Source organism: Blennius ocellaris, assembly GCF_963422515.1.
Source record: "Blennius ocellaris genome assembly, chromosome: 20".
In the NCBI taxonomy this organism is placed as follows: Eukaryota; Metazoa; Chordata; class Actinopteri; order Blenniiformes; family Blenniidae; genus Blennius; species Blennius ocellaris.
The window spans coordinates 10,750,899-11,019,441 of NC_137669.1; the positions used below are offsets into that span (position 1 = coordinate 10,750,899).

The window sequence follows — 268,543 nt, forward strand, 5'->3', positions numbered from 1 at the left end:
AAATGGGGAATTCCCTGGCTCAAAGTAGGAAGATGGACAGTGTGTGTTTGTGTATTAAAGGCTTTCATGACTGTTGTTTGTGATGCGCATTCAAATTCATATCTTTATTTCCATATACAAGTGTACGAGATCAATCCTTATGCCTACACATCTAACACGCTTATACAAAGAAACAGCCGTAGGTTAAGTTTGCGAAACAGAAGTTGAGGGACATCGTTTTTATTTTGTCTCGCATGCGTCTCTTTGTTCAAGTCCCTCTGCATGATGAATGACCGCTGTTATGTTGCTGTGTGCGTGCATCTGTGCTCGGATGCTAAATGTATGGATGTTTGCATGCATCCACGCTCCCTTTCTGTCATCCTCTCCCCCGCTGTTGTAACAGTTGCCCTGCTTTCACCATTGTTGATTGGAAAAAAAAAAAAAAAAAAACATCACACATGCTCTCCTTCCCGAACGCTGGAGGCTTCAGGGCTTCACTTGTCTGACTCAGCCACCGCCATCCATTGTGTGAGCCCACATTATTAAGTGGCTCATCTTCATTCATATTTTTTTGCATACTCCAATTCTAATATTATGCTGATTTTGGAGTACCAACCTGCTGCAATTTGGTGTTTGTGGGGGTCTTGGAGGTCCAGGAGGTCCCGTCTCCCACTCACTCTCACCAAGAGCAGATGGCCCTGGCTGGGCTGGACTGCGTGAATGAGCCCCTATTGTCTCTGGATGTAGCGTAGCCGCCTAGCCCAGATGGCTTTTGTACCTTTTGTGCCTATGCTGACTTTCCGCAGAGTGAGACAGTGCACGCTGTCTGCTCCAGTGGGTGGTAGCCCTCCGCTCGCTTTCACTGGATTCACTCTTTCTCTGTCTCTTTGTCCGTCACTCTCTTGTTTTTCACCGTGTCAATTCAGTTCCCCGGCATCACACTGAAGTAACACTACTTTGCCAGCGCAAAATAAACATACGTCACAAGGAGAGCAATATTTTACACAGATGACAAACAAGTAAATAAATCGGGATGTTACATGTATGCTCAGAGATTAGTCTTCTCATGTATGATTTGTTAACGGAATGTAAAAATAACTTTACTTTCTTGGAAAGGTTAGGTATTGTTGAGAATTTCAGTGAGAATCATGTCAAAGTTAAGCCTTACCTGCCTCATGTTGAGGCATGCTGTCCTCTGTAAACTGCTGAAAAACATTTCTCTACAAGACCTCTGCATGCAGTTAAGCGGCCATAAATTACGACAATTGCAATCCGAACGCAGAAATTACACAAAAGTATAGGGTCTCATGTTCCCACGTACCTTTTCATGATTGCATACCACGTCATACTAACTTAAATAAAAATCTGTCAGTCTGTTTTCAGATTCTAACTTGGTTCAGCTTCAACTTCTGCTCAATAAACCGTCACTACCTGTAGGCCTTCATGTGGTGGTTTGTGCCGTTGTCACTCTTTTAGATGTAGTACACCCAGCTTTTATTCATGATATGATAAATAAAAACTATACTAACCAGTTGGATACCAATCCAACTAGTTAGATTAGTTCAAGGGCCACGGACAGCCCAATTTCCTCTTGAGTGTGTGGCGCCAATAAAATGAGATAATAATAGCTTTTACTAATTATACCTTCAAATGTTTTCCTGAGAAAGTCTAAGACGAAGCCTTTTCATAAAACTGGCTCGACTTGATATTTAGGTGAAAAATAAGTGCCATTTCAGCATTCTGTTTTTCTGAATGAAATTAATTTCGGAGTAGGCAAAAGCCTGTTGTCCCCATTAGAATGGGCACGTTTTCACTAAATCACTCTCACAGTTTGACTTTAGTATTAAAGTTACTTGGGTGCTGCATTTCTGCTCTAAGTGGAGGTCACATGGATGCAAATAATGAGAATGAAAATGCTTTATGTAAACACTGATCTCATAGTTGAAGGAAAAATTCCACTTCAAACCTGAAGGATGGTTTATTTCAAGCCTCATTCTAAACGATGTCCAGTTACTGAATCGTTCTCATCATGTCACCCCAATTAGGATTAAATGACTCGTACTGTACATGTGTGTTCCGTCACGTCACCACGTGACGTTTCACACATGATGGTTTGAGAAAAACGTCAGTTGGCAAAGCACAACTGGTCCATTCAGAAGACAACGCTGCTTTCAAACACACAATTGGCTGTTCCCGATCAGACTGTGAACACGGAGAAGGTTTCTTTAGTGACAAACACAAAACAAAGCTCAATTAGATGAGCTAACGATTCCATTTTCATGTCAAACTGGATGTGAATGTCACAAATGGTCAACGTCACCGACGACCAAGTAAATGTAACTATTGCAGTGTTCAGCGCTTCTTAAAGCTGAAGTGTCATGCTTTTTAATATCGACACACAAAATGCGACAATCCCACACAAACAGCCGCTAATTCAATGTGTTGCACATCATTTATTTCACGTCTTCTGTGATTGTTCAGGACTCATCATAGTGAGCTTAGAAGAAACAGGAAGCATTGAGGGAGTTGCCCAATTTGGTCGATCGAGGTTCAAAGGAGTTTAGTGGGCTTGTGTGGGAATGATTTCCTAAATTGTTGTGTACATCTGCAGTCCTTTGGTCCTCAAGCTTAAAAACCAAATGCATACAGATGTGTACACAAAGACATGCCCAATGATCTCAGAGGTGGAGATGGTTTTGGGCGACAGAAGTGACGATGAGACTGACAAGTCCAGGTACGTCATATGAGATGCCGTTCATATTGTTTGGCATGCGCGTGTGCGTGTTGGCTCTCGCTTCATCTGCACCAAACTGCAAAAAGTCACATGAGTGCACCAGTGCTCATTTCCACGTAGCAGCTAATTTACTGCTCAAATCAAGTCAGATGTCTAACGAAGCTACACACCTACGCTAACACGGACCTTGCCTGACCCCCCCCCCCTTCTAACATGCAGAGTACTGTTAGTGTGGTCTGATCTCATCGCAGGCAGGTATCATGTGTTCATTTATGCCCCCAGGGCGCTCCACGGCACGATGCAGGGCTTCAGAGCATTGGCTAAATCCCTGTCAGAGACAGTCAGCCTGTCTGCCTGGCACTGCTGGTACTCCAGCAGACTGTATTTACAGCAGCCTTTAGAAGAAAAGGATCTGATTACATCGAGGAATATATACAACTCATCCATCAGCAGGGAGCCGGGGCGGGGGGGGGGAGGGTGGGGGGGTGTATGGCTCAATGTTGTGGTTTCAATGCTGCTCTTATGCCATCACACAGACATGCATAAAAGCCCACACATAGATACTCACTGGGGTTGTTTTTTGTTTTTTTTCTTCTGGCTGGAGATGTGGATCCGGAGAGCTTTTCAGTTTCAATATTCCACTCTGCACAGATCAAATGCACACGGCGTCAACGAGAGATGATGTCAGTATCCCACAGCTGTCCCCACCACTCAGTGTGTGTGTGTGTGTGTGTGTGTGTGTGTGTGTGTGTGTGTGTGTGTGTGTGTGTGTGTGTGTGTGTGTGTGTGTGTGTGTGTGTGTGTGTGTGTGTGTGGTTACTTCCTTTTAATTCTGTCTTCTTTGGAAACATGGGAGGCGGGGGGGTGGGGGGTGGAGGGGGTATCCTGCCCACCGTGCTGAAAGTCGTGGTCTGGATCAAGTTCCCTCTATGTGTGAGATACACACACTCTCGCTCTATACGGTCCAGTTCTGGCTGCCAGGGAGTGCATGGCGGAGGGGAGGGGGGGGGGGGGGGGGGGGGGGGGGTAAATGAGGGGAAAGCTGGGATGCTTTCACAGGACAACCATCACAAACAATTAGCGAAAAAACCCAATATTTTATTCACACAAAGTGTGCAGTGTCTCTGCAGAGTGGAAACGTGATATTCACAGTACCAAGGGCGAGTGGCCTCTCGAAGTATCTGTGGCTAATTTGCTCTGTTTTGTCAAACAAATTGATTATCTTAGTACAAGCGTTACTTACAAATGGCTAATAGCTCATGGTGAATCATTCATAACAAGATGGATCTTCATGAACATATCTCATCTTAATAAAGTTTAAGTGCAGCATCACTTATTTAAGCTTCATGTTATGAGTGTGTGTGTGTGTTGAAAGCAATGGTGTCGACATGATGCAGACTTCATCCAGTAGAAAAGCTGCAATTTGCCCGCAAAAATGCAAAAATGATTAGTTTACTGAATGAATCACTGTTTCCAACATCTTTGAATAGACTGATGTGATTACAGGGACTGCTTTTAAGGCGTCTTTTATTTCTATGGGCCATGGATTTTTGGAGGAAAAAAAAAAAAACAACCCTTTAATCATCCCGATGAGATTTTTCTGTTGAGAAACTTCCCCTTTTTATATTGAAGCCAGATACTGTACATTTCCTGTTAAGCCAGTGAGCTGGTTTTGATTTTCAAACACGCATTGAGCCGATTATTACATATCTTATTTATATTGTGTGTATTTCTAATCAGACCATTTTGTATCCTGAAGTTTGATATTTTCACCATATAAACAGATCTTTAAAATGATCAAATAAAATAATAATATTAAACTCTTCAATGCTACTTGAGGAGCTTTTTCTTTTCTTTTCATAAAATATATAGTTTATACAAATAAGAAATTGCTTGGACGCTTTGTCGTACATGAAATGTATTAGTTTTTATTAGTTTTTGCCAAACGTTCTCGCTATATGTATCGTACTGACCCATGTCTGTTCCTTGAAACGACATTTTCAAAGAGCATTTCAAACAAGCACACAGCAATAGAAAGAGACTGTTTCCAGCTGCACTCTAGCAGTAGAGCAGATCACTTCATATTGCATTAACTACTCTTATTTATGGAGGTTAACGTATCAGAGGGGGGGAGAGCTTCCTGGAAGTGAAACTTGAGTGCTCGTACTGTAACTGTACGTAGCAGACTGCATCCACTTCAGTTAAGCCATTTAAAAAAAAAAAAAAGGACTTCTACAAGCTGTTTTTTTTTTTTTCATGTAGTTAAAGATTTGATATGTTCCTCTGATTACTACTACACAAAATCCACACAGCCAACTCTAGTTTTTCAATAATTTATTGCTAAATTGGGCAAAATTCAATCAGCGGAACGAAGTTCAAGCTGGACATCTGTTTTTTACTGCTGGAGGCTCATTATGGACGAGGTAACAAACGTATAGGGGATTTCTTATGTTTGGATATTAGATTACGGCAGAAAGAGTGTTTATCAGTTTCTTTGAGCTGGTAGGTCTGCTCAGATAAATTCAATATAAAAGGTCAACATAAAGAAAAATAACCCACACTGAAAAAAAATCTTCTTTAAACAGTTTTTTAAAACCTCTTGTTACTAATTAATCAGGTTCTCGATTTGAAATAAGTCAAACTAGTACATTTCTGTCTCAACCACATTTCCATTTTTATGTAGATCAGGAACAAAATATATATTTTTTTTTACTTATTGCTGTGAATTTAGTTTTTTGTTTTGAACACACAAAATTACGATTAGGTGTAATAAATCTAGTTCTAGGAGACTAGATTTATTACAGCCTCTAAGGAGAAGGTCAAAGTGGGTTGGATGGTTCAAACACATGACTTTTAAAGAGGACACGATCCTCCATGTTTTTTATCTGAACTCAAATGAACACCCTGAACTTGTGTGTGTATCCAAATTGATCACGAAACCCAACCAGGCCGTTATTCTCAACAGATTAACCACATGAAACGATCACGTTTATTCGAAAACGAGGACACGTGAACGGGATCTACGCACGGCCACGTCGGCTCTCGTTTTATACGAGGAAGTGTTGAAAAATGTGTTGTTCCCGAGGCTGATTTTGCTTTAGGCGCTGTGCAGGGTTCAGCTGCATCCCAGCGAGGGGTTGGAGGTCACAGCGGAGCTCTCCGTGTGGGTGTCTTTTGACCTTTCCACCTAGCCTGACCCCCTGAACAGCGACCAAACTGGCCGACCAACTGGGAGCGGAGAAAAAGGCCCAGAGGTCAGAGAACCGCTGGAGGGGGGGGAAAAAAGCTTCTTTTCCCTCTCTGCCATGCTTTTATTTGATTTTTTCCCTTCACATTGATTCATTTTAAGCTTAACGGGAAAAAAAAAAGTTTAAAAAAAGTTGTCTTCCTGCTACTGTACCTGAGCAAACACTTTAAAAACACAGGCCCGTAATTTTGCAACAAGAGTAACACTTTTGAAGAAAAAAAACCCAAAACAAAACAAAAACAAAAAGGTATTTTCTTGAAGACAAGGCTGCTTTTGTAATTTATGCACCGAGTTTTTGAGAGGTTTCCAAGGCCCAGAGATCGTGAAAGTCACTCAACAGATAAATGACCGTGTAAACATTCAAATCAAGTAACTGCAAGGAAAGCCACAAAAAATGACAGGCGTTTGTTTTTATTTTATCACTCCAAACAGCAGGCATTTCTAAACCTAAAAACATGAATCACGTATGGTTGTTCGTTTTAGATATTTCTGTTGACGCTCAACTGTATACTTTCTCCACCATCAATTTGTTCATTTATCGCTCCATATCCGAATGGAACATGAGCATTTATGTTGAAGGGGGAAAAAATATCTTACACTGAAACTATAAGACTAATGAAAACTGTAGATTTTTGAACTAAGCCTTCAATTCTAACCCCCCTTATCCCAGGGGCCCTTCTCCAAGTCCTCATCCTTCCCATCCTCCACCTCCTCTCTCTCATCAAGGGTCATTTGCTCAGTTTCCTGCCTGTCTGTTCTTCCTCTCCTCCTCTCATTGGATCATTTCTCACAGTCTCTGATTGGTCGCTGGATTGTGCGCCTCCCCTCTTTGGAGAGGCCTTTGAACTCCTCCCATCCTTTTTTGACACCTCCCACACTCTGTCACTCGTTCTCCTCCTCCTCTTGGTCACCCTCCACCTCCTTTTCGATGCTCCTCCTCCTCCTCTGCAAAAATGAGAAGAGGAGTGTTGGAGCGCCACCTCGTGCTGCAAAGCCTCTCATGTTGGGAGCTGGTTGACTCTCAAAACGGAACCAATCCTCTATGTTCTGTCTGAAAACTAAAACTAAATTAATCCCATTGTGAAGAAAAACAAATAACACCATTTAGCAAATAAAAAAAAAATAGAAAATAGATAAAGAACGTGATATATTCATTAAAAATAATAGATCTCTAATCTGTATTAGATCATCTATCCTTTACCGCCATCTAATGGTTTTATGCGTAAATTATTCTTAAAAAAAAAAAAAAAAAGCAGAGACGCCAACAATCATCATAAAATATTTTAAAATGATGAAATACATTGAGGGCTGAAGAAAATATGTTCAAAGAATATGCATGTTTCAGTCTGTATCATTACTCATTGGCGTTATTTTAACTGTTTTAGTTCAAACTCACATTGGAAGATCACAACACTCACATAGGAGCATTTAAATCGAATGTGTTCTGCGTTATAACAGAGTGTTATTACCTTGAATGTGCAGAGACTAGATTCCCGGCTTGATAACTCGCCACATGACTCCTTATAGTGGCGCTGGTAAAAGAGGAGCAGTTTCATTCAAAAAGTCTTGCAGGCAATGAAGAACCATGAGTTTATTCTAATGTTTACCATCGACAATGAAAGTTTGTCTGTGTGTTTTAAGTTTTTTATCTGTTTGTCTGTTTTTTTGTTGGTTGGTTGGTTGTTTGGTTTGTAATTATGCATTTGACCTACTCACCTGAACTGCATGACATTTTCAGGGATGATTTGTCATCATTCAAGGGCCAATTGTTTACATTTTGGGATGTTAACGGCTCACTGTTTTCAAATAAATCACAAAAAAAACCTAAAAACTAAAAAACAATTTCAAGGAGATCAGCATCTGTTGCCATGGGGATGCTCCCTGATCAGTGTTTACCACAGTGATGTTGCTACCTGATCTCCCTAGTTCGCATCGGTATGCACTAACAGCTAACAGCTTGTTTTATTTTATTAAACTTTTTTGATCTATTTCATGACAGTCAACAAAACAATAAAAATACTACACAAAATCTATTGATCCAAAGTTCAGGAGTGGAGAAAAAAAAATGCTTGTTGATGTTTGCTAAAAACTATAATGATCAACTGTTTGGTGCCAAAAAGAAATAGTTGTTTTGATTCTGTCCTGGAACCTGCTGATCCCTGCAAAAACATAGACAATCGCCTGGTAAAGTAATGTCCCGTCCTATCCTGTTTTTGTGCAGTTTTACTACCCGTCATAAGACGGAAAAATAACTGTGATAATTTACTGTCTTTTCCTGAGATGATTTCAGCGGCGAGGCGTGCGCTCAGATTCTGCTTATGGTCTCAAAAAAAACGCCTCTCTGCATGACCTCTGCATTTGTAAGAGGTTAAATGCTTTAACATAAAACCCTCTCTGTTTTTGGGAGGAAAGAAATAAAATCTCCGACTTCCCTGCGCCAGCATCCGTCATCTGGACACGCCACGTGTGGCTGTGTGATAGACACGGATCCGTCATCATTAACCACCATCAGAGTCACAGAATCGCGCCGGCCACACGCGAAACTGTGCTATCGGGCCGTTGTGTTTGTCGGCCTGGCGTCAGTCGGTCTTCTCGTACGTTATGACGCCGTGATCCCACAGAAATGGATTTGATCATTGATAGAACCATAACCTGCCACATGGACTTGATGCATGTGTCTCCTCGCTGAGTGTACAGGCATGGGAAGTGTTATGATGATGACCCGGCTGATGTCGAAGTGAGGGGGGAGATAAAACTGGACGTAAATCAGTTCAACGTAGGGGTGTGTGGGGGGGGGGGGGGGTAACACCGCAGCCCTACAAATCACCACGGGAATCTGAGGGTGTCCCGCTTCTACAGGGGAAGTTTGGGAACGTTGCCAAATCCAGGACAGAGGGTTCGAAAGACCAGCAAGGATCAATGGTTTTATTATTGACACTTTCCCACCGCTTCCTGTTTGAGTCTGTCTGCAATTTCTACCAAATATTTCTACACTTGTTTGCAGTAATTAGGTTTCCTCAGACATCTGGATAGAATACAATCTCTTGAGATTTTACATATTCTCATATACAGAGTAAACAAATGGTGTGACACATGAATCTGAGATGTTTTTTTTTTTAAAAGAGAGAGAGAGAGAGAGAAAAAAGATGTTATTTATCACGGGTGGAGACGATCTAAATCAAACCTGGGCTATATTTCTATCAAGGAGGCAGAGTCTGTTTCCAAGTATATTGAGGCAGAGAGGAGGGGAAGGAGGCCCCGAAGCATGTAAATGGAAAGATGAAAAGGCCGCGGGGGTGGCGAGGGATGGACATTAAAAACATTAAGAAGAGAGAATTACAGTGGCGGAGAACAAGGTCTTGCAGGGAGCGCCTGGAGAGAACAAAGGGAGAGGCTGAGCTATGGCGAAGCCCTCAGCGGAGAGGACTCTGGACAAGAGTCGGACACGCGACTGTAAATCCTGGAGCCCCCGGTCGGCCAGCTGGGGCCGGGGTCACCGAGGAAAAGCATGGAGAAACGGGTGGAGGAGCGGTGGGAGGTAAATGATGATGTCGAAAAAGTAGACTGAAACGATATCCATAAAAACACATCGTCGGGTTGCTTCTGAATGGATCCCTGCTCACACAAGGAGCAGGGTCATTTGTCTTTGGTAGAGCATGGCTTTGTTGGAGCAGTAATTCTTTGCAATTAAGCATTTGTGGAATGAGCTGCAAAGTGAAGTAGAAAAATGCTCTATTCTAATATTCTAATGCTGATTCTAAATTCATCCACATTGGACACTTTGAGGATAAGTTGTGACACGCTGTTTGTGACAGAATGACTAACACAACCACATTAGGCTATGATTATTAATTCAATGCTTTGACAAGTTTTAATAAATCAAATGTTTAATTGCCAATGTATCTTGGGTTGGGGTTGTTTTTTTTTAATCATAAAAATCCACCAAATGAGAATTTTCCACACGTTAACTGCTCATCCCACAAATGCACGTTATTGTTCCTAATAAATGTGCTAAAGGAACAACAAAGAAATGATCTACCAAACACAAATGTCCTCACTTTTGTTCATATTTTCGTGTTTGTTTGACACGATGGGCTAACCTTTATCTGCAGTGAGAATCAGGACCGAACATGGCAACCCTGTAAATGACAACAATGTTGGTGTCGGGACGCCAGCGTCAAATTAAAGTTCTCTGTAGGTTGTCATTATCACCTCGGGGCCTTCCAGCAGACATTCTTTACATTCAGTCTGCCCGCCATGCTCACGCAGGTCCAGTGAGTCAGTGGTTCATTTAAAACAAACGCCTCCGACACGTACAGGGGAAGGAATGAGTGACGTCTTTCCTGCTCCCGTACTGCGAATACCTGTCGAAGCCGAGGCGTTAGGCGGTTGCCATATGCAGACAGGATTTGTTTTGTTCCTCAGTCAGTATTTGTGTGGTGTGGGGCAAAATAATTCAAACTAGTTATGTGGATTTAGAGTCCTGACTATATTGATCTCAGAGCGAGGCCAACGAGTTCTTTTCTCCCATAACGTTTAGTGTGAAAAGTCACCATCAGAAAGTTATAGGAGAAATCTGGCTATTAATAATAATAATAATAATAATAATAATAATAATAATAATAATAATAATAATAATAATAATGATGATGATGATGATGACAATAATATTAATAATGATGACAATGATGATGATGATGATTATAACAATAATAATAATAATAATAATAATAATAATAATAATAATAATAATAATAATAATAAGAAGAAGAAGAAGAAGAAGAAGAAGAAGAAGAAGAAGAAGAAGAAGAAAATGTATTTGTAACACTTTGCATTTAGATAAACAGTTAAAGTTTAAAAGGAACACAAAGAACACAATTATGAGAAGGCTTTTTTTTTTTTTAAAGGTACGCTTCTGTTGAAAAGCATCAGTCGTTTGCCGAGACCTCGGCTGGTCAGGACATCCCATGTTTACGACACAATCTTAATTTCTAAAGCGGAATATTTTCTGAATCTACGGAATATTAACAAGTATTTATTTAACATTTCATAAGTCAGCGTGTGCTGCCACCTCATTCATTCATCAAATGCCATTTAATGATATTACAAGTTAAAATTAATGCTCTGAGGTAGCCTGGTGATTATTCATCCATCCATCCAGCTTGTTCCAGTATTTATTTTAAATTACCATTATTGGACATTGATTTAAAACAATGATATTATCACTGACATTATCTTTAATATTATGAGGATTTACTCATGTTCATTTTTTAACATCCAGGAATTTTATAAAGGAAGGTAATGTGTAAATTATAATGTTGAATGCTGGAACCTTGTGTAGTTTGTCCGATTGCATAGCAGGTAACTAAATTAATTAAGTTTTTTAAAATGCATATTAATGCAACTGTGGATTAAACTTTCTCAAATGAAGAGAGCACATTGTACTCACTTACTGAATCAATTATTTCAACTTGAATAGCAACAGATTTGAGAAGATGTGTGTGTGTCAGATACGTTATAACTCATATAACTTGGCTTTATTGGCTCCTATTTCTTTGCATTTAACTCACAACATTCACAGTTGAGCTTCATTTCAGATACGAGCTGCAGCGCAGTTCCTGGTGGAAAGCTAAAGGTTAAAGGCCAACAGCTCTGAGAGCCACAGTGGCAGTGACGTGGCAATTTAGTTTCCGAGCAGCAAACTTCAAGTCATGAGCTCATTTCTTGGCCGCCACGGCCATTCCTTGATTTCAGACCCACACATACTCTGCTTCCATCCACTCTCCAGTCATCTGCCTCAAGCGCTGACAACCAAAGTGCACATTTGACGTATGTTGCCTTAATTATACCATAAGTCACCATAAGTTCCCTTAATGAGCATTTCGCTCAGAGGCATCTCCCTCCTGCAGATGGTCAAAAGGACAGTAAATGATAGAGTTGCTTTTACCAATTGGACACAAATATGGCTCAAAGTAATATCAGTGCATTTTATCTTGTGAATACGATTTGTCAGAACAATCGTGCAGCCAAACACAATTTGTATTAATAATAGATTCATAAATTAATCATAAGTGCTATCTATGGGAAGCTCCATTCATTTTCAGGAAGAGAGTAACAGTCTTCAGTGTGTCGCCAGATTATCACAGGAACAGCAAAGCGTGCCAGATATTGTTTAGTTTTTGGCATTTATATTGTTCATATCATGAAAACCTCCCTCATGGATTTCTTCCTAATTGTTATTGCAGACCTAAATATAATTAGTAATGCTTTACCAAAATGATACCGCCTCTGGACAATAGAGGATATGCATAATTTGTGAATTAGTCGTTCAGTTGAATACCTGTTTTCAATTTAAGTTCATGTTTTCAGTCGTCTGCACACCAATTAGGACATACATGCCTTTTCAAGCTGGATGATTAGTGAATGATTTAAGAATGTGCTCAGTTTAAATGAGGGAGAAGATATATGTGTATGTGTCAGTTTGGAGCGCGTGTGTAGATGTTCCACGCTACGTGGTGACGTATGTTACAAAGAGTCTTAAATAACAGGAGGCAGTGCAGCAGACAGACGCAAATAAGGGATGTGTTCAATCGCTGCCCAGGGAGAAGTTACACTTCATAGTTGTTAACATGTCTATGACAGTGGTGATGTCAGCGGTCCTGGTGCTGGGGGGTCTCGGAGGGGCCGCCACGTCTGACTTTCAGGTGTTTGAGAAATTGATCCGCAGGGATAAAAATTTACTGGGCGACACAGGAAACAGGCACAGTGTGAGGAAGCAGCCGCACCAACAGGTGAGAGACTTTTACTAAAATCTACGCTTCTGTCAGTGATACACACCATCGGTTTAGCTGACTGATCATCAACTGAAAATATGGATTATTCAGCTTTCTAAAATGATAAAATGTCAAAAATGATTAATGGATGAAATGATTGCAAACTGAGGAATTCACTTTAATCAATTATTTCTGCTGTGATATCACTAGAAACATAAAAACTATGGCATCACATGAAATAATAACATGAGACAAATGAATCAGTAATCAAAAGACTTTTCGTGGTTAAAAAAAACACATTTAAAATCATCTGATCTGCACATCAATGTCTTGTTGATAAAGAATAATGTGTCATGGGGAACGTTTTGTTTTCTGTTTGTTTGTTTAGATTTTTTTTTTACGTCCTCTTACTCTGTTTGTGACAAACCCACAACCAGACAAACAAAGAAACCTGTATATAATCCACAGCCACCGGGTGAAGACAATCACACGAATCAGGTTTAAGTGAAACACATCAGGGACGGGATCCGCAATCAGACACGCGGCGGGGAAGCGCTTCTAAATAAACACAGGAAAAATGCAAACATCTGCTTTTGTATGACTGTGTGACCTCCTGACTCTGACCTCTTTCTCTCTCCAGATAAAAACTGAAAGTCGTAAGAGTTTAGGCGTCGACCTCAACCTACACGTGGCCCCCACCACCAGCAAGCTCAGTCTCCCGACCATCGTCAAGCTCCACCCGCCGACCCCCCAGCCCGTCCACCTGCACCCCAACATGCCCCTGCGCTTCGGGAGGGACGGCGACTCCAGCGAGGAGAACGGATCCAGCGTGACCCCGAACCTGCCGCAGAGGTTCGGCAGGTCCTGGGAGCTCCTCCGGGTGTGTGCAAAGAGCCGCCATGTCCGAGAAGCAGCCAATCCCGTGCTGCCGCAGAGGTTTGGGAGAAACATCCCGAGCTGGAGTCTTCTCAGGGCCCTGGCCGGTGGACACTTAGCCGCCACTGGCTTGCGCTGGTAGGAGACTCGTGTCCCTCATTGTATTATGGCTTGTTTTTTGCTTCCGTCTGCTGAATCGCTTTTGTTTCTACTTACTTTCCAGCTGTGGGTTTTCGTTCTGCGGGGCGGAAGATTTTGAATTCACATCCAGCTCAGAAGAAAATATGGAGGTGCAAGAAAAGAACTTTTAAAGGATGAGAGAATCCCGACATGAGGGTGCTCTAATGCAGGACGGAAATATCAGTGTCGGAGTTTTAAATGCAAAGACGAGTGTTTAACGTTGCATATTCACCACGCTATGGAGTCATTTTGGATAAAGCGAGCCAGCAGCAACCCAAAATTGATCTAAAGAAACAATAATAAACGTTTGAAGCAAGTTTGGGGGTTATTTTGCTTAATTGCTTAAATGTGCTTTGACCTCAGCCTCACACAGATCCACAGTATAAACATGAAGTTAAACTAAACGTCAGGAGCTGAACCATCATGACTGAATCACACAAAACTGCAGTGATGAAACCATCTATTTATTCTGACATGTAGTATATTAGAAGCATGTCAAGGCAGATAAACGTCCTCCACTAATGTAATGCTTTAATAGTGAATTGCTCAGATTATACAAGTGCTTGAACATATTTTCCTTTCTTTTCTCCTCTAAAGCCATTTTTAACTTATTACCCTTATTGTGGTAGTTTCATCACATCTTTTCATTCCCTATAAAGGCATCATGGGTCAACAGGTGGAGAAAAACTCACAAGAGGCTAAAGGCAGCGTTCAGTCTCGATGGAAAGGACATCAGTCCATCATGTGTAAAATACACAGGCAATATCTTAAACTCACATTCACAGAACTTTAAGACTGTCTTTGTACGATGACAGGAAGCCAGAATACCCCAAAGAAACTCACACACTGGCATGGACAATGTGGAAACTCAACACAGAAAAAATCAGAATAATAGATGACAATTATTTACCAAACATCTAAATTAACTGTTTTGATAATAAGAAAACATAAAAAAAAGATCTTTTTAAAGTGGATTTTTAATAATGTGAGGATTTCAAGATGAAGCCCACCATTAATGCATTACCACAACTCGCCGCTTGGAGGAGACAAAAACTCCAGTAAACATTGCCTGAATTCTATTTTTTCCCGAAAAACAAAAAAATAACCAACAACACAGGGCAGTGGGAAAGTTTCATTTAAAATCTTCAACTTACAGTTTATCCAGATTTTCCTCATCTCATTTCTCCAATGGCACCTATTTTTCAACAATTGGTGGAAAGCTTAGTTGTTTTTTTTTACAGTATTTCTTGGATTAAAAAAATATATGTATATTGAAAAGTGTACAATTCTCTGAATCCTGCACGGAAACCACTTGAGTCAAATACAGATGTGACAGATACACATATTGTCTTACAGGATCTCCACTGTCATGTTGGCTGATGTTATTCTACCAGTGTTGAGCCTCAATGAATAATGAACACACACTGAAAAACCTCACTGCACCTTGATTTTAGGTGTCAGTAAAATCAGCTTATATGAGAGACCCGTTATGATGTTTTTAAATCTGTAAGTAAAACCTGCTGAGGTGAAGACGATGTCTTCTCCAATAAACTTGACCGATAGAATCATCGTGATGAAGACTAAATGTTTGTTACATGATCCAAAATCACAGTCTAGTCAATAGTAATTTGATTATTTGTCATTTTAACTTCAATAAATATATTATTAGAAATGCATGACACTTGATACACCTTTGTGGGATGATGATGATGATGATTAATAATAATAATAATAATAATAATAATAATAATAATAATAATAATAATAATAATAATAATAATAATAATAATAATAATAATAATAATAATAATGATATAATAATAATAATAATAATAATAATAATAATAATAATAATAATAATAATAATAATAATAATAGTAATAGTAATAATAGGTATTGGTAAGAGGAATTATATTTTCACATACTATGGCCCCAAACTTTGTGATATGATGCTTGAGACTTGAGACACATGAAGCACATCAGGACACCCAAAAAAGTATCAGAATACCAGGGGAAATAATCTGGAAAATAATGAACCATCCGAGGACGATGTCATTCAGTTTGCTGACACATTACAAAGAGTCCAGCAGGGTAATGTTTCAGTTCATAGAAAACCTTCCTGATCAGCAGGTTTTAAAACACTCCTATGGGACTTTAACCACGCAGCAAATTCAATAATCTTATTTTCATGGGGGGGGGGACACTATAGGAGGAGAAGTGAGCCAAAAAAAAAAAGACACACAGAAGACTGGAAAGTTTTGTGCAATTTCTTCCAGCTTTCATAGAATTCTGTATAAATGTCTGTCAAGAGACTGAACAGGTCGGGGGCTACCGCTGACACAGAAGCGGCAAGGTTAGTGTTGTTTTAACCCAAGAACACAAACGATGGGTGATTTTCATCCAGGTAATTATAGGCATGTGTTTGTGCCAATGCAGATTCTGAAATTTATTTGCTTTTTTTTTTTTTTTTTTTATGCTTTAAGGCCTAAGTACGGTGGCCCTCCTGTGGTCTAACAAATGTATTTCTATGTTGTAAATTTTTTTAATATATTTTAGACTTTTTTGAAATATTTCAAATTTTCTTTATTCCGCCTATACATCTTTAAAGTATTTAAATTTAAACAATTCAACTTTTACAACATTCAGCTTCTTTAAACTTAAACAGGTTTGCCAAACTTTAGTGTTACAACATCTGTCCACTATTCAGGTGACACTCTGTTGGAGTCCAGCAAGTACTGAGGACATGTTCAATGCTGCTTTAATTCCAACTTGAATTCAGGTGAAATTATATCGGGTTTTGTCTTTTTTTTTTTTTTACGTTGTTTTATTTTGAAATGACACATCAGAACATCAAAATTCCCTAATATTGACTGAGTGGTATCTTGGGGTGATCTACTATCACTGTGATACGAAATGACCTCATAACAACTAGGAATGATCAGAATTCCTTATTGTTATAAAGTTATTCCAATTTGGAATCCAGTGAAATCGTGTAGTGTTTGTGTTTAGTCATTCTTAAAATTTTAAAGTTGTTTTATTTTGAAATGACACATCAGATTTTGCTAATGTTAACTCAATCCTGGGATAGTCGACAGGATCAATGAGGCAACTCATTAAATTGATTTTATTGTGAATTACAACATCATATTGTAGCAATACAAGTTAGAAAAAGAATATAACAAAACTTTGTCTAAAAAAAACCAAAAAAACAACTGCCTTCATGCAGTAAATACACGTCACTTCCTAGATTGTGGCGATAGAAAACCAGTTGCAGTCCCAGTGAGGACAGACCCAGCAGGTTAGAACCACACCTGACTCACGCGCAGACCTTACCTGACTGCAGGTGGGCGTGACCGACACCTCTTCCAACTAAACCGCACCCTTTCCGACATCTGAGATCGTGGACGATTCAAACCCGGTGCGACAAGAAAAACACTTCAAGTTAGCGAGCAACATCAAAAAAAAAAAAAAAATCTGAACCCGGGAGTTTTCCTGTTAAAGAGAGACTTTTTCCTGCCTCGAGGTCCTTGAACGCAACACTCGCTTCTGACGGTAGGATATCAGATTCCAACATGTTTTTTTTTAAAGCCTTGTTTTCCACCCAGGGTTGTAAACAGGCAGCTAACCGGTGCGTCCGCTTTTCAAAAACAGGCGTTTTCTCTCTTTATATAGATCCAGTGGTCTTGAATCTATTTGTTCCCACTATTTACCTAAAATCGACACTTCTGTGGTTTATTCTTAACCCTCAAGTTGCTTCACATGGATCCAACTGTTTGTGTGCCTGGTGTTTTCCTTTCTCTTCCTTCCTGGCTGAACTGTGATGTGTCTGCCGTTCCTCCCCATCAGCAGCTCGCCATGGGGGACATCCAGAAGGGGAAGAAGGTGTTTGTCCAGAAGTGCTCCCAGTGTCACACGGTGGAAGAAGGGGGGCGTCACAAGACTGGACCCAACCTGTATGGACTCTTCGGAAGGAAGACGGGCCAGGCAGATGGCTTCTCGTACACACAGGCCAACGTCAATAAAGGTGGGGATCACTGACCCCTGGCTTCAAACAGGCCCGAGGGAACATCATGTACATTAGTTTACACCACATACATAAGATTCTAAAGCCATCATAGGAAGGCCGATGTTGCATAATCATAAATGTCAGAAGTGACTCATCTGTAACTGCCTTGATGGGAAGCTCTCCTGGTGTGAGGTTATTCATGAACAATATTATGGAATTCTTTGCTCCCACTCGATAATGTTTGAGCAGCGTCGGTCTGTCTTCTCCACCCGAACAGCCCGAGCTGCAGGTCTGAACAGGCTTCCACCACTCTGCTCCGACACGACGCAATAAAAGCCTTGACACAGATACCCGAGAATGCAAGTGACACACCGCTCTCATGGGGTGTTTCTAATGTGTCGTCGTTTTTCCTTCCTCCAAGGTATCACATGGGATGAAGAAACTTTGAATGTCTACCTTCAAAATCCCAAAAAGTACATTCCCGGTACCAAGATGATCTTCTCTGGGATCAAGAAGAAAAGAGAACGAGAGGATCTTATAGCCTATCTAAAGGATTCCACCTCCAAAACTGAAAAAGAGTAGTATTTAAAAGTTCACTCCGTACATGTTTCTTTGTTACAACACAGCCGGCCACATTGCTTTGTGTGCAGGAGGCTGTTTTTAATCATCCTATGAGTCAGCCTTCCTGCAGCTCCTTTTCCTCCAGCAACCCTTCTTAAAGAGACGACTTTCTCTGGGACCTTATTGTTTTATTTTACTGCCGCTTGCACATGAATGCCAAACTCTGCATCTTTGCCACTTAAACTCTCACCGCACAGTGGAGTCCAGATTCTGTTTACATTTGCTTTTTTTTTTCTTCTATTTTTTGTGTGTTAAGTCTTGTTTGTTCACTTTATAATGGGTGGTAATGGATTTCACTGTTACAATAAGGTTGCACTTTAAAATGTGAGTTTCCTTTCTACTCGTGTATTTTATACATTTATATCAGTTTGATAAATGAACTGAGAAATCTTCGAGATTCATATTTTTCTTTTAGTTAATTGAGCCCCTTCATAGTTAAATTATTTTTTTTTTTTATCAGCTTCGTCCAATAATGAATTGTTACCAAACCATGTCATACTTTCTGTTGAATCACTGTGTTATTCGTTCTTTCGTCATATGTTTAGATGACTTTGATATTGTCCTTGACAAAATAAACTTAGAAATAAAATACCCTTGTTGTCAAATTTTGCTTTTGCGATGATATTCCAGTCACTGGTGTATTCATTATTTTACCAGTCAGTGGCACTCTCTACATCTTCACCCATTAATCTTCTCTGAGAGAGAGAGAGAGAGAGAGAGAGACCTTAACTGGTGCTCACACACCACGTTCTATTCACAAGCTATCCTGGGAAAACTCATACACACACAGTAAGAATATAAAAACTCTGTTGTGGCTGGGAGTCAAACCTTGATCTCCGCTCTGTGAGGCACCAGGGCTTCCCACCAAACCACGATACACAGAAACTATATTGCCGCCCTTTGCACCGTGTGACATTTGGACCACATGTGGTCTTCTGGTTGTTACTAATTCTTCCACATGGATAAAAAAGAAAGAAGAAAGCACATCTGTATACATAATGTATGCATTACAGCTAATGTGGCAGCTTTATTCTTCCTGTTTATCCAGTTTTATTGTCTTGCCTTTGCTGTGTTAGAAATTCACATTTTGTTATATCGCCATAAAAGACAAAATACAGAAAGAAATGCAGGAACTTGACTGACGCAGAGTCGTAGCAGTAGTTTAATGAATCCATCCTAATAACACAAGACATATTCAGTCTATTCATCTGTGAATTGCCTTGTGTCTTAATGGTGCCATATGAATAACCCCCCCCCCAATTTCCTTATAGTACCGCACAGGAAACATTAGGAAGTTAAAGTTATGCCATAACGTGAAGGGCTGTTTATTATTTATTTCTGTCGTGAACTAAAACATCCAGCAGAGGGCGCAATTGCTTTTCAAGAAGAAGAAGATGGGGGGGGGGGGGGGAGAAGAAGCTCATCAGCATAAATGTGGTGAGAAAACGTGACGGCAGTGAAGGCAGGCGGCTCCAAGTGTCGGACCTTTCCAGTGATCAGTAGAAGTCGATGCATCTGGTCCGGATCCTGCAGGACTGAGGGTGGGCTGCTCCCTGTGGCCTCTGCTGCGAGGAGAGAGAGAGACAGAAAAATAATAATAATAGGGGGTGTTCCTCCTTCAACAATTGTGTTGTTATTGAGCCGCGGTGGGGATCGATAAGTGGATCAGATTTATTAGCTGTCAAGATCAGCAACAGTGCGCTGAATGTCAGAGGAGCTTTTCATTTAGGCGAGAGGAGCTCCAGACAGCGTGTCTGCACCAGTGGGAGGTAAGACAGACCCTCTTCAATGAAAGGACGTGGATGTAGAGGACGTTGGTTGAATGTAAAGCTGTAGAATCATTTTTTTTATTGCATTTAATAATAAGATACTTGCTGTATTTTCTGCATGGGGGGGATCACATTGCTTGCAGGTGCATTCAAAACGTTTGTGTTGAATGGACGTGTGACTGTCTTACTATTGTTGACATGACTTGTGCCTGTGCGTGGCCTCCCGTCGGTCTAATTCTGGCTCAGATGGGGGGGCTGGTGACGGCTGGGATTACAGTGGTGGGTCTGCATCTGCTGCAGTGTGGAGCTGCAACAAGTTTGTTGTGCTATAAGGGGAGAGGGGTGTGTGTGTGTGTGTGTGTGTGTGGGGATGAAATAGTGACACCCTTCACATGGAAAAAAAAAGAAGAAAGAAAAGTGACAGCTGCCAGTGACTGCATTAGGCTGCAGGAAACGGGAATAGAGTGACAAGTTGTGTGTGTCTGGTGTGTGTGTGTGTATTTCAGGGGAATTGCACCAGCAGCATGGACCTGGTGAAGCTTGCAGTGTCTTTTCACATCCTTCTGTGTCCTGCATGGACTCTGTCCCATCACTCGTATGCCGACCGTCTCCTCTCGGCCCAGTCAGGTAAAGAAACACACCAGAGTGTGAGCCAGTGCTGCACACACACACTCCCTGGAGGGTGTGTACTGAGTGTACTGAGAGTTCATCCTGCAGCCGTGACGTGCTGTGTGTGTGTGTGTGTGTGTGTGTGTGTGTGTGTGTGTGTGTGTGTGTGTGTGTGTGTGTGTGTGTGTGTGTGTGTGTGTGTGTGTGTGTGTGTGTGTGTGTGTGTGTGTGTGTGTCGTCCTCTCAGCCTTCAGCTTGCTGGATGAGCCCATGAAGTTCGACCCCTGCTGTCTCATGTCACCTCCTCCGCCGCCGCTCTTCCCTCCTCCGCCTCAGCTTTGGAAGCGAGGCAGCCCTGTAGGTCCTCTCACACACACACACACACACACACACACACACACACACACACACACACACACACACACACACACACACACACACACCTGCTTGCATGACACGCCCCACATTTCACACGCCTGCTGTAACCCACTCGTTGAAAAACCCACTTTCTGTTTGATTGCCTGCTTGAAGGACGCCATCAGCATATTGGAGCCGAGTGTTTTTGGAGGAGAGGGGCAGGGAAAACAGAAGCCTGTGATCCATGGGTGTCCACCTGGACCTCCAGGCCCACCTGGACCGCGCGGCCCGGAGGTGAGGAACTGCTTCATAAGAAAATGCAACTCTGCAAGATCGATATTTATTTTTTCCTCCTCAGATGAAATCTCAAGTGCAGTGATATTATTTTTTTTAGGTTTGCTGTTGTCATTTTAAGGACAGAAAATGGTAATATTGTTAACAAAGCACTGAAATAAAACAAAATGACCTTTTCATTATTGATTTTTTTTCCCACACATCATGTGCTCAAAATAAGGAGACGTGAGCTGCATAGTAATCCGGTGTCATTTCTCAGGGTCGTGGTGGATTGCCAGGCATAAGAGGACCAAAGGGGGAGAAGGTGTGTGCTTTTGTGAATTATGTCCCTAATGTAGTTTTTCCTACAGAAGCATCTGTGTGTGTCCTTGTGTTCCTCTCTGCTCTAACGAGTGCCGCGTCTCCTCTGCCCTCATTTGTCCTCCTCCAGGGAGAGATTGGACGTCCCGGGTCAAAGGTGAGCTGCTCCTCCTCTCTCGCGCGTGTCCCCCCCCCCCCCCCCCGTCCGCCTTGTTCTTCCTCCGGTCCGTCTCGCATTGTCCTTGGAATAATGGGATCTGAATTGTATCCCTCTCGCCGTCGCCCTCGTCCCCCCGGATGCATCCCCAATCCCACTGATGTGATTTGTCTATTGATGTGCTCCGAAATATCCTCCTGCAGCTGCTAAACGGGTCACGCTACATTAGTCACGGTAGCCGCTGCAAATACGCAGCGGCGCTCGATCGCCATCCCTGGATGTCTCCCGTCATTCTCTATCATCCCACCCCCCCACCCTTTTCTCTAATTTCTCCCCCTGTTTCTTCCTTCTCCTCCGTTCCTTGGCCCGGCTCCATCAGTCCTCGCACTGGACTTGAGTCCTGCTGATCCAGCCTCTTCAGCACTCCACTTCTGCACTTTAATCTCCCTAAGTGCTCTTTCTCTCCGTGATAAATCACTCCACACACGCAGCCGCAGCTCCGTGGTGTCTCTACAGGCTGTGTTTTTTGTGTGGTTTTTTTTGATGACGTCCAGCTAAATGAGAGCAGGGCGCTCCACGGTACCGGTCCAGGTGTCACTTGAGATGTGAGGGTTGTTGCGTAACATATTTGGCTCTTCTGCTCAGAAGGAACTGGCAGCCGAGTCGGATCGATTAAAGTTTTTTCGTGCTGTCCAATATTTAGCAGCACTTGAGTGTCAGTGTTGATGCTTTGCACCTGCGGTTTCTCCTCCATAGCTAAACACGGGAGATCAGATACACTTGTGCATGTATTTCCTGAGTGAACCATGCAAATAAGATCTTAATTAACCCATTTTACAAGATTGACACATTTATTTTGATTTCATTGTTGTAGAATTAACCAAAGATGAGTAGTTTGCTTCTGCCAGCTTTTCCAAGATAACTTAAACCCTCAATGTACTTCTTTGATTTTGATGTGTTTTGACTCACGTTACAAATGTGTTACATGCTGATGAATCTCATCCAAATATCGCAAATAGTCTCATAGTTCTCGTTCTGGTGACAGGATAGGGATAAAAAGCTTCTGATGTGATGAAGGCATTAAAACTACTGATGACGCAATTTCAGCATCAGGCATTTAAAAATCTGACACGTTCTTTAATTTCATGCCACTTCAATAGAAGTGAGCGAGGAGTACAAGATGCATCAATGGCTTCAGTGAGTGTTGTTTCCGCAGGGTCGCACTGGAGCTCCAGGCCTTCCAGGGAAACAAGGACCTCCAGGATGGCCTGGTCCAGAGGGACCGAAGGTAACCATCATGGCCTTGCCTCAAGGCATGGACTCATATTTTAATGTAGTAGCATTTAAGAATGCTTCCTCTTCATTTATAGAGCAATACACAATGTAACATGAAGAACTCACATGTTTCTAGGGTGAGAAAGGGGATCCAGGACTCATGGGTTTACCAGGACTGAGAGGACCATCGGGAACAAAGGTTAGTTACATGTTTGCAGCATCACGTGTACATTTCTGCAAATTTCTGCATTAGGTGTTATTGTATTATCCTATGTTTGATTATTTTTTTTAATGTATTTGTTGTCTTTTCAGGGTTTACCTGGTTACAAAGGAGATAAGGTGAATCCTCTATGACATGTTCAAGGTGCCTCGTGTTTCTGCAGGTTTCTTTTTTTTTTAAACAGTTTTCTCACCTTTTTTTTCCTCTTTACTTCCGAAAAGGGAGCTCGTGGTGATCTTGGCTCAGCCGGACCAAAAGGCGTCAAGGTTTGATAGAAATGCTCTTGCTTTGACAGCAGAATTCGAAATTCACCTTTGAAAAATGTTATTACGCTGCTTCTTCTTCTTCAGAGCCTGTAAAGTCATCCATGTGACGATAGCTTTGATTTGTCTCTGTTCAGGGGTCCATCGGTTTGCCAGGGATGCTCGGCCAGAAGGTGAGGAAGATCAATAAATGGATTTGATTTGTTTTTTACGATTTGCTGCTTTAACTTTGCTCCTTTTCAAGGGTGAACTGGGACCAAAGGGGGGCCAAGGGGTCCCGGGGAGAAGAGGACCAACTGGGCGCCCGGGGAAGAGAGGCAAGCAGGTGGAGGAAAAATACAATAAAAAATGAAAGACACCCGTTTTGGCTTTCAAGTTTGACCGTCGAAAGTGCATCTCTCTTTATCTATATTCCTTAATTTTCAGGGCACAAAGGGCCACTCTGGATCCCCAGGAATCATGGGCCCTCCAGGACCTGCAGGGCCGAACGGTCATCCCGGACCACCAGGACCTCCTGCCTCGGGTACAGAAACACTAACAATTGACTTCCATTTACTTGAATGTATCACACTGACCTTTGTGTGTGTGTTTGTGTGTGTTTTCCATCTTTCACCTCATGCACCTCATGTGTTTCTGGCAGGTCTCTACCTCGTAGGAGAAAAGGGAGAAAAGGGTCTTCCAGGTCCAGCAGGTCGCTGCGACTGTGACACAACTCCTGGAGCAAATAATGCGCCGTATGGCAGCTACACAGACCGGCGCGGCGCCAGTAAAGTCACTGCAGTAAGAGCCTCTTTCCTCGCAGTGCAGCTCTTTAATATCCAAACAAAGCCTGTGTCATTACTTGATTAACATCAACTCGGCTGCTTACTGTGTGTGTGTGTGTGTGTGTGTGTGTGTGTGTGTGTGTGTGTGTGTGTGTGTGTGTGTGTGTGTGTGTGTGTGTGTGTGTGTGTGTGTGTGTGTGTGTGTGTGTGTGTGTGTGTGTGTGTGTGTGTGTGTGTGTGTGTGTGTGTGTGTGTGTAGATATATGTGGTCAACAGCGAGGAGGAGATGGGCCGTTTGAAGCTCGACAGTTCAATAGCATTCAGGAAGGATCAGAGGATGCTGTATTTCAGAGATAAAGATGGATGGAAGCCCATACAGGTACAAAACAAAAAAAAACACTCAAAGTATGTATTAGTGTTTTAGCAAATCAGAAATTGCAGAATATTTCCACAGTGTTTTTTTGGTCATTCTGAACTTTTTTAGTTTAAAAGTATTATTCTGATAACTACGATATGAACCAGGTTATTTACATCCTTTACATTTTCATCCACTGCACTCAAATCCATTGACATCGCTTATTATAGTCTCTGCAGTCTAGTTTCTAATTGTTCCTCTCCATGCAGCCCTTCCAGCCGTTCCAGTCCACAGAGAAGGTTCCGGACAGGGTCGGAGCGTGTGGCGATGGGAAAGTGCAGCCGCAGCACGGAGAGGAGTGTGACGACGGAAACCAGATTGTCACCGATGCTTGTCTCAGTGAGTTACATGTCGCCTTACACACGTGTAGAAGGGTTCCGTGTCAACGGGAACAAAGCAAAGAAGGAAGATCAATAGGATTTTTAAGAATGACTTCCTGTTGCTGTCAGGAACAAAAATTAAAAAATATACTGCTCTTGTGAGGCCAAATTAACACACACGGTCTCTAACTACAAAGTGGAGTGGCTCTGGGCAGAAGACCCCATGTTGTTCCGCCCAGACGTTTATGAGACCCCCCGTGGAGCTTTACTACAATGCGCCACCGAGTCTGAGCCCACGTGGCACCGGATAAAAGCAGCAGGCTCTCTGAAAACCTTTCCTTGATCTTTCATTAATCTCACCCACTCTCTTCTCCTGCCATCCCCTCTTTACTTTCTGCCTCTGTTCAATTCAATTAGCAAGAAAATGCTGGATTGGCATCGCTGAAACAGTTCGCAGTGCCAAAGGGATTAGTAACGTCCTCTCTCTCTCTCTCTCTCTCCCTCCCTCCCTACACCCCCCCCCCCCCCCCCCCCCCCCCCACTTCCTCTGTCACTACACTGTCCTTATCCTCTTGCTTTCGTCACTCCAGACTGTAAGTGGGCTTACTGTGGGGATGGATATCGCCACGAAGGCATGGAGGAGTGTGACGGAAAGGACTTCGGTTATCAGACCTGCAAATCCTATCTTCCTGGGTATGCTCGCTGGCAGAGCTCACAGCAAATACACACATGAAGAATGCATTTTTTTTTCTTTTCTTTTTCTTTTAGAGCACACTTTACTATTCAGGATGTATTCGCTTTACTTTTAGCTGCACCCATATTTCAAAAGCTATTTGAACAAGTTGTTGTATCTATACTGGATCCATCCTGGGTAGGATGGTGTATTATTGTCTCGGCAATACCTGCCAGGGTTTTAGACACATGAATTCTACCACTCTGTGAGTTTTGCAATGTATGAAAATAGCATGTATTTATAACTAGGTTGAAATTATTGAGAGTAATATTGACAGAGAAACCACACATTCAGTACCCCCTCATCTCACATCAAATTTGTCCTATGTAATAATTAATTTAGATTGTGGAAAACACAACACTTCTCATGTAGGCTCCATGCTTTAATTTGAGATATCTAGTTAGACTTTATATCTGGTATGCAACTATTACAATTGTTATAGAGTCACACTAAACCTTGGTTGATAATGAAATGTGAGCCAGTCTACATTCGGGTGATGTGTTCAACCTAATATCAGGCAAAAAAAAGTATTTAAATGTTTCATGTCATTTCTTTGAAAGTGTTTGAGGTGCACGTGCGAGATGTGATGATGAGCAAGTTTTCATATTTCCCACAGATCCTTTGGGCATCTCAGATGCACAGATTCTTGCCTGATTGACTCAACTGGCTGCAAGTACTTCACCTGAATTCAAGCATTTTAAAAATGGACACAGTCGATCTTTGCAATTCCTCTTCCTGATCAAAGGGGATGCTACTTCGGATTGCAACTGAAGTCAAACCCTGCATTGATATCTGATGGACTAAGAGCGAGAGAAGTACTAAAGAGAAAGCTCTTCTGTCCGCTCTGAGCCGGGGAACGTTACGGGAGTCAGCTTGAAATCGGCTCCCCTTCCTTGAGGGCTTCATTTTGTACTGGCCTCAGAGAACAGCTCCTTGCTATTGTCATACCATCGGCTGCAGCACTGTTACAGACACTGGCGACAGTGGGAATCATTTCAACAAGTTAATATGAATTATGTACAATTCAACTCAACTCCACAATGTGTATGACTTGCTGACTGTTAATGCAGAAATAAGCTGTGTTTTTATTAAGAAAGGATAACCTTTCTCTAAATGGCAGTGACATTAAAGATACTATATGTACTGTAGTATGCAAATCAGGGTTGTGTAAATGTGTGTATTCATGTGCAATGTATTTATAAATTCATGACGTGCAATGCATGGTGTGTTTCAATGCACTGCTTTAACCGGTGCTGTAAATGTGCAATCCAGAAGAAATGAATGTACTACTAATCCGACAGAAGGAAACTGAATGTCATGTTGTCAAGAGCAATAGCAAACCAAGAAAACCTGTGAATACCGCCGCAGCATGACGTCTCGAGACGAAATGAACACAGGAACTTGTGAATAGTTGATAATCTGCCTGCATGACTGTACATTTCATAAAACACTGTCTTATTAATAAAGATCGGGTACAAACCTCAGAGTCAGGGGAGTGTCTGAAGATGAGGGGGGCGGGGGGGGGGGGCGCGTGAGCCCCAAAGCAGCCAATCAGAGAAAAGCTTCCTGCAACAACTTGCCTGATGAGACTTCACTGCCACGTAGAGCTCCGACAGCTGCAGCTCCTGCACGTTTCCTAAAGTTTTAGGGGCCGTTTCTGCTCCGTCCCTCAGAAACCCGCGGGTGTCAGCATGCTGCTGGGTCTCCTGGGCTGGTTCTGCTCCTCCGTGCTAGCGGCGGTCAGCGCGGGGAAGCTGCCCGAGGCCGAGGTGACCGTCGAAGTCCTGCACAGACCGTTCATCTGCCACAGAAAGTCCAAGTATGGAGACATCATGCTGGTGCATCACAAGGGATCCTTCGAGAACGGCACCGTGTTTCACTCCACGTAAGGTCAATTTCATCTTTCAGGCTGACTGGGGGGGGGCACAGATAATGTGGGGGACCATGTGCTCAAGCCCGCAGAAGAAATACAAATGTGCTCTGAACGTTTTCTCTATTTCGTATGTTTATATTTATTGTAATTCCTTTTTTTCCCCTCTCCCAAACCTATACTTTCATGTGCTATATCTGCACCCTCTGTTGCTGCAACATCTGGAACTTCCTAGTCTGGGATTAATAACATCCAAAAGTGACTCCCTCGTCTCAAAGAATTTATTGAAACAAAACTCAATACACCACAATAAAAACATGTCAATGTCTCAACAACTTTAGCATCCATTACAGCTTGACAACACATCCATGCAGCTCATGAGGTTGAAATTAGGCCTGTGTCATATGAACCCAAAAGTAGTCTTTTTTTTTTTTTTTTTTAGAAAACTTGTTCATACAGAAAAAAACTGATATTTATGTTTGACTGCAGTACAAAAAAAAGACATGTCTCCAATTAATTAAAAACGTACACTCACTCAGTCATACACACGTAAAGTTGGCAAATATTGCACGAACAGACTTAATTCTTCAAGATGAGCTTTAAACAAGGGGCTGGAAATGTTGCTCACAGAAATGTTCTTCTGTAGTGACGTGGTGGCATAAATCAGTTGCTGCATGTCCATTGATTTGACTGTCCTGTTGTGCCACATGGACATGGACTCACCCAGTCTCACCAGCACACAGTAATGAGACGCTTCCTCAGCTCTGCTTGAGATTCTGTCTTGTGATTTTTATTTGAGGCTTGAAAAGTGACCCAAGTCTTACTTGCACAAGGACACAGTTCAAAGAATTACATTGAAAATACTGATTCCAGTCAAGAGGTTTTTACTTTGATTCTGTGTGGGACCTTCATTCTTTACTCTGGCCTTCAGGCAATGTTTCTAATGTCTGTGTTTATGTGCTAGTCGAGAGCACGGAGACCGTCAGCCGATGTGGTTCACACTGGGCATCAGAGAAGCGATCAAAGGCTGGGATAAAGGCCTGCAGGACATGTGCGCTGGAGAAAAGCGGAAACTCATCATACCTCCAGAACTGGCCTATGGGAAAGAAGGAAAAGGTACCAGCGTTTAATCCAAACCTTCACTGCACGGTGCTGGAAATGTTCTCTCCTTTAGTCGAGTCTCATGTATTATGTATTATGTGCATGTGTGTCTATTATACCTGTCTTGTTTTGAATGGCTTTCTAGGACTCCCACACTGAATGAAGGTTTCATTCAGTGACATTAGTCCACTTTTTCTCACCGCCGAGCATGTGAACAATACTGTGCTTTAACCTGGTAAGCACAAATCAGCCTTGATAACACATGTCCGTCTGCGCCTCACTAACATTTCCCATGCAAACAAATTCTGACAAATACCTCATGGCATTATTCATTATTGTGTAAAACCAGCTATTTTCTTCTCGATAAAGCACACTTTGTTTCCATTTCGTCGTGACTTCCTCTTTCTGTTTTTTTCTGCAGGAAAAATCCCACCAGAAAGCACCCTGACCTTCATTATCGAGGTGATGGAGATCCGAAATGGGCCGAGGTCACACGAGTCCTTTCAAGAGATGGACCTCAATGATGACTGGAGGCTTTCCAAGCAAGAGGTGAGGCCAACAACAATATCGGGAAATGTTTTTAGGTTTGTCGACTTATTTGACTATATCAGATATGATCAAACATGGTGAAGGTAAACAACAGGAAAATGCAGATTTAATTCCTCACTGATATAGTTTAGTTAAAACACCATGAAAAGGGGCAATGATGCCCTCAAACTATCAATGGTTGTTCACAGTGTAAAAGGAAAAGCTCCCACAGCTCCACCCTCCCATCCCATCAGAATTTTCACTAATAAAATAAGTATTGCTTAATCGAGCACAGTTATGTCTGTGGCGTTACTCGCCCACTTATATAGTCCTGCAACACATACTTTATCTATCATGTTGTAATCATTCTTTGCGATTTTATTACGTTACTCCTCTGTGCAATTGGATCTTTTCCATGTTTAGATGCACACCAATCTTTTTTCCATTTTTTTTGTAAATTACTTGCACACTAACAACATCTAGATGAAAAAATGTCCATCATTTAATATAATTTAATCTGAATGACACTATTTTGAGATATTTTGAGATGCCGTCATGCATGTTAACAACCTCTAAAATTAACATTTTCATTGGGGGAAAAAAAAGACTGGAAATGTTTCCTTGATTTACTCAATTTAATTATGGGCAAAATTAACTTTTGCATAGTAATTTTAAAATTTGTAAAAAAAATTTGAAGCACTTGTATGTATAGTTTAAATGTATTTATCTCATTGAAAATCATCCTAACTGTATTCTTATTGCTTCACGTTGCGCTCCCGAAAACATAATGGAGTTACTGCAACACGTGTATTTCGCTGGAGCCCAATCATTGAAGTTCATCTTATTTTTACACACAAGTTAAAATGTATCTCATTTCATTTCGCAGGTGAAAGTGTACCTGAAGAAGGAGTTTGAGCGCCATGGCTACCCTCCTAATGACACGCTGCACGAGAACATGGTGGAGGATATTTTCGCCAAAGAGGATGAGAACAAGGACGGCTTTATATCCTCCAGAGAGTTCACTTATAAACACGATGAACTCTGACGTCCCGCGAGGCTCTATACCAAGATTCGAAGAGTCGAAATATGCACAAAGAAACTCTCATGACATCTGAACTATTTCAGCTTTGTTTGAGTTTTTTGTTTGTGGTTCGTGGCCATTTTGTTTTGTGTTTTGTTTTAGAAGTGTTCATACTGTGGTAGATGTTAAGCTGTTGGGTTGATGTAGCCGGTGATCTTTTTCAGGGTTAATTTCATTAAATGTTTTTTTTTAGGAGGGGACCATTCTTAACTTAACTGTGGTTTCTGTGAGAATATTTCTTTGTAATTCAATTTTCCTATTGTTAAACAGACATTTTGATCACATAACTGGGTACAAGCTGGTGTAATAATCTCCTAACACTGTTTGTCCTTATTATAGTTGGAAAAATATAATTATGCCTGGACACCTCGGTGAGATTTGTCAATTATTAAAGTAATTTGAAACGCTTGTGTTTGACAAGTCGGAATAAGTGACAGTGTGTGAACAGAATCCATTGTCCAGAAAAGGTCTTGAGCGTTAAATGATTCATGTGCCGCTAATACCCTCAAATATATTTTGCGAATGTTTGTCGTGACGGTAAGTTGTCGGTGAGATAAGATGTTATTTTAGTGTTGTCATCTCAGCACATCAAGAGTAAACTGGAGGGCCAGAAGACTGTACGTATGTGAATTTGTATTTAAAGCAATAAAGAGAACAGGTGAACTTTTTAAACAAAAGGACTTTGGTTTATTTGGTGTATCACACATTGATCCAGTAGGTGACACTGTTTTCTCGGTGTTAACATTAGTCTGCGAGAGGAAGGAGCTCATGCACCACGTTTATTATAGAAGTTGGTGCTAAAACTGATACAGAGTCAGAAAAAATGCATAAATATATAAAGGCACCATTATTCTCTATATACATTGATATGCAGGCACCCGAGGTTCAGTTCACCCGGCAGTCCAAGAGAATAGTTCCCAAAACTTCACACATAATAACATTCTCACATTGTGTCTCTAAGAGACATCGGGTGTGCGCTATACAATTCAGTCAAGAGAGCTTCTGGTTGCTTCTGTTAATGTGGAATATTTTACTGAACTTTTAAACATTTTGTCAGAACATCTTTATCATTAGTGTTGTGTAAAAGGGTACTTGAGTTTACGCAACACTTTTTTGTGTATTAAAAACAGCTGTATAGCTTTTTAAGTAACAGTTATTAGGTCTTTTTTGTATTTTTTTTTCATTCTTAATTAAAGAGATCTCTATTTTATTTTTTTTTCATTGTAATTATTTAGGACGATGATTCAAAATTGCACTGGACATGAACTTACTTGATGCTCTACAGGCTGACCTTCTGATGGTACTTTATAATGGTGTTTTCCGGCATAGGGTCCAGAGTGAAGAGCAGATGAGAATATGTAATTTCTAAAGTAAATAATATTTACAACCCCTGCTTTATGATTTACAGTGCAGGTAAGTTGTCAAAAGTTCAAAAAAAAAAATTGTGTTATGAATGCAATACAATTCCATATGGTCTCACTATACATGTAAGATGATTTTTGGGGGTTTAAAAAAAGACCATAAAAGTGCTAGAATATGAAGGAAAACTTCAAGGCAATGTAACAAAAGTCTCTAATGAGTTTTCAATACTGAACTGATCGAGTTAACTGTATGACATTGGACAAAGTAGGACGACCCGGTTGTGAAAGGGTCTGTGTCTCTGTGTGTTTGTCGCATGTCGAGTCTGAGTAGAGCGAGAGTTGGGCGAACCCGCCTCCTCCTCATGCACATTCAAAACATTCCACACTGGAAAAGGTCAGAGCACCATCAGACCCGGTTTGACACTTGTCTTCACACGACTGCATGGCATATTTCACGAAGTCCGTGGCTCCTACAACCATCCGTTCAGGGACGAAGCTCAGGGTGGGACTTTAACTCATCTGAGGTGCGTCCTTATTGCGGGTGGTTTGGGGTTTACTGTAAAAAAAAACCAGCAAAGAGGAGGGAAAGAGACAACTCAGCCACTGACGACAGGGCGAGGATGGAAATTCTGAATGAGTTGAGGTGCTAACCTCTGTTTTCTTTGCTGGGGTAGGTCCTTGGAAACGGCTTGAATTCATCGGGTGGGGGTAAGTCTTCCACAGGGTGGAACTGGAACTTCGATTCAAAGTCGTCAGCTGAAATAAAATAATGCATTGGAAAGATGTCAAATGCAATTTCATCTCCAATAATGAATTTATCATAGTCGACGTGTTGTCGACGGTCTTGAGTCTCACCCAGGAGGTACAGGTGTCCGTTCCTGAGGCTGGATGGGAGCAGGGGAGGAGGTGGTGGAGGCGGAGGAGTGCGGGTGGAGAGCTCTGTGCTGGGGGAGCGTGCCGGAGGAGCTGGAGGAGGGGCGAGTCGACCCACACCTGTTTAGAAGACAAGTCGGACATCGGCGAATAAAAATCAGCGACATGAACATTTCTGTTAAAGAAGAACTAGGAAGAGGCAGTAATTGATGGACACAGTGTCACAGTTTCATTTGATGTGATTTGAGTTAAAAGTGTCCGTGTAACATCGATAATTTAGTTTATTTGATGACTACAGATTTAATGTTTAGACTTTGAGCCAAACTACAGCTGGAAACTAAACATAACTAAATAACAAAAGTGAAGTAAAAATCTATTTTAAAATCAAACAAACAAACTCTACTGCACTAAAACTGTAAACGACATGAAAGTACAAAAGTAAACTAAAACGATAAACATCACAAATATAAACTCCACCAAACGGTTCAGTTCTTACCTGCACTTCTGGGCACCGCCGGGGGCCGCCGGGTGGGGGCGTTGCAGGGGTACGAGGGAGGTAGCGGGCGCATGGCGGGCGAAGGCACCGGGGGCACCTTGGGTGGTGGAGGAGGGAGGTTGGATGGACAGCTTGGTGTAAAGGAAGATGGGAGAGGGGGAGGAGGAGGTGGAGGAGGAGGTCCCAGGGGGCTGTCGCGCAGAATTGGAAATCTGGACGGTTCAGAGTAGGCAGGGGAGGGGGACGGCAGGTAGAAGCACCCAGAGGAGCGGTCCCCCGGGGAGGCTGACGGAGGCTGGAAAGTCAGCGGAGGGGGTGGCGGAGGAGGTGTGGAGGGATGGGGGACAGCTGCGTGGTGAGAGTGCTGAACGGGGAGCCACATGGGCTTGGTAACTTGGGACGGCGGTGGAGGGGGAGGGCAGGAGGGGAGTGGCGGCGGCCGGCTGGCCGGTCGCTCAGGTAGGGCTAGCGGCGGGGGAGGCGGGGGCGGACCCGACGGGGGAGCGGGGTGGCGGCGTGGGCGGAGCCGAAGCGGGATAAGGAGGGAGCTGCCTGCTGCTGTGAGAGGGGGAGGGGGGTGCAGAGGACGAGGGAGCGAGTGTGCGGTGGGGGGGGCTTTGGAGCTCTGCTATCCGGTGGTGGTCGTAGGCGAAGGTGGAGTCGGCTGCAGCGGGGGGGTTCCACAGAGGCTTCAGGGAGGCTGAGGAGCTCGATCGGAACACTTCAACACACAACAGACTGTCACTTCACCGCTCGTCGTGGCTGCACATGATCGACTGGGCAGCCATCTGCGATTCTGCACCAACCTGAGGTCTTGCCCGCTGCGTCCCGCTGTCCGATTGGCCTGAGAGTGGGGAACCCTCCAGCGAACAGCCCACTCAGGGGGGGGCCCATGGGTGCCACCCCAGCAGACGAGCCCTGAGAAGGACCAGATAGATCTCCACTGTTTCCCTTCGGTTCTGGGATGGGGGGGGGGGCATGGACACATTCATCACAATCATCCTGTCAAGATCATTTTGTCATCACATGTTAAACAAAATAGAATAGAATGTCTTTATTGTCATTGAAACACCGTGCAACGAAATTGTAAGGTGCAGTCCTCTTTAAAGTCTAAAATATAAAAGAATGTGCTGATAAAAGCAAAACAACAATATAAATAAATAAATAGATTAAAAAAAAGTTCATAAAATGGGAAAAACAATACCAGTCAAACATTATTGAGTACCAATAAAAAGCTTCCGGACCTGATAAATGAGGCCAATTGCACGTTTTATTTTTGCACTTTCTAAATTGCAACAACTGCAATAACACATTCAAAAATTAAGCTTTGCAGGTGCTCAATTTAACAAATTCTGCAACGGTTTCAGCATATTTTGAAACTTTGTCATCATTTTTCCATTTGCAATTTGTTGCAGTCCAGAGAGATAGAGGGGATTTTTTTTCCTCGACAGTTTCAACTTACGGTAACCCTTTGTGAAGAGAAATGGGCTTCGTCTTGAAGTGAAACAGATCTAAATTTACAACATTTCCCATCAAACATTCTAAAATCCACTAAATATAAAAGAACAGTTCCCCCTGTAGGATATTGCTTTCTGGTGTGTCCTGACTATTTTACACATTCCATCCATCACACTCCCACATTTCAAAATGCAAAGCCCCTTTCCACTGTAAGAGTGGCTGAGTGGAAGAAACAAACGTCGTAAGGCGACTTTCAACTTACTATCGACAACGGGGGCGCTGCGGTCGTTGACCTGAGTTACTTTCCTGAGCCTGGCTCCTTTGTGGATGTCGGCCAGCAGGGCATTCCTTCCACCTCCTCCTGCACCACAATGGAGCTTCGGAGGCTCAAACGGACACTGTCACACAAAACGTAACAAAAAAGAGAAATTTTAACATCTCGATATGTCAATTTACCAATTTTCTGACAGTGTTTGATGAAGCAGACTGCATTGTGGTGAGCGCTCCCATTTTGAATCCAGGTTTGAGGGCATTCAAAGTATGGCGCTTGCATGTTCTCCCTGTGCATTTATTAGTTGTCACTGTGTACTCTGGTTTTCTACTCCAGTCCGAAAATGTGCAGTTGAACTTCACTTGCGACTTTAAATAGGTGTTTGTATTTGCTCTGTGACCTGGTCACTGAGTACCGTGTCTTCACAGTTCCATGGGATCAGCTGCAGCTCCACTGCTGTGGACAAATCATTTCAGAAGACATATCAACTCATCAAGGATGAATGAAACTGTTAGTATACTCCTGACTGACCACTCTGAGTCTGTAGGTTTGCATGCTACAATCTCCTTTTGCTATAAGAGAGTTTAAAAGTGTACAACACATCTCAGTTCTAACAAAAACAAATACAAATATGTATATTTTTTTAAATTAGACATTGGTGGATGGACATAAAGGGAGTGAGAAAAAAAGTAGTCAAACAAAAAGGAAAGGTGGTTAAATTTGTTAATGTACATACTGTAGATTTATACGCAGTTTTTTTTTTCTTCTTATATCTTCATGAAGTCAGAGTGTTGATACTGAGACATCCCTCTGCGCCAGGGCTCTGCGTGACGGCTGCAGCAACTCATTTAACATGAGAACACTGAGGAAATATAACACTCCTCTGCTACTGAGTCTGCTAACCGACGTTTTCTGTGCGAGTGTGTGTGTGTTTGTGCACGCGCACACATGCGCTCAATCAATAATGCAAAAAAACCCTCCAGGTGTTTGGTTGATGGTCAACAAAAAGGATCCATGAGTCAGTTTAACTGTGCTGGAGAGAGCTGGGGGGGAGGAAGGATAGAAAGACTCACCTGTGGCAGGGCAGCACTGGGTGGAGGAGGTGGAGGGGGTCCTGGGGGAGGTGGAGGAGGAGGAGGAGGAGGGGGGGCCGGCATGCTTGTGACTCACACACCTGCAGAAGACAATAAATGGCCTGTTACTAGAAAACAAATGCAAAGCCACAGAACATCTTACTGGGGGGGGGGTTGTCTTTCTTTACTTCCAGGCCCGAGGCTGCTGCTGTGTAAAGGGGAGCGCTCGGTGACCTCCTACCCGCTTCCCTGAACAGGAAGCGCTTTCACCACCCTACAGCACAAAACAGGAAACAGCAAGCGCTCCATCCTCTCCAGAGAAATCGAGCACATCCCCTCCCGAACGCCCCTGCTGCTCGTCTTCCCACAGCACCCCTTGGCAGAAGTTGAGACCAGAACAATGGCGAGTGTTGTGTGAAAAGTAATGGACCCCTAACCCTCGCTCAGTGACCAAAAGGCCCTCGCTGCAGTGGCTGAATGGAAAACACACACTCAGGAATGTCCACAGGAAAATGCAACAGCGTGCAAACACATTGTCCTTTTTTTCCCCTCCAGACTACATTGAACATCAGACGGGATGTCTGAGAGCAACGACTTTGGTAAACAAAGCAAAATAAGAGATATTTGCTTTCCAGGAACACCTCCTCTCCAGTATGATGTTACAAGCTGATGGTAACTCAGCTGTCAACAGTTTACCAGCCTACATTCTTGACAAGTTGTCTGCCAGGACTAAAGGACTGAAAACAGCCAGAGGTTTGTGCACATCCAGGCCTTTGTGGCGTCTGCACACGTGCCTCCTCAGCAATTGAATAAAACACCGAACAGTCCCTGTTTTTGTGTCTGTTTTCTCGCCTGTCCCACTGTGACCACGTGCATGTTCACGCTTCCCTTCTTTGCAACTGGCCGACTGTCCTCTGTTGCTATTTCCATCTTCATATCTGTGTCAAGCAGCCACGCTGCCAGGTCTGATCTTTAAAAGGGGCAAAGCTGGACCCTGGGTGGCTGAGCCCTTTCAGAGGAGCTGCTGTTTCCCCCTGACCTGCAGTATCTTCTCCCCTGTGAGGTAAAGCAACGAGGAGCTGCAGCTTTAACATGAGTCACATATTCTCAATTGAGGAAAGGATCTTAAAACGTATTATGTCCCCATTAGTAAACACACAAACCGAATATGTGACCGTGGGAAGATGTCTGAATAAAATGTATTTATTTAAGACAAAGAGAAATATGAGAAAAAAAAGTAACTCAAACCAATTAAATAACAGATTAAAACCACATCAACAGAAGCCATTCAACTGACTAGAACTCATGCATTTCATACAAAACAAACTCACTTCTGCGAAACGAAATCCTTCATTCAAACAATTCTTACCTTCACAAAAGGCCAGTTTATACTGGAAAAGCTTCAGTGGAAATAAAAGTCGTTACAGAAGTCTTCTCATAGCGGGACAGTGAGTAAGAAAGTCTCCCAAGTTATTTTTAGTGAGCAAGGACGCCGCTTATCGCTTGTGTTGACTTCTGCTGAAGACTGTGACGCTCCAGAGAACACCTGAAAAAAAAAAAAAAAGTTCCAAAACTTTCCATCCCTGTTTTTGTTTCTTTTGGATTTCTTTTTTGTTTTCCTCACCTGAGAAGAAGCACACACACCCGCCGGATCGGACGAAACAACGGCGGCCTCTATCTGTGCGCACCGGTTTATTCCCTGTGAAACGCAGCGGGAGGCGTGCAGTGCGGGAGCGCACCTCACCGCCCAGAGTCCTCGCTGGACCAATGGAGAGACGCAAGGAGGGGGGGGGGGGCTCAATGTCATCGTCTCATTCCGGGCAAATAGAGCCATAAAACCTTCCCTCACTTCCAGACACGCCTCGGGAGTCAAAATAAATAAATAAATGAATAAATAAGCAAAACGCGTCATGCATGAATAACGACGAAGAAACTGAGTGATAAATGCATGTTGCAGTGTATAGCTCAAGACATGTCAGCACACTTTTGCCCTCTTGTGTTTTTACTGATGTATTACAACCCGATTCATGTGTTGTAAAGATATTTAAAAAAAAAAAAAAAAAAAAAAAAAAAGCAGATTCTAAATGGCAACTTAGATAAATACATGGCAATTTTGTTGGCAATATATTTTTCATTTTTTCATTTCATTAATCATGACAAAAATGTCATGACTATTGTTGATGATGTCAATATACTACTACAAGGGATGATATGTTTTTTGTGTTTTTACCCACATCCCCAGCTCTTTTCACTTGGCCACAAAGGGACAATATAAAACACAAAGTATGCCTCAACCGTGCATCAACATTCTGTCCAAGAAAATCACAAACACTGAAAATCGCAAACACGTCTCAGAGGTCAAAGGTCTCTTTGCCCGGTCCAAAGCTTTTATTCATTCATTTATTAACGCTGAAGTTAATTTTTCAATAACTCTTGGAATGTAAATACAATGATTTAACTACACGTCACCGACTTCAAAGAGCCCAGAGTCATGACAGCCTCTTGTTTGTATCAGTCACAAGCATTTCCATGGACATGCAGGTGTCGGTATACAAGCACACACACCTCAAACTTTAAAAGCAAGAAAGGAATGCAGTGACACAGGCGTGCTCCTCCCTTAAACTGCTAACGTACCTCCGGCCTGGGCTTGACATCGGCCATTGACTCTATATATAAACTCTAAGTGGCCCTTTTTTTTCTGGGCTGAATGTCTTTCTCAAAGAATGTAATATATGTAATCTCACACAAGTGTAAACACACTGCCTGCCAGTGGGATTCTCATGTCCTCGTGGATTTGTTACTCACATTGCTTAAGATGTTTCTGACGTCCTTAAAGACAACCCGGAAGCAAATTTCAGCCATGTTTGGACAGGGGGAAAAAAATGCTAATCGATCTCCGCACAGGAAGCTGAAGCACACAGAAACATTTGCAGATGCAGCAGATATTGGGTTTATTTTACCTTCATGTACGTATTCACAGGTAATCCAAAACACAACGTGGTCCTTAAAAGGAAAACCTGCCTTATTTCATTCATTTTTATGTAACTTTTTTTTTTCATTAAATTTCAGGAGCAAATAGTTTTGTTAAGGGTCCCGTGTGTAAATAAATATGCTATGCTTTATTAATCAACAAAATATTAACTGTATTTAGCCAACAACAATTGCTGTGCTGCTGGCAAACGTTTTTCACTCACACATATACTAAAACCATGTACACCTTCATAGAAATCCTTCTTACCCTTTAGAATCAACTTTCTTAGCATAAGCATAAAGAAAAAACAAAAAAACATTATAGTTGTCCTTCATTATTAAATAGATAGACTTCCTGTTGCAGCAGTATTATAGATATCATATAAGAACTATAGTCCTGAAGCACATCACACATCTCAAGCACTGCGATAAAAACCGTTGAGCTCTTTTAACAAGTACAGCAAGAGATTTACAAAGAAAATTTGTGCCTCTTTTTTTGTGCATTGATTGTACAACATCACTGGCAGAATGGTTCAGTAACCATCATGAACAGACACGGATATAGTTAACGTCACTTTACAGTGTAACTGTAAACATCTGCGGCACAAATCGGGAGAGAAAATCAACATCGATTCAATCAGTTCTTGTGCCACATTACAGATTTGCTAAAGAGTTCCGATGCCTGCCGTCTTCATCATCACCATTACAACCAACAAAAACAAACGTCTTGGCACGCCTCAAGGGAAGGAAGCGTCTTCACACGCTTCAGTCTCTTGGAAGCATCTTTACGCAGCAGTTCCTTTTGCGACCATCTTCTCTTCACTGCCACCGTGTGTCTTCGTTCTCCGGCGCCACGTTCTCAGTCTCTTTCACCGGCGCGGGAAGCGTCGAGCGCATCTTTTGCCTGTCCTTGAATCGGCCCGATCGCGAAATTTTGAATTTCCTGATGGAAGTTTGCTCGTTAAAGATGGACTCCAGATGGGAGTCGTCAAACGTGTCGTCCAGGAAGACGTCACAGCTGTTGTAGGAGCCTTGCTGGCTCTGGGCCGGGTCAGCGGGGGTCTTGTCTGCAGCGGCAGGGGGGTCTTTCGGCTTTTCAATGTCCGAGCCAGAGGTGGCGACTGAACCCGAGTCCTTGGAGGCAGTGGTCTTCCACTTTGGCAGGAATGCCTTCCACCATTTGGGCCTTTCTGTCATGTCTGACAGCAGGACAGCACCTGGAGAAAGAGACATTACAATCTGCAGTTGTGTTCTCAAGCTTTACCAAACACTTCACTTTTTCTTTCTTTTTTTTTTTGGCAAATTCATGAACTCTGAGTCAGTAATTCCACCTAAAATCAATGTCCAGGACATACTTTGTTAGAATATGACATTAATTGTCTGAATTTAATTGCAGATAATTTAAGTCTCACCATAATGTAGTTTTTCCTCATATTTCTTCCGTGTGAGACAAAGTCTTGCCAACTAATCCTATGAATAACCAGTGTAACCATGTTTAGCTGCTTTGACAAACTGGTTTAATGAGTCGTGAGAACAGAAGCTCAGACGAAGGCAGTGATTCACAGAGGAACAATACAAACAAAGCACAAAAGTCCGAGGCACTTACCTGAGCTGTAACTTGAGCTGATGCCTTTAACTACCCAAAAAAATCAAAGTGTAAAAACGTGTAAACTTATGGCTGTGCTGAGATGTTTATCAGCGGCACTCAGCCTAGTTCTCCAGCAGCCAGTCACCTGAATCACCTCAGACAACAATCCCTCAAAGCCTCGCACAAATATCCAGTCCACGCACGAGCCAGGTGTGCTGCCCCATCACCTTCGCCTCCATCAGACCTATTCCTGCCCTCTTCCCGGCAAATTATCTCTTATCTCCCGCTGCAGCGGTTGAAGGAACACCTGAAGGAGCTTGACATATTTATAAGGACTGACTTTCCTCTTCTCATCCAGGCAGGTTTCCGCCTCCGAAACTCTCCTCTCGGCATACCTGTCCTCACCCCTGATTGGACGAGGCGCTCCGGGCGCGGTCACGTGACCGCTTGCTCAGGTGAATCCACGGCCGCGGCGGGCGGGGCTGCTGGTTGCCTGGCAACATCGCCTAACCCATGGGAGAGCGAGAGTCTTCGGTATCAAAAAAAAAAAAAAGGAGTTCTTTGTATCGGCTAAACCCAACCCAGCACATGGAGCCAAATGATGCAGCTTTTCTTTTTTTTTTCTTTTCTTCTGAACGCCCAGTAGTTTAGGCTTTGACTCGTCACGCGAAGGAGTGGAACCGCAAAGCCAGACGTTTATTAGCGCTGATTAAAATGTTGTTGTTTTTTTTAAAGCCCTGATAATCAGCCGCGTGCTTCTCAGCCACCCTGCACCTGAGAATTATGAGACGCGTGTGCATTTATGCAGAAGGAAGTCAACTCGACTTATGAGGAGACATTACCACACCAAAACGTGCAATTGGAGTCGTTGTAAGCGCACATTAAAGTGAGAGGAAGCGCTTTGGACTGGCGCCAGTTTCATCCGCTGCCGTCTCGTGTCTCCCCTCCGGATGTCCCTGCTCTTTCCACCTCAGGACTCAGATCCCCCCCCCCCCCCCCCCCCACAGTCCAAAAAACATGCATTTGAAGTTGACACGTGACTATAAACTGTAGGAGCGTGTGTCTTCATCTTGATGGGACACCACTGTACAACAGGCTGGTTGAAGGAAAAGGGAAAATGAAATATCTTACAGTCTTCAGAAAGTTGTGAAAGTGATCATAATTAGATGATTCGTGATGGTTAATCTTATTGATGTGTTGAGTTTGCATGTTCTCCGTGAGCTTGCATGTTCTTGACACATAAAGTAGCTTAGTATACAATAATCCAAGTTAGGAAGCAAAATAGGGGTGAGTGTGTTGTCTGTGTCGGTGGTTATCAGCCCCTTTGTGTTGTTCCTCCTGTGATTATGCAGTGACCTGGTCAACAATTAACCTGCCTCTCACCATGTGATGACTCTAACACTCTTATCTAACACTATTACCACTACTAAACTATAACCACTATTGTCACTAAATATAATGGCTAAAGAATTCCTGTACATGTTCATCCGTTACATTATGCATGGAAAAAGCTTGAACTTTTTTTCATACTTTCATTATGCATTATTAAAAAACAACACACATGGCTGTCATACCTAGCTTCGCTTAGATCAGGTAAAATAATGACTTCTATTCACAAATAAATGACTAAATGAATGACATTCTTTGACACACATTTCTATAATCATCGAAATACCACTGGATGCATCATATAGATTGCATGTGTGCAAGAGATGTTGGTGATAGGAGGGCAAATGTTTCAACAAGCTCCATTTTGCCTCCGAACACATCAAATTATCCTGAAAATTAGTTTGTATATTTTAAATTAATACTAAAATGAAAATAAATGTAATGATCTTTTATTCTTGTACAATAATGAGAGAGACTATCACAGTTTGTACTGTCCTTAGATCATATTTCTTCAGCTGTAGGCAGAGAGGTTACATCATCTCGATGTTATGTTGTCCTACTAAAAGCAGTTTCTCTTGTTTAAATGGTTTCTGTGTCAGTTGGTGCCAACAGGAAAGACCCACCGAAACACAGGATCAGAATGTGGATCAAGAAAACGTTGTGTCTCCCTCTGAGAAGGAATGAAAGGTATGGCTGGCCCTCTCTCTCTCTCTCTCTCTCTCTCTCTCTCTCTCTCTCTCTCTCTCTGCAGTGGGACTCTGCATACTTTGGGGACTTCCTCTCCTTCGACCTCCCTTCCTCGTTGAAACTCTGTACAGTTATTTCTTCTGCCTGCTGGTAATGGAAACCTACTGAACATTGTATCGTATCCCTCCCGGCCACACTCCTTTAAATCTTCATACATTTTTGGATTCATGAACACAAACACATAATAAAACGACAAACCTCAGAGTTGAGTAATTGCACTTGGTGAACGGCAGTTGTTTCACTGATTAAAGGGTTAAACTGTAAAAAGGCACAAGACGTCCAACCTGGTTGAAAATCCAAATTGAATTGCAAGACTCCGCATTTATAAAAAGCAATCACATTTTTATGAAATTGAATACTCACCTCTCAAAAGGACGGCGCTCACGTCGCTCTAAACAGCATAATAATCACAGGATGTCATCTTGTTGCATAAGATCTGGGTTTTGCTCTGCTTTTCTCACTCTTTCTCCCCTTATCTTCGTGATCTGCTTTCCTCTCCATCTCACTGCAGGTAGTCTCACTGACGGTCGATCATTAACTATGAAAACTACAGCAGAGAGAGAAAACACCCAGGCGTGCATTTTTAGATAAAGATCTCCACTATAAACATTACTCTGTCCAACCACAGAGCACAGTAAGAGTGCGAGGGAGAGGGAGCGGATCATTGAAACTTAAAAACACATGGAGAATGTGTGTTTGAAAACTAAATGCTTCTCTCAAGAGATTTTGAAACAATGACCGTTATATAAGGTATTCCCTACATCAACTGTTTCTACCCAGTGGGGGGGGGGGGACGGACAACTTCTTTCCATTGCAAATCAATTTCATTAACGCTTTTGTTCGGCAGTCCACCTGGAGGAGTAGTCATGCATAAAGGAACATTATTTACCACCTGCTTTAAGTGATAGTTTACCTGATCCTGCAGCATTCACATCTGCCCTGGCTCATGTGGACAAAAAAACTAAATCTAAAAATAAGTTGCTACATTTGTTTGATTGTTGACATAAACTAGTTGTAATTCAGTTTAGGTCAATAAAACACGCTATCATTCAGATTCTCTATTAAACAGTACAGTCATCTTATATTCACCCATCAATCTTATAATTCATCCAAATTAAGCCAAGAGCTGGTGGAACCGATCCCTGCTGACTGCGACAGGATACACCCTGGAAAGGTCACCAGTCGATCGCAGGTCAAACGCAATCTCATTTTCATACCTACGGGAAAAATTTGAGTCACTGATCAACCTCAACATTTTCTGGACGTGGAAAACAAACTTACAAGGAGAACAATCAAATTTTGACAGGGAAAAGCCCCCAAGACCCGATGGAACTGGAGATTTTGTGTGAGGCGAGAGCTAACCACTCCACCACTTTGCGGCCTTAATTTGTTAAACCATAATTATATGGCTTTAAATATGAGTTTAATTTACACTCTGTGATGGATGAGAAACCTCTGAATGGGCGTACATCACTGTTCTGTCGTTGGCGTTGGCAGGGAGAGGCTCCGGCCTCTAATTGAGCTAAAGGGAGTAGAAAAGGTAATGAAATGCATGGATAATAAGATGCTCGTGTGCTCGTCACAGAAGCAAAACAATCTGTTCTTAAGTTTCAAAGATTTCAGTGGGGTGGCTGTGACTCAGAAGATGAAGAAGAAGCTATAACGTTAATGCACAAGGTTTCTTCAGCAGAAATCCCCTGCAGCGGCTCGAGTATGATGGAATGAATATAAATCTGTTTGACAACAACTAAAATAATATTTAGTCAAGTTAGAATGCTCATCATGCAAAATACAGACTGGAAAAGCTCAGTTCATGCAGCAGTATGAGAATTGCATGATGGACAGGATTTAAAAGAGGTGTGTGTGTGTGTGTTTTGTGTTGTATGTGTGTGTCTCTTTGCTTACATGTTGTGTTGCCTTTTGTGTTTTGGAAATGGTGAGCATGCTGTCAGCACAGTATACTGTATATATTCATTTGATCGAGTGGGGTGGACCGCTGAAATGACAGCATAAGAAAACTACCTGGTGCAGAATACGGTCAAAATCACACTACAAGCATATTCTGGATGGTATTACTTAAATGTTTATTTAAAAGAGCTGTTATTCGCATATTACCCCAGCAGAACACTTTGTTCACAGAGTGCTGCTTACTGAAGGTTCTTAGATTCTGTAAAAGAAGAATGGGAGGCAGAACATCCAGCTCTCAGGCTCCTCTTGTGTAGAACCGGCTCCCAGTTTCAGTTAATGAGGCTGACACAGTCTCGACTTTTAAGGTTGGACTTAAACTTTTCTATTGAATAAAACCTACAGTTGGGGCCGGTTGAGGCCAGCCTGACCCATTTTCTAGTAAACCTGCTGCCTTGTTCAGCTGTTAAAATAAAAGGTTTTTTTTCATGCTATATAATTGACATTTTTACATTAAAAAAACCAACATATTCGTGATTAAGATTATATTATTATAACTTTGTAATTCTTCCTCTTCTTATATGTAGCTTTTGTCTAACTCAGGGTTGTGGGGTGCACATTTACACGACACTTATGGGTATTTTTAGTAAATGGAAGGAAACGATAGTTCGCAGAGACCATACATGCAAACTCCACACAGACCTGAACTTGGGTCCTTCACACCGTGAGTGACTAAACCACTGGGCAACCCCCTGTTAACTGTAATAGAAGTCCTCTCTTCCTTTTTGTGCGGACATAGGCTAAAAAAAGACATATTATGCAAATCAAACGCACCCATTTAGCCGTGCATGGATATTTATATCAGATCCGAAGCACATGGTTCAAACTGCGTGTGCTTGCCAGAGCTCACGGCTTTGATGACGGAAACACGCTGGCATTACGCATTTGTCTTATGCGTATGTGTCGAGTAAGTCTTTGTGAAGAGATAAACCTGAAAAATCTCTTTTCGTCATTGTGCAACAACAGGTTGAACCAAGGTGTGCTCAGCCTGGGAAAGAGAGCAGGACGGCAGCCAGTTGGACTGGTAGAGTCAGCTGGCGATAGAACAGGCCCAGCGAAGGAAGTGAGTGGCTACTGTATCTAATGACACAAACACAAGCCTTGTTTACTCGCCTGCTCGGACAATACAATACTTTGATGGGTCCTCTTAAAGGCTGTTTCACCCACAGACACCGTCCTGGGTCACAACCGCAGGTTATATATGTCACATTTTGAAGGGAAATAGAATTAAGAATAAACAAACCATTCTCTATCTGTTAAATGAGTGGAGTATAAAAATATGTATTTAAAGAAAGTGCAACAAGTAATGTTTATTTTAGGGATTGATTGCTTTCTTTTATTTTTTTGGGAGCTCTGAAACTATGAGTTAAGGTGCTGCAGATGCCTTCAGGAATGCAGAAAGGAATTTAACAGTTAGTCGTCGTTTTCTTTGTACCTGTTTCTTTAAAATTGCATTATTATAAATAGACACAGAAACAAAAGGGAGGTATGCAGAATTGCAGTAGTGTACTTTCAAAGCCTTTGAAAACATAAATTGTGATCCGAATGTGCATGACTACATGAGCAATGTCATACAAATCACTGCATGAGAACAGTGGCTTTGTCTAATTTGACTTTGTTTTTGAGCTTTCACATCATGGTGATATTTTGAAAGTGATGGAATACATAAAAAAATGTAAACAAGCACAACTACTGACACACTCACTTCTTCTAAATAAGACATTAAAAAACTATTATTTGTCCAGGTGTTCCAACAAACAATAAATTATATGTATTTTATTACCTTTAGTATAATAAAGCTTTTATTTTATTTATTTTCCTTTTCATGCCTTTCCTAATCACTTAGTTTTAATGTTTTCATGCATTGTGAATTGCCTTGTGTCTGAATGGACGTGTAAACAAATGGACCTTGCTTTGCCTAGTAATAGTGCATGGATAGATTTCCTTCGAAATATCCCATGCATTCACAGAGGTTTTACATGTTAACGTAAGCTTAATAACTTTAGAAATAAATAGGTGCTGTGGCACTTTACACCATCTGATCACAAGATAGAACCAGAAAGAATTAATAGCACACTTGCTTTCTAAGATTTTAGAGAATGTGAATAAAATGCCCCAACATGGCAAAATCTTGAAATACATTTGTTTCCGTTCTTTATAGACAAGTACTCAATTACTGATGAAAATCACTTAATAGTTATCATAAAAGAAACAAAACAAATCAATGTACTCTTTCTTGGGAGCTTTTATTAAATCAAACAGTGCAGTACACTTGTGAGAATGTGCACACAAACCAATTTCTTTTGTAGATTTTAAGACACCGTTTGGGTATTTTGTGATATTTTTGTTTAATTCTGTTGTGATTCTTCTGTCAAGAGTTCCCAGCTGTTATTCGCCGGTTGTACTGAGGAGGGCGCTGCTGCACTAACATCAAGTTAGCACGCGGAGTAGAGTAGAAGAAGATGTTGCCAGCTGCAGTGAACGTCACCGAAGAAGAAGACGAAGAAGACACGAGCACTCTCATGTAATCATAACATGACCAAGGTTATCTTCGAGACAGCGGAGAGAAATGTGAACAACATTTGACCATTTGTCGAGAACGGAGTGTCGTTTCATTTGGGTGAGGAACAAAGTTAGTGTCGTGTCTTTGTGAGTCAACCAACCGGCGACCGGCATTTACGAGCTAACACGTTTAGCCTCTTAGCTAACCTGAGTGTTCGCGAAAGTGGCAACAAACTCAGTTTTGTTTTGTTTTTCTACTAATGTCGAGAGAAGAAACGAATCGCAATGTCGCATCTGGCTGCCTCCTGCTCAAGTAGTAGTGATTTATCTTCGTTCTGCCTCTTACTTGGAGTCCTATTGAGGGCCAATGTCACGTTTTTACCTGACATGAATGGTCCATGTTACCAGATGATTCTACGCCGAGGTTCGTGAGTGATGATCTCCAAACAGGTGTATTGAAACCTTCGATCTGCTGCTGTATCTGTTAAGTACAATTAAACTAGTAAATATATACACCGGGATTGTTCACCTCTGATCCTGCTTGTTCTAGATCTATGCCTGCAATGATGAAGGGCATGATTCGTGTATATTGAAGCCGGTAGACCTCTAAAACACAGGGCGGTAGCTTTCCAGGACCAGGATTGAACGCCCTGATGTGAATATAAGTTGTCGACATGTGGAACTAAAGGTGAGGTGCAACCTGATTGTTTACACGTGTCTCCAGGTCGCCATGAGCATCCCCAGTTTCTTGTCCACCACTGCCCGAAGCCTCAGCCATAGCCTGCTCTCTCCTGCCCCCGGCCTGCTCTGCTGCCGCCTGCTGCCACCAAAGTCTGCCTCCAGGTAAGAGTCGTCCTGGTTGTGCTCTCGTGGCTTATTTACTCTGTAGATCCAAAGAGGATAACATGTCATTAGGGACAGAGGTCATAAAACTTTATGATACTGGGGGGGGGGGGGGGGGGGGGGGGGGGATGCTTCAAGGGTACCAGATTCTCATTATAAACCTCTTAGCAATTCATGTTGAATGATGAGGGTCAATTTATGTGTAGGCGCTCAAACAGTTTTTAACTTTTACATATTTAGACACGCGACATCATTTATTTCTGTCCTACTTGACTTTTAACAGGCCGTGAAAACTTCTCATTATTTTCCAAATACCTTTTTTTTCTCCAATGGACGAGTATATTTTTAGAGATTGGTGAAAAAACTAAACATGATAGACTTTTTTTGTTTGAATCTATCTATCTCATTTGTATATCTTGTTGTTTGTATTGGCTCTTAAAAGTCCCGTTTGCCACCAGGAGACAGAAGGCAATATGTTTGTTACCCTTCATCTCACAGACTTGTTTTTACTGTTAGTCCATCTAAATGTACTTCCAAGGTTTGATTTCTTCTCTTATGTGTCACTTCACACTCAAAGTGACCAAAAAAAAAAATATATATATATATATTTTTGAGGATTGTGTTGGTACTCTGTACATGTACAATCTGTCCTTTCTTCAAACAATACTGACTAAACTTTGATATGTAATACGATCAACACACGTGTCAATGTTTAAGCTTATTAGCCGTAGAAATATTTCTTCGCTGTTCCATGAATTCATTCAGAGCAATGATTAACAACATTTAGTCAATAAATGTCCTTACTTCTAAGATGCTTGACACAGTTGACTTAGCCTCGTACCTATGTAATGTAAAACTTTGAGCTTTTTAACAGATATCTTGACAAATAAATTTGAGTGTTGTTATTGATATTTTCTGACTAAAATCCCTGAAATGTTATTTTCACCCACTCTTACCTTCATTTTTTTTTTTTTCAAACTCGCAGTAGTAGGAAGTCAGCAGTTTCACGTTAACTCAAAACTACCCACAAAACAAATGGAGCGAGGGAGAAAACCAAAAAAGTTTTCCTCCCTAAGGGAAGGTCAAACTCCACTTGCCAGTTTAATGCTCTTACATAAGCGAGCAACTCCGCTCTTCACTTACTGATTAATAATGGCTCATGTACAGGACAACTGACCAGAATGTGTTTTCATGTTTGAAGAAATATGTCTTCTCGAAGACAAATGGACCACCTGGAGAGGACGGCAAGCAACTCCCGGCAAAATGTGAGTTTCTACTCTTCAGAAACGGCCCCGCCGACCTGCACTGCCTGTCCTGAGATTATTAACCGGCTCCTGAACTTTCCGTCGCTTCAATGCGTGTCTGTGTCTGACGCCAGGCTCTGTATCCGGCTCGAGTCTGTGGGATTACAAACGAGTCCGAGACGGTAAAACGATTTGAGGATAGCAGTCCATCCTGATTTTACCTTCAAAGCGGGACAATGGTGAGTAGAAGAATTGAGAATTAAGACAAATTGCACTCTTCTTCACTGCTTTGGAACTGTGTTGGTCTTTTACCTTGTAAATTGAGCTCCTATAATGTAGAAATACACAAAGTTGTTTTCTGGGTGGACACTTTATAAAAGGAGGAATACGTTTCTGCTTACAAACTGGCCTTCTTCTGACGGCATTGACTGGATTTATTTGGACGTTGTGACAACAGCGAGAGACTGCAGTTAAACACTGTGTGACATGCTGGTGAAGCTTGTTTGTATTTGGCCGGTTGTACTGTATTTTATAGTTTTGGAACTGTCTCTCGGGCAGAAAGGGCCATTATATTTGTACTTCAGAGCTATAAGTCACTGCGTTTCTCTTTGACACAGGAAAGGAGTTTAATCTGACACTTTTAGCGGCTCCTTCATATTTGCCTGCAGTGATCCAACGTGGCCACCTGGTGGCAGGAGAGTGTCAGATTTGTCTGTGTGGGCATTCGATTTCTTTCAAAACTTTTTGCAGATGGCCACACTTGCAGATCTATTTTGTGGCATTTTCAAGCAAAAAAAAAAAAAAACCTGAAGGAAAGCTGAAATCCAGAAGCAGCGAAGTAAATTTCTCGCTGCTCGATGTTCTTGGATTGACTCATGTGCTGGCATCTTTGACTTGAAACTCGGATTGCTTCTTCTTCTTCTTCTTCTTCTTCTTTTGACTGATGCCTGACATCAAGGAGTGTTTTTTTTTTTATCTTCTTGTGAGTCTTTTTCGGATCCTAATATCCAAGTCGAGCAATTCTTGGATGAACGCAGACTTCTTTTTGTTCTCTCTGGAGCGCCGCCAGCGTTCACTGGCGTGGCACGTGCACGGGCCCATACTGTTGGTGGGCGGCGGTGAGAAATAGACCTGGCAGCCAGTTACCCTGCAGTGCCCGATAATGAATGTAAATAGATGGAAATCCTTGAGTTTTTCATGGTGGGGTGGGGGGGGGGGGGGGGGGGTTGGAGGGGACGGGGGGGAGCAGTGTTGGTTGTAAGTCTCCAGGTGGGAGTGGAGGAAGAGGAGAAGGAGGTGGTTGGAACATATGTGTGCATTTTCACAGCGAATTCATATTTATGGTGCCTCTGAGGGTTGTGGAGTCAGAGTCTCTGTCTGGTGGAACACTGGGTCTTTGTTTCGGTGGAACATTAAGACCTACTGTCTCGCATTGTTGTGTTTCCTCCGCGGCGACTCCGCCGCGCTCTCCGATTGGCAGATGGCACCGCGTCGAGTCGCCGGGACCGCGGCGCTCCACTGTGAATAAACCGAGCTTAAAGCAGAGCGGCGCTCCATCTGGTTTTATTCTCGCTCTGCTTTCTGGAACATGCTTCCCTCCTTGACGAGGTCAAAGGTCAAACGCCTGCACTGACACACTGACCCCCAGTCCTCGGTGGGTCTCTGTTGAAGTGGCTATTGTTAGAAAGTGTGAACTGTCAGTCACTATGGTCAAAAGTGCTTTTGGGGGGGGGGGGGGTGGGGGGGCTGCATTATTCTGATATATTTGATTATATATATTTTTTTTTTACTTGATAAAACACACACTCATCCCCTGTTCACATCTTCTTATATTAGTAAAAAAAGAAAAGAAAGAATCAGTAGTAATCGTTCTGAAAGGACCAGATAAAACAAAAATCTATCCCATCGAGCGCTTCCCCTTCTTTCAGTACGTTTCATATCACAGTCACCCTTTAAGACATAAAGCCGGTTCTTGGCTTTAAAACCTTTTTTGGTAAATTTCATTGCAGAATGCAACTTGCTTTGATTTAAGTAAATCATGAAATTTTAGTATTTGTGATTTAGAGGCTCAGTGTATTAATATAATCTCTATAAACTGCTTGGTTTTGCTTCTTTTCTGCAGCAAGTGTATTTTTTGGAGATTTGATTTTGTATATATTTTCAACTACTTATACACAATAAGAGATACAGGAATTATTGTTTTTATGCTTCTGTTTGTTTTTATAAACAAAAAAAATAAATATATGTACCAGTGTCGCTTCAGCAGAGTTTATCATCAATAAAATCAACACATTTATGGCTAAAGTTAATACCTCTAATAAAAAGAAAAAAAGCACAGGAGACCTCCGTTAGTTAATCTTTCCTCTGCAGCTCTTCCTCCATGTCACAGTCATGTTGTTCTTGTTCTTTTTCGTGCAGGGTGGACTTCTTCATCCCCGGTGTGGAGAAGGTGGGAGGTTTCTCCATGTGCTCCAGTCCACGTTTGCTTCAGCAAGAGGGGGTGATTGAACTGGCTATTAAATACGCCAAACACCCCCCGGCCCACTGGGTCCACACCACGGTGAGTGACAATGTCCCACTCTTTGTCACGTACAGATATAAAAGGTTATCTTATTGGCCGATTTAGAATGACATGTGGTTTATTGACCAGAGGAAACGTTTCGGCTGGTTAACGAACTGATTATAATATAGTTTTGATTGTCTAAGTAGTCGATAAAGAGCAGGAGGTTTAATTTTGTCACGTGTACCATTACTACACAACACAAAGTGTTTTTTTATCAGTGCATCTGCCAGAGAAACGTGAATTCTACTTTCACAAACACTTGAGACCAGATTTGTTATTTTTTCTTCGTAGCCATATTTAACACGTTTCACCTCCTTTATTACAAAAGGTCAACAAACTTAAATATGTTTAATTTGTATAGAAATCTATAGATTAAAAAAACGGCTGAATGGAATAAATTTCCTGTATAATATCTACTGATTGCGCGTGTCGTTAGTTATGTACAATATCACAATCAAGCATTTTTTATTATTATTTTCAAGCTGAAAGCATCATTATGCTGCAGAAGCCATTAGTGCAGTAAATACTTTGTCAAAGCGATGGATTAAATCGTCGTACAAAGTTCTAAAACTTGCAAGTATTCATTTCGAAGCAACAAGTAAAAAGGTAGAATCGACTAAATTGACCATCTGTTATGGACTTTATTGTCATATTAACACATTGAAGGCTGAAGCGGAATAAAATACAGCAACGAGAGAGTAGAAGACGTATTAAAAGTTTGTTAAGAGCTCAGTTGAGTCCAGTCGACTCTGTTGGCCTGTATTACAATCTGTGGTGTCTAAAGAAGACCACCTGCCTTCAGCGGTCGAACCGCCACAGAATAAAAGCTGCTCCTGGGTCTGGTGGTTCTGCTCCCGATGCTCCAATCATCAGTTAGCAGTTTGGTTTAAAAAAAAAAAAAAGAAGAAGGATATGTGTGTCAGTAACAGTAAAGTTACTTGATGCCTATAAATAACCATCTGTCATCCACACAGCTGTAAAACAGTTTGGCTGAGGTGTGTGTGTGTGTGTGTGTGTGTGTGTGTGTGTGTGTGTGTGTGTGTGTGTGTGTGTGTGTGTGTGTGTGTGTGTGTGTGTGTGTGTGTGTGTGTGTGTGTGTGTGTGTGTGTGTGTGTGTGTGTGTGTGTGTGTGTGCAATGATAAGAGTGATGCAAGAAGACAACAAGTGGAGCAAAACGATGAGGGTGTAAAGTCATGGCTGAGGTGGTGAAGAGATTGGAAATGAACATTGCAACATAATCACATTAAGTGTCGGGTGACGTCCACATAGTGTGTGTGTGTGTGTGTGTGTGTGTGTGTGTGTGTGTGTGTGTGTGTGTGCAAAGCTGCAAACGCACACATGTAAAAAGTTGGGATACATTCCAGTGAAACCCCAATTTCACCACTTAAACCTTCACTTTTTATACCATCGCGACACTGATAACCAAAAGGCTTGCGGCTGTTTATAAGCTCATCAAGATGTTCAACACAAGACCCACGTTTCCAGACGTTTGGCTCACACGTTCACTCTCAAGGGCAAACGGCTTCTATTTTGGGGGAGTGAAGGTCAAGGTCAGAATGGCGTGAAGAGGTTCCTCCCGGTTGGTGAGCAAACGCTTTGCTTTGCAGCCGCCTCCTCGTGCTCGAATGTGTCTGCAGCGTGTGAAGCGGTGGAGACGAGTCCATGAGGATCACACGCCGAGGTGTTTTGGCAGCATGAGTCTTGTGTGGTTAATCAATCTTCTTAAGTTAAGATAAGTTGGAATTTGAAACCACAAGACTAATGAAGCCAGTGGAGAATCTGCAGGTAATCCTGTGATCGAACATTCTGTCCACAGCACCTGCTCGTCAAGTACTACGCTCTCCCCTTCGCTGCTACTTGTATTTCTGCGAACAATGTGTCCCTTCTCTTTCTGCAGCCCAACCAATTTGTTTGCGGAACGTGTGTGTTTGATGATGAGCCTTAATAAACAGCTTTTGAGCTCCTGCTCCCTGTGTAAATAAGTAAAAGAAAGTGGCGTGTGCAGCTTGCCGGCGTTCTGAGACTCGCGGCTCTGGGATCATTTGATGATCCCTTTGTTTGCTATTGAGCCGCAGGAATAGTGTTGGGACCGTCGCGGCAGATTAGCAGTGCATGCATTATTATGTAGAAGTGCGCTCGTGTTGTGCAGAAGCAGATGAAGGCGTATTTACCGCTCCTTCCCATTTCAAAAGACCTTTGCAACCAGTGCAACCGCTTCCACCGGAGCCATTGGTTGGCTGGCGTAAAAACAGCATTTCTCACTTCCTGAGGGAAGTTTCACATTCACTGGCGCTAATGTATTTTTCAGAGATTTAATATTTCATGTCGCAGAAAAGGTATATTTCAGCTGCTTATCAGAAGGAAGTATTTGAAGTTTCTCTGCTTCACAGTCGACTGATCTTTTATTTAATTTTTTTTCATTCTTCACCCCCTCAGTGCACAGTCGGCTCCAGTGTGGCCATGCGCGTCGGTGGAGACTTCTTCTTCGATCCCTCGCCGTCTGACCCCTCCGTGGATCTGCTGCTGGTTGCTGGTGGGGTCGGCATCAACCCGCTGTACTCCATCCTGCTGCACGCCGCCGACCTGCTGCATCTCAACCGAGCCGCCAACGTAGGCTCCGCCCACCTCTGCTACAGCGCCAAGAACAGTCAGGAGCTGCTCTTTCAGGTGCGTGTCCGCGGGACGCTTTCTGCCAGGGCGTCCACTTTAAGGGAGGGGCCGCATCGCAGATGTAGTACCTCCCACCTTCCGTGTTCCCAGAGCTCCATCATCGAGGCGTGTCGGGAGTTCCCTGACAAGGTCTCCTGCGACTTCCACGTCACGCAACAGAGCGCAGATGTTGACTCACACCTCCAGCCATTCATCAACCGTAAATAATGCCTCCACTCCTTCCTCTGCTGAGCCCAGTGTGATTGAGGGGCTGTCACGTCCGCCACGCCGCTCCCTCTCTGTTGATTTATCTGCGTCATCGTGTAGAGCAGCTTTGTCAACGGCACGAGATTCTTCGTCTTATTTCACTTTCTCGCCCTTCAGGTGGGAGGATTACCGAGGAGGAGCTGCAGACTCGCGTTGACCCGCAAAGGACTTTGTGTTACCTGTGTGGACCCCCGCCCATGATCGAAGCCTTTTCAAAAGCCCTCATGGACTTCGGCCTCCCGAAGGACAAAATCCTATTTGAGAAGTGGTGGTAGGACACCGTCGCCCCACCCGCCCCCACCTCCACCCCCCCTGCGCGTCCCAACAAAATCTAAATGAGTTGCCCTCCTGCCCTGTATTCCTTTCGCGAGTCATCAGGGGTGAGGGGACGATCGCGAAGCAGAGGGAATGGAAAGCAACAGAAATTTCCCAGTGATCCAGATATTAATGAGCAGATGAGGAAGCGTTAGTGGCGGTCCCTGCTGCCGCAGCACCGATCCGCCGGGACCGCCCACTCCTCGGCTCACGGCTGACTCACAAAGACAATAGAGATGAATTTAAACTTCCTGTGATTTAAACTCTGCAGCCTGAAGCGGGGAATGGATATATTGTTATGTAAATGTTACATAGCTTCAGCTCCAGTTTCATTTGTGACAAGTACTTGACTTGCCCGAAGGTAAACCAGTACTTTTGTTGTTTTTTTTGCTTTTTTGGGGAGTTTTCACCTTAATATTTGCACTCATCTATGCAAAAGCAATAGTGTGGCTTCTTTGAGAAGATTGATTTGCTCTTATTTAACTTCAAAAAAAGCAATGAGGCTCCCGAAATGTGAAGCTGTTGCTTTAAAGCCTCAGGAGGATCAAGGTTGTATTATTTAACATTGTACATGAGTGCTTAGTGACCATTCTTTTATCACAATACCTCAGCTGATTTTTAAAGCTGTTTTTTTTCTGAAGTGTTCTATTGTGTGTGTATATGTACACACACTTACCGATACTTTTGAAACTGTTTGGCGAATGAGCTCGACTGAGTTGCATCGGCTGCTTTTCACATTTCACACCCCTGAGTGTATTTTTAACGGAACTTGACAATCTCCCACATTCTGGCAAACATTTCACCTCTTTTCACTCATCCATCTCGTATAGTCTCTCCTTCCGTTACACACACACACACCCACAAAGCGGTTTCTCATCCCGGGGTGGAGTAAGTATCCCATGGTGCCCTGTAATGGAGCCTCCAGGTGGTCTCTGATTGGCTCGGATCGCTGAACATCCCTCGGAGATGGTTGCAAGCGTCTTGTTGCCGTCTCCCTGCGGGGGGGTTTGTGCTGTTGAGACTCATTTTTGAGTTGTTTCTGCATTTTCTTCCTCATGCGAGGAAAAGTGTTTATGATGATGATGTGAGAGTCAAAGGAAATAAAGGAAATCGAGTCAATCTGGTTTCAAAACACTTTTTTTATTGACCTTGCTTCTATATTAAGGCCCACATGTTACACGAATACACAACACAGGTGGCGCAAGTAAGAAGTAATACATAACTGATTTGAACACATTCCGTGGGGTCAGAGAAAATATCGAGTCGGCCAGGTCTTTGCCTCGAAATGTACTACAACTGCCTTGAAGCAGTGCAGCTAAAGATACTAATGCGTCAGTGCAGTTTACAGATAAAGAATTCAAACAGCATATGTCTGTTAAATCCAGACAAATTAATCATTTAAAATTTGATTTAACTACCAACAATGCATGTACTGTGCAAAACACGTAAAAAAAGAAAAGAAAAAAATATACTTCCTCTGGTGGACAAACTGAAATCAAGACACTTTTTGAAAACTTTTGACATCACTAACACTCTCTCTCTCCCTCCTTTGAGCCAGTACTTAAGAATCTGGCAGGTAGTCTATTACATATTCAGTTTGAGGTTTTTTGTGCCTCGACTTTATCTTAAATTAAATTCTTTGCTTATAAAAATACAGTGAGCCACAAGAAATCAAAACTTGGTCCCATGACAAGGAAGCAATACTTGAGGCTTGGAGACGAGCTGTAAAACGGCCGCATGTTACTGTTCAGTCTCATATTTGATTGACTGCAGCCAGAGCACAACACTTTCACCCCAATTACAGGAGTTACGACCTCAAAGACTTGTGAATGAACGCGCTGAACAGAGCCCAGCCGCAGAACGCAGTGTAACTACAGTGTACGTATGAAATGCAAACTTTTCCATTTGACAGACTCGTGGGATTTCGCTCTTTTCGCCGGCTCCGTGCCAGAAATGTCAACAGACTCCGGAAAACAGTTGCTGTTTGATCCGCTCCTCCATCCTCACCTCTTCCTTGACCCCTCCGTCATCGCCCTGACAAAACTCTGTCCATCTCACCGACTTCTCCAACCTCGACAGCGGCACCATGTCAATGTCCGTTTCCTCCTCCCGATCCTCGACGGAAGCCCTGTTCTCCAACGGGAGCAGGAAGCCCCTCTGATGTCGGCCGTACTCGTCCCTCTCGCCTCCACCTTCCCGAAGGCTCGCGCTTCCTCTGTCCATCTCCTCTTCCTCCTCGTCCTCTGTTGTGTTTCCTCTCAGCCTGTCCATCTCCGTCTCTATCAAAGGGGACATGTTCTCTCTCTCCTCCAGTGATTCTCCGCTAGAGTTCTTCTTTGTCTTGCTGCGACCCCTGAGGTTCAGCATCTGAAATCCAACAGATGTGCTCAAGAGACAGTTTTGTGCTGCGTGTCATGTCTTTTTCCTTCTATCTCTCCAGACACCTGACAAACTACAACAAAGCCCCTTTCATTTATACCTTTATCCCGTACAGTTTGAGGCCAACTGCTTGCCTATTATTAGACTTTTCGCCGAAGCGGGTTTATATTCACTGTACGTCCCATATTTAGTAACACAGCGTTTTAATGGCACCTTCTGTGACATAAAGTCACGTCCCCTAAAGGCACAACAGATGCAAGTGACAGATTCGCTGCAGAGACGGAAGGAAAAAAGGAGACAAACCTTAAAGTCTTTTCTCTTGCGCTGCAAAATGGGTCTCTGAAGGAAAAGGATTTGCTTGGTCGACAAACTTCCATCGCTGTACAAAGAGAGAGAAAAACAGGGAGCCGTTTTAATACAGTTACCTGCTCATTAGAACATGAGCAGCTTGCTGCACGCGCTGCGCTCTCGTCTCTGACAGGTTACGAGATAACACAAGTTAAGCTATGGTGTTTCTGGGCACGTCTCCCGACAGATTTATCAAAAACGGTTTCATGTTGAAAGGAGCATGTGAGCGTGTTGTTTTTTTTTTGTCTGTGCTCAAACCATCTGTCCTTCTCTGGGCGACACTGTCGGTCCTAATCAGAAAAAACAACGAAACAGGAAACATCTTAGACACACGGCTCGTGACTCTAAATTGAACAAAGCAGCAATTAGCCCCAAGCTGAGACGCATGATTTTTATTTTATCCAAAGTGATCAGATGTAAAGGAAAGGCTTGTTGGATATTCTAGTTTCTTTTTAATCAAGACCCCACTGAAATGGAAAATTGGGATGATTGAGTATCATTAGATGAGCATTCCTCACTTTCTTTTTCTGTAAAATCTCTTGACGGCTTTTTCTTATTTTATCGATCATATATTGAATCTGTGATGACCTTTTCTATTCCCTGCTGGTTTGGTAACCTTAGCGTCAGGTCAAAAAAATGCTCTAAGCCGTGTCAAAAGGACTCGCAGTAGTATTTTGTAGGAGTTCAACAGTGTACCCTAACAGACCTGTACTTTAAGTATGAAGTGTTTTTTTTTTTTTTTATTGAAATGCAGTACTATGTAAAACTTATACAGCCAACGTGTATGAGTTGGCTTTGTCTCAGGATCGATCGCCTGTCCTGCCATGTCCACATGCCGGAAGTGTCATTGGACTCCAAATAACAGGGTCTCGGCTGCCATCACCATTGCTGTGTTGATTTATGCTTGAATCTGACAAACTGTGTGAAGAGCTTTGTTCTTTTATCAATACCTTAAAGAACTGCAGAAAAGTACAGTTTGTTTTTCCCCCCCCAGTACAATCAAATATCACAATGGTGTCACAGGTGTTTAAGAAGCGGTGCTGGTACCTGTTTGTCTTGACGATCGGAGTGGGTAACACACACATCAGTCTCCATCCATACGGTGCTAAAGACTGCAGCAGAGGGATGTAGTCTGCTTTCACTACCACACCCTGAACAGAGGGAAGAGACGGCACATCATAAAAAAAAAAAAAAAACCCAACAAAAAAAACTAAAACCTGTCGACTCTTGCATATGTGTATTGTAGAAATTGAGGTTCAGCCCCAAGAGAACACTCACAACTACTTTTCATTCATCTCCACTCTCATTTATTATCTGTCAGGAAGCAGCACACGCTTTCAGTCAGAAGGATTTCTCGAAGCGCACGTCTCGGAGTATTAATAACTCAAAAGACTCACATCAACAACAGTCCACTGCTCAACCACAATGGCATCATAGGAGGTGTTTGTGGTCTCCTCTGCAGAGCTCTGGAGGATGAACACGCTATCCACAGCTGAGACCCCATTGTCTGGAGGAAAAACGGGGACAAATTAGAGGCAAAGTCAGGAGACAAACACCGCATTCAAAACGGAACTTCCAAACTAATCTCCATCCTCCAATCTCTCACTCTTGCTCCCTCGCTTACTTTTGGCTTAAGCCTACTTATTCCATGGGCGGCTGAACAGTGACTTCTGGTGTAAGCTATGGACTTTTCTGCACATAACACCATGCATGTCATCCATTAGCCAGCAGTGGAGCAGGGCCCGACAGCCTGAGCAGCTTTCTCAGCCCGTCAAAAAACCTGGCAGAACTTAAAGTACCGGTAGTGAAAATCGTCTGCTTAAAGCCAGGGGTTAGAAATATTTTAAGCCCCAGTTTGTCTCACTTTAAAGTGGTAGATTTCACAACAGATGAAATAACTGTATAACATGACAAAGAGGAACTCCACTCTGCTGGTGTTGGATCTACATCATAGATCATCCAACACCAGCAGAGGTGGAATGAGCACAACTCCTGTTACATTGTTTCTCAATTACAAGTGAAAGTCGTGCTCGGAAAATAGTCAAGTAATAGTATTAGTTACTAATTATCTTTCAAAAGAAGCATCCATTTCATTTTACTTTAAAATAACAACATTTAAAGCACATTTCTCTGTGTATGAAATAACAGGATGGTAAATAAATGATAATTATGAATAGGGATTCAAAAGAATTGATCAAAAGGTTTAAAAAATTCAAACTGATTTGTGATATGAACGTGATTCTGAAGCATGTATGTATTTGTCGACAAAAGATCATTTAAATGTGTCTTTCTCATTTCATTTAATTATATCGCATTAAATGAATGAAAGCCGAGATAAAAAAAAGGTTGCAAATGATACTAGTTGCATCAAAATACTCCATATTGAGCCATTTATCTCTCTGGGAATGAAATTAATCAGGAGGACGAGTTTGTTTTTTCATTTACATTAAAATGCATTATTTTAAGAGATGTCGGGATGCATAGACATGAAAAAAAAAAACTTCTTCTGCTTGTTAGAGGTTTTTTTTTTAAGTAGATAAGTCTTTATATAAAGTATGAAAATGTTGTACCGACGACATTAGTTTTTGTGGTTTTGCCCTGAAGCTTACTCTATAGTTTCTATTGCCTCTATCAGACTTAAAGTGAAATCACTTGCAACAAAATGTGTTTTGACAGAAGAATGGTTTAACACACATTTTTATATTTCCCCCCCAAGGGAGCCCGCTGCACACTGAACTCTATTAAAGATACATGTGTTTTGATGTATTTCAACCCCCCCCCCCCTCCTTTTTTTTTTTTCTTTTTTGACAGCAGTGGGACAGCGAACAGCCACAGGGGGCGCCATTACCGTCTCCGAGGTGGAAGAAGCCATCGATCAGCTGCGCGCCGTTGGTAAAATGCTGAGTCATGTGATCCAGCCAGTTGGCATCGAGTTCGGTGATGAGCTCGGCCTCCTTCTGCACTCGCAGCGGCACCCTGAGCGAGTAGAACCTCAGCGAGTCGTTCAGCTCCTCCGTGTGGTTGTACAGCGCAAACAGCTGCATCCCTGCGGACACAGAAATGGGGCAATTAGAAAGTGCGGGGAGCGCCTCGCCGATGAAGTGTCAAGCGATAAATAAACAAAGAGACGAGCTTACTTACTAGCCTGTTGTGGCGACGTTGCACCCTTATCCCTGTCCGAAGACTTCAGTCTGATGTGGTTGTTGTTGTGCGTCGTGACCGAGTCTCGCCCGTCGCCACGGGCGCAGTCGGATCTTCTGTAAAGGTCACGATCCAGTTCTGGCGAGCTGAGCCAGCCGTCCGAGCCTGAGCCCCGTCTTTCCCTCTGATCGGGGCGAGTGAAGTGCTTCTCGGCGGAGCCCGTGACGTTTCGTTCGGCTCGTGTCGCGGCGCAGTCCTGGTGCCTCGTTGTGCCTGCAGAGTCAGGTGTGCTCTGACCAACCTGAGCTTCTGCCGGCTGCTTCACTCTGTCACCGCCTGGTTTGCCCCGACCATGAAATGTGTTCGTTGATTCGTTACCAGCAGTCTGCGAGGTTAAGGTCTGTTCATTAGATTCTTCTGGAGTGTGTACTGAAGTGGGTTTCAGGGGGCCGAGGTCGGGTTCTCTTGACACTAAAGTGTCACACGTGTTCCACGTAACGTCACCGCGATCCGACTCTGGAGGCGCGGAGCAGTAATGATCCGGTTCCACCTCGTTCTGCTGTGGTTCCTGAGGATCTGTTGGGCTTGTGTTTGCACTCAGAGGGTGCCGATGTATAGGAGAGGGGCTGGAATGTAAGGACGAGAGCTCCTCGGGGTCCCAGTGCCCCAAGTAGCAGGGCCCTCCACCTGGCTGCTGGAGAAAACCCACGAACATCACCCCTTGCTCCGCCACATCCTGGACCTGCAGGGGGCGGGAAAAAAAACCCAAAAACGCGCATGCGCACATACACGCAGACACACAATGTTATCAGCCATCCACACCCATGAACTCTATTAGAATAAATCTGAGTGACACATAAACATAAAGCGGCACCACAAATAAAATTTGCACAGTCTCTTCGACTATAGTCAGACAAACAAAGCCTCATTTACACACAAACAAAGGCTGACATACGCAGGGTGGATATTCTGCACAATAACAACCTACCTAATCATCTGCAAAGATCAAATATTCAAATGACAAAAGGACCTCATTATCTCAACGCATCCGTGTGTGTATACGTGTGTGACAGTGTGTGCGTGCGCCGCTCCCTCCCATGGAGCTCTGGTGGTTAATTGTCAGTTGATATTTGGGCTGACAGTTTCAGACAGGCTCGACGGGAGAGAAATCAGATTGCAAACTACCACCCAACAATAATGAGACACATCTTCCCCTATTACCGACTACTTCTGACACTTCACTCATCTGATACACACACACAATGTGTGCGTGTGTATATTGTACTTAAAAAAAAAAGAAAAAAAGAAACCTCACTATATTACCAACGCACTCGGCCCAGTTTGCACACACTCACACTGTTTTATCTGATGAGTATGTCTGAAGACAGATTAAATGTTCGCAGACGGGCGAGTACTGGAAAATAGTAAGTATAGAATTTCAAAACTGAAAAAACACGCACACGCCACCCTGTCACGCCGCCGGCTCGATGCAGCTCCTGGTTCTTATCTCAAACTCTCCCTGGCAGCTTGTGATGTGATTGGTTATTCATGTCACGCTGCCGGAGCCTATCACATTATATTCAGTGATGTGCATTTCCATCCAATCAGGTTTTCCTTTGTGCTTTCTGGGTGTTCAGATGCAAATCTATTCAATAGAGCACATTTTCATTTCCCAGTGTAGGACTGTTGGCGGGTCCATGAGCAGACGAACCAGAAGTGAGTTTTACAGCTGACAAATGGCAGGCATGATGCTGCGGTTAGCACAAGATCTTGTGGTTGACGTCCGCCATGGCGTCATAATACCTCTGCTTTAGTCTCCACATGACAAGATAGTAAAGCAATGTGAGTGGAAAACTGGTCGGAATAGATCTTTTCCACCGCATTTTGGTTCTAATTGGCTACAACTCAGCTTATTTTGCCCTTGGCTCCTGTCGCCATGAATTTATGAAATCAATCGGCTAAAAAAAAAAGAAGTAAAATGGGGAAAAACTCAGTGTGTTACCATACGGCACAGGCAGACCGTTATAAACGGCACTGTGATGTTGAACCAGGAAAACATGAATCCCACTCAGAGATATACAACGCAACAGGTGTAAAGCCAATAACTGAGAAATTCTGCATATTGTTAACCAGTTTAATAAGACTGGAATGAGAGCAGAAACATGTCTTTTGTAATGGTGAAGGGGTGAATAATGTTTGGAAATAAGAAACATGGTGTCCTTCAGATTGGTTTATCGTGTTTTCACAAGAAGGCCATTCCTGTAAATAAGTATCACACAGCCCTCAATTCAAATAACAACTAATAATAATTACCTCTAAAAATTAGTCCAGCGAAAAGTGATTACTGCCCATAAACTGTGGTTTATTGAATACTGGCAGGTTGTTTGAAAAGCGCAACAAAGATGAGTATTTTTATCCTGACCCCCAAGTAAGAACTATTTTAAGATGAGTACATGAAAAATGAATTTGATGATAAGAAGTAGTCCAAATCAACTTTTTGATGTTATTACAGACCCCCGTCAACTCACCCTCTTGACATAACTCTGGATCACCTCTGGATCGGCGGCCTGTTGGCCCGACACGCAGACGTCCGTCTCCAGACGACTCCTCGCCCATTTCAACTGGCTTTTCTCTGAACTGCAAGAGAAGAAGTTGAAGATCTCGCTCAAATATAATCAACTGCCCCCAACACTTGCGTCATCTCAATATAACCAGAGTGCAGGAAGAGTTTCGGGAAAATTCGACATCCAAAACAAATGTAATACCAGTTGTGAGGAAGATAATGTGGCCTGAGTGTGAGTTTAGTTAATTGCGAGGAGACGGCGCTGCTTTAATCAGAAAATACATTTGTTTGATTGAGTTTTGTTTAATGTTGGTGAAGTTGCTTTAATCGCTATAAAGGAAGGAATTATTTCATCCCCACCAGCAAATAATACAGAGGGGATGTGTAGAAAAGAAGTGGGGTCGACCCCCCGCCTGACAAATCGCACCCTGATTACAACCAAAGCAGTTACATTACAGAGGGACTTGACAGCCTAAAGCAGCCTTGTCTGGATAGATTCTGGCAGCCATGCTCATGTTCAGAGGCATTCATTGACCCAGAATGATGACAGCAGAAATGTAATGTCAATTCTGACACAGAGTGAATTTTCCATTTAGGGAGCGCACAGATTCACCACAGCCACAAAAGACTTATTAGACAGAAAAAGAGAGTGAATTTCCTCCTGCTCCCTGTGCGAGACACCATTATGAAAGGAGTATTCAGATACGCCTCTTCAGATTTGGATTGAGGTCAGTGGGAAGGCCGTGGTAATATCTTGTGCTCTGAGGCGTGAGTGACATTCACGGCTAGAATTGAAACAGTCGATCTGTGATTTTTTTTTTTCTTTTTCTTTTCATTTTTATGGTTTTTGATGAAAGAGGATGGCGCTGATGTAGAGATAAAAGGCAGAGCAAAAGGGGTGGGGGGGGTTACGGGGACAAAAGGAAAGAAGGGGGGGGGGAGACGGTCATCACTGAAGAAAGGAGATGAAAGGATGGAGAGATGCTTTCTCTCTCTCGGTGTGCCGTTCCCCTCTGGCGAGCACTGATGATGCAATCAGCCGTCTCCACGGTGACAGGTGCCAGGAAGCAGCAGGACCACTTGGCAGGAGGGGCATCAAAGGAGCGCGCTGGCACCTGCCTGTGCACTAAAGTGTGTGTGTGTGTGTGTGTGTGTGTGTGTGTGTGTGTGTGTGTGTGTGTGTGTGTGTGTGTGTGTGTGTGTGTGTGTGTGTGTGTGCGCGCGTGCGCGTACACATGACACAATACACTTTTCATTGAGTTCACGTTAGGAGTGCAGAGGAAAACTGTGGGCTAAGCATATCAATTCGTTTAATTGCCAAGTGAGGAAGTGACAGAAAATGAAAGGTTACATATAAAACCATGGCCGCCTGAATGAAAAGGCACACGATCAATCCACAGGGGGGCTCTTGTTGATATGAGACATTTCCTTTATTCAAATTATGATAGGTTCTTGTAAGACGTCAGGTATGCTGCATAGACTGCGGCTCATTTGATGTACGAGGCTCGCGTGTGTTTTTTAAGTGTCAGAAATCTATTATGTTGTTTTTTTCAGGAAATGGCATGTAAAGCTTATACACACTTTATCTCTGAATAAAATTATTACTGGGAAGCAATGCATATCTAGAGATTCTTTGAGAGAAAAAGGCATCCCATCTGCTCATTGCACTGCAAGACAAGTCAGTCATTGAACTTTATCTTTCATATCGCCAAATCTTTGCATGAAATTTCACAGCAGTTCCTTCAAAGTGGTCGCCTGATGAACAGGCACGCGCTGTCACGCTTGACACAATGACACTAAATTGAGTAAAATTAGTATAAAAGTTAGGCCAATCTAGGGATTTGAAAGGGGAACTCAAGGGGTAACAAAAGTTGGATCAAAGAAAGTAATGAAAATGAGGGTGGCCACCAATGTTTTTCTATTATGCATACTATTAATGGTGAGATACTTTTTAGTAGCTCGATAATTCAGTCTCGTTTCTTAGCCAGGTTAATCCTTTTCTTTTTAAACGGGGTGTTTGTGTGTCTCCTTCCCTACGTTGTTCTCCTCAACATCTTGTTCCTCAGGACACTGAGGAAGCGCTTCTTCAGAATCCAACATCACTTTGAACAGAGTCAATTTTTCACTCCCAAAAGAGTTCGTTTTAGTCTGGATAGCAGTGTCGTGGTGAGCACTCTCACATCGCGGTGAATATGTTTGCGGTTCAAGTGCATGTTGGGCATTTCTATGTGGCGTTTGCATGTTCTTCCTGTTTACATGTTCTTCCTGTTTACATGCGTTTAGTCTGGGTAAGTTGTAGTTAAAAGAGATCATTTGTAGTGAAAGGAAATAATTTAATCCTCAGCAAATTGTCAACAGCTATTGCCATTCAGCAACTCTGAATTTGTCCTGTAGGACACCTGCCTTCACCCACAGTCTGTTGGCATTGGCTCCACTGGATAATGTGCTCTAAGATGGATTGATGGAAAATAGTAATATTTTGATAGTGGAAAAACAGAGAAATATCTTTCGAGTGAAATCAAGAAAATATAGTCATCTGTAATCCTTCACTTTCTGTCCCAAATACTTTTTTGTTCCATGACTTTGCATAATGATTGACATCCATTCAGACTACAGGGAGAAACTCTGCCCCTCCCAGAGAGGAAGCTGAGGCTGAAAGCATCCCAGCTGTGAAAGTGGAAATATGTGAAAATAATGCTCTGTTAAAATGTCAGAGACATTTTATTATTATTAATGTTACCAGAGGAGGAACTAACTAGGTTACAGACGAGATGGCTGCGCGGAGTAGTCACAGAATAATATATTATCTGCAATAGTCAAGAGTGAAAGAATTGGGATAGGGAGCTATAGTTAGCTGACTCGTCTGCAATTAATTTCAGAGCGGGAGGTGAAGCGGCTGGTGATAATGAGTCCAAATTGGCAAAACAATGAAGTCACAAAAGCTGGCACCTTGTAGCTGTTGGTTAAATCTGGCTGTCTAATTAATCATCTGCAATAAAGACCCTTACAGATTTGTGTTTTCTCTTCACAGGGGAGGATGGGTCTGAATTCAAGTATGCACGTTTGAGCGTGTGTGTGTGTGTGTGTGTGTGTGTGTGTGTGTGTGTGTGTGTGTGTGTGTGTGTGTGTGTGTGTGTGTGTACCTTGGCGTTTCTCGGACCAACACGGCCCTGTGGAGCTGCCGCTGGATGTGTGCATGGCGAGGGCCACAGGGATGAACAAAGGGGTGGACGGCAACCAGGACAAAGCCCTGAGTGTAGAGCTCCCTGACCTGAACCGGCAGCTCTCTGACCGAGGACAGACAGAGCACCGATGACACCGGCACCTCTGGAGGGAGGAAGGGAGAGAGAAAAACATGGTTAAGCAAAAAACAAAACAAAAAATGAAATGGGGGGGGGTAACAGGAAATAGGGTCAGGCCAAAGACAGGCATCAACAGAGGTATCGTGCAGTAATGGATAAAAAGCTAAAACAACGAAGAGGTAGGGGAAATGGGGGGGAAAGAGAAATCAGGACAAAGGCTGAAAGGGAACAAAGACAGAACATGTTTCATTATGATAATTCCCAGTGAACAACAACACATGGCATCTTCACGCCAAATCTAAAACTAATTACACCAGAACTATTAGCCTCCGTACTCCGTGTCTGCAGCACAGTCTGGCTTTAAAAAGAACACGCACAAATATTAAAGAGGGACACGCTGGTATGTGTGCACAGACGAAACATAAATGTTTATTCAAAAACACATTTCTTGATTATTATTTTTTTTCCACATTACCACACAAATATTCCTGGTTGAGGGAAATGCACTTGCTGCTACACAACATCAAGAAGACAATGCTGTCACGGCGCTTGTTTTGGGTGTGTGGTATTAGCAGCAATCGCCAACACAGACCTGGCTCCCTTATTAAAAAACACAATGGGAAGAACACCCGTTCACTTCAGAGGAAACGGTTAGTGGAGCTTATCGTATGGCAGCAAAGTGTCACCGCGAATCCGCCAGGGAGAGCGCGATGTTTGTGAGAACGACCCTCTGGAGGTCGGTGCATTGTACTGGATCACTCTGTCTGCTCACAGGCTTTTAGGGGAGCACGCACGTATGGCTGTGTGTTTCTGAGTGAAGCCAGGTGTGTGTGGAAGAGGAGGACGGCAAAAGAGAGGGGAGAAGTGAAGAAAAAAGAGGGGGAACACAGACAGACAGACAGACAGACAGACAGACAGACAGAGAGAGAGAGAGAGAGAGAGAGAGAGAGAGAGAGAGAGAGAGAGAGAGAGAGAGAGAGAGAGAGAGAGATGAGGCTGTCTGTTTGTGCCTGAATGCTTGTCATCCTTTTCCATTCAATCTCATTTGCATGGGTCTGGAGAAGAGAAAATAACCTGAATAAATTAACTCGACACACACACACACACACACACACACACACACACACACACACACACACACACACACACACACACACACACACACACACACACACACACACACACACACACACACACACACGTGGAGATGGAAAAAAAAGAAAAGAAATGTGCAAGCCATCTCATTTTCAATTTGTTCTCCATCATCTGGCGTGTTCACACATACACATACACAAGCATGCATGAGAAGCTGGCAACTACGTAGGGATACAAGCACATGAGCACACACTCTCCTGACTCCCATCCCCGTGAAACAATGAGGGGAAACGAGTCCCAGGGAAACTCAGACCATCACATCATCTTGGCACAAGCACTTGGAACCACGAGAGGCTTTCATCAAGCAAACACTTAAACGGGTGTCTGTGGGGACTTATCAAAAGCAGCGCTGTGATGATAATAATAACAGCTGGAAACTGGGGTGGGGGATAACAACGATCCTGTCACCGTAAACAGTCATTAGCTGTCATTAGCTCTGCACGGCTGGCATTCACCCACCGACAAGACGGAGGCAAGGCATCGCCGCTAATTCAGTCAAGGCATATAGAAAGTTATTAGCATGTTGTGCAGCGCTTTAGGCTGGGAAACGACTTCATTTATACTGTCTGCCACCGTGGGATTTATAAGGGAGGCTGCCGCAGAACGGGAGCATGTGAACAGCTCAGGGCAGAGAAGCCGGTTGGAGTTTTACGGCGGCGGCTGAGGGAGAAACGGGGAGGTAGTGGCTGCTGTGTGAAAGTAAGCAAATAGACCAAAAGTTTGAATATGTGTGATGAAACACTGCGTGTGTTCGATTGTCTTTTCTGTGACTTTGAAGGGCTTTGACAAAAGGGGTTTAAAGGGTAACTGAAATGTTTTTCAGATTTCATCTTTAGAAAGAAGAATAAATATGCTTTCGAAAGGTATATAACATTCCCAGATAAAAGTCAGAATTCCGACCCTTTTAATTGACTTTACATGATGCAGCAGACGACGGTATATTTGCGGGCCATAAATGTGAGCCGCCTGAGCTAGACCGGATATGACGTACGAGGGGTTATATGTCCCAGCCAAAACAACATCAGCTGATTGAAGAATGGAGGGGTTTGGCGATACAGAAGCACCTAGGAGCGATGTTAGCGAAGATTTAAGTGACGTATCGTTGGTTTTGGACGAAGATGAAGGAGAGGAATCATCGGAGGAAGAATTAGAAGAAAATCAAGGCGTTCAACCATACATGTTTGAGCCGTGAGTACATATTGTGTGTGACCGGGTATTTACCCGTGAGTACATATTGTGCGTGACCGGGTATTTACCCGTGTGCACATATTGTGCGTGACCGGGTATTTACCCGTGTGCACATATTGTGCGTGACCGGGTATTTACCCGTGTGCACATATTGTGCGTGACCGGGTATTTACCCGTGTGCACATATTGTGCGTGACCGGGTATTTACCCGTGTGCACATATTGTGTGTGACCGGGTATTTACCCTTGTGTCAGAGTGGGTGTTTTGCAAAGTTTATTGGTCTATTTGTCTTAAGTTTTAGCAGGTTTTAAAAAGACTTACTGAAGGTTGGGTTTAAAAATCCGTTAAAAAGCCGTTTAAAAATGGTGGGGACAGAACCAGGTTTCAGGATACGTTTCCTCTTCACATCAAAACCAAGTGACTCTCGGATTGCGGGTGCTGTTTCGTAACAGTCATCCGTGAAATGTTGACTGCAGAGATAGGAGGCCTCTGTTGGTGTCCAGTTGGAGCGAGTGCGCTGCACTTGTTTTGTCCATAATCTCCTCAAAGTTTCATCTTTTGGGAATTTATGGACACTTACAGACGGACTGGGCATTTGGGAACACCCAGCCGCAACACAACGCTTAGGCATGACTCTAAAAAACTGCTAAATAACGCGATAATGCAGAGCACATGTAAACAAGACACTACGATCAGCTGTTGTGGGCGGAAGTAAATAACTCCTCATACGTCACAGCGCAAAACTACGGCAAGTTGGGAAAACTAGGTCAGATTCACAGGGCGGGAGATTTAAAGGCATTTTTAGACGTTCGGCGCTCAAGAGCAAGATAGTGGTGTGATTGTCATTGGTGTGTCATATATCATTCGAAAGGGGGAAAAATAATGCTAAATACTGGTGTATTTTAATAGAATTATTTCAGGGACCCTTTAAGTGTGTGTACATTTCTAAGACTGTACTTAAAAGTGGGAACACTTGCATCCACACAAGTGATCAAAAGGCAGACACGTCTTGCTCCGAGGGACACAAGAGGCGACCGAGCGGCTGTTCAGCTGTTGATCCCCGCTCTATTTCTGTCTCGACCCTCCGCTTTGACCACATCGCAGCGGCTGCATGTTCAGAGTGACGCCTCACTTTTTGACCCTGGATTTCTCAAGCCGCTTGTGGAGACTGAGAGTCATCCCCGCTTTTTTGAAATGGCTTATCAAATCCACCCAAATTTCTCTGTGAGACTGTAAAGCATACATTGTGCCACTGTATCTCACCCAGTGCGTGCAAGCCATTTTTTTTTTTTTTGTATTTTATTTTCGCCCGCTGTGTTGTCTGGGCGTGCATGTGTGATGAGAAAGGCAGAGTTTGCACTAAGCCTGCGAGGTGATGCATGGGGGATTACTACTTACAGCTACCCTCAAGGCTTATCCCTCTGCTTGCTGGAGGTTCACGTTCATTTAAATAGCCTTCTAATGACTTGCAGAGGTTTCCGGGCGAGGATATGTGCCAAAACAGTGACTATAAAATAATCAGCTTCCTGGTGCCAGGAGCTCCCTGCTGCTGGAGGAATGCAGCCGCGGGTTAAGAGAGAGTGGACGGTCAGTCAAGGGAGGTCTGATCACGTCAGAGAGTTTGCTTTATGAGGCCGAGTGCGGGGTTCACAAAAAAAAAAAAAAAAAATGGCTGACAAGTACAAGCAGAAGGAAAAAAATAAAAGGTTTGCTGCGGTGAGAACACAGTGTGACGCTCAAGGCGCATACAGTACCCATGTACTTGTGATGCTGTGAATTCCAATCTGGCTCACTTTTGACACATAGCAAACTCCCTGCCATCTTTGCTGGCATTTTCTCCAGGCTTTTTGCCAAAAGGACTGAAGCTGCGTACACGATTATTCAGAAATATAATCTGAAGTACGGGACACCAACAATCTTCCATAAGAAGAATGTTCTTACTTTGAAAAGTGTGTCAGGGCAAACACTGATGGATTCCAGCGTCACAGTGAAGAATATTATCATGATTCGCGATAGAAGAAATATCTCGCTTTCTTTCTCTGTCTCTCTCTCACACACACATTAATCAGAAATGATCTACCAACTTCTTGACAAGTTGTAATAGTTACCTTAACTTTATTGTGACCTGAAAAGTTTTAAAAATTCTCAGAAGTGCTTAATTTTTCATGTTGGGCTTGTGCTTGAAGTTTTCAGAAAGAGAGCGAGAGAGAGAGAGAGAGAGAGAGAGAGAGAGAGAGCGAGCAAGAAACTTTGATTGCTGTGTGATGAAGTGACGGCATGTCCAAGGTGCAAACTTCTTTTTTTCCATAGTGATCTGGGATCAATTAAATAAATAAAGTGGCACCAAAGATGGATACACTTGATATAAAAGTCAATGTAATGAGAGTTTAAAACAGATTCAGGTGCTCCACAACAGTAAATAAAGTGCACAAACACGCACAACATTGCATTTACTTGTATTAATGTCCTACTGACTTGAACTAAAGTGTAACTACTACTCGACTTAATTTTAAAATGTAAGGACTTTCCTCTCAGGGACCTTCATCAATAAAAAAAACACTAATTTCTCCCATAAGGAATATCAGAAACCCATCTTACTAGACAACCTAGAACACATTATTCACCTTACATAAAGTCAGGAATAAAACCGTTTAGTCAAATCTTTCATGCATTTCATAAATGTTTGACAGCGAGGTCACGTTAATCCTTAAAAGCTTAACCTACTTCTAACCTTCTAAACTTAGCCCGAAGACCACATTTCAATCCTTAAAAACACGTGAAACATCGTGAGGCTCACCATTTTTGCCCCTCGAGGTAGGACAGGTCCCACTAATGTAATGTACACACACACACACACAGACACACACACACAGATACACACACACAGACACAGACACACGTAGCTGAGCATTAGCCACATGTTGTAAGTTTTAATGAGCCGAGCGGGTCTCCGTCTCTGCAGGGTGGCAGAAAGTCATCAGTGGAGTTCAGCTTTTCACTGGCTGCTCCCGAGACCAGCGTTAGTCACACAGCATCACACCCAGCCGACTTCCTCACACATGCGCCTAGTCCCGGCTCCCACTCCTCACACCTCTGACTCTCTTCCTCTCCACTTCTCCTCCTCTCCACGCTCCAGAGACACTCGTTCCCCCTCCCCGCCGCAGACCTGACTATACCATTCAGCAAGACCCTGGTTATTATGTGCTCTTCATTCTCTCACCTTCTGTTCTCTTATACACCTATGACTTTTATTCCACTCCCCTTTTATTTCACTTTTTTTTCTCCTTTGCTCTTCCCTCTTTTTTCTGCTCACATTTCCCACTCTCTCGTTTCCCCCTGCTCATTATCCCGAGCACAGCCTCGACACAAAGGAGGCTGGGTTAAAATGTCACACCTGGCTGTTGGATTTCATACTCTACATTCACGCTGACATGTCAAGGTAACCAATCAGTACTACAACGGGGATAATGAAGATCACGGCACAGCTTTTAAAGGTGCTGGGCGAACTGTCAAGGTACAACGGATTTGGTGATGAGAGAGTAATAAGACAGTAAAGCACAATGAGACATTAGTCTCGGGTCATACGATGAGACGAGTCCAGTCTAATCAAATAAATGGCGCGAGTGTGAACTGGAGGGCAAATGCTTGAAACGTCGGACATATTTCTCCCCATCCTCCCCGGATACGCCGCCGGGTTGCTGTGACCCACCGTGAGCGAGTTGGGCTTAGTCACACTGATGTTTTTTTTTCTGCTCAGGCGGGGCGAGTAAGAGCTCATAAAACAAAAGCTGACACTATATCGTCCGCCACATTGTTTCTGGGGAGTTTCATCACTCGCTGGTCAGGGGTCAAGTTGAAAATCACACGGCGCTCCTCTCCATTCCGAACGTTAAGCTTCTCTTCCTGAGAACACAACTTGGTTTATTAAACAGCCATCTCGTCTCACATGTTTCACAGGGGCACTGGCAGAGATATTTGTTTTTCATCACTGTGTAGGAGTCATCAAGTCACGCTGGCAGGGAAATAATATTATTAATGGAAGCCAAATTGAATTAAAGCATGGGTTTGACCGTGGGTTTCTCTCAATGTCATGAGCTGACATCCAGATTCCTCTATCTGCCTCCTACATACACATACTCACACAGGCACGCACACGCACACACATATACACACACAAATACAAATAAATCCCTATGCTGGGAATGAGGTCTCTCAATCTCCACAAACAATCAGATAATCCTCCAGGAATCCTTCACTTCTCTTGGTCTCTCTATCACAAATGGAGAGAGAGACAGAAAGAGGCCGACATAGACCCACTCACAATCACACATACACACAATCAATTCTTAGTGGCTGCGTTTATCCTAAAATAGAGTCTACCCATCTTAAGCAGCTCAGGTGGCGTCAGCGAGTTTACCATATAAATGACCTGCCTGTATGTTGAGAGATAACACCAACTCTGTTGACTAAGTACTATAAAGTGTTTTGTGCGATTGTCAATGAGCTGCCACGGCTCCGTGTGTGGGGTCTCCCCGCGTCTCTTTCTGTGTGTACATCGCTGCCGCACACGTGACAACACAACTTTGTTTCCTCCTGCCTTTAAAAAAAAAAAAAAAAACGAGAAATTACAAGCAGTCCTCGTGTCTGTTGTCGGTCTTGGTCACCGCCACCACCATTTCGGGCTGCCAGATCTCTCACTGCCAGCTCCACCGTCTAACCCATTTGCCAAACATAACAGGGCTGGCTGAAAATGAAGCAGACTGGCAACCGGACCATTGCCACTTGGCTGTGACGTTGCGCCTGCTGTCTGTTAGTGTTGCATTCGAAACTCCTCTGTAAAAGGATTCCGTGAGCGACCTGCACCTGCCTCTGCTTGTCGAGCGCAAAGAGCAGGCTCCCAGGAACATTGTGCCGCGAGGAAGACGAGGGGTTGTTCCGCTGCCATGCCTTTCTCTACCATATATCCTCCGTCTGTCATTTACTTTTTACTTTTTCACAGGCCACATCAGTACAATGGCAGAATTAGTATTTTTAGAAACGTGATGCCTCCAGAGGATTCTCATCAAACATTGTAAAGACGCCGTGAGCACGCGTTCGAACATACGCCCACGTGTCATTAGCCAGACAAAATGTCGACATATTTGTGAAGAAATGCACGCACCCTGTGAACACACATTGGCTTTAGTGTATTGTTAATGTGCACGGGAACAGCGGAGGGAAGTTGCAGGGCATCGCTGCATGGGGCAAATCCACAATAAAGCTGAATCTGAAAATTAGAGAAGTCTTTGAACTTTCTGCAACAGGAGCTGCACAAAGACAGAACTTCAGCTTGTGAGCCACTTTCTGCCCTCGAGACACTTGGAGAATGAAAAAAAAAAAAAAAAAAAAAAAAAAAACCCAGTTCCGCTGAGTTGCTGACCTAAACATTTCATTTGAGTGGTTAAAGCTGCTGTGGCTATTTTAGAACACACTCACACAAACACTACAACCAGATCTCAGGATGACAAGGCACAGTACTGTCCAACAGAATACAGCAGAACATCAAACAGTCAAGACTTAAAAACACAAATAAACACCCTCTGAAATACTTTGGAGAGACTTAAATGTGAAGGCAGATCGGATTGAAACAGGGACCGATGTGAATCAAGTCTTGAATGGGACTTGCCGCCTGCTGCTATTCGTGACAAAGATTTGTTCTTTTCATTTGAGCCACTTCTGAAATTGCCTCCTTTATCATGCATTCACGAGCTCACTAATTCATTATCATCACTTTTTTTTTTAAATTCTGTAGCAAAAAACAAGTCATTGTGGCATTGTTAAATGCTGATAAGGATCTCATTTGTTCCATTTTTCCAAATTTGAAGAAGCACATTTGACTTCCATGCAAAAATCAATCAACTATGAAGGAGAAAACAAGTATCCTTTATTAGCTAAAAGCAAAACTATAACAAAATAAAGCAAAAACCCGGTCTCATGTATACAAGAATGCAACAATGACACTTATATGAGGTTCTGTTTTTTGCTATTTGACAGGCGTTAAATCAAACATCCAGTGTCATTGTACCTGTTTTGATGCTTTCTGAATCTGCAAATAAAAAGTTAAAAAACAATTTTCCAGAAGCTGAATGTGCAACAACCTTGTTGCAATCATTGCCATCCGTTTGGTGCCAGGTGGGCAGGATGCAGCCGATGTGTCTGAGCAATTGTTTTCGCTGCAGATGAGACTGATGACAGGCTGAATCACATCAGTAAAGATGTGGCCAGTACGAGTAAAATGATGAGCCCAAAGGTGCCAAAGTGCTCCGTTGAACTGTCAACCGAAATGACAATCATCTGTGCCATCAAGTCATTTAAACCTGCTGTCATTAAATAAAGCATGACATCACAATTCATTGTGTAGGTTTAATGCTGAAATCTGGAGAGACCGCTTGCGAGGCTGAGGCGTCATCTTTGCGTCTCTTTAAAAGAGAGGTGACAAATGAAAAACCAAGTTTCACACGTAGCTATATTGAGTATGAATGTGTGAGAGTAGTCAAGTCACATGACACACGTCTCAGAGCTGTTCACACAAGCCACGGTGCGTCACATTACCAAGTGCTCACAGCAGAAGAGTAAATTCTAATCATACATAGATAAATGACAGTGTTCATACCTTCTTTCCCCAATAGGAAGTCCAGGAAGTGGTAGGTGTAGGCCACTCCAACTTTGGTCTCCACCTGAGGCCGCCGGAGGGTGGAGTAGATATTGCCTGGACTGCGCCTCTCTTCTGCTTTTCGCAACTTCGGGAGCCGACACCCCATATCTCTGCAGGAGAATAAAGAACAGGGCGGTAAAACGCATTTCGTAACAAAGTGAGGTGAAAATATAAAAGATGGCCAAAAAAAAGCCTTGAGTGGGAGACGTAGAATCGATAAGAGTTTCTAAGTATACTGTGTGCATTAGCACTTCCAATAGAGTGTGTGACAGTCACACACACAAGCCTCAGCGTTATTATACACCCGCAAGCTCGGCCTTTGTGAAATAATGTGCGTGTCCAACTCGCATTCAAAGCACACGCGCGCACGCCACGGCAGTAGCTGTGAAATACGAGAGGATCAGCCATTACCTGCTTGGTGGGCTGTGATATGGGGCATCTCCTAATCAAATAGAGCTAATTGAGAGCGACATGTTTGATCAGAATGAATTAAAGCAGAAATGAGACTGATTTCCTGCCCTGTCAAGCAAAGTGACACGAGACTAGATACACGGAGAGGAGGGGAAAAGAGGAGGAGACGTATTAAACATGTGCTGTTAACCAATTGGTCTTTTTTCAGCCAAGGTTTGCCCCAAACCGAAAACGAAACGTGTGCTACTTTGAAGCTTTTCAGATTGTCTCAGGCAAGGCGATGCCCTTGAGAATTGGTGATTGGCAAATTTCAACAGGCAGTTTAAATCCCCCCCCCCCAAAAAAGGACAAATTTGATGGATAGGAATTACAAAATAGGGGACCGACGGGGTTAAATGAAAAGAAAAAAGGGGGCGTGACCAAACGTCGTCAAATTAATCTGATGTGACAGCGTTTGTACCCTCGAACCATCAGCACAGACACGCTTAATATCACCGTCTGCCGCGGCTTGTAAGAGCCACACAGCCAGGCACGGATCTGCATGTGTGTGTGTGTGTGTCTTCCCTGGAGGCAGGTCCATATCAGTATCTCTGTATCTGTTTGGGGAGCATGGAGAATGACACAGTCGCTCCCAATGGACTGAGTGCATGGACATTAACTCGGCTAACGATCCTCACAGACTACATTAAACCCGGCGTTGGAATATGTGCTCCCGTGCGTGTTTGTGTGTGTGCTTTTGGTGAGTTACAGCTTCGGTTGCACGGTATATGCTTTTCAAAAGGTTACAAAGTTGAAAAAAAAAAAAAATGCTTCATCTTTGCTCTGTTTTCTTAGCTCATCTGTCTGGAGACTGTACACTCAGTCATCTTTATTTCTGCAACGAACACGCAATTAAGACTCATTATTCTTTCAAAACGACACGCTCTTTTATAATGAGGACAAATGAGGGGAGATGGAGGGATGATTAAAAAAGTCAGTCCGTGTTACATTTCCTCCCCTGTTCTTCTCACCATCTTTCTCTTTCCTCTTGACCTGCCACTTCCCCTCTTAAACTCTTGTACCACTCGCTCTTAAGCTGGTCTTTTTTTTTTTAATGATTTACAAACCTCTCTACTCGTTTGACTCACACCTTATAATCACCCTTTCCCCTTTCAGTCGCTCGAGTCCCTCTGTCCAACATCTTTGATGAGAAACCCCTCCCTGCACTCCGTTGGTCCAATGGTCTTGATTAGTCTGACAGTCAACTCTTCATCCTCGCTTTTTGTGTCCATCTGATTGCAAGATTTGTTCATTTTCACCCCATCCTTCCATTTCCATGTCGACCTCAAGTCTTTCTGGTTCAAACATTTACCCAAGCTAAACTCGGAGTGTTGTTTTTTTTGCATTGTTTCAAGCACACCACGTTCTCCCGCCCTTGCATTTCTTTCTGCTTTGTGTTATAATGTCCCCCCTTGTACAGTTTTTGCTGGAAATCCCTCCAACCCTATGCTTACCTCTATCTATCCATTACTTCTGTCTGGTTCCTCTTTGAGGAAAATTGCTCCCCTGCAGAGCCTGTTAAGCCTCGTAAAACTATTACAATGTCTCCAGACAGTTAGACAGACAGACAGACAGCCAAGAGGGCCCCAGGATATGACTAAGTTGGAGGATGTAGCTCTACTTCCAAACACTTTTTCTCCAGGGCTGCGCTTTAATACGCTCCGTCTGCTACAGGGACAAAGGTAGGTCACTGTGTGGCCGCTGAGCAGGATTCATCTCGGGCTGGTTAGGGAAAAGGGATTTAGGTTCGGGAGTAAATGGGAGGGTCAAATATAAGAAGGAGAAAAAAAAAGAAAAGCTTTTTAGTCGTATACACAAAGAACAGTCTTCTATCAATGTGCCTAGCCTCAGGTACTCTTTTCAAAACTGTCATTTTATCTTAATTCTACCCTATTCCAATGCAAAGGATGCAAATTTTTTAAATAAATTCTATCAATTCACAGTCTCACTTCTTTTTTTCCATTCTTGATGAATTATGCAGTGATAAAAAAAATAAAAAAATCTTAACAATTCTGAATAATTCGCTTATACTGTTTTGCTCACGGCGATTGATTTTGTTGCTCCCACATCAGGCACGGTTTGTTCTAGTCTTGATCCCAACTCGCCAACTGCTCTCCTGTTTGATCCAACATCTCAAATACCTTCTTGTTGTATGAAGACACTTCTGGTTCGAATCAAAAAGGCCTTGCTTTACCAGAGAAACTCTGTCTGCCAGGTTTAGAAACAGCTAACCATAATTGGACACAACACACACACACACACACACACTAACACACACACACACACACACACACACACACACACACACACACACACACACACACACACACACACACACACACACACACACACACACACACACACACACACACACAAAACCCCAAGGTTGTAGAGTGGGAGAAACTCTGAGTTGAGGACTTGAGGCCGCTTTGCTACATACGAGGCCCTTTTCTCAACATGTTGACTTCAAACAGAATCTCTCACTTGCTGTCGCACAAACACACAGGCAGAAAAAGGCCTTGACAGCAAAAAACAGCCATTAAACGGGGAGACAGGAGGGAGAGAGAGAGAGAGAGAGCGAGATAAAAGGATCATAAAATAAAAAGGGAATGGAGTGAAATGGAAGACAGACATGGAGTAGCAGAGGGCTTCTCATTAGAGAATCTCTTGTAACAGAGAGTTTTGAAATGACAGCAGATTTACGCGAGAGCATAATCCGTCGACGTTATGCTGCTGCTCTGCAACCTCCTGCACCACCCCGGAGCGGGGGACTGCCTGTTTTCCAAGAAGCAATATTCATCGGAGAGCCACAGACTTGGGAAATCTCACAGCAAGTATGGATAAATCCATTTGGGTGATGCCACAAGGGCAAAAAATTCCCTTTTTTTTTTTAACAATTTTTTCTACTGTTGGTCATTTTTCCTTGTCCAATTGTTTAAAAAAAATGCTACACTGTATATATAGAGTATAGTGCTGCGTAATCCATGAAAATGTATTTTGGATAACGAGATGTAATGCAAAGTTAAAAAGAAATAATGAAGATAGAGACAAGATATGTGGAAAAACATCAGCTTGTTTGCAGGTTTTCATCCGTCTCTTCAGCGTTAACGCATTCAAACACTGGCTATATAAAATACAAATACCTTGGATCGTGCAGGCACACGAGCACACACAAAGAAAAGCGACACAGGGAGAACATGAAACCCCAACTCTGACAGTCTATCCATCCCAGAATCAGACTGTTAGCCAATACCGTGCAGCCCTGCAAAGACAATATCAGGGTTTTATATTGAGATATAACAAGATGGACTTGACATGAACAAACATTTCACGATAAACATTGATTCACACACACGTACTGGCGTGTAATGTTAATCAGTCTAAGAAAAAACAAAAAAAGACAGACTGTGTTTCCAAATACATCCAAACGTATATTTGGTGTTTGTATCCCAACATCAACATCTGAGCCAATTATCAGCCGACTGCTTGATCGCTGGCTTATTTCCAGTCTCAATATAGACGCTCTAATAGCGAGCCAGGCAGTACTTTCAGGGATCACAGTTTAAATGGAGTTTGAAACATCCCCAGAGTGACGTACTCTGCACAGAAAACATCACACTGTTCTTGTCAGTGTTTCAGGTACTTAGCAACTTCAGCCTCGCTATCCATCTTGCAAATACTGATGGGGGTGGTGGTGTGCGAGCCCCGTGAATAAAGTGAACAGACGTCTCTTCAGCAACTAGAAGAACAAGGAGTCCTGCAACAGATGGTTTGACTCCCACAGAGGCCTGATCTCAACACCATCGAGCCAAGCTGGGATTACATGAAGAGACAACAGCCGAAACCCACAGAAAACCCGTGGCACGTTCTCCAAGATTCACAAATATACCTGTAAGATATTAGGGTGGTTTGGGTTTTTTTTATAGGGAGGGGGTGGTCATGGTGGAGACCTGTTTAAGACTGCTTTTTGTAAATTTTTAATAACATAACACACAGATAAGCATATATCTATCTTGAATGAAATTCAGGCAGGAGCCAATGGCTGACAAAGCTTCAATGATCCCCAGTAAACAGACACACACTAAATAACATTCACTCCGACGGGCAACTTTAACAGAGAGAATATATCAAATATAAACAGAAAAGACCCCAAAGCCCAACCCAGACTCATAAATAAACAATAATCCATACTTTCTAAAAGATTCCTCACTTCACTTGTCATGTTTTACGCAGGTTTAAGTTCCCACAGTACTGCGACTAATGATAGGTTTTCCAAACATACGAGCACATTACGTGATTAGGAATGCAGGATTACTTCATATTGGTATAACATCTGAAAACCCATGTCATGATCTAATATTGGTCCATTAATCACCCATCATTTATCTAAGGCGGTCATACTTTTTCACCATCATGAAACAACTGGTAAACAACTCTTTTTTTAAAATACATAATAAATACAAGTCTGGGTCAAAACCATTTTCCATTAACCAACAATACAACAGTTCTTACCTGAGGTTGGAATAAATTGTTATCCTGGCATTTGCTGCTTATTATGTTAATTTGTGTACCAAATGTACTAAACTGATTTATTGCTCAACTTGGCAAATACAACCATGATTTCTGGCTTCTATTTGCCTTTATGGGCCTATTTGAAAGCTGTGATCGGTATTATATGTGAGAGTGGATGAGACCATAAATTCTGGATTCTTTATGCTTTATGTGCTTTTGGCCTGTAAACATGTAGTGACTCAAGATTTAGTCACTTTAATCACTAAATTTAAGGCGTCTAATGGAGGGGGGGGGGGGGGGGGGGGGATAGATGCTTTTGTTACAGCGCATGTAAAATATTTCACAGAATTTTGAAATTTGAGGTGGCAGACTGTCCTGGGGAGTGGGCTTCCCTCCCACCGGGTTCAGCTCAGTTTCTATCTGGTGATTGGGGGGTGGGGTGGGGGTGGGGGGGTGCTCATCATGACCAAAGAAGGGAATGAAAACACCAAGAGAATCAGGGGTATAAAAAAGAAAAAAAAAGAAAGACAAAAGCAGAAGGAAATGGAGATAGACAGACAGAGGGAGAAGACGGAGAGCAGAGTGGGAGCATGCCAAGTTGCCTGAAGGGAGGTGTGATTTCCCCGAGCAACCAAGTAGTCACCTCAAACAGTGTTTTAATGAGGCTGCATGGGGAGGATAAAAAAACAAAACAAAAAAACAACAAATGATCACACTGATGCACTGGGTCTGTCTCTCGGCTTCTCACACACCCCATTTGTCTTCTAAAACGAACAGTTTATAATCAGAGGATGTTTGGACTGGGGCACCAGTTCACAAAGCCCTGAGGTTTGCTCTCGTGGTTACTAAATCCATCATTTCACGTATTCTAGGTGTTTTATCTGGCGACACCAAAGTCTGTATTATCCGAGTGATAAACTCACTCACTTGTAATGTGCGCTTCCAATAGAGTCTCCGGCTATACAGTGAGCAACCATACATAGCCATGTAACTAATTGATGCCCTTGTGCATTTTGAGGGCGCAGCCTTGCTTGAAATTGCATCTCTGCTTTTTTTTATTTTTTTATTTTAAACACCATCCTTGGTGCGTTCAAGCTCAGCTCCAACAAACACTTCATCGCGCTCACAACACGTGGCTGGCTGGTGCTGCCGCCCGTAGTTTAGTTGGACGGGAAATGATACATGACAGGTCTCTTTACGCACCCTTTTTTTTTTCTTTTCTCCTTCCCATTTCCCCCCAGTCCTGACTGACTGAGACACACGCGCGAACGAACGAGCGCAAGCACTCGCACGCGCACCATCGCTCCATCTCTCCCATCTGCGCTCGGCACATTCACTCCGTCACGCATACATCTCGAGTTCACTTCGACCTGTGACAGCGAGCAGAGGGGCTCGTTCATCTCGCTCCGCCGTGAATACAAATGGCACGCAGAGTCACACAAATCAAATGAGCGGATGAATGTTGTAAAGCAAACGGATTCCTCACTGTCACCGATGTTTTATGAAGATGGGGTGACGGTGGTGATGGTGCTGTTGGTGGTGGGGCTCCCTAAGACTTCCTGGTGATGTGGATTTTTTGTTTTTTTTTAATAAAGTGTTTTTAAAGTTGTTTTTCTATGCACATCCACATCTAGGAAAGTCACACGTGCGTCAAGCGGCGTGCGTTAAAAGCGCCTATTGGAACAGAGATAAGAAATTAAAAAGCTACTGAGCAAATGTTGGAAACTATCTTTCCAAATATTGACAATTGATTTGTGAAACTCACCAAATGTGTGGACCCCGGTCTGCGAGAAGAGGTAGGAGGGGAGGAAACGCTCACACCTGAGGCGGTGGACGAGTGTCGCTCCGCGGCTGAGCTGCAGCGGAATGAGACGCGCAGCGGCTCCGGCAGCTACTGCGACCCAACGGCAGGAACACATGAATCCTTCATTTGGGAACTACAACTGACTCATGATAAACACTGCGTCTGCCCCTCTCCTCTTTCAGCAGCGTGTGTGAGGGGCTGAGAGAGAGAGAGCGGGGGAGAGAGAGAGGGGGGGGGGTGTTATCTCACACTCATTGAAAACCAAGTTTCCTGTTTTTGACTTAGAATTACAGTATTGTTCAAAAAAGTAGCCGTGCATATATGAATGAGGTTTAGTGTTCGACATGCTCGCCTCTTCCACATGTTTTTCCATGAAGTTGTTCACTTTTAAATCGTTCCCAAGGTTATTAAGGTTGGAGGTGTTTTGTCTCCTTTGGAAAATCCATATTTCATAGGAAGCCATCCAGACTTATTCATAATTCAGAGACGTCTGACTAGGATGGGTGGGGCTGGTAGGTGGTCAAAAGCTGGACAGGGCCCCCCTGGGGAGCCCAGTCACACCACCAGACTGTGACAAAAAAACAAAACGCTCAGCGACAGAGATGATGGGCTTGTTGCCAGGGAAGACAGGCAATCCAACCCCGACTGGAACGCTGCAGCCGCTGACTGGCTTGTGGAGTCCGGGTGAAGCCGTGATGCTGTGCAACAAAACCATTAACCTCCCCCCAAAAATAATAATAAAAAAAAATCTTCTTGAACACATTAGAAACATGACACATTTTGACAGACTTTAATTATAACGTTTCAACATTTTTATTTATTTATATATTATCAAAAACAATCAAAACCCGGCAAAACACCAACACTCGACATAATCTGAACAAGGTAACCTGAGGGCTCTGAACTAAACTACTGAGCCAACATGGGGCCGTCGCAGCAGGCCACAAGGGCAAGGCCATAAAACTATGTGCACTGGTTCAAAGAAAAAAAACCAATAAGTGATAGAAATCAAAACACCAAAGTGAATATTTTCAAACCTTAAACCTCAAATTATGTGCACTTAATGAAAACATAACAAAGAAAAAAGCCCATTTTGCACATGAAAGCTCTGTAAAATGCTTTGTGGTGAAACCAGCAATAGACTTAAAACCTGTCCGATAAACTATTATACAGTGAAGTATCTGTGAACACCCCCCCCACACACACACAAAAAACCCCAGATATAACACAGCACCAATCAATTTAAATCCAATCCTTCATTTTACAAATTTTTCTCGCTCCAAATTTTAGTTAATCGATGATGGGGAAACAAAGCTGAAGCCGTGATGGTCCTCGACCCCTGGATCAAACTTCAGACCAATGGCCAAAGAATAAGTACTGATAAATATTGTACGACAAAAGTGCCGTTTTACTGCCCCGACTGATGCCCAAAAAGAAACCAGAAGCAATGCGTGCTTGCAAATTGATAGAAAGAACCAATTTTCCTTATTGAAGAAATGTTGAAGTAGATTCCTAATCGGAGCGTTGAACCCCGACCAAAGTCAATCAAGAACACCCTCATGGCTGATGCAACCCGAGTAACGATGTGGATCTGGAGAGCCTTTGCGGAGGATAAAAGTCCCAGCCAAACGTACAATATAAATATGGAGGAAAGGTCGTCTTAAAAGTCTCCCCATCATGTGGTAGGTGGCGCTGAGCAACAGAGAAAGTAGGGCGAGTGTGATCCTGCCGTTTCGGTGCGACTGTCACTGTGATCCATGTGGGTTAAAAGTAGCTGTCCAACAATCTGGTTTAAGAGTGGCCGGGATTCAATTTGGTGCGGTTAACATGGGAAGCTCATGCAGGTTTGGTGTTAAAATGGCTCTCTGGAAAACTGAGGCGACAGGAGACGGCGCCAGGGTATTTCGGGGTGAACAGTCTGAGGCGGCGGTGAGATTCCCAGACGTCCGGAACATCACAGTCATATCTTGTCGGCCTATCCATGAAGAAAATATCACAAGTAAATACTTTTTTTTTTTCTAAGTTCAGTTACACGCCAAGGGAGAATACAAAACAGATGGTGGTGGTGACCAGAGCAGAGAAAGGCAGGTTTTCCTAATTACCTGGAACGGGTCTCATTAGCGGTCCGTTACAGGATCGTCACCATGGTCTGGACGCCACAATTCACATAGTTCTGGAAACACAATTCCATATATTTGTGATACAAGAGTGTGTGAAACAGAGGGAGCGGCCACCATATTTGAAATCCCCATAATAGTAAAGGAGTAGCTCTTGGCTTTACTCCTGATGTCAGGAAATGCATTGCCGTCACATTTCATGCAGATAGCGACCGAGTTGTTGTCCATTTGGATACGCACAGCTCTGTCTGTTAAAGTAGTAGCCATAACCCTTGTGTTTGGCCACAATTCAGTCCTCTGCTAAAGAGGATGAGTTTTTAACAAGTCGACATGATCAAGGGTACTCCTCCCTCTTCACGTCTCTACAGACCCGACAGCACCATCTAGTGGTGAATGCGATCATTGCAGCATGAGAACAATGCAGGATGTAATACAGGCTGGGGAAAAAAAAAAAATCTAGCAGTAAAAGATTCATGTATTCTGTTCTTCTTGCTTAAAAAACATATTCACTGTAATCTCTTCTAGTCACCTGGTTGACAGGCGGTGTCCTCTGTTCCGCTGTCCATGGACGTGGAGAATACTGTGTATGGAGGGAGAAGCGGGGGAGCCGTCAAACAGGGCTGCACTAAACAGCAGAGTGGGGGTTGTGGAATAAGCAGGTGGAGCTGAACCAGGCCGGCCCCGGCATCTCGTATCCACGCGGGAGCATATGTGCAGCGCCTGGGAGACGGTGTGTGGGCCGCGGCCAATACTGGAGCGTAATACGTACCTGGTAGGCGTAGGGATTCTGTGTGTAGTTCATCGGCACTTGTGGCATCATGACCCCTCCGAAGTTGTTGCAGTAGGAGTACGGCTGCAAACGGAGGAGACACATTTGCACACGTAGAAGTGAGCACAGTCAAGCACAGTGTGCTGGAAACAGTTAAAACAATATCATAGATATGGGTCAATGTGTTTTGCAGAAGGTGCAGTGCAACAGTTAATGTTTTTGAAGGTTGCCGATGCCCATGCACCCCCTTTTTAGATCTGCCACCAGAGATAGAATTCCTAATCGCATGTCTGTTTGTGTGTAATGTAAGATACCTGACTGTACGGGCTGCCTCCATTCATGAAGGGCGAAGGCGGTGCGTGTGCTGCGACCCCTCCACCCATGGGGGAACAACAAGTACAGTAGACGTACTGGGGGGGGATTACCCATGGACCTGGACCAACCAGACGGGAAGGCAAGGGTCCCCCTTATGGGAAAAAAGAAAAAGAAAGAAAAGAAACAATCCGAGAAAATGAAGTTGATTCAGTAACAGCACATTGTTATTAAAAAGGAAAGACAGCTAAGATAACGTACGAGTGCTCCGTTCTTTCATGATCGCGGGACCCAGCTTGAGTTTCCGGCCCTTAAAACAAATCTGTTGCTGTAGTAAAAGAAAATGAAATTAAAAAAAGGAAGACAAATCCTGTTTGTTGTGAACACACAGATTGGAACAACCGGAGGAATATCCACTCACCTCAATTATTGACTGAATGTTGACTTCTTCATTGAAGTACACAAATCCATAACTATAAACAAAACAAAAAAAAACACACAAAAACTATGAAAATTAACATAAATTTGAATAGTTTCTCTCGAAAAAAAATTGCCACTAAAAAACTGAGTTAATCCACATGAACATAATTTCAACGGCTCAACTCACCCTTTGCAGATTCCGCCTCGGTATGTGATAATCTTCACTTCCTTAACAGAACCATATTTTCCAAAAAAGTCCCGTATTTCATTTTCATCCACCTGAAGAATGATTAAAAAGGAAAAAAGGAACAACAAAAAAAAAAAAAAACACTTTAGTGACACTTGTCTATAGTTTGCACATGAGTATTGTGCAGGAAATGCATTACATCTGGTAACGTGTAGTTCAGGTACACTACCTATTGTCTGCCACATAGTGTGTATTTTATCGAATCTGTTCACTTGCCATTTAAGTAACACTGGATTAAAAATTGGCTATAACTAAACTTAAAAAAAAAAAAAAAACTACTACATAATGATGCACAATACCAGATAGGGCTGGGCAGAAAATGGAAAATCGAATTATTCCTAAAAAAAAAACAACACTTTTTTTTGTTAGGCTAAATCACACAGCCCTCATACCGGATTTCTAATTCAAGAATTGCTGCTGAATTGACAACATGCACTGGGACTGGTATGGTTTCTGGCAGACAAGTGGGGGAAGTGTGACCTTCAAGTCGATCCCCCCCACAAAGAGGGTGTTGGGTGTGAGTTTGCCCTCTGGTAGGATGTATCCATTTGACAACTTCAGGGTGGTGCTCCTGGGCTTATTGATATCCTGGAAAAGAAACAAAAAACAAAGTGACCTATAAATGATTTCTTTGCATAATACTAAAAAAAAAACAACACACCCAACTTTCAAGTTCGATCAACCTATGAACTTCATTTACCCAGATGTTAATGGCGAGTCCGCCATGTGACGTATTTTCATTAAAAATTGTGATTATTTTAGTAAATAAAGAGGAAAATGCGTTTTATATGAGATGACTCAGTTTCTACACTAAAATATGTATTCATAAGGCTTTTAATCAATCAGCCGAATTAAATAGATGTTGCTGTCAGAATGGAGTTTCTTTTTAACGCTTGCTCATGTGGATTCGTTGTTTTTTTTAACTTAAAGTGTCCTGAAACTTTGTAGTATTCGGAACTATGTGATTGAATTTAATGACCTCACGCGATTCCCGCCACAGGCTAATCGGCTACCCCTCTCCCAAAATAAGGAAACAAAGGAATCAAGTAAACCCCTCGCACACTAGCAATAATAATGTGGATTACAAACACCCTTCATCAACTAATCTTCTTAAACCGCGAAATTAATCAAGTTAATTTTCCCAACAGGCCATTAGTGCGCCATTTTCTCTGATCCGCCGCAGCGAGGCTCGAGCGCGAGCATGTCGTCGAGCTAACCGGTGCAAGAAATAAGTTTAAAATATAAATGTCTGCTCACTAACAAGTAAGGTCGCGAGCTGTGGTTTGTGCACTAAACGGCTGCGTACTGATGAAATCACGACAAAAACTTACCATATCTTAAAATATTTAAAACGAGCTCAAACGGTTCGACGTCCCGATTGTGCCTGCCAACCACCTCGGCCGAGACCACGCCCACCTGACCCGCCTGACCCCGACACGTGTGACACGCATCGATTGTAAAGTTCAATAAAGTTTTAAATAAAGTTTTCATAAAGCGTCTCCCCATCGGTATAATTTTCTTTTCGAAAAATATTTTTTATTCAAACTTTCATACAGCGACAGATAAGAAATCACAGTATGTCGTTGCTGCTTTATGCTCGAAGTAACAAACAATAAATACACAACAAACCCGCTCCTTGAACTGCAATCCAGATTAAATCAAACAGTGATGGATTATAAGATTACATTCAGAAGATATCAAAGCTCAGAACAGCAGATTCAATTCACACACTTCCAAGACCAAAAAAAAAAAATCTACCAAGAAGTAAATAACTGAGATGCAATATAACATAAACCAAATGAATAATTTCCTTCATCAGATGGATCCGACTCACTGACAGAGTTAATAAAAAACATTCATATTCTGTCAACGCTCTGTTTAGCATTTAATATGTATTTTATCTTTTTATCTTTTTCCCAGGTTGACAACAATTGCCATCCATTGCTTGGTAGTTGCCGCTACAGTCCATAACTTAAAGCCTCCATCTGCACGCGCGGTTCACTGAGAAACCGGCGTGTTACCATGGAGATCTTCCACATCAACAAGTGTTCATTTTTCAGCAACGTGTTGTTGGCTTTTCCTGAGTCTGGAACGTTGACAGGGACACGGTAAACATCTTAAACATTTTTCTTTGTGTGTGCTCCAGCTTCTTAGTGGATTAATTATTAACTGAGTACACAGTGCTGCTGCTGCTGCTGCGGGCACTTTTACCTGATACACCGTGTCTCCTGAAACCCGCCGACATAACCTGACAGCCGGCGAGAGACGGTAAAGCCTGGCACACACTACAGGATTTTGATTAGTTGATTACTTCATTAGTCTTTCCAGGGTCTGTTGCTAAGGTCCATTTCTTCCACTTATCTTCTTGTTGTGCTTCTTATTTGATATGTAAAGTTATTCCATTGTGTAGATTTCCTGTATCGTCTGTCCATCGTTCCTTGTCGGTGGCTCCACTTTACCCCAGTTCCCTGTTTTAGCAGTTTTTGCAGTTTTTGCAACTATTAGCAGTATTTTAACCAGATATCTTTCCCTTGCATGTATCTCATTTTCCTTTAGGTTGCACAAATAAAATATCATACAGCTCTTAGGAATGTCCTGTCTTCGTATATGTTGCATTGTTATATGTATAGTTGTCCAAAACATCTGTCTCTTCTGGCAATTCCAAAATATGTGTGAATGTTCTGTATTGACTATTCCACATTCTCTCCAGCATGGCAGATTTATGTTTGTTTATTTGCTTTTCGTCTTGGGTGTAATGAAAAACAAAGGTTTTTCCAGGTGAATTCCCTCCATGCCCTCCATTTGGTGGATGTTTGATGTACTGTCCACATATTTTGCCAGTCTTCGTCTGAGATCTTAGTATTGAGTTCCAATTCCCATTTTTCTTTTATATGACCAATTGAGTTTTTGTTTATTGTCAACTTTTGATACAGTGTAGATATTATTCAGATTTTATTTTCTTATATTTTATTTATTGTGGTTTGAATCACACATTCACCTCCATGGAGGGATCTGTTCTAATTTCCTTTCTGTAGTATTCTCTCATTTGTAAATACTTATAAAATTCATGTCATCCCAGATTGTATTTTTCGCTCATATTTTGGAAATTCTCCAGCTCCCCGTCTTTATCGAGAGAACACCATGCTGTAATTCTGCTGGTCTCCCACAGTTTGAATCACTTGTTGTATGCGGAGTAAAGTTACTATCAAATGTAATCCACTTTAGCAGATTACAATCCTTCTTTTTCACATCGTTTTTAATGATTCTAAACCACAATTCCAAAGTAGACAGTGTAACTTGTTGTAGTTGTCTTTGTATAATGCTGATAATTCATTAGTGGTGGAGTGTAATTAAGTGAAATTATCTGTGCTTTTTAATTATTAATTTTGTATCCCGAGAAGTGTCTGTAGGTTTCCAAAAGTTCCATCAATGCCAGGAATGATTTTGTTGGTTGCTCTAGGAAAGCGATGACGTCAGCAAAAAGTCCTATTTTATGTTCCGTTCCATTGACTGTAATACCTTCCACCTCTCTAGTCCAATGGTTTTACTGGTTTTATAACTACATCAAATAATTAGGTTTTCAACCATATACTGTATACTACTTTGAAAAGGCACTGATAATGTCTGCAAGAAGCTATTTATGCATGTTTGTTTTTCTATGTGTTGTACCTCACCTTTCTTTTTTATGAACTGCAGATGGAAGACAACACCGTCTATAATATGAGACGGAGGAGAGATTATCTTTTCCCACCACCTTTGCCCTCGGATTGTAATACTGAACCTTCTGAACTGTATCAAGTAAGAATGTCAATCTGTCCAACACACCAAAAAAAAAGAAAGTACTCAAAGAAAACCAATCTTCTGTCTAATATTTGCTTCGAGTTCAACACAACAGCCCCTCTGCCACATTCCCATCTGTTTTTGTTACTTCAGGTTGTCTTGAGGAACAGTCAATACCCGCCCATTCTCCAGTGCAACTCGTGGCCTCCGGCAGTTCCTATTAAAGAGCAACACCTCCACCGAACTCCGAGTGAGATAGTTGGAAATAACTACAGCCCCCAAGCACAGTACCTGAAAATGAAACATCTCCGAAAACACAGTCCAAGGCGGGGCTTGACAAAACGTATTAAGCTCTGTATCCTTTCAAAAGTATTTTTCTTGATCACTTCTTGAGTGAAGAAAATGTCAGACATTTAAGAATGTCGTGTTTTAACCTTAATAACGTTTTTAGCATCCTCTCCTCCTAGAAAGAGAGGACCAGCTACACCGATGAGACGGTACCTCCAAAAAAAAACACTTTTCAGCTGCAGTTGCTGAACATGTGGTGCTGCTCCTTTTTTTTGTGTGTGAATCACTTGATCTCATTTTGTTGTTGGTTTGACAGGAAGACATCATGTCACCCTTCAGTGTCATGTCAGGCAGGGTCCACGCAGCGGCACATCGGTGTTCCCAGGAGTCGGCCGATGGGTCCTGAGGAGCAGCTTGACGTGATGCACAAGCAGGAGGTGGAGAAGGCGGCCGCTCGGATTGAACCAAGTGACAGAGACCTGCAAGTGAGTGTCGGGGAAATCAGATAGAAATAAATTGGTTGATTTTTCCAAATCTCTCAGATGTCTGATTTTTGGTTTTTTTTCTTGACGCACTGATTATCTTTACTTATCCAGAGGTACGAGTACTACATCAACACTGGTATCCCCAACTCTCTGGTGGTGCCCCAGCCGCCTGAGCACATGAGCAACATCGCACACCTGCTCCCACCTGAGTCGGAAGGTCTGAGCGAACGCCTGCAAATTTTGAAGGCTGACTTGGAAGAAGAGGTCAAAAGAGATTATTGCCTCTCTCTCAAGAGGAGCATAGGTATAACACATTTTTTTCCTTTTGCACATTTGTTGCTCAGACTGATACCTTTTGTATATTTAATGTCGCAATTAAACAAATGATAGGAAAATCACCTCTATATCTATGTCGCCAGTTGACTACATTTTGATGGACCCGTCTGAGCGCCAACGGTTGTCCATACGCAGCGTCCCCGGTCCTTTTCCCAGGAGGGTGATACGTGCCCCAGTGCCCTGGGCTGACGGCTACAGGGAAGCCCACTTGTGGCAAAGTCAACATCTGAACACGGTCAATCCCATTGTGCCCCTCCTGCAAGATGTCTGGGCGAAGAGGTAGTATCTCGTGTTCATTTAGTCACATCACAATTTCACTTATTAAAAGTGAAACTTAATCAAGTTGATTGGGGTATACTGTATGAAAAAAAAGAAACAACAACTTCTAAATTGCTATAATGAGTATGCAGAAAAGACATCTCCCGCCAGCGAAATCTGCTCTGATTCCAACATGTGAAAATGTTATTCAGCCTCTAAACTGAAAAGCGCAGCATGGGCACAGTCACGTTAAAGAGAATTTGTGTTCCAGTTTGCAGCGTCTGAGTAACAAAACTAATTAAAAGTCTCAACTTTTAAAATGTGTCGAATTTCACTCATCACCTTTTATCCGGTTTCAGCTTCTCAGCCGTCAGATTTGTCAAATTGGAGGATTTTTTCTCCACCAACCTCCCCCTCCAACCATCTGAATTCGAGGAGTTTGTTCAGAGGCAGTGCCAGGCGACAAGAGACGAGCTCATTCAAAAGTGAGTTGTGCCAGTTCATGAAACTGTCTCAAAAGGACAGCCCGTTCTTCAAACTATAAGTTGATCTTCAGATTAATTATCCTCGCGTTTCTTCACACTGGCATGCATCATGCGCCTCACAGTGCCCACGTAATCAAGCAGACAAATCCCATTTGTAGGAGGCCGGCTTAGGTTTCCATCTTGTCCACTTTGTTAGACACATGTCAGGGTGACTTCCACGTGATTGCCCCACACAGAGTCTTTTGAGGATTGTGTTACATCCTTTGTTGTGTTTCCTGTTGGACCAAGTAGCAGCCCTCTCGGATGCCTCTCTACACAACAGAAACACAAGCCTCTTGTAATTTGTTGAAAGTAGTTGCTGCATGTTTTGTTTTTTTCTTTCTTTTTGTTCCTACTTTGTACTTGCTTGTATACCTTTATCCTGCTGTTCCCCCTGTCTAATTCAAATCACAGTCGGGATGAAGCCGAATACTTTGGCTTCTTAGGGTCAGTAAAATTTAACAAGTTATTATTGATGATCAACAAATATTGGAATAATGAACAAATTGGCAGTAGTCTAAGTAATATTTTGGTGAAAATACAAAATGAAAGACCTTCGACACACCACACGTAGATTTAGTTTACTTACTAAATGGCTAAGAACAATGTTTCTGAAACATCTACTCCTTTCAGGTGGCTGCCTCATTGTGCATCGCTGTTTGCCAACTTTGACGAGTGCGAGCTGGCAGATCCGGTCCGAGACCAGTTCTTCAACTCCGTGGCTTCGCTCATGTCACTGCAACTTCGAACTCTGGTCACCCAGTCGTTGGAAGACTTGCTGCAATTCTTCATGCTGCATGAGGTTTGAATAACTATTTTAGTTACTTTATTCAAAAATAATTGCTCCAACCCGGTGAGGACAGCATGAAATATATATTTTTGCCTTTCAGAATTCAAACTGTATGTGATTCGTCATTATTATCTGTCCTCTGTTTCGTTTTCTTCAGGAGGGCAATGACTTTGGAGACTTGTATGATGAGAGAAAATACATACAGGCTCCAGTATTGGTGGTTAAACTACAAGTGGAAAAATATCACTTGGGCTTTATTCCCAGCCTCCATGAATGTTGGGAGATCTTTCACAGGGCTTTCATGGAAATCATAAAGAGTGCTGAGGAGCTTCCGAGGGTAAAAACTATGATCTTTTTCAAAGATGTTGATTTGTGCAGTGTAGTCTATTGTGTTAAATTGATGTATAACATGCATGATGTGTGACCTGTATTGCCAGGTGGAATGTAGCTTTTCTCCTGAGATCAAGAAATTGTATCTTCGCACTGTCAGGCCAGAAGAATCCCTGGTTACAGACCTAATCCACAAAGCCAATGGCGTTTTCCAGAAGAACACAGTGGGACCCCAAAAGTAATATATGAGACATGTTATCACCCCCACAATATATTCACTGTACTGTAATCTATAATGTTTTTTTTCCAGGTATTTCACAACATATCAAAAATACATTAACCTAATTGACAATACCGCAAAGCAGGACATGTCCGCTTTCCTCAAGGAGAAACACTCACTAGCAGAGTTCACGAAGGTAAACAAAACAACAACAACAACAACAAAATCACAAACTTACACTGCATATTTTCTTTTCAATCTGTTGGTTCTCCAAACTGTGTCCTCCTTTTTCATTTGGCAGGAAATTGAGCGCATCAGTGGCTTGGGGAAGGAGATCGCCTCACTGCGTGTCACGGTGCCCCTGTCATTGCTCTGCCTGGATGCTGGAGAGCTGAATAAAGACCTGTACGATCGCATTGAGCGACTGAGAGACAAAGTCCTCACGTTTGAGGTGGAAAAGAACCGTGAACTGAACAAGGGGTAAAGGGAAATGATAGTAAGATGGATTATTTATGACCTTCCAAGTTCAAGATGGAAAGTCAATCACTTGAATCTCTGTATTTCCAGGATCTGCCGAAAGTATGAAGACATTTCAGAAACTCTCAGGAACATCCCGGAAACAACAGAGGAGTTGGTGTGTCTCGACCAGTTCATCAACAATACCAGCGACGTGACCGTTCACAAGCTGACAGATGAGATTGAAGAAGCGACCCGTCGCCTCAGCTTCCTCCTGGACTACGTCTCTATGCCTGGTGCGCCAGCTGAAATTTCTCAGTGGTATTCGCATTGACTGTCCAAAGAAATGGCATGCACCACAGATGAATTCCATTGTAACTTAGAGTCCAAACATTTGTAGAAATGTTTGGCTCTCACTAGAAAACACCCATTCTCATTTATGATAGTGGACATTTCAGTTTAGTGATACTATTTTACATGCTACAACTCCAACACTGCACAAACTAATTACTTGTCAACCGACTTTCCACATTTACAAGATTATAATGGTATAATATTTTTGAGCAGAACCCTTAAAGAAGAATTTGATTTCAAAGGCTTGCACTAGCAGAAAAGTTGGTAATGTGTAATATATTGGTTTCTATGCTTGTTCTCTCGTTTCTTTTCTCCAGCTGACGACTTGAGGCTGAACTCCGATGTTTTCCACTGGCCCGGTCAGATTTTGATTGAGCTTGAAGACGGCAAAACTTGTTTGGCCATGTTGAGAATAGAGGCCAAGGACCACCTGCAGATGAGGTCACACACACATCCCAGTCACCCACAAGTGGCAACCATCACATCTGACACTTTCACTCACATTAGAATTTAGGTTTTCACCTCCAAACTTTCTAGTTCACTAATCCTTTCTATGTGGGCGGGGTCTTGTAACCAGTGTTCATCTTCGATAAATATTATTCCTTACCTCTGTTGGGAGACTACACATCTTGAAACTGACTTTGTTTCTGGCAGGCTCATAGAATTTGAACAGAAAATGCAGGACATGGACACGGAAATACAAGGTTTTAAGAGAAAGGAATCCAGGAACATGGACGAAATGAAATTCAACGTAGAGAGTCTTACAAGGATCACTATTGAACTGGAGGCTGCTGTCACTGAACTCGAAGTAAGAGATACTGTTCCAGTATGATACAATATTAATGGTCAAAGTTTCATTGTACAGTACAGTAACAGATAAGTGTTAATATGCAACATGACATCTATTTCAACAAAGCTATTTTTGAGAGCTATGCTGCACATGGCAGCTGCTGATTCTGTCATTTGTTTTTAAAGGATATCAATAAAGAGGAAACCTTGCTGGGGAGGGAGCCGAGCCGATTTCCAGAGCTCCAAGATCTGATATCAGACAAACAGCCGTATGATCAGCTCTGGAACACAGTGCTGAATATTGAGAGCATGTCAGAGGTGTGGATGAAAGGTCGGTTACTGACACTGGAAAACGCTGTTCCCTTTTCTTTTTATTCGCATCTATAGTGGGACTGAATTACACAAGTTGTAAATAGCAAAGATTATGACCAATGGTGCCTGTTCAGCTACCTTTATGTCGCCGTTCTTTACAACTCATTTGAATACTAGGTCCGTTCCTGCACTTGGACGCTGAAAAGATTTCAGATGAACTAGACACCATGTGGAGAACCGCTCATAAGCTGACAAAGACATTCTCAAGTCTCAATGGACCGTGTCGCATGGCCAGAAACGTCAAAAACAAGATTGATGAGTTCAAGCAGCACTTGCCTGTTCTGACAACCATCTGCAACCCTGGCATGAAAGATCGCCACTGGAAGAAGGTTGACAGTATTATGTTTGTTTGTTCCGTTATCGGCCGACATTCTGAGAAATTCACCGACCCCCTAACTCATGTGAATTATTCATGGCATGTTTTGTGTGCTTGCAGATTGGCGACATTGCTGGAATTGATGTCAAACCAGATGCGAGGAGCTCACTGCAGAACATGTTGGACCTCGGACTTTCCACATTCTCTGATAAGTACGAAATTTATCACCAACAACATACTTGAGGCATACGCAATAATTGAAAGGCTTGTTGAGAAAAAAGTCACATTTTTGTTTTGTCCTTGAATCAGGTTGGAAGAAATTGGAGCTTCTGCCAGTAAGGAGCATTCTCTGGAAAAGTCTATGGAGAAGATGAAAAATGAATGGGCTGAACTACGGTTCTCTTTCACTGCATACAGAGATACAGTATGGCCGGAACATAAACGATCATATTCTTTGAATGGAGAGATCATTTTAAGATGAAATTCTGAAACCACATCAGTATCTTGTCCTTCGTGGATTTACATTTTGATTGTCATATCTTTGCAAGAAACGTATGGATAGCTGCATGTTAGCCTCACTGGCTTTACATGCTTTTCATGAATTTATATGAACACTAAAACTGCATTATTTTTTCCGTTCCTGCAGGATATCAAAATTGTGTCAGCCGTGGACGACATCCAAGCACTTCTGGATGACCACATCATTAAGGCACAGACCATGCGAGGTTCACCTTTTGTTAAGCCGATGGAGACCGAATGCAAGGTGAGACAAAACATGTTTACTTGGCCCACATGAGCAAACAATACAATTTTTGTAGTATCTGTCAAGTTTATGTATTTTTTTTTAATTAATTTCTTTTTTTGTTGACTATAATGTTTGATTTTGGTGGATTTTTTTTTAATGTGCTCTGTATAAATGTCCAACAATAATTTGTTTTCGCGCAGTCGGTTGTTTATTGTAATATGGCTGCCATCACATTTTTTTTTTTTTTTTTTTTTTTTTTTGCAGCAATGGGAGGAAAAGCTCCTGGGTATGCAAGACATCCTGGATTCCATGCTGAAGTGTCAGGCTTCATGGCTCTACCTCGAGCCCATCTTTAGCTCGGAGGACATTATTGCACAGATGCCTGAGGAGGGCCGCAAGTTTGCCATCGTGGACAGCTACTGGAAGGACATCATCACTGAAGTGGTAAAAATCCTCAAGGCCCAGAGCTTTCTCTTTCCATTTTTTACTATTGGATCTGTTTCTACTGACTTCTGTATGATTACAATGGTCCAGGTTCGGGACGCCCGTGTGCTGGTGGCTACCGGGCAGGACAACATGCTGACTCGGCTGCAGGAGTCCAATGTGCTCCTGGATGAAATCCAAAAAGGTCTCAATACCTACCTGGAAAAGAAGAGGCTCTACTTCCCAAGGTTTCGACAACTGATACTGATCTGAATAGCATGTCACAATTGATTTAAACTGAGATCTAAATATTTATGTGTGGAAAAAATACTGAAGCACAGTAGACATCTACATTAATATCATATTTCAACAAATATTCTGTATAAATCCTAATTGATATATAGTGTGTTTGAAGGAACTGCTTCATTTTTCTCTTGAATGCAGTGCATTTCAACTGCACTGGAAATGGTTTTACTATTATCAGGATATTGTGCTGTGGTTGTTTCTCTGTAGTTATGTTGCTATTCTCTTGATATTTCTAGATTTTTCTTCCTGTCCAACGATGAGCTGCTGGAGATCTTGTCCCAGACCAAAGACCCTCTATGCGTGCAACCTCACCTGAAGAAATGTTTTGAAGGCATTGCAAAGCTGGAATTTACCCAGGAAATGGAGATTACTGGCATGATCAGCTCTGAAAAGGAGACCATACCCTTCACAGGAAAGATTATTCCAGCACATGCTAAGGTATAAAACAGAGATTGCTTTCATTAATCAGTAGTTGTTTTGCATATTTTCTGTTATGAATTGGAAATTGAATCGCATGTATCTCTGTTGTATGTGTACATTTTGCTGCACATGTTATACAAGTTGTGAACTGGAACATTTCAGGGTATGGTAGAGAAGTGGCTCCTGCAGGTGGAAAAAATGATGCTCAGGAGTGTTCAACATGTCATTCATCAAGGAGTGAATCAGTATGCAGAGGTAATTGGGAATGCTACTGGGATTTTTAGTATAAGCACACAATTCTTGGCTTTTTCTATAATGCATGAGCTCGTTTTATTTTTGCAGATGTATTGTGTCTTGTTCTCAGAGTAACATTTCTTTTCCCCACAGGTGCCTCGCAAGAAGTGGGTGTTGAACTGGCCTGGCCAAGTTGTTATTTGTACCTCGTCTATCTTTTGGACCAGTGAAGTGTCTGAAGCCATACAGAACAATTCTCTGCCTGTGAGTATTTATATACACTTGCTAACCTCTATTTGACAAAACAAAAAAAATATTTTTTTTGTTTAACTTCAATATTATTGATTCTGTTCCAAAGGCCTATTTGGACAAGAGTAATGCCCAGATTGCTGACATTGTGGAGCTGGTGCGTGGCAACCTGCCAGGCGGGGCAAGGATGACCCTTGGTGCTCTGACCGTCATCGACGTTCACGGTAATATCTAAATACAAAAGCTCTTAATTTTGTTAATAAAATAAATATGTAGTACAGCATACAACAAATGTTTTTTTTCTCCTTCTCAGCTCGAGACGTTGTGGCAAAGCTGGCAGAGGATCGTATTTCCTCACTGAATGACTTTGCATGGATTTCTCAGCTGCGTTACTTCTGGGAGGATGGAGATGTGATGCTACGCATGATTACGACCTGCTTGACTTATGGATATGAATATCTGGGGAATTCCCCGCGCCTGGTCATCACACCCCTTACTGATCGTTGTTACAGGTAATTCTTTACGACTGGCTTTTTGATGTTTTTGAAGTTTTAAAAATTAGATCTGTTTAATGTACCACAACTTACATTGTGACCCCACACAAATGGTCAAAGTGTGAGGTTTGGTTGCAACATCATTTTGTCAAATTGCTTTGTTTTATTTTAGGACGCTTATGGGAGCTTTGAAGTTGAACTTAGGTGGAGCTCCTGAGGGTCCAGCAGGAACGGGCAAGACTGAGACCACGAAAGATTTGGCGAAAGCTTTGGCGAAGCAGGTTGTAAACCCAAACAGTTATCAAGTCTTTGTTTGTGTTGTTCATTATTTCTGCTGTTAATGCTGTGGTTTTCTTCTAGTGTGTGGTGTTCAACTGCTCTGATGGGCTGGACTATAAGGCAATGAGTAAGTTCTTTAAAGGACTGGCTCAGTCGGGGGCTTGGGCCTGCTTTGATGAGTTCAATCGTATAGAGGTGAGCTTGACTGTGAACCAATTTTCAGAACAAAGTATTGATTTCTTGAGGGTTTCCTCAAATTTGACTCGATAACAAAGGCACTGATTGAGGTAATGATGAGTATAATTTGTGTTGCACAGGTGGAGGTACTCTCGGTGGTGGCTCAGCAGGTCCTCTGCATACAGCAGGCCGTTGCCAAGAACCTGAAGACATTCATGTTTGAGGGCACAGAGCTTTCCCTGAACCCAACCTGTTCAGTCTTCATCACTATGAACCCTGGATATGCTGGCAGGGCTGAGCTTCCTGACAATCTGAAGGTACAGTACATCACAAAGGGACCGTAGAATATTTGCAAATGTAGCCCTTAACCTGTAACCGTTTAACTCGCGATATGTGTCAATATCTATGTCAATCTGGTTTTACAGGCTCTTTTCCGTACAGTGGCTATGATGGTGCCGGACTACGGTCTCATTGGTGAAATCTCACTTTACTCCATGGGCTTCATTGAATCTCGCAGGTTTGGAATAATCCATCATGCATGAAATATTTGTGTATTGTTCTTTTTTAAGAATGTGTTGTTTCAAACCTCTGACTCTAATATATACCAACAGTCTTGCTGCAAAGATTGTAGCCACGTACCGACTGTGCTCTGAGCAGCTGTCCTCCCAGCACCACTACGACTACGGGATGCGAGCTGTGAAGTCTGTACTGACTGCGGCAGGGAATCTGAAGTTGAAGTATCCGAAGGAGAACGAGAGTGTGCTATTGCTCAGGGCACTGATGGACGTCAACATGGCCAAATTTCTGGCGCAGGATGTGCCACTTTTTCAGGTATCAGGTTTTGTACCACACCAACGCAGCTTGTTAACACGTGTCAGGTGCAGGTGTCACCATGATTGTTCTGTGGCTCTCCTACAGGGTATCATCTCCGATTTATTTCCTGGTGTTGTTCTTCCAAAGCCAGACTATGAGGTCCTCCTGCAGGCAATAAAAGAAAACATTGCAAAGCTTAATCTCCAGCCTGTTCCATGGTTTATTAACAAAATCATCCAGGTACTGACGTCTGAAATGTTTAGGACTGATGACAGTTGTAGCACCTAAATATTCTTGATCTGTGTCTTTTATTTTTAGGTGTATGAGATGATGTTGGTACGTCATGGCTTCATGATAGTAGGAGAACCCCTTGGAGGAAAGACTTCAGCCTATAAGGTCCTATCTGCTGCCCTTGCAGATATTTACAAAGGTAGACCTTGTATATATGTTTATGTATCAGTGTGTATACCACAGCATCTATCGTTAAACATTAGCTGTATGACTGCTGCATTGCTGACGCACTGCAGCTTGCCTGACATGCATGCCATGCAGACATCATAGCTGCTCCAACCTGGTCTGACAAAGGCCTTGAAATGAACCCTGGGATATTAAGAATCACTCGTCCATAAGTTCCACACTGGGTGTGAACAAGAAGCAAGAAAAGTGTGAGCAGACATGGAGTTCAGCACTGGTGTTTGACAGACATGCGTTAAATGTTTTATTGGATTTATGCGTCATTGTTTTGATTTACGTTTCAATAATATCACGTTTTCCTCACACAGCAAAGCTGATGGATGAGTTTGCAGTGAATTATTGCGTCATCAACCCCAAGGCTATCACCATGGGCCAGTTATATGGCTGTTTCGATCCAGTCAGCCATGAGTGGTCTGACGGTGTCCTGGCCACATCCTACAGAGATCAGGCCACTTCCACTTCAGAGGATCGACAGTGGATTATTTTTGATGGGCCAGTCGATGCTGTCTGGATTGAGAATATGAACACTGTGCTGGATGACAACAAGAAGGTACTGCCGTTTCCTCTTGTCGCTTTCAGTGGCTGGCTATACGTTATGTTTAGCTTAATGATCACAGTGTTTTGAAAATATCTTCACATGATGAAATCACCTTTTTGGATATGTTCTTTGCCAGCTTTGTCTTATGAGTGGTGAGATAATCCAGATGAGTTCCAAGATGAGTCTGATCTTTGAAACAGCTGATCTGGAGCAAGCCTCTCCAGCTACAGTCAGTAGGTAAAAGGCTCAGAGATCATCAGTAAGACTTTTGTTTGTAAGAAAAATATTGAAAGTTACTGTGGTTTTAAGAAATATTTTCCTTCAAAGATGTGGTATGATCTACATGGAACCTCAGCAGCTCGGCTGGTCTCCTCTTAGAGATTCATACATGAACACGCTGCCTGGACATCTGAGTGCTGAACACAGAGACATGGTGAGAGTATAACATGCCCGTTTCTTCATGTTAATGTGTACCAATATTTGAAACCTATTTAACTTTTTCTCTGTAGGTCAGAGACCTATTTGATTGGTTGGTTCAGCCCTGTCTGGATTTTATAGACGGGGAATGTCGATTTTTAGTGTCGACTTCTCCCATCCACCTGGCCAATAGTCTGATGAAGCTGTACTCCTGCCTGATGGGTCAGTGAGAATGATATTCAATTTACAATTTCTCAATCAGTATGCATAGTATGTGTTTGACTATTTCTGTCTATAACAGATGAGATTTCAGCATCAGAGGCCAATGGTGCACAGACTGTGTCAAGCCAGCACATTACCTCGTGGCTGCAGAGTCTTTTCCTGTTTGCTGTTGTGTGGTCTCTGGGTGGAACTATAACTGGAGAAAGTCGGAAAAAGTTCGATGTCTTCTTCCGCAAGCTGATCGCTGGCATGGATAATGAGCACCCTCGACCCAAGAGTGTTCAGCTCAAAAACAACAACATCTTTCCTGAAAGAGGTCCTATCAGGCCATAAAATAATAAGAATTTGACGTGTATTCTGATTACTATAGTGACCGATCCAGTGCATTTTTAACAATATGAGTATATGTTTGCAGGCACTGTCTATGACTACTACTTTGATAAATGTAGACAAGGACAATGGAAAGTCTGGACTGATTTAATCACGAAGGAAGAAAGCACCATACCAGCTGAAGCCAATGTTAGTTGGGTTTTTTTTAGTTAAAAATAAAGTTTAAAAATAATAATCACTGAGGGTTACCATGCACACTGAAGCTTTGCTGTTTTCTATCAGGTGGCTGATCTAATCATTCCCACCATGGAGACTGCACGTCAGCTTTTTTTCCTGCATACGTACCTGGAGCATGAAATACCCATGCTGTTTGTCGGCCCCACTGGTACTGGGAAATCTGTCATCAACACAAACTTCCTGGTAAAGCTGCCTAAAGAGCAGTACATGCCAAACTGCATCAACTTCTCTGCCCGCACCTCTGCAAATCAGACTCAAGACATAATCATGTCAAAGCTGGACCGAAGACGGAAGGGTGTGTTTGGGCCTCCAGTGGGAAAGAAGTGTGTCGTCTACGTTGGTAAAGATGACTCGCAAATGGTACCAACTGATACTGCAAAACAGAAATGTTAAATCATGAGTCATTGAGAGCTTCTATTTACTTTTCTGTGCAGACGACTTGAACATGCCATCTAAGGAAATATATGGTGCCCAACCCCCAATCGAGCTGTTAAGACAGTGGATTGACCACGGTCACTGGTATGACAAGAAAGACACCTCCAGACTGAACATGGTTGACGTGCTGTTCATGTCTGCAATGGGGCCTCCTGGTGGTGGGAAGAATGATATTACAGGTCTGTTGAAAGTTTTTTTTTTTTTAGGGTGGGGGGCTGTATTGAAGAAAATGGCACTTGCATATTTGACTGTAATTAAGAAAAGGTTTGTAATTGTAGGTCGTTTCACACGTCACTTGAATGTCATTTCAATTGATTCCTTCGACGACGATACGCTGACCTCGATATTCAGCTCCATTGTTGACTGGCACTTTGGCAAAGGATTTGATGCTTCTTTCCTCAGGTAAGAAGCATATTATGAAAAATAATCACGTTCAAAATGTAATGTCTTGTTTTAAATTTCAAACGGAACGGATGTACGTCAATGAATCATATCCCCCCATTCGTCATCATGGTTGCTAAATTAAATTCCCGCTTCAGTTGATTAAATGATTTTACAACTGGGCTTATAAAAATCTATCTTATAAATATTAACTTAGAATTTATCCAGCTTTCAAAGTCTCGCATGGAACAAAGTCTGGGTTTTTAGCTCTTTTTGTGGCTTTGATCGCAGAGAAAGATTCTTCTATTCTCTTTTGTATTATTTACGACACAAAAATGTAATCTAATGTAATGTTTTATCCAAGGCTGGGCAGGATTATGGTTCAAGCCACGATGGCGGTATACAAGGATACTATGGACAGCTTCCTCCCAACTCCCTCAAAGTCACACTACATATTCAACCTGCGAGACTTTTCTCGAGTGATACGAGGCATACTCCTGGCTCCACACACACACATGCAGGTAAGAGTGGAAAAAAAATAAAGAACTGTTAAAATAAGTTGTCTGACTTGCTCTTGCAGCTGCCCTTTATCTATGTTTTTGTATGTCTTATGTTAGGATGGAGATAAATTGATCCGTCTCTGGATCCATGAGGTCTACCGTGTCTTCTCTGACCGGCTTATTGACACCAGAGACAATGAAACATTCTTTAACATTGTCAGAGAGAGAACTTCAGACTTCTTTAAGATGAGTTTGGAAAAGGTACACAAGTCACACATAACATTTTAGTGAAGTTTGTCATCTCACACGTTGTCACAAAACAGTAACTCAAGTAACACTTGGAACTGTAGCTTCTGTTCATTGTTGCTAAATCTTTCCTTTTTTTTTTGCCTAGCTCCTGAGGCACCTCTGTTTAAATGACAAGGTAGTTGATGAGAGCACCCGCAACTTGTTCTTCGGAGACTATGCTCTTCCCGATTCTGACACGAAGGCATATGATGAAATCTCAGACATGCAGTCATTACAAGAAGTGATGGAGTTCTACCTGAATGAACATAATAACTGCAGCAAGGCACCAATGTCCCTTGTAATGTTCAAGTTTGCTATTGAGCACATTTCTCGCATCTGCCGTGTCCTGAAGCAAGACAATGGCCACCTTCTACTTGTTGGCATCGGAGGATCTGGGCGGCAAAGCGCCACGAAACTGGCCACTTTTATTAGTGATTACGTCCGCTTCCAGATTGAGCTAACCAAGAGCTACAGCTTGGCAGAATGGCGAGAGGACCTGAAGCGGATGATGCTTAAAGCTGGCATTGAGGGAAAGAGTCTTGTGTTTTTGTTCAACGACAGCCAAATTAAGGATGAGGCCATGCTGGAGGACATCAGCATGCTTCTTAACATGGGTGACGTACCTAATATCTTTGCTGCTGATGAACGTGCTGACATTATTGAGAAAGTACAGAACATTGCCAGGATGGAAGGCAAAAAGATTGATGCAACGCCACTGTCAATGTATAATTTCTTCATTGAGCGCGTGAAATCCAAGCTTCACATTGTGCTAGGTAGGCTCCTTCCCATGACTTTTTCAAATTTGTATTTGCCTAACTCGTTTTACAAAAAAAAAAAAAAAAATCACTTTTCAACAGCCATGAGTCCCATTGGTGACGCATTTCGAAACCGCCTCAGGATGTTCCCTTCTCTCATCAACTGCTGCACAATTGACTGGTTTCATGAATGGCCAAATGATGCTCTGGAGATGGTAGCCCATAAGTTTCTAGAGGATATAGAAATGGAGAGTGATGCCAAAGAAGCGTAAGAGAAAAACATAAAATGCCTTCTACTAACTGCATGAGCTTAGTTTGTATTGCATTGTTTCATTTTTCTGACATTGTGTTTTTCTTTTCAATTAAAGTGTGGTGGAAATGTGTAAGACCTTCCAAACAAGTGTCAGAGAGATGTCTCAAAAGTATTTCGCCAGATTAAGGAGACACAACTATGCCACACCCACTTCCTACCTTGAACTCATTCTCACATTCAAGACTTTACTTGAAACTAAGAGGAATGAAGTGAACACTGCAAAGAACCGCTACATCACCGGTCTTGAGAAACTGGAGTTTGCCTCTTCCCAGGTGACACACTCCGTCAAGCATTTGAATTGTGAACAAATGAAATCTGTACTTTCTGTTTCTTATTTCATATTCTATATTACAGGTATCAGTAATGCAAGAAGAGCTGACAGCTTGGCAGCCAGAGCTCATCCAGACCTCAGCTGAGACGGCTAAAATGATGATTAAGATAGAGAAGGAAACAGTGGAAGTCGATGCTAAGAAAGAACTTGTTTCCGCTGATGAAAAAGTGGCAAATGAAGCAGCAGCTGCAGCACAAGCAATCAAGGTCGGCACGTCTTTTAAGGGCTATAACGTATACTTTGCAAATGCTAAATTTGAAATACTTCATGTAAGGTTGTTTGTTTTTTTTCATCACATCTAGTAATTGTTTTATAAGATTATAGATGAAGTACATATTTGCAGTACGGTTTGTTTCGCTGTTCTCTATATTCAGTTTATACACACCGATTGTTGATACTTGTCCTACAGGATGAGTGTGAGGGGGATCTAGCAAAAGCAATGCCTGAGTTAGAGGCTGCTCTTTCAGCCCTGAACACGTTGAAACCTGCAGACATAACTGTGGTGAAGTCAATGCAGAATCCACCTGGTCCAGTGAAACTGGTAATGGAGTCCATCTGTATCATGAAAAGCATTAAGCCTGAAAGAAAACCGGACCCCAGTGGAACAGGTGAGATCAGCACTTTGGAAACACTCTCTTTATTGCTGAACCCCTGACAAAAAAAATCTCAATGTCTGCTTTTGAGATTATAGTTAAAAACTCATATGTTGCAGGTAAAATGGTTGAGGACTTTTGGGGCCCCTCGAAGAAGCTTCTCGGAGACCTAAAGTTGTTGGAAAGTCTCAAAACCTACGACAAAGACAACATTCCTGCCGCATCCATCAAGAAAATCCGAGATAAATTTATTGACCACCCCGATTTTCAGCCCTCTGTTATTAAAAATGTGTCCTCTGCATGTGAGGGCCTGTGCAAATGGGTGCGAGCAATGGAGTCCTATGAACGTGTAGCCAAAGTGGTTGCTCCCAAAAAGGAGAAACTGAAAGTGGCTGAGGATGAGCTTGCGGTGCAGATGGGCACATTGGCGGTGAAAAGAGCTGAGCTGAAAGAAGTCGAGGACAGATTGCAGAGTCTCAATAGTGAACTGGCAGCCATGATTGATAAGAAGAAATACTATGAGGAAAAGATTAAACTGTGTTCCCAGAAGCTCATCAGAGCAGAAAAGTTAATAGGAGGTCTGGGTGGAGAGAAGACGAGATGGACAGACGCTGCAGGACAACTAGATATTAGGTACATTAAAACAATGTTTTTGTCTTGCATTATCGTGTGTTAATTGTATAATTAATTAGATTGTATTGTTTCCCTTTTACAGATACACAAATCTGACAGGTGACATACTCCTCTCCGCTGGAATTGTGTCGTACCTTGGTGCTTTTACAGTGGAATACCGTGTAGAGTGCCAGGAGCAGTGGCACATCCTGTGCCAGGAAAAGAACATCCCATCTTCTGAGGACTTCTCTCTCAGTAACACTCTAGGAAACCAGGTGGCCATAAGGGCATGGCAGATTGCAGGACTGCCAGTGGACTCCTTCTCCACAGACAATGGAATCATTGTGTTTAACTCCCGGCGGTGGCCCCTCATGATTGATCCCCAAGGTCAAGCCAACAAATGGATCAAAAACATGGAAAAGGCCAATAAGCTTGCCATCATCAAACAATCAGATGGGAACTACGTGCAAATCTTGGAGAACTGCATCCAGATGGGAACCCCAGTTCTTTTAGAAAATGTTGGTGAAGAACTTGACCCAGTACTTGAGCCTGTGTTGCTGAAGCAAACTTTCAAGCAGCAGGGTGTAGAGTACATGAAAATAGGGGAGAATATTGTGGAATATTCTCAAGACTTTTTGTTCTACATGACTACTGGACTGAGGAACCCGCATTATCTTCCTGAAGTGGCTGTGAAAGTCTGCCTGCTGAATTTTATGATCACTCCACAAGGCTTGCAGGACCAGCTATTGGGACTTGTGGCTGCCAAAGAAAAACCTGAGCTGGAGGAAAAAAAGAACCAACTCATTCTGGAGAGTGCTGCGAACAACAAGCAGCTCAAGGAAATCGAAGATAAAATCTTAAAAGTGCTCTCGTCTTCTGAAGGGAACATCCTTGAGGATGAATCGGCAATTAAGATCCTGTCTTCTTCCAAAATCCTATCTGAGGAGATCTCTGAAAAGCAAAAAATTGCCAGTGTGACTGAGAAAGAGATTGATGATACCCGTATGGGCTACCGTCCTGTTGCTGAGCATTCCTCAATCTTGTTTTTCTGCATCTCGGAACTGGCCAACATTGAGCCAATGTACCAGTATTCACTGACCTGGTTTATCAACCTCTACCTCAATTCCATTGCTAAGAGTGTAAAGAGTGATGATGTGACCCAAAGGATAGACAACATTGTAGAGCATTTTACTCTCAGCATCTACAATAATGTTTGTCGCTCACTTTTTGAGAAAGATAAGCTGCTCTTCTCTCTCCTGCTGACTGTTGGCATCATGCAAGGGAAGGGCCTGATTGATGATCAGGTCTGGCGTTTTTTATTGACTGGTGGCATTGCTTTGGATAATCCTCATCCTAACCCTGCTCCAGAGTGGCTGTCTGAAAAGTCTTGGTCTGAAATTGTCAGGGCCTCGAGCCTTCCACATCTGACGGGTTTCTTCAAACATGTTCAAGACAATGTCTCCAAATGGAAAAACCTTTATGATTCTGGAAAACCTCACAAGGAACAGCTGCCTGACATTTGGAGTGAGCTTTTGGGACTGGATCGATTGGTCGTGATCAGGTGCTTCAGACCAGATAAATTGGTTCCGGCAGTGCAAGACTTCATAGTCGACAGCATGGGACAGGCGTACGTTGAACCACCTACCTTTGACCTGGCAGGGAGCTACAAAGACTCAAACTGCTGCTCTCCTCTTATCTTTGTGCTATCACCAGGATCAGATCCAACTGCAGGTACTATACCAAGAAAGTGTTACGTGTCCAAACTGATAAATAACAGCCATATTGAGATAGAGAAGCAGTAACTTGCAATTTTTCTTTATGATATTAGGTCTGCTGAAATTCGCTGACGACCTTAAAATGAGTGGCAGTAAGACTCAAACAATCTCCCTTGGTCAAGGACAAGGACCCATAGCTGCTCAGATGATTAACAAAGCAATCAAGGAGGGCACCTGGGTGGTACTACAGAACTGCCACTTGGCTACCAGCTGGATGCCAGCTTTGGAGCGGATATGTGAGGAAACCATCACCCCAGAGACCACAGACCCTAACTTCAGGTAGCCTTTTCTACATTTGAATAAAAATCAGACTCTCTTAAAAATGACACAATGAAAAAATAATACTGTGTGCTTCTCTCTTTAGATTGTGGTTAACCAGTTACCCGTCCAGCAAGTTCCCAGTTAGTATCCTGCAGAATGGACTCAAGATGACCAACGAGCCTCCTAAAGGAATTAGAGCCAACCTTCTGCGGTCCTACCTGAGTCACCCTGTCAGTGATCCCAACTTCTTTGGCAGCTCCAGAAAACCAGTCATCTGGCAGAAGCTGTTGTTCGGTCTCACTTTCTTCCATGCTCTCGTGCAGGAAAGGAGGAACTTCGGGCCTTTGGGTAAGAGACAGAATAGACTGTGCCTCCTATGTTATTTGAGCCTTGTGTTTTTTCATTCATTCTTAAGTTGTTCAAATGGTTATTTAGATCATTCTTATGATCATACTTTTTTCTAAAATTGCTGTTGGTCTTGATTTCATCCATTTTTTTTCTTTCAGGGTGGAATATTCCCTATGAGTTTAATGAGTCTGACCTGAGAATCAGTGTCAGGCAAATCCAGATGTTCCTGGAAGAATATGATGAAGTTCCTCTCGAGGCCCTCAGCTATCTCACAGGTAATTATTTTTATTATTGTAAAAACTGCAGGCAGTCAACCTCCTGCAGAGCAGCTTCCTGAGTAACTTACCGCTGTACACAAAACCTTTGATCTGTTATTTGTGTTGTTGTAATATTGTCAGGTATGACAATGTTACAACAACACAAATAACAGATCTGATAACAGACAGATTTGTCATGTTTTTGTAAATATAAATGGTGTAATACATTTTAAACTTGATTTAACTTCTGAACTCATATGTTCGTTTTGGTTTTAATTACCCTTTTTCCTCTTAGGGGAGTGCAACTACGGTGGCAGAGTTACAGATGACAAAGACAGACGTCTGCTATTATCGTTGCTGTCCGTCTTCTATAACAGGGAGCTTATAGAGCAGGAGCGCTACCACCTGTGTGAGGGAAATCTGTATTATGTTCCTGCTCATAGCCCCTATCAGGTACTGTCAATGACTAATTCATGCTACACTTATCCGTTACAAAACAAAATGAGGTTGTGTCTTTCTTGGCCACATTGGGTTTTGATGGCTGTGTTGAATAGCAACATTATAGATAATTTACTAATCATCTTTGCATTCAGAAAAAAATAATTGCATTTCAGAATAAATATTGATATTCCTTCTTTTCAGGAATATGTCGATTACATTCGAGGCCTGCCAATATCTGCAGATCCTTGTGTGTTTGGACTTCATAGTAACGCTGACATCACAAAGGACAATCAAGAAACCAATCAGCTCCTGGACGGAGTTCTGCTGACTCTGCCCAGGCAGTCAGCTGGAGGGGTCAAGTCTCCCCAGGTTAGATGGTTTAAATCACTCATCATGTCAGTAAACATGTTAATCTTATTACATCTCTGAGAAAGGTATCCATGAAACGTATCTTTCTATCCTTATATTTTACTCATGGTGTGACGTTGTTTTGTAGGAAGTCGTCAATGAGCTTGCAGATGACATCTTGTCAAAGTTACCAGCAGACTTTAACATAGAAATGGTGATGGATAAATACCCAGTTACGTATGAAGAGTCGATGAATACTGTTTTGAGACAGGAAGTCATCCGTTTTAACAGGTAACGACAACTTTTGAAACTACGCAGTAACACTAAGTATTAAAGTCATTCTCCCAGAAAAAAATATTTAAAATATACTTCCTATAAAAGTATGCCTTCTAGAGATGTACATTAACAACGAAAACCGGGTCCTAAAGATGTTCATATTTCTTGTGGATTCTGGTAGAGTAACTTAAAGTGAAAAGTTGCAGTTGAGTCATGTTCATTCATCTGTTTGTGGAGCACCCTTGAAATATTATAGAATTAGCCCCTAATCACCATTGTCTCTTATATATCAGACTTACAGCTGTGGTGCGCATCAGCTTGGTAAACATCTGTAAAGCTCTGAGGGGCCAGATCATTATGTCTTCGGAACTTGAGGACGTTTTCAACAGCATGCTGGTGGGCAAGGTGCCTGCTATGTGGGCAGCCAAGTCATACCCCTCCCTTAAGCCCTTGGGGAGCTACGTGACTGATCTCTTAGCCAGGCTGCACTTCTTTCAAGTAAGAATTGGTGTTGTTTGGGCCACAATGACCTTGAACTCACTTAAAACTGGACTGCCAAAATGTTTTGGGTTTTTTTTTAATACTAAATTCTTTAATTGGTCATAAGATAATATTTAAAGAAATTACAATTTATTTCAGCATGTATTAGCAAAGAATGAAGAGCATAGCATTACTATAAAGGTATCTATTATCAAGCATTTATCACATGTGTCTTGCTCACACTAATAGCAATGTATATGCTTGAATTCCTATGGCAGAGTTGGATCGATAGCGGGCCCCCAACAGTCTTCTGGCTCTCTGGTTTTTATTTCACTCAGTCATTTTTAACTGGAGTGTCTCAGAATTTCGCCCGGAAGTATACTATCCCCATCGACTACATTGGCTTTGAATACGAGGCATGTTGTTATATTTCTATCCTTTTACGTACTTCTGGTTATTTGAAATATTATAATTATTCAAGGACAATGTACTGAAACTTAACTGTGTTTCAGGTAACCAAAGAGGAAAGCGACATGGAGGACAAGCCAGAGGATGGAGCTTACGTTAGGGGGCTGTTCTTAGAGGGGGCACACTGGGACAGGCAGAATATGGTGATCGGGGAATCCCTCCCCAAGATTCTCTTTGACTCATTGCCCATAATCAAGCTGAAACCAGGAGAAATGGCAAAGTTCCTGCATGAAAACATCTACACCTGTCCTGTGTACAAAACCAGTGCTCGCCGCGGGACCTTGTCCACCACTGGACACTCTACTAACTACGTCCTATCCATTGAGCTTCCCTCTGACAAGCCACAGAAACACTGGATTAACCGTGGAGTAGCATGCCTCTGCCAGCTGGATGACTGAGAGTTTATATGAGCCGATATTTACAGTCTTTCAAGATGGCACTTGTGGGATTTCATGTTACGCAGTTCTGGAGTGTACCATTGTGCTGAATGCATGAAGGAGACAGTTTTATCTTTGTTCTTCATGCATAGTATGTAGAATTCTGTCTCCAAAGGTGAGTTTCAAAAAAACTCTTTATTTTGATATTTTGACATTTCATAATATGGTGATACTGGTACATATTTACACTATGATGAAATTTGCAGGTATATATGTCATATAGGGCTCGACTTATTTAAGAGTGGTTGCTAGTTTCATATGTTACAACTTGCTTCAAAAATAAAATGCTAAAATTATTCTGAATTACAGCACTCCTACTAATTTTCTAAATGTATACATGTTTGGTCAGACCACGAGTTAAACATTATGTCCATGTTTGTTGTGAATAATTCTATATCATATAGTTTGGTCTGATGCACGTTTCAAAGGTTTACAATTCAAACCTCCTGCTTGGGAACTGAGTGGTTAGAACTTTGGCTTGGTTGCCTTTTTTTCATCTGAAGTTTGCATGTTCTCTCATGTGCGAGACTTCTTTGACACCCTGGTGTCTTCCCACGGTCCGAACTCATGTGCATTAGGAGAGTTGTTGTCTCTTCCATCCAGGATGCAAACTGCCTTGAGCCCAATATAAGTAGGGATTGGACTCAAACACAAGATGGCAGCAGATGCAAACCAGCATTCATTAGTGACCAAACTGGGCCCCACGCTGCCTGAAGCTGGTGCATATTACATCTTGACTGAGATATATGGACCCTTACTCTGCAGTTTCTGTAGAAGTACGATCAACAAAGATATTCATCAAGTAAAACATTATGCAAGTTTACAAAGGAAACACTGATATAATTCTGCTTGGTCTAAAAATGTAAACCAGAGACTGTGTGTGACTCTGATAACTGATCATCCATCTACTTGTGTAAGAAGCTAAATGTCGGCCTCACCACACTTGATTACGTTCTGGCCCAGAGCGTGACATCGATTTCCTGTCCTGACAAGAGGATTCATAGCTTAATTGTAAACTAGTGACATTCAGTATAGGATTATTGTTGTTCTGACCATGAGGCCATGTATCATAACACAAGATGCCACACATCAACCAAATGTTTTCTAAGGAAAAAAAAAGTAATCTTTTTTTTGTAATGGGATTGTGTTTGCATTCAAGTCCTGAGGGGAGGGTCTGACTTACCCAACACAATAAGTTTAGATCTTCTGTGTGGTGAGTGGCACTGCCTGACTGTATTTATGGCAGCATTGCTCCATTTCTTTTCCTGGAGTCAGCACTTGTGGGTTTGAATATAATTCATTCAACATCAGAATTCAGCTGCTGCACCATTACCCACTTTATATCACGGGGCATAAAATATTGTAGCCCTAAATCTATACATCATAAAACGCAGCTGATGGAGGTTCCCGTTATGAATGCTCCCAACTTAAGTGGTGATGTGTGTTCGGTGATCGTTGGAGTCATTCTCCAGCACTTCACCTCACACAGTTTCAAGGTGTGAGACGTGACGAACTCAAGAAAGATAAAAAGCTGCACGGTTTCTGCTTTACGTGAAACTATCTTCTCACCTCAGACCAACTATCAATGGAAAAAAAAAAAAAGAAAATCCATATTTGCAAGGAAATAAAAACTTTCAGTTCATGGAGATGACCAAATATATCAGACTATCTCTACTCACACTGAATGAAAGTGTGATTTCATTATTGAATGACAGAAGTCTTGGCTGAGTTTTATCAGTGTTCAGACTTCATTGAAGTCACTAGACCATGTGTATTCAGGGTTGATAATGAAATGGTACACATTTCAATCTCTTCAGATAAGATTCCCCTTAATGATTAACTCAATGATAATGAGTTTTATTACAGGAAACAGGACAAGCTTCCAGCACATAAATCACACAGCACTGCGGTTCTGTGTGAGCAAATGATGCAGTGCCCTTGATTTGGTACAAATAATGAAGTCGACAGTCCCAAGTCATTTAAGCTATTTGGAGCATGTTGTTTGTCCTGCTGAGTCACAGAAACATTGCAGCCCAGGGGATGTGGCCACTCGTCTATTGGCATGACCTCGACACACCTGTGGTTGCGCTCACCCTGGGAAATTGATAAAAATCCTTTAATTGCATTTCAGGGGTATGAGTAAAGTGAAGTCACTCATCTTGTTAAGCACTTCCCCTTGAGGAAGTCGTCTTAGTACTTAACCTTGAGCATTGCAGCACAATAGCTCACAACTAAATTTTCTGGCAAAATCCATAATCCTGATTTCAGTGAGATTATAGATTCTATTAATACTGTCTCAAATATCCAAATGTTAGTAATGTTAATAACATCTTTGCCCATTTACCATACTGAATATAAAATCAGTAGTATGGCACAAGCTTGATATCTACATTTCTAAAGGGGCTCAATGTCAAATGAAAGCATGACTTAGTGGTAGTATTGAGTCACTTTAGTTTGTCTTTGCATATTCAGGGAGGACGTTTAGGCTTTTGATGACATTGGAATTTAAACTTGCGTCTCCAAATTTGCACGCTTTGTTTGTTTTTTGTTGTTGTTTTTTTAATCAATCTTCATTCTTTTCTGTTTACTTTCCCCACTACAGTGATTCAACATGTATATAGTCGCTGGAAAATGAGCGACTTCACCAAATGAAACAATAATCTTGGGCCATTTTGGGCCATTAGTTGCATAAATAGTTGTTCGTTACCTCAATAATACATGTGTAAAAGCCAAGAATGTAAAAGAGACCTGCCCATTTGATCATATATCTCGCCCTATATTGTGGTAAATTCAGTTAATGAATATGTCCTCATTGATAAAAGTTAATAACAGTGCCGGGTATAAAGTCATTGCTGTGGAGGGTTAGCTCACCATCAATGTGTGTCTACTGAATTACTCTACTTCCTTATCTTATCATTTCACAAAAATGTAAATAAAGAGGGTGACTGACTTTATACCTTGCCATTTAGGTCATCATGAGCCTTGAGCACATTGTTTCAAGTGCATTAACCAACATGAAAACAATAAACAAATTGAATTTGGAAGTGAATCCACTAATTTCCAGAACCTGTCTAATAGTAGTTATACAACTCTTTGCACAGATCTGACAACAATCACTGATTGACTGGAAGTCGGGCATTTTTCCAGATCGTGAAATTAGATGAACTTGAACTTGAATATACAGAGTCTGCATATTTAAACTATGCAAGACCACAAGAAACTACATGAACTCTTCTCAGCTAACATGTCCTGTCTTGTGATGTGGAGAAAAATGTGAAATGAAGAGGCCCTTATCTTTCAGGGGAAGGGTTTTTCTTTATATATGTACATATATTACATATATGTATGGAAAACCTTGCCTGAGGAGTTTCGTTGTTGTAAATGTGAATCAATAATGGTGCGTGTTTCACAAAAATAGGGCCATATCACAACCTGGGAACCTGGTGTTTCTTCTTCATTAGAGGCAATAACTGATCCATTGGGCTTTATTGATCACTGATCAAGAGACTAGCTAGAACTCCTTCACAGGGAAACGTGATACAGAAAAAAGCAAACCCCTTTTTCCTCCATCTCACATGAGCGGAGACAGAGGATGGATCTATTGTTTGCCGTTGCATTGTGGAGCCGGTCCACAATATATTTGTTTGTTTGTTGTTGTTTTGTTTACGTAATGTTGTGAAGCGGTGTGATGAGGATTTAGTCCACGGCGGCCGCTGAGGAGGAGGAGGAGGAGAAGGAGGAGGAGGAAGAGAAGGAGGAGTAGCAGACACGCTCGGTGCCAGCAGAATTTCCTGAACGCAAGCGCACAACCAGCTGACGCCGCGGAGATGTGAGAGGTGTCGTCGGGGAAGGAGTGGAAGGTGTGTCGGTCACTGCCGTCGCTCACAGCAGTCTCTCCCCCCCGCCGCCTTCTCCTCCTCCTCCTCCTCCTCACTGTGTGTGAGAAACACACAGAGACAGAGAGAGCGAGAGAAAGAGAAAGAGAAGTTTCCTCTCCTCTTTGCGCGCGTCGTTATTCGCTCACTTCACGCAATGGCACGTCCGCGTCCGTGCGCGGCGCGTACGCTTCTTGAGCTCCGCTGCTTTTACGAGAAGTGATTCTAAAGCGACAAGGGGAGGGCAAGAAAAAAAAAAGAAAAAAAAGAAAGTGCCACCATGGCTGAATTTGGACAAAACAAGAGCGCCGTCAGTCCACCGGTTGCTGGCTGGAAACCTGCGTCGGGAGGAGCCGGAATGTGCCTGGAGGCGCACCGGGAAGAGCCCGTGTCAAACGGCAACTGTGGCGCGTCAGACACGGTGAGGAGAGTCCAGACCGAGTCCAGCTGTGAGTCCCCGACGTGGGAGAACACCGGTCCAGCAATTCCCCGACGCAGCAGTCTGATTAAGGTAGGCCGGTATTTACATCGTTGCAACACAGCTGGTCTGAAGGAAGGAAGGGAAGAAAAAAAATTAAAAGCATGCAAACTGTTGCAAGTCCAGACCAGACTGCAAAGCCATGCAGTTATGCCACATGGTATGAATATGATCCTGTGCACGGCGACGTGCGGTCGTAAATCACCTCAATGTTACAGGTGAAAACACGACAGCCCCCTGGAAATGTTTCTCCTGTTGAGAAATGATTCTTAAGAAATATATATAAAAGTCTACCACTGTTGTCATCCATGTATGTCACGTACTTACACCCCCCCAACCCCCACCCCCCCTCAAACGCAGCTGGATTAAACCAACCTGCAACCCTGGAAATGAAACCGTCTGTACACTGTGGCGCTGCCTTCTGTCAGCTTCCTCTCCCCATCTGTGTCAAACCTGCAGAACAATCCGTCACCTCATCTTACCTCGTGTGGCCGCACTTGTCGTTTAGGACATTTGGAGTAGAAGTGCTTTGTGCCTTTCACCAGGCCAGACAGTGTCACAGTGGAGACGACAGCCAGTTTGTCATACAGAAGGCAAGATTTGTCTTCCAGGAATCATGAGAAGAACTTAAAGGCTGACCAAGATGTCAGGCATTTTTTTTACTTATGTGCAAATTAGATTTCCTTTCTCCCAGACTCCAGCAGTCAGTGTCACTTAGTAGCAGTCTGGAGGGGAGAGGAAGATGATGGGGAGGATGGGGAGGAACTAATAAGTGAAGCCACCTACCATGGTCTTTGATTAGAAGGACAAATTAGATTTAGTCCACCCTGGATGGTTCATAGTTGAATACCCCCGTCCAATTAACCCCACTGCCTACGCTCATCTGTGCTTACATGAGCTCTCAGTTCATTTGAATAAAGCTCCTCACAAGGATGTCTCACTTCGCCACAACTTGTGTTGCATTCATTTGACTGAAACAGCGTTTGAAGTATTACCATGTCAATAATGGCAAATCAATAACTCATCCCCCCGCCGACTTACTCCTTTTATGGTTTCAGCCTCTCCGCATGTAGGAGGTCTTCTATTGATCTTCAGTTCCTGCTTGTCTCCAGAGCTCCAGCGTGCAACGGCACGAATATTCAAGCATGTCATCATCTGTGTGAGATTGCTTTCCAACTCGGCGAGAGAGAGGAAGACGGCCTCTTGGCCAATTTCCTCACACGGTTCATGTTGCAATATTGCTCTTAAGTCATAAGCAGTTGGCGAATTACAAGTCGCTTTCTCCTTCACTGAAACACACGGACAAATGATTCTCACCTCCGTGCCCACACACACAGGGCCGCTCTCTCGTCTTTCGACTGTTGTTCTCAACAGCGCAGCCACAGCTTGAGACGGAGGATTTGAAAACCTTTTGTTTTGCTTGGGAGGTTGGCTGCTCGACCTGGGCGCAAGATGGTGTTAAGCAACTCCTGTCGAGGGTGGCGCCTTACACGCCACGCCGTGCTTGACGTGCGACATCTAACGGTCCCAGAACATCGCTCCCACCCCTGCTGCTGCTCTCCCTTTAAAGAGTGGTGATGTGGGACAGCGTGGGAAAACGCACTGTACGCTTCACATGCCGCCCTTGTATTGAAGCAGAAATTAGCATGCCTCGGTGATGTTGTGTGTGATTTATTGTTCAGTGGGCACATTTATCCAGGAATGCTCAGTGTCCAATGAGCGGCCATTTGCACGTTCACCACAAACTCACTTGTGCTTCGAATCATAAGCAGGACTTTAAATGGATGGCACTCAGTCTGACAAAACAAAGAGTTGTAAATCCATCTGTCAACACGGCAGCAAGTTTTTCTATTTGCCAGGCTGCCCCTCTGACTGAAGTCGGGATTCCACACAATAGGAGCCGGCTGGTATGTAGGTAGATAAACAGGAAACATGACATTCCACACTGATTTCAGCAGGAGTCGGGATTTATGTCCCAGTATTTGTGTGTGTGTGTGTGTCCCTGTTGGTTTCAGCTAAGGTAATTACACTGGTCATGATTGTATTTCATCAGTAGGGACTTCATGCTGCCCTCTCATTCATTCTACCCTGCGCTTGTCTGCATGAAACAGAAGCTAAATTAAGTGGCCGCTCACTTCAGGCCTCCTTAAACTTCAATGTGGATTGTCTTCACTTTCTTGCACACAAACATGCGCACACATTCGCACAGACCTGCCCTCTAGTAAAATTCAGCTCTGCACAACAAATCTTGTTACCGATGCCAAGAAAATGTCTGTATGACTGCACGTGAGTGGAAGCTACACAATTCACAAAATTGCAGGGTTTTTTTGTTCATAACAACTGGTTCTTGCATTAGACGCCAGGTTTATTAACTGTTTGTGAATGACAATGATACTTACCCAAAAACCCAGGACACACAGTAAACCTATTCTGTGAAAACATGAATTTGATTTGTTTGCATATGTGTTTAATGTATTCAATAGTACACTAGAGCCCTGATAGAATTCATTCAATGAGCTTCAGATGAGCAGAAACGCTGGAGCAGAGGGAAGCTTCTCTCCTTGCATGAGAGTGGTTTTATTCTTCTCATCGAACCCTTCACAAAACAACCGATCGTCATTATGAAAGTCTCAACCCATTCTCATGTACAATAGGTGTGTGTGTGTCTCTGTGTGTGTGTGCGTCTGTGTGTGTGTGAGGCTGACGGAGCAGCGTCAGCCAGAGGCGTTGGCACACAGCTGGGGAGGTTCGTTGTTGAGGCAGAGCAGCTCTCAGCTCCTGCAGTTCAAATCAGCATCCTTCGTCTGCTTTAAAGCACTTTTGCCCACATGAGCATTGCCCCGCACGGCCCAGGGAGGGGATCAACCTTCTCACTGATTGTGATAGAGCAACTACTCAGAGCTGCGAGCTCAGCTGGTGATTGAATGTCTCTGCATCTGTCCTCTGTATTTGCTCCGCGCATATACCCTTGTATCGGCAGTAAAATGTGTGTGCGCGTGTGTGTGTGGGGAGATGTCTGAATTGTCGCCTAGTCAGTGAGCCACAGCAAAGTTTCCACTGAAGCATGCAAGAGCTCCACTTTGAGCTCTGCATTCGTCCTCTCAGCTGATGACCAGTTCAAGTCTCTCGATTGTCGGTTTCTCGGTCTGAGTGACGCCAACATCTTCGGCAAAATGCTTCATCGGCTGAAACTGTGGTTTGCTCTGTGACAAGACGACCTTTTTAAGACCAACCTTTTACGTGCTTAAATGTGTGGCGTGTGTGTGTGTGTGTGTGTGTGTGTGTGTGTGTGCTTACATGCACATAGGACTTCAAAGGGTTGAAGCGTAAAAGAGCATCTGCTGCTCTTCTTGCCACAAGGGCAGGGGTTCATCGTGGAAGAGCGTAGTTGAGTTACTGTGAATGCTCACCACATTTTCTGCTGAACTCGCTTCCTGTTCAGTCGGTTACATCGTCTGTGAGTGTCCGCGCTTCTGTAGCGCAACCCAGACGCAGGCGTGAACCCCACCCAAAGCAATATGTGTACGGCTTTGTGTGATTGTGGGATATTTAATATTGAGCAATAGCAATGGATTGCTTCTAAATACATGGATAAGGACAGTAAAGATTGTGTGGAGCAATAATAATTGTGCTCCGAGATAGTCACTGTACTGGAATATGTTGAAAAGTGTAAGATGAGGTTGTAAAATCATTGAATAATCCGGGAAAAAAAATGAAAGGGAAGCTTCTTATATATCAATGTTAGCTGGCCGGTTTAAAATGTGGTTCTTATTGGCAGTTTTGGTTTTTCCTCACTTATATATCACCTTTCCAATGCACAAGCAGCCCTCAAAGTGCTTTGCTTTGCCTTTCTGCGGAGTTGACATGCGCTCGCTGTGTAAGTTTCCTCCCTCTGCATTGCATTTTCACCAAAGTGGTGGCTCTGAACTGCCCGTTGGTGTGGATGGGAGTGTGTTCTAACTGTTACTCTCTGGGTATTCGTTGGGACGCCCTGTATTCACCCGTAGTCCGCTGAGATTGGCTCCATCCACCCACAGCTATACGGCAACCGTAGAGAAGGTGACTGGAGCAAGGCATCAGATAAAATTACCCAAGATTACTGTAATCGGCCATTTCTTTCAAGGTAATCACATCAAATGCAGGCATGGTGATTAAAATTACAGACATACAATTAGTCCCATTTCAACAAATTAGCTGCCATAATTGCAATAAATCCACAATATGGCTCTCTGGCATAGAGGATGAGACTATTTGCGGCCCTCACAATGATCACAGTTGCCCTTTTCCTGCTTTATGTCAGAGGGATGGAAGGATGAACAAAAGGCATAGAGATCATTCAGTCCTATTCAGCAACAGCAGCCGGGTTATTCACGAGTCACCGAGCTCTTTGATTGAACTTCACAGTTCCACTGTGGTATTGGTGTGACCAGTGTGTAATCAGAAGCTGGTAATTCCGGGCGTTCATTAAAATAATGCCCGTCATCTCGTCATTGTGAGACAGTTCAAAAAAGGAGGCCGTCCTTGATACAGATTCTAGTGTTTTGAAGTTCTGTTTTATGCGAGGAGAACGGCGAGCGAGAAAATCCTTCTTGTGTAGGTGGGGTAACTCCGACAATGTTAACCCTGGGGCTTTAATTCCAGGCAGCTTCAGGTTATTGGGCATGCATCATCACTTCTTTATTACAGGCCCGCCTACGACCTCATAAAACGTTAAAACGGTTAACTATTAAGATTCAGATCTTTACATTGCATTTTACATGTACATAAAAAGGAACATCTGAATTTTGTTCATGTTTAGTGTCTTCAAACGTTATTTATCTAATCACATATGCACATAAATATAAAATGTCAAGGTCAATTTCTGTCCATTTTTTTTTACTCAATTTAAAGAGTTAGCTTGCAGGTTAAATACGTATCTTAAAGCCAAATCAATTTCTTTTCATGAAATATTTCGGTGCTTGCGCAGGACTAAAATAAATGATGATGTGAAGGTGGAGGAAAGCATCAAGTGTGCCAGTGTTGTGCTGTCAGAAAGAATGATTGTCTAAAGCATCATTATTGTTGCCATGGTTACCCCTCAGTATAATAGCCTACGCCTTGCGCGGAGGCTCAGATTGATGAATACATCAATTCATCTGAAACTACGCCGCTGTCATGTGCGTGAGATTCTGATTGAAGGACCCCCGGATTTTTGACAGATTATTTTTCCTCACAGAGTTTCAGCGCTGGTAGATGGTTCTTTGCACATTACACACACACACACACACACACACACACGTCATCTCACATTTGACTGCGAGCCACCCTCCAACCCCGCCGGTGGCGTTGTGCTCTGGGGTGAAAGGCTCTTAGAATAAAGTTGTGCCATTGAGCATCCATCATGTGCAGTCATACATTCAAGGCCACCGGCAGGGTCTGTTCACAATACTTTCACCCTCCCTCAGCTAAAAACCGCCTTTCAATCTCTTTCAATCTTAATTAACAGATCAGCGACAGAAACCTGTTAATGACCTGCCTGCTTATTCTGCTGATTCTGGCAAACTAATTAGTGACACAAGCTGGTTGCACCAATTGAAACATTTGCCGTCATATGTCATAGCGTGGAAGCGCGAGCCCATGCCGGTGCCCTACAGAGAAATATATGCAAAGACGAGCACAAGCTCACACTGTCCTCACTAAAGCTGGATCGCCCAAAGGCATCTGTATTTATATTTCTTTGCATTTCGTCTGCTTAAACTTATCTATTTTTACAGTTTTTGTCCTCTCTCCAAGTCTCCCAATTACTCTCTGTCAATGTGTGTGTCCTCTGATAAGTGCATCAAATGTGTTCAGCCACCAAGTCTCTCTCACTCCTCTCACACTCTGTCCATTGGTCCATCTGTTCAATCAGTGTTGATGTTCTAACAGGGACACCAGTAATCTCACACCACCCAGATTTGTTCACAGTAATCTTTGGTTCAATTCCAGCAAACAAATAAAAAAAAACAAAAAAAAACTTGCTGATTAAAAATGTCAAAACAAAAAGACAACCTTTTACATTATTGTTTAGTTGTGATGCACAATGTACATGTGATGCTTGATATTTGAAGACAGTTTATTTAAAAAAAAAAAAGATGAAACGTTTGCACAGTTGTTGGAGGTGAAATACGGAAACATTTCAAAGTTGTGACATCTCAAAAGTTCAAGCTTTTATTCTGTTAAAGTAGATCCGATTGTTGTGAGGCGTCTCCATCACAGGAGGCGGGTAGAGACAAGTCTCGTTAAAGTATATAGTAGTAATGGCTGATGAAATCTTTGGTTCTCTACCAGGTTCTGTTGTGTCAAAACTTGAACACTTTTCCCTTCTCTCACAGTCCTTTCAGAATATATTGCACCCTCCTCCCCAAAAAACATTCCCTGCATACAAATAGATAGAGTGACTTCAGCTCTTTGATTAGAATATCATATTGGATTAATGTTGAATTTACATGAAGTATTAGTCATCCCTGATGTTGAAACCAATTTAATCTCTTCAGCAGCTAAGAACAAATAAAACACAGCAGCACCACTTGTTCTCTGACCCAATCTGAATACCACGGTCACAAAGCGTATGGTCATTTTAATGGTGCCTAAAGAGCTACTCTGCATTTTACAGTTAGAAAATACGAGAGTTCATACAATACATCACCTCCAGATGGAAAGAGCACTAAAGCTCAAGGACACAAAGTGAAGAATCTCATCAATGCAGCTTTTCAGCTGCAACCTTCAGTCCTGGTCTCCATTCTGGTGGTAGTGATGATGATGATGATGATGATGATGATCCTACAACCTATCATTTGAAAGTGTTTTGTCCTCAAACGTTTTCTTTTTAGAAGTGGTACAGCCATTAACTTTGTGGTTCTGGTTGTCTCTGTTCTCATTTGTCTTTGGTACTGAACATAAAGCACCAAGTCATCAACCTGCTGCTGAACATAATGAAACCTAGAAGCCAAAAAGTTCCGACTAAAAACACAATATAGTGTTTTATATAGATGTTTATTGGCCTGCCAAAAAAACAGGTTTTGCACATATGCACTGGTCTCGTGATGTAAGTCTTAAAATAGCCCAATCCGGAGGTTTGTGAAAACGGTTTTACACATTTTACTTTGCCTGTCTGCTCTGTTGTCATTTAACCGGCCTCTCTGCGGAGTTACAGGAAACTCTGTGTGACGGGGTGACAGGCTGCTTCCTGTTTTGAAGCGTGGTGGTGGTGGTGGCAGTTTTGGAGGCTCATCTTGTATGTGAGAAAAACCAAAGTGATGTCTTTGTGACAGGAGCGTTACAGTATAGCGATTAGGTGAAAATGGAATTGGAGTCTTATCAGGGGATGGTGGCCCAACTTGTTTTTGAATTCCTACGTGTGTGCAATTCTAATCTGTTTCTCCAGACTTTTTTTCTTTCTTTGCATAGAAAAATCGGCACAACCCCCCCCCCCCCCCCCCCCCACATTTCCTGCAGGTTAAAGTGTGCCCTCTTGTTTTATCGTGCCAGGATAATTTATTCAGAGCCCACAGTGACGTAAGCGTTGTTTGGTTGTGTGTTTGAACTGTGCCTGTGTTTCCAGCTGTAATTTATGTCGCCGGCCATCAGAGGTGAGCGCACAGGGCAGCCTCCACACAGGAGATAATTGAATGTCAACTACTGAGCATGCCTCAAGAAGGATCCTCTTGTTTCTCTGCTCAAAGAGCTTCTGACAGTAGGCTTTATCAGGTTTTTTTTTTTTTTTTTGAGAGGTACAGTGTTCGCCGCTTCAAAAATGATTTTACCCTATGGCTTATCTATTAATCGGGAGAGTGTTTCTTTCTTGTCAAATAGTTCACCAATGTCACGGGAGATTACGTTATTTATGTGGGCTTTCCAAACTGGATCGTATGAGCACGGCCATTGGTGCTGATACAGCCGCAGAGGGACTATTACTCGTAATGTCACACACACACGCACACACACAGGAAGAGGTATAGATTGAGGCCAGCATTAATCTCCCACGGCTGCCACTGCACTGCATGAAAGAAAAAGGAAAGTGTGAATGATAGAGTGGAAGCAACTTGCAGCACCGTGTAAAGGTGTCTGTGTTTGTCTTTGCTGGGGGATTTTCCCAGGAGCTCCTGAGAATTAAGAAAAAAAAAAAGAAGAAGATTGCTTATTTAAAAGGACTAAGTTATTTCAATGATAAGCTTGATTTGCTTTTTACTGCTGGTGTGTTGGCGCCGCATCCGGCTCTTTCTATTTCAGGTGGAGTTAATTTTAGAGGTGTTGCTGCAGCACTCCGGAGGGGGCAGCTTTGTAATAAGAAAAAAATCAATTAGCTCAATCACAACTCACAGCTTTGCTGTTGCAATGAATTGTTGCCTGCTGTGCAAAAATCCTTCTTTTTTTTTTTTTTTTAATGATGCGTAAACAGCCCACAATTTTAGTTTTTTTCCTGCAAAGCGAGGTCGGAAAGGGGTCCTGCCCTTGCATCCTCTCGCTCCCTCCATCATACCCCCGAGGCAGCCGCGGTATTTTTAGAGCACTTCCCTCATCACAGGGATAAAAAAAAAAAAAAAAAACTTGTTGCGATTGAAAACACTTCTGTATCCCAATGAGGTGATTGATTCTGTGAGGATTTGTGACGGGTAGCCAGACTCCTTCCATCTGAATGGAAGCGTTTTCATCCGCCGTGAATTATGCGACTTCTCTTTCATGTGTTCATTTATATTCTTTAGATGAAACACAGCTTTTTTTTTTCCTCCCTCTTTCTCTTCATCTCTCTTATCTCTTCTTGCCTTTCATATCCATCACATTTCTTTCAGACGGAGGCCTCCCTCCTCTCTTCTCTCATACAAGGCGAGTGCTCTTGAGGTTCATTTTAAGTCTTATTTGAATTAAATCAGTTATGCTGATGCGAGTGCAGCTTTTCAACCACACATCAGTATTCATGAACATCTACGATAAATATGAAATTATTTATAATCTTGTTGGTGGTTAATATGACTCCTTTGAATCTTCTGAATCATTTATAGAAAACATGACTTTTGCCTTTTTTGTGAGCGACAAACCAACAGGATAAAGCAACAGGTCGCTGAATTGGCTTTTCCACTGAAAACACATATATGAAGCATTTCGTGATGTTGTGCAAGTCCTAATGATGCAATCAATTCATCTTTTATCCAACCTTTGTGACCCAGGAGTTTTTTCCTTTTACATTTCCATTCAATTTTTTTCTCGTTCAGGTGGATCGTATGAGCGGTCGTTTGCATTTTCAGTCACTCCGCTCGGGATCCACTCTGCTGTAATTACGTTATCCTGCTTATCCTACATCCGATTTGCTTTGATGAAGCCTTTGATTTGATTTTGACGAGGACTAATACATCCTTAATTGAATAACTTTGCCCACATATATGCTCTTATCTGTTAGTTTCGGCTTCTTTGTGGGGGTGACATCTGATTGGTCAATTAATCAGATGGATCGGTTGTGATGGTGTGCTGAGATAAACTGATTGGAGCCGCCAGCATCGTTGCGAAGCGGCAGAATTAGGATGCTGCAGCCTGCCGCCTCTGTCTAGTCAGGTATGATTAATGGTGTAATGGTGAAGGGCAAGGGCAAGCAAAGGCTTTTAGCATGGTATCAGGAAAAAACAATAACAGATTGGGAGGAGGAGGCTCTTCATGGTAGACCAAATAATCTGTGTTTGTGTATGCTTATATAAGCTGATATGGCTTTTAATCCTTTGAGATCCATTCTGGTCTGGACACATTTTTGTCATGCCAGAGCAAAGAATAGTCTTCAGAGGGATCATTGTCTGTCTGTCTCTGTTTCTCTCCTTCCACTCATTTCTCCTTGTTGTATTACACCCCCCCTCCTCCTCCTCCCCCTCCTCCCCCTCCTTCTGCCTTTATCTGTCCCATCCTTTTATCCTTCCCTCCCTCCTTCTTAGGACGGATCACGTGCTGGTCGAGACAGGAAGAAGACAGTGTCCTTCAGCAGCAGTCTGTCAGAGAAGAAAATCAGCAGTGCTGCTGACTGCATCCACTCAATGGTGGGTCAGTTACTGTGTGACCTTTGGCATGGGACATAAGCTTCATGTGCTCAGACATTAAATATGTAATGTACCATACGTGCATCAAAGGTTTCTGTGGGATCAAAGGTTTCTGAGGCTGTTGAACATTCAGCAGAGCTTGTTCACGGCCAGAAGCGGACTGTGCTCTGCATTGTTAAAACGCTCTCCACGTCTTCATCTTCAGGTTGAAGGAAGCGACCTGAAGAAAATCCGACCCAACTCGCGTGTTTACCAGCGTTACTACCTTCTGGATGCAGGCCTTCAGGCTCTGTGCTGGGAGCCATCCAAGAAGGAGTCGGATAAAGCTCGAATTTCTCTCGAGTCGATACGTGAGGTCAGTGACGAGTATGCAATTCATCCTGACTTCGTCTTTCAGATTTAAACTTATATCTACAACTTTGAACCGTAGCATAACCACACTTTATGTTTGATTGTATTGTATTTGATTTTCTTTTTGCATCTCTCCTGTGTTAGGTCCGGACAGGTCGTAACACAGAAACCTTCCGCACCAGCGGAGTTTATGACCAGATCTCGGAGGATTGTGCATTTTCCATCATCTATGGAGAGACTTATGAAAGCTTAGACCTGGTGGCTAACTCCGCTGAAGTGGCTAACATTTGGGTAACTGGCCTGAGGTATGATATGACAGTGAAATTATGCCCCTGAATAATGTTTGTGGGTCATCATTAACTTCTCAGTGACACACCGTCTGCAGCGCACTATATCTGAAACATATGAGAGAAATGTGGACCCAAATCAAAAAGGCTTTGCAAGGCAGATTGAAGGTAGAATAGGTAGAACACATCACATGCTGTTATTATCGTCAAGTGGAACGGAAAGGTGGTGAAAAATGCACTCAAGATAAAAACTTGTGAAATATACGAGGAAATTTAACAAATTACGATAATTCCGAGCCGTATTCCAAGATATTTGTGGCAAGTCATTGAAAAAGGTGTCTCTTGTAAATGAATGCAAGATAGCATTTGACTTCATTTTGACATTCTGTGCTCTACTATGACTGAAGTTACGACCAACTTTTACATCTGTCTGCTGATGTCAAATCAATAAAATAAATGAAGGGACTGATTCCTCTCAGGTTTCCATCGACCTGAAGCCAAGGGAGCACCTGCCCTCTGAAGCTCGGCCTTTAGTAAGAGTTGAATTTGACAGGTGGTCAAGCACTTTGCTGTCTCCCTGTGCTGGTTTTCTCACACATATAGTAGAATTGGTAGTCACGGGTGTTTTTTGTGGTTAAACTGTGGTTTGATGTGTCAGTGAAGGTTAAATAGATTGAACTCATCTCGGTCTGTCTTTCCTGTCTATCTGACAATGTTTTTTTAAGGTTTCATCTGCTTTTTCCTTAGCATTCTGTGAGAACAGTGAGACTTTGGTGGGCTGATTCCTTTGTGTAGTCCTTCGAGTTTCCTTTGTTATGAAGGGCTGTTCCAGTAAACATGATTGCACTTAACTGATTGTGCTGCTGAAGCTATTCTATTATATATTTCAGACACTGTAAAGTGACAATGGGAATTTTTGTGATTCATAATTACGACAGTAATATTCTATTACACTAAACAGGGCTCTGTTTATCTGCCTTCAGGTACCTGATGCAATATGGGAAACATGCCCTGGACATGCTGGCTAGCAGTCAGGACAGCCTTCGTCTTGGCTGGCTGGAGCATTTGTTTTCCTCTGCTGTTGATTTGGACGAACAGGAAGACGTCGAGGAAGGGATTTGCCTGCCGTCAGCTGTAAAGTTGATCCAAAGTGTGAACCCTGGAGTGAGCAGTGGCAAACTGGAGCACAGGTTTAAAGAGCTTCAAAGAGTTAGGGAGAGGATGTGTGGCCTCAGTCTAGATAACGGATCGGCATTCAACGACCCCGGCGAAAACAAAAAAATAACAGGAAGAAGTGAGCTTGTCACCAAGCAGGAGTTCATTGAAGTCTTCCATGACTTTTGCACACGTCCAGAGATCTACTTTCTGTTGGTGCAGTTCTCCAGCAACAAGGAGTTCTTGAACACCAAAGATCTGATGAGGTTCATCGAGGCTGAGCAGGGCATGGCCCAAGTGGGTAAAACTCATCAACGTACATACATTTACAGTACAGCTCCATGAGTCACAGATGAATAAAATCAAACTTTAACTGTGGTTGCTTATTTAAATATCATGATCATTTTCTTTCATTTCTGTTTTCTTCAGGTGAGTGAGGAGACCAGCATGAAACTTATTCTGTCCCATGAGCCATCGGAGGAGGGACGCCACCAGGGCTACCTGTCATTGGACGGCTTCACCAGCTACCTCACCTCTGCAGAGTGCCACCTCTTTGACCGAGAGCACGACATCGTGTGCCAGGACATGTGCCAGCCTTTGTCCCACTACTACATCAACTCCTCCCACAACACCTACCTCATTGAAGACCAGTTCCGAGGTCCCTCGGATATCTCCGGGTACATCCGCGCCCTGAAGATGGGTTGTCGATTTGTGGAGGTGGATGTTTGGGACGGCCCCGAGGAAGAGCCGGTGGTGTGCACCGGACACTCCCTCTCCCCACCACTGGTCCTGCGATGTGTTTTAGAAGTAATCGGAAGGTTTGCGTTTGTGGCATCAGAGTATCCGTTAATTCTGAGTATTGAAAACCATTGTTCACTGACACAGCAGAAAGTCTTGCTACAACATCTGGTGAGGGTGTTCGGTGATAAGCTGTACAGAGACTTCCCAGAAGAGGGGGCCTTGTACCTACCGTCGCCAAATGCCCTGAGGCATCGAGTCCTACTAAAAGGTAAAAAACTGGAGCCTGCTTTGTGTGGTGAGGATGGAGAGGTAAGTGAGGAGGATGAAGGGGCAGAGATGTGTCAGAAAATGAAAGCTGCCAACAGTGGAGGGGTGACCCCGGGAGGGAGCGACAAGGACACGGGGCCTAAACCAGGGCCTTTAACAGCTCAGCCTAATCCAATTCCTCTTCCTCCCAAACGTCTCCCACTGTTAAAGGAACTCTCCGGCTTAGTAAGCCTTTGCCGCTCTGTCCGCTTCATTGACTTTCCAACGTCCTCTAAAAGCCAACAACCTTGGGAAGTGTGTTCCTTCCACGAGTCGTTGGCTGTGCGTCTCACCGGTGAGAGCCCCGGTGACTTTGTCAACCACAACAAGCACTTCTTAACACGAGTGTATCCCAGCCCCATGCGTATTGACTCGAGCAACATGAACCCCCAGGACTTGTGGAAATGCGGTTGCCAGATTGTGTCAATGAATTTCCAGACTGCGGGACTGATGATGGACCTGAACACGGCCTGGTTTCGACAGAATGGGAACTGCGGTTACGTTCTGCGGCCGGCTATCATGCGGCAGAAGGTGTCGTATTTCAGTGCGGACACCAGGGACACGGTACCTGGTGTGTCTCCACAGCTGCTCCATGTGAAGGTGTGGTAGAATTATGCATGGGTCACTAGAAATGTGTACCCTTGAAATGAACAGTTTGCTCTGACCTCACCATTGCTACTTCTCTCCTCCCAGGTGATTAGCGGTCAGAATTTGCCGAAGCCACGAGGCTCCGGGGCCAAAGGGGATGTGGTGGACCCGTACGTGTATGTGGAAATCCACGGCATCCCAGCCGACTGTGCGGAGCACCGCACCAGGACTATAACGCAGAACGGGGACAACCCCGTCTTCGACGAGAGCTTTGAGTTCCAGATCAACTTGCCTGAGCTCGCCATGGTCCGCTTCGTGGTGCTGGATGACGACTTCATTGGGGATGAATTCATTGGTCAGTAAAGGATTGAGAGTAAATAGAATAACTGAACATTCTGTTTTTGTGCAAGAGTGGCCGGTCGAGGTTATTTCACTACTCATCAGCTTTTTATTAAGCTCCAAACTGAAATGTGACGGTCTCACAATACAGGTCAATACACGATACCACTGGAGTGTGTCCAGCCTGGCTACAGACACGTACCCCTGCAGTCTCTCACGGGAGAGGACCTTCCACACGCCAAGCTCTTCGTCCACGTGGCCCTCACCAACCGTAGAGGAGGGGGGAAGCCCCACAAAAGAGGTCTCTCAGTGCGGAAGGCTCGGAAGGGACGGGACTACACAGCTCTGAGGGATTTGGGAGTGCGGGTTGTGGATGAGGTTTTCAAGTCAGCTGCTCCTCTGCTGAGAGAAGCCACGGACCTGAGGGGAAACATGCAGGTGAGGAAAAGATGACGCTCATCCCCATTTGCTCTGGGGATTTTATTTTCAACTGGCATCACATGTGTGATCAGTTGACAATGTATAACATTGTCCTACACATAGTCCTACTTTTGTTTTGTTTTGGGTTTTTTTTAACGAATATTCAGCAATAATTACAGTACATTAGTACAGTACAAGACATAATGTGAACTGTCGCCATCGTCAATGGACTTCAGAATACAGATGAACTTTATCCTAATTAGATTTTGATGAGTAATTTGATGACAATTATTATATTATGTATTCATCTGGGAAAGACAAAACTGTAAAGAGTTTTTCACAATGTTGTTTTGTTAAGAGCTGAACTCACCTTATACGAAGGTAGCAATTTGGTTTGTGGGCGCATGTGTCAGCCTGCTGCAATAAAACAGTAATTATATGCTTTTGTCTGTGTGGTTATACTGTTGTTTTCCACCTCTCTGGATTTCTTCCATTTGACTCGAAGGTCCTTCATAAGCACAGTTGCAGAGTTGGCAGTCAAAAGAAAAGACAAATAAGAGGTTGTCTGGATCACCTGAGTACATTTCAGAGTGTGTGTGATTTGTTGAACCTGGCGGAAGACCGAACGGAATACATTTTCTAAAAAAAATATAAATTACAATGTTTGAGTGTTTTAGGGGATTTTTTTTTATCCAGCAAAGACATTTAGATCAAGAAGATCAACGGTGTAGTCATGTATGAGAATGCATATTAAAAGTGTCTTATCTCTTCAAACAGAACTCAGTAGCAGTATTCAGGGAGCTGTGTGGGGTGTCGGCTGTGGCTAACCTCATGCAGTGCGTCCTGGCTCTCAGCTCCAGAGTGTCGGGGCCAGAGGGGACGCCGTTGCTTCTGTTTGACCTTAAGGACCACTACCCCATCCTGGAGCCCCAGGGGCCCCTGCCCGACGTCCTTCGCCGAGTCGTCTCTACCTATGACATGGTGAGGAAGAGAGAGAAAAAAAAGAAAAAGAAAATGGGACGGGTCATACTCATCGTGTGCTTGGGAGGTATATAAAGCCGTAGCTCATGAACTTGAAATCCATCAGAAGGAAGGAAAAACCCAAACAAAAGTAATAAATGAGCTCGTCGCTTCCCCTCCCCTGGTGGCTCAGCCTCACAATGAATATCCCTCGCCCAAACAAAAGCTTCCTTTTTGGCCAATATGTTCTGAAAAACACAGTGAGGTCTCATTGTTATGTATCGGACAACATCCCCGTTTGTTCTGGCCTTTGCAAATCTCGTAAACACATCCGCGACATCCTCGCCTTGACCTAAATCCATGGCGATTTCCCACCCAAGTCAACTGCAGACTTTCATCGAGTTATTTAACAGACTTAATTTATGTAATGATTTCTAAAAATACAGCTCGCCATCGAGAAAAACTGCCCCGCGGAAACAAACACAAAGAGGAAGAGAGGGCGGGAGTAAAGAGGGGCGAGTAAGGTCAATTGGTCTGTTAGTTAACTCTCTACCGGCCAATAAAGCAAAGCAAAGTGAATCATAGTGTTTTGGTTGGGGGTTGTTTTGGGCGGGGGGGGTGTTACTCGACATGTGTCACAGCCGCAAGGATGCAATATCAGTCTTTTCTTTCTGCACTCACTTCTCATATCTGACTTCCAATATATTTCCCCTTGGTCTCTGTCTCTGTGTCCATTCCTTCCTTCCCTCATTAATCTCTTTCAGTCACTGCCTCCTCTTTTCCCCCTGGGTCTCCTTGGAATGTGGCTATCCAGCAATGCTGGGCCTACAAGCCAGCATTCACTGAACTGGTATCCTACATTCAAATATTGCAAATTTGCTGTGGCAAAGAATATTATGCCGTCTTTTTGGGCTCCCGTATGGCTGCGGCCATGTTCCTTGAATTAGTATTTGCTTAAAGTGCTCTTGCTCATGTTTTATATTAGAGATTCATCAGGAATCTCTTGGGCAGGATGATGGACAGTCAGGATGAATTGCCAATTTAGACCCTCTACCCATAGCGCATATGCAATGTGAGCGTACGTGCATTGTGAATGAGGGAAAAGGAGACGCTCATGTTTTCCAGCTATAAACCGGCTTCAGCTGAGATAAATGCGTCTATTTCCAGTCTTATTAAGTTATGATTAAGGTTTCGGTGTATAATCCGTGACACTTTAATTTAACTACAGTTGTTTGTCACCGCTCTGCATCGAGCATTTGCACAGACCTGTGACCGTTTGTGCCTTGGTGTGCACGTGAGAAGGAGCCCGTGAGTTTGTTGTGTTTCCAGCCATGCGGATCAGAGTTAAAAAGCTCATGTTGGTGCCGAATACCATTAGCATATATTTGAATGTTGCTCAGCTAAATGGCTTCCACACCTCAATTCTGACGCCCAGAGGGAGAGGCAAAGGACTAGTGTGTGTGTGTGTGTGTGTGTGTGTGTGTGTGTGTGTGTGTGTGTGTGTGTGTGTGTGTGTGTGTGTGTGTGTGTGTGTGTGTGTGTGTGTGTGTGTGTGTGTGTGTGTTGAGCTGGATATGGTCATAGAAGGCTTCTGTAGTTAATCCCTTATTTGTTAAACAGCCTTTCTTTCCCATCGAGGGGTCAAGTCCCAGCAGGGTTTGTGTGAGGAGGTGCAGAATTAATCAGGCAGAAGCTGCTCATGTCATCCCTGTGTGTGTATGTGAATATACAAGTGCATGGTCATTACTTTAGAAAATCTGTCACATTAGTCATTTTTCAAGTGTGTGTGTGTGTGTGCATGTATTTACTTGCAATTCCCACAGTTTTACAACTAACATATGCTGCTTATTGGGAACATCCAGCTCGTACTGATTTACACCAGCCTGTTTTCACTCTTTACTTTGTAATGTAATTCCTCTCCAGCAGACGATAAAGCAGATTGCGTGTGTCCTTAACGGTGTGATTTACACACTAAAAACAAGAGTGCAACGTGAGTCCAGGTTTCCACGTTGTTTGGTGCTAATAGAGATTTCCCTGACTGCAGATGGTCCATGCGAGCAGAGCCGTGATGGAGCTCTCCACTGGACTCTACGACAGGATCCTGCATATACAGACAACGGGTGCGTAGGCATGTGTGTGTGGGTGTGTGTGTGTCTGCACTGATGTGGCTGTATGAGATACTGCAATGTGGAGAGCGTGTTATAATATATGTGTGTGTAGAATGAATGGACCCCAGGCTCGACCCATGTTCCTCGTTCACTCGTGACAACTCCCACACTTCAGCTTCAGCTTTGTGCCACTCAGAAAGCATGCTTTTGTCATTAGCTCCTTTCCTTTCCTTTCGTTGCCTTGCCTCTCCTTGCCTCATCTCGTGCAGGCATCTGCCTAATTGCCATTAGATAAGGTGAGGCCCGTTTCATCCGTATGTCTTGGATGGACGGGGTTCAAACTGGCAAAACTCCCATCTTCAATCATCCTTCTGTGTCTTCAGGGAAAGGCACAAAAAAAAATCTGACCATGCTGATATTCGTTTCCGTGATCTTTGGCAGAGGTTTGTTTACTCCAGCGGGGCCCCCTGGGTCATGTGACATTAGTCAGACGCACTGTTGGCATAGTGGCAATAAACAACGCCATAAACACACCACTGCGCTCACATTAACCATGTCACGTTCCTCGCTCTGATTCAGGCTCTGGCTGACACCCAGGAGACAGCCTGATTGATGTTTGCAGTGTTAACCAATGGCTTGGTGCAACCAATTTAAACCCTCCGTGGTATATTTTGTGTGTCTTAAGTGCTTAACTTTGAAATCTGCAGGCACATATTTGATACGTTTTAGTTTTGAAAAGAACGTTTGAGCATCAGTGCGTTTTAATAAGAGCTCACATGCAAGAGCTATGTTTCTTTTCCGACTGCCCGATGAAGGGGAGGTATGACGAGAAGAGACGGATAAAAAGTTAAAACTGAAGTAAAATTACATTTTCAGAACAGGACCGTGGTTCAGCTGAGGCCACTGTGGAGCACAAGAGGATATTTGATGGAGATAAACGCTGTTTATAAATTTGCTCCAGATTGTCTCCAGACTCTGTGTATCCTGTACTGGCCTGCATTCTGGGCTCTATTAGGGTCCAACAGAAAGTCACATATCGATTGTTCTTTGCATGGCAGAACTGCAGTTTGTTTGTTTTTATATTTATTGTGTGAGCGCATATTAAGAAAAAGTGGGATTTTGAGTGTGGGATTGTCTGCCCTGTGTTGATGGCCTGGTGCCAGCACCTTCACCTAAAGAGAGTGGCTGCAGAGCCCGAGGTCTGATCTGGTGAACAAAACTCTTCCTGTGTGTGTGTGTGTGTGTGTGTGTGTGTGTGTGTGTGTGTGTGTGTGTGTGTGTGTGGGGAGTAAAGATGGTGATCAGGTGATCCCGAGACGGAGGCCCACCTCGTCGGCTAGGAAGAGTGGGTGGGCAGTGGGAGAGACGTAAGCGGGTCAGTCGGCGGGAGCTCTGGGACTGTTGGTGGCAGAGACGGATGTCTGGAATTTACATCAGAGCCGACACATGAAACGCAGAGAGGGAGACAAAAGCCGTGGGAAGATGAGTGGCAGAGATAGATAGCTGGAGGCGAGGCTGCGAGGAAGGCAAGGACACCAAGGGACGAGACGGAATGAGTTCACATCAATATCGGTATTTATCCGGTGGTTCAACAACTGAATTGGGAAAACACTGACATTTTCTAAGGTAGCTGTTGCTTTATGGCACATGTGTGATCATCTGTGGAGCTTCAACTCATCAACACTTGGGATGAAAGCCCTTCACACTAAAGCCATATAAATAAACTGTTGTTTTGCTTTAGTCTATAGTTGAAAGAGTCCAGTCATGTTTCTTGGTGAGAATTCTCTGCTCTTAGAGCAAGGAAGGAAGCTAAATCATTGAGGATCAGCACAAAGAGGATATTTACAAAAATCTTTACAGATTTTTTCTAAGAAATTTCTTTCCAAGTAACAGTTTTCATTGACCCTCAGACGATTTATATCAACATTGTCCGTGGCACCTTCTATGAGGTGAAGGATAAAACCCATTTTTGTGAGCCCTCAGCAATATCACACAGTTAATGACATCTTGTTGACATATCAAGTAACCTGCAGCTCTGCAGAAAATATGTGATAACAAGCATTTGCAGTAATGGCGCTGTTCAGCCGTCTATAAAATTTAAAAGAGAAGTGCACATCAAAGCATCAGAGATGATGTTCCTGTGCTTCCATAAAGACAGATAACTGAGTGAAGAGGCGCTGTGCCATGACTCCCGTCCCCCCGCGCCATCAACCCTGCTGTTTGTCCTCAAACCATGTCAAAGTCTGCACACTTGGAAAATCGAGGCCTGTGGCTTCGCTGAGACGCTCGCTTGTATTTGAGGTGAACTAGCCCTTTATTAACCTCAGCTGATCAGCTGCTTCGCCACCAGTCTCCTGATCTCTATCACGCTGAGGCATGCATCTGGAAGTACAGATTTTTACACTCGCAGCTTATGGCGCGGTGGTGTCCTAATGACTTGAACAGAGTTGAAGTCCGATCGTCTCCGTCCTGACGGCTCACAGTTCAGTCAGAGGACAGGAAGTGAAAGGGACATGTGCCAGCTACGTCCTGATTCACTGGCCCCTGAGGCTGTTTTGGCCCCTTGGTGAGGACCCTGTTCCTCTGTGTCAATGCACCGTCCCAGTATTGGCTGGGAAATATTGTTCCCTCCCTTGGCTTCACTTGGTTTCACAGGGAAATACACACACACACACACACACACACACACACACACACACACACACACACACACACACACACTCTATACTGGCACGTAGGCTTTGAGTTGCCTAGCAACCCTGCGGTAAAGGTTATTATTCAGGCAACTTATGTAGGTGTGTGCGAATGTGGAGCAGCGACATCGTATGTGTGTGCAGGTGTGTGTCCAGCGCTTCCAGACCTTTAGTGGCCGCGAGGAATTATGTGTTTGGAATTGGTGAATTACACTCGTGCTCAATCTGTTTACTCTTCACTGTGTGTGTGCGTGTGTGCGTGTGTGCGCGTGCGTGTGTGCGCATGTGCGCGTGTGTGTGTGTGTGGTCCGCGACTTGGCATGTTCTACGTCTGGGCTCTCATTGATGGCTCACAGTGATGTGTGCCCTATGTTAACCCACTTCCGGGTTACCATGGTAACAGTGGGACAGTGGCCCGGGGCAACCAAACCAAGCCACACACACACACACACACACACACACACACACACACACACACACACACACACACACACACACACACACACACACACACACACAGAGCCCAACTCATTGCGCACACTCCAAACTAGCCGCCGGCCTGACGTCTCAGAGGTTGTTCTACTCGCTCTGGATCTTTGCGGTTTTCCATTCACACCTCGTGTCATTCCTTTACACTGTCAGTCGTTTCTTTGCATTTCACTGGTTGGCAAAAATAAGCACAAAGTTAAACAATTCTGAGAGTTTTGACTCCCCCCCATCCCAGTACCGTTGAGCCGCGACTTCAGTCTCAATACGATGAACTGGAAGTCCAAAGCAATACTTGATAAACTCAAGACGGATTCTTAGACCCCGTCAATATGAAACATCTGCCTCGAGTGTAGATCAAAAAATATTCTCCTGCAAATATGAGCCCAGAACTTTTGAACGTATGGAATTAGGGAGTATGGAAAAGCAAAAGATAAGAGTAGGAAAAGATGGCCAACGGGGAAATTCATGCTTAAGATAATGGAAAAGGAAAAGTGCAGTCAAATAAGCAGAGTAATACTTGGCGAGACATATTGTACTGACATGTTTTAATATTGAGAAACTGTGAGGTTGATGAATACTGCAGGAACAGTGATTTGTCTTTTTGTAACAGTGTTTACTGATCAGACACTCACAAGCCAGTAATAGCAGGAGTCCTGCATGAGACTGGCAAACAACACGGTGGCTCACCTTCAAATCCCTCTGCAGAGTGCACACGCCATCCATCCTCAGCCTGCTTTTTGCAGCCGTGGCATCCCGTCGTTCTTTGTTCGGTCATGTTGGAACACTTTTGTTTGAGGTTAGTTGAAAGTATTCTGTTGCGTTTGTGCCATTTAGAGAAGTCGAATTGTGCAGTATGCGGGCTTTAATACCCGGAACAGACAATGCCAAAGCGTTTTTTTTTAGTTTTTTTTAGCTCGATCATTCCAGCCTGCCTGGTCTCTCTCTCACTGCTTTAAATCACTGCTGCTGTGATGTGGCTGCAATATATTTTCAATAGAGAGAAGAGAGCCTTTCACAGCTTTGGAACTAAATTACATGTTGCCACGTCTCAGTGAAAGACCACATTGACACAACATGATGTGTGGCATTTGTAGAGATTTAAGACTGAAAAACTACTGCAGTGTTGGAAATCTTATGTTGAATAGCCTGCTTGATCAATGAGCAGCATACAACGTGAACGTATATTACAATCCTGATCAATATTGCGGCAGAATTGTTGTACAGCCGGCGTGAATTGTTTGCAGAGTGTGATGACTTAATACCATTGTTTTATGTTTGCACGGCGATATTTGAAACAAGGCCACCAAAACAATTTTGTCCCCAAAAACCAATACGATCAGTAATGATCACATTTGAAATCCCAATTTGTTTCTCCTTCGCAGCCATGGAGTTCCATGAAAAACTGCAAAGCTTGGCGACAAAGGAGGGGCTGAAGGGTTGCAAGATCAGTCGAGCGCTGGAGAGCTTCAGCTGGAACATCACCATCCTGAAGGTCAGCGACACTCTCGCACAACGAAATGAGCCAAAGGCTTAACCCGCAGAGCAAAACCAGCCTCGGGCGTCCATCGGCTCCACAACATCTGGCTCAACCAAATAGTTGCTTCATGTCTTTTGGTCTTCCTGCCTTCACAGGGCCAGGCCGACCTGCTGAAACACGCCAAGGCTGAAGTCCAGGAGAACATGAAGCAGGTGCACGACGCCGCCCTGACTGGAAACCTCACCAAGGAGGGCGCGGGATTGAGACGAGTCCGCTCGCAAACCAGACGAGGCCCGGAGGACCAAGCAGCCGCCGGCGCTCGGGGGCCCACCGCATAAGCGAGCCGACGGCCGCGACGAACCGTCTCGGCGTCGTCCATTTATTCCACCGTCTTCATCCGCAGTGGGAAACCTTTTAATACTTTGGGGGAGTATTATCGTAAGCAACCAGACTCTGGAGGGACAGAGGAGTCGATGAATGTAAAAGCCCGAGAGGAGACGCAACGCTGGGAGATGAATGTAGTTGGATTTAAAGCCAAGGTTCAGCTATTTGTACTGTCTTAAAACTGTAAATACATCAAATGTTTATTATTCCCTTCTTATGTGCAATGTTTCTGAGGCTCAAGATGTGTCATAACGAGAGGCAAAATGTCACCGTTTCTCAATAACGGTCTGGGACGACAGCCAGCCAGCGGCACCGCACGGTGGCGGCTCGTACTTCAAAGTTGCCGTCAGCAGAGATCAAGTCGATGACTTCAGAACATTTCGACGACGAGTTAAAGATGGGGAAACTTTGCCGGTGACTCCAGGTCTATCTTCTTGTATTTTGTGGATCAGATCAATCTGTACGATGCACCAACTAGATCCATTTTGATCCTGATTTGCTGCTTTTCATCCGATCACCTGGAGGATTTTGTCCCGCTACAAAAATCCTCAAAATATCCTCCCACATAAAATCTTCTGTATTTTTGTATTTCCTGGAAAATCTCATGTTTGATTAAACCAAGGTTACATTTCAAATAGCTTCCCCCTCCCAACAAATTTAGACTTGTTTTCAAAGTGCTTACTTTGTACAGTATTTTAGTATGTAACTATCCCTTTGCCGTAAAGTATATTTTAAATAAGTTATTGATCCTAAATGAAAACATTCCAGGCACATTTTATTGGTGCAGTAGATGCAGCTCGACCTGTTCTGTAACAGCTCACCGTTTTCTTCCTAAAGAGCCGGGTTGGAAATAAAACTAGTTTTTAAACGACCGACGTCCGCGACCGTTTTTCTGCGAGACTTTGGCTTTGATGTGCTCTGATTCGCTGTGACACGCGGCACAAGGTCTGCAGAGATGACAGCCGGGGACGCTCACCTGACGCGTCCGGGAAACAGACCTGCGGTGCTTCCCTAATATGGCAGATGAAAGGCTTTAATCAGTTTGCATTTGTAGCTTCGGGGCTCAAAGGTTAAAAAAACATGATTAAAATCATTAACTCAACAGGAAAAAAAAACAAAACAATATTGGATATTTGCAGTTTCTTATAAGAAATGTGAGCTGCTCATTTTTCAGTTCTAAATGACGGAAGTTTGATTCTGAACCTCGACCCACAGTATGGTGGATGTTTCCATTTGGAAGAGAACGACAATAAATTGACCTTCAGCTGCTTGGACAGGCCCAAAACATAGAAACACACGATAAACACCAGTAAGTCCCAAACACAGGGTGAACTTCTACATCAGTGCATTTCTTCATTATTCAAAATATTAAAATTACGCTTAAACTTTTATATTTGATGCGACACTGAGAAGGCCAACATGTTTGACCATGTTTGTGTAATTCTGCACACTTTAGTAATCTCAAATGTTTAAAATCTACATTATACAGAGCAGCAATGTGTACACACTGCACACAGTCACATGAACGTTTTCCCCCTGGGGTTGTGAAAGCAAGCAAAAGCATCCGCAAACAAACACTGTAACTTCAGTCTGTAGCAAGAGCAATGTAGTTTTATTGGTCTACGGGGTTAGTTTTGCTGAATGGGCAGCTAGAGGGACATTCTTTGTGTGCTGCTTTACATCATTTCACCAAAACACAAACTGCTCACGTGTAATGTGAGAAATGAAAACCGTCACATTAAAAATGTCTACACTGGAATTTATTAAAAAAAAACAAACAAACAAAAAAATCCCAACTAAAACAAAACAGTAGGCCTACACCATAATTTAATCAACTCTTAAAGGAAATTAAAGTTCTAAATGATTAAAAAATATATTTTCTATGAAATTAAAAAAAAAAAAAAAAAAGCTAAGAAACGAAAGAAAATGAGATCACAGGGTTAGGTTTTGTTTGGCTGAGAGAAGAGTAATGGTCAGAGGCACTAGTTCGGGAGGGGAGGGGGAAGCTGCCCTCGACAAGCGACAGGAGGACGTCGTTCTTTTCCTTCGAGCGTCACAGAAAGGGAAAAAAAAAAAAAAAAAGAAGCTCCCTCTGTGGGGACGTAGACAGACGTAGCACAGGCAGAGGTTTGGCCAGATCTCCACATTCAGAAGAGTGTCACACTCCCTTGAGGTTAAAATGCAGTTTGAGGTTCCATCAGTGAGCATGAAGTGACGGGGTCAGCAGTTCAACAGCACCCCCTCTCTGCGGAGCGGGGAATTACAGTTACACGTCATGAAGTGGCCGGTGAGGGTGGATGTGGAGACGGGCAGGAGGTGGATGAGACGGCATACAGCATCAGCTCAGACACAACTGAAGTGGCACAGATGACAGTATAAGAGACAGAGTATAATACGTGACTCATTGTGTCACAATCTGAATGTGCAATCTTTATTTTGTCGCCCCCCCCTCCCTCCGTCTCTGATCGGCACGCCGTTTCTCTTATGAGATGTGAAACAGAGCCGATCGAAGAGATGGAGGACCGGGGTGGGGGTGCGATTCACCGCTCACAGGTCGTTGGGGTTCACGATGGTAAAGTCAGAGTCCTTGCTGTGGGTGGAGCCCTCGTCTGGGCTGGAGGAGCCCGAGGTGGTGCCAGCCATCAGGGGGTCATGGAAAGTCCCGGCGGCGCCCTCCGGCTCCATTCGCACCATGCCACGCCCCCGCCTAATTGGAGGAGTGCGCTCGGGTGCCGCCCGGCCCCCTCCTCCCCCTCCTCCTCCTCCTCCGTCAGCGTGCAGGTCTCCATCCTGAGACACCAGGATGTAATCGTCCCAGTTTTTACCCTCTGAACCGAGAGAAGACGCCACCTGCGAAGAGAGAGGCGAAACAGTGGGTTACAACGTGCGTCTAAACAGCCGCCGGGAACCACGTGACCCAGTATTTTTCATGTTCTCCGATTCATTGCTCGCGGGACAGATTTGATGTCACATGGTCTAATCCTGGGAGAATAGGCAGGGTGCAATCTGTGGACCTGAAAACGATCGCATTTAAATCCCGGATTAAAGGTCAAACGAGGAGAACTGGGAACCGGTTTCTGAGCAGAAGGAATGTCTGATCGACTGCCGACCTGCTGCTCAGGTGGGGGCGTGTCCTGCTCCTCCTCCTCCTCCTCTTTCTCCTCCTCTTTCTCCTCCTTCTCCTCCACGCTCCCGTCAAGCTCCGAGTCCCGGCTCGGCCTGCCGACGCCGCCTCGCTGGCGGAGCTGGCTGAGGTGAATGTTGCTGGTCAGAGCAGCATCGGCGGCGGCGGTTGAGGTGTAGTGGTCGTCAGCGATGGTGATTTCTTCGTTGTCCTCGGCCTCCAACTGGCTCTGGTTGAAGCGTAGCGCTCCCTTCAGGATGTCTTTGATCTGACAGGAAAGGGGGATCAAAATCAATAAATATTACAGACGAATTTCACAAACAGTCGTATGGGTTTTGTGTTTGAAGTGTCGGGGGGTGATAATCGACCTGCTTGAGTCCAGCCAGTGACACCAAGACTTCATCCTCTTTCTCCAGGTGTTCTTGAAGAATAACTTCTTGGATTTTACCTGTTGACAAATTTACTCGTCACTCACTCTTCTCCCTGGAGCACCACCCAGATTGATTTATGGAGCGGCTGCGGACCACCTCACTGATTTCCAATTACAGTGGAACCACCGAGCTGAAGGCGCAGCCACTCTCCGAGGCAGTTTCCCACGTCTGCCCTAGATTCCAGTGACTTAGATAAAAGCCTCTGCCCCTCTGTGGTCTCGGTCCCAGACCACCGCCTGGGAGCCACTTGAAGTCTGCAACCTTTATGACCAAAAGAGCCACTTTCTACCAAATACCCCCAATATTTACCCTTTAATTCAAAGATAACCCACCTGATGTTTCATAACTACAATTTAGAACATCTGACACACTTTTTTTTTTGCAGTTTTATCCTTAGTATTCTTTAAGGGACTTTTAGTTGTTTAAACTGTGTTAAACACTGTCTATTGCAGCCGTTTTCAGTTTCACCATTGTGAGTCTTTTTGCCATTTTACTTATTTAATTGAAAAGAGTTCATATTTATAAAATCTCAAACCGCCTGTGGCTCTAGAGCCGCAGGCTGCACACACCCGGTCGAGTATCATGCACCGACTAAATTTATTTGGAATCAGCTGACGCAACGCATTCTGTTGCGCTACCGATTTGGCCAACACGTGGGTCCCGGGGCGCTGGGTGAAGGCAGAGCACTTCCTCCTTCTGTGCCAACCACTACTCCACTGTGCAGTCATAGCCAAAATGTACAGCTGAAATACTCAGATTGCACTTGCGTATTTACTGTGGACATGTGTATCTACATACAATTGAATGGACCACGAAGCAACAAACTTTTTTCTTTTTCTTTTAAACATGTCAACCTTATGTTTCGGATGGTAAAAAGTATCTGCAGCTGCACTCACAGATGTGCGTGTTCATCATCTTGGCACAGTATTTGCTCATGGCCTCCAGGTCGTTGATCTGGCCCTGCAGGAAGGATACCTGCGCTTCGAGATCCTCGTCCTGCTGATACAACACACACACACACACACACGAATCAGTAGATCATTTGAAAAAGAAGAGGACCAAGCTGTGGGGAAAGACTTGACGTGAGACAAACTGACAGGCGAGATGAGAGGCGTGCGTCAGCCTGGCAGGGCGAAAATAACAAAAGGATACTGGAACGGACGTCGGGGTCAAACAGCTCACCGTCTCTTTCTTGCCCATGGTCTTGCTGTGGGAGCGAGAGCGAGTGATGTTGAAGAAAGAGTCCTTCTTGGTGGCCGACAGTGGCGGCGAAGAATTGCTGACATCACTCCCTCTGGAGAGGGGAGGAGGCGGGGAGGCAGTGGACTGACCTCGCCCACCAGGGAGGCTCTCGATGCTCGGGGACGAGCTGGCGGTCCGGGAGCTTTGGCCTGAGAGAGAGAGAGAGAGAGAGAGAGAGAGAGAGAGAGAGAGAGAACGGGAGGAGGTAAAGGACAGAGGACAAAGTATTAGTGACATTAAGAAGCCACAAAAGTCTAGACATTCTGACCGTGTTAGTAATGTCAGCATGAATGTGAAACTAGAATTATTTAAGAGAGTATACATTTCAGTAATATCAGGACAGCGGAACTTTATCAATAACTGTCAATCATGCACACACTTCAATAATTCATTCATCTGAAGTCGACTGAATTTGCCAGTTAATTATTCTGGTGCCTAATTTGTCTTAAAATACCAAATCAATGAGAAAGTATTATAATAAGTGAATTAACATTGGTTGTAAAACTCTTTCCCCCCCCACACATTGAGCCTTTTTTTTTTTTCATTTTCTCCTTTCCCTGAATTTAGCGTTTATCCTCACAATCTGTTTTAACTAATGTCAAGATGTGCAGCCGTCTGCAGGCCCAGAGAGCTGCAGCAGGAGCTCTGACCAGCCAGCTGTTAAATGTTGGCAGCAGTCGGGAGAAAGTCAGACTGAGGGCTCCCGCTGCTGCTGCTGCACGCCGAAGGATGTTCATTAATGCATCGTTTAAATGCAAATGTGATTAATTGCTTCATAAAGGGTTTCTGAATTTATCAACCGGCTGTAAATCTGTTGGTCTACTACGATTTGTTCCCTTAAGAACACACAAGACAAGAGGCAAATAAAAACATCACAAGCTCTCGTCTACACAATCAAAGCAGGACTGACGGCAGAGGTCACAACACAGCTTCATGCCATCAAGTCTGATGGAGCGAGCCGTCATCTCCCCCTGCTGGCCATTTCTGAGCATGACAGGCTTCAGATCCAGATCCAGATCCACACGCAGCAGACGACAACAACACACTTGGTGCCCAGACATGCAGCGGCAGGGACAGAGGTCAAAGGTGGAATGCGGGCGAGTGAGGGGGCGCAATGTCACACAAGCGGTTGCCATGACAGCAGTTACCTTGCGTGTCAGTGTGAGTCTGGCCTGGGAGAGAGACCTGAGACACTCCACCTGAAACTCCATCTAACAGACAGGAGAGTCAAAGCTGATGGTGCCACATCCAAACAGACCAGGGAACTGACGTAGACGTGAAACTGGACATGCGGGTAATTCATCAGCCCAAATGCACATTAGAAGCTGGTGGTTCTGCAACAAATTAGACGCATGTTTTTGTTTTGTTTTTTTGTTTGTGTTTCCCCTCACCTTTGCTGAGGTGGACCGGCATGCTTTCAGACTTGAGGAGACGGTAGTGCTGAGTCTGCGGCTGGGCCTGGGAGTGTGCCGGGGCGGGGGCGTCGGCCAGCGGGTGCGGCAGGACGGGCGCCGGTGCCGACGCGGGGGACGTGGACGAGGAGGACGAGGAGGAGTGGACCTCGCTGTTGATGGGCGAGATGCCGCTGGACGCACCCGACATGGCTGGAGCGATGAGCTTCCTGCCGAAGTTGAGCAGGCTGCTGGACACCTTGTTGATGTTCAGAGGGGCTGCTTTTGCACTCGAAGGGGTTCTAAAAGAACAGAGACGTAGACGATGAAAGATGTCAAATGTATGTTTTGGTTTTTTTGGGAGACGCAAACATGAAATTATAAATGACAGATTTTCCAATTTGTAAAAAAAATACGTTATTCGGGGTCTATATTTAGGAGTACTATGAATATGAAACAAGCATGGACATTAATGATACATGAATGATCCTAAATAAATAACTTATTGGATTATGAAATGAGGAATGATCGCTGGCCAAGGCTTTCCAAAGGTGTAGAAAAACAATCAGAAGATTCTTATTTTTGGCATTCTACTTTAACAAAAAACAACTGAATACATAATAACCCCATGATTAATTCTACATTACCCTGCACAATAATAGACATTCACAATAAAAAAAAAAACAAACACCTTTTGCCTCACTGTCGAGGACGGCAAATCTCATGCGAGTTCTACTTTCTTTTATTTAAAGGCTCTCAGATCTGATTGAACAAAGGAGCTGGGTTTTTTTTTATGGGCGAGTCCTAAATCCACACTTCTGCACAACTTCTGCTGATGTTTTGATCCAGTTTTATTATTCTACAGGTGGCTGTATATGCAGAGAAGTGCGGCACTGTGCGAACAGACATCGAAGGGGAAGAGCTTCAGAGGTAGCAGACATGGAAATAATCTGAAAGGGTTTCACTCAGCGGGGAGGCAAATCAAAAGGCAGCTTTAATGTTGAGGAAGAACTGCTTCAGGAACGTGTTGGGGAAAAAAAAGTTTCCAAGTGACATACCTGCAAGACAAGTACACCGAAGGTATAATTATGTCTGCTGAACCCGCAGGAGGTCGGTTACGTAGTGAGACTAATCAATGCATGACAAGCAACACTGTTAAGAAACCTCGCCTGCATTTCCAGGGTTTTTTTCTTTTTTTAAAAAGTGATAAAAGTAAATCTGAATGTACCGGTAGCTCATTTTACAGGCCTTTGACTGTTTCATATTGAAATTAAAACGTCACCTTAAAACTGTCAGAAACATCATTTATCAATGGTCGTTGGTGTTTTTCTGGTGAACACAGTGCATCAGTGAGTTGGATTATTGTTTTCTACCGTGTCTTGTTCATGAGGTCAGCCCCTCTTGTTTTGTAGTAATCCAGGTTCTGCTGGAACTGGTAGTTCACAGGGCGAGGATTGTTCTGCAAAAGGAACAACAACACAGGTACCTTTAAAAAAAAAAAAAAAAAAAAGACTTGCCGTGCATGACAAGCAAGTAACAAGAAAGTAAACAAATTAAGCGACCATGTGCCCATGCATGACTACGTACACAAGCAAATATGTGCGTTTTATGAATCAGCACTTATGAACAAGGCTCGCCTTCCACAGTTATTATGGACGACGCCCCCCCCCTCAGGTGTAAATATGAAGAGGAAGCGGTGTGACATGGTCGTTCACTGGGGGGAAAACGCTGTCATGTCGAATCAACACTCTCCTGGATTTTGATCTCAGGAGAGTGGCGGACAGGAGAGCGGTGAGTCGTCGTGTTTGGGTGTAAAGGTCAGTGAGTTTGGACGAGAGGAAGCGGGATTACTTGTACCGGGACAGTGAGGTGTTCGCTAAGGTCAAAGAAGGACCGGTGCAGTCAGATTTAACTTGTATACAGAAGGAGATCACACTTCTGTTTAAAGATGGAACACAATATGAACCTCCTGCAAGTGGAACGGGCCAGACTCCAACAGAGGAAGTCGTAGCAAAAATGATGCCAATTGGTCGCAATTCACAGCCAGTGTTCAGATCTAGAACAACATTTGTCCACAAAACATATGTTTACATTACAAACAAGCTTTTAATGTTTCATATCATATGCAGGAGGAAGCTGCAACAACAACCGTCAGAAGGTTTTAGGAAATAAATGTTTTTCTTTTTGTACTCCGCACAAACAGGAAGTGAAAACGCATAAAAAAAAAAAAACCCAGACACGTGGCTGACTTTTATATAACAATGAGAAGAAGAAGGTTTGAAGTGAAGGTCAGAAAGTTGCAGGAGACAAGGCTTTCAGTCGGCTTTACAGCAGCGCCGTGTAAATAAATAGTCAGACGGACACTTTACGGTTGTTGAACATATAGGAGAAGCTCTCCGAGGGACTTTAGTGAGGGAGTTCTGTACAGACGTTCAAAAATAAACCAATGCAGCTGACTGTGACAGATCACAGAAGAAGCTGCTTCAGCAAGCAAATGGATTTAGTGAGCAGCTGAACAACCACCATCTTTTTAAATTAACATCAAACTGGTCCAAATACCTTAAGATTAACAACTGAAGAGTACATCACATTTTTCCTCCACTCTTGCAGATACATTTCCTTACATAGATTTATTTTCCTCCGAGCTCCGACTTTTCCATCTTTAGATTATTGGTCTGTGCAGAACATGTTGTTAGTAACATCATCTCGCAGCATTAAGACATCCAAGTCTTGATCTTTTGCAAGTTTAACAATAAGATGCTTTAATCAGGGATAAATTCTGCTGTACTTTTATGAAAAATCCCTTTGACTTCAACATCTTTCAATAAAGGCACATTTCAGACTTTTATCGTTTCATGTATTTTTTTTTTCCCTTTGAATTTTTGAGAAGAAGTCAACGAGACTATTTTACATGATGACACAACCTTTGATTCAAAATCATACGTGTAACAATTGTGCAGCGGGAGAGCTTAGGAGTGTGTTGATCAAGCGACACGAATGGGCCGTCATACTCCTACACTTGGAAAAACCCTCGTCTCTGCCACAAGGCTGCAATTCAAATATTTCAGCCCACAGGTTGTTGTGCGTTTCCCTTTCACGAATCTACTTCCTGCGCAAGTAAATGAGACATTTTCTATGTCTTTCGCAGTACTTACTAAATAGAGAACAGAGTTAGTAAATCTCAAAACTTTTGGGTTTTTTTTCTCCCATTTTCATTTCTTCCTTTCTCTTCTCCATTAACTCGTGACTAGTTACGAGTTAATGAACGTACAAACTACATAAACATTCATATGTAACATATATAAACAAAATCACTTAACTATATAACACAACAGGACAACACTTTTTTGCCCAAATAATTAGGTTGATCTTATGGTAGCTTACTTTGGGATCTCGGAGGAATAGAGACTTCTGCAGCAGAGCGTTAATGTCTCCAATAGGAGGGTAGTGCATTAGCAGGCCCAGGCAGGTCTGGAAGTTACTAGCAATGACTGTAAGAAAAAGGAAAAAAAAAAAGAATTAATTTTCTAGGATCAAACTGATTTCTTGCAAGAAGCAGACTCTTAACACGACTCTTCCCCGACTTTTATACACGGTTCTTGGTTCTTGAAATTGAGAGTATAATGAAAAACAATCACTGCACAGGACATAGTTCTTTAACTCCGCAAACCAAATGCAATAACTTTCAGTTTGAAACTTATTTTGAAAATGGGCCTGCTTAGGATAGGACTTCTCCAGTCCTATCAGTGGTGTACAATTCTGGTCTTTGACACCTCCCCTGAATCTAAAGAATGATCTTAAAATTGCTGTGCAGAAAGTGAAATGCAGGGATCTGTCAGAAACACACAGGACTGTGGCCTTTCAGGAACAGGACTGAACAGTAGTAAAGGTCAATTCACTCTCCGTAAGAACAAGACGAAAGTTCGACGCTGCGGAGTCCTGCCGAATAAAATGACATCATTTCTCTGGGTGAGCTCCTTCTGGCCGAACAAATTTGTTTGCAGAAACTTCGGCACCGATGTGTGCTGCGCATGCGTACTCCAGTCGTTAAAATGTCGGAGTGCAGGTTTACCTGATGCACCTGAACGCATCACGAAAAGCTGTGAGCTCCCGCAGTTAAACACCGCGGCTCGGACCAAAACTCTCTTTTATTACTGAAACAGTTCAGCGGAATGTATTTCTGAAAGCACAGGAGGCGAGAAATAAACTGTGCAGTTGAAAAGTTAAAACGTCGCTTCACAGACGTGTGGCTGCTGTGAGGGGGCGTGGCCTGCAAGGCCGGCAGCTTCTTATCAGAGTATGAACAGTGCTGCAGAAAAAGCCCTTTTTTCCGGCAGCTGGCTGACGACACTGCCCAATTTTCTCCTTGTTCTTACGGCTTCAAAAAGGGAGTCTGCAGGGGCCTTAAGACATACGGACTTCTTCTATAAAAGCAGGCACCATGGATTCTGACAGCAAAGTTTTACCCGCAATTCAAGTTATCAGCGTGGCAGAGAAGATGTACTGTAGTCTATTTAGGGCAATATGGCGCCATCAGAGGAAATGAAGCAGAGTAAATCACATTCTTCCAGTCAAGAGTCTGTCTTATCAAATTACATGCAACAAAGACAACATGTGGTATTATTGGGTTGTTTAAGTAGTAAATGGAGCGTACGAGCATCTCGGATGTAGAGCAGCATGGCCACAAAGATGTAGTCCACCAGATCCAGGGTGATGCTGTCTGCAAACAAAGCATCCCACACCACCAGCAGGTCTTGGAGGGGGAATTCGCGGCCAAACAGCAGGCGAACCCAGCGGCTGAAGATAAAAAACAAAAAAACAAACAAGGTGAGGCTGCATTGGAGCACGGCTGCGGGACACGAGGCCGACGGAGGAAGTGAGCACTGACATGCCGTAGATCTGCGGCGCAATCTCGAGGCGATTGAGGTGCATATGTAGCTCTATGTCATGCTTCTTCACCAGCTGGTCCTGGATACGGTTGACTTTGGTAACTATGGCAACAGAGGGACCCGAGTCCTGGGGCCGAGCAAACGGGATGCTGGTCAACATCTCTTCTTTACCCTGGGGGAGAAGATTATTGCGTAAGCAGCATGCCATTATGTAAATATCAATGTGCAGCATCTGTGTCCTCCTCACTGATAAAACATTCCCCACTAATGTTGACAAGGGAGGATTTGGGGGCAACGGATGCAGTCGTCGCAGTCTCAACAAAATTCCTGTCAGGCTCTGCAGGTTGATGCAGTTTGGATAACTAGCATTTGATGACAACATTTTTGTTTTGTTTTTTTTGTGATACAGCCGTGAAAAAGGTAGCGCTGAGTAATTACTTTTCTATATACTGTTGTGCTCATTGCTAGTAGCAGACTTTAACTTTCATGCCGGGTTTAAATTGCCTGCCTGAGCACAAGGGGGATTCATAAGAAACAATGCAGCATGTAATCCAATTTTATTTCCGTGCCTCACTGTTTACTGTCCTACTCCTGCAGTCGTGGCAGCGCTGAAATACGTTACTGCTGGCACGAACACTTCCCACTGCTGCGAGTTCACATTAAGAACACCTTCTAGTCAGGACACTCGGTGGTTTTCACTCTGTTGTGATATCGTCGCAAGAAACACGTTACATTGCCCTGTCATGATATTGCCTTCAGTCTCTCCATTTAAACAGAAAACTGTGCGTCGGCAGGGACATTTGTATTTTCTGATGGATTATAATGTCGTGTGAAGTAACAGCAGTCGTGGCAATGAACCGGCTGGGGTGACTGTGGAGGACAATAGAAAACCTTGTTATTGGCGGTTCGATCCCTGGACTCACCTGGATATATAAGCAGGTTGCGTGGTGTCAGTCCTCTTTGACTGGTGACGATTTGTGGGAAACGTGTGTGTGAATAAATGTAATACACTCGAGAGGATGCTAAAAGTGGTGATAATGTGATATAAACGCATAGCGATGGACTGCACACAGTGAACACTCAGTCGTATACATAGTAGTTGCAATTACTTTTCACAGGCTGCTCCTCCGTTGGGTTTCTGAGAGAAGTTGCACGATGTGTTTGCTACAGCATTAAAATGCATGGGCTGTTACCATGGTAGCCAATCCTGCTATCAAATAAAACCGGAGCGAAGGCTTCAAGATTGCAACTAAGTGTTAATATATCATGGCTTTCCCGACAACAAAATAAGCCCATATTCTGGCAAACTGCACCATCATTCTCGAGGTTAAAGCTGCTCTTTATGTCAAACTGACCTTCCTCACTTCCCTCTCGTAGCTGGAGAACCACGGCTCTGCCGTCTCCATCAACTGTGAGAACATAGCACTGTGGACAAAGGCGAGAAAAGGCAACACTTAGCGATACGAGGTGTTTGATAGCGCTTCTTGAAATAGTAGCACACTTACTAGGCGTCATGCTCGAGATACACCGGGTTCAACAGACATTTCATCTCCTCACTGTCGAGCGAATCAAACCAGACAGACGTGGGGATGAAGAAAACGGCACACGTTACTGGAGCAGGTGCAGGTCAACAAGTTCGTAATGGTGACTTAAAAGGTTACCAAAACGAGTCTCTGTAAGGACAAACAGACCTGGGGCTGGCCGTCTCACTGGCGTGCTGGAAGGCTTGATGGTCACAGTGCAGCACGAATACTATCGGCGCCAGCAGCTCGTGCATCCCCTGCAGACGAGACGGGACGGGACCGGGCCGAGGTGGAAGGAGGGGGGGGGGGGGGGGGGGGGGAGACGTTTAAGGTTCAGGGGGAGCGAGAGAAAATATGGTTCATTTGTGGTCAGTCTCCACTTAATAGTGATGCACGAGATTTCTAATCGGCGATGGCAGGTTTAATTTAGATATTGTTAGCTACTGCCCGGCCATGTGTCACTTCCAGTTTGCAAAATAGATGCTGCACTGGCCGTCTTTTCGTTCACTCGCACCTGTTACAGACACCCGCAGCGATGAGGTTACAAAGGCATTTTGTTCTTCGGTCGACAGCATATATATATATACACACACACCTAGATTATAGAGGGAATGTGTGTTTTCCTTCATTTATGACACTGCGCAATCATACCTGCTTGTATAGTAGCTGTTCATTTTCTCTGGCATAACAGAAGAGGATGTCAGTCAGCTTGGTCCTCACATCCTCGTCCTGGAAGTAACGGATCTCGGGGAATCTTAATGGCGAGAGGAGAAAGAGAGCATATGGAGCAAACGTCACGTGGCCAAAACGCCGACGATTGACAGAGTGACAGAGATACATACGTTCTCAGTACGTCCTGCTTGACCATCCCCTTCAGCTCTTTATCCTGGAAAAATTTGTTCCACAGGCTCTGGACATGGCGGGAAAAGAAAAGGCTGTCAGGAATTTGGGCGAAAAGGATGACTGTGATACAACATTAACGAACAAAAGTGAGAATTACATACTCACTATCCACCTGCACTGAATATATCATTTACACCAATGTTCATACTCCATCATTATTTATACCTCTAACCTTCAGTAATAAACATTCATGTAGCTGCATGTTCATATATCTTTATCGTTTCATGCCTCACTCACTGCGGTGTAGAGGATGGATGGACAGATGGAGGACTAGTTTATAAGTAGCTCCTGGTTCCAACTTCTTATTGTGTGAAATTTATTGTTGAATCAAAAACAAAAGTATACATAATTACTAAAAAACATGTCAGTGAAAGACAGTTTGCCTCTCATTCGAAACATCAGCCTTTGACTGATAAGTGGAAATCTTTTCATAAAACCTGATTGATGGCTCATCTGCAGACAGGTTTTTTATGAATCCACGCGCTGCCGACCAGCTGTTTGATGACTGAGGCCTGACTAAAAAGTCTATTAACTGGATTTTATTAACAAGGAGGGCATTAGCTGAACACAGAATCTGGCTCCCTTTGTAATTGGCAGGAAATTAAAAAAGCCAATTCAAGAAATCACACCTGGATACTTTAAGAAAAGTATGTAGGCAGAACCCCCCCCCCCAAAAAAAAAACCTTGCAATGATGAAAAAAAATTATTCTAGAACTAAATTAAATTAGTTTCTGGATATTAACTTTATGCACTATTAATTCAAAAGAAATTGATGGTTTCATAATTACTTTGACAAACTTCAACTAAGCTGAAAACCGAGCACAATCATTAATGAGCAATAATGAATCAACGGCATGCGCTGTAATCATTACAGTGACATTCTGGAGAAAATTAATGTTCCATTTCAGAAGCAAACATGAAACAAATGACCGGCAGCTCTGGAGAAAAAACAGAGCGACCAGCTCATGGACAGATGGACACTCACCCCCTCGTCCTGGGACAGCGGGTTGTTGACCACCAGGTCCTGCTGGCCTGCAGCCTTACGAGGGTTTGTGATGTGCTGCGAACAAAAACACCACGACAATCACTGAGAAGTAATCAGACACTTGGAAGACAGACTGCAAAGCTCCGAATGGCAGGACTTAACTATGACCAGTGTGGACTGATGTTAATGATAGAAGGTAATGATTCACTTCTGATCACAATATATGGAGAGAAAAAAAATACCCTGCATGATCACTTTCCCATAACAGTGCAGAAAGTGGCCACAGAGAGGCGCTCTCACCGTCTCTTTGATTTTTTCATAATGGGCCCGGAGTTCCTTGGTCTTGTTGATCCACTTGTCTTTGTCCTCTGGGAGAGCCTCCAGATACAACTGCAGACACAGATCACAGATCACTACATGCTACTGCAACAAGAATTCACCCCGTTTCTAATTATTCATTTTTTCCCCCCCTCAAATATATTTTGAACAGATATCACAAAAACACACAAATAACTCAGAGCTGTTTTTTGCACTCGGTAAAGGTGGCGCACGCTGCCAGAAATGCACTCCCCCCACTTTTTTTTTTTTTGTGGCGGGGAATTGGCCAAAGCCCCTTTAATCAAACTGGATAGGAGCGCTTGATCCATTTGGCACCCACCTTCCAGCATACGCTCCGAAAGCGGCTGCTCCTCAGCCGACCGTTGATGCCCGCCTGCCGGATCCTGGCCAGGTAATTACTGTTGAGGAACAAGTCGTCCCATTCTTTCCTGCACAGGAGAGGGGAGGCAGAGGGCGAGGAGATTTATGAGCTTCTCCACCCAAAATTGGGTAAAAAAAAAAAAAAAACTCCATCTAATGTGTCATCCAGAGGTAAAGCTGGAGCACAGAGACTTCATGATTTACTCACAGAAGTAAATAGGGGAAAAAAAAGTCACCTGTACGAGAGGAAGGTTGACTGTGCGTATGCGCTGCTGTCAAGTGATCCTCCTGATAAAACACACACACACACAACCACGAGGTGGAGATGTACACCACAAGAAAGAGAGTGAGCTTGGATGCGAATAAAACTTTACAGCTTGTGAATGTGAGTCCATAACCAAAAATATAACATTTAATGCCGATCATAAACAGAAACGGATTGTCCTACGGAGTCCAAATGACCCATCGGTTATTTGTTTTTATTAAACAAGCCATGCAGCCGAGCGGAAGAGGACCAGGAGCAGTGAGAGCGATGACAGAAAGTAAAGCATCATACTCCTCTTCCTCCTTATCGACAGTAATAAGTCTAATTTGGCCCGCAGGTGAACAGGCGCCGGAGTCGGAGAGCTGTCTATCAACATTAGCAGCAGGAGTGGATCACTCCACAGGGACGCTCAGTATGAATATTCATCAGTTCCACAACATGCCAGCCCCCAACATCCCCCCCCCCCCTCTCTCACGCGCATATGTAAACATAAAAACACCCCGAGCCCTCGGGGGACACAGCTCGCCAAATTTGTGACTCAATGAAACCTGTTTTTCTATTTCCTCTTTCGTGAACTTCTACTTTTCATGGCTGAAGCTTGAACTATCTGGTTTCTGTCAGTATGTCCATCATTATTTCACAGATCTCTCATACGGTTCATAACAATAATAAGGTAGAAAAAGTCCAGGGTGCTAAATTGTCCTGTGTTATTGTATAAAGCTATGATGAGACACATACAACAGCTTTTTGTACATTATTAAAATGCATGGATTTCTATCATTCTTCCTTACCTGAAGAACAACAAAACAACTGAGATACATTAAGAACCTATCCAAAATATATAGAATGTCCCAAAAAATACGCTAGAAAAAACTGTTTTAGATTTGCAACGTCCCTCTTTGAGATCTTTTTCAATTATGAATAGAACGCTGATGGACATTTGCGTGTAAAAAAAAAAAAAAGTACAATTATGCCTGTACATTAATGAAAGAATCAGCTTGGTAAAGGGGTCCAGTAGCAGTCACCAAAAAAAGACTTTGTGAAGTTTTTTATAACACTGTGAGCATCTCCTGTCCAGCACATCACACACACACACACAAAAACCCACAAAACACACTTGTGAAGGGCGCACAAGAGAGGCTTGCAGATGTTAAAGGGTCTCGACCGCCTTAAAAAGATACAGCTTTAACCGTTTTGGGCAACGCGTCCATTTTCCAGTTATACGGTTGTTTTATTGTCCAAATGACTGCAAACCTTTTGTCTCAGAACGTCCATGAGTTCAAACTGCCTCTGATCTCACTTGAGTGCCGTTCATCACTTTGTATTTAACAACAGTGTTGTCGCTGTTGTGTGTCGCTCATGTGAATAACTGACTCCGTTATAACGTTATATCACGGACTGTGTCAAGTTGAAAACAACGCGATAATCGGGTGTTCCCGATTAGACCAAGTGTCGCAGGAGAGTCGACGTACTGCTGCGATTCTTGTTGAAATTGTGGAGCGGGTCGAAGCCCGTCTCCTGCTGCTGCTGCTCGTCGGGCTGGAGTGGGTGACGAGTCTCAAAGTTGGGGTGCTGCATGACCGCGACCCAGCTGGCCCTGGATGGTGCGACAGCAGACGGGTCAAAATAAATCCAATTTGAAACAAGTGACATGTTACGGTCAATAAATCATGTTGGCCTTCAGCCAACCAGTCCTCCAATATTCTACATGATCTATGAACGCTCAGGTATTGACTCAGACATTCAATTGTTATTAGTGAATTTCCTTGAACTGAGTTTTTTTTACCTCCCACCAGACACTTGACCCTCTGACCGCCATTATGTAACAGTGTGTGCAGACAAATGGGGACGCTGCCCAGAATGCTGCTTAAATGGCTGCACTTACCGTCACAGCCGCGCGACTCTCCTCCGTCAAAACTCAGAAGAAAAGGGGGTTTCTGCCAGAGGAAAGAAGAATAAAATTTTAACACCTCTTCCATAAAAAAACAAGGCTGTTTAAGGGTCAAAAAATATTGGTGCAATAAACGTCAGGACAGAGATGTAAAAGAGGAGAATATTACTGGAACGTGGGGCACTAATACGCAGTCCTCAAACGGCTTCAAACAAAGAGCAAGCCATGTACATGTACAAACGCTTATACTATGTATACTGTATCTCTTTAGAAAACAACAAACATTTAACTATGTGTCATCACACACACCTATTTCAAAGAAACCTTTTAAGAAATGGTGTAATATTGACCAACATCATTGAAAAAAATAAAATTCTGGTTGAAAGTAATCCCTACATTTGATGTCATAGTCCTTAAAAATGATTTAAATTATCGTACACAACTGCAGCAACCAATAATAATGGCTAATATCATCTGCTATTAATTCAATGGTGGCCTTTTTACAGTAATCAACCCTTCACCACCTCACACAAGGCAGGAAGCCACAGGTTCAGGAGTCCCTCAGGGCTTCGTACTCTTCCCCCCTTCTTGTTGTCCTGCTACACATCAGACTTTCACCTCAACTCCGACAGCTGCCACCTCCAGGAATTTTCCCATGATGCAGCCATCGTTGAACGTGTGTCAGAGGGGACCGATCGAACACTGAACATCCAGGATTTGGACATTGAGATAGTGGACTCTCTTCTATACACCTGGATGTTCACCTCAAAAGCAAACCGACAGCATATGCCATCTTCTTCTTGTTAAAAATGCATAACTTTATTATATAGTTTTAATATTTAATATTGGAATATTGGAAAATATTTCATATGTATTGAATTGGGTTTTTTTTCCCCCATGTCTTTGTGCAATGTGGACGAAGCTGCTGTCATAAATTTCCCCTTGTGGGATGAATAAAGTTTTTCATATTTTGTTACGATTTTTTTTTTTTTAAAGAAAAATCATCAATCATACAAAGTGACTCGGAGGTGAATCTCACTAACTGGGAATAGTCAAACACTATGGTGCTTCTGCTTCGATAAGAAATAGAAATAACATCCATCTCAATAATTATACCAACTTTTACTGCTTTTATTTACTTCAAAGAGTTGCAAAAGTTGCCACATTATCCACTAAAGAGTTAAGCTACATCAAATTATTTATCCCATTGGTCACAAGCGTCACACCAAAAAAAACCACATTTCTAAAAACATGACTGACACGCTGGTTTAAACCGTTTTTTTTTCTTTCTTTTTTTCCTGTAGTGCTCAACCAGTGGTGCTACGGTGCAGGATATTCTCCTGTTGTCTTTATCACAACTTCACAGCATAACATAAAACACTGACAGCGGTTATATTCGGTGAGGAATGGCTGAAATTAACCAGAGGCACTTGAGCTGCCTGATGTTCCTCAGTGCGCCCCGTGATATATTGAACATAACTAGCAAAGCTAATGAGGTCATTAAGTAGGCAAATTATTGCATTAATTAAATATTCTGATGGCGGCAGACTTCTCTTCACACTGCGTACAGGCCACAGTTTGTGAGACGATTAAGGAAATACAGTTCAGAGGAATAAATAAAACAGAGCGACTCTTCTGAGATGTGAATATACGTGGCGATCAGATACGTGTGGTAATTAGATCGTCAAACTCTGCGCGGGAAAGTGGCGATGTGGAGTCAAATGGATGAGTAATGTATGCCCCTGCACAGACATTATTTGGCAATTAAATCAAGGACTCAACTAGAAGACAAACTCGGCAATCCATATTGTGAAGAAAGAAAAAGCAAAAGCAAATCGCCATTGATCTAAGCAGCTGAAAGAGTCATATCTAATCACATGTTTCACCATCAACCGAGGACAACAGTAGTTTCATTGAATCTGATCAAATGGAGCAGCAGAGGTTTCATTGGAAAACAGGGGGATTGCAAGCCCTCCTTTCATTTCGTCAGACCCCTTCGGTGTTTGCATATTTGTTTGTTTTTTTCTTCCAAACATTAAACGATAACTTTAAAGTGCAGATGTTGAAAATAGCGATGTCACCGGCGGAACATGTTTCATCCAATATCAAAGTTGACAAAAAAAAATTAAAAGATTTCAAAAAGTCTATGTCCACTTCGTGGTCGGATCATTAAGGAAAAACATTCCGTTTTGATCACTTCAAAGTAAATTTTGGTACCTCCTGTGGCCCCCTTCCCTAAGAGTTTCTGGATCTACTTAATAGCTATGAGTATTAAAGTCTGATATTCAGTTTTAAGAAGAAACAGGGGAGTTTGCATGTTCTTCCTGTGTGTCCTGACTTACCCCCCCCCCCCCCCCCCCCAAACGTCTCCAGTGACGGAACAAGAAGTGAAAACAAAAACTAACAACACTGACTGGAACTCATCTCGCTGATTATTAAAGGAAGTGAATGTAAGACATGGAAATGCTCTGAGATCAGATTAACATGCTGATGAATTAAAAAAAAAAAAAAAGGACTCTGTCAATTAGTTAAAAAGCAAAAAATTTACTTTGAGATCCCAAACAGGTAAACCAAGAGCCAACTCCTCTCCGCCAAGCCGCATGAAGCAACTTCAAATTTGTGCGTGAGGCAATCTAGGTTAACCAACGCTGCCACCGTTCTCAATCCGGCGAGGGATTATTTCCCCCCCCCGTTTATGAATATGGTTAGCCTAATACACAGGCCCACAGAGCAGCGCACGGCGGCACCGCATCACGTTTCCTTCCACTTTATTAATTGTGGAATAACACAACAAAGGCATCTCTTAAACCTATTAACCATCTGAATGAAACACGGCTCCATAAATTAGCTACACATGCCGTGAAAATAGAAATGATTTCATATGCATTATGTATATGCCTGTTTTCTTGGGAAACATCTGTTCTTCTCAGAGACTAAATGCTCCCCCGTAATCAGTGGGGGTTTTCTCCCTTCTCTCATAAAAAGGACATTATCCCATTAAACAATCAGAACTAATCCACAACTATAGCGGAAAACTGAGGAATACTGTGATTAAGTGTCTCCAATAATAGTTGGATTTAGAAATAGTTAATTTCTAAGTACTGAGTTTAAAAGATTGGCATGAAAGATTTAAAGTCTCCTGAGTGAGTACAAATATAAACTGTAATGATCTTGCACAGAGCGTTAATTCATATTAAAAAATTTGCTTTTCACGATGTGTCAAAAGATATTTTGAGTAGCTTTTTCTTTTTTTTCTTTTTGTCCCTGCAGGCGATCAGTCACATCCAGTCCTTTGTCCTATCTTTCCAAAAATAAAATGACAGTATAAACTTTCCAGAGAGGCCCCTTCGGAGAGCTCTCATCTTTGAAGAGACATGCCTTGTGTGTGTTGTGAGTGAGCTTTTGTGAGCGAATGAAAGATGATGCCGTTACAAGTCTGGAGGCCTTGCCCTGTCGGAGAGCGCTCGCCTGAAGTCGGCCTTCTCTTGGCCTTCTGCCGCTCTCATTACTTCCTCCTGCAGTCGAACGCAGAGCGACACCTTAACTTTACCACATAATAATCAAGGCAAATTAGCTGCTGCATAATTTAACCCACAGCACCTGGAGACGCCTCAATAATTCAAAACACGAATCTTTCATGAAATAATCAAATCAATACATAATGAAATGCATAAATAAATGAAGAGGCAAATAGCAGCGAGTCCATCTGTTCTGAGGTAGAAGATGTTCCTGGGAATTAATAGGAAAAGACCAAGAAGTCAAAACTGTAGCCGTTGAAAAGTAGTTGAAGACTTTTTGACTATTTTCTCTCACAGCCCCTCTACGGGCTTCACGTGTGCTGTTGAATATTGTGATAACGGGATGAATTCCGATGAAAACAAACACTTACGAAGATGCTGATGTCTGTGCATTGAAATTTGATATTCTACATGACAATTAATTGTCACCAGTTGTAAATGGGCCTTGTATTACTTTGCTTTTTGTGACCTCAGACAAATACAGTATGTTGACAGATTCTCTCCTTGGTCTCCCTTGGACATAGTGTGCAGCCCCATGTCAAGTTATATCATTCGTCACCATAAATGACCGGAACACAGCATTTTAGCTTTCACTTCCCTCCACACACAAGGAGTCTGGAAATACAAACATACATTTCACAGAATTTGAACATGAAATATCCTTCCAATTCTTTTCTCTGTTTGCACACCATGCATCATTAGATTTTCCATTATCGCTAGAATATTTTAGAGCGCAGACGTTCACCTAAACAAATCTAAAAAGCAGATTTTAGTCAAGTACTGACTGGAGAATCACGCCGCTGAAAGTCGAGCAGGAGATAAAAATCTAAGAGAATCTATATTCACATTGGCCTAAAGCACAAAGGTTAAACTATTCTCCAACTGAAAGCAGGTCGTCAACTTTCTTTATTATAACACTGATGAAACCACAGATTATATATTCTGGGACAGCACGTCTCCTTCGTTTCATTCCTCACAGTCAAGACTTTAAAGAAGCCATTCCAGTCTTCACATCCAATGTCCAACTGTACTGTATTCTAATGTAAATCAAATAGAAAATAAGCCACTTCCAGGCTCTTTAGAGGATGAATATTCATAGAGGATCCAGCGAACAGAGGCGAGAGGAGCCGTCACTGCCAGCTATGATCCAAAGAGCACAATGTGGGTTGGTGAGCTAAACAAACTCACAGCTCTGCTTCAGCACACAGCGACTTTATAGTCACATGCTCCGCTAGATCCTGAGAACATGCTTGAAACCTTAACAACAACAACAACAAAAAATGCTGTGAACTTGCTAGGTACTGCCTGATTCAATTACCAAAGATGGAATCTGACAGACATCTGTCTGTATGAAAGTAGAGCAGCGGTGGGAGTCCTGACAATCAGAGACCTCAAGGAGTCACAAGATTATTCTGAAAGGAGGCAGTTATTCCTCTGACCTCAGGTTATTTCACTGGATCATTTCAGATAGACAAATAATTACTTAAAGACACGTATGAACCGCTCACAACTGGTTGAGCTCAAACAAACTGCACAATTAGGAAGACCTGCAATCCAACTCGTTTTTCTCCAATACATGCAAATATTAATACTTGATGTACAGCAGATTTGTTTCAGCAGATTTCAAATCAGTAGTTGCCTAAGCAATGGATTAAAAAAAATATTTTGGCTTCATTATTTAGTTCATGAGACATTTGTATTCAATAATATTCTACAAATAGGCTGTGTGTGTGTGTGTGTGTGTGTGTGTGTGTGTGTGTGTGTGTGTGTGTGTGTGTGTGTGTGTGTGTGTGTGTGTGTGTGTGTGTGTGTGTGTGTGTGTGTGTTGCAGTTTTGGTTTTTCCTGAACCTCTGCATGGCCCTGAACTCATCACTAAATGCTGCAGGATGGCCCAGCCTCGACGAAAGCCGCCAAGACTAACAACAATCACTTCCCCACAGATTTGACAACGTCACAAAAATCACCCATCGTTGACAATATCCCCAATATAACACTCAAACACTCTCCGTTTTGTGCAATAAGGTGTCGTGGGGCAGCGGGATTAACAAGGAAGCTAAAAAAAAAAAAAGAACCGTCAACCAGCAGCAGCTAGTCGCGCGTGCTAAACTATGGCAGCTAACGAGGCGAACTAACCGAAAATAGACCAGGTAAACTCGTCGCGTGTGGCTGGCCGAAGCGGTTAGCATGTGACCCGGAGCAGGGCAGCTCAACAAGGAACAACTAGCCTGGCGGGTTAGCGGTAACCCAGTCGAGACAGGGGCCTGCGCTTCACTTCCGTCACACAAGCAGCTCGCGACATAAAGTTGGAGCTCAGTCACACAAACACACAGAGGCTGCCGCCACGGCCGCGGCCAGCAGCGCCGGCCTCTCGTCCTACCGGTGAGAAACCTGTTCGGATCACGCAGAGGTCCTCATCCTGCCGTGTCGGACTCTGCGCCGCTGGTTTGTAAACAGTCGCGGGTCAGGCGGATGTGCTTGAAGACCAGCTGACTGGTCACGTGACGGAGGCTCGCGATGCGGCTGTGCCGCGGTCTGCAGGTTTGTATGGTAGTAGGTATGCGCCCTTGTGGAGACCCCTCAACGTACACGGAGGTAAGGAGGCTCGGCACGTCCAAGTTGTGCATTTTGTAAATTATGCACTGGCGCTTTGATCTGACACGTGAGATAATCGAAAAACCAGAATTCTGCTTCGTCAGCGTTCATGGAGCAACTTGCCATTGCACAGCAGACAGGCACCTTCTTGATCCTTTTTTCTTTTTTTTTTAAATCGAGCCTCAATACTCACTTCTCATCCTTGTCTGTTAACACCTTGTATAAATGCTTCTTTCACACAAACCTCAGATCATTTATTAGTGACAGTGGTGCCCATAAAGACATCAAGGCCTGCCTTCACAAATCCAGAAGTGCCATCAGTCGACTCTGTAACAACTGGAAGTACAAACAAAAGTTAAGATCAGGTTTTACACCAGCAATTAATGAAAGAAGATGTCAGAAAAGTTTGTCTTTCACAACATCTGCCTCTGCAGGAGCTGCAGTATCTACCAGGCCAACATTAGCAAAAAATGAAGGGCTGAATAATAAGACTGACAGTATGAATGTGTCTATTGAAATTAAAAGGTTTTTTTTGTATTTGTTTTTATTTTTAACTGAAGATTTGTATGGTAATATTCTGCCTGCACTTCAGATTGGATTTAGCCAGGATATGCGTGCTTTAAAAAAAACAACAACCTTAAGTTGAACTTATATCTTTGCACTTCCTTTTTATTTACTTTAAATTAAATCAGTTTAAACTTCATATTGAAGGGCTATGCTCATTGACCCAACTATTGGCAGTGGGATTTGAACCTCCAGACACAAGGTTGGAAGGCTCTCGGCCATCACTGCACCTTTTTACAAAGTCCTGAGTTCTTTAATGAGACAAGTTCCATCCAGTGTCCAACCCTCTCTGGGCATCACTCACAACCTATTGACTCTGCAATTTTAGACAACAATGTATATTCTGATATCCAATTTTCAGAGAGGATGTGTGGTTGTCTCTCTGTATTTGTCCTGTTTGACAATATGTCCAGGGTGTAATAACCCTTCCCCATTCTCTCTCTCACCTTATTTTTCTACTGTAGTTTATAATGAAAAAAAATCCAAAAACATATCTGAACTTATCATAGTGGCCAAAATGAATGTAGTTATTTAGAGATTTTAATGTATTGTGTGAAAAGCATTGGAACATCACAAGATCACCCCGATCCCTGTTTTCACTGTGTAAACAAAGATTCAGGTTTTTTCGCGTGTTTTGTCTTTTTCACCCTCTTGTCATATGCCAACTACACTTGGAAGGTTCATCCACATGTCAAGCTTCTTGTAAATTCATGTTTGTGCAAGAAATAGTCCGTTCTTTCACAAATACCATGAAACCACGATAGAATGACTGATGGTGCCGTCCTCACTGTTAAAACACAAGGTTGTGGCAAAGCACAGCACCAAAGGGGGATAAAACACATCCTGAATAAGCAAGAACACCACACAGGCTGTATAAAATCAGGGTTGATTAAAACAGTTTTATGTCGACGGAACTGCAGCAATTTGTGAGGTCAGATAAGTCAAGTTTATCTGCAGAGCGCACCTTCATCACAAACTGCTTCCAGCAGACAAAGGAGAAGACATCACACTCACACACACACACACACACACACACACACACACACACACACACACACACACACACACACACACACACACACACACACACACACACACACACACTCACACACACAAATCACTTAATCAGAGCAGCAAAATGGTCTGTGTGAGTGTGATAATATCTACAGGGGAAACATTAAATAACATCACTGATGGAAATGTGTGCACTGGTAGTGTGTGTTTGTGTGTGTGTGTGTGTCAGACAGGAGGAGGGGGGGGTTGGTTAACACAAAGCGGGAATAATGACCGTCATTGCTATTACCATCATCATCACAGGCATGGCATTTCAAGAGCGCCATTATCATCATTATTATAGCTAATATTACTGATGATGAGGCTTTCATGGCCTCTTGTTGGCCCTGACTAAGGTATTGTCATGGAAACAGATGACAGAAAGGAGCAGAGCTTTATTAAATTACTCTATGAAGCTATTCTGACCAAATAGGGCTTGATTGTTGCACTGTCTGAGTGGAGCACGGGAGCGGCAATGTGGAAAGTCCTGAGGTGAGGCATATGAGAGTCAGGGGCAGAGAGGAAGAAGCAGAAACGGATGAAAATAGCAGTTTATCGACTAAAAAGAGAGGAAGAAGAGAAAACACTGGCAGCACTGAGGGACATGTGATCGCAGAGAGTCACGGATCCACTGGCACAGAGTGTCCCGCTGATCAGCACAGAGGAATAGTGTGTAAGGGTAAGAAACAATGACATTAATTCATCAACATAGACACAATAATATAGAAAATAGAGAAAGTCTTCGGCGCTCAGTCTTTAACACGAGTGCAGACAGTGTGCGTCACAACCGTTTATAATAGATCTTTTCCAGCAGGCCCAAAATAATTCACTGATAAATTAACTTCATCACTTTTTTTTTTTTTTACATGTCTGCTTTTTTTTTTTTTTTCACCAAAAGAGTTTTCTAATATGAGGAATTTAACAAAAATCTGATTCAAGTTCTCTACATTGCTCACCCATTTAAAGAAAATATTATTAAATTTCAAAAATCTGGTTTTATGCTCCTTACGATAAAAGTAATCATGTTTTAGGAAGTAAGATTGCAGAAAAAAAGCCTCCAGCTGTCTTCGGCCACATGCTCACACAGAATTAGACGTTTGATCTCTTTAATTATGAAATATTGAATATTAGCACTCCATACAACCCACTCTTGGCCACACTGGTGTCGTGGTGGGCACCCTTGCCTCACAGCGAGTTTATATGATCCAGCTCAAGGCTTTTCGGTGTGGAGTTTGCATGTTCTCCCCTGTGCATACCTGGATTTTCTTTAAATACTGTGGCTTCCTCCCACAGTCCGAAAACATACATTCGAGGCTCACTGGTGACTCTGCATTTGCTTATAGTCAGATGGGATCGGCCCCAGCTACCTTAAGTTGGATAAAGTGGTGTCGAAGGTAAATGGTTTGATGGATGAACAACACACCAGGTTTAAAGCAGAGCTTCATTAGAAACCTTTAAGTATTTTATTATTATTATTATTAATATTATTATTATTATTATTATAGCTCCACTGTATTTTGAGATATTAACAAACCCATGCAGTAGCAATACTGTATGCAAAATACAGTATGTTCAGAAGCAAATTTGTACTTTAACCAACACATTAAACTTTGTTAGTGTGGACAAACTTTAAAGGTAGACACTGGCATTGAGACATTTTCAGTGGGAACATTTTAGATGTCTTTTAGCTTGGATGACTCATTAGTCCTTTCACCAACTACCACAAAATGCTTTGTATTATTAATATAATAAGTCATCATTATATCCTTATAATTACACTAAATGCTCAAATAAATCTACTGGAAAGTGTCATCATGTTCATGTTGTGTGATATGTAAATTCACTTCCTAATAAACATTAAATTTGAGCCAAATACAAGAATATTCTATATGAAGAGACAGACAAACATCAACCGTGAGATTCATGAGAGAGAGAATCAAACCACAAAGTACTGTTTAACATAGAAAAATGACAACATAATTGTGATGTAGATCATTTCTTTTTAAAAATCTGATTGGCAGTGCCACTTTCTACAAGGCAATTCTGGTGTGAACGTCTCTCAAAAATGTCCATCAATCAGCCAACAATTTATATTAACGGGTATTCTGAGCCCCATTGTATTGATTCCCATTATTCCAGTCAAAGGTTCAGAGACTGTGTACAAGATGTATATGTACACAAAGTCACAGTCGACTCTGCCTCGAGTGCATTTAGGACCCTTATATCACAGAACGGGTTTCTAAGTAAATATTCTGCAAGCTGTTGCTTAAACAAGTGACAGTTTATCTTTTCACAGTGTCAAATGGCACACATGTAACGACAGGTCAATTCTACCTTACAGATTTGTACTCAAACAACATTTAACTGTCGCTGAATTCGCGTGTAACGGAATAAACTATGTGTGGGTCGTTCCACATACACTCGATGCACGTGGGCTAGATATAGCTCTCCTGTTCCTCTTTCATAGGAAGAAAGGTTTGAGTACCAACATTTACTTCTTTCAAAACTGTTATCTCACTGGCTTCATTCGTCCCTGTTGGCTTCTCCTCTTTTTGCTCAGTTTCAGTTTTCACATCGCCCTCCTCGTTCGTTTCCGCCGTCATGTCTGCCTGTGAGAGCCTCGTGCAGCCAAGCTGGTTGCGGCAGTGTTCTGGGCTCTGGCCGTAGTCTTGGCTTTGTCCGTGGTGCTGGCTGCTGAAGAAGCTGCGGATGGTGTGTTTGGGCAGGCCCAGCTGAGCGGACAGCGTGTGGACTGCCTCCTCGTCCGGGTTGTGGCCTACGTCTTGGATGAAGCTCTGCAGGATCACCAGGGCCTCGCTGGACACGCTCAACCCCTCAGCTTGGCCCTTGTCTTGACTTAATGCCTGGTTATTATCTGCCTTTGAACAATCCCCACCCCTGCCGTAGTCCTCGATTTTCATAGCGGGCCACTTCACCGACAGCTTCTCCTTGACCTTACCCTTCTTGCCGTCTCCGTCAATGTCTCCGGCGCCTTCATTTCCCATATTTCCATCCCAAACCTGCTCACTGCTCTCGGTGCCGTTATCCCTCAGTCCCTCAGTGGAAACCCAGTCTGCTCGTCCACCTTCTACCCACTCCCTACATTCCTCTTTCTCACTGCTGCTACTGCTTCTGCCCTGCAAACGAACTCTCAAATGCCCCCAGTTGCCCCCGACGTCTGACTCGGCTGGTGATGCGGCGCAGGGTTGCCGTGGAGACAGGTGAGGTCCTTTCTCGGGCTGCAGGGGTTGGTGGGGTTGAAGATGCTGTTGCTGTGGCACCGGGGAGTTGCGCTGGTACTGATGAGAGAAATTATACATTAGTGAAAGAAAAAAAAAACATGCGTTTGAATTTTTCATTACCAACAGAAGCTTATTTTCATCATGTTAACATGCATGTCATTGTGTTGAATTTGAATGGTTCCCTATTTTGTAAGCCAGCCTTTACAGGACCATTTTAAATGACTTGTTTTCTTATTTGTTTACATGCTACCCTTTTTTACTATTCCTTAATTCTAGATGTATATACTGGCATCGGGGAATATACATCTGATAAGCAGTACGGTGGTTAGTAAACAATAGCATCCAAGGTTGTTGTTCACTGAGCAGATCAGGATTTGAGCTCGCTCATGTGTTCTTTCGTCGTTTCTTGTCAAGTAATGCAACGATTTGCCGGAGTATACTGTACACACAAACTATGGTATTCACATCTTCCCATATTAACTATGAGTTTGTACAATTCTCCCCCCAATAATCCATGCACAAGCAATGGAAGTGAAAGAAAGATAGCTAATCAGCTTCATGGATCATTGCTTAATGTCGCAATCATCTTTTTCTGACATTTTACTGTCATTACTGGGCTTCTCTTCCATTGAATGCCCCAGAGATTTATTGGCATTTAGTGTGAATTAATTTCTATTAAATTTCCCATCATGTTTAGATTACATTTCATACATCGCTTTATTTCCAATGTCTCCTTAAGGCTCTATATTTTTTGATGTGTCTATAGCTTTAAGTATAGAAAGAGAAAATCACTGTGCGCCACTCTTTTTTTTTTTTTTTTTTTTTTGTCTGAAACCCGCTCTGCAGAGTTCAGAACAGTGTCTGATAATCTTCTGTTTATCTTCCTCTTGTAGCCTCACCAGTGTATTGTCATTGCTGAGCAGCGTGAGCCTGTCCACGCAGTGCTGCTGTGAAGTCATGTTGCTGCTCTCCTGCTCATAGATGGCGTCTCGTTCGGTCTGCGACAGGCTGAGGAAGCGGCGGATCATGCACAGGTTCTCCCACAGGGTCCGGTTTTCTGGACTGGGGTCCTCCTTCCAGCGCAGCAGCTCACAGAGCCAGCCCTACAGCCGGTACGCACATACACGGCGCAAAGTTCTGAATTTTGAAGTTTAAACCCTTTTGTAAACACACATTTATGCCTGTGATGTCTTCATTAAAAAAAAGAAAAAAAGAAACGTCAGAGAAAGGAATAATACTTGCAAAAGTGAATCTGCCAAGTTTTTGGAGAACCTATGGATTGTGGGCCCATTTAGAGAACTTCCAAGCACAAACTGGTTGCTGTTCACTCTCGGCATATAAACGCAGACAATTATGATGAATTCCAATGTGTTTTACTGCCTAATCTGAAGATCATCGTCAGATTTTGTTATTAGTTTGTACTGTTTGTGCATCACAAGGGAGGAAACTTGTGAGAGGCAGATAGCGGGAAAGCCAAGCTACTTTCAGATTTATGAACTGGAGCATGATTGCGTTTGCAAGCAGGGTGATATACTCTCCCTCACACACACACACACACACACACACACACACACACACACACACACACACACACACACACACACACACACACACACACACACACACACACACACACACACACACACACACACACACACACGCACACACACCTGGCTGTAGCCCAACTCTAGCACACAATGCCGTCCAGATGCACAGTGCAGATAGAAGGGAAAGATCCAACATGGTTCTGCCTGCCAAACACCCGGGTAATACGGGGGGGGGTGGGGATGGGGGGGTGGAGAACGAGTGAGCGAGTGAAAGAGAGAGAGAAGGGATGGAAAGGCACGGGTAAAGAGTGCATGGAGGAAGTAAAGTAACAACAGAGGCCAGTGAAGAGATAGAAAAAGGACCTCAGGGGTGTTGGACCACCTGTCTGTACTGGCATGACCGTTGAATGACCTCTAAACATCTTGATAATGAGAAGAGAGAGAGAGAGAGAGACGTTGCAAGTGGAAACAAAAAAGAAAGAAAGAAGGTAAAAATTGGAGCAATGCTAAAGAGGGAGAGAAAATGAGACAGCTAAAATCCTCCCATTCCATGAAGGGAAATTATCCTCAAAACAAAAGGCAATAACAAGCTTATGGGGCCGCCATAAAAATGAGAACAATAAACACTCAAATCATGCTTGTGTGTATATTTGTATTGGTGCCATTGTGTGTCTATGTGCGCCTGTGCTCGTACAGTATGTCTGTGTGCACAAGTTCACAGTGTGCATGCGCGCCTGTGTGTATGGCAACTATTAAAGCGATAATTTAGGACACAATAGCAGTCTGATGCACTGATGATAGTTCTCTGCAGAGTACAGCTGCTGGTTGATTATCTGGGCTTTCTTCCACACACTAACCATCCCTGCTTCAAACGAGGAGGTGGAATTATCATGAATGCTAAATTTGAGCATCAGATGAAGCAATAGATATGACCGAGTTGCAGTATGCGCATGCGCGCGTGTGTGTGTGTGCGCGTGTGTGTGGACATGCTCCACAGATTCACTCTTCGACTAAAGCAAGTACCTGACTTTTGGAGGCTGCAACTTTTGCAAACAGAGCTTGAGACACCTTGGCTCTCTTCATTTCATGCTGAATCTCCTCATAGATGGAAGCACTGACATTGAGAACGCAGCTCTCAGTCTTGAAAACTCTGTCCGCTGTAACCGGGGACAGCCTTGCCTAAAAAGACACAATCAAGATGATTTTTTTTTTTTAAAGGGATGTTTGACTTCAGCGTAAACACGATTACCGAGGAATGGATGAATTTACAAACAACTGCAGGGACAACAAAAGTGTCCAGACTGTGAAGCCAGTGATGGATCATTTATATTTCACATGAAGACAGCCTGCATTTCAAAACCAATGAAATGGAAAATACCCATTCCCAGTTTTAATCTTGTGTCGATGGGCCAAATGGAAAATACCCATTCCCAGTTTTAATCTTGTGTCGATGGGCCATTTGCACATTTATCTTTTGATCTGTGCCAGATAATTATCAGAAATAATAATATTGGAATATTTTCACATCAAATCTTCTCCTTTTGTCTCCCTGTAAAGCGGTGTCAGATGTCTGATGACTCGATCAGCACTCCAGGGCGTTTCCCTAACTCTCCATTAAATAGAAATGCATATCCAACTTCACAGCTGTGATCTTTGCAGCCATAATACAACCAAATGTGAGTACAAGTTTGAACTATTGAGTATATAGTGCACATTTAGTGTGACTGCTTTCCAAAATAGGGTGAATCGAATCTAATCTAAACACTCCCTTTGTACATAAAAGTGTTTTTTTTTTATTGAAAACACAGATACCTGAAAACTGCTTTTATAGTTAATTATTATGAATTATTCCACACGTTAGAAACCTCAGTGTCTTCCTCTGACTGACCTGTGTGGATCTGGGTGGTGTGTTGTTGCAGCTCGGCGTGAACCCAGTCAGACTCCTCTCCTTCTCCTCCTGGTAGATACGCTCCCTCTCGACCTCGGGGAGCTGCAGGAAGCCGTGCATGGCCCGCAAGTTGACCAGCAGTGATTGAGACGCATGCTTCAGGTCCTCCTCCTTCCTCAGGATCTCTGAGAGCAAACCCTGGTTGCCGCACACAAACAAACGTGATCACAGGTAAATCTGATTAATCTGATTACAGTGTTAAACGAGATGAAATCAACCATATTTGTCCGACATTTGCAACATTCCAATGTTGCAACAGTCAGGTAGCAATAGATAGTAAGGTGAGAATGATTAATAACACAAAGTAGTAATCTAAAACTTACTCAAGGATAAAACACTATTCATAAGGAAAAGATCCATTAAGGTGCAAAATATTAAATAAAGGAAGGACAGAATATTTGGAAGGGGTCAGATTTCCCTGCAGCTGTTTGCAGTCCACCTGATTTTACATAGTTATTCAGATCCAATGTTGTGTTTTCCTGGACTTTCTGACTGAAGATCATACAACTCAAATGCAGTTTGTCTAAATTATTTTGACAAAAGTCCTCCATATCAAACCCTGGATCCGGTTCTGAAAGGCATCAAGAAAGAGCTAAGCTTGCCGATACAGCTAGCATTATTCTGCGTGTATCTCTCTCTAAACAGGAAAGCTTTCAAACACCACATGCAAATTGTCAGGCTTATTCCCTAAAAAGAAATCAGATTTTATGCTCGCAGAGAAATGGCATACAAGGAAACGGCGTTCTTATTCAAATCATGGACCATTGTTGGATCCACCCAGTAACAACGCCTTCCAAGTAGACGGAAGCTTTATGTGAGCCGTCAAATGACAAATGTTTCCCTCACTTCTAGATGACGTCTTGGCATGATGCCCAACTTGTATGGCGGAGCACCAGAGCACCTTAGCCTGAGCAGCGGGGGAAACATGGGGGTGGATAATAACTAACTCTGCTTATTGTGATGAAAATGATAATGATGGTAATAATAATAATAACAACGGGCTTAGCCTGTCCTTTGAGCCCCATTTCTGTGGGAGCAGTGGTGAATGTACGATGATGGACACAGATAAAGTTGCATTTTAGTGTCAGTAAGAGATGGTAGTATGGAGATATGAACATAAAATGAGGGGGAAAATCCATAGACAAAGAGAGATTAAAAAAAGAAATTGAAATGGGTTCGAGACTGAATCAATATAGGAGCCGCCAGAGTGAAAGGTGGCAAGATGGAAGGACAGTGAGGAACAGCAAGAGGTAGAGAGGGAGACAGGATTCCTCCAAGGGGTTGTGATTAGTTGGCCCAGCAGCTGCTTTAGTGCTGGCACAAGGTTTGTGGTGCAGAGAGCTGGCACAAACACACATACACATACATACACACATGTACAGGGGGAAGGGGGGCCACTGCGGCAAAGGCCACGCTAATGTGCCAACCACCAAATACACTTATCACGAAGCACGCACGCCACAATCACCATGACACCAGGAGACACACAGGATCACTTCAGGCAGTCTTAAACAAATGGATGCACCCTGGCCAGTCCTCCTGTCATACCTGGGTCCTGTTGAAGGCCACCCTTGCGAAGATGGCTTGGGAGATGCCCGCCCTCTTGAGCTCCTCCCTCACACAGTGGTAGATGTCGTTTGGCACGTCCGTTGGTCCCACAGAAGAGATGGCTGATGTTGGATTTTGCAGCCCGGCTGCAGGGCCCACCCCTGGGCCGCACTGCGCCTGCTGCGGGGCCTGGGAGTCGGGGGCTTTGGGGAAGACCTTGACGGGAGATCTGCCCGCAGGAGGGTGGTTGAGATACTGCTGCGGCGATGACGGGAGACCTTGCCCAGCGAGCATGCGGCTAACAGCATATTGCTGGTTGAGGAATTGTGCCATCACGAGCTGCTGGTTGACCATTTGGGAGCTGAGGGGGTTTGTAACCAGGCCCGGCGGGCGCAGGCCAAGGGGCGGGCGACTACATAAGTTGGCTACAGCTCCGTGCGGGAACATCAGGGTTGAGCTTTGATCAGCCGAGCTCGCTGTGACGGGCTGTTGGGTGACAGGAATATGTGTGGACTGGTTGGAAAAGTTGTCAATGTCTGAAAGAGAACGGAAGCAAAGACAAATGTCATGACGTCTCCACATGGAAACTGAAAACCTGGAGCTCTGAGGAAATTGTGGACCTCCACACAAAAGCGAGAGTGTAAATAATGCACAAAAAAGTAAGGGAATCTGCATTTGGTTGAGTTGCTTTAACTAATATTTCTTTGTCGAAAACGTCAAACCTTACACCTGAAACACCAAACCATCTCTGCAAGTTAAAACACTGTTCCTTTGCTGTTGCTCCTTTTCGGTGTCATGTGGTGGATTGGATTATTGAAATCTGAAGAAACATTGGCAATTTAACAGTTTCTTAATTTGACACACAGGAGCCTCGGGAGCATGTGGAGGAATCACTCAAACACAACAACCTCATGGTGATCACCAGCTGGCTCACTCGCTGCTCTGGGATGATTTCCCAATTCTTCAACTCTTCAAACTCATCCCACATATGCTTAATAGGCCAAGGTCAGAGCTGCTCTGCAGTCCTCTGGACTTGTGGTCTTTGATAGATTTTGGTCCCACACTGTGGACACGTGGGGTTTGTGGTAGGGTTTCATCTCAGTGTCCCTCTGTCATCGAGAGGCGGCAGTCAGACACATGATTGGCAGCACCGGGGGGCTTCCAGAAGCTCAATACAAGAGGCAGCAGCAAAGAAACAGCAATTTATTAATGGATGCAAACCGTATCTTACTTGTCGGCCGATGTCCCACAAATTCATGTTCCTTGCAAATGTGACACCATTTAAGAAGAAAGGATCAGGCTTTCAAGTTGTAAATGATTTATTGCATCACAGCAAAGAACTAATCTACCAAACACACTTTTTGTGTTAATATCAGTTTGTACGACAATAACTAAAACATTTTTTTTATGTTTTCACTTTTTTTTTGACAAAAAAACACAAACCACTAAATATATTTATTTCAGTTTAGTGTAACTGTACAAGTAACATATGCGAATTTTCCTGCATTAACTTGTCATAAAACTTTCTATTTGTGTCTTTAAAGAGCAGTGTTATGGAGGACTAAATGTGCCAAAATTGTATGTTCAAAAACATGTCCAATTTTTTTACCATTTAAATAATTATATCATGGTCAAAATGTGCCAAAACTAAATAAATACAGCATTAAATTATTAATTCAACGTGCCATTGATTCATTACAATTGGAATTAAATATATAAATATGTCATCAATTAATTAAAATAACAATTTTATGGAGAAAAAAACCGCCCACATTTAATTATTTCACTATTTAATTAATTGTTTAATGGTCCGGTGTTGCACTGCTTCATGAATTTATTTTATCTGTCAAAAAAAAACAACCATCAAAGTCAGTGGGCGGGGCTAAAGCCAATCGATTCAAACCCATTGCATTGGTCTGAAGAGTTTCAAAACATTACGGCTATGTTACCGGAGGATCTGCATGAACTTTAAAAGCCTTTTCCTGAGATGCCTTTGCCTGTGACGAAGATTCAAATGTCACCAAGTGAACCACTAGAATGGATTGTACGGTTTCGAAACATCGTCTTTTTTTCCCCCACCCGACGGATATAAAACTTTTATTTATGAATCTTAGCCGCAGGCTGTTGTTGTTGGAGCTCATCTCAGGGAAAGACTTTCAAAATTCATGCAGATCCTCCGGTAACGTAGCCGTCATGTTCTAAAACTCTTCAGACCAAAGCAATGGGTTTGACGAGATCAGCATGAGCCCCGCCCACTGACTGTGATGGCCGAGTTTGACAGGTCAAATAAATTCATGATGCAGTGCAACACTGGACCATGAAATTATTAATTTAATAGTGAAATAATTAGATATGGATTTACATAAAATAAATTGGTATTTTAATGAATTAATGCCACATTTATATATTTATTTCAAATTTTAATTAATTTTTGACACATTAATTAATTATTTAATGGCATATACATTAATCTATTTAATTTGAGCACATTTGGTCCTCCAGACAGTGTCCTTTAACTACAAACGTTCTGGTAATTTCGCAGGAACTCTACTGGAGTAAAGTCTGAAATCTTGTTGTTCATGTTGAATCACCCAGTTTCCACTGATCTTCAGCTGACAAGCTGTCTCCCTGATATTGTCCCGTTTGAAATTATTTCCCAACTGATGACATCATGCTGTTCGGGCCCTCTGGTAACAAAACACCAATTTATATTAGTTTGGTCGACTAAATCTTCATCCATTACATTTTGCGTGTGACAATAATGGAACAAAGATCAACTCTAGAACTATGAGCTGATTTATAGTCTGCTGCTTTGGAGATAGATGGATGGATAAACAGATAAATAGTACAGTTGATGTACACGTGTGATTGTAATCTCTTACCTTTGAAGCATTTGGACTTCTTGAAGTGTTTGTACCATCGACCAAACTCATGACACTTGGCAGCTGATACATTTGCATAGTAAGTGCTATTTACAATAGATGATATCATACTCTGAAACAGAGGAGAAAAGACAATAGAAATTCATTACATTTTCCAAGCTGCTGCTATGGGCGGCCTGGGTGTCTCAGCTGTTCACACATCTGATATTAATGAACTCAGATCTGTGTTATTAAAAAGACCCCCAGGTAAATAGGATAATAAAGACAGATGAGTGTGTGTGTGTGTGTGTGTGTGTGTGTGTGTGTGTGTGTGTGTGTGTGTGTGTGTGTGTGTGTGTGTAGTCAAACAAATCACAAGAGGTCAACTGAGACTAACACCCCCCCCCCCCCCCCCCGCTCTCTCTCTCTCACTCACACACACCACACACACACACAGGTTTCTTTTCCCTGAAGACCATCCTGTGCAATCTTTACATCTGATTACACCTTTCATCTCCTCATATTTATTTTAATCTGCTACTCACAAACAAGAGAGGGGGGTTAAGGGAGTGATAGGAAAGAGGGAGAGGTTGGGGAGGAAAGATGAGGGAGGAACGATTGGTTTGTATCAGATCTTACCACTTTAGAGACGGAAGGAATTTGAAGTGAAGAGATAGTGAAGAGCTTCTTTTTTTTATCAAACCGTAGATGTCCTATGTACCCTCCAGCTAAATAACAGATAGACTAAGTTGATAATTATGAATATTCATAAAGAGGCCTTCCCCAAACACTGCATGATTAATGTAAATTATTTCTGCAGTTGTGTCTATATTTGCTTAATTAAGCACACAAGAATTGAGGACGATCTTAAATCCAGATTTGGGTGTTATTGCTGAATCAGTCCGGAGTGCAGAAAGAACTAAACAGCCAAGAGTGAGAGTGATGGACAGATAATCTGAGTGAGGGTGAGACGGTTCCTGAAGCAGGCAGACAGGCTGCCAGTCGGCAGAATCAAGATAGGCAGCGGCCCAGGCAGTATGCCTTTTTAAGAGATAGCATCTCTCCTTATCTGTTCCTCTCTCCTGCGCTCTGCCCCCGCACCTTATCTACTTCTGCATCTGGACTTGCTGCCTCACTATTGGACCACACGCTTGCTTTGTATCACACGTCAAAAGTAGGCGCAAGCACACACACGCGCCCACACACACACACACACACACACACACACACACACACACACACACACACACACACACACACACACACACAAAGGACATGCAAGGGCAAAGACATAGCAAAAAATTCTAAACTCAAATCCAATTTGTCCTCTCTCTTTTTGGTGGCGTTCAATGCCGCTTTGTGTTAATTAGGTTTGTGTGTGTGTGTGTGTGTGTGTGTGTGTGTGTGTGTGTGTGTGTGTGTGTGTGTGTGTGTGTGTGTGTGTGTGTGTGTGTGTGTGTGTGTGTGTGTGTGTGTGTGTGTGTGTGTGTGTGTGTGTGTGTGTGTGTGTGTGTGTGTGTGTGTGTGTGTGTGTGTGTGTGTAAGAGTGTGAAATACCTGGGACAGTGGACACTCCTTGGCCAGGGAGCTCTGGTTCATGTCCTTGAGAAGTTCCTTCAGAGCGTTTCTCACTGTGGAGTGGCTCCACTGCTCGGCTGGTAGGTCTTCTAGTTTGGGACAGCTATACAATGAGGACATGTGCAAATTTGAACTGTAATCTTTCGATATATTGCAGTGTAAGGATTATCCCTGCTGTTCTGAAAGCTTTAATGACTTTGCATGATATTATCAAAGCTTCGTTTACAGCACCAGTAAATTGCTATCATAGGATCAATTATGCTTTATGTGCAGAATAAACTGAACTTTATGAAAGGAGATACAGCAAATGTACATTTTTCTCTGTTCTTATCAAAGTCAAGCCTGTAAGACAACGAGCTAAACTGTTAATATTAATAATCACACTCTGACATGGACCTCAGTAACATATAGACCCCCTGTATATACACTGAACCACATGAATACCATCATTTACAAACTGAACAAAACACACACATGACATGTCCCTCCTGCCATAATCTTAACCATCACCTACTTTAACAAGCCGCAAACTATAAATCCTTAAAAACAGAAGGACCATGGACAAGTGTAGTGTGCTTCCCGATGACAGGTTACACAGAGAGAGAAATAGAAGAACACAAGTTATGTTCCCTTTACCTTACGAGTACAATGCTTTGACATACAATCGTTCCCTGCAGACTCACTCTGAACTCAGCCGAAACAAGTACATGTCTAACCCTCATCCTGAAATGGTGCTTCTCCTAAAAACAAACAACCAATAACTGGGACCTCCATACGTATCCCATACCAGTGGGAAATCAGGTTTAGATGCTCACCAGTTTAGAAGAACAAGGCAACAAACAAACACTCACAAATCTAACCTGTGGGAGAAAGCAAAAGGCTGACAAAAAATTAAATCTCAGGTCTATCTCTCTTTAAAACAATAAATAGTTTTGACAGGAAAAAAGAAAACATTTCAAAATGTCAATAAATTGAGTAAACTGTGGTAGGATTTGATTTAACTGCTTAACTTTTGGGATGGTGGGTTTTTGTGTGCTGTTTCATGATCGCGCGTTTGTGACGAACGGGGACATTTGAACAGCTCCTGTGTTTCTATAAATCCCAACGCCCTCTTCTTCATTTCACGAGCGTGTACTCTGACAGATAACTTGGAGTCTTTAGATTTCACTCAGGCATGGTAATTATGGGGCTGTAAGGTACACTGATAGCAGTACGACGTTCTCTCTACCTGTGCAGCTGTATTTTAAGCGTGATGACATGGTGAACATCCTGCAGCATGTCAGCCACTGTTGCATCTGGTGCGTCCGTTACACAGGAAAGAGGCACTGGGTTCCACCTGCCCACCTGAATCAGGCCTGAAAAAGACAAAAATATATAAGTTAAGACGAGGGGGGGGGGGGGGGGGGGGTAAGATTTCCCTGTGAGTGATGATATACGTGAAGTGTACCTTTCGCTTGTGCAGCAGAGCTGTGCGAGTACCCCAGTGTCAGCAGGGCCATCTCTATTAGCTGGTTAAACAGCAGGTCTCTCTTTACCAAAACAAACTCAGCATGCTCTTCTCTCCTCTCTCCCTCTTGAGGGATTTCCTTGTGCTCCACAACACAGAACACTGGCAGCAGGCTCCCTGCAGACACAAATAATTCATAACACTGTGGGACCTGGGAATGGAGTCACAGGTGGTTCCCCATCCTAAAAAGCAATGATTATTTCATTATCATGTCACATGTGATGCCGCTGTTGCACTGAATGGAGCTTGCAGTTGTCATAACAATATAGTCTTATCTGTGCTGTGTGATATATCTCACTTATTGCGATGGTACATAGGAATCATAATCACTTGATCAGGTATTTGGAGTGCAGCTAAAATTATATTTTGGGGGGAAAAAAATCACATTTTCTATACTTTTATCAAACCCATGTACCTTTGCTGTGCCTCACTGCAGTGGGTTTCTGAGCCAGACAGGGGTTTTTCCCCACAGGGCTCCCCTGCCTGCTCCTCTCCTGATTCGAAGGTCCCATCTCAAGTTGTTCCAGGCGAGCCAGCTTAGCAGGAGGGGGCCGAGGGTCTACAGCAAGGTCACCGCCCTCGGCATTCATGATTCCATTACACAGCAGATCCATCTGGGGTCTCACACTAAACCAGACAGAGAAACCTAATTAAGCATTGAGAAAAAAAAAAAAAAAAAAAAAAACTGCATAGGGTAATCCAACAGAAATGACTTCTATTATCTTGATTGAGCAAGCATCACTTCTCGTGTTTATCAAACAAACAACGATTTCTAATATTAATGGTGTCCAGCACTGATTTATAGTGATGTATTAGAAAGGTATGATGCGTGATGAAAGCAGAAAGGGAATGTTTTCAGGGTTTCGGGTTTATGCGAACCACTTTTAGCTGATAAAAACACTGATTTTCAGAACCAATGTCTTTTATGTAATGGAGCCAAATCAAAAAATAAAACATTAAATCTAAAGGGTGCCATTTATGGAGTCTATAGAGAAAGATACCAAAGCTTCCACGGTCAAAGTACTAGCACCGGCTGATAAATACCATTCATGTGTACATGATTTATGGGCCCCAGAAGTCATGAAATACCCTTATTTTTATACGGGCAAAGCTCATTTTGCATTCATGGTTGTTCACTAGACCTTTTAAAATTTTATGTTTTCTTCAATACATTAGCATTGTTTGGTTTTAAAATGTGTCTCTCAATAAAACATATATTTAAAATAAATTCCACTTATTCATTTTCTTTCTCATGATTATTCGAAGACAAGCGTTTACAGTCATGACATTAAGTACATGGTTTTTGAGGCACTGGGGGGAACGAGAGAAAACATGCAAACTGTGCATAGAAAGCCAATAAAGCCTGGGAGCAGAAAGATTCCCCTTCATAAATCGCACCATGCCTATGGATGTGACAAAGCAAAGAGATAATGATGCAGCTTGTAATGTGAAGATAAGTGACATCCTGCAATCCAACATTACTGCTTTATTTAGACTTTAAAATACATTACTTTTACGTATTTTGCTTGATCTACTGTTATAATAACATTGGTCAACTATGAGGGGAGGATCAATTGTATACCCTCCCTAAATATAAATAAAAAGGGGGGGTATGAGGGTGTATATGACCAGAAGGGGGCTTATCCCCCATCCCCCAGCTAAAGGCACCCTGCATGTTGGTATTTTGTTTCAATATTTTGTTTCCAAATAATAGGGCGGCAATTTAAAAGTAACTTCTGCGGTGGTACCACAAGACTACATGTGCTCATCAATTTACTAACCGAATACAAAGATACAACCAAATGCCTGGTGTGTGGCAAGAGAGTGTTTACTTCTCTGTTGGATGCACTGATCTTAAACAGAAAAGCTACGTGTGAAACCACAGATGCAATCAAATCAGAAGGAGATCCGTATCAGTATTGTGAATGACCTTCACGCAGATGCAGATATTTGGAAAAACCCTGTAAACCCAGCGAAAAGTCCGGTGCGCGTCACAGTGCTGCTCTCCATCATAAAGCTGCCATCCTCTCCGCGCGCGCCGCCGCGAGCCTCAGCCATTCACTTCATCCTCGGCGTTCGAAACGAGCGCTAATTGTCCCACGTCCGAATCCCGCTGAAGTTTGATCGAGGTGAAATCAACCTGTTCCAGTCGGCAGGGCGAGCGAGCGAGCCCGACCCCCCGGCTCCCTCATACATCAGCAGCCCGGCGCTGCAGACGGCGGCTGCATCCCCGCGGTTCTCCCATGGATCTCCGGGTACCCGATCCGCGGCTCCGGCTGCTGCACGCTCCGATGCGCCCGTTCGCTCACAGCAATCGCTCCTTTACCATCGAGGTGATCTCGCGTTTTAATGTCCGGGTAGTTTGATCGCCGTCCTCTCTTCTTCCCCGGCGGAGCTGCGTTTCTCCGTGCAACGGCGGAGAGAAAACATTAGGGGGGGTGGGGTGGGGGTGGGGGGGTTAAAAAATGGCCTGAGCACAAGTTGAGAGCGACCTCCTATCCAGAGCGCCGGCACACGCTGTTTCTGAGGATCACACTGTACGGAGAACAATGCACAGCGTGCAGCTCCGATCAGGCATTAGGCTCCAGCGCTGACTCCGGATAGCAGTTGTTGGTTACACTTCAAAGCTCAGAGCGCACGAGAAGAGAGAGAGAGAGAGAGAGAGGGAGAAACAGAGAGAGAGAGAGAGAGAGGGAGCGAAAGCCCCCCCCCCCTACCCACACACACACACACACACACACACGCCGTCTGAAAAATACACGCACCCAGCTGCATTAACATATGGTGTAATAATGAATTCACTAGCGCGCTCCGTAAATGTATTAAATGTGACAATTGCGCATAAATCTATTTATTATGTTCTCCCGCATGCTGTGCACGCACTTATTATTGTCTTTAGGGTCTTGGAGCTCTCCATGGTAACAAAGTGGAGCAGGAGAAGGTGGAAGCGGCTGACTGATATAAACTTTTGAACGATGATGTTGTATTGTGACATTGCAGACTCATTAATATGGATGCGATCGCAGTTTCTGACTCCTCGCAGCCAAAATGCGCTGCAGGTCATATTAAATAAAAGAAATCAGTAGTAGAACACTGACTGCACAATATGATGCACTGCACTCTATGGACAAAACCTAGTAAAATATGAAAGAGTTAAAGAATATAGTCTAAGTTGTAAAAAAAACAAACTAGTTTGTTTAAAAAAAAACCCAGTAATAGCATACATTTACATGCAGTCAGGCATTTAGAAATGGTAAAATCCTGATATTGATCTTTTGACTTTTAAATAATTCAAAGCACACAAACCGAGAAAATAAAAACGTGAAGATGGAAACTGTCCTATTGTACCTCATAGTGTAGAAAGAGCTGGATCCAAAGCAACTTGTCCTCTGTCCTGTTTGCAGCAGCAGCAGCAGCAGAGCTTCTCCCATGCGGCCCACTGCAGACAAGATGCTCCTCACTTCCGAGGCGGAGAGCCCTAAATGGTGCCTGGAACCTCTGTGAAGGTATCACAAAGCAGCGGGTGGTGTGTGTGTGTGTGTGTGTGTGTGTGTGTGTGTGTGTGTGTGTGTGTGTGTGTGTGTGTGTGTGTGTGTGTGTGTGTGTGTGTGTGTGTGTGTGTGTGTGTGTGTGTGTGTGTGTGTGTGTGTGTGTGTGTGTGTGTGTGTGTGTGTGTGTGTGTGTGTGTGTGAGCGCGTTGCTTGTTTGCATGAGAGATGGAGAGGAAGAGTCAGAAACCCTTCAGTCTGACAGATTAGATTCAAAGCCTTGCCCCGTGAAACGTTACACCGGACTGCTGACAGCTCTGACTTTAATACAGACGTGTGGTTCTTGTGGATGGGTGGATGTTGTGCGATAGAAATGTGTATGTTTGGGGAGAGGTAGTGTGCACTACTACTTTTGACTAATTAAACAAAGTGAATTAGCTATCTCCCCAGCCAGAACGAGTCATGGCTGGTTACACATCATTCATCGTGACTAATTCAGAGAGATGTCACTCAGCTGGGTGGAAACGTGTGTGTGTGTGTGTGTGTGTGTGTGTGTGTGTGTGTGTGTGTGTGTGTGTGTGTGTGTGTGTGTGTGTGTGTGTGTGTGGGTGTGTGTGCGTGTGCGTGTGTGTGTGTGCGTGTGTGTGTGGGTGTGTGTGCACCTGCGTGTTGTAACTTTACTGTTGTATGTGTATATGTTATATCCGCCACCACGTTGTGTGTGCAGATATCTTTGCGTTTCTACACGATCCCATCTCTCTCCCCCTCTCTGCTCCACTATTTTATCACTGGCTTGATATGTCGTCAATGGAGCTGGCATCCTAAATGATAATTAAGACCATTACACGCTCACAGAGCATGCTACCAGTGCAGCACACGGCTCCCTCAATCGGAGCCTCATCTCAGGGGACACCCTACTACTCACACAGTCGTGTATCTCTCCAAATTAGGTTAGATTTTCATTCCACCTCATTCACCATGGATGTGATGTGGTTATTATAAACTCATGATATGGTTAGTGAACCTGCTGCCGTTGGGTGGAGGCACGATGGTGGCACGTTAACGGGGAAATGAATTGCCAGCGCTCGGCACTGCACATTGCTGTTCCCTCGCTCACGCGCACCCCTCGTTCTGATGTATGTTTTCCTCACAGGCGCTCGTAGACGGAGACGCGCCGGGCGATGCTCACCGAGTGACTGACAACTGCACGCATGTGAGCGTTTGTGCAGAGTGACATGCACAGCAGGGCTGAAGACACGTAACACCGAACCTCTGCACATGTACGCCTCCGCCTCTGTTTGTTTGTTGACTGAGAGGTTTCAACATATTTGGATTTCTTACCATTTTTCCCCCCAAATGAGGAATTTCCATGACTATCTTAAAAATAGATGCTTTTTTTTTTTTAATGTTTGTGTTAATGACCTTACAAATAAGCTGTATCAGGTTGGGGCCTCTTATTAGTCATTCACATGTCTTGTTAGCAGTCAATGACCCTCGTATCACTTTATGGACTGTGACCAGTTACAGCAATGAAAGGCTACATTATTGACCATTGATGAATCGTTTTTATAAACTGATAATCCATGCATCCTCTGTACCGTTTATTCCAGCTTTGCATCATTATTATAAGCAATGGAAGGGTACACCAGGTCACTAATCCATCACAGGGCAAACAGACAATCACAGAATCACATTTACACCTAACAGTATTTTTTTAATTTTTTATTTATGCACGTTTTTGGTCTGTGGGATGAAACTAGAGACCGTTAACAAAGCTCAGTAAGACCCCCATGCTCAACCCGGACTAGAACCAGGGGCAGAGTGCAAACCACAACACTGCTGTGGCCCACTCCCTGATAAGGTCATATTTCGAATTACACAATAACATGATGCAACTTTTCCCGAAATTTTCTTCTACCACCGTCTTTGTCTCTAATCTAAAACATCTTAACCCAGAAACCCCGCTCTGCAATCATATTACACGTCCACACAGTAATCTTATCGCTTGACATTGTGCCTTTAGTTTAGCTTGAAGGCAGCTGTCGTCTCCTCCTCCACCGATCTCCTCAGGTTTCCCTTGATCTGGGGTGTGGACGTGCTCCTCAGTCTGATAACCCACCGGCACGGATATGGAATACCGGTTGGGGAAAACATCGCCTCAGGTTACGGTGGTTTTGATGTATGTATACAAATCAACAAATCTCTGACAAAAGGGGTTTGAATTTAAGGGCAGATGAGATTGTGAGCTCCAGATCAGATGCGAGATGCTGCCCTCTTTACCTACTTGATTGAAAAAAAAAAAAATGATGGTTAAAGTTTTTTGTGAATAATGGAAAAGATGAGATTTTGAGCTTTTGTTTGTGAGGAAGACAACAAGAGTAGAAAACATTTTCAAAAGGCCATCTGGGGTTCATGTGTCTTGTGACGTTCCTATAATTAGTTGTAATAGGAGGTCTTGTGAACCATATCCACAGCATGGCTGTGTGAATGTCCCATTGTATATATTGCACATAAAGGAAACAGCTACTGTAAAAGTATGTGTGTAAATTGAGCACAGAGCTGCAGCGCTCACTCAGCGTATAGCACTCGGGGGCATCGTAAAAAGCATGAAGTTAAAATGTTGCCATAATGCCGCCTTTGCAATACAGCATAGGAGTCTTACGCATTAATGTATGAGTGTATATTAAAGAAGCTCTAGACCAGGTCCGATTAGTTTTACTAAAAAACACACAACACAGCCAAGAGGTGGAGATAAAATCAGTAGCTGTGATTCAATATTGATATGAGTGCTGGACTCCGTTAAGCCTTGTACACATTAATATTTACTTATATGATATTTTATTCTTTCTTATTTGCGATTTCAATATTCTATTAATATTCTATTCTATGTGGAGCAACGTTGCAAGAGATTAATTAATATTTTCTCGCTGTTTGCAGCATTTGAAACAGTAGAATTTGGTAGCCTCTAGTGGGGAAGTTAAGAACCACACCGGATGAAAGTGAAGAAAATATGGCAGAATAGCAAGTACCCTTGACGTGTACTGCATTACATTGAAAAAAATTTTCACCAATCCTTACTGAAACAGGTCGAGATTTTTAGAAAACCTCAGCATCACTGCAAAATGTAAGTTTTGTCATTGTAAAGCTCATAAGAAGCTCAGGCCACAAATGCTTTCTCAGATTTTTTGGTGAATGACAGAATGAAATGTAATGGTTAATAGCTGTTGGGATCAACAGGTGATCAAAAGAGTAATTGTTCTCATGTCAGTTTGCTTTCAAATTGAAAGATCGCGTGAGTCTTTATATATAGTCTGCAGCTGTTGTATCGATTACCTTGATTTCCTGGTTTCTTACATAAGTAAATTTTTTGATTTGAACTAGACTCCATCACACTTTAAAAAAAATTCAAAGTTGAATATGTTTGTTTTGATTAAGTAATAATTCTATGTATTTCTTATTTTACTGACGGTTTCCTTATAATTATTTCCTTATAATAATGATCAAATACCCTTGTTTAATATTGACAAAGACAAAAATGTCTCTAAGTTAAAGTCAGGCAGATTTTCATGAAAATAACTGCAATTCTGTTTATTTTTCTCCATTAACCCAGATATACACTTTGCTTCTTGCTCATTGCCACAGTGAGGGATTGATAAATGGATGACGACTTAGCTTTAATTGAGATAAGGAGAGTCTAATCTGTGGAAGTTTGATAAACTATCTTGCAAAGTAAAAAATGACCCACTTTGATTCAACAGCCACTTTGCCATGAAGTTAACTGCCTCACTCACATACACACAAACACAACATCGTGTGTGTGTGTGTGTGTGTGTGTGTGTGTGTGTGTGTGTGTGTGTGTGTGTGTGTGTGTGTGTGTGTGTGTGTGTGTGTGTGTGTGTGTGTGTGTGTGTGTGTGTGTGTGGAGCAGTAATCAGGATTAAATGATGCATTAAGTATTTAATTACTCAGGTGAAGCATCACTGTGCGTTGGCTGTCTGTTTTAATTTTATTAGCTGACATGTTTATGGAAGTATCTCCCTGTGCTTAACTTCTTCACAGTGCCTCACCTCCAGGACGTGTGTGTGTGTGTGTGTGTGTGTGTGTGTGTGTGTGTGTGTGTGTGTGTGTGTGTGTGTGTGTGTGTGTGTGTGTGTGTGTGTGTGTGTGTGTGTGTGTGTGTGTGTGTGTGTGTGTGTGTGTGTGTGTGTGTGTGTGTGTGTGTGTGTGTACACTTCGTTCGGCTGTCTGGAGCCGAGGTGATGTATGATTCAGTGCACATGACTCCACTTTGTCCGGAGAACATGAGCGCTGTGAAAAACTGCTGGTGGTGTGGAGGATTTGAGTAGGAGGAGGCAGAGTGCTTGACTTCCAGTGTTTAGTCCCAAGCTTTTAATGGGATTTAACCTCGAACACTGTCAGGTTGAGTCTGTTGTAGTTTGCGTACATACGTTGTGTATTTCCGTGTGCAAATGAGCACTGGGGGTTGTTGGTTTATCTCAAGGTGCACTTAAGAGGGATTCACGGGCTCTGGGGAATTATTTCAAAAATATAATTGTGGATTTACAAACATATACCATTCCATCCAAAAAGTCAAGAAATTTGTCAAAGACATTTATAATATAATAAATACAGAAAAAGGCTCATGTGAGACCCATTGGCTTTCAGATTGTGGATAAAATTAAAAGTATTGCTCTACATGTTAAATACAAGTATTAGATACTGTGATGTGAATGAAAGTCACATATTCATTTATGAAACATGTTTTTTTCTCTCCACAAGAACAGAAGTTTTCTTTTCTTCCAATAAAGTCCTGATAATCAGAGACCATACATGGTTACATTAATCAACTCCTACAACTCTTACTCAAAGAGAATGGATTATTTGTGTTGCCACAAGTAGTGACAATTCATGTTTATGAGCATCTCAAAGGGTGTGTTTCTGCAGGATGTCCTGGATAAAATGTGGTTCTCTGAAGAGGATACAGACACACAACTGATATAATGGCTGGAGATAGTCGATGTCACTGTTCTCACACAGCGGTCCCAGAAACGTCCTTAACCCCTGCACATCTCAGGTTTATATTATTCTTGACATTGTATTTTGACTTTATTCTCGATAGTTCAACTTTTTTCTCTAAGTGTATCATAAAAAAAAAAACATATACTTCCCATTATGTTTTTTTTTCTCCTCCTGACTCGATCTATTGATACCAAATGCTGTCTCGTAAACAAACAGATTAATTCATATTTTGAGGTCTATTGGTGTAATGTACGGTGTTATCCACCTAGGGGCGCAGTTGCACAAGTGATCGGCTCTCGTATCCTCCGTCACTATAACGTCATCTCATATTGATCCATTCATACCGCTTTGTCCAGTGGTCGCAGGGCGCAGGAACTGGGTGAACTGCAGAGTAAATTGACCCAGAAAAACACAAACACTCACTTCTATACTGCAACCTGCACACAAAACTGAAAAGTCTTCTCATCTGATCAGTCGTCCATTTGTCCCATGTACCGCCAGATGGCGATAAAATTAAGGCGGAGACGGCAGCAGGTTCACGCTGCAAACCAAGCAACGCCAACGTGTCGGACAGCTGAACAAACCATTACATATCCATAAGGTGCTGCAACTGTAAAACTTATTATTTATAGAATTAAATTTAACTCGTGTAATAGAATTAATGCAACTATACACCCTGATGCTGACGTCACTAACCACGTTTTGGAGATTAAGAAAAGTTCTTTTAGCATTTCCATATTATTGTTTTGCCTTGATCTATGTAGTTTGCTGTCTTTTGTTGCTCTGAACAGTCAAAGCAACGAGCTAAAGAGTCGGTTATTTATTGATCTGGTAAGGTAAACAGTTATACACTAAGTGAAATTCATATTGTAAAGTCGTGTTCGTGTCTTGAGGCGGTTGGGTGTTTCCCCTCCTCCGATCCTAATCACAGTTGTTATTGAGAGTGATTGATGTCTCCCATCATTGCGCGCTGTGGAGAGACGATCGTTTCATGCAGCAGCATCATAATGGCATCGCTGACAGGCAGCCTCACGGTGTTTCCTGCCTGTTACCTGCACTGCACCTGTGGGCTCCGCTTTTTATTTTTTTCCCCTTGCCTTTTACACACGCAACAGACGCGAACGGGCGGGCGGCCGGGCGGGCGCGCGCATTTACGCGCACCCTCCGCACGCTCGCCTGGCTTTGTGCTGAGTTGACTGGATGAGCTGCCCATACAGCCTCAGCATCTTAAATGGGAGCACCTCACGCGTTCGGACGACTTGTACCTTCTCCTCAGTAACTTTGATGGGGACTTCGACACCACGCAGGGAAGATGCCTGTAATGAAAGGATTATTGGCGCCACAGAACACATTTCTGGACACAATAGCCACAAGATTTGATGGCACTCGTAAGTTTGCTCTTTAACTATTTTAAAACAGACTGGTGATTTCAGAAGCCGTGTATACTTTAGATTCAAGTCTTCGTTTCTTTCTCTGGCTTGGTTTGAAAAGAAGCTTAAATTGATTGTTATTGTTTATCGTCTGTGACTGTGTTTGTACAGTTTGTATCAGATATCTTTCAGTGTGAGTGGATTTCGTATAAATGTGAGCTTTGGGCATTTCGTACCATTTATTCTTACTACTCAATAATTCCTCCTGTTAGACGCAGACGGACGAGGACCAGAGAAGGACCGGCGCGCTCAGCGTGCTGTCTCTGTCCGTGGTGCTGAAAGCGCTTTCAGCACCACGGACAGAGACAAAGGCTTCCATAGAGCGCACAGTCCAGGCTCCCAGCTTCGTCCCAGGCATCCACACAACTTGTTTGCCTAGTTGCTTCCTGGTTCTTTTCGGGCAATATCGATAGTTATTTCTGTACAAATTCGGGTCCAGTTTTTTTTTAATACAGGGTTCTTTTTTTTTCTTTTTTCCGCTCATTTCTGCCTCAATTCCTCTATTTTGTGCGTACAATGTGTCCACCTACTGGCCTGAAAGCATCAGTCACTTTATCTAACTTAATTGGTAGATGGCATTTAAGTTCCAGCCCTTCATCAAACTGAGGAATATGTAGGGTTTCCTTAGCAACAACTTTTACATGAACTCTTCCTTGTCATTTCAACAGTAATCCATTGTTTGTGTAGTTTTATGAACATAAAAGAAGAAATTTCAGAACTCAGTGTAGTTTCTCTTACAGTATTCCTGGGAATCAATAATGATTTACAAATTATGTTTTGTTAAGTGAATATGAGGTCTCCTTTGTTTCTGCTCAGTTTGATCACGTGTCAGCTTCTTTGCTCAGCTGCGAATGCGTTTCTTTTTTCTTTTTTTTTTAAAACAAACAAAAACAAACATAATAAGCTTTAATGTTGAACTTATTTATATATGTATACATACATTGTGTGTTGTGTTGAGTGGATCACCATGCGATGTCGTTTTCTGAAAACACAATAGACAGTAAATGCTATTATTGTTGACTTAGTGGATTTTACAATTACAGTCCTTTTATGCCGCCCCAGAGAGACAAACGTAAGGCCTGTGGGACAAATTTGGCCTCCAACATGGCCTTTAATTTTAAAGTAACTGCTTTTTCTAATTTGTACGTAGGGATGGCATTTCTTACAGTGAGAGTAGTAGATATAATACAACACTGAGACCCAGCCTGAGATATCAGTGATAGAGCAGTGAAACCCAGATACTTTAATGTGGAAAAACGTGTGCATCAAAGACACACTATGAAGGGGAATTTTGTGAAACCATCAACGCTGAAAACTGAAGATGTCAAGCAGCCTGAAAAGTGGCCAGCTTTTGAAACATCAATCTAATGAGAAACATTGTGGTGGAGAGGAAATACGATTTTTCAGCAAATCTACAAACTGACACTAAAGGTTTGAAGCAACACATTTTAAAGAGCTGCAAATATAGGACATAGTTTCTCGACATTTTTACCCACAGGGCTTATAATGCTATAATATCTTGTTTTCTCATGTATTGTGAGAAGATTTGTCAGTAAATGTAGACTTTCTAAAAAAAAAATGTAATCTACTCCTACTTGTTTGCATTAACACAGAAGGAAGAATTTGGAATTGTAATTAAATGTTTGTATGCAGATTGGACTGTAAGTCTCCTCTAAACTAAAAACAGATTTAAATAACTGATGTAGCCATTAGTGGATTTCATGGCTCTTTACAACTCAAACTTGCAACCTGACCGCCACTTTTGCACAATTCTTTGGGATAGTCTTTCATTTCCAGCGGTCCTGCTTTCACAATGTTTAAAGAAAGACAATAACAACCAGCAGCATCCATCCATATATCAGTCCTTCTATCAGCAAGTTGAGTCGCACTGTTGGAGTAAAACCAGGCTATGTGTTGTGTCGCAAAAAATACATCCAGCTGCCCAGACAGTAGCTCTGTTGTAACACAAGGGAATTGGAGTGCTCTACTGTACAATGCGCACATGGTTTGTCAAGCTCCCGGGAATGAACTGCTGTCCTTGAGTTAGTAAGGTGGAGGAAATTAACGTTGGATTTAAACTGCAAGATGGGGCAGACTGGAGGCAGTGGAGCCTGACGGGACAAATTAGGCCTGATGGCCCAACCAAGAGCAAATATCAGGGAAGTGCTGGGTTCACTGCTATGTGATCCCCTCTAATGTCGCCCGAAGCGCAGGCAGGCATCTTGGAGTGGAAAACAGTGATAAATGGTTGAAAGTGAAAGTGGGCAACTCTTTGTGATCTGATTTTCTTTCAGAGAAAAGGTTTTCACATTTACTGCCGTCTCTTTAAATGGATTTCACGTTTTTCACAATCACAAAGAACGACTCTCCCCTCTAGGCTCAGGCTCCAGCTTATTTCACTAAATTGAGCCACCTTCTTCATAACTGGACTCCAGAGAGGCATTTAAGAACTGGAAACATTCTGTATCAAATCTATAAAAAGTTTTTTTTTTCCAGAATATCAACCAGCCTGTTTGAAAAGCTCAGATGACATTTTAAATGTTTAAGGCTTTAAATAGTTGTTTTTCTACGTTTTGCGAAAGCAGCAGCTTTGTGATTACTCAGGATTTCCTTGAGAGTCAGGAGGAATCTAAAAAATAATTATTTTTTCCCATTAATTCTCCTGGAGCTGACACACTAGCCATCATTTGCAGTGAAAAAAGTAATCTCATATACGGGCCGGCGATATCTGAGTGAACATATTTCAGTGTGTGCTTTGTTGGCTTCTTGGTTGACAGACACAAACACCTATAATGGCTCCTTGTTGGGTTCAGTGTGTACCTGTTTGCCAGAGCCTTCACTAAAATAGTAGAATCCGCTTGTGGCTGTGCTCTGAGACGACAAGGTGAGGATGCGGTGACACCCTCCCTCATCACAACCCTGTGCCATCCAGATGACTAATCTCTCCATCTGTCCATCACTGACACTGTGTTGTGTTGTTTGTCTCCATCCCACACCGATGCCTATTCCAGGGATTCCCAACCTGGGGTTTGGGACCCGTTTGTAGGGGCCCCAGTCATATCTGCAGGTTGATGTAAGGTTTTGTTTGTTCTGAGTTGTTTTTGTTTTACGGTTTTACAGTTTCATACTTCAAATAAATACCAAAAACACTTTCTGAGAATCGAGAAGAGACATATTGCTTTAATTTTCAAGGTCCCGACTTTTCTGTGCTTGTGACTGTGGTCATGTCCTTCAGTGTTGCAAGAGAATGGATTGAACTCTAATTAATAGCATATGGACTGAAAGTTATTTCATCAACCTCGTCATTGTTACGAAATAACTGCTGACTTGACTTTCTGTCAGCCGGTGATGGCCTTGATTGGGTAGAGGGAGACCATATTGGGCCGTGCTCCTGCCAAATGAAGCAGATGGTTCGGTGTTACAGTTGTAACTGGGGCCTGTGCAGAGTCTCCAAGTGTGCTGTCTGCTCCCAGTCCTGCGCTATTCTCCCAGATTGCTATTTTCTAGCTCTCAGCACACACTAGTTCCACCTCCGCTCGGCAGGTAATTACTGACACAATCACAGATGCCAAGGCTGGGAACAGCTGTGTGTCGACTCGCAACAGGATGGCATTGGTAAAGTTTAAGTGTATATGTGAATGAAAGAGGGTTAGAGCATGTGAATGTTTGGGAATGGAGGCTAGAGGGAGGAAGAAGTGTGCAGCGTCTCCTGCACTTTGGAGGTTTGTTTTCCACAACTTTATGCGTGTGTGTTTGTATGTCAGCGAGTCCTCGGCTGTCTTTGTGCATAAAGACACTGGAAGTCACAGAAGTTTCCTCTCCGCTGATGAACTTATTTAACAGCAGCGCCTCCAATTATGCTGTTTAAAAAAAAAGAAAAAAGAAAATTGTCTGCCGGATTGCACATTGTGATTGCCTCATGCTGGGAATGTTTTGAAAACCCATCTGAGTGTCGTGCGCAGCGGAGGAAGTCTTCACTCTCAGATCGTGGTGTTTCAGAGGAGGCAGGGTCAAGTGTAGTGGTGTCTCCATGGCTTAGTCCCACCAGCAACCCAACAACCAGCAAGAAGATCGTGGGAACTAATCACTGGATATAACAGAGCACAGACCACATACTTAGACATATGTTTCAGCAATGTTTATTAAAGTAGACATATCTGTGGCTGTGTGGAATTAGCCGTGATTACATATGTCGAACAATACCACCAGCCCCTTATTAGTCCCTGATAGGTTCTGAGAAGGATTTTCTATTCCAATGTGTTTGTGCTCACTCGTGAAAATGCAGGTCTGCTGTTTTCCTCACTCATACAATGGGCGTGAAAGAAATAATGAGTGCCGTTATGAGACTGTGAGGGAGTAATCAATCATCACTGACTGTGGTGCTGCAGGGTGCAGGGGGGCCCTCACTTACTAACAGTGGACTGGAAGCACTGCTCCCACTTAATATCCCAAATAAACAGAATGAATGGTGCTGTAGTCGAGTAACAGAGTTTATGAAACCTCACAGACCAGTATGGGCTGATAGAGAGTATTTACTGAACTTTTATGAAAATCTTTTTTCGCAGCTCTAAGAAAAAGTTCATCCAGGAAACCAGGAGTGGAAAATTGTACAGCGAAGCTGACAGTAACAGGAAACAGTGCTGCTTACTCATTTAGCATGAGATTCATGGAGTTATACAGTGTGTGCCAACCTTCTGTTTCACAATAATACGTGTTGTGTCCACTTTCCTGTATTTATTACCTACAGCTTTCTAACTTGCCAAACTACGGGTGAGCATCATAGTCAGTTTCATACATGTTAATGTGTCCTTTTTACATCATAATCAATACATAAAGCAAGTATTAAAGCTACATCAATGCTAAATTGACAGGGTCACGTTAATGGTTACCTCTTCACACGTTCAGCAGACATGGGCATTCATTTTGGAATTGTGTTTTATGAAGAAAACCTCCTTTCAACTGTAATTCCTCGTTGCTTCAGCAACTCCCCACAAATGTTTCCAATTCGTTTTTAGACAGGTGGACAATAATGTATCCTAGTCAGTCTTCCAAAGTACACACTTAAAGAGCAATTATGAGCTGCGAGGAAGCATATTTATCTCATTTACATAAACTGCTTCCAACAACACCATCAGCTACATGTCATGTCTACAGGAGTGTCTGTGTACTCACGAGCTGTAAGCCAATATAGGCATCGACAAACATCTGTGGAAAATGTAAATTGCTGCGTTTAATTGGAGCAACCCAGGCAGATTTGTAGGCTTCAACAAGGCTTTTAATAAAGCATTCATGTAAAAGGGCATGATAAGTTTAGACTCAGCAGGCCAGCGCCGTCCTCACTGTCAGGTCACTGGACTTTATCATTACTGTGAACTTCAAGGAAAAGCATGCATGTCATCTGTTGGAGCAAACTTCTGGGTCTTCTGGATGAGAACCCCCCCCCTCCCGACACAGTGGACGTTCTGCCTTATTAGAGTGCATAATTAGGGCCATTCCTCTCTTCATCACCATCTCTAATGGTCTGTCTGAAACAATCGACAAGCAGGGGCTTCAGAGACAAAAGCCTGGGCCAAGCCATTATCACCCCGGAATAATTGCATTGTGTGTGCTTTTTAATAAAACAATCTAAGTTTTTAGAAAAAAAACAAGAAAGAGGAAGATGAAGAGGTTGCGAGATATTGACCGAGAGAGACAGAGAAAGGAAAGCACAGGTGCGGGCTGCAAATAGCAGGAATGACACGACTGGTGAGATGTTTAATTGTTATAGAGCCTAAAACGACTGTTTGATAGAGCAACAAAAGTGATTAAGGCTGTGGACTGGTCGAATGATTTTCTCTTTTCAATTGAAGGCCCATGGTTTGACGGGATTACAACAAATGCTTGTCTATGTGCACATTCATGTTCTGTATGGATGCATGTTTGTGAATGAGCTTAGCGGGAAGTGACAGTAAATTATGCGTAAACACCAATTTGATTATGCTGTATAGTGACTTCAGTGGGCCGTGTGACATTGATCTCATAATCCCATGTGTTGGCGCCACTGGGAATCCAAAAGACAAAGTTGTAACCTTGGTTGCCATGGTGTGTGTGAGTGGTTGCTATGGTAACAGATGAGGGACTCTTTTGGTGCTTATAAAACCGTGCTGTGGCGGTTTCTTCTGGGCCTACATGGATTTGGGCATAACTGTGAGGGGGAGGGGGGGAGTCCTTCCATCTACACCCCACTTTTCTCCACCAATTTTTTCCACACTCCATCTTTCATCATTCCACCTCTCACAGCTCCATCTCACTTACTTTCAACTTTTAACATCGTCCCCTCACCCCTCTGCCTCTGTTCTACCCTCATCCGTCTCTTTCAGCCTCCCCTTCTATTCCCCTTACCTGTCCACATCGCCCCTCATCTCTCTCTTTCTCATATGCTTACTCGCCATCCATCTCTTTCCCTACCTGCTGTGTAGTGCCGTCAGACTCTCCCTCTATTTTCCTCTCTCCTCCTTCTCTTTCTCTTCACTTTTTCCACACATCCTCTGCTTCCTCATGCTTGGTCATAAGGATCATTGGTCAGCCTTTAATTGCTCTGGGGACACTTTATGCTGTGGTACCAGGCCCTCGAAGGGCTGATGAATGTTCATACGTTTTCTTTCCTGTTTAAGAACCTCAGAATCTGGAGCAATGCAGGGTGTGGACAATATAACCCAAATGCGCTCACTTCAGCATCTGTTTTGAAGATCCTGAAGAAATACAGCTACTGGTGCGATTTTGCTCTACTTGACCCAAATAAGCAAACTTACCTGCTTTGGAAATACCCCCGTCAGGAACGACATTATGAGCCCCTGCTTAATACTGTGGTATCTCGCAGCAAGATGTTGGCAGCCGATCGTTTATAGTGTGTGAGTTGAACCTCCATGGATTTGACTTATTTTTCCAACATCGTACAGACAGTCAATTGGATTGAGATCTGGGGAATTTGGAGCCAAGTCAACACCTCAAGCTCATCATGGAGTTTCTCAAACTGTCCCTGAAGTCGTGTTGCGTCAACGCAGAGTGCATTATCTTTTTTTGAAGGAGCTCACAGATACCGGGGAATGCAGCTTCCATGTCAGGGTGCACATGGCAGGTGGGCATGGTTAGAACGAAGTTCAAACTCTTCAGCTTTATACATAAAAAAAAATAACAAGCTATTCTGCACAATCATATGTATTAAAGCAGGGACACGTTGGAGCCGCGTAGAACTTTGGTCCACCAGATCCAGGAGCCACATGGTCTGAAGCAATAGTTAGGGTTTCATCTTTTAGCTCCCCATCTGAATCGATGATGGTTTACCACTTTTCCCAATTTGCAACCACTTTTGGGAGACACTGACCCCAGCAGGCTGGAAAGACCCTCAAGAACTGCAGTTTTGGAGATTCTCTTGCCCAGCCGTCGAGCCAGAGCAATTTGGTCCTTGTCAAACTCACTCAGATCCTCTTGCTTTTCAGCTTTCCCTGATCCTAACACATCCAATTTGAGAACAAAATGTTCAACGACTGCCTAATGCTCCATATGTCATTCTCTCAGATAATCTTATACATTCCAAATAACTAATCTCACTCTTCATCATCTTCTACGAAAACAATTGACATGAGTGTTGACTTTTTTGTGCCTCTCTCCAAAAATGGAAGAAATCTGGTATCTCTTACATTTCGGGTCACTTAAGCATATGTGTCATTTATGAAGGGAGCTAAAATAACACCGTCTGCATGAACTGCGCAAGCTCTCCTATGTGCACTGAATAAACATGCTGAAAAATATTTATTGCGTACTAAAATTCAGCTGACACTGCTGCTAAAATGGCCAAATTAAGGGTTATGAAACCAGTTATTTGTTTCATCACAAATGATCATGCATGAAATTTTTCTTCATCACCAAAGTACTTGAGTTGACTTTTATTGCATAAGAACTCCCCATAACCATTTTTCTCTCCTTCCTACTCGTGCTGTTCCTTCTTTCCGTGCCCTCTCTCTCTCTCTCGCTCTCTCTCTCTCTCCTCCTTGAGGCTTCTGGTCTCTCTGTTTCTTTTCTTCCCTCCTCCCTTTATTCTCTGTGTGAGCACCTGTGGGGTTTCTCCAGCAGCTGTCAGGCAGGAGCGCGAGCGTGAGGTGACATGATCTATGGGCTCCTACATTGGAGCAATTAGCCAAAGGAAAATCATAATAGAGAGGGGATTCACAAGGAGCATGGGATGGTGGAGAGAAGATCTGAGGTAGAAAAACAAAGAACAAAAGGAGGAGATAAAGGGTGAAGAGGGGAGGCGAAGCAATAAGGGGTGAGGGGGGGGGATCTAAAATGGACTCAAAAGAAAAGATGATTCAGTATGTTCCTTTAGCAGAGGAGGGAAGAGGAAAAATTAAAAATGAAAGAAGACATATGATGCTTTAGTGGGGTTGGGGGGGGGGGTGGATGTGTACAAGGAGTGAAGTTAATAAATTGATGTGGGAAAACAGGGAAGTCTGCTGGAATTTCAAGGGTAGAGACGAGATGGAGAGTAATTAGGCGGAAGGATATAAAACGGTAGGAGGGGTCAGAAAGAACACCTGGAGGGGGTAAAGGAGGGGGTTGGCAGGGGAGGGGAAGACCTAAGGAGAGGTGGAGTGATTGAGAGAGGGAGCTATATAGGGAGCAAAGGTAAACAAAGGTAGAGTGAGAGGAAAGGTGGGACATGAAGCTGGTGTGGTAAGAAAGGAGGGAGGGGAGGAGAAGAAGGAGAAAGTGGGACAGAGAGGCAAGAGGAAAGGCAGAGCTGAAGAAAGAGGAATCGGCTCTGAGACAGAATGATTTCAATACTTGTAACATATGATCGGAAAAGGGACAAATCATTAAAATGATAAGTGATGGAAAACATTTGACTTTACAAAATATCCAGAAAAACTATTAAAGCTGGTTCCTGTTTTTGCTCTTGTCAAAAAAAAAAAAACTGTTATTACACAATTACACAATTAAAGATAATACGTCTACCTAAATACCAGTGTAGGTTTTCACTATTCAATATGCTAGCTCATTGTTTTTATTGATCAGATTTGTTTATCGCAATGTGTTTATTTACAACTAATCCTGATAAAAGAAAAAGGTTAAATGGGCATAAGTAGTACGAATCAAAGGTTTGTTGAGGAAAGTCAAATAAATATTCAGAAAAAGATAAAAAGACATCCTAAAAAGTAAACCTATAGCCTTTTTCTATATAGAGTTGTTCTAGAAAGTTGAGAATGTGAGTGTGAGTGTGTTTGACTCCTGTGTCTTCGTCTTCATTTGTCTGCATACATTGATATAAAGTTGTGTATCATATGAAAACATTCCCACTTGCATCATATGTAAAATTACAGTATGGATTCCCCACAAACATCTCATGATACTATATGTCAAATCCATGCACCTAAAGCAATCCGCTGTCAAACAAAGTGCAGAGTGTATCTTAGTGTTAACGTTAGTTTCCTGTCAGCAGCCCGTCCTGAGGTTTGGGGGCTGCTACCAGACAGGCTCCAGGCCTCTGCTGTGGGTCCCCGAGACTCCAGAAACCCCATCGGCCTGCCTCACTCGCTCACCCCGAAGCCTTTTGAGGTTTCACATCTGACAGCTGCTCCCATTGCTGAGACCCGCTCTGACCATCTGTCTACGCCACACAGTTTCACTGCTGATTTGACACATTAATGTGCGTATTCTCCTTTCGCCATTGTGTTTCGCCGCGCTTCAGCACTGATACCACAAACTCAATGTGCGAGGTGTGGAAACCATCGCGACAAAAAGAGATCTGAATGGTTTTAAGCGATCCTGCAGACGAGCCAGACTTTTACAATGTAGGAAACTGTATCGGAAACCTTTGTTAAAATAAAAGAAATTAGTTCAATAAACAAAGTGTTATTTTAACTCTAATCACTTTATTATTTTATCACTTCGCATACAAGTCCATAACCTTTGTGGCTGTTTTTCCAAGTAAGCACAGATTATCCCGACCTGTGGAAGGGACGTAAAGTAAGGGTAAAAAAAAATTAATTGTAGTTAATTTTGAGTAATCTTCCCTGTTCTTAGCTGTTACATAAAAAAACAAAACAAAACATGTGAATACCAATGAGAAGAGCATTGAATTTGTGCTCTCGCCTCACAGCAAGGACGTCTGGGTTCAACACTGGCTGACTAGTTTTTTGTTCTTTTACATGAGCAACAATATTCTTTATAGTCAGAATCAAGCTCTAATCACCCAAAATAATTTAGAAGTCATACAAATAACATAAAAAAAGATTGTTTGTTTTACATTTCACCTGCAAATCATCCTGCAAATCTTTTCTGATCTTAATAATTATTCATGTCAAAGATTGAATAAACCTATTCTTCAATTTCTAATCCAAGGTGGCTTCCACCTCTCTTACTATCTGTAGTTAAAGTTAATGATGAATATAATGGGTGAAATTCAGAAAAGTAATTTTCCCAAGGGAACCAATAAAGTGTGCCTTTTTCTTTATTTTCTAATCCACCATTACATAAATCAACGTGGCAGGAATCTTAATTCATAGTGAGTGCAGCCAGCGTGCACGAGCGATTGTTGATTGTCGAATGGGATCATAAAAAGAAACATGCGGCTCATTCCTCCTCAGAGACACAGACAAGAGTTTTGTTCCCCGCTGCCATATTCCCAATTCAAATCTGATGTGGTTTCTTTCAACAAAGCCTGACATGCAACATGAAACAATTAAACATCCGGTTAGGAGAAAAAAGGAGTTATTGATGCAGAAAATTGATTTTTGTCATCAAATGTAATTGAAACAAGTCATTTTACCATCTCAAATGGAGATTATAAACAGGTTCATGTCACAGCGTGTTTCCATGTATGAATTTACCATACTATGCATGCAACCTTTACTTACTGCATGCAGATGTATCAGAATTCACATGAGCACTATAGTAGTTCTCAACGTACTTGGAAATATGTATTTTTTAGTGTTTTCATGGGCAGGGTGTTCTGGTTTGACTGCTTATCAAGTTACAGCGTGGCACGCACACACACACGCACACACACACGTTATACTATCTGTCTTGTATAGTGGGCATTGTACTGTAAACATTAGCTGTCTATCAGCACAGCTCAGTATCAGCCAGTGTGGGTGGGTGTTTGTTTGTGTGTGTGTGTGTGTGTGTGTGTGTGTGTGTGTGTGTGTGTGTGTGTGTGTGTGTGTGTGTGTGTGTGTGTGTGTGTGTGTGTGTGTGTGTGTGTGTGTGTGTGTGTGTGTGTGTGTGTGTGTGTGTGTGTGTGTGTGTGTGTGTGTGTGTGTGTGTGAAATATTAGATCCACGCCCGTACGTATATAAACAGCTGTTCCACTGCAACTGGGAATTTAAGCAAGACAACAAAAGGTTAATTAATTGTGATATACTCCAGCATTTATGGGATATTTTTCTCTCCTCCATGTCTTCACTACAGCTGTTATGCGCCGCTCCTACGTTTTCTCACACTTTCCCCTGAACATATAACCTCTCTGAAAGCATCCTATGAATTCAGGATTGCTTTCTTAATACTACCGAATGAGTTTCAGAAGATTTCTGAAGAATACCTTCGCTCTTCACTCTGCAGATAAATGAGTCTTTCGTCACAATAACTGACCTTTATTTTGCGGCCCACACAAGGCAAAGCTTTAGATCCCGTCCGTCTTTGTATCGCTGTGCTAAAAGTCACGTTTTTGTCCCGGTTTCTGCTGACAGCGACTCGCTAAAATCACACAAGAGGCGCTACTTGAAGAGCAGTCGAATGAGTTCGATTAAAAGGATGCAGCAGCGGCTCGGATGATTGCAGAGTAAATAACAATATGTAATATACAGTTCAATGGTTTTAAGATACTTTTTGGCGTGTTCTTGTATTTACAGTGGAACATTTATTGAGTGTGGTGGATCCATGTTTGAATTCTGGTTTTGGCAGGAAAGTCATCAAGCCAAGTCTACGGAGCAAGTTGCTCTGGCAACCGCTGCAAAAGGGAGCAGCCAAATACTGTGGCAACTGTTAATTGCTACTCGATGGTTTGATTAATATACTGTAGGTAGGAAGGTCCAGGCTTTGGGGAGAGGAGGGGTTCACGTGTACTCCAGTGCACTAACATGCACACGAGGAAGGAGATCGTCACCCTCCTTCGCCTTTGTAGGGCAAATACTTGTTAGAATTATATATAAATGTCTATATTCAAATATTATAAACATTTGAATCAATTAATTACCAGTGTGCTCTGTGGAAAATGCAACTTTTATGACAATATTGTCTTTTTTTTTTTTTTTAAACCAGTCAGAATGTGTGAATGGTAAATTTGAATGCTAAAACAGAAAATCCCAATTGGAAGTTAAGCCTGATGTCATGTAATAAGTTAGCATGGGGATGTATTTTAAATATCAACACATCTCTTTACTTGTCTTTACATTATTTTCAGGTACATTGAATCTTGTGTACCCCATCGACCTTTTCTACCTCTTTGTAGGCAGTTACACATGTGTTACACATGTTCCTTTAATCGGGAATAAACTTTGAACATGTTTTTGTACTGTGGGAGGAAAACAGATGTTTCAGTTGTTTCTTTTTACAAATTGTTTAAATGATAGATATGTTAGCATCCTTTTGAATTAAGATACATTTTTGCTTCTGAGGCCACCCACAGATATTTTTCAGTTGACTCGAAAAAAAGAAATGTATGTAACAATATCGAATTGAAAACTTTTTGCATTACTTCATAATGGCAGAAATATAAATAATGCCACATCATGTGGCTAAATAGTTTTAAAATAAGTAAAAACTTCCCTTGCTAATTAATAGTATGTATTCCTTGTCTTGCTGGATATTTTCAGTTCTATGAACGTGTGGCTGCAGTGAGAAGGGATAGACTATAGTCTGGTTGCTTTCCCTCCAGAAAAATAATGGCGTTTACTTTTTATGTCTGTGTTCAGTAAAGAGTCTTTGGGGAAGCATAATAGTGAGCTCCTTTTCTTATTGAATGGAACTGGAAATTAAGCAAAGCTGGTCATTTTTCTTCTAAACACAAACGTTCTCATACGAGTCTGACGAAGCTGGGAAAACTTCTCCTCTCCTCACTGACCTCTCGTCCTCCTCCCCTCCTCTCCCCTGCAGACAGCAACTTCATCCTGGCCAACGCTCAGGTGTCGAAGGGCTTCCCCATCGTCTACTGCTCCGATGGCTTCTGCGAGCTCACCAGCTTCTCTCGGGCCGAGGTCATGCAGAAGAGCTGCGCGTGCAAGTTCCTTTACGGGCCCGAGACCAGCGAGAGCATCATCCTCAGCATCGACGACGCCTTGGAGGAGCGCAAAGAGTTCAAGGATGAAATCATGTTCTACACCAAGACAGGCAAGGCTAAACCTGTCTCTGCTTCAGTTTGAGCTGTTGGTTCAAGTTTGGTTGTCATCGTAGCTCTTTTCTTTTTAGGTCTTACGACTCTGAAATTGTTTTTTTTCCCTACCGTTTAACAATTTGGTGTTGGAGTTGAGGACGGTGGAGATGGACAGAAAGCCATTAGAGGATGTGCAGACAGAGCGATTACCATGTGGGACTTTCATATTTCCATAAATGGATGGCAGTTCTCAGCGGCTTTTTCCAAGAAGCTGCATTTAAATTGGCACAGCTGGACCGACGGATAGCCGAAATAATGGCGGGAAGGATGGATGTGTACCCCACTTTATTGACCCATTCTCATTAAAAGGTGATTAAACAAAGCTATCACTCAGAAATGTCCCCCCGTAATTATTTAATGTGGTGACACATTAAACTTTAATAGCTGTCAGCTACTGACTCTTTAACCCTGTTTCCTTCAATTACAGTGAGCCCACTGAGCTGGCTGCGGTGTGGTGTGGTTTGGTGTGTGGCTCACTGATTAGCCAACAGGCTGCTGGACAAAATGGAGTAAAAATAAAATAATGAGCGTATCTCGGCGTCTGTGGTTTCAACACGTGCTGCGAGCTGGGGCTCTGTGCCCTCGTATGTTTCTATCAAAGATTTTGCCAATGTTAATGCTTCTTTTCCTTGTTACCACAGATCGAGTTGGGTGAATTTATCAAAGAGGAAATATGTATCTTCATCAAGGCTGGTTTCCGTGCGGCAATCCAAAAAAGAGGAGGCTGTTTTGCCACTCGCGCTGCTCTCTAATCGTGAAACATCCTGGAGCTTTCCAGTGTGACAAACTAGGACTCATGGTTGATATGACAATCTGAGGCAATACGCACACATAGGCAGGGTGCATGTTTCTTTACATAGGATTTTGGCATGTGTACTTCTGATTACCGTAAATCCTGGAGCATTTCCCATTAGAGAGGTCCCTTCTCAGTCCCTGCACAAACACAAGGCAGTATTGAAGAGGTTGTAAGTTAAAATTAAAACTCATGCACTTTTTTGGGATAATTTTACAGATATAAAATCTAAATAAATGAAGGTTATCTAGTTGTGAAAGGCTTAATTGGCATACAAATGTAATAATTATTTAAAATTCTTAAATGAGCTACAGTGAACAATCATATATTCTTTATATGAGGACCTGCCAACCTGATTTTCCACTAATAAAGTAACTTTTTTATAGTTTTATTTCTCCATGTGCATCCCAACAGCTGATAACGGGAAAAACTCTTTCTTGCAACTTTCCAGAGGAAGTTCGACAAAATGTCTACTTACCTTGAAGTTACACGTACCATGTGGTAGCTTTAATTTCACTCTTGATGTTTTTGGCAGCCGTGCTTCACTTGGACTTCACAAGACAATTATTTTTGCTCCATCCGGTCTGCTGGTGAAGTAGCTTGATTCACTGTATGTGGCGGAGATCGATATTATTCTCCTTCGCAAACTCTAATTCAACCAGAGCGACGTCGAGCCCACCCTCATCTCCCCTGGAAAATCACACCTCAAACAAGTCTTTCGAATCCTCTGAAAACAAATTGTTCTGTACGTGTACAACTGGACACATTTTTACTTGTTAATCAGCCCAAATCGCCTTTTATTTCCCCCACTTCATCATTCAGGCTGTGTTGCAGCCAATTTCCTGCTGGAAGGAGGGCTGTTTTGTTTTGTGGGGTTTTTTTTTTTCTCTCACCAGTCAGTTGTGAGTAATGAATGTGTCTCAACAACATTATTTCCAGTTGGCACTGAGAAATGGCAGCTGTTGCCAGGAGCAGTTAATGCTTTTCACGTTGATCAAATAACAATGTTGATTCAGGAGTTGTTTCTGAAGCTTGTGTCACCTCTTAAGCGCACAAACACTTACAAGCGAGGGTCAGATGTTTCTTCAAAGAGGGGGACAGCCGTCAGCGAGCGCAACACGAGATCTATTTCAGATTGCGCCGAGATCTGAGGTCTCGTAGATTGACCTTCGTGTGATTGAATCAGAATCTCCAGAGCCACTGAAGGACGCACCTTCAAGGGATGTTGTTGTTGTTGTTTTTGTTGTTGTTGTTATGGCTGCTGTAGGGAATTTAAAAGCTGTACAATGCAGGTATGATGATGAGCACATGGGTCAAATCTTCCTCTGCTTTCTTGATTGTCTCATAAAGCAAATTTGGCAGGCGGCTCAGTGCAGTTTGCACACGCACAAATCTGCTAATACCCTCGCAGATGTGACTGTCTACACAACTCCGTCTCGTGCTTTGTTGTCCTATATCGCTCTCCAGCTTTTCCTTTTTCATCCTGATCTCATTTACTTTTCCTTCCTAACCATTTTCTCCCCCATGCGTCTCTCCGATCAACCTCATTTAAATTTTTTTCCAGCCCCCCCCCCCTACCCTCTCCACCTCGTGCTTTTGATTTCACTTTGTCTCTATGAGGCCCCCGTCTTTTTTGTGTCGCCTCATCCCTCCATTTTTGTCTGTCACAGTCGGGCCTGAAAGTAAACGTAGCTGATTGACTCAGTTTGTCCTCCATCTGTCTGCCGGAGAGAAAAGAGCGCTGCGTGTTCGCAATCAGGAATGCTCTTTCTCGCACTGTGCGCCTGATAGTACTGCCTTTCCCCACAGGCATGCAGATTTACACACACACACACACACACACACACACACACACACACACACACACACACACACACACACACACACACACACACACACACACACACACACACACACACACACACACAAGAATACTGTGATTGAGTTATCAAGTGATAAGATTCAGCGAGTGGGAGTGATAGGAGGAAACTCCATGGGAAATCCCTCCTCATCAACAATTCCTTTCCATTCACGGAACACATATAAATACAATACAGAGTGAATCTATATCTGTATCATCAACACATCATGATAACGATTCTATTTTGAGGGCAGACTGAACCTACTCCTTTAAAAACATTTGCTTGGAAGTTTGACAAAGCCAGAGAGGGAGGAGAGCTCCTGGCAGACAGTGAACTTGTGTCATTGACATGCGTCTCTCACAGCGTGATGCGGATTAGGCTGAATTTGATGTGATTACATAATTAACGTTAAGACTTCAAGACAGCACAAACCTTTAGGAAAATCTTCCAGGGGCATATTTACATTATAGTCCCCTTTTTAGGATGATGAGCTAAAACTACTTGCAAACACAAATGCGTATTCACTAGATATGGAGCCTGTACAGTTACACCCTCCTCCCCCCTCCCACCTCCACCCCCGGAAAAAAAAATCCCTCTCCTCTTACACCTCAACTAAAGTGAATTTCTCAGTTTTTCTGGTGATGAAATTCTGTATTTACTCCCTTGTAATTGTCTGTAGTTTGGGTCTGGGCAGGCTGTCGTGGGTTCGGATGTTTTCTGCAAACTGCTCTCTGCTCACACAGAACTTAAAAATATTGAGAGATGTCGTGCACTTTCAGGCCACCGTAGTTTTTATCTGTTGAAAATAAGACGCAAAGACACACGGAATTGTTAGAAAGATAGACACTAAAAGATGTAATAATAATTCCCTATTTAAATAAAGTGGACACTTTTTTTCTTTTTTTTTAAATGAATGAATAAGGCGTTTACCAGTAATACAATTATCGGTGTAGGCACTAGAAACACACAGGCACACAAATGCTGACCTGCACTTCCTGTGAAAAGCAATCTATTTAGCAGGAGATGGGACCTCAGAGATGGGTTCATCTCTTGCTGTGCCTGGGGAACAGTGGCTCGGTCTATTTAAAGGCTCTGCTCCTCCTCTGGGACTTCCAACTGTATGGGCTCACTAATAAGTCTAGAAATGTGTGGAACTGTTGCTCTGCGTGCGCACAGGCACACACACACACACACACACACACACACACACACACACACACACACACACACACACACAGTCTGATTCTGATATACTCACATGTTGCAAATTCATTCTAATAAGAGGTACTACTGTTTAACGGTGTTAACCAAAGTGGGTTTTCTTTTTTTTTTTTTTCACTTTCAGCTGTACTTTTCTGGTGCCTACTGGACATTGTGCCAATTAAGAACGAGAAGGGCGACGTGGTGCTCTTCCTGGCTTCATTTAAGGACATCACAGACACTAAAGCCAAAGCCATCCAAGAGGATAAAAAGGAAGGTCAGTATGTCGGTACTGTTAGATGTTTCTAATGGTTCACATTCACAGAGGAAAATGTCACAAAGCCAAATAAAAAAAATAAAAAAAAATCTTGGTTTTGTTTTATAATGTGGACTTTTTTCATATACGGAACAAGATTTTAGCATCTGTCAATTATAGCAAACACAAACAACACAATCACTTAACCAGTACCAGGCTTTTTTTCTTAAAATCCCTAACATTCACATTTTTCCACTACAAAACTGTGAAGTAGGAATTAACAAACTTGTTAATAAAACCATTAAACCTTCTTATCGCCATCAGCAGACTTGATTGGGATCTGAAAACTCACAACTCATCAAAAATGTCGATTTGAGATTTTAACATCAAACATCAACACAGACAAACAGCTCAGCTGCAACCGACGACAACTTGACTATGAATCTTACGTCAACTTTAGTTTGTGAATATGTTGAACTCTTCTGTGATTATAAATATGCCCCACAGCCACAAACTGCATTAAAAAAATGCATCAATCATGTAAAATATAGTAGAGATATTGTGATATTATACATTAAAATAATGTGGACAAAGTCAGCTATATGGATAAGTGTTTTGCAATGCTCCAAAAAAAAAAACTTTAACACCAACCAAGATTGCGTGAAAGCAGGATAAAACCCCCTTTAGTATCCTCAGTTGTTTTTGGGCTGTGCGAGTGAACCAGAGTGCCGAAAACCCCACAATCCACGCACCCAATATGCAAACTTCACACAGGAACCCCCCCAGACCAAACCAAGCACCTTCTCATTATGAAACAACAGTGCGAACTTCTACGACACGGTGCAGCCAGAGATAAGTTGAGCAAACGAAGATTTTCCCAAACTTTTAACCATCATGCCTCAGTTTAGCATTGCTTACATATCCTGTCCGATAAAGAAGCACTTCAGAAGCAATAGTTCACTCATATACTTCAAGCTGCATTCTCATACTATTACCTTAAAAGAACAAATCCAAGGCTAGGAGCAGTCCCCAAAGAAAAGAGAAGGTCGGTATGTTTAGATCGGGATGTTTGTGTTTGTCTTTGTCTTTGTGAAGTCAGCAAACTGACTTTTCTCATCCCCGGCCTGCCTCCCCTGGACTTGCCTAATTACTCTCATTCCGGTAAATAAGGGAGAGCTGGATGCAGAAAGCAAAGTTATTTTTGCTCTCATAATGAAATGCTTCTCATAGAGAAGGAAAGAGGCTGACACTGCATGCCTCTGAGAGAAAGAAATACCTCGCTGTAATAGGTTGGGTTCTGACAAGCTTGTCGAAATGAGAATATGTCTGCTATGTCTCACAAACATTTGCATTTTGTTCTCGACGCAGACGTAGAGAGGCATGGGATATTGTGTGTTTATGCCAAATGCTGAATATTGAGTTTGAGAACAAAGTCATACTGAATCAAAACATCTTAACATCACTCGAATGATCAGAACAACTCTGACCGGGTGATATTCTGGGAAAGCCTTTTATTGAATGAAGCCCAGTTGCGGCATGTCAAAAGTGTGCAAAAGAGGGGAACCCAGTCTCTTGCATCAGCAGTCTTTCTTTTTCTCCACACTTCTCTTCCACCTTTGGCAAAAAACTCATTCTCCCATTTGGATCCTGCCTCCTCGTGTCCTTTGCTCACCTTTCCTTCTTTCCATCACCGCCACGTCTCATCTGTTCCAGCGGCGTTAATGAAATCCGTCTGTTCTCCAGCTTCCTATCGGCCTTACATGCCTCTGCCTTCCCCACCACCTTATACACGGCACCCACCCCTCCACACCTACACTCTCCCCTCTCCCCCTCACAAAGAATGGCTATAAAAGCGGAGGGAAATTCATTAGGTCTAAAAATAAGCATGTCTCTGTCTCTGTGCTCCTGCCGTGTCGCGTCCCCCAAGGCTGCGCCGCGTTATGGATGGGCCCTGTCTGTTCCCCTCATCTGGGGTCCATACACACAATCTCAACACACACTGCAGAGCGCATACACGCCACCAAAGGACACTCGGAAGCAGTTATCATTTCTATTCTCCTGCTTTGTTATTGCCGTTATCCCTCCCTCAAGTCGATCCTTGAGTCCTTTCCTGTGGGTTCACAGCCGCGAGAATGGAGCTCAGAACCGAGCAGCAATAAAGTGCCTTCTCCTATTACCCAACTCCTCCATCTGAACACATCACTGCACTATCCGCTTTATCTAATACTGTACGTTGGAAGGAGGCGCACACACGCCGACATGCCTGCGAGCGTACGCGCACGCAGACCCACACCGGCAGCAATCTCCCACTGAAAAATATAAAATACTGCTCCTCAGCCCCAGCGGCGATTTTTCAAAGCCGGAAATTGCACTGTTTTGTTGGAGATAGTGTTTACACAATAAGGCATTATCAGCAATGTAAGGTTGAATAATGTCCATCAAAAGAGGTGACAAATGTTATTTGACATTACAAAAGGAACATTACAGTGAAAACCTTTTTTTTTTTTGCAAATTGCACAGTTTGCTCCGAAATAAAACATTCTCGCTGTTGCATATTCATGTTTTCCTATTTTCCTATTCAGGATGGAATATTTTGTTATTTCATCAAGCATAACGGCTGATTGAGTCATCAAGAGTCAACCTTGGGGGGTAAAGCATTGTGGCTGTTTGCGCACCGACTTCCCTGTAAATGTACGTTTGTGTTTGTGTTTACAGAGCGGCGGCGCAGCAGGGTGAAAACAGGTTCTCCATTCAGCTCGGCACGTCTGCGGAGCAGCACCGTGCTCTACCACATATCTGGTCACCTCCACAGCCGAGAGAAGAGCAAGATTAAACTCAACAAGGTATCATCAGACTCTTCAAACAATGGGGCAGGAGGGAACACGATGAAGGATCATTCAAAAGAGGGCGGAGGCGGACCGCATTATGTGGGATGTGAGGAGATAGCTGATCCCACTGAAGCACGGTGCGCATGAAAGAACGGGGAGCCGAGGAAGCTCTGAAGTTAACTAAACTGTCCAATGAATCGCACAAGCGAGAATATTACACCGTTACTGTTTGTTGGCATGATGTTATCAATGCAGTTACAGCTTTGGTATATGTTTCTTTAAGCAGAAATGAAATGTAATAACTTTTTCATCCATATCTTAAAATATATTGATTTAGATATGGAAGAGTGGAAGTTGGTAACCTCAATGAATGGCTTTTTTTTTAAGTTATGGCAGTGACATAGATAAGATGAAATAAGGTCTCGCTGCATCAGCTGGGGCTCAGAGGAAAGAGCTATTGTTGTTTTTGTGGAAGCAACGTGAGGCAGAAGACAAAGTACAAAAACAGGAAAATCTGTTAAGGGCCAGGTTGTTAGAGGAGGAACGGCCTGAGATCAAGGCTTCACCTTGAGGCTCCGCTCTGTAATTTGAAAAACACCCAAAACAATTAATTAAAGTCATAGCACATCACTTTGAGATGTTCTGCACATTTTGATGTGCTTAATTAATATGTGCTCTCATTATCGCCAAAAATCCAATCTGCCAAAGGTCACAGCACACTGTTCCTGAACTTTGTGCACAATATGATGTGCTTTTTGTGTATATGTTCCCAACCCACACTGAACACCGATGCAAGAAAAAAATGAAGATGAAGAAGTTTAAAAATAAACCGGCGCATAGAATAGTAATCTTTGCGCCTCCCCTCTTAAAGAGACAGGAACACAGAAAAAGTAGTAATCAGAAGTATGACACGTTCCATATACAGGATCTGTGTGATGACTACTATCATATAAACAAGCAATAAGCAGCTATATAATTTCAGATTTTTGTTCAATTTTTTTTTTTTTTTTAAATCAACCAATCAAAGTTTGTTCGCACCCTGAGTTTAATTTCAGTGATGGACGAATGCAGAAAGAGTAAAAATCTCCAGGTTTGAGTGATGCCTTTTCCAAGCATGATTTTTTTTCCTTTAGATTTTCAAAATGAAAAACTATTAATGAAATACCCCAGGATGTTGGTGTAAGACAAAACCTGCACTTCTTGAGAGATGTTTATTAGTGCAGTGGAGCGCAACACTGCTGCTGAACTCTATGTTGCATCCCCAGAAGGAAAAAAAAGACAGTGGATGTGTCCTACACAAACAAGGTGTGTGACTCCTGTTTTTATACTTTGTGCTGCCAGAATGTGTTTGGGGATCCGCCTGCCCTCCCAGAGTACAAGGTAGCCGATGCCAAAAAGTCCAAGTTCATCCTCCTACACTACAGCACGTTCAAAGCAGGCTGGGACTGGCTGATCCTGCTCGCCACGTTCTACGTCGCTGTCACCGTGCCCTACAACGTGTGCTTCATCGGGGACGACGACGACCTCACGCGCAGCACCACCGTCAGCGACATCGCTGTGGAGATACTGTTCATCATAGGTCGGTTGCAGTTTCCGAAATGTTCGTGCATCAACACTTGAGAGTTTGTTATTTTCACACTGGCCCAAACCCCCACTATCTTTCTCCAGACATTGTTTTCAATTTCCGCACCACCTACGTCAGCAAATCGGGCCAGGTGATCTTCGACGCTCGGCAGATATGCATCCACTACCTTACCACCTGGTTCATCATCGACTTGGTGGCTGCTTTGCCCTTTGACCTGCTCTATGCCTTCAAAGTCAGCGTGGTGAGTAACTTTAGCCTGTTTAAACACAGTTTCTGTCTGTCGTGTGTGAAAGAGGAAGACAGAGCAGATTTGTATTGCTACAGCACCACGAGGCCTCATTAATACTTTAAAATAAATCTATAAAAGAACATAAATATGCAAATTACTACATAAAAGCCATCAACATGCAAATATAAAAACATTGATACAGACCTTTGAACGCTCTGTTCCAATCATCAAGAAGCATGAAACTAAAAGCAGGTCAAGTTTCTATGTGTTTTTTTAGACTGAAGAAGAAGACTGAGTGGTAGTTGGATGATTTGTTTTATACAATTTATTGAATGTGCTTTTAAAATTTACGTCTGAGTCCAGAACTAAACCAAGAAATCTGTTTTAGTGACATGGAAACGGAATAGTTGTTGGTTTCCCATTAGCTTTATTATCACTGATTGTAAGAGTTCCACACGGTGGTGTGGCGGTTAGTGTCTCACAGCGAGACTTCTACATGTGTTGGTTTTCTCCAGGTGCCTCGATTTTCTCCAACAGTCCAAAACATGTGCGTCTAAGGTCAATTAGTCACTGTAAATTTCATGTAGGTGGGAATTATACTTTGTGCGTCTGTGAGACTCTTTACGTCTCTGCATTTTACTCCGTGTTAATCAGGCCACGTGTCCCGGGTGTAGCCTGCCTTCACCCGTCAGCTTCTGTGTCTCACACCCCCTGGAAGAGCAATAAAATCCATTAAATGTAATGTACAGTCATTTCTGCATTTATTAGTTTCTTTTCCTGGAAGAACTTACAGGAATGACGGATTAGTAGACAGGGGAGTGTAAAGAAACACCAGCTTTGAATGTCGTTGAGAACAAACAAATCTGGTAATTGACGTGTGGCCCGGCAGCAGCGCTCTCTCTTCCTTTTGTGGTAGTGAGCAACACATCCGGCGCATTTGACATTTCATGAGAATAGATCATGTGGATTGTTTCCAGAGGTGCCCCGGTGTCTCTTTGATTTGGCATATTGATTCCACACAGTGTACAAGCACTGACGAAACAATCAAATCTTTGTCATTAAAACCTTTTTCTGTTCTGCTTGAGTCAAATACATGGCCCCCTTAAGAATAGTCGAGTGGAGGAAGAAACGGAGCATCTGAAGCAATTAGGTGGACTGTGTTGTCTTGTCCCTGGCTGAATGATATCACCCAATCGAAGTACTGCACTATAGGGAGGTTTTGATTGGTTGCTTATTGAAGTTTTTGTCTTTGGTTCCCTAATTTAGAGAGGGGCCGCCCTCGCTCTTACACACTGTAATGCGGATGTAAAGACCCGACCTGTGTGGTGCTGTCGCACTAGCACTTGAGTCACATAGTGGGAAAAAACGAGTTTTGTGGGTTTATTTGGACGTGTGAACGATATAAAAGATGTAAAAACAGAAAGGCGAGAAAACTCTCAACATTTTTATGGGAAAACTGTCAAAACAGAAACCTGACGATCAAAGTCACGGTAAGAAAGTAAGAAGAAAAAGTGAGAAAGTGGAGGGATGTGTCGTGTCATTTACTTTGAGTGAGTGGGGCGGGGGGGGGGGGGGGGGGGGGGGGAGGTTGGGAGCTGTGACAGGCTGCTCCAGGCAAAGAGACCAGTTTGGTTTCAACCTCTATTAATGGAAATACCATGCACTCCCAGTAGGCTGGGATTTGGGTAGAAGGCCACTGGGCCACACGTTCCCCCCTCTGCCGGCGGGGGAAGCAGGAGGGGCTGGTAATTGAGGAACGTTCTGCGTGATGTCCCTCTCCGAGGACAAAGTACTGAGAGCCACGTCGCCTTTGAGGAGAGAAGCCGTCTTTCACCAAAATGAGCCCCAGCGCCACAGCGGCGTCCATCCCTCGCCTTCTCCTTCCTCTTGTTTTTGTGAGATGTTGTTGTTCGTCCCTCTCTTTTTTTTAACTGTGTTTTACAGTCAGTCAAGTGGCCTCGTTTCACCCTGACTTTACCCTTTTTTCTTTTCTTTTTTTTTCTTGTCAGAGCAGGAGCTGAGTTGCATTTCTTTGGAAAGTATTTAGAAAGCTCATCCATCTATACATGACTGTCAGCTGATTGTCGGGATTATCCAGTTTTTTTTGGGGGGGATGAACAAAAGATCCCTCATTTAAAAGTGAAGTTAGTTTTGGGGAAAAACACTTCAGGCAATAAATATAGAAGTTCCAATGCGGGGAACAGCATTTTTTCTTTGCAATTTTGCTTCCATCCATTTTCACAGCCTTTCGTTGAACTTAAATGCACTTTTACTCGGTACATGAAATAACCGTATGTGTTTTTATTGTTTTGGTTGATCCAAACACAAGCTGTCTACTAGTTACTGTTAAAGCTCTAACAAGTATGTCTCCTCGACCTCGTTCCCCCATTTGTGCCAAACAACAGCAAGAGCCAGGTGAATTGGCACCAATACAATAAGCAAAGTCAAACATGCTCGTGTGATGTGAAACACATGACTGCAAGTGAAGGAACAATAATAGCATTTCTGGAGACTTACAGTCTCAAAGGCCCAAATTGCTGCCTTGCAAAAGCAAAGAGGAAAGTAAGCAATCATGCTGCTAAATGTACATTTCACAGCTGATGAGCAGGGGAAATGAAAATGTGAATGGCAGAGGTGAGGTGGAAGTGGGGAAACTTCAAAAGGCATGCGGTGCGTACATTATATTGCTCACTGCTCATGTTGCTGGAGGAGAATAGGATGTGGCGCAGCCTGTTCTCTCTATAGGTGGGATGCAGGGTGGTGATAGATGGTGCGGAGGAGATGGAGCTTCTCCCCAGGGCTCGGTGGGAGGCTTCATTACCCCTCGTGCTGCACCAGTTCTGCACTTTCTCACAGCGAGACTGTGAGAAAGTGCCACCGAGCATCCTGGAGCCATATGCAGGAGCACAGCTGATGAGAACCGTCCGCACGTCGCCTGTCCTTGGCTACGTTCAGTTGCTTTTCTGTCTCTGACTCTCCCTCACACTTTCAGATTCCTTCACCCTCGCTGCTTGTAAGCCTTCGTTATCGCCTCATTTATTTTTACTTTCGCTCTCTATTTGAACGTTAAGCGTTTGTCCCACTTTCCCCATCACCGCCACGCTTTCACCCCGCAACCACTCCATCCCTCTTCCACTATGCAAACACTCGTGCAACATATATCAAATGTCCTCTTTGTCCCATATCCGTGTGTGTGCATGTGCGTGTGTCCAGTGGGGATACATGACGGCAAGCCCCAAATGACGGACTGCTGGTGGAGATTGCCTGAGGAGCAGGTGCACAATGGATGACATTCACGTCACATCTGCAGCTCATGAAAGTGGGGAAAGGTGTGCAAAAAGAACTTACCGTTGAGTTTCAAATTGAAAAAGGGGATTCGTTTTTGTTTTTTTAAATCAACAAAACAAGAGCGGCTATTGCTAAGATCGGCTGCCTGATTGCTGGAATTGGTGTATTTATAATCAAAGGTCCTTCATCAGGAAATCCTCGTGAAGATCGGAAAGCAGTAATGTTTACAAGCATTTGTCAAGTTCTGTTGTCAAGTTCTAATTATAGAATTTGAGAGCGTTTAAGCACCCTCTAATGCTGGGAGGACACAAAGCATGCTTTCTGTCGCCCAGTGCTGTGCAACTGCGTGTATTCCTGTCGACTATCACTCTTTTGTGAGATTTACTATCTGTAAAAAGGAGATGATTACACCCTGCGCCTCTCTTTCATACTTGTCCTGTCACTATCTTTATATATTCCTCGTGTTTTCAAAAATATTTCATGCTTGCGCAATACTCGGTCACTGCTTCGCTTTGACGCGAGCATGTGTGTCTTTATTCTTTGATACAGTGCCGACAGAGGAAGGTGATACACTCAACCTGGGAAAAAACATTGATCTCACAGTCATCAAGAGTTGTAATGTTCTCCTGTGGATGAAATGAGAACACACTTGGCCTCAGATTGTGGTTTTTCCCATTCAGGCAGATATAATTTTGTGAAAAGCTTTTGCATAATCCTCCACTTGTCTCTGGCAAAGACTTTATGAAATGTCCACCCTACCTATAATTGAATAGTCTTTCATTTGCAAGATATTTAAGGTTTTTTTTTTTCAGTCCTGCAAATTTCATGTGTCTGGTAGGATTTCAATGGAATTTGTCAGTTTGAATGGGCCATTTCATGACCTTCCGTATCTCCATTCACAGCTATTGCTCAGTAGAGGTATTAATGCTCACAATGTCAGTAAATGAGTAACTTCTGATTCAACTTCAACCTTTAGACTGATGCCCTGACACCAATGTAACACTTTCTTTGACATGATGCGTGATGAATCAAATACTTCATGCTCCCCATTGCATCAAAGAAATCTCACATCACAGCTGATGCAAGGCTCTTCTGCTGAAAAGCAGTTTTTGCTCTCCATCAAACACTTCAGTACATCTTCTGGTGCCCCTCAACCCATCGTCGGTGTTTTGAATCTTTCAGGATCGGACACACTGGCCCAGCTTGACCCCGCCAAGGTTAATCAGACAGTTTTCAGGGGCATTACCTTTGTCACTTTGATTTATTCTCTGGATTCAGAGCCATCGAGTGGTTTTCTCAGCTGCTTCCCTGATGTTGTTGATGTCTCTGCCCCTCCTCCGCTTTGCTTCATGAAAGAAGTGACTCTCAAATCCTCTCCAGCCGACTCATAGGGCATCATGACACAACACGTGTTTATATGTGGACCTTTTTCTTTTCATTGCCCTCTTCCAACTGTTACAGCAGAAAAATAAGTCTCATGGGTTTTTGTCCTGTTTCTTGTTGACCTTATTCTAAAGCAGCATGGAAATACAAAACTTGGACCACACTGACCCAACATATGTTTCGACGTCTTTTGAATTGTGGAGTGAATTTAACACACATGTACCTCATCACTTCTTTTTTTTTTTTTTTTTTGTATTACCAATTCAGATATACACTCCTCTTGAACAATTATTTTGTATTTTTCCAGACTCAAAGACATCCACAGCCATGTCGACTTGTGATTTCAAAGTACTGTCTTAGACCTTTTTTTCGAACACATATTTAGGAAAGAGAAAAACATACTCTACACACCACAGGTTTGAGTAAGAGGGCATTCAACAGTCACCCCTGAAGAGGCTCTAATCATTTATACCCAAATTGGAACTTGAAAATTAAACTAAGGGTTTTAATTCATTTTGTCCATTGTCTGTTTAAGCTGAAATGTCCAAATAGATTTCAAAAAGCCTCGTCAGTTCCAATTTACTTGAATGGAAAATGATACAATGGTAAATGCGTGTGAAGCTAAAACAGAAATAGACCATCTGCTCCCTAAAAAAAAAAAAAAAAAAAAAAAAAATAGTCTCATTGACATATTGTTTTTCGTCTGTAGGTGTCCGTGGTGCATCTGTTAAAAACTGTGCGCCTCCTCCGCTTGCTGCGCCTGCTTCAGAAGATGGACCGATACTCCCAGCACAGCACCGTGGTACTGACCCTGCTCATGTCTATGTTTGCTCTCCTGGCCCACTGGATGGCCTGCATCTGGTACATTATCGGCAAAATGGAGATGGAGGCCAACGCCTACAACTGGGATATCGGTGAGTACCTGCACAGTGATGCCAAGTGTTTGCTGACAGGCAAAAATATCTACGAGCTCACAATTAGTCAAATGTAGCAAGTGCCTTTGTTGTTTCTTTTGGCTCAGCGGGAGCGCGATTGGGCATTTCACCAAAAATCAGTAGGAGCATTGTCAGACACTTTGGGGAATTAGATGTGATACAATATGAATAGAATTGGCAACGTTATGTCCATAAAACCAAATATTTTTAGTTTGTAACTGCTGATTCACCATTAGGCACTGAATACCACAAATGGCAAATTAAGTTTTAAATGTTTTATTTCGATTCTGATTTTTTTTCTTTGCAGTGCAAGTATAACTACATTAATTATCTTTGCAAATGTCATTGGGGTAACGTTCAAAACAGATTTAAATGCAGTGAATAAAAAAAAGAATGACAGAATGATGTTCAGTTCACAAAATATCAAGGTCAATCAGAGCAAAAGTGATGGAATAACAGCATGTTGCTCGCTGTTGTTGGTTTTGTTCGTACATTCAGGCAGAATGATGAAGAAAAACAGGCTGAAATATGTGAGTGAAAAGCGTTCACACAATGGAGATTTAAGGAAATAATCAAGACTTCTTGGTGCCTTTTCAGCAGAGGGAATCATCATTTCGCCTTGTCAAATACTGGATCGGCATAAAGGAAACTGTGTGTGATTATTAGTATAAATCGAAACAATAAATTGCTCCTGCCTCATAAATGGCTCAGTGTATATGCAAACAATACAGTTAAAATATTGGATGGTATATTGGTAATCTAACATTATGAAAATCAAGCATATATTTTATGTGGAAAACTTCACTTCGCTGAAGTTTTTCAGACTCAAATTCTACTTGTTCTGGCACTTGATGAGTGTTTCAGCATCCTGGTGTACACCACTTTTATTGCTCATCATTTTCAAATCAGCATTTCTTCCCAAGAAGGTATAGATGTGTGAAAGCAGCAGTTCTGTTCCATTTTATTTTAGGATCTGAAGTCCTGTAGATCATCATGGATTTCTGATTGACTTTTTGGCCTTCCGGAGAGAAATGTTCAGTTCTGAGAGAGTACGAGGGGAAAAGAAAAGGGATGAAGCCTGTTACAGAACTATAGATTTGTATAAGGCATTGTGGTAATATTTGCAGTCCTCACAGATCAATCAAAATGACACTGCAGAGACAGAGGTGTGAAACGTGGTATTGAACTGGGAGGTCTGTGAATAACTGTGTTGTATAAGTGTTTCATCATGTTGTCATACATTGGAGTATGTGTTTATAACTCAAACACGGAATTATCCAGCCTATTATCCCTTCTATCTTCTTGTCAACAAATGTTAGTCGGCATTGATTCCTCTTCTAACACGCTAACATGACTATCTTTGTATTGTGGGAGATATAGTCAGCTTTATTTATTTATAGAGCACTTTAAAACACTTTAAAACAGCTGCGACTGAAGCCAAAGGGCTTTACATAATAGACACATAATAATAACAATAAAAGGGTAAGCAATAAAACAATAGAATACAGTAACACAAACTATGAAATTGGCAACAAAAGCAGGCGCAGCCTCGCATGGTTAAAATCCAAGGAATAAAAGTGGGTCTTCAGATTTGTTTTAAAAGTGGACAGTGAGGGGGATTGTCAGCTCAGAGCGGAAAGGCGGGGCAAGACTATTCAGAGATTTAAAAACAAATAAAATAATCTTAAAATGAATTCTAAAATGCCAGTGGAGAGAAGCCAGAATGGGAGTTACGTGATCCCTCTTCAGTGCTCCAGTTAGGAGGCGACTGCAGCGTTGTGGACTAACTGGCGATATGTAAGGGAGGAATGGCCGACTATAACATAGGGGGTGTGTTACACTAACCCAGCCCAGATGTAATAAAAGCATAGATTACTGTCTCAAAGTGCTGATGTGCAAAGCTGGTCTTCACCTTTGCAAGCCTTCTGAGGTTGAAGAAGTGGGACTTAACCACTGCCTTTATCTGAGTCCAATTTAAAATCGCAGTCCATTTCCAAACCGAGGTTTAAAATCATTGTCTTCATACGTGGAGCCAGGGGAGTCTTGGGGGGGGGGGGGGGTTAGAAGGGTAGAAATAGTATTATGAAGGGTAGAAATAGTATTATGTGAGTGTCTGTAGAAAATTCCCACATGAAAACAAAATGCAATCTCTATACAAGAGTTGAATCATAGCCTTCTTGCTGTGGGATCGTCGTGCTAACCACTGCACCACTGTGTGGCTATGCTTGATTTTAACAGCTACATTAAACCTGTTATTTCTTCATTGATTTTTATTGATTCTTGCTGTGACAAGAACAGCAGGTGTGAGTTTCTGTGTTAACCGGCGTTAACACAGAAACTCTCTGCTTGTGTGTTGTATTTTTTTAATCTCTTTGAATGGCTTGACTCTCCCTATAATTAATGATGGAGCCTCCAGGTCCTATCCTTCCTAGCTGCAGGTCACTCGTATAATGAGGCCCCTTGGGCTGATCTCTGGTCAGTATCGATGAGCTGCGCTGCTTGCAATTACCTCAGCCCTGCGTCTTCATAACTGGTTCCAGGTCAGCATTGACTGGGTCATGAGAGCGATGCAGATTTCTCTTCACCAATTACTGCATTTCAGTGTCATAAAATAACAGGTCGGTACATGAGGCAGGATTAATGTGTTGTATCCCAATTATGCGTTTCTGATGCTGAAGTGAGGCAGCTATGAGGTGCTTCCATCCAATTACCATTCATCAGTGTCTGCAGCAGATTCTCCTGGGATTAGCTGTGTGTCTCCACACTGGACTGACCAGAGATCACTTCTGGTGTGCAAGTTATTTGATCTGTTCCCAATATAAAAGTCATTGTTCTGGAAGTGGCATGAAGGACAGGTGAAATTATGCTTTGTGTAAGAATTTTATATATATATTTTTTTTTTTTCAATATATACAGTCGTTATCCTATCTCATTAAACATCGGCCAGTAATTGGTGGAGCTGCTGGTTTTATGGTCCGAGTGTTGGGAAGGGGGCTAAAGGCGTCAAAATACAATTTGCATCCTTGAGTGCGACACTTTACTGGTCTTGCTCCATGAGAATCGGTGATTTGTATACTACGATGTGAATGCATTGGATTAGGATAGTCATACAGAGCCATTCTCAGCCGGTACACCTTTACTGGTACAAAGCTCATCAGTATCAATCATACACGCGTGAAACATGTTTTTTTTAGCTTCAAGTATCCTGACCTACATTACACTCCTGTAGAAGCTCTGTTGAGACACTCCATGACACAACACGAGTGGCACTGACATTTTTCACATAATATTCTCTCTCTTTTCTGTGGATGGTCTTCTTCATTTTATTGGTTGTATATAATTAAAAGGTCGGTTTCCACGTGCGGCATAAAAATTTTATATTATGTTTGTTTGTCTTGCTTCGGATATGTTGAGTTTGTTCGGGAGTGTATCGTATTCTCATATTATGCATAAAAAACATAATTAAAAAACAGATGATCATTTCTTGTGCGAGTCGAGACGATCAGAACAAAGCAGACCTTCACAGAAGTACGCAGACGAAACAATACGGAGGGACAGACTGAGGGCTTAAACACACTGGGAGGCAGGGACGACGAGACACAGAAGGCAACAATCAAGAGTAATCAGGGGAGTGGAGGGAGGAGGAGCAAAGGGACACTGAACTCATACAGGAGATGAAAAACAGACATCAGGGGACACGAGGGAATACAAGACGTAAAGACGGGGCAATTGAAAAAGATAATAGGACTATCACAATAGGGAGGGAGGGAGGGAGGTGGTCGCTTGATTGCTTGGCCATTCAATTCAATTCAACTTTATTGATATAGCACCAAATACAACGCAGTCATTTATAGGTGCTTTTTACAGAAAGAAACCCAACAAATCCATATGAGCGACGGTGGAAAGGATAAACTCCCTGGAGGATAAAGAAACTTTTATAGAACCAGGCTCAGAGGTGGTCATTTGGTCAATTGGTCGATCGCAATTGATATTAAGACCGGAAGGCCTGTCAATTGGTATGTAAATAGATTGATGAGTCAGTGGATTGGTCATTCTACAGAGTTAGATCGCTTTGTCAACGTGTGTTAAGAATAGGCAGATTGGTTGGTCCGTCGGTCGGTTAGTAGAGAGAGAGAGGGAGATTCCTGCTGGACTTCTATTTTCAGTGCAGTGTTATTCTCATTCTCAGTTTTATGATCTACATACCATCTTTAGGTGCATGAGCTTTCTTTCATTTACAAGCTATTGCTTGTTTTCAGAATGAAAAGAGCTGTATTTATCCCCGAGGGGCAATTTAAAGATGAATAGTGGTATGAAGTTATTAATATGAAATATATGCAAGGCAATATAACCTAGATGTCAGTGGGAATATCAGGGACCCTATACTTATATCTTATTTAATAATGTCCACAACACAGAATATGTTGTTACCTGGATCTCTGTGTATCAACATCACTTGTTGCACTGAAGTTAGAGATGAGAGGCCACACCGACTGTGACCATAAATGTAAATCCTGTATTAAAAGATGTAGAACCACTGTCGCGATAAAAGAGAATAGGTTAAGAGGTATATCAGTTACTGTTTAATGTGCTTCTAACCATTGTTTTTTTTTTTTTAACGCCACCCTAAAACCAGGATGGCTCCATGAGTTGGGGAAGCGTCTGGAGTCGCCGTACTACGCCATAGGAGGAGTTAATGGGACTGGTAACGGTCCCTCCATCCGCAGCGTCTACATCGCGTCGCTCTACTTCACCCTCAGCAGCCTCACCAGCGTGGGCTTCGGCAACGTGTCGGCCAACACAGACGCCGAGAAGATCTTCTCTGTTTGCGTCATGCTCATCGGAGGTACTACACAAAACATGTAATACGATCGGGACATACATTTATATTTTTACCGTTTCAGCAAGATAATCAACACAATGAGATCGTTTTGATTAGTTGTGAGTCGTGACAGACGTTTCCCGGGAAGTGTGAAGCGCCTCAAACTGAGTTGTTAAGCTTGTTTTGGTTTTGTGGGCTGAGGAGATGCCATCGTGGTCATGTTCTCCCTGCGGACTCTCCCCCACTCCGCCTCAGCGAAATGCTAAATGTCTCGGTCTGCCCGCGGGCGGACCGACACACCACATATCCACACACTTGCACAAACACACTCGTCCCAGCCCTTGTGGGACGACGCAACCCAAACGAACACAAAGCACCGAGTTGTATTTACAACAGAGCAAAGGTCAACTCCGAAAAGTCTGTGGACAGAATTGGATTTGTGTCTCATTACAAATAAGTGAGATGTTTTAGTCGAGAGTTTGGATGAACTGTCAAAAGTGGTGGAATGATTTTACTTTTACATTAAATCTCACTTTCCTTCTCTGAAATCAACCAAATTGTTAATTTTATATCTGTTACATGATACAAATATTGTCCAGGAGTGTGCAACACAGCTGCAGCATGCCGGAAAAAAATGATTGGTGGGTGTAGAAAGTGTAGACATCTTTCAAATGAATCAAATACACTCCTGTCAGTATGGAAACTGATCTTTTGCTGTGAGTAGTATTGTAGCAAGACATGAATGTAAATGTGGGGCTTGCTTGGTTAGTATTTTGTGAGTCATGCAGCTCAAACCAACATGACATTTAAACAAATTTTATTCATTTATATTGTACTGCTTAATAAAGAGACATTTCCAGTTTCAGTTCACAACTAAATGTTGTGAGAACAAAGAAATACTCTGCAATAACTGGAGTGTGATTTTTCTTTTTAATATGCAAATCTAACTAAAGAACAGCTGACCTGCTGACCTCCGTCCTGTTACCTTCACTGATGTGCAGCTTTAATACTATTCAACTAAACTCATCTTTACCCGAGGAGGCCCTCAGTCCTCCTGACAGCGACATTAACAGTCTCTATCCACAGCGCCTGCCATGCATTTTGACAAAATTGTTAATGTTCAGATTTTAGAGCATCGTCACTGGAGGAAGATGCTCTAAAATCGGAATGTTTAACGATTTCAAAATGCATGGCAGGTCGACTGGCCGAGATGTGTGAGATGTGTCAAAATAAGAATATGATAATAACAAAGGCATGTAAACACTTCTCGTTGAGTAACTCATTGCTATTTATTTTTAGTAACTAATTTAGTAATTTCAGTGCTTTCTAATGAGATGAGTGGTATTTACATTCACTTGTGCAACACTGACAATATCTACTGACGACAGAACATATAAGACACATGGCAAAACATGGCTGCCAATAGGTGTTTCCATCAATGCACTATAATTTATTATCAGAGCTTTATTCAACTCATATAGTCCCATTCAGATCAAATATCTCTTTTCCATGGACCCATGGCCAAGACAGTAACAACTAAAGCGTTTTATACATTTAAACTTTATTCCATGCAGTTTCCATGTGGTTCTGATAGTGATCATTGTCATAGAAATAGTATTTAACGTAATGTTAGAATCAGATAAAAGGATCTCCAAAGACAGCTGAACATATATCTGTAGATTTCTTTATGACTCCAATGCAAATTTGAAAATCATTGTACAAACTATAGGAAAACCTGATATCCTGATGTCCCGGTTTAACACTGACCTAGTTTGAACAGGCAGGAGGTCAAATCCCATATATTCTGTAAAGGTTCAGCTGAGATCTACTGTTGACCCTGAAAGACCCCCCACTGCCCCTCTTACTGCAATCTGCCCCAGATTTACATTGAAGTGCAAACATGAATGTTCCTCTGCTGTCCCCCCGAGAAGGAATAAAAAGGCACCTGGAGGGTTTTTCTATCTTGGTTCTGTCTCGACGGTTGCAGGTCTATTTTCTTAATGCTTCATCTTCCAGAACGCTCCCTCATCAGTCCCTCCTCCTCTGCCTCCCCTCACCTGCAGCACTGATGCACGCTCTGGTCTTCGGTAACGTGACGGCCATTATCCAAAGGATGTACTCGCGCTGGTCCCAGTACCACACCCGAACCAAAGACCTCAAGGACTTCATACGCGTCCATCACCTGCCGCAGAGCCTCAAGCAGCGAATGCTGGAGTACTTTCAGACAACATGGTCGGTCAACAATGGCATCGACTGTAATGAGGTAAAAACAACCTTCAGTCGACTTTGGCGTCGGGAGATATTTTCCGTCAACAAGAGCTTCTCATGCATACGCTTAACTTAGCTTCACCCACTGCTCTTTCAATATGCTTCATTTGTATTTTACATCCTCAACAGCACAGCAAAGAAAGATCAATAATTCATCTGAAAGTTCACGTTCTCCTCATTCCTCACATTTGAGCTCATCATGGGTGTGATGATATGATCGATATAACATGATCCCCACTGTGTAGCAGCACGAGGCTGCCCTCAGCACTATCTGACAATGAAAGGGGGGGGGGGGGGGGGGGGGGACATGGCTTTTTATGCATATATTATGTTATGGATTACATGGCGTTTTGTTCAGCTGTGATAGTCCTCTGGGCACTTTGAACTTTTGGAAGTTTAGTTTGTCTCAACTCCTCTAAGCCATTTTCTTTAAAGTACATTAGGCTAAGGTACCGGCTGGAATGGAGGCCCATTTAAGAGTGTTTACAATTACAATGGAGATTAATACGACCCCTTAAATTGACACACACAGACCCGCGCAGACAAAGCAAGGCTTGCAAATGTGACAGTGTGGCAGTTTAAAGAAAGCACAAACGGAGACGCGGGATGAACGACGCCTCGTCTCGACAAGCTGGGGGGAAATGGAGGGAGCCATTCAGCAGTCTAATAGTAACTTGTCCCTCCAGGCAGTGAATGCCTGCGAGACAGCTGTCAGAGCGCAGAGCAGGGCTGAGATGGAGTGATGGTGATGAATCGCCGGCAGTTGAATTATAGATGGGCCTGTTGATTAAAGTCAGCCTGGCTCTGATGACTCATTGATCAACTCTATGTGGCGCTGAGCTCCAGGTTTTTTTGTCCTGACAAGGAGGCAGGCAGAGAGACGACATACAGCCCCCACCCCCCCACCCCCCCAATTGTATTTGTTACTGTATGTTGCATTATGTGAGGCTTGATGTGACGCATTTGTATGCAAGTGTAGAAGTTTACGTTTTTAAATAATTCAGTGATTTCAGCGTCTGTTTGTTCACTTTGGCTTCATCTCTCCTCCAAGGCTCTGTTTTTATGTGAGTTCTAATTCGATTCCTGTTTCCATTCGTACCCAAGGTTGACAATTAAATCTGAGTTCGCCAAGACAATCATTGGAATGATTGAATTGCAGAAGGGTGTTTTCAAGGCTCCCACCTGCATCGCACTCTTTGTTTCTATCCCGTTGCTCGTTTGTCACCGTCACTTCTTCTCCCACAGCTGCTGAAGGACTTCCCGGACGAGCTGCGATCCGACATCACCATGCACCTTAACAAGGAGATCCTGGAGCTGTCGCTGTTTGCCTCCGCCAGCCGCGGCTGCCTTCGCTCCCTGTCGCTGCACATCAAGACCTCCTTCTGCGCTCCCGGAGAGTACCTCCTCCGGCAGGGCGACGCCCTCCAGGCCATCTTCTTTGTCTGCTCGGGCTCCATGGAGGTGCTGAAAGACGGCATGGTGCTGGCCATCCTCGGTAAGATAAAGCGATGAAAAGGGACTTCCGTTGCGGCGGGACGCTCCCTGGGATTTTATTATATTCCTACAAAGGGTATCCTTGCAGCAATGTTCATAATAAAGCTCTGAGCGGCTCATTGTGTTAAAGACGGCCCAGTAAATGAACTCTTTGTTCATAAACAGGAGCATTACGGTGTCCTAAAGGCTATAACTCATTTTTGGAGCAGATTGGTATTAAGCTCATTTTTCAACAATATGCTATCTAACAGAACATACAAAAAATGTGAAGCGGTTCCTCTGTTGCTGAGCTTGGCTTTATGTACGTGGCCAAAATACTGTATATACTGTCCTCAAAGATAAATGCAAGTTGAGTGAAGATGACATGACAGACAACATGTTGGCCTCTGCACAGTGTGTCATGTCACACCCTGGTAGTAATTACAATTTTCACACAAGGCTTTGTAATTCAGTCCACTATTGAGTTTAATCCGTCTGCTTGTGCCCGACCCATTTGATCAGTCCAGTTCTCTGGTGTCTAGTCTCAGCCACTCCGTTGCCGTTCGCCCCAGTTTCCTGCAGCTTGTTGAAATCAGTCTCAATGTGGCACTCGGGGCCAGAATTGTTTGCATTTCCACTCACTGGTTTTAAATTAATGCTTAGTTTGCTAAAGCGCCTGCTAAATCTGCTATCAGCTGCCGGCACCGACTTCAGTGTGATCTACAACAGAAGGAGAGTAACGCGATGCTTGAAAGGTCCAGTTCAGGAGTTGGATAACCTGACAGCAAATCCAAAAACAGCAACGTGCTAAAATAGGAACTGGCCTTTCATTAATGAAGGAAGCAGACGCAGAAACACATGCAGAAGCTGCACATCAGCTCAAACTAACAAAGGATGCAAGTGTGTTTGCATTTATCAGATAATATTAAGAATGCGTGTTAATATTAAAAATCGTTTGTAATGGGGGAAAAAAACAATTCACAAGTATTTTAAATAGATATTTGTGAAGAAGAAAGCTGTTGATTTGCTCCTGAGAACAAACTGATTCAGCTGGGAAAAAGCTTTGTAGGAGAAAGTTTGCATTTCGAAAGGCCTCATCAAAAATATATTAGCAGTTCAATAAACATCAAGATCAACTCCAAAGTCAAACTTTTCAACAACTTCCAAATGAACTCTTAAATACTGCATGCGTCTTAAAATGATCCATATTAGTGTGTTGGTGCAGATGTGGATACAGAAAGTTTGTTGTTGAAAACCTACATGGCCATTCTATTAGATTTGTTTGATTTTTATTTGTGTTTCTTTCTCTACTTTTTCAACATGAAAAAAGTTACTTCCAGAGATTGTTTCGGGCTTCCTCTCGGTTCCTGTTCTGCTGTCACCATCGCAACGTTCTGAAAGCACAAATTGCACTTCTTTTCACTATGGCCAGTTTTTTGCGACACACATTTATCCAAGGATTTGTACTGAATAAAACTGAAGCATAATAACCATTTGAGTTGTATTTTCTACCACACTCTGTTGTATGATGCAGCCTTGTATTGTCAGTGATCTTTGTTCTTTTGCCTTTATGGCATTGTGTGTGCGTGCGTACAAGGTTTTTGTGAGTATGGAGTAGGTGGAATTGTTTACTCCTGTACAGAAAGGCGTTTGTGTGCGTGCATGTGTAGGTCTGATGGACATTGTCTCTTCATTCTGCCTGTGCGGAAGGTCATCCTGACATAAAGTGTCTGACTGAACAGGAAAAGAGCTCTTCTCTGTTTGTGTTTCTCTATGTGTGTGTGTGTGTGTGTGTGTGTGTGTGTGTGTGTGTGTGTGTGTGTGTGTGTGTGTGTGTGTGTGTGTGTGTGTGTGTGTGTGTGTGTGTGTGTGTGTGTGTGTGTGCGTTCAGTCCTTCTACTTCGTCACACTATGAATCCATAGCCAGAGCTCTGTACCACATACTGTAATCTAGAGTGGAGGACAATGTCAGTGGTTGTAAGAGACATGTGAGGATGAGGAGTACATGGGGGCTGGATAACAGAAACTACCCAAGTCAATATAGTGGGGGGAAAAGATCTCGCACAAGTTGATGTGTCTGACATCATGAGGACAAGAAAAGGAGGACGTAGAAAAGAAAAGGTGGAAATTAAAGTTAGATAAATGAAGTCAGTTGGTTTATCAATTGAGAACGGATGAAAGGTTGTGGGATGGATGAGGGAATAAGGAAAAAGAGAGTACAAAGAAAAGCAAGGAGAGAGGGAGAGAAAGGGAGGAAAGGCTTGGAAAGCACATAAAACTTACAAACAAACGAGAGAAAAACAAAGTAAACAGAAAAATGAAGAGACGGTGAGACATAAATAACCTGTAAACAAAGGAAGAACTACAGCGATTTAAAAGGCGAGGGAGAGAAGGTGAAAAGAAATAAAGGAAAATCGGATATCGGGAGTAAGAGAGAAAGAGCGGAAAGTGAAATAAGAAGAAACAAGAGGTTAGAAAGAAAGTGAGAGAAAAGAAAATTAGTAAAAGACAAACAGAGTTTCTCTTTCAGAGTTGGAAAGCAAGAGAAGGAGGCAGAAAAGGTGAAATAAGTTCAGACTGAGGAAATTAGGATATAAGTAGAGATAAATGCTTTAATCAATATGGTCAAAAGGAAGTAAATGTGAAAATGGAGGCTGTGTTGTGGAAATAGGAAACAGTGCTGAAGGAGGAGAAGGAGCAAGGAGAGCAATAATGATGGAGGTGAGGAGGAGTGGGAGGAGAGACGAGTGAAGGAGAACAAGAACTGTCATGACTGCCACTCCATCAGCTGCTGTGTAATTTAGCAGTTCACAATGACCCGAATGAATAATTTATCAGTGCTTTAGGGGCATTAACACTAACGGGGTGCTTCGCTGGGTCTTATATATGAACGGGAGCAGCTGCCACTGCCACTTGAACCCAAGTCAGAAATGCACTAAAAACTGAGCGCCAATCGTCAACAATCATTTATACCAACAATAAAAATGAAATTCTCTTCATTCAGTGTCTCATTCAGCCGGTACCTGTTTTCTGTGCGTTACTGAGTCATTAGTGATTAGTTTCAAAACATTGTAATCGCGAATTTCATCTCTTCAGCTTAATTACCTTCTCGGTTTTTTTGCCGGTGCATTTTGCAGTTATCCTCAACATCTCAACTGTGATAAGCGCAGACAAGTAGGCGTCGACGTTTAATTAGCAGGAGATATTCAAATGGAGGTGTGAGACAATAGAAATCCTTGTTGTCAGATGTGTTTATTTCCTGCTGCCTTCCTGCTCTTTGTTGCAGCGTGCAGTGAGAAGAGCTGCAGGACGTTCGTGAAGTGGAAAATATACTTTCCACAAACCTAAATGACAGTAACTTTACCTAAAAATGGAGTTTAAATGCAAATTTGCCACCATTGATGTATCTTCCCACACCTGAAAGGAATGGCTGCAGTACCAAAACAGTTGCTGTACCATATTGGGAAAATTGTGATGTGATGTATATTAACTGATAAAAACATTTCAAAGCATTGCTGGTCCAAATGTGATTACAATTTTCAGAATCCAATCATGCTAGAGATATAGAAGCAGCAAATATGCTGCATATGTATTTCAATTGGATACAGAATTAAGAAGCACTGTCACATGCAGGATAAATTCAACACCGTTTTGCAATCAAATATAAAGAGAGAATGTTGTGCAAAAACAATTAATTATATTTCACAGTTATTTGGATCAGATCAGAAGATAAAGAGACAATATTGGCCAGAAACTGATTTATGTAATACACTTTGCTTGCTTAGTGCTTCTTTGCCTTTTGACACAGTGCCAGGTAGAAAAAATGTAAATTTAAAATAAGTAATGAAGAAAGTGGAGTTTTAGAAAAGTTATATGTGTTTGCTGAAGTCAAAGCTTTGTGGTTAGTTTGAGGATCGTCACATCACGGTGTTCAAGGATTACATCAGATTGCACGGAGAAACACAAGATCCAGAGTAATATATGGCAATAGTGGTATTTTATCAAAGCTCCGCACTGCTTTTCATGAACAAAGGACTTATTAATGAGCATTATTCATTTCAACTCGTGGTTCAGCCCAAAACACCAGATGAAATCACAACTGCAAGCCTGCGTAGAACTTAAAGGTTTAATTGTGGACTATACTGTATTAGCAGTAAAGAAACCAGCATAGCACGGAGGCAGCTTAACAGAGGGATGCTGACGTGACGCATCGAGCCAAGTTTTTAACAGATAAGAGAGCTTCTTAATGCCTCGGCGCTATTCTGCTCCAAAACCTCTTAGATCCTCCTTCAATAAATGGAAGATCCAACACATGCTAGAGTGCCTGCATTAGGGAATCCAGAGTGTGCATCTTCAACCCTTTTACCAGTGTGTAAATATTGTGCTGTGACCCCCTTTTTTATCGGACCCACCTTGTCGGTGTTTCTCTCTGAGCAGGTAAAGGGGACCTGATCGGAGCGAACCTGTCCTTGGATGACCGGGTGATAAAAACCAACGCAGACGTGAAAGCCCTGACATACTGTGACCTGCAGTGTATCAATCTGAGGGGCCTCTACGAGGTGCTGGACCTGTACCCAGAATACTCTCACCACTTTGTCCAGGACATCCAGCAGGACCTCACATACAACCTGAGGGAGGGACACGAGACACACGTGAGTCCGTCTCTCATACTCGCTAAACAAGACGACAGACTCATACGGCCTCGGATAAATCCATAAAACTTTTGTAAAGCACCTGTCATGCAGCCTTGTACTATTTCAAGGTTTGTGATATTCACTTTTTTACAAATAACGCCTCAATACTCTTTGAATATTATGGAAAGGAAGTGAAAAAAAAAACCTCCAACTGAAGTCAAATCTACAAGAATATGATGCAGGAGAAGCCATTTTCGTGCACTCCGCTCGCCAGTTACATAGTCTGATATATCATGGTGCTGCACTATCATGTGGAAATGACTGATGAGTTAAGAGAGCAGAGAAGCAGGGGCTGCAAATCAGAGGGCAAGAACAAACTCTGATAGTGGATGGAGGAAGCAATTTGAGAAAAGTTTTAAACTGAATGAAGTCTGAGGGGGAGAGAGAGAGAGAGAGGGAGGGAGAGAGAGAGCGAGAGAGAGAGAGAGAGAGAGAGGGAGAGAGAGAGAGAGAGAGAGAGAATAGCTGTTTGCACTTGGCAAAACTCTGCTGCTGTAATTACAGTCAGGTGCTTCTGTCGCCTCTGCCCGAACAACTATTGGCCCACTTATTGCACACATGCACACACACACACACACACACACACACACACACACACACACACACACACACACACACACACACACACACACACACACACACACACACACACACACACAGCATGCCGGAGGGCTTTTAGGTGAGACTAATGTCTGGAGGCGCAACCCAAATCTCAAGCCTGTAAAAAAATTGAGGAAAAAAAAACAAAACAATGAAGACGGCAGGAGGCATGTTCATTTTGCAATTGGCCATTAGTGTGCTGCATTTGAGTTGAACACAGTAGTGTTGGTGCATTAACCCTTGTATGGCGTCCGGGTCTGCAGGATCCATTTACATTTTTTTTTGTCAAAAGAAAAAACACACAATTAATCAATTTTGTAAACTGAGATTCATTGGCCTTGGCTCATTTTCTGCGAAGATCATATATCAGAACTCATTTGTAATGTCCACATACTGTATATAGACCCCCTACGCATATATATTACATGCAGGGTGTCCGGGTCCACTGGACCCAGTGCGAAGAAAAGTGTGGAAATTACAGGTTGTATGTACTCTGTTCTCAGCCGTCCCTGCTGTAAACTCTGTGCTGAATGTCACCAGTGATGAGCAGCTGAGTCCATTTAGGGGCCACTGCCCTTTTAGACAGTGTTCGATATAAAGACCCGGGCTGCCCGTGACGCCACTTCCTCCTTGAACCTTCCAAGTCTCTACAGGGGAACTCAGGAGTATTCTACACGGGGATGGATGAACGTGTGGCCAGTAGCATCAAAAACCAGACCACCATGGGTCATGACATAACAAAAGAAGGGTGACTGTCCAGCTGCAAAATGAGGATCCTACAGCCACTGGAGATATTCTTTGACATACTGGATGCTGTAAAACATTTTGTTCCCTCCTCCCCATCTCATCCTGGGGGGGGGTCTTATTAGCCCACCTCCTGAGTCAACCTGGACATCAGTAGCAATGATACATCTTTCTTCATTTACACATTTGTTGGTTATAAACATCTTTTTTTTTCCTGATTACAACACATTTTCTTTGTTTTTACATTTCATCATAGCCAAAACGGGTGGTACTTCTTAGAAATGAGTTCTAACAAAGAAAAAGGGCACGTAACAACTCTATTTGCTGTTTATATTGCTTATAATTGGGATTAAGTAATCATCTGTTGAGTATTTTAAGGTAAAATTACTTGATTGTGTTGAATTACAAACCGCAAAATGCAGTGGGTCCAGCAGACCCATAAACAGTGGCTGGGTGGCAGAAAATGCAAACGCCACAAAAGCTGGATTACTTTTAATCGGCGTGTATTGCATTTTTGTGCTCACTTTGCAGAACCGGCGAAACAAAAGGCCACATGCTGGAGTTCATTCTTTCATTAATTCTTGTGTTTCCTTTGCCTTACAGGTTAAGGCCAGACTGCCCGCGACAGCTTTAGAGAGTCAGGTAATGCTCAAGTACTCATTGATCACCAATGATCAATACTGTTTATTGTTTATTTGCTCACAAGTAAAATCTTTACTGTGAAAGAGCTTTTTTTTTTTTTTTTTTCAAGGTCTCTTTGAATTTATTTCCGCTTGTGCTGGTTCATGTTTCCTGAAAGGAAAACAGAAAGTCCCGCCATTCACCTACTATTAATGTAAATTAATCTCTCTTAAATTTGTCATTTCTTGCAGCTTCAGTATGGATATCGGACACCATCAGCTGCTTTGATTCTTTCACTGTAACTCTAAATCTCCATCATAGAAGTTCAAACTAGTGACGAGCCAGTTTGAAGAATGCGAGGAGGAGAAAATACAGATATTTGTGTTAGAATATATATTCAAGTAAATTGCAGGTACCTGAAGTAGAAATACTTTTTTTCTTGCTCCGAATAATTGCCTATTCTATAAGGAGCCACTAATTTTTCTTTACAGCCAGCCACTGTCACTGATAACAGGCATAATCACTCAGATGGAGACATTTTCGGATGGGAAAGAGATCATTTCATCCCCACGGAATTAGTTGCCGTCATTAAATCATGAATTCTCCAGAACCGAGTGCAATGAAAATGCTTTCCAGACTGTCGATCTCCTCTAATACTTTATTGCATAATCAATTTATTTGCCAGGGTCATTAACCTCACATGAGCCTTGTCTTTGTCCACGGGTGCCGGGTCAGAGGCCACCGATCGATATGTGACTGCGACCCCTGGTTTCTTCACATTAGCTTGCATTCATGGTATCGTTGCTCTGCATCAAGCAATTTATCAACGGCATGGTACGCAGGCCTTCAACAATAGGAACGGGCCTCTGTGCTTATTAAGTCACAGTTTTCCTCTACGTCTCTTCTGGTTTTTTCAAGGTACCGCTTTGAATGTTGATCTGAGGCTTTTCAGTCGACCGCATGAATCCAGCTGAGCAGACTTCTCTTTGAAGTCACAAATTCATCATTCGATTTCTATGTATTGAAAAAAAAAAAAAAACATTGTGATGATTTTGAGCATCAGGGCTCTAAACTGTCACTATGTGGAGATAAAGCGGGAAAATATGATGTAAACTTTTACTTCGACTATTTAATATTAAGTATTTCATGTCCTGTGTGGGACACTTGAGAGGGTATTTTTCCCTTAATTATCTATCAAGCATGTATTTAAATGGCGCATCTGGCATGTTGCACAGAATACTGCGGTGCTTTGTTGCAATATAATGTGATATAATCACCAAATAGCTTTCGTTAACACACTCAAACTTGAGAAGAGAGTTTTTATTTTATTGCTGTATTATGAACTTTTCCAGTCAATTCATCCGAGATATTTATGCACCATTGATTGTCAAAGAGGTTATTTCAGGTCTACGAAAGCACATTACCTCACTTTGAGTCTTTGCTTATAGAAATGCATTGATCTGTTCAAGACTGTTCTGTTCAATAACTTATGTTCTTCCATATTCATGGGACACATACTTTGAATATCTTTGACGTCTTTGAATGAACTTTAAAGTGTCTTTAGACCAGGTCAGATTTCCTCTTTTTTGTCAATGAAAAATGTAAAATATGATCACCCTGAGTCACTAAGATTCAGGTAATCAGGCTTAGCCTGAGTCGTCTCTGATGGTCGATGTTGTGCAGCTGCCAGCTCTATAGTTGATGTTTAGTTTTCTTTCTTTTCCAGTCCAGGGTGAAAAGAAACGGACGAGTGGGTCACGGCTATCCGCCGATCACCGAGGCACAGGAGGAGCATGAGGATGACGCAGAGGAAGAGGACGAGGAGGAGGAGGAGGAGGAGGACGACCATCGGGCCAGATCTGTGTCTCTGTCGTCGGAGAAGAACCGGGCGGCAAACCTCAGGGATGCTGGCGGGAAGTCTCCGCTGTCTCGACCGGGCCAGAAGACGGCGGGGCAGAACTCCAGCAGGTCTCGGAGGAAGAGCCAGGAAATGAGTCTCACCACGTTAGATCCTTCCAACCTCAGCCCCAGGTGAGCTGCACCGCCATCGATTTGTTCCCCTGCATGTCTGGACCTGTGTCTCTGTGACTCCAGAGCCATGGCTTTGTTTTGTCATTCGTGAGAAAAAATAAATAAATACTTGAATTATAAACTAGGGCTGAGTAAAATGGGTCAAACGTGTGTGATGTTTAGTTCATGAAGAGTCTTCTTGGTCAAATGTAAGTTTTGTCATCGACAATGGAAACTGATAAACACAGTTTCATAGTGCAAAAACTGGCGGTTCTTCTTCTGTCTCCATATTTAACTCAGAGGAGACCTTGTATTTTGTCATGAAAAGTGAAAAACAATCAACAATAAACTCAAGGAAATCTGCATTTTTTAATATTCGTTCCGGTGTGATTCCAATAGAATAATTCATCCTTACTTATTGTCCTTTTTACATAGTATTTCTTGGTTAAGTGAAGTGTGACAACGCCAAGCTCGACCTCTCCTCACATGGTGGAATTCCACAAAAATCTTCATTCACCTGACAATTTTGTGTTTGTAAACACATTTATATAATGTTTTCACTCTCTTAAAGAATAGGTAGTCTCTTTCATATATATCATTCTTGCTCATTTAACTTTTAACTGCAGTGAAACTGCAGGAGCTGAGTAATCAGTACCTTTGCCTCACTGCAGGAGGCAGTACTGAGCAGCCTGTTTTAAAAAAAAATAAATGTAAGACCTTGCCTGCACTGCAGGTTATACTTTCCCAGGGTGGCAAGATACGATTCATGGCTATAAAAATGATCGAAATCAGAAAGAAATTTCCTTAAGAATGAATATGTGTTTCCAAGTTCTATGGTTTGCGTGTGTATTACTCTGAAACTGCCTCTGGCATATGAATCAGTCTTCTGGGTGCTTTGAAAATGTCTAAAAGACTCTTTAAGCTGAATGTAGAGAAGATCTTCAGTACATTCACACCCTTTTGTCTGTATCCAGGATAGTGGACGGCACTGAAGACAGTGAGGGGACTGAGGGCTCGCTGGCTTTCTCCTTCTCTCCCAGCCGAGGTTGTCCCGTCAGTGAACCCACCAGTGCCTCAGCAGCAGCTACAGGTCTCTCCATCACACAACACACAGCAGCACTAACAGGATAATCTTTACATTCCCAGTGGTTAAAGGTTTTTTTTAAATGCAAAAACCTGGGGGACTTTAGCATAAGTAGGCTGATTAATGTCAGCTGTCTTAATGCAACACCTACAGGGTGGAGGTTTTTTTACTTTTTATTTTTCGATGGTCCATATGCTGATTTACAACTTGTGTTTGTCGCAGATTTGCTGCAGATCAGCACTGCAGAATTAGCAGCCAAAGCAGAGGAGACCAGGGGACAACTGCGACACCTGGACCAACAGGTAAACTTCCTGTACGACCGCGTAGATCTGTTCATGTGAGCCACAACAGGACACTATTTTGGTTCAGGTCGGAAAATATGTTCAATTTTTATGGTTAAGAGATGGATGAGCTGCACAAGTCTTACTGTGTGTGGAAGTGTGTGGCATGCCCGCATGTCCATGTGTGAAACACAGAGAGAATTTGTGGTGGGATAGAGAGAAACATCTGGACTCAAGTAAGCATGAGCCACATGGCTGTACCTGCTTGTCAGGCATAAGACCGATGAAGGGATTAAAAGAACTCTTCAACCAGAAAAAGAATAGATAAAACAATAAATAAGGTCGTGATTTGTTGATCTGCAGTGTAGTTTCACACAGGGTATGATAAGCGACCATGTATGTGTGTCTTCTATCGAATAGTTCCCCATGTCAAGCTTGAAATTGTCTCATGCACTCATATACAGACGCAGACTCTCAACCCATGGTTTTGATTGGCAGGCAGCTAATTTGACATGAGCCATTTGGCAGCTGATGAGCGGTGTTTGCTTTTCCCTGCTCGGCCCTCGCGGACTATCACGGGATGGGCAGAGACGAGCCAAACAAAAGGAAGACCGAAGGGCAAAAGCAAATAATACAACGGCATGAAGCCTTTTTCTCTCTCTGGAGAAAACCTGCTGGTTGGAGAACACAAGCAAAGACCAACAAAAAAAAAAAAAAGAAATAGTGATGAAAGAAGCCTGTGAGAGACAGTGGTGCAGCACCTTCACAGTTAGACACATTGGTTCTGTGGTGTTTTCTTTCTGTCTCTGTGGGTTGCTGCTGTTTGACAGGAAGTCTCTCAGCGTGGTCCTGTTGCTCGTTAATCCACACTTGGATCCATCTGCACTGGCCTCCAGGAAATGAAAATAAATGTTTGGTTTAAATCTTATCTGCTTCACACACACACACACACACACACACACACACACACACACACACACACACACACACACACACACACACACACACACACACACACACACACACACACGAGAAAATATGAACCAAAATGAGTTTTGTTGCAGCTCGTGATTAAATAAATAACTTAATGAAGATTTGCTTAAATTTGTGTGGAGTGTGCAACGTGTTCCGATGCAAACTTCCACACACAAAAAATCACAACAATGGTGCAGATGTGCCTGCTTTGCTACGCCATAAATCAAAAGGTACTTTCCAGTTTGTATACATGAACATTTATAACATTTCATTTTAGCTCAGTTTATCTGCAGCTTTTACCTTCTGAACCCCAAATTGGCCAAAGTTTCACGTCTATTGATGTTTGTTAATACTTTTCTTTGACCCCAACCAAATTGACAAATTAACCACATTTTTAATAAACGCATTGTGTTATAAACACAGCGATAAGTTGTGGCCTGTTACCTTTGGCCTTTACTGTAAAACAACAGTGGATCTCTAGCGGCAGATGAATGAGGCATTTCCAGGACTGAGAAGAGGCCTAGCGTGGAGAAGTTATAATGGAGAGCTCCACAGGAGGGCTGCAACAATGACACCGCTGCACGAAAAGTGTGAGTAACAACATTGATAATCGCTGGAAGAGGAGTGCAGGAGCACGTGGGAACATGGTGCACCTGCTGAGCGAGACACACATGTCTGCTCAGCAGTAGTGACCCATTTTTGTTAATGAACTGTGAGAAACGCAGTCAAACGCCAACTACAGGCTCAGATCATTTCAATGTTCATTGAAAAGAAGGAATTGTTGAACAATTAGAGCCACAAGCGTATGCTGATCATATCTGATTTTACATGAAGTCAAATGGACTTCCTAATGGAATTTCATATTAAATAGTGTCAAGACAAAAACATTTACCGAAAGTGAAAGTGAGACTTTATAAAAACCCATTACTGACATACCAGCTAGGGCTAGGGTTGCACATACATTGCAAAAAAAAAAAATCTAATCACTCCACAAACAGCACACTGTTTTATATCAAGATTATATATGAAAAAAAAAGTGGAATTATGTGGACGAAAGAAAAGTTCTCTCAACCGAGAACAGGAACATTATTGCCTCTGTGAAAGTAGAGTTTATTGCAGACATATTGTTTAATCCCATGTTGTATTGCCTCGCTTTATATTGCACCTTGTGTACCTCATGAAACGAGTACGGTCAGTGTGTGAGGATGAAAAAACCAGTATGCATAGAATGACCTTGCTTTCAAGCCCTGATTTAAAATCTCTTGTGTACATTAGCATTAACATTGTATTATTCAACAATGCTGTAACAGATTTCTGGCAGGGTCGAATGCTTAAAATATACCTGTGGCTGCACTTGGTTCCGGTCATCCCCTCGCTGTTGCTTTCTCCAACGGTCTCCACAGACGCTTGTTTGTGATGTGGGAGTAGCAGAATCATGTTGACAGCGTGTCAGATTGAACTGGACTGTCCTGCCACTCTCAGCTTTTCTATTTTTATCTGAACCAGAGTTTAGATTCAGGCTTTTATCAGCCACTTGTGAGAGGCAGAGACGCGGGGGGGGGAGGGTGTAAAAGAGGTAGAGAGGCTATTCAGCTGCATACAAACTGTGGTTATTGTCTGTGACTCGTGAGAAATCAAACATATGCGATGTAACAAAAGGACTGGCATTTGTGTATAAAAAATTCACATAATTAAGTATGTATGGGATGTATGGATCGTGAACCATGTCCATGTAACTGACATAGAGAGTCCTGAGCTTGCTACTGGTCGTTCTTCCATCATACTCGCTCTGCCCGCTCACCCCCTAACAAATCCACGCTGCGCCTGGAGCTGTTCCCACCTGCAGTTGTGTGTCCTGCGGCGGGCTGATGTTGCATCCAGCCGCACTGAACTGTGTGATTGGCCTGATGAATGGTCACGAGAGCTTTGACTGGCAGGAGCAGATGGCACGCTGGCAGGGGCTTGGCGGTCGTGCCCTCTCCGGACACGCCACATGTGCAGAGCGACTAATCACCAGCAACCTTCTGCGGTGTAATGACCAATTATAGCGGCTCGACGTTGTGCAACGGACAAATAGTTTTGACACACAACAGTTGACCTGAAAATCCCAAATTTATTGCTTTGAACTGTTAATCCTGAGGCTTCTGAGGTCATTGCGTGGAGAAAGAGGCTACATTAGGATTGATGAAGCAAAGTGGATCGAGACTCTCACAACTTCTTATTGTTCCAAAATATATGTTGCGTATTCTCAACAGGCCACAAACAGGCCCTGAGCTCAAACTCAAGCCAGGCAGAGCGCTAACCACAACACAGCTCAATATAAGTTCAAGATAATCACGATAATCACATCATTTTGAAGCTTATTTGAATTATGACCTCTAAAAAAAAAAGCCTTTTCTGGCCGATAATTGATATTGATGTTATGGTTTGGCTTAATCCCTTTCGTCAATAATTCAGGCTGGATATCCAATAGAAGTATTCTTGTCACAATCAATTATGAGTTTCACAGCTGGGCTGTACATGGTTGTGTTTTGGATCTTCAGATCTGTGGACATTACCTGTATTGTGAAATATGTTGCCTTGATGCAACTGCTTTGCTGCTTTAAACTTCCATCAGGATTTGGGTCCATTCTTGAGTATTTCACTGTAAGAGCTTAAATTGGATAAAGCGGTATAAGCAATGGACAGATTACTATAAATACATCTGAGCCACACAAAGAACAATTGTCAGGAATGCGAGCATTGCTAGCATTATCTCATTATCATGCGGCTCGTGGTACGATCTGTTTTCACAGTTTGTTACCTTACTGAGGTGTTTCATCCATCCATACCCAGCTAACTTAAGTTAGCTGCAGGCGATCCCACGTGACCGTGGGTAAGAGCAAGCCGTCACGGAGCAGACAGAAACACACACACACGCACACACACACACGCACACACACACACCCTGGGGCAATTTTGAGCCACCAATTAATGCCATTTTTTGGGGGGGCTGTTGGAGGAAACCAGAGAAAAGCACTCACACATAGAGAGAATATTAATTCCACACAGAAAGGTCCCCCCGAAATCCAAACTGGGACACAAATGGACACCTTCTGACTGAGAGAGCGCTAACCCCTGGAAGAATTCAAATTGTGCGTTTTCCCTACTGTGGAGATTCACAAACCCTTGAATTAATCGCGAGATACTTAGAGCTAACCCCTCAGGGTTTGTGTTTCATTACAAACTCAGACCGGGTTTGTGAATTTGAATGCTCCTCTTGCAAAATCACTCGTGCAGTCCACCGTTTACCATAAATCCTACTCCTGCTACTGCTGGTGATGTCCATTGTTGAATACATGTGGTTTATTTTTTTTTCTTCATAATGTTTGTTTGTGTTTGTGTGTGCAGGTGAGCACCCTGCGGAGGGAAGTGTCCGACCTCGGGCAGGTCATGAGGCGAATGGTTCAGCTCATGGAGACTCTCATGCCACCAGTGCCGCATCCCACCGTAGTCTGCCCGACCCTCTGCTCCCCAGCACACCACGCCCACCTGCATCACCCCCCCTCCCCTCAGGCTCATACTGCCTCCGTCTGGACAGACACCCCCACCTCGCTGGCCTCCTGCCCTTTCACCAGTCCCCAGCAGCCTGGTGCCATGTGCCACGTGGACTCCCTCACCCTGAGACCCCAGAGCCTCCAGTTGAGGCACTTGGTTGCCCCCCAATCCACTTCCCCTCTTACTCTCAGTTCATCGGCCCTTCAGCTACCGCTGTCCTCCGTCCTCCCAGAGCCTCGCATGCCTTCATCGTCCCTCAGCTCGCCCGATTTCGCCCACTACAGAGACGGGGCGTCCAGCCCCTTCAGGTCAACAATACACAGTCCTTCACCTGACATGGGGGAGAACCCGGGGTGTTCCTCCTCCCATACTGCACTTGAAGGGCTCTTCTACAGCCCGACCAAGAGTTTGTAGCAGGCCTCAGTCAAAACCTCCCTGGAGTCTGGGGGACTTATCGGGTATGTGGTCGAATTAAACATGAGACAAATTCACTACGGTCCCTTACATCGCTGGAAGATGTTTACAGGGATGCCATGCAGGTTTGTTTTAAAGGCACGTGTTTAAAAATCCAGTTGCATGAAAACGAGAACAGAGTGTAGGTGTGTTAGCTCTACAGTATAGAAACTTAGTGTTAGACCGTATGTAGAGGTTTGGGTCAGCTTTACGGTGGGTGGGGCTCTCTGAGTACCCCTTCCCCCTCCACATTGAGGCTCCATCAGTGAGCGGGACAGTGCCATAATAAAGGACAAGACGGATGCATTGGAGGAGGGGGAGAGTTGCTTTTGTGCTCTGTTTTTTTTTTCTTCTCTTATTCCTCTTCTTTGCTCCTTACTGGACATGGTTTGAGGCAGGCTGTGTTGGCTGGGAAAACAGAGGAAGAGAAAGCCTCGTGAGTACTGGGTTAAGAGACAATTAAGAGTGGTGGTGGTGGTGGGTTGGGGTGGGGGGGGGGGGGGGGTTTCCTCCCACAACCTCCTGTCTCTGCCACCCCCTCTCCATTTAACTCTACTTTGAGTGCTCACTCAACCCATGTGAGATGCTCTGGATTTCATGGAACTGTGACTGGTTGGACTGGGAGCACAGGATTGTGTGAGGAGAGAGCTGGGATGCATTGTGCTCTTTGACGCTGGCCCTCGGGGACGTGGGGGGAACGTGGGGGGGGTGGAGGAAGGTGGTTATGGAGGCAGTGGGGGTGGTGGGGGTATGTTGTGCCTTGGGCAAAACGGTCCCTGCTGTCGCCTGTCACACACAGGGACTCTTTCTCCCTCCCTGGTTCTCTTTTCCAGTGTTCCTCTCTATCCACCACCTCATTCTCTCTCTCTCTCACTCACTCTGCATGCCTTTCCGAGCCTTTTGAGTAGTGCCTGTAGACACACATTAACATGCTGCATGTCACCTTGTGGAAATCCAGCTTGCCATTTATCTATCTATTTAAAGGAAACACAGTTCAATCTTTTAATAACTGGATATGGCATTTACCGATGCGTATTTATTGGATGTAGGTTCAGTTTTAACAACTTCATTATTTTAGGGAACGAGGTACGTGACGTGGCCCGGAGCAAATACTACCAATACTAAATTGGTTCACGATCCACAACGGAGGCTGTTTCCCTGATTCACCCAGGGCTACCGGCGCCAAGATCCATTTTCTCAGCTTGCGAGAGCGGAGGCAATATTCCCACCCGAAAGCACAATAAGGAAATAAAGACACTTTTATATTTCTATGAATGTAACAATACTAAAGATGTATTTTTTTACCTCAAACAATGCAAGAGTGCGGGGCGGCAGTGAGGAGTGCTGCTGTGGCGAGGCGGCGGGTCACAGCCGTTCACTGGTATCCGCCGATGCAATCTTAAACCAGGAAAAAGGTCATAACTCTTTGTCCCAACAGATCTACTTGTTCTCTTTTGAATTCATGTAGGTTGGACTCTGCTTCTCTGCAAATGGAATGTACTGTAATCAAACTTCTTCTTTCCTTTAACATTTTGATATTTATTAGATACAAAAGAATGGAGAAAAAAATGTTATGCTAATAAACAACAGATTCAACTGTTACTTGTTGGCTTTTGTATATTTATTTTTGTTCCGTGTTTGTGAGTGTTACCCTGATTCAATTATACTCAATTACAAGTTGAGGTTTTTAAAACCTGTCCAAAGTTTTAGTTACCATTTCACCTGACTGATTACATTACCAAACTTTTGACAAGAAATATATCATATAATACTAAAGTCATTTGTTTTGGAAATACATTTAAACAAAGCTGAATGTTTTTTCTGTTGAAAAAAAAGAAATTGCCTTAAGAAAAGTTTGTATTTTCATTTAAATTGAGTGTTCTGAGCAGTTTGTTGATTTTAAAAAGCAGTTTGCCAAGGAGTAATTTTACAAACGTATGATTGACTTTGCGATTCTAAAATGTCATTTGTCTAAAAAGAAAACAAGACTTACGTCCAGTAATGTGAACATTTTTAAACCTTTCCTTCCGCCACTGCTTATTTGATGCCAACACATGCAGGACATCTATGATTTCACATTAAGCAATGGTAAATTAACATCATAGAGCGGATTGTGAACAACTAAATGTCCTCAGGCATTCAGGTTGATGAAATAAAAATAACATTAAATTATGATTTACGGATAAACTGTTTGGATAGGATCAGAAAAACATCCAATTTTGAGCTGAATTTGACAGAAATGTAAGTTTGTGTAATACAAAATGTATTTTTATTCCATAAATTGTGCGTAAAAAGCACAAACGTCATGTTTCCGTGACAGCGTGCCTGAGGCAACCTCACATCGGTGCCATTGATTTACAGCTGATGTGATGCCGACTTTTCCTCCTGGACTCGAATGTCAGGTCTCTTTCATGCAACACAACTGTTGCTCGCACGGGTTTACAATAGTATTGTGTATTTGTTTTGTGCACCTGTGTGTGTGTGTGTGTGTGTGTGTGTGTGTGTGTGTGTGTGTGTGTGTGTGTGTGTGTGTGTGTGTGTGTGTGTGTGAGTGTGTGTGTGTGTGTGTGTGTGTGTGTGTGTGTGTCTCCTGTGTGTGTGTGTGTCTCCTGTGTGTGGGCAGCAGCCGCGGTTCATCTGAGGTGAAAGAGCGTTTAACCTGTCACGTCTTACCGGCGCTGCAGGCGGGAGGTGAAAACTGAATTCGCACGCATGCTGGGGACGAGGCCGACTCACCTGTCAAAGGTCCAGCTGCTCTCACCTGGTCGAGATGCAGTGTGTGTGTGTGTGTTTCTCTGTGTGTCCCGGATCGGGGAAACGCTGGATGTTTTCTTGCTCAGACGGAGATGAGTTGAGGCACCGGCGCAGCCGTTGTCGAGGTGTGTAAGTGTCAACATCAACATAAACACTGCCATCAAAAGCTTTTCAAAGGAGGCGGATGAAGACGCGCGATCAGAGGACTCTGCATTCGGAGCCATTCCTCTGTGTTTTGGTGTTGCTGCAGGTGGACACAACAGTGTTTGCACTGGGAACGATTATTTGTGTGTTTAGAAGCACCTCCAGCACATCTGTGGGAATGCTGTCATTTCGCCTGAGGTCTTGAAGACCCATTCATATTTAATGGGGTACAGACAATCCCATCCACACTGTTTATGCATCGTTTTATCCACCTGCTCGCAAGCTCATCTTTTATTCACTACTTTCACACTTTATCTGCCATTACCCAACTGAGGCCCATCTGCTTCATGCCTCGCTTCCTTCCTTTCTTCTTCAGGTCCTTTCTCGTATGATTTTCATTGGAAATTGGTTTTAATCTGGAGGAATGACAGAACATGGAAAAGCTCATCAAGAGGACTCATCACAGGGAATCATTGATTAAAAAAAGGGGGGTTGTTTGTCACCTGGATGATCTTTTTTTTTCTTTTTTTTAAACTTAACATGCATTTATCTGTTTACTTTAACTTTAACTTTATTATTGATTCCACTACTCTGGGTCTGTGTATGTTTTTAATTCACTCGATTCACATTGTTTGATGACGGCCATGCCCCGAATACAGAAGCTCTTTCCTCTGGAACACACACTTATACTTGTACAGCACTACTTGTGGGGCCCACTCTTTGACATAATGCATTCCTAAGGCCCTTAATCTAACATTAACCATTAAAACGGAACAAGAGCCTACCCCAAACCCTGACCCTCAACTTTAACTAATTATGTAGAGTGCTTTCAGATTTCAACCCTGAAGGGGCCCCACACAGACACACACACACAAACACACACACACACACACAAACCCTTGATAGCTTCATTGGTCGTCCAAATGGATGTAATACATTCCGTCAAGCTTTGACCTATTCCTAACCTTAATAGATTGGACCCCACAAGTGTAGTATGTTCCCTATTTCCAGGCCCAACAAAGAGAGACATACAAGACCACATACACACACTAACACAACCACACACACACACTAACACAACCACACTCACACACTAACACTAACACACTTCCATTCAAATGAGCACTTCATCCCGGTGAAAAGAGCCTCTCCACTCGTCTTTCGTCCCAGATTTTTCAGCACTAAAAAAAAAATTAATACATAAAGTTCTGTGCAGAAAAGTAACAACTTGTCTCTCTATCTATTGCTGTTCTTTCATCTCGGGAGCAGACATAATGGAAATATGGCATAATCAGCCAGCCCAGCCATGATGTCGTCATTCTATTCAAGTCCAGGCTGAGTGCAGACCCAAGGAAGCACCGTGTTTCTGGTTGGACTTATTCAATTTTGTTTGGTTTGGGATTAACGCTCGTGCCCATCATTACAAGCCTGAATAACACACACACACACACACACACACACACACACACACACACACACACACACACACACACACACACACACACACACACACACACACACACACAGAGGGAGAGAGAGAGAGAGAGAGAGAGAGAGAGAGAGAGAGAGAGAGAGAGAGAGAGAGAGAGAGAAACTAGAGCAGCTCTTCACACAAGGGCTTTGTATGAATCTGTTTCACTCAGCCAGAGACGAGACGCTGCCGTTGCGCAGTCAAACACTTATATTTGCATTGGATGTACAGTGGGAAAAGACGATGGAGTGCTCGTGGGGCGTGTTGTGTTTGTGATGAATGAATCTGAGCTTCTCCCCTGGGTGCTATAGTACAGTACTGGGGAGGGAGAGTTGACAGAATAATGTGGAGATTAATGGTGGCGTCTTTTCTTTAGAGGTGTTGGGTCCAGCTACGATTGTCAACAGAGGACGAAACTGAAACATCTGCAATATTACCTCTTTTACTGCCAGCAAGCCATCTGGGTATTTTTAAGCAGGAGATAGGAGGAGATCATCATTTTGAAGAGCTCAGAGTAAATAGATGTCTCCTGATGTGATGAGTCCCCGTTGAATTGAACATCAGTTCACGATAAAAGAAAGAAAGCTACCTTTCTGTCTGTGCACACCTGGCAGCATTTTGTCCTTAAAAACACTTTCTTTTCTTAAGAAAAAGAAAAAAACAAAATACTTTATGTCTGGTAAACAACCTTAAATGATGATGTTCTTTCCAGTGGAGGAATGATTTTCTTTCTGGGATAACAAGCTAAATGAGTTACATTTCATATAGACACGGTGGTCTACCGGTTTTATTTTGAGGTAAAGCATGCAGATGTTATTTTATAACCTGAGATTCTAGCCAACACATGTTGGGAATGACACTATATACCATTGTGTGTTTCTTATCTCTGAGCTCCCACTGGCTTTCTGGGCTTTTGTTTTGCACTTTAATTTCAATTAAAAGATTATTCAACAAAGCACAATCTTTTATTGTGGCTTTGTGCACATATTTGAAGATCCCAACACATTTCCGAATTATTTAATTCATCCTTTCTTTCTTCTAAGGGCACACAGTAGTGTTGTGGGGGAGCTGGAGCCTTTCTCAACTCACCGTGGCACCTCGTGTCAACACACGCAGACACTTTAGAGCAGAGGGCAAAAAAACATATTTCAGCTCAGGGACCACTTACGCTCCACTTACAAGTTAGACGTGATCAGTGAGAATAAAACCATGCGCCCCTAAAAAAGCAGACAACTCCTAAAAGAGCACTTTTCACAAAATTAATCACAGGCAACATGGAACTTCCCCGAGAACAAAACTCTTGTGTTTGACACCGCTGGTTGGAGTCACTCATAGACTGAGCGAACATGTCGTTGAATTGCAGGAGGAAACTGAAGAACATGCAAACCTGCTGGGAAATGTTCCTGCCAGCCACGGCACCACAATATCACCCTGGAGAAGATCAAACCCCATCATTTGCGGCTAATGTTGTAACACATGTCATGCTGAACCAAAACAAATAGATGAAAAAGTGATTAGATTTATTTTTTAAATAGATTCAAGTTCACGCTAACAAATTATTGACTTTCTCAACATTCTATGTGTATGATTCTACAGCTCTTAGATGGAAAATGTAATTATTTTTGTCATTTGTGACGATCACAATTTTTACCTTAAGAATGAAGAACTGATTCATGGACACGTTGTCTTTTTAATAACGTGGGTGCCGATGAGAGCTCAGGCTTGTATACAGCTGCTGGGGGCAAATTGTTCATTTTCAAGCCTAATAAACACTCTCTAGGTATTTGAAGAAGTAGTACTCAGACAAAACTTCAGAATTACTGGGGTATGAAGTGTTTGTGTCACTGGGAATTTTTCCAAATGAGACGTTTCAAACCTGTTTTTGTCTTTGACCTTAATTGCTGCTGCAAGACAAGTTTTCTCACATTTTAATGCAGTTAATCTTCGCCGTGTGTCAGCACAGCTCCTGAGGCCCATCCACACAGACCTAATTGCACATTACGAATCACTGGAAACACCAGCGTCTGAGTGAAGAAGACCCAGGGCTCTTCGAGGCTCGCACAGTAAGTACAGCCAACCTCCATTCTGGGTGAAATAGCCCCATGGATCTTCATAAAGAGACAACAGCTCATCCGCCACGTATCCATTTGAGTCACTCAGGCTCAGGGACGTGTGTGCATGTCTGTGGTCCGGCTATTGCTCATGTGTGGGGATATAAATCTGTTGACACAGCCAGGTAGTGGGCATCTGTTTTCCTTTAGGAGACAGAATACAAGACCCCACGATGTAAACTCTTCAATTATAAGATATGACATGATGTTACCTGAGGTTAAGGTGAGGATCAATGTCAGTGTAGCACCAGTCAAGTTTAATTGTGATCGATGTGACATTCAACAATGTAATATTTCCGGACACTACGTATTTGAAATACAACTATATATGCATGTGGGTAATGAGGAGGAGGAGTGACGGGCCTTGCATCCATCAGCCTTTGATCCTGGTGCATTCACATCACTCTCACCTCGGTGTGTAGAAGAAATGGAGGATGCTGCTGAGAGTATGAACAAAAGGGAGGATACGGCAGACGGAAGGTCGCAGACAGCGTCAAAAGAAGGAGGACAGCTTCAGGACTGGAGGGAGTGAATCCATTATGTGAGTCTCGGGACCCTTTCAAACAGACATCAGGTAATTGCTGTAAAATGAGCTTCGGAAGATTGAAATTTGCTAAAGTAGTAAGAAAAAACAAACAAAAAACTAAAAAAACATAACTGTGGCAATTCCTAAATGGTTAAATAGTCTACAAACAGCTCCTATACATGCCAGTTTCTGAAGGAAAGATGCTGTGATGCCTCTTATATAGGCTTACACTATATTTGTAATATTTTATTATAGAAATCATAAACAGCATTTTTTTAATCTCAGGGCTGTCACTTGTTTATTTTGTACTAACTCCCTTTGATAAAACATGTCTAAAGGATGTTTTACAACATAGTGCTGGTTTCATATTCTGGCTTTTTCCTCGCCAATCTCCCATACAGGTCAACCCCATGGGGTGCAATTAAACTTCAAATTCATACATTAACAGTTGCAAACTGCAGTTGTGGTTAATTATTGGCTTTTCTTCAACTTTCTTCTCCGAGGCTGGATTTGCTTGGGTGGTCAGTCTTGCATTAAGCAGCAGTTGTTTGAAATCGACACCAAATTCAAATTTTTTTCCTTCACAGTGGAATGATTTATTTCAAATACTTTGGAAATCCCTTTCAATCGCTTGCCAGACACATAAACCTTTTACAGCCTCTTATCCTTGAGGCTTTGGAAAGCTCCTCAGATCTTGGTATGATGACACCAATACTAAAAAGGGAAAACAAAGAGAAGAGCAGGCTGTAAATGTCAGAAGTTTAAACACGACAGGTGCAGCACGTCGTTCCCCGATGGGCTCCTGATCATTGGTAGTTAACCTCGTGCTCCTGATACAAAATTTATGGGTTTGAATTGCTTTACAGGGCAGACTTGCAGAGTCTCACTCAAAAGGAGTATTACGGTTTGACAATTACAGTTAATACACCTCTGTCAGGTAGTTTTTAAGGAATATTACCAGTCAAATAAAGTTATGCTTGGACATAAAATCTAGCCTTAAAAAATGATGTAGTTGCTCAAGTAATTTGATTCTGCATTTAGCTCTTGTTTTTTTTTATTTTGTTTTGTTTTTTTCCCCAGTTCCATAAACCAAAACGTCAAAGAAAACCACGATGAAACATTTTCTGGGATTGAAAGCTGCTCATCATTGCTTCTATTTGTTGGTGAGAGTTAGTGTAAACTGGAATCGTTTGGCAAATCTGGGGTCAGAGAGGGTATTAATGAAAAATAAACTGGAAACCACTGCAATGTACTGCATGAGCACTTTCACCAGCCTTTTAATTCTGTTACTTCCACTCATTCACACCCTGATGGTGAACGTTGACATGCAAGATGCCAATGGCAGCAACTTGGGTTTCATTGTTGACACCGAGAAAGTGCAAAATGCATACTTGCACCAACGACTTTGGGAGTTTGGGAGTGTAAGACAGCAGCTGATCCACCTATTGGTCAAATTATTTAGCTTGTAGATGTTTAGATGACAAACAATATACTATATGAAGGTCTGAGAAACAGACCTTTACTTTTACACTCTCAATTGATCTGTGACCTCTGGCCATCGTCAGAAGACTCACAGTAGCAAAAGGTTGATCTTCGTTGACAACAACTCAGCCACCCTGAGTTACATAACTGAGGAAGACTAACCAACAAGCGGCTGTTTGGTGCATCCCTCCAAGCTACAGACATGCCATATGACTGATTTCTATTGAAAAGGTGCTGTGTACTTGACTGGGCTAAGTGCACTGTTACTAAAGAAGAACATTGCTGTGTGACTGAGTATAGTCACTTGATTAGCACTCACTGACGTGGGGGGGGGGGGGGTTGCTGGGGAGCAGCGCAGGGTCTTTTATGCCTTCCAGTATCTACCCAAACCCTAGAGTGCACGCCTTAAGTAACATCTTCACTTCGAACCTACTGGGCTGTGAGTACACATGACCTCACTGTCTAGAAGTTAACCCTGAGGTTGACTGTTGTTGACAGCATCCAGTTTTCTCAGTCACGTGGACATCAGGCTTCCTGTCATTGTAATCATGTCAGCTCACAATACTGTAACTAGTTTATATGGGAGCGCCTTATGTCTGGGTGTGAGGAGCATCCATGTGAGGCAAAGTGAGGAGTTTCAGCTTTCACAGAGATTGTATAGGCTGATGACTCCCCCTGCTGTCCAGAGCTGGCATGCTTCTTTCCCTTTTATTTTTCCTCTTTTCTTTTCCAATTTACGTTAACCCAGCGATTAAAAAAAAAAAGTGTCACAAAAGAGTAGAACATTTTAAGACCACAGTTTAGAGAATGTGTTAAATAATTTATTCAGGTTAACAGTGACTGAGGTCAGCTGCTTTCAACGTGTCTGTCTGCTATTTATGAAAAGTGCATGATAAGTCACACATGAAAACCTTCAATGAACTGAACATTAAGACTTTTCTGAACGGACTTACAATATATTAATAAACAATATAAGCTATAATCCTAAAATATCATGATGTTTGTTTAAATGCGCAATCCTTAAAACAGGAACAAAAACTCAAGAGTGGCAATATAAACATATATATACTGGGTACACATACAGTATGTTCTGTATAAGAGCTGCAAATTATAGTAATAGTGGTTCCTATTCTCATCCCACAGTCGAATTCAAGTCCAGGCTCGGAGGAATTTCTGTGTGCATGTTCTCTCTGCACATATGCGGGATTTCTCCAGGTACTCCAGTTACTTCCCACAATCCTAAAGCGTGCAGTCAAGGTTAATTGTTGACTATAAATTGCCCGCAGGTGTGAATGGTACAGTCTTCTCTTTGGGACGACGGGATCAGCTCCCATCTGACGACCAGCAACTGCTGTTTGGATCGCACTGTATAGAAGATTTATCACATTTTTGTATACGGTGTATTTCTGTGCCACTGTGATTTGTACATTAGCGCTCAGTCGGTGAGATGATTCATATCTCACATATTTCCAGGTCCCTTTGGGTTTAATGGCTCAGGTTCCTTTAGGAACCACCAGCTGCTCAAAGTGCCACTGCTGTCTGGGGTGATGCGAGCACTGGCGCAGGAAGAGGCCTCCTGTGCTGGTGTGGATGTCGCCCTGTCGTGTGTTGCTCTGCCGGAGAACTCCTTCCTTGACAGCCTCCAGACATAACTGGGACTGCTGGTGAACCAGCTGGCCGCTCAGCTGAATTTCAGAAAACACAGTGAGTTAGCCAGGTGCCCGACATACAGCACACAGTTGATATAGTACCGGGAGAAAGTTTGACTCTCTGCCTTGCCTTCACAAACTTCCACTGGAGTCTGCTGGGGGTTGGTCGGTGGGTGGGACATGGCGAGAGGACCAGCCTGTCTCCCGTGACATCCAAGCACAGAGCACCCATCGGACCCCATCGCACTTCCCCATCAGAGTTCAGATCACAGTGCTGCAAAAACAAGAAAGACTATCTTCGCTTCTGGGCGCCACCTTTCTCTTTTGGACATAATCCACCAATTGGTTGCAGCTCTTACCTGGCTGCCCGTCCCAGTGCACGGGGCCGTAGTCATGGCTCCACCCTCCGGTCCACGGGAGGAGTCTGCACAGCTGCCAGTGCCGACACTGTACAGCTACCAGGAGACACATCAGTGAGTGAGTGAGTGAGTGAGTGAGTGAGTGAGTGAGTGAGTGAGTGAGTCCCACCTCGCCCGACAGCGCAGGCCTGTCCTGTGGGATGTAGAGCTGTGGATACACTGTTGTAAGGAACCAGTGGAAGTTTCTGCAGCCCAGGTTCCTCTTCAGTCGCAGACGCTCAGTGATGTTGGGATTTTCAAACTGTGCAAGCAAAAAAAAACAAAACAACACTTTGCACTGTGTAACTGCACACTCTATCGTTCTATCCTGTTGGCATGCACACAACATACACACATACATACCTGCCTGATGAAATGAGCGAGCGTGTCTCTCCGGTAGAAGATCTTCCGGTAAGCATCCATCCAGGTGTCAGCAATGCGAACTTTGTTCCTCTCCAGCAGGTCCTGGTCTGGGAAGCGATATGGCAGGTGGTGGCGGTTGAGGTGGGCCACCCGAGAGCAAGGGACCACCTCCATCGAGCCCCCGCAAGACCATACCTAGTAACAATATGAACTGGTAATGGTACTTCCAGTGCTCAAGACTGTTTTTGTTTCTTTCATTTCGTTCTCTGTTGGTTTCTTGTGTTTTCTCATTGTGAACTCATTAATGAGGTGAGACATTCCCAGAGACCACCGTTTGTAGGATCGGGATCTTGTATTGTATTTTAAAACGGTAACTTTTTGGAACACCTGAATCACAAGAGTCAGAAAAGCTACGATGGCATGTTACCACTCTGTCCCCCATCGAGGTGAATGCGGGAGGATTTAGCGGAAAGGATCGACTCAAAAGACGTTTTACTTTACCCTGATTGATAGCTCAACTTGCTCGGCACCCCACAACAGCATTCCTGGATCATAGGCTCCCACGCTTTGGAAGAAGTGTCTGTCAATGGCTAAAACTTCCCCTCCTAAAGCCGGGCTCCTGTTGCACAGAGAGCTACTTTTGAGAACAAAGCCGGGGATATGATGATGTGTTACAATGGGCCACATATGGAGCTACTGTTCACTCACTGCACAGGTTGGACATTCATTTCTGGTTCCTTTTCTTGCAACTGTGGGTTTGATTCCCAGTGGAAGTCGAGCCTCCAGTCAAACGTTCCCTTGACTGGCCACTGGGTGGCATTGTACTGGAAGGTCTGCCAGTCTATCTCGTCCATGATGGGAGACACCACCCTGGTCCTGCACAGACAACACATTCATCACGTACTGCTCAAGTTTGTCTTAGTTCATTGGCATAAAAAGTGACGACAACCACTCAAGCTGATGCATGTGCATGTCTACTATGCATCTAGACAAAAGACAAAAAAAAAATCTGAACAATCACGTGGTCGTTGATGTTTTCATCAAGTTGCAGTAATTGTGTTAACTCCCAAATTACTGCTCCACTTTGTGTTTATATCTAATGACGTTTTTAAGTCATACTGGGTGAACTAGACATAAATAAATTGCAACTTCACTGATGATATGATGAGCTGACAGCAAATACAGTAATACTTGGCTGATATACGGCGGTTGTGCCTGCAGTAGGTGTTGATTCTCATCCTGCTTTAAACATCAAAATTCAGAAGAGGCTTTGATGATTTTTTTATTTATTTATCTGAAAATTAAATTATAGGGAGCTTCTGCCAAACAGTAAAACTTTGGTCATGGCTGACTGATTAACTGACTGAGTGAGTGATTGACTGACTGACTGCTCATCGGGTGAATTTGACAGTCCAGGTTTGAGATCATCTCCTGTGCTCAGTGTTGAGGACAAATAAAGACTTCATATCTGCATCTTGTTTCACTTGTAAGTTCAAAAGCTCGGACAGTGTTGCACGCAAGTTCACAAATGTGCAGCGCAGCCTTGTGTCTGCTATTTGAAACATTTCTCCCAAGTAGTCAGAGTGTGATGTGATGCTCTGGGGAAAACAGAACACAGAGATTAAACGGAGAACAGAGAGAGCAAGAAATGGGAGAAGGGTCAAACATGTGGCCGAGAGAGTTGAATGGTTGCAGACTCCCGGTCTGAGAGTTCAGTCTAATTAACTAGTCTGATTAGAGCCACGCTGCAGGCAGTCTGAGACAGACGACTGCAGCCAAATCACACACAGCATAAGCACCCACTGATTTACTAATGTGTAAGGACAACTGATAACACCCCACCACCAACACCCCCACACCCACCCACCCACATTCTCACTCCTCACAAGTGGGTCTGTCGATTAGCAGAACACAAAAGAGAAAGAGGAATTTGAGCAGAGCTCATCATTTGTATTCTCCTAAATCTTGAAGTTAATCATTCTTCATTATGTCAACATGGAAAACTCTGACAAGAGAGTGTAAAACACAGTTTAGATCGTGACAAAAACTGGCAGATAGTTTTAGACGAATTAAAATGAATGAACAGGGTTGGGTTTTTTTTTTTTTTTTTTTTTTGAAACAATGTTTTTTGGGTAGTTTTTTTTTTTTTTTTTTAAAGAATGCCTGAATATGTGCTTTCTGAATGTGCAGTTACCTACCTATCCTGGGCAACTCTCTCCAGCAGTGGCTCCAGCCAACCTCTCTGGCACTCGCAGTGTGAGTCCATGAAGACCAGCACCTCTCCGACTGCCCTGGCAGCCCCCAGGGTGCGGCACCCTGCAACACCCAGACGCTTCTTGCTGCGGATCAAATGCACACCGTCCAGGTGAGACACATACTCGCCCAGCACAGTCTTCAGGTGACCTGTGGGAAAAGCGCAAAGACCAGGAAGGAAACGAGGGTCAGCATGGATGGATGGATGGATGGATGGATGGATGGATGGATGGATGGATGGATGGATGCTTACCATGCTGGCTCAGGTCGTCCACCAGCAGGACCTCCTGCAGATGCTGACTCGGTGCCGTGTCGAGCACGCTGTGCACAGTGCGCAGCAGAGTGGACCAAGCCTCATCGTGGAAACAGATGACGACACTGGCAGATGGCAGAGACTCGCTGTACTGCTCTCCGAAACACCTGCTTGGTCATCATATTGTGCATAGAGTCAGAAATGTAACCCATAAACAAAAACAAAAACATTCTATCTTGACTTGAATGAGTATCAGGCAACTTTTGGTATTATCTGCTTTATTCTCTGGTTTTGGCCACTGGACACTCACTCAGGATTACGCGCGTCTGGCAGCTTGCGATGGAGAGAAATCTTCTCACTGACCATCTCGTTAAATCCGTATCTCTGCACCGCAGCCAGCTCCATGTCCCTCTCCACAGCCTCCAGCTGGAGTTGCACAGCTCTGCCCATCTCACCGTGCGTCGACGGTCCTGGCGCAGTGGTGTCCCTGTTCGCTCCTGGCAGCAATAATTTGTAACTCCTCTTCTTCTGTGGCGGGATCCTGGTGCCCTGGATCGACTGCACAAACAACAGCTCGTCTTCTTGCAGGGATTCAATTGGAGCTGAATCGACGCCAAGTTCCAGAGCGGGGTCCCGGGACTCCACGATGACCTCCAGGTCCGGTGGACTCTGGAGCCGCTGGAGGGGCCGCCGGGGGGATCCGGGGTTCCCCTGCCCCTGGCCAAGATCCCGATCCTGATTTAAGAGATCCGAAAGCGTCAGTGTGACCAGGACGAAGGTGATGAGCAGCAACCAAAGACAGAGCATCCTTCTCCGGACATGTTTCGTTCTGCATCGCCTCATGCTGAACCACATTGAGGAGTAAATGTCTCGACTTTTCTGGAGTTTCTCTTTAGCTTTGGCCGCATTTCACTAAGGAGAGCAACATAGGTGAGAAATCATTATTCCACACGAGCTCAGCAGACTACTCAATAACAGAGTGGTACCCATGAAGCATTGAACCTGGGACAAGAGGAAAGAGACAAGACAGGTTGAGCGCACAAAAAAAACCCGCGCCTGGTGGAGGTGCGCTGTGCTCACTGCCGCACACTGTGCGCCTCATCCAGACGGAGCCGCGGTCCTAGTGCCGGCGCACACTGACAGTCGCGTTTAAGTACTGAAAAATGCACCTGTTTCACTCTCCTCCTGCTGCAAAGCAAGCCTTGGTCCACGGCAATTCAAATATCTAAAACAAATGACGCACAGTTGATCGGTCATGGACAGACTTGTTTTAGTGCTTTGAACAATGAGTCCATTCGTCTTATTCAAAAATACAAAGAATGCAAAGTTCATAAGTTCATCTTATTGGAAGAATGCGAGAGTTTGCGTGTGTTTTTGTTTTATTAGATTTATTTTTTCCTCTCCGTCTTGTGCGGTATGTGTCGCGTCTTCCAGATGCGTCACACTTCAAAGCTGGCGCACCGGCTCCGTCCAGCTGGCCGCCGGCCCCCGGTCCCGGTCCCATGACCGGCTGGCTGCGGGGGAAGCGGCCGGGGCGGTCGCAGCTCCGCTCTCTGCGGCTCTCTGAGGAGATCTTGGCAGACGCGGCAGCTGTTTTTCACCAAAACTAGAGAAGAGGAAGAAGAAGAAAAAAAGGAAAAACAAGGGGCGTATATGCCTTCGCTCGTTTATTTCGTGCCTTTTTATTTCCTAATTAGAAATTAATTCTTTCTTTTTTTTTATCAAAATATTTTCTCACTACATCTCTCTGCAAATGAAGAACCGAGCTCGAAGTGCAAACTGGCACCATGGAAAGTAGGAGAAATAAGCAAACAACACACAAGTTCCTTTTCCACGTGGCACGGAGTTGATGTATTCTTTATGATGACAGAAAGACTAAACTGTGCCCTGTTTGTAATACCACATCAAAAGAATTAAAGCTACTTCTTGTTTCTGACAAGAGTTTTGGAAGAAAAAAAAAGTAATAAAGTTGGCAGAGGAGTGTGTGTGGAGGTTTTGACTCCAGTGGGGCCAACCTGCAGCAGCAGCCAGCTCAGTGTCTCGGTGGAAGCTGGTCTGTCAGGGACGTTCTGTGAAATTACAAAGACTTTGGCAGATATTTGTTCGACCACCAACCACAGCAGCACCGGTGTATTAACCCAACGTCTCCCTCGTTCTCAAGCTTCACAAATGACACTTTAAAACAAAACAAAAATTGGAATCAGGCTTGAGAGGACTAAACACATGACTAACCTGGGTATGCAAATACTTTGGTTTCAATAGAGGATGGGGTCTGTTTCAGAAGGTCTTTGTAAGAGTGTACTCATACCTTTCTCTTCCCACTTTCTTCCGCCTCTCGAACACGTGGTAAAGTTTCCATCACCCCGAAGCTATTTGTATTAACAGTCTCTTCTTCATCTTTAAAGTCTCACCTTAAATGAACTTTCATCCAATGGACGGGTGAACATATGATGTAGATTATTGTTGCAGGTTTTTTCTTGAGCAGTTGCGGATTTGTTTCCCAAAAGTCATATGCAGACAGATCGCCAGCCTTACCCACACAAATGTGTTTTCAGGTTTCTGGGTGAGATTTTTTTCTTCTTCTTTATAGATGTGTCATACTTTGACTCTGACTTTTTAGTCAACAGGACTCTTATTCTCAACATGTTGCCAATTATGTTTTACTTCAAACAAATAAACCTCAGGAATGCCCTTTTTCAAACAAACTTTTTTTTATTATTATTATTATTTGAACTCAAACCAAGTCAGAAACCTTAAAAGCTCCTCAAGTGTACTCTTGAGTGTTGAGAGACTGTGGTTCAAGAGGCAACTGGTGGAGCCAGAGAGACTTTTTCTTATTCCAGGTGTGGCTTTTGTGTTTTTCCCAGCTCTTCTAAGTTTATGTAAGTAAACTAATGACAGAAGAAAAAAAATGTGATCCCATATACAAATTCAAAGGAGCTCTAGTTACAGAGACCACATATGCTTGCTTATTGTTTCTTTTAAAATGAAATTAAAGATTTAAACAGTTAAAGACATTAACTGTCTTAGTTAAAGATTGACTTAGTTAAGGGATTAAAATGACCATATTAGAATAGCAGAGAGGGATTGTGGAGCAGTAAATCAATCATCACACAAGGGGAGACTTTTCTATTTTGCATTTTCATTCTACAAACATCTTAAAATAACACGCATCCAATACACATGCAGCTTCTGGATTTCTCTGAAGCGGCTGACTGTGGTTCAGGAGGTAACCGCTGCCATGCAGAGCTTCATCTTATGGATTTTATTTGTTTTGTTTTACAAATGTCCCCTTGATGTAAGTTAAGATTACGACAACACAAAAGTATTGGCCTTGAGGATGGGGCTGTGGTGTGGTGGTTAATTGATTTGAATGTGAGAAGAGAAGTGGGAGCAAAACTTCAGTCCCGTTTTAGCTTGTTGCTTTTCTGTTTTGCCTGTTAGATTCTTGTGCTTTGTTACATGTCCCGATTCTCATGTGGCTTCAGTGTTTATCTATAATGTCTGAATCAGTGACTGTCACACTAAATGAGTTCAATCCCCATCTAACTGTTGCTTTCTTAAACAAATAGGAGAAAGCACAATAACAGACATCAAGAGATCTGAAAATCATGTCAGGATGTGTGAATGGTGGCAGGAGTTCAGTAAATTGAGGTATAGTCTTTGTTGTTTTGTCCCAATATAAATCAGCCATCTGGCCGACGGCGATGTGATGGTTTGTCGCTCTTGCATCACGAAAAGTGGATTTCTGGTTCAGTTTCGGGATTGTCAGCCTTCCTGTGGGGAGTTTGCGGATTCTCTTGTACTTGTATCAAGGTTTGATTCCCTATTGATGCTTCAGTTTGTGCACAGTCCAGAGACACTCGTGTTTGATGAAGTCAAATCTCTGAATCGACTGTTTTGAGTGTGATTGTCTGGATTCGTGAGGGTCTTTGGTCCAACGTCAGCTGGGATTGACTTCAACCTAAATATGTTAAGCAGACATAGAAGATGGATGGATATTTATTGGCATTTACTCCAGAGCACATTTATTTTATTCTATTACAGATATCCTGAAACATTATTTATGATTGACTGTAGAGCTTGTCCTTTAGCAGTGCTTAGCCACGGTATATAAGTTGCCAAAACAAGAAGATTAAGTCACATTCATTATGTTTTGTATGAATATATAACTGAGTTATTTACAACAAGTATCAGTGCACATGATACATATTTCCCCCAATACTCTCCAAATACATAGAGCATAAAGTACAGGTTTCCATAGTCAGCGTAGGGCCAGTCCAAGTCCAACAACGTGTGCTTGACAGCTTCTGACATTATGTGCCTTAATATGAAATGGTTTATGAGCTAACGTTACAGAAGTGGCTGTCTGGCTCTGAATGAATGGGTGGGATTAGTTTTCCTTTTATTGACGAAGACACTGGCTTCCCCCCTGCTCAGGATGACAGGGCAGAGTGGCTCCTGGTGATTATGATTACAGTACACAAAGGAAGCAGAGGGACACCTGGAGAGGAGTACAAAGAGTGAAGGAGGGCAAGCAAAGAGCAAAATGAAGGTGTTAAAAAGGAGGGTGGAAATGAAAGAGAGGGACTAAAGAGCAGATCAGAGAGAGAGAGAGAGAGAGAGACAGAGAGAGAGAGAGAGAGAGAGAGAGAGAGAGAGAGAGAGAGAGAGAGAGCGAGAGAGAGAGAGAGAGAGAGAGAGAGAGCTAACCAACTCCTGACTATAATGTGCTACAGGGAATTTGTTTTTAAGCCTCGGGATTGAAAAGGAAAGAAAGTCTTCATGTATTTCCAGGACTGCACAGTGAACACTCCCATATGTTCCATCGTGAAGCCAAAACACACAGCGAACCAAGTTTCCACTGCAAGCAGTGAGCACATTTTCAGACTCATGCATAAACACCAAAAGATCTCTCTCCCTCTCCTTCTCTCTCTCTCTCTCTCACACACACACACACACACACACACACACACACACAGATACACGGACCGGTCCACATTCCCCGGAAGGTTCCTGCATTCCACCATGGGACTGGAAGCCAGAGCTGCAAATGAAAAGGCACGAGAAGTACACTCCCCTTCATACTCACACAAAAACACACTGCAGAGGAAGAGGAGCGAGAGCAGAAATGACTGCTGGCTGCCCAGTGCATTTCTGGCATGTTGCTCATTCATATTTCTTCATTTTACAAGCTGTGGTGTCTGGATCTATTTTTTTTTTTCCTTCTCGCCGAGTTGAAAAACAAAGCTGAGAGACGCACTGAGGGCGAGCGAGAGAAATATTGTCCTGATGACCACATGCATCCTGTATGTCTCTTTATCCAGCTTAGTGGGTCAGGCAGGTCACTGCAGGTCATCAGTTCATCCCAGCAAGACACACGTTCACACATTGGAGTTGACAATTACTCCCAAATGCATGTTTTTTTTAGGGGGGGAAGGGGAGGAAATATGATCGTCACATAGAAAGGCCAGTGAACATAACCCAGACTTGAACCAGAGGCAGTCTTGCTCCAGGCCAAAGTGCGATAACCGCTGCACCTGCATGCAGCCTTTCCTGATTATTACCAGCAATTACTTGGTCCATTAGTGGGATGATTACAGGCCCAAGCACGAAAACATCAAAGTATTTGTTGTTGTTTTTTTATGATACCCCCTAATCCGATATGCATTAGTGGACACAAACACTGACCTGATTCATTGATGTAAATAAATGTTTGCTCTGATTTGCTGGTGAACTTTGCCTCACTTCCATCTATGTGTTTTTAGTGACGTGCTGTCAAGACAACGTGAATTGAAGTTGTTTTTTTGTTGTTTTTTTTAATGAAGAAATCAAATTGAGCTTGGGTTTGAATTGGAATAGTCAGAAACATGAGCTGCGATGAGGTGCTGCCCTCTACTGGGTGTCTACTGACCTTCAATCAACTTTTCTTCAAATCAAATATGAGTCAGCGGATCTTCCGACTTTTAGACCAAAGCTTTCACTCACATCTCGTGCATTATATTAGGAAAAACCACATTTAGCCAATTTTAATGAAGATTTCAGTAATGGACGCTCAACACAGAATTTAATAGTTTATAAATCGTTTTTTCCCCCCACACATTCAAATGATCTGTAACATTACTCTGGATACAAGTTCATAATCAAACCAGAGAGCAAATTACTGCGCTTTTGACAGATATTATGACAGTTTTATTGAACAATTTGACCGTTGGAAACGATTCTGAGTGTTTCGTCTTGAGAACAAACTTTTTTTTAGGGAGTCCACCAATATCTCATCAAAAACGTCTGGGACTCGATCCATGGGTTCATGTTTAATATCTTTTTAAATACATCCTTATGTGTATCTTCACTTTCACTTACAGCCGAGTTAAAAAAAATAGGTAATAATACAAGGAAGGGACCAGTTTGCGTTTTCAAGAAGCCCTCAAGATAATTCCAAGATAAAGGAATTGGAATTTTGACCCAATTTCCAAACATCGACCTGTTTGATGAGGGATTATAATCTGTAATCGTGCAGACCCGGAGCCACATGTTTATAATTGTCACTGACATTACGAGTAATGCTGTAGCTATTTCTTGGTATGAATGTTTTGATGATTTGGGTTGTAAATAAGTGCATTGCTTGATCATGTAAAATATTTGGACTTAATCCGCAGCTGTTTAAATCTCTATTTTTCTGCGTTAGTGGACTGAGAAATGCGCAGAGATGCTTGATGACTCTTTGCCATAGTTTAAGCTTTTCTTGTGACGACGGAAGACTCACCAACATAATGACATCAATCACATGTTGGACTGTGTTGAAAGCGAACAACAGTCATACGCTTTCCTTCTGCTTTTCCAGGGCGCGTGCAGCTGTGGCGCAAAGTGCGCGCACGCAGCTCGGACCTGGCGTGGAGGGCGGTGTCTCACCATGACGCTGCAAAAGTTTAACTTTTAGCCTAAAGTCATGTGTTCATATGCCCTCAACTGACTTTTGAGATTTTAACGCGTTCACTTCAAACATATAAAACCTCTGAGAAGAATGAAAAAAAAAAAAACAATCAAAAAAACATCTTCATTATCTGATTCTGTAATAACATTACGTTTAACTCAATTTAATTATTTTGGTATGCGGTCAAACGGGCTGCTTCTTTTATTTAGATGGGGTTGACATTTTTCATTTTTTTTTGAAAAGACTCATCGCATCTGGTTTTATTTTAAGGAAAGTATGACACGGTCAGAAAGAGCTGAATATATCCATAACACGTTGGTGAAATCTTACTTAAGTGCTGTGCAAGAAAAATTTACAAATTATATTACATGTAGGCCGATCATATCAGCAATCAGCAATCCATAAACCCATGTCGCCATAGTACAATGAAAACGTTAATAACAAATATTAAGAAACATATAACGCAACATAATATTTAGGCTATAGTCGTTTAGCCGTTCAGCAGAATAAACCACATAATTACAATGAAATCATCAACAACTATTTTTGTTGAAAAGTGTAACTTTTAAAAAGAGGAATTGTGACAGTAAGGTGAGCATGCGCACATCACGACCTGTCCCCGCGCGTCTCTCGTGAGTTTCCTGCGCCCTGCACACTAATGGGCGGTGAGGTGCGTCTCATTAGGAAACATCACATGTTTTTGCGCTCGGCGGAGGAGGCAGATTAAATTCCCTGGGACGAGCAGGGAGGAGCAGAGGCAGAGCTGGACGAGGACGCAGTCGGACAAATCCATCAAAGCAGAGAGAGAGAGAAAGTCACCATCGGAGCTGAGAAAGTTTATTATTTCAGAGTCACTGGTATAGAAATGGAGGTCTTGCGGTGCGTCTTTCTCCTGGCGTGTGCCTGCCTCGTTTACCAAGCTGATGGACGCAGAAGTAAGTGGACCTGCTTTAAATGTAATAACTTGGCTCGTCGAAATGAAATTAAACTCGGGATTTTATTTTTAAACGCTGATTCTGTTAGAGACTTTGTTCCGATTTATTCTCGTCTGTTATTGGATGTAATTTTCAGGCTGAAATCCCACAAATTTGACTGATCATTCGTCTTCAGACCAGATATTTTAGAGGAAGGTAGTTAATTACGAAATACATTTTCGATGTTTGACATTTATCCCGTTTTCAGTAATAGTGAAGCTGAGCTGTCATCCACTCAGGGTCCCATGAGCCTAATTAAGAAATGAAGCACTTCCGGTCAAACTGCTATCAGCCCAAAATATCCCCTTTCTCTCAGTCTTCATTGACGGAAACAAGTTTAAAATTATTCAATTTCTTCCAACAACTCAAAATACATTTAAACAACGAAAAATAAAAAGGTAAATTAATTCTTTACAGTTCTATGAAGTGCTGAAAGTGTTTGATATATTTTTTTAAATGCCATGATCTGACTCGACTTCTCATGATTGCTCCAACAGAGATGTGTGTTCTATTTCTTCTAATCCAATTACATCGACGGAATTTGTTGTTTTCACCAGCAGTCAATATTTAGTCGTTAAAGATTTGCCAGTCGGGATAAATTAAGACAGAAACAAAAGCAGGGTGAAAGGAAGAAACTGGAGAGCTTTACAGATTAATGGCAGGTTTTCAAGATCAGACACTGATATTAAACGTTCTGTTAACTATCACATATTTTTATTAAAATATTCTTAAACATTTATTTCTGTTTTATAGACTAATTATCGATAAATGTATAGTGTACATGACCATGTCCCTCTACTTGCAGATCTTCTTTCAGGTGAGAATCAATGAAATGGCACAAAATTACAAGTATGCAAATGTTATTCTTCAAGAAAGGGATGAGAAATTGCAATTCACTGTATGTGTCTGCAAAGATTCTCGATCATGTTTAATCTAATTGTGTCATGAAGGCAAACAGGCTTCCTGCAAGTTTTGTGGAAGACTAATTTCTCTTTAAAAAGTCTTCATCAGTTGCGTCGAAACATCAGCAAAACTTAAAGCCATTAAAAAAAATGACACTTCTCGACTTCAAAATATGTCTAAATAACTCAAGAATAAAAAGGTTTCTAAGGTCCCTCCTTTATTCTCTTTACTTTATCCCATTCCAGTGTACAAGGATATTTTCCCCCACAAGCATCCATTGTCAGGAAAGTCTCCATTCCCAATCCCGCCCATCCCCGGCTGGGATCCTGACACCAATCCGTGGGACGACTACCTCTACCCGCCACCAAAACCAACGACGAACGAACTCATGCATCACAGAGGTGAGATCTTCTTTTTTTTTTTATTATTGTAGCTTTGAAACTCCCTCTGATAGCTTCTGGAGTAACGTCCACCCCCTGTGCAGGTAAACCCAAAGTCCGGCTGACGAGCGACAGTCCGGCTCTCAACGGCTCCTGCGTCTCCTTCACTGCCAAGCTTGAGTATCCGCCGTGCCAGAAGGAAGACGCCAACGGCGACCTGATCTGGGATGAACACTGTGAAGATGGTACGGAGCTGGAGGCCTCAGGTGCTGCCAGATAGTCGGGTCAATAAGCCACCAACCCGCACGCTGCATGTGTCAACGGCACCCCACAAATCACAGAGGGACTGCAATCTATTACTGTGATTTTCAAAGGGTAGCAAGCTGTGTCAGTGGGACCATTCTCACACACTTAAAAAACAAACCATAAACAAAAAAACGCCCATATAACACACACAGAAACACGGTTGAACCGACTTTTGGCCAGTTGGGGGCAGTACAGTAAGCAGAAGAGCGTCATGCAGGCAAAAAGAGACACGTTTATAGAAGGGTCTGTCATATGAAGGTGAGTATTGTTGTGGTGATTGTTTCACCACTTCCTGAAGAAAAAAGAAATCTGTCTCTTCACTAATGGGAAGCCAAAGCTATCCAATTGGGTTTAAACACTGTCTCAATAAATCTGAGGGAGGCTGTCTGTTGAGAAGATAATTAGATTTATACTCATACGATCTTTTGCCAATCAAAATATTTACATTTGAATCACCTCCCTTGTCATTACTTTGTTTTTTTTGTTTTTTTCCCAAGCAGCCAATGGACAGGTGCGCTCTGGGTATGTGTACAACTGGACCTCCTGGATGGACGACTATGGCTTTGGAAAGTGCACAGACAAAACGAAGTGCAACGTGTTCCCTGATGGGAAGCCCTTCCCTCAGAGCAACGACTGGAGACGCAAGAGCTACGTCTACGTTTGGCACGCGATGGGTGAGACGCACGCTCAGAGACGTGTACGGAGGCGAACAGGGCAAAAATAAGTCTGAAGAACCTAGTGTTTGATCTGCTTCTCTGTCGCAGGTCAATACTTCGAGACCTGTGACGGCTCTTCCTCCAGCTTGACCATCAACACCACCAACATCCCCCTGGGGGCAGAGGTCATGGAGGTCATGGTGTACAGAAAGCGAGAGCGCAGGAAGTACAGCCCGCTCAGCACAGACAACACCGTCTTCTATGTCACAGGTGGAGACAAACTCAAACATCGCTCTGCTGACTCCGTTGACACGTGTCGCTCCACGTCGGGGAAAAACAAGCAAAACGGGGGAGAGTTAATCAATTTGTCATTTCCAAACACATTCTCTTAGATAGGATCCCTTTAGCCGTCAACATCTCCCAGAAGGCTGCGATCAACCAGTCCGAGAATGTCTTCTTCCGAGGTGAGGATGTGGTCTTCCAAGTCCAGCTCCACGACCCCAGCGGCTATCTCAAAACCGCCGCTGCCATCGACTACATCTGGGACTTCAGAGATGGCAATCAGTTGGTAACACACCGCGACGTGACCACACACAGCTACAGCACGCTGGGGAGCATGAGTGTGAAGCTGGTTGTTGAGGCGGCGTTTCCGGTCGAGTGTCCGCCCGCCGCTGCAACGACAACCCCGGGGCACACGTCACCATCTCACACAGGTACCGACCAAGTCCAAAGGCCCGGAGTGTGGAAAATAGAACACACGTTAAGTTAAAACCTTGTTTTTTTTTGTAGAAAAGACAAAGAAATATGGGCCTTCCTTATATAAGCTGTTGTTCCTATGTTGTTGTTTTTTTTCCTCCAGAGGCTCCAACACCACCTGTCACTCATGCCGGTACCACCAAGATGGAAACCTCACCACGTGAGTCTTGACCACAAACAGTTTGCTTGTAGATAAAAAAAAAATCAAAAAATAAGCAAATTAGCTGATTTAATTCCGTTCTTGTTCATTTCTGGTTTCAGTGCCGCCCAGCACAGTCCAGCCCGCTTCCTCTTCCTCCCCCACCTCCATGATTCCCTCCACCGAGCCCCTTGACCCTACTGACGCCAGCACCGCCCCAGACCTCAGCTCCACCACCCCGGCAGGGCTCCGCACCACGCGCCTCAGTAGCAACGAGTGTTACCGCTTCGCTTATGGGACCTTCAGTGGCAACATCACCATCATCGGTAGGTGGAAGGTTTCATGGTGAAATCCAAAGACAATCAGATCCACTTGATACGTCGGTGAGGCCAAAGAATTCCTCCTTGGCTGTCACCGAGTCATATTTAAAACGAGATAGGCAATCTGCAGTTTGCCTTTATCAGTAAAACCGCTGACACACTTCCTTCACATGTTAAAAATGAATAATAAAGGCTGATTGATACAAATGGGAATGCAAATAACACTTCTAAAGTTGATTTATCTTACATTTATGTTTTAATACACTTCCTTACGGTACGTGATGATTTGATCTTGCCCCCCACAGAGCCCACACACCTTCTGGCCAGCCAGTCAAACAGTCAAATTGTGGATGTGTCGGCTGACAGAGTGACTAAAACTGACATCAGCTTCCGTGTGAAATGCCTGGGCAGGTATGCGTTTGGTTATTTTTTTGTGCATTTTACATCAATCTTGAAGAGGTTTAATTTGAAATAAGTTCTCTGAGAAATCTTGATTTGGAAAATCTTGAAAAAGAGTTAAATAGTTTGTAAAAAATATATATATTCCTCCTCCTCCCCGTCTGCAGCGTCCCCACCTCAGCTTGCACCATAGTGTCAGATCCCAGCTGCACTCGTGTGAGTGAAATCATGTGCGACGACGTGCCGCCGGCTTCGACGTGCGAAGTGCATCTGAGACGCAGGTTTCCCGAGCCCGGCACCTACTGCGTCAACATCACCCTGGAGAACTCCAAGAGCATGGCCTTCGCCAGCACGACTGTCACCATCAACAAGTCCCAGGATGCACCGGGTTAGTAAGAGGACGCAATAGCATGATCCGTGCGTGTCACACATTTCGCTGGATGGTGGGCTCCTATAGCATGCCCCTTGTAGACTCCGTCCCTCTCATTCAGTCCTTTGCACCCACCAGTGTCCAAGAAGTCTTCGGCTGCAGGAGCGGTCCTCGCCTCGAGCGGCGTGCTGGTGGCCGTCTTTGCATTAATCGCTTATCTGGTGTACAAGTGAGTGACCCTCATTCGATCCGACGTGCTCGTCTTCTAAATGTATGAAGACCTCACCAGAAGCTTCAAACAGGCCGAGTAATCATATACGAGCAGTTGGTCTTTGTAATGTCTGGGAGAAAGTACAAACACGCGTGCCGTTGATCCCGTTCACGTTTCAATTTTCTGCCGTAACTCAACAGGTTGCCCGTCCAGGCCATTTGGAGTCACATTAATCTCACGTTTTCCTTCCCCCAGGCGCTACAGGGTGTACCGACCAATTCGGAGGTCACAGACGGAGGATGCCTGCACCGACCCCGGGGTTGGAGGTCGCATGGTTCGCCTGAGAGAGGCCTTCTTCCCCTCCAGTGAAGAGAGCCGTCACCTACTGACCGAGGGTCATCCCCGTTAGGCTTTGCAGAGCTGCGTCGCAGTGTGATGTTGTTGCTTAAAAAATACCGGCGCCAACACCAAACAATCATTTGTGATGCGACTTCGCAAAAAAGTGAATCATTATAAATGACAGGAATACATTTTATTCTACAACACTAATATCTTCTTTGCATCCCAGTTTAGTATGATCAGGGTTTGCTTTGGCACTTAATGCTACAGCAGTATATTATCGGTATTATTAACTGAACAAGCTGTTAAACGTCTGATGCGAGCAGTGATACGATATCTTTACGGAACCAAGTAGTTTCTCTGAGGTGAAGTTTGCTCAGTCGTGGCTGATTTTGGATCAAACTTATGTACAAGGTTTTGCTTTTGACCCATTACTAAACTTTTAACTTTTTTTCCCCCTTAAAGTTAATTTCATAAGAATGTATTTAGAAACTTTCTACCGGTAGTGACATATGCATGTTCTTTGGCCAAGTGAATCAAAATAGATTGTAGTAAAACCAACTCAGAGGAATTTGAAATTTGGCACCAATAAACACCGTAAAACTAACCATTTCTGTCCAACAGACTCAATTTTTTTCCCCCTTTTATGACATTTCTTTCAAGTTTAATTAGAATCATAAAGCCGCAAATAAATGAATGTTTAATTTAAGTTAAGACCATTCAATTGAGAGCTACCCAATTATAAAACTTGGACAAAACTCCCCTGTAAACTGGAATTTGACATTTCGTGTTGCCCTTAGCAACAGTATCACAACATAAATCAATCAAAATTTTCAAAACGCCTTGAAAGTTGAGGGGTTCATAAGTTTCAAAAAATTTAATAAATTGAATGGTATTCCCCTTCAAATTATTTATTTGGTTTCTGCAAAATATAAAGTCCAAGAAGAGAGTCTGACATTTCAGTCTGAGCATCCAAGGGGATTATAAATGTCTTTACTCTTCTTGTGAGCTCGATTTGCTTGATATCTGGAGACCAACCGACTGCTGGAGTGACGTCGAGGATTCTCGACCGTCACACTGCTGCCTCACGACATTCGTGTGCCCGGGACAAGAGAAGTCACAAGCGCCAAAAGTTTTGCCCGTCGGATGTTTACCAATCTCAAGCATTGATTCAATATGCATGCAAACTAAATGGAATATGCTCGGGGCTCACGCCATGTGCAATTTTGACTCAAGTTTTGTTCCTACATTTGGTTTTCACTCCACACAACTTTAGTTGTAAGATCAACTGCACAAGAAAACCTTAATTCCCGAAAAGATTGAGGTGGAAACAAAGGACAAACCCAATCTGGTTTGATTTTTTTTTTTTTTTTTTTTTATTTTATTCAGAGGCATTTGACAAGTGGAGCTGTGTGTGTGTGTGGGGGGGGGAGGGGGGTGAAGGGGCACAAGCATGGTTGCAGAGAGTAGGAGGGGGGGATATCATGCTCAAGTTAGATCACTTTTCCAAAAAACTCAGAGACCCAGTCCTTCAAATCTGTCCCATACCAAGAGGATGTTGCATGTTACACAGCCAAGAAATGCTAACAGAAGAAAAGAAAAAAAACCTACCAAATCAGCACAGAGTGTAGCAACTGTGAAAGACAAAAGGAAAATAAAAGACAGGACTTGTATCTATATTGAAGTCTTACAAATCAGAAAAAAGGCAGGCCCTTTAAAATCTGTATTTTTTTTTTAATAATCTACTGAATGCAAAAATCAAGCACGTGATTTGACTTTTTTTTTCCACAAAAACCCAAGCAAAAGTTCAAATACATGTAAGTCACACCACCAAAAATAGTAAGCAGAAAGAAATAACTACTGTTTGAGGATTTCAATTAAGCCAAAAGGAGTATATAGATATATATTTAAAAAAAAAAAAAAAATGGCAAAAAAAAAATCTGATCACTTTTGAATATTCTCTCGAATCTAAAGAGTACGTGACTGAGTTGAAGTTCTCATTCTTATGTGGGGAAAGCGTAAAGGAGGGGAGGTGGGGTGGGGGGGGTAATTCTAACAAATAGAAGAATGCCTCTACTTCATATACGCATCTAAAGAGGTAGATCAAAACAAACTGGAGAGGGGTGCGGGGAGGGTGGGATGGCAGGAAGGAAGCGGGGAATGGGGAAGGCGTTGGGGATAATTTAAGTATCACTTGTGCCCCTCAGTTGAGCGTGGTCTTAGCGAGGCGCGCCCATGTAGAAAGAAGTGTTCGGGGGACTGAGGTATTGGTGCGCGCTGGCGCTCAGTGGGGGCAGGGTGGGGTGCCTAGTGCCACAACAACCCCCCACCCCCTCAGCTGAGGTAGACGGCGTTCTACTGTGGAAGCATGGATACACTCAAGCACTTTTACCACAATCAACATATTTACATTCGGCATGGAAACAAATGAAATAAATTGTATATTTAAGTTTTAGATTCCTTTCCTTTTTTCTTACGCCCCAAGTCGGGGTTCATTCAGTATTTTGTGTGCCTTATCTGGCCTATTCTCCCTGTAGGAACAACAAAATGAAGCGTTCCGTTACATTTGTTTGTTACAGAGAATGTGTCCTTTTGTTTAAATCATCATATCCTAAAGCGCAAAACAAAAGAAAACTATGAATCTATCAGTGTGACTCCCCCTACCCTCACCATGCAGTGAATGACGTCAACATCGACTCGATGGCCTGGCTATAAGGGCCACTTCAAACTGACGAAGCTTGCTCTATGAAAATAAACCTAAGTTGGCTTGCACCTTGCTAAGACACTATTGTCAGGAAGGTGGGAGATGGCCTGGGAGCAGAACTGGGCAAACAAAAAGAGAGAGAGAGAGACAGAGAAAAAAAAAGCAACTGTTCTGCTGACTCTACGACAGCTGCAGTGAAGACTATGAAAGCCCGCCCTGCAGCCCCGACCACAGCCCTCATAAGAGGCAAAAACAAAAACTTTTGGGAAAAAAAAAAAAAAAAAATCAAAGTACCATCACTAATAATGTCGATTCCCAAAGTAAATGGCATTGCTGCAATTATGTACGGTTGGCATTGTTTGCATGTTTTAAGTTGGTTTTTTTTTTGTAAATTTTTTTTTTCCTCTTCCAGAAGTTGGTGGACCCTCAGGGGGAAAAAACCGAGGTGATTCTCGCTCGATACTCCTGTCAGCCGCCAGCTGAAGGGGCGCCAACTCTTGCTCCGGGGCCGCTATGTACAAATAGACTTTATGTACAGGGTCATCTTAAGTCACACACACATGTACAACGCCACCTAAAGCACCAGAGTTGAAGGCGAGGTCAGTTGGCAGCTGACCAAATTTTAAATTTTCTTAAAAAAATAAAAATGTTCAAAGACTATCAGCTTTATAAAGTATACAAAATACCACAAAAGCAAAATAAAAAAGAAAGGAACATTTTTTTTTCATATATAGATGTCTATATATATATATTTATATATATATATTTATTTATATAATCATTTTCTTTTCTCTTCTGAGGTACTAGATCCTGAGGTAGTTAAGTAAAATGCATATTAAATTGGTATTCCTGGGCAGCAGCAATTCAGCACCGTCTCTTAAGTGTCAGTCGTGGCGCTGCCCTCACCTCTAAATATATATATATATTCATTTATGTATATAGGTCTATCTATAAAATGCATCCGAATTTATAAAATGCCACTATCATTACAAGGGCAGGATGCCCCTATATAATCCACCCTTTGAGGGGTCCTGTCCTAAAACAACAATCTTTCCCCTAAACGTGGCCCACCCAATCTGAGCCAACCCT

At 42.9% G+C, this 268,543-nt stretch overlaps 15 protein-coding genes across 22 annotated transcripts; 8 read left to right on the forward strand and 7 right to left on the reverse strand.

Moving 5' to 3' along the window:
• The first annotated feature begins 17,203 nt into the window (after positions 1 to 17,203).
• On the forward strand, positions 17,204 to 18,981 carry LOC308144760 (cytochrome c, testis-specific). Of its 3 annotated transcripts, none has more exons than XM_080515964.1 (3): positions 17,204 to 17,341; positions 17,636 to 17,813; positions 18,217 to 18,981. In XM_080515964.1, the coding sequence occupies exons 2-3, from the start codon at positions 17,645 to 17,647 to the stop codon at positions 18,375 to 18,377; spliced, it is 330 nt and encodes a 109-aa protein (XP_080372090.1). In that variant the 5' UTR covers positions 17,204 to 17,341; positions 17,636 to 17,644; the 3' UTR covers positions 18,378 to 18,981. The 3 variants fall into 3 exon arrangements, with proteins under 3 accessions (XP_080372090.1, XP_080372089.1, XP_080372091.1); XM_080515963.1 differs by having other exon boundaries at positions 17,639 to 17,813; XM_080515965.1 differs by lacking the exon at positions 17,204 to 17,341 and adding an exon at positions 17,407 to 17,417.
• A 1,728-nt stretch (positions 18,982 to 20,709) lies between these two features.
• LOC308144621 (uncharacterized protein) lies at positions 20,710 to 27,284 on the forward strand (the record flags this gene model as incomplete). The annotated part of the gene is made up of 17 exons (XM_080515787.1): positions 20,710 to 20,812; positions 21,042 to 21,151; positions 21,326 to 21,445; positions 21,705 to 21,749; positions 21,876 to 21,902; positions 23,119 to 23,190; positions 23,314 to 23,376; positions 23,490 to 23,516; positions 23,619 to 23,663; positions 23,798 to 23,833; positions 23,905 to 23,985; positions 24,087 to 24,183; positions 24,301 to 24,440; positions 24,684 to 24,803; positions 25,049 to 25,178; positions 25,750 to 25,852; positions 26,509 to 27,284. 17 exons carry the CDS (start codon positions 20,710 to 20,712, stop codon positions 26,576 to 26,578), a joined length of 1,389 nt encoding a protein of 462 aa, XP_080371913.1. The 3' UTR covers positions 26,579 to 27,284.
• Positions 27,285 to 27,505: 221 nt separating this feature from the next.
• On the forward strand, positions 27,506 to 31,142 carry LOC308145073 (peptidyl-prolyl cis-trans isomerase FKBP14-like). Its single transcript, XM_080516406.1, has 4 exons — positions 27,506 to 27,777; positions 28,727 to 28,878; positions 29,285 to 29,412; positions 30,278 to 31,142. The coding sequence occupies exons 1-4, from the start codon at positions 27,584 to 27,586 to the stop codon at positions 30,434 to 30,436; spliced, it is 633 nt and encodes a 210-aa protein (XP_080372532.1). The 5' UTR covers positions 27,506 to 27,583; the 3' UTR covers positions 30,437 to 31,142.
• A 192-nt stretch (positions 31,143 to 31,334) lies between these two features.
• LOC308145071 (WAS/WASL-interacting protein family member 3-like) lies at positions 31,335 to 37,723 on the reverse strand. The gene is given in 10 exon segments (XM_080516404.1): positions 31,335 to 32,389; positions 32,485 to 32,589; positions 32,689 to 32,826; positions 33,203 to 33,710; positions 33,712 to 33,923; positions 34,009 to 34,161; positions 34,923 to 35,058; positions 36,005 to 36,105; positions 37,374 to 37,550; positions 37,629 to 37,723. Coding segments are annotated over 8 exon segments (1,377 nt in total). The 5' UTR covers positions 36,089 to 36,105; positions 37,374 to 37,550; positions 37,629 to 37,723; the 3' UTR covers positions 31,335 to 32,348.
• Positions 37,724 to 38,938: 1,215 nt separating this feature from the next.
• On the reverse strand, positions 38,939 to 40,843 carry LOC308144975 (uncharacterized protein). The gene is made up of 2 exons (XM_080516279.1): positions 40,581 to 40,843; positions 38,939 to 40,191 (listed from the first exon to the last, which is right to left on the reverse strand). Exon 2 carries the CDS (start codon positions 40,169 to 40,171, stop codon positions 39,794 to 39,796), a length of 378 nt encoding a protein of 125 aa, XP_080372405.1. The 5' UTR covers positions 40,172 to 40,191; positions 40,581 to 40,843; the 3' UTR covers positions 38,939 to 39,793.
• Positions 40,844 to 47,148: 6,305 nt separating this feature from the next.
• Positions 47,149 to 56,130, forward strand: oxnad1 (oxidoreductase NAD-binding domain containing 1). Its single transcript, XM_080516587.1, is given in 9 exon segments — positions 47,149 to 47,283; positions 47,890 to 48,008; positions 49,210 to 49,273; positions 49,387 to 49,443; positions 49,445 to 49,491; positions 51,671 to 51,812; positions 54,253 to 54,483; positions 54,577 to 54,685; positions 54,850 to 56,130. Coding segments are annotated over 8 exon segments (921 nt in total). The 5' UTR covers positions 47,149 to 47,283; positions 47,890 to 47,895; the 3' UTR covers positions 55,008 to 56,130.
• An 87-nt stretch (positions 56,131 to 56,217) lies between these two features.
• Positions 56,218 to 82,655, reverse strand: rftn1a (raftlin, lipid raft linker 1a). The gene is made up of 10 exons (XM_080515519.1): positions 82,545 to 82,655; positions 75,776 to 75,927; positions 66,622 to 66,805; positions 63,444 to 63,552; positions 60,916 to 61,657; positions 60,623 to 60,820; positions 59,172 to 59,281; positions 58,822 to 58,925; positions 57,730 to 57,805; positions 56,218 to 57,414 (listed from the first exon to the last, which is right to left on the reverse strand). The coding sequence occupies exons 2-10, from the start codon at positions 75,921 to 75,923 to the stop codon at positions 57,004 to 57,006; spliced, it is 2,082 nt and encodes a 693-aa protein (XP_080371645.1). The 5' UTR covers positions 75,924 to 75,927; positions 82,545 to 82,655; the 3' UTR covers positions 56,218 to 57,003.
• Positions 82,656 to 85,221: 2,566 nt separating this feature from the next.
• Positions 85,222 to 88,693, reverse strand: dazl (deleted in azoospermia-like; the record flags this gene model as incomplete). Its single annotated transcript, XM_080515520.1, has 9 exons — positions 85,222 to 85,314; positions 85,470 to 85,553; positions 85,784 to 85,935; positions 86,043 to 86,109; positions 86,203 to 86,254; positions 86,389 to 86,480; positions 86,929 to 87,036; positions 88,470 to 88,534; positions 88,660 to 88,693. 9 exons carry the CDS (start codon positions 88,691 to 88,693, stop codon positions 85,222 to 85,224), a joined length of 747 nt encoding a protein of 248 aa, XP_080371646.1.
• A 1,451-nt stretch (positions 88,694 to 90,144) lies between these two features.
• On the forward strand, positions 90,145 to 111,364 carry dnah3 (dynein axonemal heavy chain 3; the record flags this gene model as incomplete). The annotated part of the gene is made up of 59 exons (XM_080515521.1): positions 90,145 to 90,246; positions 90,382 to 90,583; positions 90,871 to 91,001; positions 91,113 to 91,218; positions 91,421 to 91,616; positions 92,753 to 92,921; positions 93,067 to 93,246; positions 93,347 to 93,477; positions 93,550 to 93,655; positions 93,761 to 93,939; positions 94,027 to 94,211; positions 94,587 to 94,710; positions 94,924 to 95,077; positions 95,245 to 95,389; positions 95,548 to 95,759; positions 95,867 to 95,958; positions 96,056 to 96,170; positions 96,393 to 96,509; positions 96,756 to 96,935; positions 97,026 to 97,162; positions 97,457 to 97,658; positions 97,803 to 97,895; positions 98,028 to 98,138; positions 98,233 to 98,347; positions 98,437 to 98,635; positions 98,790 to 98,898; positions 98,978 to 99,091; positions 99,214 to 99,390; positions 99,499 to 99,590; positions 99,685 to 99,904; positions 99,992 to 100,126; positions 100,205 to 100,316; positions 100,669 to 100,910; positions 101,035 to 101,135; positions 101,226 to 101,331; positions 101,408 to 101,537; positions 101,617 to 101,853; positions 101,953 to 102,056; positions 102,150 to 102,444; positions 102,539 to 102,718; positions 102,818 to 102,941; positions 103,285 to 103,441; positions 103,538 to 103,681; positions 103,815 to 104,481; positions 104,566 to 104,731; positions 104,832 to 105,048; positions 105,131 to 105,313; positions 105,517 to 105,715; positions 105,820 to 106,333; positions 106,416 to 108,043; positions 108,141 to 108,366; positions 108,452 to 108,696; positions 108,855 to 108,971; positions 109,249 to 109,406; positions 109,596 to 109,763; positions 109,891 to 110,033; positions 110,312 to 110,516; positions 110,777 to 110,914; positions 111,011 to 111,364. The coding sequence occupies 59 exons, from the start codon at positions 90,145 to 90,147 to the stop codon at positions 111,362 to 111,364; spliced, it is 11,790 nt and encodes a 3,929-aa protein (XP_080371647.1).
• A 3,876-nt stretch (positions 111,365 to 115,240) lies between these two features.
• Positions 115,241 to 138,304, forward strand: LOC308144607 (inactive phospholipase C-like protein 2). The gene is made up of 12 exons (XM_080515767.1): positions 115,241 to 115,789; positions 125,692 to 125,793; positions 125,999 to 126,148; positions 126,289 to 126,449; positions 127,415 to 127,883; positions 128,016 to 129,233; positions 129,327 to 129,576; positions 129,712 to 129,998; positions 130,758 to 130,961; positions 132,985 to 133,060; positions 137,613 to 137,722; positions 137,863 to 138,304. The coding sequence occupies exons 1-12, from the start codon at positions 115,559 to 115,561 to the stop codon at positions 138,043 to 138,045; spliced, it is 3,441 nt and encodes a 1,146-aa protein (XP_080371893.1). The 5' UTR covers positions 115,241 to 115,558; the 3' UTR covers positions 138,046 to 138,304.
• Positions 138,305 to 139,594: 1,290 nt separating this feature from the next.
• tbc1d5 (TBC1 domain family, member 5) lies at positions 139,595 to 161,421 on the reverse strand. 5 transcript variants are annotated; one of them, XM_080516075.1, is made up of 23 exons: positions 161,331 to 161,421; positions 155,429 to 155,480; positions 155,016 to 155,140; positions 153,515 to 153,566; positions 153,238 to 153,346; positions 152,880 to 152,969; positions 152,580 to 152,654; positions 151,534 to 151,601; positions 151,343 to 151,445; positions 150,860 to 150,948; positions 150,674 to 150,724; positions 150,524 to 150,593; positions 149,168 to 149,340; positions 148,934 to 149,076; positions 147,664 to 147,770; positions 145,653 to 145,738; positions 144,280 to 144,581; positions 144,037 to 144,099; positions 142,829 to 143,037; positions 142,543 to 142,642; positions 141,584 to 141,663; positions 141,202 to 141,483; positions 139,595 to 140,941 (listed from the first exon to the last, which is right to left on the reverse strand). In XM_080516075.1, exons 3-23 carry the CDS (start codon positions 155,119 to 155,121, stop codon positions 140,639 to 140,641), a joined length of 2,661 nt encoding a protein of 886 aa, XP_080372201.1. In that variant the 5' UTR covers positions 155,122 to 155,140; positions 155,429 to 155,480; positions 161,331 to 161,421; the 3' UTR covers positions 139,595 to 140,638. The 5 variants fall into 5 exon arrangements, with proteins under 5 accessions (XP_080372201.1, XP_080372200.1, XP_080372203.1 ...); XM_080516074.1 differs by having other exon boundaries at positions 142,543 to 142,645; XM_080516077.1 differs by lacking the exon at positions 144,037 to 144,099.
• Positions 161,422 to 165,597: 4,176 nt separating this feature from the next.
• On the reverse strand, positions 165,598 to 178,016 carry satb1a (SATB homeobox 1a; the record flags this gene model as incomplete). Its single annotated transcript, XM_080515554.1, has 10 exons — positions 177,809 to 178,016; positions 177,334 to 177,510; positions 177,115 to 177,241; positions 175,866 to 175,989; positions 174,330 to 174,441; positions 171,448 to 171,983; positions 169,840 to 170,037; positions 168,975 to 169,130; positions 167,304 to 167,507; positions 165,598 to 166,461 (listed from the first exon to the last, which is right to left on the reverse strand). Exons 1-10 carry the CDS (start codon positions 178,005 to 178,007, stop codon positions 165,598 to 165,600), a joined length of 2,697 nt encoding a protein of 898 aa, XP_080371680.1. The 5' UTR covers positions 178,008 to 178,016.
• A 9,196-nt stretch (positions 178,017 to 187,212) lies between these two features.
• On the forward strand, positions 187,213 to 238,620 carry kcnh8 (potassium voltage-gated channel, subfamily H (eag-related), member 8; the record flags this gene model as incomplete). The annotated part of the gene is made up of 16 exons (XM_080515522.1): positions 187,213 to 187,288; positions 200,462 to 200,695; positions 204,739 to 204,870; positions 207,565 to 207,692; positions 209,019 to 209,256; positions 209,346 to 209,503; positions 214,872 to 215,076; positions 219,734 to 219,943; positions 221,983 to 222,182; positions 223,433 to 223,682; positions 228,098 to 228,312; positions 230,302 to 230,340; positions 232,046 to 232,350; positions 233,304 to 233,419; positions 233,636 to 233,715; positions 238,060 to 238,620. 16 exons carry the CDS (start codon positions 187,213 to 187,215, stop codon positions 238,618 to 238,620), a joined length of 3,147 nt encoding a protein of 1,048 aa, XP_080371648.1.
• A 9,393-nt stretch (positions 238,621 to 248,013) lies between these two features.
• On the reverse strand, positions 248,014 to 253,310 carry LOC308144471 (polypeptide N-acetylgalactosaminyltransferase 15-like). Of its 2 annotated transcripts, XM_080515593.1 has the most exons (11): positions 252,374 to 253,310; positions 252,064 to 252,230; positions 251,756 to 251,960; positions 250,266 to 250,433; positions 250,059 to 250,176; positions 249,558 to 249,752; positions 249,325 to 249,456; positions 249,156 to 249,251; positions 248,927 to 249,070; positions 248,611 to 248,832; positions 248,014 to 248,512 (listed from the first exon to the last, which is right to left on the reverse strand). In XM_080515593.1, exons 1-10 carry the CDS (start codon positions 252,916 to 252,918, stop codon positions 248,641 to 248,643), a joined length of 1,962 nt encoding a protein of 653 aa, XP_080371719.1. In that variant the 5' UTR covers positions 252,919 to 253,310; the 3' UTR covers positions 248,014 to 248,512; positions 248,611 to 248,640. The 2 variants fall into 2 exon arrangements, with proteins under 2 accessions (XP_080371719.1, XP_080371718.1); XM_080515592.1 differs by having other exon boundaries at positions 248,014 to 248,832.
• A 6,461-nt stretch (positions 253,311 to 259,771) lies between these two features.
• gpnmb (glycoprotein (transmembrane) nmb) lies at positions 259,772 to 265,348 on the forward strand. The gene is made up of 12 exons (XM_080516518.1): positions 259,772 to 259,932; positions 261,120 to 261,275; positions 261,359 to 261,499; positions 262,061 to 262,234; positions 262,325 to 262,486; positions 262,609 to 262,929; positions 263,076 to 263,132; positions 263,234 to 263,437; positions 263,737 to 263,842; positions 263,998 to 264,218; positions 264,339 to 264,429; positions 264,667 to 265,348. The coding sequence occupies exons 1-12, from the start codon at positions 259,863 to 259,865 to the stop codon at positions 264,818 to 264,820; spliced, it is 1,857 nt and encodes a 618-aa protein (XP_080372644.1). The 5' UTR covers positions 259,772 to 259,862; the 3' UTR covers positions 264,821 to 265,348.
• The last annotated feature ends 3,195 nt before the right edge of the window (positions 265,349 to 268,543 follow it).

Coding starts and splice junctions, on each gene's coding strand:
- gpnmb (XM_080516518.1), top strand. CDS start 259,863: ATGGAGGTCTTGCGGTGCGTCTTTCTCCTGGCGTGTGCCTGCCTCGTT. Junction 259,933..261,119: donor CCAAGCTGATGGACGCAGAA/GTAAGTGGACCT, acceptor ATCCCATTCCAG/TGTACAAGGATATTTTCCCC. Junction 263,438..263,736: donor TGGCAACATCACCATCATCG/GTAGGTGGAAGG, acceptor TGCCCCCCACAG/AGCCCACACACCTTCTGGCC.
- tbc1d5 (XM_080516074.1), bottom strand. CDS start 155,121: ATGCAGCACCCCAACTTTGAGACTCGTCACCCACTCCAGCCCGACGAG. Junction 147,771..148,933: donor GCTCTACATCCGAGATGCTC/GTACGCTCCATT, acceptor TTTTTCTTACAG/TCATTGCTAGTAACTTCCAG. Junction 141,484..141,583: donor CACTGGCTGGACTCAAGCAG/GTCGATTATCAC, acceptor CTTTCCTGTCAG/ATCAAAGACATCCTGAAGGG.
- LOC308144975 (XM_080516279.1), bottom strand. CDS start 40,171: ATGACAGAAAGGCCCAAATGGTGGAAGGCATTCCTGCCAAAGTGGAAG.
- LOC308145073 (XM_080516406.1), top strand. CDS start 27,584: ATGCTGCTGGGTCTCCTGGGCTGGTTCTGCTCCTCCGTGCTAGCGGCG. Junction 27,778..28,726: donor GGCACCGTGTTTCACTCCAC/GTAAGGTCAATT, acceptor TTTATGTGCTAG/TCGAGAGCACGGAGACCGTC. Junction 28,879..29,284: donor CTATGGGAAAGAAGGAAAAG/GTACCAGCGTTT, acceptor TTTTTTCTGCAG/GAAAAATCCCACCAGAAAGC.
- LOC308144471 (XM_080515593.1), bottom strand. CDS start 252,918: ATGTGGTTCAGCATGAGGCGATGCAGAACGAAACATGTCCGGAGAAGG. Junction 250,177..250,265: donor ATGAATGTCCAACCTGTGCA/GTGAGTGAACAG, acceptor TCTGTGCAACAG/GAGCCCGGCTTTAGGAGGGG. Junction 249,252..249,324: donor GGCCTGCGCTGTCGGGCGAG/GTGGGACTCACT, acceptor GTCTCCTGGTAG/CTGTACAGTGTCGGCACTGG.
- LOC308144607 (XM_080515767.1), top strand. CDS start 115,559: ATGGCTGAATTTGGACAAAACAAGAGCGCCGTCAGTCCACCGGTTGCT. Junction 126,149..126,288: donor CTCTCGAGTCGATACGTGAG/GTCAGTGACGAG, acceptor CTCCTGTGTTAG/GTCCGGACAGGTCGTAACAC. Junction 126,450..127,414: donor ATTTGGGTAACTGGCCTGAG/GTATGATATGAC, acceptor ATCTGCCTTCAG/GTACCTGATGCAATATGGGA.
- LOC308144760 (XM_080515964.1), top strand. CDS start 17,645: ATGGGGGACATCCAGAAGGGGAAGAAGGTGTTTGTCCAGAAGTGCTCC. Junction 17,814..18,216: donor ACAGGCCAACGTCAATAAAG/GTGGGGATCACT, acceptor CCTTCCTCCAAG/GTATCACATGGGATGAAGAA.
- rftn1a (XM_080515519.1), bottom strand. CDS start 75,923: ATGGGGTGTCGGCTCCCGAAGTTGCGAAAAGCAGAAGAGAGGCGCAGT. Junction 66,806..75,775: donor CTTCCTATTGGGGAAAGAAG/GTATGAACACTG, acceptor TCCTCCCTCCAG/AGGTGCCGGTGTCATCGGTG. Junction 60,821..60,915: donor AACGTCGCCACAACAGGCTA/GTAAGTAAGCTC, acceptor CTGTGTCCGCAG/GGATGCAGCTGTTTGCGCTG.